General features: G+C 45.3%; 3 protein-coding genes across 6 annotated transcripts; all 3 read right to left on the bottom strand.

Annotated features, from left to right (window-relative positions):
* Positions 1 to 1661: 1661 nt before the first annotated feature.
* Positions 1662 to 34940, bottom strand: OC90 (otoconin 90). 2 transcript variants are annotated; one of them, XM_053395296.1, is made up of 19 exons: positions 34761 to 34940; positions 33307 to 33374; positions 30511 to 30576; positions 26036 to 26095; positions 24107 to 24281; positions 22639 to 22751; positions 18807 to 18935; positions 17646 to 17687; positions 17436 to 17492; positions 13877 to 13927; positions 13689 to 13739; positions 13170 to 13220; positions 11536 to 11586; positions 11270 to 11314; positions 10365 to 10484; positions 8266 to 8358; positions 6487 to 6661; positions 5584 to 5690; positions 1662 to 2369 (listed from the first exon to the last, which is right to left on the bottom strand). In XM_053395296.1, exons 2-19 carry the CDS (start codon positions 33353 to 33355, stop codon positions 2050 to 2052), a joined length of 1755 nt encoding a protein of 584 aa, XP_053251271.1. In that variant the 5' UTR covers positions 33356 to 33374; positions 34761 to 34940; the 3' UTR covers positions 1662 to 2049. The 2 variants fall into 2 exon arrangements, with proteins under 2 accessions (XP_053251271.1, XP_053251272.1); XM_053395297.1 differs by lacking the exon at positions 34761 to 34940 and adding an exon at positions 34591 to 34741.
* A 6991-nt stretch (positions 34941 to 41931) lies between these two features.
* Positions 41932 to 82241, bottom strand: HHLA1 (HERV-H LTR-associating 1). Its single transcript, XM_053395288.1, has 18 exons — positions 81911 to 82241; positions 76270 to 76377; positions 75037 to 75087; positions 70630 to 70710; positions 69923 to 70006; positions 68816 to 68899; positions 68298 to 68381; positions 65700 to 65756; positions 65001 to 65087; positions 64254 to 64346; positions 63198 to 63449; positions 60398 to 60637; positions 58475 to 58552; positions 57020 to 57091; positions 55421 to 55495; positions 45406 to 45556; positions 44828 to 44910; positions 41932 to 41990 (listed from the first exon to the last, which is right to left on the bottom strand). The coding sequence occupies exons 2-18, from the start codon at positions 76343 to 76345 to the stop codon at positions 41947 to 41949; spliced, it is 1692 nt and encodes a 563-aa protein (XP_053251263.1). The 5' UTR covers positions 76346 to 76377; positions 81911 to 82241; the 3' UTR covers positions 41932 to 41946.
* Positions 82242 to 96355: 14114 nt separating this feature from the next.
* Positions 96356 to 248594, bottom strand: KCNQ3 (potassium voltage-gated channel subfamily Q member 3). 3 transcript variants are annotated; one of them, XM_053395276.1, is made up of 16 exons: positions 247538 to 248594; positions 122281 to 122371; positions 120027 to 120153; positions 118838 to 119010; positions 117457 to 117609; positions 116032 to 116142; positions 114995 to 115090; positions 113580 to 113674; positions 112882 to 112905; positions 110474 to 110530; positions 102901 to 103088; positions 101289 to 101391; positions 100587 to 100718; positions 99822 to 99920; positions 98859 to 98943; positions 96356 to 97916 (listed from the first exon to the last, which is right to left on the bottom strand). In XM_053395276.1, the coding sequence occupies exons 1-16, from the start codon at positions 247912 to 247914 to the stop codon at positions 97200 to 97202; spliced, it is 2628 nt and encodes an 875-aa protein (XP_053251251.1). In that variant the 5' UTR covers positions 247915 to 248594; the 3' UTR covers positions 96356 to 97199. The 3 variants fall into 3 exon arrangements, with proteins under 3 accessions (XP_053251251.1, XP_053251253.1, XP_053251254.1); XM_053395278.1 differs by lacking the exon at positions 110474 to 110530 and having other exon boundaries at positions 247538 to 248592; XM_053395279.1 differs by lacking the exons at positions 110474 to 110530; positions 112882 to 112905 and having other exon boundaries at positions 247538 to 248593.
* Positions 248595 to 255195: the final 6601 nt, after the last annotated feature.

The following is a 255195-nucleotide window of genomic DNA, read 5'->3' as shown; positions in this document are numbered from 1 at the left end:
TTCTTTTTCTAGCTTCCTAACTCTCTGGAGGAAAACACTGCTAAACCTAAAAAATGCAGATTCACACGCTTCAGATTTGCAAATTGTCCAGAGTGAAACTATGGCTAGTTTATTCCTGTCACCGCTCATGTTTCCCTGACTTTTACCTAATGAAAAGCTTTTGTGAAATGTAGAACACACTTTCTGTAATCTATATTTAAGCAAATAAAGGGAAAAGTGAAAATAAGCCACATTGTTTGCACTTGCCTTCCTGAAATTACATGCTATATTATGGTTGCCTTAGGCTTTTAATGGCCTCGTGATGTGCTGAGCCAAGGATGGAGAAATCTCTGGTCTGTGGGCCAAATTTGGCCTGCCAGTCTGTTTTAATGAAACTGCACCCTTTGCCCCACACCCAGTCATAAGTGACTATTTTGGATTATTTTACAGGGTTTTTCCTCATTAAAAATAATAACAGGACTCCCACTTGTCTTTCTCATGATTAAAATAACTTCCCTTCCAAATTTAATATTTGCCTCGGGGAGGAAAAATTACAGGTAACCATATCTGTAGGCTTTCGCTGAGGGCAAAGAGGTTAGGGAGGGAGATGATGGGCATGGGGTCCTGGTTTAAACTGCTTTCCCCTTCACAACTGTTTATAATGTGTTAAAATCCACAGGAAATCCAGAGAACATAACTACATATCTTCGGCACTGTATACGATGTACCTTGATGCAGGATATCATTTTGGTTTCCTATCTCATCAGAAGTAAATATCATTGAATTCAGTGAGGCTTACTCCCAAGTAATTGGGATTAATCTTCTTTGTCTTGTGAATTTTAAATATCAAAGAAATGCATGACCCATTATTTTTATCTCATGGGCAGAAGTGATCTCTCCTGTGGGTTTTATCTAGGCTCCTCTGCTAAAGTCGCAGCCTTTTTGTCAAAGTCAAAAGAACCATCTGGATTTGACTGCCCAATTTTGGCCACTCTATATTTGAATTTTAAAACTAAAATTAAATTTAAAATCCCAGTTCTCCTTCCCCCCCATCCCACTCCAGTTTTCTTGATTTTTAACTAAACTATCCTTTCTTGGTGCCTGAGTGAGATTAAACAAGATAGAATGACAACTTTATACTGAAAGATGAAATCAAAATAGTGAGTTATGTCAAATGAACTGTGTGGTTTGGGAGCTGCACGGTCAGGGGGAAAACAATGCTGTCCAGGGTTGTAAAGACTGCAGAGAGAATAATTGGGTGCACTCTTCCCAACTTGGATCAAATCTATGCTTCCAGGTGTCATAAGAAAGCTGCAGAGATAGTGCAGGATAGTACGCACCCCGGAAATGATCTCTTTCAGCTTCTGCCTTCTGGAAGAAGGTACTAGGTTATAAAGACGAGGACTAGCCGCCTGAGAAACAGTTTCTATCCAGATGCGATTTTGGTTTTAAACATAGTGTAAGGTAGTCTCTGTGGGAGTATATTGTATTTAATTATGGGGTATCAGAATTTTTAGGGGGTTAACCAGGATGGGATAGCAGGCTTGTGGGTTTTTGAATGTCTGATGTAGATTTTTTTCAATTTCATTGTTCTGTATGTTTCAGTGTTCGGTATCGTAACATTGTTTACCTGAGAGTAAGCCCCACTGAAACCAATGGGACTTACTTCTGAATATACATGGTTAGATTTTCAGCCATAGCTGGCCACTTTATTAAATTTGTCTTTAAGGTGTCACAAGCTTTTTGGGGGGGTCATCGTTGCTGCAAAAGACTATCAGGGCTACCCCTCTAAAAATTCTTTAGCTTTGAAAGGGATCATGCAGGGAAGGTTACTAATTTGTAAATATAGTGTGACTCAGCAGCATAGATTATGACAAAATGATGACAACAAACAATACAATGGAGCCATAGCAAACAGCAGGAGGGATAGCAATGTATCCGGCAGGAGCCGAGCAGCAGAGGAACGAAACCAGCTCGCTTTAATGTCACATAAAGAGCAGAACAGACAGTACTAATTTCATACATTCCCTACTCCTGATAGCTTCCTAACTGGTGCAAGAGAAACGCCAGTTATCTTCTTTGCAGCCGTACAGCTCTGGAGATTCCCCGGGCCAGGCGTGCTGACCTCTTCCCTCTTCCCAAAAGGCTCTTCACGGGATCGGTCTCCTCACTGCTCCTCTCTTCCTCACTGGAAGCCCTGGAGCTGATCCCAGCGCCGCTCAGGGGTCTTTCATGCCCTCCCCTGCGGCAGAACAATTTAACCTCCGGCTCCGGACAGGCTTGTCTGTTTGGAGACCCCATGCTTTCGTTGAAAGAGGCGGCCGCCATACACTCAGCCGCCGCCTTATCGCAGGAACACTGAAGCTTTTCGCACATCGTCCATCCGATACCTGAGAAAAAGATGGTTCGTGTTAGTTTGTCAAAATCGGACTAGATAACAATCAGGGCCAGTCCTACCATGAGGCAAAGTGAGGCAGCTGCCTCAAATGAATCGGGAGGCAGCAGAGGCAGCTCCTCTGGCTCTCTCTTTTGAGCCCCCCATCCTAGCTTTCTTGTTATAATAATAATAAAAATACATTTTATTTATACCCTGCCCCCTCCCCGGCTCAGGGTGGCTAACACCAATAAAATCACAGTAAAAACATAATGGGGGGGGGGGGGAATCAATTTAAAACACAGGTTAAAATGCAATTTAAAATGCAGCCTCATTTTAAAAGTAGCCCATAGATTAAAACCATAAGGATGAGGGAAACATAAGGGTCAGACCCAGTCCAAACCAAAGGCCAGGCGGAACAGCTCTGTCTTGCAGGACCTGTGGAAAGATGTCAAGTCCCGCAGGGCCCTAGTCTCTTGTGACAGAGCGTTCCACCAAGTTGGGGCCAGTACTGAAAAGGCCCTGGCCCTAGTTGAGACCAATCTTGCGACGTGGGACCTCCAAAATGTTGTCATTTGTGTACCTTAAGGTCCTCCGTGGGGTGTACCAGGAGAGGCGGTCCTTTTGTTGACATGCCTCTACCCTTACTAGCCTGTCCTGGGCCTGCAGGTCAGCTGAAGGGGGTTTTCCCCTTCCCACCAGCAATGGTTGTACATTGTGTGGGAAATTGTGGGGGTTTCAAAGCAGTCACCCCCCCTCAACTGTGGAATTCCCTTTCCCTGGAGGAATGAATGGCTGCATCCATAACAGGCTCCTGTTGCCTAGTCACAATGACTCTGTTTACCCTGGTTTGTGGTGAATTGGCAAAAGCCAAACTCTAGATCAGAGCTTTACGAACTAGGAAAACCGAATTACTGTGTCTCAGAATGATGAATGTCTAAAAAGTGTGTCACCAGTAGTGGGGGTTTTTGTTTTCAGGGTGTACGCAGTACCAGCAAATTTTATAAAAAATAAAATTAAAAAGTGGCATTTACTGTAATAACTTCATGGTGAGTTCTAGAACATATTTTTCAGGGGAGTGCTGCTTGTCAAAAAGTTTGGAGAGCTCTGCTCTAGATCAAACAATGTTACATTGAAAATGCGGTATTGCTACGTTGATTTTATGCCATTTTATTTGCTCATTCATTTATGCCAATTTAAGTGGTTGTACTGACTGCATTAGAGGACGCGGGTGGCGCTGTGGATTAAACCACAGAGCCTAGGACTTGCCGATCAGAAGGTCGGCGGTTCAAATCCCCGCAACGGGGTGAGCTCGCGTTGCTCAGCCCCAGCTCCTGCCCACCTAGCAGTTCGAAAGCATGTCAAAGTGCAAGTAGATAAATAGGTACCACTCCAGCGGGAAGGTAAATGGCATTTCCGTGCGCTGCTCTGGTTCACCAGAAGTGGCTTAGTCATGCTGGCCACATGACCCAGAAGCTGTACCCCGGCTCCCTCGGCCAATAAAGTGAAATGAGCGCCGCAACCCCAGAGTCAGTTATGACTGGACCTAATGGTCAGGGGTCCCTTTAACTTTACCTTTACTGACTGCATTAGAAACCTCTTTTGTTGCAAAAAAAAAAAAAGTATATAAATGTTGGAAATACATCTTTTTCCCCCCTTTGGCTAGATGTGTGATGGGGAATATGCAAGCCTCCAGATGTTGTTGGACTGTAATTCACATCACCCCTGACCATTGGTCATGTTATTTGGGACTGATGGGAGCTGGAGTGCCCATAACCTTTGGAGTTCGACCTTGTTGCTGTTAAGAGGACAGAACTATATGTACAAGATAGTATGCCCTGGATCGCAGGAAGAGCTTCTCTCATCACTGGCACTGAAACAACATTCAGCTAGGCTGGCTGAGTTTGGTACATGGAGCAGGGACAATTTTGTCCTCTGCCTCGGGCAGCTAAATGTCATGAGCCAGTTCTGACACTAAAATTAGGATTGCTTGAAGACTTCTGAAAGATCTGGCTGGGTTTCCCCAGCCACTCTGGGCAGCTCCCAACAGAATATTAAAAATGCAACAAAACATCAAACATTAAAAACTCCCCTAAACAGGGTTGCCTTCAGATATCTTCTAAAAGTCAGATAGTTGTTTATTTCCTTGACATCTGATGGGAGGGCGTTCCACAGGGTGGGCGCCACTACCGAGAAGGCCCTCTGCCTGGTTCCCTGTAACCTCACTTCTCATAGTGAGGGAACTGCCAGAAGGCCCTCGGAGCTGGACCTCAGTGTCCAGGCTGAATGATGGGGGTGGAGACACTCCTTCAGGTATACTGGGCCAAGGCTGTTTAGGACTTTAAAGGTCAGCACCAACACTTTTAATTGTGCTTGGAAACATTGGGAGCCAATGTAGGTCTTTTCAGTGTTATATGGTCTCGGCAGTCACTCCCAGTCACTAGTCTAGCTGCCACATTCTGGATTAATTGCAGTTTCCAGGTCACCTTCAAAGGTAGCCCTACGGAGAGGGCATTGCAGTAGTTCAAGCGGGAGATAACTAGAGCTTGCACCACTCTGGCGAGACAGTCTGCGGGCAGGTAGAAACTCTGGCCCTATGCAGATGATGTTCCCATTTGAGCATTCTTACACATAGTGGGAAGGGACGTGGGTGAAGCTGTGGGTTAAACCACAGAGCCTAGGACTTGCTAATCAGAAGGTCGGCAGTTCAAATCCCCGCAATGGGGTGAGCTTCCGTTGCTTGGTCCCAGCTCCTGCCCACCTAGCAGTTTGAAAGCACGTCAAAGTGCAAGTAGATAAATAGGTACCACTCCTGCGGGAAGGTAAATGGCATTTCCGTGCGCTGCTCTGGTTCGCCAGAAGCGGCTTAGTCATGCTGGCTACATGACCCAGAAGCTGTATGCCAGCACCCTCGGACAGTAAATCGAGATGAGCGCTGCAACCCCAGAGTCAGCCACAACTGGACCTATTGGTCAGGGGTCCCTTTATCTTTACCTTACACATAGTGGGTAAAAAACACTATCATAAGAAGATAAGAATAGCCAGTGGCACATCTGGTCCAGCATTCTGTTCTCACAAGTGGCCAACCAAACAGCCATGGGAAGCCTGTAAACAGGACCTGAACACAACATCACTCTTTCCTTCTGAGTTCTCCAGCAACTGGTACTGATGTTTATGTTGCCTTTTATTGTAACAGGGAAGAAGGGAGTCATCTTTCATCCCAAACTTACACTTTGGCGTGCGATCAAAGCACACAACCTCAGACCGCGAATTTCTTTCTGGACGGCATCCAAGTTTCTTGACTTGCTCCAGGCAGCAGTGATGAGAGAAGCAGCACCTGTAGTTACGCAAAAAGCGCCAAAGTGTTAAGTCTTCTGCAAAACTGCATTCTTTGTATTGCTTTGAATGTCTGGATCCCATAAAAATTTGTCAGTGTTTTTCTAGATCACTTTTGTCAAATGCCTTGGAATTATCCAAACACTGCTTGTTGGTCATGACAAGGCATGCTTGTGGAACCATCAGAAACAGAAACAGCGGTTTATTACTCAAAGCACTACATTTCCCAGCACCCTTAACAAACTATAATTCCCAGGATTCTTTCTCCAAAGTTGTGTGCTTTGAATGTTTGAGACTCTGGACTCAGCTATACAGCTGCAAATATAATGTTTTAAGTGTGTTTTAAGTGCATTATACAAATGCAACACTAGATAGCGAGGATGCGCTTATGGCAAATTCAATATATTTTAAAAACTTTTTTTAAAGCATTTTCACAGCGTCTTTTAAATATCTGTCTAGATTCCACTTCTGTCTTTCTGAAATTCTTTCCATTTACTGCATTTCATTGGATTTCATTGATTTTACCAATGACCAGTGCATTTGGTGGGAGTTTTTTAAAAAAAATATGAACTGTCTGAACAAATATCTTGAAAAGTGCCAATACAAAATGGCTGCCATGGGTTGACTATATATTTTTATTATGTTGCAAGCCATCCTAGGCAACTTTTGGGGCACAAATGGTGAGATACCCATTTTTTAACATTAAATGTATTTTACTGCAGAAATATGTGCTGGTGCTGCTGGGGTTATGGTTTGCTTGCTGTTATTTTGTGTCAAAAGTGTTTGCCAGGAGCAACCTGTCCAGTTCATCCATTGGGTGGCCTCTTCCTTCCTGCCCACAGTAACATCCGTATAACTCAAAGTCCTCCGGGCATCGGTCGGTTAAGCAATACAGCATCTCCCCCAACTGTGGGAGCACTCGCTTGACTCTTCCGTTGTCTCTCAGTTGCAGGAACGTAAACCGGTCACAAACTATAGAAAGAAGTAGAAATCCGAGTCATATAATTTGATTCTATCTTTGGACACCTTCTTGTTGTTGTGGTCCTCCCTAGCATTCTTTATGCCAGGGTAGGCAGAAAATAGGTTGGGATCTCCTTGTGATTTGTAGGAAACTGACCCCGTATGACAAAATGACAAGCCTAGCAAAGCAATGACAAACCTAGACAGCATCTTAAAAAGCAGAGACATCACCTTGCCAACAAAGGCCCATATAGTTAAAGCTATGGTTTTCCCAACACTGATGTATGGAAGTGAGAGCTGGACCATCAAGAAGGCTGATCGCCGAAGAATGGATGCTTTTGAATTATGGTGCTGGAGGAGACTCTTGAGAGTCCCATGGACTGCAAGAAAATCCAACCTCTCCATTCTGAAGGAAATCAGCCCTGAGTGCTCACTAGAAGGACAGATTGTGAAGCTGAGGCTCCAATTCTTTGGCCACCTCGTAAGAAGAGAAGACTCCCTGGAAAAGACCCTGATGTTGGGGAAGATGGAGGGCACAAGGAGAACGGGACGACAGAGGACGAGATGGTTGGACAGTGTTCTCGAAGCTACCAACATGAGTCTGGCCAAACTGCAGGAGGCAGTGGAAGACAGGAGTGCCTGGCGTGCTCTGGTCCATGGGGTCACGAAGAGTTGGACACAACTAAACAACTAAACAACAACAACCGCCTATCAGGTTTTGGGGAATTGGCTTCCTCCCCCTGTGGCAATAGATAAGAAAATCAAACAAAGGAATGTCTTACCGGTTGGAAACTTTAATAATCACAGCGAGAGAACAAAGAACAGATCTCCTAGAAATGGCGGTGCTCCCAATTAAGGATCACACTCCCTTCCATCCCTGTTAATCTACGTCACTACTACATCTTGTAATCTGAGTTTGTAACTTTCTGTTCTGAGACTTTCTGAGTTCTTCTCGACTTTGGAGAGATCGGAGGAATGCTGTCCAGAGATTGTGAATCTGTTAACCCTCTCTCTCCCAGTGTTTCTTCTCCTAGGCTGTTCCCCATCCAGTATTTCCCAGCTTCTGCCTTCTGAACTATGTCCCTCTGCAAACCACTGTTCCAAATCTATACTGTCCTCCTGCTCCTGGGAAGAGTCAGGATCCGGATCAGGAGTAGGGGGAGGTTCCCACCATTCCTTCTCAGTCCAGCCCTCCTCAGCACGGTCCCTGACCCCCCCCCAACTGTCTGACCATAGAATCATAGAACTGTAGAATTGGAAGGGACCACGAGGGTCATCTAGTCCAACCCCCTGCAATGCAGGATTTTTTTGCCCCACATGGGGCTCAAACCCATGATCCGGAGATTAGGACTCCCATGCTCTACTGGTTGAGCTATGTTGCAGCTTCATAACTTCAACAACTAAAAAGATTCCCACCCCTCCCCACCTGCTTTAAATTAGGATCCTGAAAAGGGATGTTAGGAGGAAAACCAGGAGTGGATTTCTAGTGCAAAAGGATTTGTGAGGTCAGTTCTGATACTAGTTGCAAATTCCTGAGCTGAGCAGACACACCCTGATCTTTAATTTTTAGTGGGTGGGTGAGATCCAGTGAAGGAGCAAGATCATCCCCTTCTCACCTTCTCCAAAGGTTTCATCAGGATCTGGTGTCTCTTCTGGAGATGTTGTAGAAAAAGCTCTACCTTCTTCTTCAGCTATCTTGAAATGATTCCCTGTAGATCAGATAAAATGAGGTTTTTTGTTTCATTTTTAGGACCACAAGCTTTAAATAAACCTAACTGGTTTAAAAAAACCCCCGACAAAATGACACAAAGAATCTCCAGGCACTCTTAAAACGAACAACTTATTGTGATATAAACTTGCATGGGTTAGATGTCCATCAAATCAATTGCATCAAGTGGTCAGTTAAAATGGTAAGGATAGATAAATGATAGAGATAGATGATAGATAGATGATAGATAGATAGATGACAGATGATAGATAGATAGATAGATAGATAGATAGATAGATAGATAGATGATAGATGATAGATAGATAGATAGATGATAGATTAGATAGATAGATATAGATGATAGATAGATAGATGATAGATAGATAGATAGATAGATAGATAGATAGATAGATAGATGATAGATAGATATAGATAGATGATAGATAGATAGATAGATAGATAGATAGATAGATGATAGATAGATAGATAGATAGATAGATGATAGATAGATAGATGATAGATAGATAGATAGATAGATAGATAGATAGATAGATAGATAGATGATATAGATAGATAGGTAGGTAGGTAGGTAGGTAGGTAGGTAGATAGATAGATGATAGATGATAGATAGATAGATAGAAGATGATGATAGATAGATAGATAGATGATAGATGATAGATAGATAGATAGATAGATAGATAGATAGATATAGATAGATGATAGATGATAGATGATAGATAGATGATAGATATACACCCTGAGTATTGTTGGGAGAGGCAGTTCAAAATGAGACCCACTGCCGGATTTACATATAAGCTAAACAAGCTATAGCTTAGGGCCCCACTCTCTTGGGCCCCCCCAAAAAAATTAAAGGAGAAAAAACCTGGATGTACCTTTCCAAAATATAAGATAAAAAAACAAATAAAATAAAACCTACATACAGCAACAGTGTTTTGTGTTGTGTAGGCGCCTAGGATGTAAGTAATGGGCCCTGCCTGCTAGCCTGCTCCCTAAAATATCACTGGTTTGCTATTATTATTTTATGTTATAGCAAGTTTCTAGAGACTAGATTACAAGTCTTTGTAAACTGTGTTTCTAAATGAACTTTTGTTATTGCCAAATGCCAATGTGTTTGCATTAGTAAGTTTGTTGTGAATAAAAAATCAATTTAAGTTGTGGTGTCGAAGGCCTAGGTGTAGCCATCGCCTGCGCCTTCAATTTTTGGGTATTCCATTAAAGGAATCCGGCAGTCGTGTATTCTGTCCGATGCCTGCTTGGCGGGAGGCCATGGCACGACCCTCGGTGACATCAGGGGAGAGCTTATAGTTGGATTAGCATCAACAGGCTCCACCTACTGGTGAATAACCCCCCTTTGTTTTTTAGACTCACCCCTCTCCGAGTGGGTGGAGTCAGCTGATGTAATCCAATGCCTAAGCCAATACCTTTTCACTTGCTGTAATCAATAAGGTTGTGGCCTTTTCTTGCCCATTAACCTTATATCACATATCCTTGTCTTTCATTCCACTGCGCGGGGTTCAGGTCCTCGAACCACAAAGGACAGCTGGACATATAAAGGGCCCCATTATCTTCAGTAGCTTAGGGTACTAAATCTGACCCTGATGAGACCAGACAGTCAAGCCCTACCAGAGAAGACCAGCATTGCACAATCGGGAACAAGAATGATGCACTCCCTACTAGAGACCGTTGGTGATGAATTGGCATAGCAAATAGTATAAATAATCACCTAAACAGAAACAATCACATGTCTATGGACCTCTACAGACACTTTACATTTCCCCTCCATCAGATGGATACCTGAGTCTCAAGACTCAGTGATTCAGTTGCAAATAAAATGTTTTAAGTGTGTTGTAAAGTGCAATGTTACAAATGTGACACTAGATGGAGAAAGTGAGCTATGGCAAATTCAATGTATTTTTCAAAATGCGTTTTTTGAAAAAGCATTTTCACAGCGTTTTTTTATATGTATGTAGATTCCACCTTACTTACCATTATCTGTTGATCTCCCAAGAGCATCAGAAGTTGAAACCGACTCAGGCTCTGTTGAGCTAATAATAGCAGGTGGAGCAGCACTGGTTTCTTCTGTGTTGAAGGCTTTCACTGACAGCCCTGAAAGCACACTCATGATTAAATCACTCACCTACTAAACAATAAATTTGATTTATGTCATTGGTCCTTATTGGCATAGGTTTAAACCATGGGTAGGCAAACTAAGGCCCAGGGGCCGGATCCAGCCCAATCGCCTTCTCAATCCGGCCCACAGACGGTCTGGGAATCAGCGTGTTTTTACATGAGTAGAATGTGTCCTTTTATTTAAAATGCATCTCTGGATTATTTGTGGGGCCTGCCTGGTGTTTTTACATGAGTAGAATGTGTCATTTTATTTAAAATGCACCTCTGGGTTATTTGTGGGGCATAGGAATTTGTTCATTTCCCCCCAAAAAATATAGTCCGGCCCCCCCACAAGGTCTGAGGGACAGTGGACCGGCCCCCTGCTGAAAAAGTTTGCTGACTCCTGGTTTAAACAGTAAAACCATACAAAGTTAGCCAAATACATTAATAATCCAAACACATATAATATATAAAAAAACTAGGAAGCCACCATTGAGTAAACTTTAGATTTAGCTTTGAAAATCTTGGCTAAATTCCCACGAAACAATCTTGGTCATTCCATGGGTGGGGAGGCACCACTAAAAAGTCCCTGGCCTGAAAAATGGCAGGGTGTAGAGGCCTCTTTCCTGGTTTAGTTAAGATATTGAAGACAGGGGCGCCTCTTGACCCCTGTGTAGTGTTTTTCCCCTGTCCTCTTGATCCATCTTGTCAACATCTGGAATAAGGAAAGAAGAAGGTTCCCGATCTCATGGGATATAAACCACAGGGTGACGCTGACTTACCTCTTGGCATTGAGTTTCCAAAAGGTCCAGCAAGGCCTTCCTGCGCTTTAGTCATGAATAAAGCAGAAAGTATATGTTAGCAAACCAGACAATGCATTGTACTCTTTGCACTGTATTTGTTGAGGTTTCCCTATCCCAGCTCCCCACCCTAAAGCAAAGGCCAAGAAGAATGAGGACTGATTAAAAGGTTTAAACTTTTTGCACTGAACGCCAGTGATTTTTATGAGGGCATTTTCAGCAGAGTGCAAGGACTGGAAACCACATACCTCCATCTCTGAGGGTTTCAAGGCCTCCACCGCTCTCCGTGTCTGGATTAACTGTTTTGAAAGAAAAACATCCAGGGCAGAAATGATGCTTTGGTCAGAAAAGCCTTTCATTCTCCTGTCCATATAAATTCAAGCAAATAACTACTGTACTTACAAAATATTCACTACAAAGAGGTTTGTCCTCTTTCCTTTATCCTGTATCTGGCCTCCTTATTTACTTCTTATAAACTGTTTCCTTTATGAATAATTATTAAGATTTTTTCTAATTATAACTTAAATATCCACAAGGATAAAGGAAGTCTTTTATTTGGTTGTTTGTATTGTTGTATGATAAGTTCACAAGTTTAATGTGTATTGGTGGGGGAGGTTGTGTTACATTGTAAATAAAATTCCAATAAAAAATTAAAATTAAAATGCAAAGAGGATTTGTGTGGTAAGTCCCCTAACTGCTGAAGGAAATTTCAGAGTGGGCCTTAGTGTGTCATTGACTGCTATCATGGACCCAAGTATTTGATGGAGCATTCACTGTGTCATGGACTTTGGTCTACCATGGTCTATCAAGAACCTCTATCGTTGACTTATTCTCATCAGCCCTACCACTTCTCCTCAGACCTACCACTTTTCCGCTCTCCACATATGACCCATGAGTTACAAATATAGGGAGATGTTGTTAGATTAAGGTTGCATGGTTGTTCCTTGGTTACTTTTCTTCTGATAAATGGGAGACGCGGGTGGCGCTGTGGTCTAAACCACAGAGCCTAGGGCTTGCTGATCAGAAGGTTGGCGGTTCGAATCCCCGCAACGGGGTGAGCTCCCGTTGCTTGGTCTCTGCTCCTGCCAACCTAGCACATTGAAAGCACGTCAAAGTGCAAGTAGATAAATAGGTACCGTTCTGGCGGGAAGGTAAACGGCATTTCCGTGTGCTGCTTTGGTTCGCCAGAAGCAGCTTAGTCATGCTGGCCACATGAACTGGAAGCTGTCTGCAGACAAACGCCGGCTTCCTTGGCCAGTAAAGCGAGATGTCATCCGCGACTGGACTTAACGGTCAGGGGTCCCTTTACCCTTCCCTATATGATAGACTTTGCAAAACATTTAGCAGCATCAATGTGGTGTAATGCAGAAGTAGAAAACTTGTGGCCCTCCAAATGTTGCTAGACCACAACTACGAAGATCCCTGACATGCTGACTGGGGCTGATGGGAGTTGGAGTCCCAGCAACATGTGGTGGTCTACTGGTTACCCCATCCCTGATGTTAGTGATTCAAGCAGGCGTAGCCAACATGGTGCCTTCCTAATGTTGCTGGAATACAACTCCATCATGTCCAGCTATTGATTATGATGGATGAACTGATGGGACATCACATTGGCTACCCCTGGATCAGAGTGTTGGACTGGGCTTGAAGAGACCTAAGTTCAAATCCATCACTCAGCCATATGGCATTCACTGGGTAAATTTAACAAACTGGAATTTCTGGAAGAAGAAGAAGAAGAAGAAGAAGAAGAAGAAGAAGAAGAAGATGAAGAAGAAGATTATGAATCAGTGATGACTTTGTTTATGTGCTGTGCTGTCAGAAGAGGCTGGGGATGAAGAGTGAGAAAACAGTGATGTTAACCTGTGAGATGTACAGTACTTACCACCTTCTTCTGGGTTTCTCAGCAAGAGGCCACTGGACTCAGGAGAAATGTCTGTCAAAGGAAAAACAAGAAAGCTCAACATTCTTTAGTTTATTCAGACCATTATAAATCAAAGATTTGGCAACTTCTATGGTGTATCTCTGGCTGAGCTGATTAAGGAGTCTATATGGTGAAGTCAGAGATCCACTGGATCCTAACCTGCTCACCCTAGAAGATCTTGCTTGTTGGGTTTGTTCCCAAAGTTAGTTATATCATAGAATCGTAGAGTTGGGATACAAAGGACCATCTATGGCAGATGGCCACCCAACCTCTGCTTAAAAAATTCAAATGAATGGGATTGAAACATATTAGTTTTAATGATCAATTGATTTTATCTTTGTTTTTATGATGATGACTTTAAGCATATTTGATTTAACTGTCTTATGGATTTGGCCATGTTTTATCTGTAAGTTCATCTGTATACCGCAGTTTATAAGTTTTCTAAACAAGTCTTCTAAAAGCCCTCAAGCCATCACACACCTCCTTCTCTGTGGGCTTTGAGGCCTCCATCACTCGTCACATCTGAAGCAACTGTTTAAAAGAAAATAAACCAGCATGGGAGCAATGCTTTGGTCAGGAAAATCAAGCATGCTTTGGAAAAGCAACAGAAGAAATTAATCATATCAAGGAGACAAACAATAACATCATGCCTGCGAATAACGACTTACGGTCTGCTCCAGAACTCAGTACAACCATCCCATCTGTGGTCTGTGGGATAACTGAAAGATACACAATATTGATATATGCCTATGAGAGTCTGCAAGCTTCATCACCACATCCCATAATCAGAGTAACATCTGCTGTGCTAGATTTTGTTTTCTGTCTGTGCAGAGGACAGTAAGGAGAAGAGACAGATCTTCTGCAAGAGGGGATAAACCACATATAGCCATATCTGAAAAACTAGGCTCAAATCCTCTCCCAAGGTAAGTCATGATATAATAAGATTCGGGGGGGGGGTGTCTTGTGAGCCATTCAGTTGAACCCCTGTTATATACTGAGTTGAATAGGATCCAAAAGGCAACAGTCTGATTGGTCCTAGAACAATAGGATTCAGAATGCAGCAGTCTGATTGGTCCTAGAACAATAGGGTCCAGAATGCAGTAGTCTGATTGGTCCTAGAACAATAGGGTCCAGAATGCAGCAGTCTGATTGGTCCACAGAAGCCACCCAATCCAGCTCCAGGTGGAAGTTAACCCACAACCTGATTGGCCTACAGGTGAATCCTGGAATTAGCCAATGACGTGGGGCCCATTGTGTAAATAATGTATATAAAGCAGACACTCTGGGGAAACTTCAATTCCTCCTCACCACTATGAGCTGAATAAAGAGCATGAAATCCACTTTCGACTCTGAGTATATTTCAACCCCCTTCAAGATACAGGACATCCAGAGATCTAAAGCATCAGATGGCTGCACAACCCCTGCTTGAAGACCTCCATCAAATATCAGCCCACCCAACACACTATCTAGTTCCATTGTCAATCTGCCCTTAGTATTAATAATAATATTAGTATTTATATCCCGTCATCTGGCTGGGTTCCCCCAGCCCCTGATGTCAAGACGTTTCTGCTAATGTTCAGCAGCAATTTACCCTCTTGTAACTTAATCCCATTTGATCCGTTCCTGCTCTCTGGGGCAGCAGAGAATATGCCTTTGTTGTCTTCTACCTGGCAGATCTTCAGGTATTTGAAAAGTTCTATTATGCCCCCTACGCCTTGCTCATCTTTTCTACAGGAAAAATAGACCTATTTCCTCGAAGCTTTGCTCAACAGGACTTGTTGAACACCCCACTGGCTATTGTTATTGCCATCTTGTGATCCGGTTCCAGTTTGTCTCGGCAGTTTCCCCGAAGAGGCTAACCTGAGCAGCAAAGGCTGGTCATTTAGAACAGATGAAGCACTATGCGGAATTGGCGGAATTGACACACAAACTATGCGATAAGGGCAACTGTGGCTTTAAAGAATTGGAACCTTACACAAGGTACTTAAAGAAACAACAAAATGAATTGGACTCCTTGGCAGGTTTTGAGTAAACATACACAAACTTTTTATTGGTAATATATAGATATTATCCTGAGGCTCCAAGACTTTGGCCACCTCATGAGAAGAGAAGACTCCCTGGAAAAGACCCTGATGTTGGGAAAGACTGAGGGCAGAAGGAGAAGGGGGCGACAGAGGATGAGATGGTTGGGCAGTGTTCTCGAAGCTACCAACATGAGTTTGACCAAACTGCGAGAGGCAGTGGAAGACAGGAGTGCCTGGCGTGCTCTGGTCCATGGGGTTACAAAGAGTCGGACACAACTAAACAACTAAACAACAACAACATAGATATTATCTATCTATAAATTAAGGATCTTTACAGTTTTATAATATGCAGAGAATAACATGTGCTGAAAAACCAGAGAGAGGAGCTGAGGGAAGTCTGGGAGGGGGGTGGGAGGGTGGGTTTTTCTTTTGGGGGTAGGGGGGAGGGAAAAATGGGGGGGGTGAGGATGATGTATTTTTGATAAGTTGTTATGTTGAAATTCCTAATAAAAAATATTTTTTAAAAAAGAACAGATGAAGTACTGCCCCATAGACCTCTGCTGGCCCTTAGTTGGCCCCCACCTGCCTGCCTTCTTACTTATAAACAGTTCAAGGGTTGGCTTGGCTTCCTTCCCGCTAGACTTCTCTCTCGTAGGACTCAGCAAGGAGGAGGATGGAGACAATCAGGGCCAGATTTAGGTTTAATGGGGCCCTAAGCTACTGAAGGTAATGGGGCCCTTTATATGTCCAGTTGTTCTTTGTCAACAACAAATTGTCGCTGTTTTTTTGTATTGTATATTTGCTAAATGGCATGGGTAGGCTGTTCGAAAGCACTTCAAAGTGCAAGGAGATAAATAGGTACCGCTCCGGTGGGAAGGTAAACGGCGTTTCCGTGCGCTGCTCTGGTTCGCCAGAAGCGGCTTAGTCATGCTAGCTGCATGACCCAGAAGCTGTACGCCGGCTCCCTCGGCCAATAAAGCGAGATAAGTGCCACAACCCCAGAGATCAGGGGTCCTTTTACCTTTACCTTAGGCATACTAAAGCCCGCGGATGGTCCAGGAAGCAGCGTGTTTTTACATGAGTAGAATGTGTCCTTTTATTTAAAATGCATCTCTGGGTTATTTGTGGGGCATAGGAATTCGTTCATTTTTTTTCTCTCTTCAAAATATAGTCCGGCCCCCCACAAGGTCTGAGGGACAGTGGACTGGCCCCCCCTCTGCAAAAGTTTGCTGACCCCTGCTATATGGTAACTTATGGACTTATTTGAATCTAAAGCCATTTGCGCATAATTGTTGAACTGAAATACAATTAAGAAGTATATTACAGTGGTACCTCGGGTTACAGACGCTTCAGGTTACAGATGCTTCAGGTTACAGACTCCGCTAACCCAGAAATATTACCTTGGGATAAGAACTTTGCTTCAGGATGAGAACAGAAATCGTGGCATGGCAGGAGGCCCCATTAGCTAAAGTGGTACCTCAGGTTAAGAACAGTTTCAGATTAAGAATGGACCTCCAGAACGAATTAAGTTCTTAACCCGTGGTACCACTGTAATAGTGAAGTACAATTAAGAAGTATATTAACAGTGAAATAATTATTAAGCTCTAACTTAAAATGCTTTTTAATTTATAACAAACTTAATAATGCAAACACATTGGCATTTGGCAATAACAGAAGTTACTTTAGAAATGCAATTTACAAAACACTGTTGTTGTATGTAGGTTTTATTTTATTTGTTTTTTATCTTATATTTTGGAAATGTACATCCAGGTGTTTTTTTTCCCCCTTTACATTTTTTGGGGGCCTCCAAAAGCATGGGGCCCTAAGCTATAGCTTGTTTAGCTTGTACGTAAATCCAGCACTGGACTGGAGACAATAGAGTGCATTGGCTCTGCCTGCCATTGGCTATAGCTCCACCTACTGTTGGTCCTCCTTGCCTTCCACCCTACCAATCCCAATGGTCATCACTGTACCTGAGCAAAGAGAAGAGGCATGTAGCCTAGCAGAATGGGAAGATATTATGTGTGGATCAATGTCAACCACTAGCATTTTATGCTGCATTCATACTCTTCTGTGGGAGCAGGAGAAATTAGTCAAAATATGTCAGACTCACAAAAAACCCTTTTGCAAAATTTACCGTACCTTGGTGCAAAGGTTCAGTTTTGATCCCAGCTGAACTAAACAAGAACACTGGCAAACCTACCTTCTGCAACAGATGTATCTGTCAGCTGAGTATCTTCAGCCCTCTGGTTCTGAAACTCTATGGAAAGAAAGAAAAATAGCTTCTTACTGGAAGGGATGGACATATTTGCATAGTCTCCATCTGGGCCTATTCATTCTGTTACCTGTCATTTGTAGACTCCTGCCCCACTTTGGGCTCTGGGAGAAACAGTGTAGGATACACATAGCATACCTGCAGCATGAAGCGTCGTCTGACTTCTCTCGCTGACTGTTTCTGTAAAGAAGAGGGAGCAGGTGTTCCATGATTCATTTTTGTAAAAAATAGAAATAACAAAATGTCCAGGCATATGAAAAATGGACAGTGCGCATGCTAAAGAGGAAAGGAGGGATGAAAAGGAAGGGGTGAGCAGCTCTTCTCAATGCATGAAGTACGTACAGAAATGTGTTCTGCTTTTTAAACTTGATTGACAATCCAGTCCAGAGCCCCACATATATCCTGACACACTTACAAAGCACACATGCTAGAGATGGAGTTTGCTGTTCTGCATCTATTTGTCTTTTGATTGTATTATCGTAGCTCAAACCCAGTCTGTTGCAGTTTGCATTTCATTGAACTTATAGGAGCTCTGCCCAATTTGGTGGCTTGCAGAAACAACTTTATTGCTTTCTATCCTCGTGTTGGGACGCAGGTGGCACGGTGGGTTAAGCCACAGAGCCTAGGACTTGCCGATCAGAAGGTCGGCAGTTCGAATCCCTGCAACAGGGTGAGCTCCTGTTGCTCGGCCCCTGTTCCTGCCAACCTAGCAGTTCGAAAGCACGTCAAAGTGCAAGTAGATAAATAGGTACCGCTCCAGCGGAAAGGTAAACGGTGTTTCCGTGTGCTGCTCTGGTTCTCCAGAAGCGGCTTAGTCATGCTGGCCACATGACCCAGAAGCTGTGCGCCGGTTCCCTCGGCCAAGAAAACGAGATGAGCGCTGCAACCCCAGAGTCGGCCACAACTGGACCTAATGGTCAGGGGTCCTTTTACCTTTATCCTCCTGACAGTATTGCAAGCATTCATCGGTGTTGTGGAGAGTAACACAGAAGATTGGGCATGAGAGGCAAACCGGTCTTCTTTGGCATGCTTGTCCATCTCTAGCAAGATCTTCTCACTGAGGAACCTTTGATAAGCCTAATTCCCTGGAAAGCAGGCTTAAAACCATTGGCTTGTACTTTTCACTCACTGAGACCCAGACCCAGACACACAAAAAATTCGCTGACGTGTGACATAATAGCCAGTAGCAACAAATTAAGTTTGCAAGAATACAGTTCATTAAAATTCAAATCAGGGAACAGGGACGTCTACAGACTGCCGAGGAAACAAGATCTCAGAGTTTCTCTTTTATATTCTCACCTGTAACCAGAGAGGGACAGAGTGAAACATCCATGCTGTTCAAGGAAGAGTTAATGTGGGAATGCAGAAAGCATTCAATAGCTGCCCTGTCACAGTTGCAGAGAAGGCGTTCACAGGCATCGTCAGACTCTGGAGACGAAAGAAAACCGAAATTGAGGGGGGGTTGGAGAGATCAACATACAAAGTACTATTGAGGTATCTGTTTCCACAATCTTCCTTCTCTCTATAAGGTTTTGACCTGGAGAAGTGCATTTCGTTTTGTAGCTGAGAGTGTATATTGTGCCTCCCACACTATTCAACCAGCATGGAACTAGTTCAAGACTGAGAACAGTTCACAGAGAGAGATGGTTCTAATACACTGGAAAACTCATGCTGATATGAAATTCTCTTCTTTCCATTTACTGATTTGGACCGGATTCCCTTCAGGATACATGCAAAAATCAGCTGCACCTCTGAAAATAATATAATCTGCCAGTAGATGAAACCAAAATGCCACATGGAAATGGAATAAGCAATATTTTAAAAGAAGAAGAAGAAGAATGTGGATCTAAACTAAAACATGTAGTATAGTGAAAACTCCAATAGGAATACACAACCATTCACATAAAACCACAGGGATTGATGTGATCACATAGGAAGGGCATGCAAAAAGATTACAGACGAGTTCTCACAAATGAGGTCACATGCTGAAAGCTCACAAGGACGGGGGGGGGGAGTGTTTCACCCAAATCCCCCAATGTTGTGCAATTTGATCACAGCAGCCTACCACATTCAGTGCATGTTAGAAGGGAGCCTCCATGAACATGATGCAAAGCGTAGGACTCTTCTATGCATAAGAGAATGACGGGCCAATGATTGTGTGGAGGAGACCTAAGTACACCCTTTTGCAAATTAATTGAAACAAAGCATGTTTTCTTTTTTTTCCCCTTTTCTTTTTAATAATTTTTTATTGAGATTTTACAAAACAAAGAATTCATCATTTCAAAATGTATCCTTTCCATCCATAAAATTCACAAGAAAAACAAATACAACAGAAAAACAAAGTTGTATAGCAAAAAAAAAAAAGAGAAGAAAAAAGAAAAATAGAGAAAAAACCCTTATTCTTAAAATTATGAAATTCCATACCCCTCTGTCTTGACCTCCTCACATCCCCCTTTTTTGTGTTCCTCTTTACTCTAATCCAATTCAGCAAATTCATATCCTTATTTAGCCCTACTTAATTTTACATTCTTCTAATTTATTATGTCCCGATTTTCCATTTATTTTAGTCCATATCTCATCTTATATACTATGACATAATAATGTTCTGTTCATAACCCCTTATCCTTTTTAACATTCTTCTTTTAATTTACCTTTAACCAAGTCACACAAACCCTGTCACCTTCACTTCCCACAACATATTAACACTCCAAGATTTTACAATATTTCTGTAAATAGTCCTTAAACTTTTTCCAATCCTGTTCAATCAAATCTTCTCCCTGATCACGGATTCTGCCAGTCATTTCAGCCATCTCCATGTAGTCGATCACTTGCGTCTGCCATTCCTCCACGGTGGGTAAATCTTGTGTCTTCCAATACTTGGCAAGAAGTATTCTTGCTGCTGTTGTTGCATACATAAAAAATGTTCTCTCTTTCTTTGGCACCCATTGGCCAACTATGCCCAAAGGAAGGCCTCTGGTTTCTTAGGAAAGGTACTTTTAAATACCTTCTTGAGTTCATTATATATCATTTCCCAGTAAGCCTTAGAAACAAAGCATGTTTTCTATGCCACATTGATCAGTCTGTAAAGCACCCACAAAAGAAGATGTTTTAGGGATGCTTCAGTTGTTATGGTGTCGGAAGCCTGCAGCCAATAGAAGGAATGATGCGCTCGCCACAATATATTGAGGTTCCATGAAAGAGAGTTATTCCAGAGCTGGAAAGGAGATATCCTGACAGTACTGGGATATTGCAGCAGGACCTAGCCCCCTGTCACACATCGAAAGTGGTGGAGAAATTCATGACAGAGCAGCAAATGCAGGTACTTGATTGGCCAGGGAATTCCCTGGACGTAAATCCCATTGAGAATTTGTGGGCTATATGCAAAAGTCGCCTCCGTGCCAGCTGTTACGATCATCCTACTCACGTGTAGGACCCTGGCAGAGACACATGCCTGACTGGCATGTTCTCTCTCTCCTGGTCCGTCGTTTGGGAGCTTCAAAAGCTTTCTCCAGCCCAAACATCACAGCGACTGATACCAAGAAGCATCGGCACACTTATGATCCTGCAGAGTATTTGCAGTTTGCATAACAGAACTCAGTAGCACAGCATTTTGGCTAATCTACTTTATTTACATATAACACACTCGGAGCATTCTGACTCTGCTCCTTCCTCTTTCTCATCAGACAGCAAAGAGAGAAAGAAAGAAAGGGCAATAGTCCTACATTCCAGAACACAGTAGTACAAAACATCCTGTCTCCGTCACTTCCCACTCTGTGGAAGGAATGAAAACATACACCGCCATGTGATAGACAACAATCTCATGACTGCAAACACGGGGCAGGAATCCTGCAAATCCCTCATGTGTGCTTTTAACATGGAGCCGGTGCCGGTGGGGATGGGACACGTGAACCAATAGGAAGGAACCAAGAACAGAACCGCAATGAGACGAGATTAGGATGTTCAGAAACTTCTGCAGAATAAATTGCCAGAGGCATTGTGCTTCTGAATATCAGCTGCGGTGAAATCACAAGTGGGGAGAGCACTTCTCTTGTCCTGCTTACAGGAAAATGGTTGGCCACGGTGAGAACTGGATGCTGAACCAGATGGGCCTTTGGCTCTTATCAGATTCTGAACTAGTCACCTGCCAGGTATTTTTACTAATTCAAAAGTGGACCATCCGTTTCCCCCTACGTTCAAAGTGGCAAGTCCATACAGCAAGCTTTAAAATAGAATAAAATACTCTAAAAAAACCAGTATAAAACGTGATGGATGTAGAGAGAATAAACCTGCAACTTACACACATTTAACTTGTGCGCATTTAGCTTTATGCATGTGGCTATAGTAAAAGTTATGGTTTTCCCAGCAGTGATGTATGGAAGTGAGAGCTGGACCATAAAGAAGGCTGATCGCTGAAGAATTGATGCTTTTGAATGATGGTGCTGGAGGAGACTCTTGAGAGTCCCATGGACTGCAAGAATATCAAACTTATCCATTCTTAAGGAAATCAGCCCTGAGTGCTCACTGGAAGGACAGATCCTGAAGCTGAGGCTCCAATACTTTGGCCACCTCATGAGAAGAGAAGGCTCCCTGGAAAAGACCCTGATGTTGGGAAAGATTGAGGGCACAAGGAGAAGGGGACGACAGAGGACGAGATGGTTGGACAGTGTTCTCGAAGCTACCAGCATGAGTTTGACCAAACTGCGGGAGGCAGTGGAAGACAGGAGTGCCTGGCGTGCTCTGGTCCATGGGGTCACGAAGAGTCGGACACAACTAAACGACTAAACAACAACAACAACAAATGTGGCTAATAATAATTAGAAATAATATTTCAGGACAAATACTTTGGCAATCTCACTCACCATTGAGCAGTGGGTTTGGACTAGATGTGATTTTGGCTTTAGGCGCAATCCCCAAAAGGTAGCCACTGCGTAAGTTGCAGGATTACTGTAATGCTGAAAAGTTCTTAGAAGTTGCCCGCCACTGTTCATAACATCTAGCCCACCAGACAAAATACAAGCCAGAATAGGTGTGTCTTAGAGGCCTATTCATCTGAAGGCAAAGGAACCTTGGGAGAGGAGTGGGAACCGGTACGAAGCATTCATAGAATTTATTACAAAGCCCTCAATCTTACCGCAGGTGATGTTTTTGGTGAGGCAGCTGACATCCATCGAAATCTTTGCAGGGTCCCACACACATTCTTCTTCTGTTGCTTCTTCGTAACACTTGCGATGCTCAAAACAGCAGCTTGTTTGGCATGCAGGTGTTGGTGGTGTAACAATCAAATAATTAATATAAGGCTATTCAGAATGTGATTCTTGGCTTAGCCACTTAATCTGTTTAGTTTGCATTTTAATACCTAATTTTCACTTCCCGAAAAAAGACGTGAACTGTAACACTTCAGCATTCACACTTATCTGAATTCCGTGGTGCGACTCTCTAGTCACCCCTCCCCCCAAAAGTGCACTAAAACGCTAATTTTATTTATTTATTTTGAACATTCTTATTACATTCATGTCCCACCTTTCCTCAAACGATCTCAAGGTGGCACGTACGGTTCTCCTCTCCCCCATTTTGTCCTAATAAAACAACCCTGTGAGGTAGGCCAGCCAAAGGTACTGTGACTAGCCCAAGGTAACTCAGTGAGTTTCATGGGTGGATGGGAATTTGAACCTTGGTCTTGAGGGACCTAGTCCTACCAGGTGCCCAATCCACTTCATGGACTGCTAGGGTAAAGTGTGCCTATAGATCTATAGTCCAGAAAGCATTTTAGCCCAAATTCTTGTTAGGATTTTTATCTATCCGAGCTGCTCCAGCGAGTAGTACTATGATTGTATACCTCATGTGAGTGTCTGAGAGAGCGTGAGAAAGGAGGTCTGTATTATCTCTTCCTTCTGAGTACTGTTGGAAGTTTAGTTTCACTTTTGTGTGTGTACCGGTGTTCAGAGAGCACAGACGTACTGATGGAGTCTCTGTATATAGACTGTAAATAAAGTAGTTCAGAACTACGATTGAGTCTTTCTTCTGCTATGATATGACAGAAGTCTGGCATGGTCTTTTTAGGAGAGATGGGTCACCTATCACCGGTCTCTCCGGAATGAAGGAGATTTATAGCCAGAGAGGACCACCAGAGAGACGCTCCGAAGACTTGGGAAGTTGGCAGCCTTCCTGGGTGTTTTTCCAACAATTTGGACTACTGTTGGATTTAAGCCTTTGGGCCAAAGGTTATCCACCCTAGATTTAAGGTGACATGTGAACCAGGTTATAATGCATGGCAGCCTCTTGTTTTTACAGTCCCAGGCAATGAACAAAGTCAGAATTAATGTGTTCCTACTAGACAGTCTTCCTCAAGAGGTGGTGGACTCTCATTCCTTGGAGGTTTTTAAGCAGAGGTTGGGTGGCCATCTCTAAAGGATGCTTTAGCTGAGATTCCTGCATTGCAGGGGGTTGGACTAGATGACCCTCGGGGTCCCTTCCAACTCTATTATTCTTTGACTCCGTAGTCTTACAGGCCATGTTACAGCAAGCAACCAGACATGGACAGGCGTCCCTCATAAAACCTCTGCAAAATGGGAATGTCATCACGAATATTCCAGACTCACCCATCAAACTCATCTGCGGGGAGACCCTCCATTTCGAATCGGCAGGTGCAGCCGTAGTCTTCGAAATCTCTTGGGCAAATGCCGGTCACACACCTCATTTTGCTCACAAAGTTGAGCAGCGCAGGGAAGCTGGTAAAGATGGACTGGAGCCAGGTGAACTGAGAACCCAAACAGTCTGCAGGGACAACCATAATGTGAATTCAGAGTCTGAAGGTTGTTTGCAGTGAGTCAACCGGCTCATCTCATAAATTGTTATTTTGGAGGTTTTCCAGAGAATGCTCAGAAACACACACACACACACACCTCAAGGAGACCAGCCCTTTGGAGAAAGGGTCGTAGCTCAGTGGTAGAGCATCTGCTGGGAGACAGCCCTGCCTGAAACCTTGGAGAACTACCACCAATTGATGTAGACAGCACAAACCAGTGGTCCGATTCTGTATAATCCTATGTTCTCTTGATCCCCATGCCAGTTCCCCAAGTGAAGTAAAAGTAGGGAGAGAGATGTGAGAGGTCTTGCATACCCCAGTCTTATGGCCTGCATAAAGATAAAGGGACCCCTGACCATTAGGTCCAGTCGCGAACGACTCTGGGGTTGCGGCGCTCATCTTGCTTTATTGGCCGAGGGAGCCGGCGTACAGCTTCTGGGTCATGTGGCCAGCATGACTAAGCCGCTTCTGGCGAACCAGAGCAGCGCACGGAACTGCCATTTACCTTCCCGCCGGAGCAGTACCTATTTATCTACTTGCACTTTGGTGTGCTTTCAAACTGCTAGGTTGGCAGGAGCAGGGACTGAGCAATGGGAGCTCACCCTGTCGCGGGGATTCGAACCACCGACCTTCGGATCGGCAAGCCCTAGGCTCTGTGGTTTAACCCACAGTGCCACCCACGTCCCCTTATGGCCTGCATAGTCCCAAGCATATTGAGGGGCACATTTCCTGCTGGGATGCATGGGGGGGGTTGCAGTTTCCCAGTGCCTCCTAACTGAGTAACTTCAAACATGCTGATTCGGTGAATTGGACAGGGAGGCAGAGGAAACTCTAAATCCCATGCCTCCCAACAGAAAATGATACTCCTCAACCCTAATGATCAGACCTATACAGACTCATTTATTCCCAGCAGGTCCTCTCCAGCATGAATTCTCTCCAAGTTTGTTTGGGAAAGTGGGAGACTGGCAAATGAGTGGCATTGCTTCAGTAGCCAAAGCTCTATCACCCATACAGAAGAGGGAGATACCAGCATGCTTGGGGAGAAGTAGGGGAAAAAAACCTTTAGAAAAACCTCTTAAGGGTGAGGAATAAAAACAGCCCAATGAGGATGGAAAGGGGTCAGTGGGCATGGAATGCTGACTGTTGTGTGGCCAAGTAGGAAGTAATAATAATAATAATTTATTATTTTTACCCCGCCCATCTGGCTGAGTTTCCCCAGCCACTCTGGGAGGCTCCCAATCAAGTGTTAAAAACAATACAGCATTAAATACTAAAAACTTCACTAAACAGGGCTGCCTTCAGATGTCTTTTAAAGATAAGATAGCTGTTTATTTCCTTCACATCTGATGGGGGGGGCATTCCACAGGGCGGGCGCCACTACCGAGAAGGCCCTCTGTCTGGTTTTCTGTAATCTCACTTCTCACAATGAGGGAACCGCCAGAAGGCCCTCGGCGCTGGATCTCAGTGTCTAGGCTGAACGATGGGGGTGGCGATGCTCCTTCAGGTATACAGGACCAAGGGGAATGGAAGACTGGAATTCAGCAGTTCTCTTCCTGATACACAGCACCATGTTTTTGTTCTGGATTATGCACATAGGCACATTCAGATATGTCCACAATTCAAAGTCATGCACACAAACAAACGTGCAGATATTTAAGTGTCAGGAAGTGTTCTCCCTTTAAAACGAGCCTGATTTTTGTAAAAAAGAACGATATTCACTTACCAAAGAACAACGCAACACCTTCCACATTTGCAAAGACCCCGTTGAAGAATGTAATGTTATCTGAATGTAAATAGTTTTAAAATGTTAAAGGTTATACATGCCCACCTCTCATCTATTTCATTTCATCTACAAACTAAATTGTAGGATAATCACACAAAAATGAACCGTTTTCCAACATTCCGTACCACTCTCCCAGTATTCTGTCACACTTTAGAGTGACCAAGAAACCCAACCCAAGGCAGCGAGGCTGTACAGTTTGAAACTGGTTTGACTCTTAATGGATTGGGACCGCCACAGGAAGGAAATTCTGAAAATCTTTATTATGACAAAACCAGCTAACATCTGATGGACTTCTGGGAAACCTCTGCCACCCAACCCCTGCTCAGGCTATGAATATTGTTCTTTATTCCTCACTACAGGTAATATTCTCATCTGTAGTGTGGATATGCAACACGGCTGCAGCTCCAGTCGATGGGTTTAACAGCAACCATTTGGGAATGATACATTTTTGCAGCTGATCTGAAAAGCATCAGAGCCCATAGAATTGTTCATTGGAGCCACCTAGCTGATCTAGAATCAATTGGCACAGGCAGAAGAATCACAACATATGTCTTTTTCTAGACCGTCCACTACGTCAGTGTGGGGATCTCATGTTTAATTACTCTTGTCATGAAACATAAGCTCCCTGCATGCAGAAACCAAGAGTGACAGGGAGAAGGCTACCCTGGATAACATAGGCATGTGATGCCCTCCACTGCAATATGAAACAGTGCACTTCAGCAAGAGCTAAGTCTGCATAAAATAGTAAAGGTAAAGGACCCCTGACAGTTACCGTATTTTTCGCACCATAGGACGCACTTTTTCCCTCCTAAAAAGCAAGGGAAAATGTGTGTGCGTCCTATGGAGCGAATGCAGGCTTTCGCTGAAGCGCTGCATTAATCCCGAAGCTTGGGGCGTGCGGAGCTCAGCGCGCCCCCAGCTTCTGGGTGCCGGCAAGGTCTCCGCTAGCCGTCTAGACCTTGCCGGCACCCAGAAGCTTGGGGCGTGCTGAGCTCCGCAGCCCCAAGCTTCGGGATTAGCGTTCCGCTAGCCGTATCTAGGCTGCGGATAGCAGCCTGCTTCCCGGAGCGTCGGGCGCCCTGAAAGCAGAGCGCCCGGCGCATCGGGAACACATCCGCAGCCCAGGCAACCCTGCGGGAGGTCCCGCAGGGATGTCTAGGCTGCGGATAGCAGCCTGCTTCCCGGAGCGTCGGGCGCCCTGAAAGCAGAGCGCCCGGCGCATCGGGAACACATCCGCAGCCCAGGCAACCCTGCGGGAGGTCCCGCAGGGATGTCTAGGCTGCGGATAGCAGCCTGCTTCCCGGAGCGTCGGGCGCCCTGAAAGCAGAGCGCCCGGCGCTTCGGGAACACATCCGCAGCCTAGGCAACCCTGCGGGAGGTCCCGCAGGGATGTCTAGGCTGCGGATAGCAGCCTGCTTCCCGGAGCGTCGGGCGCCCTGAAAGCAGAGCGCCCGGCGCTTCGGGAACACATCCGCAGCCCAGGCAACCCTGCGGGAGGTCCCGCAGGGATGTCTAGGCTGCGGATAGCAGCCTGCTTCCCGGAGCGTCGGGCGCCCTGAAAGCAGAGCGCCCGGCGCTTCGGGAACACATCCGCAGCCTAGGCAACCCTGCGGGAGGTCCCGCAGGGATGTCTAGGCTGCGGATAGCAGCCTGCTTCCCGGAGCGTCGGGCGCCCTGAAAGCAGAGCGCCCGGCGCTTCGGGAACACATCCGCAGCCTAGGCAACCCTGCGGGAGGTCCCGCAGGGATGTCTAGGCTGCGGATAGCAGCCTGCTTCCCGGAGCGTCGGACGCCCTGAAAGCAGAGCGCCCGGCGCTTCGGGAACGCATCCGCAGCCTAGGCAACCCTGCGGGAGGTCCCGCAGGGATGTCTAGGCTGCGGATAGCAGCCTGCTTCCCGGAGCGTCGGACGCCCTGAAAGCAGAGCGCCCGGCGCTTCGGGAACACATCCGCAGCCTAGGCAACCCTGCGGGAGATCCCGCAGGGATGTCTAGGCTGCGGATAGCAGCCTGCTTCCCGGAGCGTCGGGTGCCCTGAAAGCAGAGCGCCCGGCGCTTCGGGAACACATCCGCAGCCTAGGCAACCCTGCGGGAGATCCCGCAGGGATGTCTAGGCTGCGGATAGCAGCCTGCCGCCCGGCGCGAGGGGCGCCCTGAAGCAGAGCGCCCCTCGCACCAGGCAGAGATCCGCAGGGTGGGGAGCCCTGCAGGAGTTCCCCGCAAGGCTCCCCAAGCTGCGGATAGCAGCCTGCCGCCCGGCGGGCGGGGCGCCCTGAAGCAGAGCGCCCCTCGCGCCGGCCAGACATCCGCAGCGTGGGGAGCCCTGCAGGAGTTCCCCGCAAGGCTCCCCAAGCTGCGGATAGCAGCCTGCCGCCCGGCGGGCGGGGCGCCCTGAAGCAGAGCGCCCCTCGCGCCGGGCAGACATCCGCAGCGTGGGGAGCCCTGCAGGAGTTCCCCGCAAGGGTCCCCAAGCTGCGGATAGCAGCCTGCCGCCCGGCGGGCGGGGCGCCCTGAATCAGAGCGCCCCTCGCGCCGGGCAGACATCCGCAGCGTGGGGAGCCCTGCAGGAGTTCCCCGCAAGGCTCCCCAAGCTGCGGATAGCAGCCTGCCGCCCGGCGGGCGGGGCGCCCTGAAGCAGAGCGCCCCGCGCGCCAGGCAGACATCAGCCAGCCCCACAAGCTCGGGGGACAGCAGGGAGGCGCAGCGCCACTATCCCGCTGTTCCTCGACCTGGTTCGGTTTCCCTGACCTGCTTTTGGGGGGGAAATAAAGGGAAATTTTTTTTCCTTTATTTCCCCCCAAAAAAACTAGGTGCGCCCTATGGTCCGGTGCGTCCAATCGTGCGAAAAATACGGTAAGTCCAGTCGCAGACGACTCTGGGGTTGCAGCGCTCATCTCACTTTACTGGCCGAGGGAGCTGATGTTTGTCCACAGACAGTTTTTCCGGGTCATGTGGCCAGCATGACTAAGCTGCTTCTGGCAAAACCAGAGCAGTGCACGGGAACACCGTTTACCTTCCCACCGGAGTGGTACCTATTTATCTACTTGCACTTTGACGTGCTTTTGAACTGCTAGGTTGGCAGGAGCAGAGACCGAGCAATGGGAGCTCACCCCGTCATGGGGATTTGAACCACCAACCTTCCGATCCCAAGCCTCAGTGGTTTACACCACAGCGCCACCGGCATAGGTTCCACTAAATCCCCATCCCTTGGAAACTGCTGAAGGCAATTCTCACTGGGACAAACTGGTTGTCTGAATCCATTCTTAAACTTCACCTCTTGTAAGCAAACAATTCAGCCCTTTTAGGTAAGGGGCAATAGTTTAGCGACAGTGCATACTTTGCATGCAGATGGTCCAAGAAGTTCAGTCTTATGCCTGCGTTATCCCTAGTCCCATATCTCCGGTATCTCCAGTTAAGAAGATCCCAGAGGGCAACAGAGCTGGAAACACAGCTGGCCCATGGCCCATGCCACTCAGGGGGCAGAAATGCAAGAGGCAGCACTCGACCCGCCTGACCCTTTGTGTCCATCACTGAGAGGCAGGCGTTCCAGCATGCAACATTGCCGCTCATCTTCCCTGCCCCTGGAGGAGAAGCCAAGCAAGCAGCAACACTTTGAGGAGCTCTCTGGCTCCTTTAAGTTCAGCAAGAGCTAGGGAACAGCAGGAGCAGAAGATGTGGAGCACAGCAGTACAGTAAAGTACAGTAAAGGTAAAGGGACCCCTGACCATTAGGTCCAGTCGTGACCGACTCTGGGGTTGCGGCGCTCATCTCGCTTTATTGGCTGAGGCAGCCGGCGCACAGCTTCCGGGTCATGTGGCCAGCATGACTAAGCCACTTCTGGCGAATCAGAGCAGCACATGGAAACGCCGTTTACCTTCCCACTGGAGCAGTACCTATCTATCTACTTGCACTCTGACGTGCTTTCAAACTGCTAGGTTGGCAGGAGCAGGGACCGAGCAACGGGAGCTTTCCCCATCACGGGGATTCGAACCGCTGACCTACTGATCGGTAAGCCCTAGGCTCTGTGGTTTAACCCACAGCGCCACCCGCCGTGGGGTAGGAGGTGCCATTTTCCATTTTGCCCCAGATGGCGAAATGGGCTGGGCTGCCTTTGGTTGGGAGAAACCCCTGCCTGCAGTGGAACTTGGTCCATTAAGAGAAAATGGGGCACTGCCCCAGCAACCTCAGTCAGGCCTCACCTGGTCCATGCCTACCTGCCTTCTTGCACACAGCCTGTCATTGATGCCACTTGCTGCTGGTCTCCCTGGCATCTGCCCTACCCATTGGACACCAGCCATCACAGCCTGCCTGAGACGTGGAGGAGCTATGGCCAGTGTAGGCAGCAAGATGTTATCTGCAACACCCCATATTCAGAGGTTCTGTTGCTGCTAGACAGATACAGAACAAGAGCTTCTTACTTAGATCTCTTTCTGCTGCGTGTGGAAGATCCATTGGAATTGCTGGTGTCTCTGATCCTTGACTTCCTGTCTCACCAGTGCCGTTCAGAAGGATCACAAATTAAAACAGAAAGATTAATCAATAGAGTGCTTGAAGCCAATTTTCGTTGATTCATTTGTTGGTCTCCAATGGAATATCCAAAGCGCATCTCTTACTTGCTCTCCTCTCCTCTATATCTCTTGGCTGACTTCATGCATTTACCTTTGCTGTTTATATATTAAAGATTCACCAAAATGAAATTCAAGATGAACTTAAAATGTGTAAGTGTGTTGTGTACCCAGGACCAGGTTGCATATGAAGATCTGAAGGCATATGTATCCGACAGATAATAATAACCCCAGCCATCTGTTGTGGAGACTTCAAAGTCGGTTCTTTCTGAAATCGGTGGGAATTATCTGCACATCAGCGACACTAAGATCAAATTTCCAGGTTCAATTTTCGCCTTACTCCAACCAGCTTCACTGAAATGGGGGGGCGGGGGATAAGTCTGTAAAACATCACCTTACCCAGGAATTTGGATGGGTGTGAGAAAGTACAGGTAGGAAGGATCTTCTCAGAGGAAGAATTATTTATAACGTAATCAACATTTACAAAAATATTTGATTCACTTTAATTTCATAGAATCATAGAATCATAGAATCATAGAGTTGGAAGAGACCACAAGGGCCATCGAGTCCAACCCCCTGCCAAGCAGGAAACACCATCAGAGCACTCCTGACATATGGTTGTCAAGCCTCTGCTTAAAGACCTCCAAAGAAGGAGACTCCACCACACTCCTTGGCAGCAAATTCCACTGTCAAACAGCTCTTACTGTCAGGAAGTTCTTCCTAATGTTTAGGTGGAATCTTCTTTCTTGTAGTTTGGATCCATTGCTCCATGTCCGCTTCTCTGGAGCAGCAGAAAACAACCTTTCTCCCTCCTCTAGGTGACATCCTTTTATATATTTGAACATGGCTATCATATCACCCCTTAACCTCCTCTTCTCCAGGCTAAACATGCCCAGCTCCCTTAGCCGTTCCTCATAAGGCATCGTTTCCAGGCCTTTGACCATTTTGGTTGCCCTCCTCTGGACACGTTCCAGTTTGTCAGTGTCCTTCTTGAACCATGGTGCCCAGAACTGGACACAGTACTCCAGGTGAGGTCTGACCAGAGCAGAATACAGTGGCACTATTACTTCCCTTGATCTAGATTCTATACTCCTATTTAAGGGGAGGGAACTACACTTGTGTTTTTTGTAGGATTTTAGTACATTTTGTGTAGACTTTTAACTTGGTTTAGCAGCTCCATACAGCTGTGAGAAATTTCCCATTCACTGTAATGGTGGGACGCTCTCTGAAGTGAACCCTCCACTGAAGTGAATAGAGACTTCTTCTCTTACACAACTTCTGTATAGCATAAAATACACAGGCCATTGGAATACGTAGGGCTATTTCCAAAAGTTAGAAGGAACTGATACATCTCTCAGCAGCCAATGCATTGATCTGGTAATTAAAAAATAAAATCTAATTATGTTTAATACACAATTATTTTGTTTTACTGTTTGGCTGACAGCTTGATCTTTGTGTTCTACTCAGATAGAGGTGGGTTTTACAGAATTCATCTAGGCCTACTTATGGATAAGTCTGTAGAGGATTTCAACCTTGTCATGTGTTTATCGCCTGTTGGCATCCACCTGTCTCAAGAGACAATGGAGTGAGCCTCCAGGGGTAATAATAATAATAATAATAATAATAATAATAATAATAATAATAATAATAAATTTATTATTTGTACCCTGCCCATCTGGCTGGGTATCCCCAGCCACTCTGAGTGGCTTCCAACAAAGATTAAAAATACATTAGAATGTCACGCATTAAAAACTTCCCCGAACAGGGCTGCCTTCAGATGTCTTCTAAATGTTAGGTAGTTGTTCTTCTCTTTGACATCTGAAGGGAGGGCGTTCCACAGGGCAGGCACCACTACTGAGAAGGTCCTCTGCCTGGTTCCCTATAGCTTCACTGGTTCCACAGTGAGGGAACCACCAGAAGGCCCTCGGCGCTGGACCTCAGTGACCAGGCAGAATGATGGGGGTGGAGACGCTCCTTCAGGTTTACTGGGCCGAGGCCGTTTAGGGCTTTAAAGGTCAGGGGTGAAGTCTAACAGCTGTGTTAGCAGTACTGAAGTGACTTCCCTGGGATGCAAGCCTGGGCAGTGTGCATGGAGGTCGTGGGCTACCCAAAAGACAAAACCCTCCTCTCGACCTCATTGATGTGGTCCAAAGGAAAGCAGAACAAGATGTTTGGCACCAGCTGGGCTGCAGGAGTTGCAGGAAGGTGACGTACAAGGCACCATCCAACCGTCTCAGGGACTCCACCCCAGATTTGTGTAAGGTTTCCTCCTTAGCCCTTTCTTCTCCCAGAGATGTCCCACAAGTTAGTGGAGATTTAGGATCAGAGTTGTATGTACCTATATGTGTTTTATCATCATCATCATCATCATCATCATCAGTTCTTACTATAGAGCAGCCTTCCCTAACCTTGAGTCCCCAGATGTTGTAATGGTATTCCGAATGTTCCAGCTCCCATAATCCCCATTAAACATGGCCAATGTCCATGGATAAAGGAATGTGCAACCTGACCAAATCTGTGGATACAAGGCTGGGAAGTTCTGCTGTAAGAGCCTATAGGGTAAACAGTTCTCGAGACATGCTTGACGCAAAACGTCCATACAAAATGATGAATAGAGCTTGAGAAACAGGAACATTATTTTCCACTTACCACCACTATGCAATACCATCAACATATTCACCAGGAGAATAACCATCATTGTTTTTCAGGAATCTTGCCTGGTGAATTAAGTAAAATGTTAGACCGGGTGTGCGTATTTCCTTTGAAGGTAATACTATATAGCTGCCCCATTGAAAAGCCATCAGATTATTTATGTCTCCTCAGTTCATTCCACTATTCAACGACAAAAGAGAATATTAGTCCCTGAAAGTGTTTCCAGCATAGGAGCCTAAGAACTGGCAACGGTGATGCAACAGTCAGCTTGTCTGTGGAAATAATTGCTCACACAAGGAGAGAATAAAAGCACTCAGAGCTTTTCTGTTCATGAAAAGGGGGGGGGGGAGACTATAAAGATTTTTTTTAAAAAAAAAAAATCAAATAGTGTGGAAAAAGACAGGGGCAGAATTTCAAATTTCAGCAGACCTCTTGAGATCAACAAATCTCTTACCTACAATTGCTACTTCAAGAACCTCCAAGGTAGGGTTGCTATAGACGGAATACAGCAGTAGGAAGCAATGTCCAGGAAAATCCGGACATAAGGCAACCCATTTCGGAAGACTTTCCTAAAAGAAATACTTAGCTCAAAAGCCCAACAACTTTGTCAGAAAGGATTTTTACTTTCTCAAATATGGCAACCCTACTCCAAGGACCCGTCTGATTGAAAAAACCCAAAACAGTTTTGTGACTACATCAACCACTTTCTTCCACATCAATCCTCGCTTGGATCCCTGACCCTCCTTCTGAGTTTTCATCACACATAGGATCATGCTGCACACATGATTAGAATCTAAATCACACCTTCTGCCTCGAAGGTAAAGTGCAATGCAAATCAGGGATGGAGGAGAAATTCGATTCAGGTCGCATTGAAAGGCAAACCAACCTAACTGGTACCTTACAAATTAATACACGAACTGAAATACAACCATCCCTTTGAAATTCTCACTTCTCCAAATGCAGTTCTCCAGCCAAATAAATGCAAAAGCAGTACATATACATATATAGTGAAAATACCATGCCAAATGCATGATATGTAAGGAAAATTGCCTTACAAAAATGTGCAAATTAGGAGAGTTTTGTACTAAAAATGCTGGTGATTTCCATGAAGACTTTTCAATAATAATAATAATAATAATAATAATAATAATAATAATAATAATAATTGCAAAGTGAAATGTGGAGAACTAGCAACTGGAAAAATGAGAAACTGAAATCGACAGATCTGACCATCACTAAAGTGCAATCCTGCACATAATTCTTTGGAATAAGTTATCTCACTGGGTTCAACTGGACTAATTCAAGTCCACATGCTGAGGACGGCTGCCTTGTCCCCTTACGGCCACTGGAGTTTCCATCCTTCCAAGTCAACTGCTTTAAGATCAGGGTGCCAGTTCAGATCCGCTCATCATCGCATAAGATCCCCTTCCAGCCAAAAGCGCACGACTTACCTTGAGGGATATTGCTCTAAAGGAGATAGGAAGGAGGAAATGGCCTTTAAAGAAGGTTAGGGCTTAGTGATTTATACTTGCTTGGCTATCCCCCCTCACCCATGTGACCACTTTCTTCGTCAACCCCACTTTAAGCTTTCTCAATCGGCCCTTTCATGAGGTTTGTGCAGGTCACAATGCTCGCCGCAGCGAGGTTTAACATTATAGATCATTTATATACCTGGGGCTATATTAAATAGGCCTTCTCTCCAGGGGACTGCGAGTTGCCGGAATAATACAGGCCCTGTTGTAATTAAACAACAATTGCCCCTCTGTTATCCCTCTCCTGCCAAGTCACGTGACGGTGGCGGTAAGAACTTAATAAGAGACAATGTTCCATGTTGAGAGACAGGTGAAAATCTAGACTGATTTGGAGCCCCTGGTTTCTCCAAGTGTTGAAAAGGACAGAAAGTGTTGGGAAAAAACAACATTAAAGGGTCTTTAGGGTGTGTGGCTCAGAGGCAGACAGATGATAGATAGATAGATGATAGATACCTGTAGATAGATAGATGATAGATTAGATAGATGATCGATAAGATGATAGATAGATAGATAGATAGATAGATATAGATATAGATAGATATAGATAGATTAGATAGATGATCGATAAGATGATAGATAGATAGATAGATGATAGATAGATAGATGATAGATAGATGATAGATAGATGATAGATAGATATAGATAGATAATAGATAGATTAGATGATAGATAGATAGATAGATAGATAGATAGATGATAGATGAGAGAGAGAGAGAGAGACATACACACGTATGAAAAAATTGCCCCACTTTTTTTACAACAGGAAATCAAAGTGGATTGCAGGTTTTTTTAAAAGAAAAAATGAATGATAATCAAAAGAGCATAAACGGAATGCTACAGAGAAAAGTCAAAAAGCTTTCTTGAAGAGCCAGGTCTTCGTCAAATGCCAGGAGGCAAGGGAAGGTGGTGGGGAGAGCAGGCGAAAGTGTGCCAAAGAGCCACAACCAAAAAGGCCCAGCAATTCATCTCCACCGACCCGCAACACACCTCCTTTTTAAAAACTCATCTTTCCAACAACGGCAGAGAGCACAGAGCTTCTGGGGTGCTGCAGCAGGTGCCACAACTATGAAGTCCAAGGGAAGGCAAGAGGGGTTGGAGGCAGATTTTTGTGTCACACAGGGCGCCACTTAAATTTGATACGCCACTGTTCGCCACTGTTTCCACTCCCATTCCACCCCTGCGCTGTGAGATTCACTGTACCAGCAAAAGAGAGACCTTGGTTGGAAGCCTCTTGTTGGAGGACGTCCTAGGCATCGCTAGTTATGCAGAGCAGGGTCCTTTTGGTTGTGGCACCAAAACTGTGGAGCTCCCTCTCCTGGGAGGCTCAGTTTGCTGCTTTCCTGTTGTGCTTCTGCCATTTAAATAATAATAATAATAATTTATTATTTATACCCCGCACATCTGGCTGGGTTTCCCCAGCCACTCTAGGCAGCTTCCAACAGAACACTAAAATACAATAACCTATTAAACATTAAAAGTTTCCCTAAACAGGATGTCTTCTAAACATCTGGTAGTTGTTTTTCTCTTTGACATCTGGTGGGAGGGCGATCCACAGGGTGGGTGCCACTACCGAGAAGGCCCTCTGCCCGGTTCCCTGTAACTTGGCTTCTTGCAGCGAGGGAACCACCAGAAGGCCCTCAGAGCTGGACCTCAGTGTCTGGGTAGAACGATGTGGGTGGAGACGCTCCTTCAGGTATACTGGACCGAGGCCGTTTAGGGCTTTAAAGGTCAGCACAAACACTTTGAATTGTGCTCGGAAACGTACTGGGAGCCAGTGTAGGTCTTTCAAGACCGGTGTTATGTGGTCTCGGTGGCTGCTCCCAGTCACCAGTCTAGCTGCCGCATTCTGGATTAGTTGTAGTTTCCAGGTCACCTTCAAAGGTAGCCCCACATAGAGCGCATTGCAGTAGTCCAAGCGAGAGATAACTAGAGCATGCACCACTCTGGCGAGACAGTCCGCGGGCAGATAGTCTCAGCCTGCGTACCAGATGGAGCTGGTAAACAGCTGCCCTGGACACAGAATTGACCTGCGCATTTGGCTATAGCACAGGAGGGGGACCAGAAACCCTGCACATGTTTGCTGAACGACAAGTTCCATCACCTCTGAGCATTGGCCACGCTGCTTGGGACTGATGAGAGTTGGAGGCCAGCATCATTGGGAAAGCCACATGTTCCCTGAACCTGGTGATGCTATTTCACCAGGACTGGCATATTGTTGTTTGCTAACTTAAATCTTACTCTCCTGCTCATAGATCGCTTTTTAAACTGCTTTGAATTCTTTTGCTCCAGTCACCTTTGTGACTAATGCATCCCATCTCTTGCTATGTGTTCCTGAGACATTATTCTTCATTGTATCTGATTGTGGGTTGTTGTTTTTTAAATTAACTGTTATTAGCTACTTTGTGCATCCTCAGAATGGAAAAGCGGGATATGCATTTTAAATAAACAGGCAGAAATATTCAAGGAGCACTTGGAGCTCCTGGGCGGGAAGATATAATTGCACAGGAGCAGGGGGAAATAATGTTCAATTGATCTCCTTAGCAGGGGAATCTAGACTCTCTCACAACATTCTGCGAAGGCAAGCTGGAAGCTGAACAGATAGGTCCTATACACATCATACGTTTGAAGGACTTCTAAATCAGTAATCAGAAATCAAGAAGACCAAGACTTCAATAAGGGATGGGGAAAATTTATAATTTATGGGATTGGAATAACACTATGGACATAATGGAGATACAAAAGTTTGGATAAATATAAAAGATGCAGAAGGAAAGGATTAAGGAAAGGCCTAGGTCCAGTATACCTGAAGGAGCGTCTCCACCCCCATCATTCTGCCTGGACACCGAGGTTCAGCGCCGAGGGCCTTCTGGCAGTTCCCTCACTGTGAGGTTAAAGGGAATCAGGCAGAGGGCCTTCTCGGTAGTGGCACCCGCCCTGTGGAACGCCCTCCCACCAGATGTCAAAGAGAACAACAACTACCAGACTTTTAGAAGACATCTGAAGGCAGCCCTGTTTAGGGAAGCTTTTAATGTTTAATAGACTATTGTATTTTAATATTCTGTTGGAAGCCGCCCAGAGTGGCTGGGGAAACCCAGCCAGATGGGCGAGGTATAAATAAATTATTATTATTATTATTATTATTATTATTATTATTATTATTATTATACAACAATAAGACCCATAAAAGGGAGGAGGGAAGTCCAAGGGATTCTTTGGAATCTTGATTTTATATATTATGTTACTATGTGAATGTTAATATTAATTTGGAAAATTAAATAAATAAGTTTATTTTTAAAAAATAAAGTATATTTAAGTCACACGGCTTCCCCCAAAGAACCTTGGGAGCTGTAGTTCATCCCCTCATGAAGCTACAATTTTTAGCACCCATGACAAACTACCATTCCCAGCATTCTTCGGGGAAAGCTGTGGGCTTTTGAAGTACTTTAAAAGTTTGGTGTGGATGTGCTGTTTATCTCCCTATGCAAGAACACCAGCGTGCTACAGTGATTAGAGGGCTTGCCTGGGGCTGGGTAGGTAAAGGTAAAGGGACCCCTGACCATTAGGTCCAGTCGTGACCGACTCTGGGGTTGCGGCACTCATCTCGCTTTATTGGCTGAGGGAGCTGGCGTACAGCTTCCGGCTCATGTCGCCAGCATGACTAAGCCGCTTCTGGCGAACCAGAGTAGCGCACGGAAATGCCGTTTACCTTCCCGCTGGAGTGGTACCTATTCATCTACTTGCACTTTGACATGCTTTCAAACTGCTAGGTTGGCAGGAGCAGGGACCGAGCAACGGGAGCTCACCCCATTGCGGGGATTCGAACCGCCAACCTTCTGATCGGCAAGTCCTGGGCTCTGTGGTTTAACACACAGCGCCACCCGCATCCCTGGGGCTGGGTAGACCAGGGTTCAAATTGCTACTCCACCATAGCACCTTTCATGTGTGATTCGCACGTAGAAGGCATATCTGGGGGCACACTTCTGGCCCCACCCCTGTATTAGGCACATTCCCTGCCATTGCTCTAAGGTAATGTGGCCAAGCAGTCTAAGGCACTGGATTTAGGCTCCAGTCTCTCCAGAGTCATGGGTTTGAATCCAATGGGATATGATGGGATATCAACTCCGCTCACAGATAACAACAACAACCAGGAGAAAAAAACACATAACATCTTACAAGGACAGGAAGAAACACCACAGACAGAATAATTGCCACACCCAGGAAGAACAAGGATATCGTTTGAGTGCCTCACTTGTAACTTTATAAATCATTCAATGTGTCAACACAAATAAAAGTTATTAATACTGCAGTTGTTGTATAAGTGATTATTATTATGACCGGAATGTAATGGAAATCAATAAGATTTTGGAACGCAGAAATTAAGCAAATAATCAATTCATTCAATCTAGCATGCAGAGGGGGGCACTTTATCTAAATTATATAATTGGGTATTTGAACGATTCGTATTAATGATTGTATTATAAATTGGTATTGTTGTAATGAGGCTATTATTGGACTGTAATTGAAAACTAATAAAAATCATTATTAAAAAAGAAAAGAAAAAAAGAATCTCACCGCTGCCAAGTGTCCTTTTGGCTCAGCCAGTAGAGCATGAGACTTTTAATTTTAGGGTCATCGGTTCATGCCCCACATTGGGCAAAAGGGGCTGGACTAAATGATCCCCTTCCAACTCTATGATCTATGATGTAGACCATCCTTGAAAACCTGTGACCCTCTTCTTGTTCCGGACTGCAACTCCCACCATCCCTGACCACCAGTCATTCTGGCTGGGTCTGATGTAAATTATAGTCCCAAACTTCTTGAGATCATTATGTTGAGGAAAGCTGCTCCAGACATCTACATGTTAACATGGTTGACTGCAAGTACATCGGACAAGGTTAGTGCACTTTTCTCATCTTGAGGGCCACATTTCCTTCTGGGCAATCTTCCAGGAGCCAGTGGTGGGCGGAGCCAGAGGCAAGAGTCGGTGGAGCAACAAATGCAAATGTCACCTTTGCACAATAGGCGTGTTTCTGCACACAAACACATACATATTCACCTCTCTGTTCTCTGTCTGGGCAAGCAAGCAGTGTTTCCGAGGACACATTCCTGCCAGGCAAAAACACTCGGGGAGTGGTAGCAGCTGCTTCTGCATGGCCTTTCCGACTTTGCAGATGGCCACACTAACACATAGATATCTGGAGGCAGGGCCAAAAGTGTGGCGCCACATGGGATGCCTCCCCCCATCAGAATTTAGACTTCTCAGAATGTTGCAATGCAGTGTGCAAGTACAGTGGTACCTCGGGTTACATACGCTTCAGGTTACAGACTCCGCTAACCCAGAAATGGTACCTCAGGTTAAGAACTTTGCTTCAGGATGAGAACAGAAGTCGTGGTCCGGCGGTGGAGTGGCAGCAAGAGGCCTCATTGGCTAAAGTGGTACCTCAGGTTAAGAATAGTTTCAAGTTAAGAATGGACCTCCAGAATGAATTAAGTTCTTAACCCGTGGTACCACTGTATGTATATATATCAGGGGAGGAAGTCAGCATTAAAATGCACAGATCCACAAAAACAGCATGCAAAGGTGGGACTCGTGACGTAGCAGAAAATTGCTTGCAAAAATGTGTGTTTTAGTTCCTCTTAGGATGAAGGAGCTGGGGGTGAAATGAGAGGTCACAACAGCCCTGAAACCATCAGATTCTTCTCCTGCTGTTAGCTCTCCTGCACCTGTCTGAGATGGCCATGGGGAAAGTCTGCTCAGGTGGCCGGCCTCCTTTTTCCTATGCAGCAGCTCATGAAGTGATGCTCTAGGAATGAGCTCAACAGCTTGGGTCCTTTGGGTACATGGGTGGGCAATGCATTTCAAGCACGACATAAACTTGCTTAGGAAACAGGTTTCCAACCAAGCTGATATCTCGCCCAGTATTAAATGAGAAGCCACCGATCTCCCCGCCCCCAATCCTATGCTCTGTGGCCTGTGAAGATCTACACTACTTTCTCCATTGTGGAGTTGGCACAGAGCCTTAACTCCGGCCCCTCGCTCAAAACAGTTGGGCCTGCTTGTCTAGCACCACCTAAAGGTACAGCGGTGTGTCTGCTAATGCCATACTTAGGATGTAGAAGGTCAAGCCTATCCATTCTTAAGGAAATCAGCCCTGAGTGCTCACTGGAAGGACAGATCCTGAAGCTGAGGCTCCAAGACTTTGGCCACCTCATGAGAAGAGAAGACTCCCTGGAAAAGACCCTGATGTTGGGAAAGATGGAGGGCACAAGGAGAAGGGGACGACAGAGGACGAGATGGTTGGACAGTGTTCTCGAAGCTACGAACATGAGTTTGACCAAACTGCGGGAGGCAGTGGAAGACAGGAGTGCCTGGCACGCTCTGGTCCAGGGGGTCACGAACAGTCAGATGCGACTAAACGACTAAACAACAACAAGAAGAAGTTTTATCTGCAATTGCCCATTCACACCACAAGTCACATTTAAATCTCACAGTCCCAGGGAGGGTCATAACTCAGTGGCAGAGCATGGAATGGTTCCAGATTCAATCACTAGTATCTCCAGGCAGGTCTTAGGAAATCTCCTGTCTGAAACCCTTGAGAGCTCGCTGGACCAATGGTCTACTCATTGTTAAAGCAGGTTCTTTGTATACTGCACATGATATGAAACAGCAATAGGTTTCATATCAATTCAGTTAAATATATGCCATTTCATAATAAAAAAAGTTCTCCAAGATTTTATCACAATCTAATTCTTGAACATATTTTTATTCAGAGCTGGTTTACCACAGTTAACAACCCTCAACATGCACCTGCAACAATACTAATGATTACACTTTATGAAGTACAATGTTCAAAAAAAAAATCATTTAAGTTTAGTTTCATGCTTGAGTTCCACCTCCTATTATTACAGTTCATTTAATCAGTGCTTGGAATGGAAAATATTCTAACCTACTACAGGGGAAAACTCATTCTCCTCCCTTCTTCTTCTTCTTCTTCTTCTTCTTCTTCTTCTTCTTCTTCTTCATCTTCATAACCAGCAGTGATTTCTTGCCCTGGATAATGGGATGAAGTCTAAGTGTTTGTGTGAGTCTTCTTCTCTTCGGGCTTTAAATAGCTCTGCAAATGCTTGCAAGGCATTTTTGCTTTAAAGCTGAAAAAGGAAAAGGGGAAAGAGGAAACTCTTAACAATCTTAGAATCATAGAAATGTAGAGTTGGAAGGAACCCAAAGGTTCATCTGATCCAGCCCCCTGGGATGCTGTAATCACAGCTGAAGAACCCCTGACAGTTGGTGATCCAACCTCTGCTTAAAAACCTCCAAGGAAGAAGACTCCATCACCTGTTGTGGGAGTCTGTTCCACAGTTGAACAGCTCCTACTGTTAGAAAGTGTGGGGTGTGAAACACAAGAGCAGTCAAGTACAACGTTCCTAGAGTGAACATGTTTACACATGGGGAGGAATGTTTGTCCAGCCAGCAGGTAAACTTCCTGTTTCCTTCTGGGCTGGGACAGACTTCCTCTGCATGTGACTAGAGGTGGGTGTGGCCTCACCTGTGCAGGTAACAAATGCATAGGACTGGGCACCATCTCTCTCTCTATGACTACTTTCATCGAAGAAGCAACATCTGCTTAGCCAAAGATGCTCTCTTGGCCTCCAGCCAAGAGAGGACAAAGGGACTGTCTCCTTATGAGATAGTTTCTAGGTGTATGTAACTTTTCTAAGCTAAGTCTGCCTTCTGGGATCCGATTGTGAACAGAATGTGAGTAAACTCTTTTTATACTTTTATAGAAGACTGTGTTGTGCCTTATTTTTTATGAGGGAATAAGGGGGAAATACCAGAACAGTTATTAGAGAGGCTTTAGCGAGCCTGAGCAAACGCATCCACTGTGAGTTTAAAAAGGGGAATGTTACTCTGCTAATTTGTGAACTTGTTAACACAAGTTGGAAAGGCCATAATCAAACAATATATCCCCTCCTGCATCCCTGAACATTCCCATAGAAAGTTCTTCCTAATGTTTAGTTGGAATCTCCTTTCTTGAAACTTGAATCCATTGGTTTGAGTCCTACGCTCTGGAGCGGCAGAAAGCCAGCTTGCTGCATCTTCCATGTGACGGCCCTTCAGATAATGGAAGATCGCTCTCATATCACCTCACAGTCTTCTTTTGTTTGCATATATGTAATATATAGCAATGGTTCACACTCCCAAAATTGTGGCTTCGATGGCACCCTTAAAAAAAAGCCTCTGCTTCCACCCACTACCCTCCTTTGGTTCTACCTCCTGAGTGCCTTGAGCATGTGCAAAGTGCAATATTCCGTATGGCAGGTATCTACCACACATAAGCAATCACTTAGGAAGGTGAGGAGCTAAATGAGCTTGTCTGTGCTTCCTCTTTGTGCGCCACCCATGCTCCCCTCCTTCCTTCCATCCTTCCACCCAGAGGTTAGGGACAGCAAGCTGGGCTGGAGGAAGAGAAGCTTGGGAACCGAAAGATGGGGAAGGCCATAGCTCTATGATATAGCATCTGCCTTGCAGGCAGAATGCCCCAGGTTCAGTTCCCAGCATCCCCAGGAAGGTCTGCAAGAAAGCCCTCCATGAAACCCTGAAGAACCTCAAACAGTATACAATGCTGAGCTAGATGGTCTGACTCAGTGCAAGGCTGCTTCGTATGTCCCTGTGAGCAATAGTCCCCCGCTTCAAGGATGGAGTGATGGACTGTCAAGGCTGCAGATAAAGTTACCTGGGTAAAGTCAGCTGGGAGCAAGCCACTCTGAAAACATTCTGTGCAAAAGCACAAAGTATTGTATTGTTGTCATCCATTTCTGAATAGCCTTTCCAACCAGTCTCAAGGCTATTTACGAGCATACCATAACAACAATTAAAAGCAATTTTAAAACAATACCCCAAAAGGAGCAGATACAGGTTTTTTAAACAATACAAAATGAATGCTTAATGAAGTGGCTGGGGAAACCCAGCCAGATGGGCAAGGTATAAATAATAAAATTATTATTATTATTATTATTACTGCACCAAGATGGAAAAACCTGTCAAAAAAAAATGACTTCAGTAGTTTCCAGAAAGTACAGGTAGTGAACACCTGTATGATCTCAACAGAGACGCTGTTCCATAAAACAGGCCAAGTCGAAGTGAAAGTCCTGTTTTGAGTTGCTGTGGAGCAGGCTTCTGATGTTTTAGGGACTTCAAGAAGTGAAGTATAAACCCTACTGGGTCTATATTGATTTCTTAAGTAACCTGGTGCTGTAAAGGGCCTTGTATGTTAATATCAGAACACTGAACTTGACCCGGTAGAAGGTTGGCAGCCAGTGTAGCTCCCACAGACAAGGTGTTATTTGCTGGTGGTAGTTGGTGGCACAGGTAGGCTAGCCAGCATGTTCTACACTAGCTGCAGTCTCTGGACCAACTTCAAGGGTAGCCTCACCTAGTGCCCATTGCAGTAATCCAGGCATGAGGTTACCAGTGCATGGACAGCTGTGATCAAGCTATCCTCTCCTGTAATCACAGAAGGGTAGTGGGAAAGGAGATAGATTTTGTCTTAGGGAAAGGGAGGCAAGCCTAGGCAATTCAAGTTTATGGTGCCTGCAAGCTCTCCTGCAATCTTGTGAAAAAGGAGGAAATCTGGGTTCCGTTTGCAGCTGGGAAAAGAGCTGAACACCAGGTCTACTTGTTTGTTGAAAACTAATGTCTGCTGCCTAGTCCAAGGTCTACCCATGGCTACTAGCCGGTAGACCCATTAGGATGGACCTGGATTAAGTTCCTCTCACTGATGTCCCACTGAAGGTCATTGTGGAACAACTAGTCATGGCTAACCATATCCTATTGATTAAGTCTTAATATTAATGCAATTAATTTAGTCTTAATATTTTCCATTTCAAGGCCACATCCCCAAAATCCTTCGAGCCAGCTCAAAATTTGTCCCATTAAATTTGAGAAAGAAAAGATTATGAAACACCATTGAGGAACATCTACTTACTCCTTGAATGGGCAGCCCTCTTGACTTTTTCACAGATGTATGTTGCATTTTTCAAGAACCAGGAATAGTTTTCAATACAGTACCTAAAAAATTTAACCAGAATCACAAGATCAATACAATATTGATTAGAATAAGATCTGATCATCTAGTCATTTCACAATCACACAGAACCACCATACAAACTCATGGCAGGGTCATAAGAACAAAGGCAGCAGCAAGTACAACATTGGAGATGGACTCCATGACTTATCAGTCATAAAATGTGAGTTTGGTATTTCCAGTCAGTGAGTGGCAAGACATGAATCTTGGGGCAATCCAGTACCAGGAAAAACCTGGACTGTATCATCTTTTATAGCTAACCTTGGCTATGGGACAATACAGCCCAAGCTTAGAGCTCTTGAGGAAGGGGTCAGAGGGACCTCTATATCCAACAGAATCCAGCATTCTGTGTGTTGAAAACTCTTTGCTATAATTGTATAGGTCTGAACTTCCTCCTGCAAACTCAATGTTCTCAATTATCCTTCCCTGTCCCCCATATTTAGGTTAAAAACCAAGGTGAGACCGGTTCTACCTTTTACCTCATAGCTTCATCTCTTGAGTAGCTTCTGTCCCTTGCACAGAGGCACTGCTGGAAAAATTTGCACAGCTCCATCACACAAGGGTTTATCTTCTGAGCTGTGATGTATGGTGTAGTCATGGAGGTGCCTTTCTTCATTGCCCGCGGACATCCTACAAGGGAGAAGATAATCTCCAAGTAGACCTTGACAGTAGCTCCATATGTTTGGCACGTCAGAGGCACAGGAATAAGACACTCGCTAAAGTCCAGCCAAAAGGATCAAGGAGCTGGAGTAATTCTCTACAGTGGGAAAGTTGCAATGTTTGGGGCTTTTTAGGTTAGAAAAAAAGATAAGTAAGACTGTGGGGCATGAGAAAGGTGTATAAAATTAGGAAAGGTTTGGAGAAACTGGATCAGGAGAGTTTCCCTCCCGCTCCCACCCTGTGAGAACCTGGGATCATCCAATGAAGCCAATAGGTGGGACAACTCTTCACACAGCTCATAGTGGAAATTTGCTCCCACTTGAGGTGATGATGGTCACCAACTTGGAGGGCTTCCCACAAGGATTAGGCAAATGCATGCAGGAGAAGACTATCAGTGGCTACCAGCTCTGATGGCTATCTGCAGCCTCCACTGTCAGAGATGGTATGATTCTGAATACCAATAAACCTAGGGAGAGAGCTATTGCACTCATGTCTGCTTTCTGTAGGGATCTGGTAAGCCACAGTGGGGACAGAATGTTGAACTAGGAGTAGAGTCATCAACAAAGCTCTTTTGGCCCTCCAATGGTTTTCTTTGCTCCCGCCACCTATGTTTAAAAAAGCGGGGTGTGTGTGGAGGAGGCCAGGTGCAGAGCCAAGTGTAGCATGGCTTCAGTGGTCAGCCTCTTCTCATCCTCCTGCCACTCAACATCCTGGCAGTGGTGAGGTCAGAGGATTCTGATGAAAATGGAAAAGGAAGCCAGAATTGCTGAAGTTCGTACATTCATCTGAGATTTAGAACAGAAATCAGCCAAGCATTATCAATACAGTGGAACCTTGGTTTTTGAACATAATCCATTCCGGAAGACCATTCGACTTCTGGAACGTTCAAAAACCAAGGATCAATGGGTGGTTGGCAAAATCCATTGAAAAATTGGAAAAACATGCAGCGGAAGCAGTTCAACTTCCAAGGCGCATTCAAAAACAGAAGCAATTACTTCCGGGTTTTTGGTGTTCGGGGTCCAAATAGTTTGTCAACGGAGACGTTCGAGAACCGAGGTTCCACTGTATTCATTCACAACGTTATTGCTGTTTTTAAGCCTACAGATGAAACTTAATTATATTTTTAAACAGTGTTTTGACATTTCCTTTACATTGAAACGTGTGAAAGCTACGCAACTTACATTAAATAATGGAATATGAGACAAATGGCATAGTATTTTGCAGAAACCAAACTGCAGTGAAATGGAAACAGTGCTGACTGTGTTGAATACAAGTGGAACAGAAATCGCTGCGTTTTTGCATTTCTAGCTGATGCTGCCTGTTTATCTCAGTCCAAAGGGGATCACTTACCAATGGTTCATGATTTTCAGGGGGCACAAGCAAGTCCTGCTAACCCAATGCAGAAAAATAGCCGTGCTTAATATACTTGTATTTGTCAAAAGCCTGGTGCAGCCAATCCTATAGGGATGCTTGTGGTTATTGGAGCTGCCTTGGCCAGACATTTGAAATCAAGGCTCAGCTGTACATCATTTTTGCAAGCTCTCTTAGCCGTAATCTCTTTGGACAAGGTAATTGAATCTCTCCCCACCCACCCAATGCCTTACATTCCTTATGGCTTTGGTTGTGTTACACGATAGGAGAGGTTATGGAGGTTACCCTTAGAGTAATGAAGCTCTGTTGACATACACCTGAGTTGTCGGAGCCCATCGCGAATTTAATAAAAAGTGGCATTCGTTGATGGCAGAGAAATAAAGCTGCTGTCGTCTTCAAAGAGACAGGCACAAAACTACCTTAAGAGCTGGGTGAGCTAGCGAGCAAAATGGAATCCCATCTTTTTTAAGTCACCCTGGCCTCTAACCCACTCATTTTCCTGCCCAGAGTTACCCCTACCAGCCCCAAACTCAGCCCAAAAGTAGAGCGTGTGGTCTTGCAGCGGTCATTATCTCGTTTCCAAACTTACCTCCCAGGTTTGTCGCAAAGATCTAATGAGAGACAGGGTGAACTGAGCTTCTTGGAGCAGAAATGGAATGGTGGGTGGTGGAATGGCGATCCAAAAGGCTAGATAACCCAGTAGCAGAGATTAGTGCTGCTGCCTTGACCCCGAGACTGAGGGGGCCCAAGGCCATGTGACGTCAGCACAGCAGGCAGCCATGCCAGGAACCATGCCTTCAGAACCGTTTGTCCAATTTTATGGAACTCCCTTCCATCATCATCATCATCATCATTTTATTTGTATGTCACCTTTCCATAGTTAAAACAATGCTCAAGGCGGCTTACAACATGACAAGATTTACATAATTACCAACATAACAAAAGTCATAAACAATAAATAAAGGTAAAGGTAAAGGGACCCCTGACCATTAGGTCCAGTCGTGGCCGACTCTGGGGTTGTGGCGCTCATCTCGCTTTATTGGCCGAGGGAGCCGGCATACAGCTTCCGGGTCATGTGGCCAGCATGACTAAGCCACTTCTGGAGAACCAGAGCAGCGCACGGAAACACCATTTACCTTCCTGCTGGAGTGGAATCTATTTATCTACTTGCACTTTGACGTGCTTTTGAACTGCTAGGTGGGCAGGAGCAGGGACCGAGCAACAGGAGCTCACCCCATCGCGGGGATTCGAACCGCCAACCTTCTGATCAGCAAGCCCTAGGCTCTGTGGTTTAACCCACAGTGCCACCCACGTCCAATAAATAAAAATAAATAAAACACATCAAAAGGTACACAACCAAATGGAAAACAATTTCCACATAAAACGTAAAAACTAAAACTAAAAATACAACATCAATATCAATAACAATTTAAAATGACATAGATAAAAAATAAAAACAATATTAAAGAAGCCCTCTCTGTCGAGCAGCAGCAGCAGTCCTTTATGGAGCCTGTCAGGCCCTGCCCCAAGCCCAGTGGAGAGAGGTGGGGCAGGGTCCTTCAGGCTCCCAGCAAGCAGTCATTCCAGCTGAGGATAGACAGACCCCATCCCTGTTGAACTTCTGGCACCTACTGAAGACTGTTTGTTCCAGCAGGCGTTTTAATTGAAGTCCGGTTTTATAGTTGGGACTGTTTATTTGGGGGTTTTTTTTACCTCTTCTTTGCAATTTCTTATACACTGTTTAGAGACGATCATAGCTAAAGCCAGATAAAGGTAAAGGTACCCCTGCCCGTACGGGCCAGTCTTGACAGACTCTGGGGTTGTGCGCCCATCTCACTTAAGAGGCCAGGGGCCAGCGCTGTCTGGAGACACTTCCGGGTCATGTGGCCAGCGTGACAAGCTGCATCTGGCGAGCCAGCGCAGCACACGGAAACGCCGTTTACCTTCCCGCCAGTAAGCGGTCCCTATTTATCTACTTGCACCCGGGGGTGCTTTTGAACTGCTAGGTTGGCAGGCGCTGGGACCGAGCAACGGGAGCGCACCCCGCCGCGGGGATTCGAACCGCCGACCTTTCGATCGGCAAGTCCTAGGCACTGAGGCTTTTACCCACAGCGCCACCCGCATCCCTAAAGCCAGATATAAACGGCTTAAATAAATAAAACAATCAAGAGCAACGTACATGAACAGTTCTATTGACAGTTTCTTGGGCTGATTTGCCCATAACTTGCAAACTGCCTTGGGTCCATCTTGGCAATTGGGTGGCACTTCATGGGCAAGTGACAGAATTCAGAATATAACACATTTATTCATTTTATTACATATATATCCCACTTCCCATCCACCATGGAGCCCAAGCAGCATACATGTGGTTCCCAGGTGGTCTGCTACCTGGGCACTGACCAGACCGAGATCTTCAGCAAACAGGTGGTCCATTGTGTCTTCAAACTGTACCTTGGGACCCTAGAGGTGATTCTCTATAGTCCCAGTCTCTATCCACATAGGACAAAAATGGCTGGTTCAATTTTATTATAATATGAATGAATCAAAGGAATATGATGGATGCAATCTCATTATCTCCTTCTGTAAAATTATTCCTTTGGGATGATGGCTTGGGAGGTGAGGCTTTATTCAGTCTTGATCAGTGATCTGAAGCCCAGAGAGCCTTTTCATTTTCATTTATTTACTCAAGAGTGTTAGCTTTCTTTAAAAACTTTAGAAGCATCTCCATTGGCAAAGGGAGGAGACTTGTAGCTTCATCACATGGCAGGTACCAACTCTGTCCCACTATCTCATTATGTCCCTGTAGAGAAACCAGAGATAACGGATCATTTTTCAGGAGGGGGGGGCATTTTAAGGTGAAGAGGATGTTCTTCAAAGCTGAGAATGTTCACATACACATTTACCTTCTTCCAGGGACAACAGCCTCATTCTTCTCAGAAGTATCCGCCCCTCGTCACCTGCCTGAAAGAAACAGTTGTGTTCCAGTGAACAAAATATATGCTTTACGTGGACGAAAGCCAAAAGGAGCAAGGGAAAAGTGGAGAAGACAATGGATTACCTTGCTATCATTTCCAGACATGAAGGAGAAAGTCTTTTCAATCCATGCTTTTGTTTCCCAGAAGACTTAAGACTGACGTTCTGCTTAGAATAGAAGTTGCAAAGATGGCATGTTGACAGCCTGCAAAGGTAACTCACTCTGGATTCCTGTTATGCCATTGTTTGCTCGCGGTGGTATGTATTTTTGCGTTTCTATATTGTAAACCACCCTGCGACCCTTGGATGAAGGACAGTATAGAAATACAGCCGTACCTCAAGTTACATTAAAGGTAAAGGTACCCCTGCCCATACGGGCCAGTCTTGCCAGACTCTAGGGTTGTGTGCCCATCTCACTCTATAGGCCGGGGGCCAGCGCTGTCCGAAGACACTTCCGGGTCACGTGGCCAGCGTGACAAAGCTGCGTCTGGCGAGCCAGCGCAGCACACGGAAACGCCGTTTACCTTCCCGCCAGTAAGCGGTCCCTATTTATCTACTTGCACCCGGGGGTGCTTTCGAACTGCTAGGTTGGCAGGCGCTGGGACCGAGCAGCGGGAGCGCACCCCGCCGCGGGGATTCGAACCACCGACCTTTCGATCGGCAAGCCCTAGGTGCTGAGGCTTTTACCCACAGCACCACCCGCGTCCCCAAGTTACATTACCTTTAGGTAAAGTAATTTTGAGTGGCGAACGCGGCAAACCAGGTTTTGCTTCGCGCATGCACAGAAGCGCTCTATCACGCCGTGCGCATGCACAGAAGTGGTCCTCTGGATACGGACTTTTCAGGGTAAGTACGGACCCCCGGAATTAATTGAGTTTGTATCCGGAGGGTCCACCATATAATATAGAAGGACAGTATAGTAAATCAAATTTACATGTTCCTGTCAGTAGTCATTTTGCTTTGGGCAGCCTGTGGTGGGCTGCTTTTGCTGTCCTCATTTCAAAATGATAAGGAGTGGCTCCACATCAGCAAGTGTGCCACGAGGCATAAAAAGCAGCTTTATACCAGGGTAGGGACCATGCTTCAGTCCAAGTACCACCTTCCTTTGTGGAGAACCTTCCAGAAACCACACACCTTTGGTGGGCAGGCCCAAAGGCAAAAGTGTGTGGAGCAATGGATGCCACTCTTACTTTTATTCAATGGGCATAAAAGTAAGAGTGCCAGGCAAAAGTACTTGCAGTTGGACACAGAACAAGGCAAATGTACTTGAGTTGGGCACAGAACAAAGCCAGCAAAAGGTGTGCCCTGAGGAGAATTTTTTAGAGGCCCAGAGGTCTACAACTGGCCCACCCTCACACACCTTCCAACTGCCACGAAAATACTGGGATCATCACAAAAACCCTTATGCTGTCATGGCTTTCCACCTTTCCACACAGAGTCCTGAATGCCCCAGGATCCTTCCCTTCTGTACAGCATTTCAGTGTTTTACTAGAAGGCTAGATCTGTGTGTCAGAAGGACACACATTTCTCCCTTCCCGCCGCTCACTCAATATGGCGCCACTTCTTGTTCTTGTGAAAACAAGATCTGGGGCACACGAACACACCTAAGAAAGTTGGTCACTGTTTTCCTCAGTTGGTCAGTTTCCCATAAAGAAAGTGGTGTGTACAGGAGCAAAGGGGCAGGACTTGTCCATGAGGCTGGTGCCATGGCTCCAAGGGGAAGAGCAGCCATTGCAGTCGCTTGGCTCTGGCTTGTTTCGTTCGGCTGCTGGGTCTGCGTTTCTGCCGCAGCCTCTGAGGAAGAGGTGTGCAGGGGGACAGCAACACTGAAGTTGAATGTGTCTCTATTTTCATCTGAGGAATGTTGGAGGTCATGCCCTTGCTTTATACCAAGGGAAAGAAAGCACAGCTCCATCCTTCTAGCCCAGTATTTTGTTCTCTGACTGATCATGACTCAGGGGTAGCCAAGATGACTGCAATTCCCATCATACCTGACCATTGGCCATGCTGGCTGGGCCTGACAGGAGTTGGAGTCCACCAATATCCAGAGGGCACCAAAATTGGCTACCCCTGCTCCAGGGTATCAAACAGGAAGGTGTTTGCCCAGTCCTGCTCCATGGAGGTCCTTATGAATGGAGATGCCTGGGATTGAACCTGGAACCTTCTACATGCCAAGCATGCACCCTGCCACCAAGATACAATTTGATGAAGTGACCTGTACCTTTGGTGTTGTTGGTGTTTTTTTTTTACCAGCCATCTATTCAGCTGAAAAGCAGACTGCAGAGAAACATGAGAGAAGCGAACCTGGCGGTACGCTTGAGCCATTTGCCCCTTCTTCTTTCGGCTCATGTCCCCAAATCCCCGCAGTCCAAGACAGAAGTCCCATGCCACATTTTAACTACCCACGGGCTCAGTACTCAAATAATAATGTAATTGCATTTCCAACATTCGATTATCCTTTAAAAATATATATATGCAGGCACAACCAAGCCAAATCCAGCATTCTGAAGAACCACATATTCCAGTGGGAAGTTTAATACACATGCTTCCTTTCTCCCCATTCAACTCCATGAGGTTGCCGTTGCAATCCTATACACAACCTTACTGGCACTTAGAGGGGCTTCCACACAGCAGTTTATTGTGGATGCGATGCTAGTCGATCCTACAGATATTTTTTTGTGCAGCATCCAGAAGATGTTGTCCTCACCAAAAATGGTGCCCCACACAATTGCCTTATTTAATCTGGGTTTACTGTTTCCACAGCATGCAACTCACAGAGGAGGTACCCCAGTCTTCATTCACTGATATAGGTGTCAACAGCCTACGAACCACCCTGAAGGACTCTGCTGAGCTATTGCTCAAGGACAGATTAAGACTAAGAATTTTAAATGATGTTGATGATGGTGATGATGATCGGGCCCATTTGAGTGGACATTTTAAGATTGCTCTGTTAATAAAGGTAAAGGGACCCCTGGCCATTAGGTCCAGTCGTGACCGGCTCTGGGGTTGCGGCGCTCATCTCGCTTTACTGGCCGAGGGAGCTGGCATACAGCTTCCGGGTCATGTGGCCAGTATGACTAAGCCGCTTCTGGCGACCCAGAGCAGCGTACGGAAACACTGTTTACCTTCCCACCAGAGCGGTACCCATTTATCTACTTGCACTTTGGTGTGCTTTCGAGCTGCTAGGTTGGCAGGAGCAGGGACAGAGCAATGGGAGCTCACCCCATCGTGGGGATTCGAACCGCTGACCTTCTGATCGGCAAGTCTTAGCAATTTCAGTTGGGTAGCCTCTACATGGGATACATCAGCCTCGCCGCTTGAATTTCTGCTTGCTCTGCAGGCATTAATGTCAAAGGAGGGTGCCCAGGGTGGAGGATGTGTGTAGAGACAGCTCTTCAGAGACAGATCAAGTTAAAGTTCACTCAATTGCTTGAAACAGAATCTCCCTCCTGAAGGATTTGCGCTTGTGCACAACACTGCATCCCATTGTGACGAAAAGATGGCCCAGAGGGAAGATGCAGCCAAAGGAGACACCTCTGGGATACCTTCTCCGGGGAATGTGAGCTTCAGAGTTCAGCTGATGCAAGAATGCAGCTGGAGAAGCTCATCTCCTTTTTCAAGCAAGGGAACACAGCCCATGGATTTAATTGAGGCAAGAATCTCCAGATGCTTTGGCCTATCAGCTTCCCCTGTCTTTCCTGGACAGATCTTGCTGGATACAGAACAATCTTGCCGCCAGCCACTACACATGATGGTGGTGGGTGGTGGCAGAGGCAAAAGGGGGTGGGAAAAATGTAAATTTTACCTGTGTGCAGTGGGCTAGTTTCTCTGCACCCCCACCTTTGCCTTCCAACCATGCAAGCAATCACCAGCAAGGTGTGCGCACAGTTGCCATATGTCCTGGAATTCCTGGGCATGTCCTCCTTTGGGAGTCCTACATGCCCATCCGGGGGGGAATTTTACATCTCAAAGCAAATCTCCAGGATTTTGGGTTATTTTTTGTGCACAGGCAGCTCTGGGTCTGGCTATTTTTAAAAAATTATTATTTATACCCCGCCCATCTGGCTGGGCTTCCCCAGCCACTCTGGGCAGCCTCCAACAAAATATTAAAATACAGTAATACATCAAGCATTAAAAGCTCCCCTAAACAGGGCTGCCTTCAGATGTCTTCTAAAAGTCTGGTAGTTGTTGTTCTCTTTGACATCTGGTGGGAGGGCGTTCAACAGGGTGGGTGCCACTACAGAGAAGGCCCTCTGCCTGGTTCCCTATAACTTGGCTTCTTGCAGTGAGGGAACAGCCAGAAGGCCCTCGGCGCTGGACCTCAGTGTTTGGGTAGAACAATGGGGGTGAAGACGCTCCTTCAGATATACTGGACCGACTGGCTATCATGTGATTGCCCCCAAAAAAGCTCAACAACATTTTGTGTCCAGATTATTACCTCTTGAAATATGGCAACCCTAAGTGTGTGACCTGCAGAGAGTGCCAGGGGCCAGGCAGAGGGACCCGGAGAGCCGTATTCAGCTCCAGGCCAGAGATTCCCCACCCCACCCCTGCCCTGCACATTCATCCTTAATCCACACAGAGAGCCTTAGTGCTGCTAATGGGCTGTATGGAAGATGCCCACACAAGTATAGCTTGTCTGCCACAGGCTCTGTACAGGGGTACATGAATGCATGCATGCCAGGGATGCAGCCAAAATGCCCTCTGGTGCCCCCCTCCAAAACTGGTGAGTTTTGGGGTCCTTATTTTGAAGCTTGCAAGCTGAATGAATAGCATTATTATTATTATTATTATTATTATTATTATTATTATTATTATTATTATAGACCCTCTCACCTCTCATCCACCTAGAGATTCAAGCTCTCTCCCTGCCACCTGGAATGGGGGCAGGCAAACCAGGAGATTTCATTTCAGCCCTGGAACTCTGGCATCCCTATTACATATTGCATTTTAAGATGAAGTAGTAGGATGACGTTAAACATGCTTTTAACCTCCTCCTCTCAACCCCTAAAAGCTCAGCTTATGAAGCAAAACTTTGAGGTGATATTTTTTGCAGTTAAAGGACAGTTCCTGGACCCCAAATTGGCCCCAACCCCATTTCCCTGTCAAATCCATGGCAGATAGAAAGTCTTGAGCAATGATGCTTTGGTTTTCCTTCTGCAGCTGAAGAACCCTGAAACAAGCCAACTTTTTTCCAGCCTGAGGCAAATTCACTGGCACAGATGGATTAGCTGCAGGATGAGACGCTTAGTGCATTTGTAAAATTCCCAAACACGGATGAATATGGGGCATTTGCAAAGTTGGATATCTTTGAAGTTGGGATAATATGTGTAGGATCTACAGTAAAGAAAGCTATGGGAACTCATTATAAAGAAAGAAAAAGATTCGCACGCATGGCAGTAAACAAACTTAGCCTGGTAGCAGTTAGCCATATATGAATCTCTCAGGTCTACGTTTTATAGCAAATTAGCACAAGACATAGGTACTTACTGGAGGGCACCTTTAGTAAAATGGCAGGCCTCTGTTGTGGCGTAGATGCTGCAGGAAGAGGCATGTTTTCTGCCACTGAAATCAGGAACAGAACATAAAAGATCAGCTGGGCTGCAAGATATAGGTCATAATATAATGTTTGAAGACTGGGAAAGATTGTGGAAAACTGATTTAAAATTTACAGATTGTGGCACCCACCCTGTAGAACATCCTCCCATCAGATGTCAAGGATATAAACAACTACAGTGGTACCTCGGGTTAAGTATTTAATTCGTTCCAGAGGTCTGTTCTTAACCTGAAACTGTTCTTAACCTGAAGAACCACTTTAGCTAATGGGGCCTCCTGCTGCTGCCGCACCGCCGGAGCATGATTTATGTTCTCATCCTCAAGCAAAGTTCTTAACCCGAGGTACTATTTCTGGGTTAGTGGAGTCTGTAACCTGAAGCGTCTTTAACCCGAGGTACCACTGTACAAATAATCTGCCCTGTCTGAGAGGTGCCTGTGCATCCTCATGGGACTGGTCTTTTCTGTGACCTGATCCTGCAGAATGCAGATAACCACTCACTCAACCATGGGTAGGGGAGATTGTGTGGATCTTTGCAGAACGTGCTGAACCATGTGTCACTTTTCCAGGCAACCAGCACCTTCTGCAAAGACTCGTGGGCCCAGCCAGAGTCTTCAGGTACAGCCTCTGGGCGCCTTGGAACTTGTTGAAGGAATTTGATTCCCCGTGGAGTTGCATGTGCATTTCTAAGAACCAGGAAACGAAAGTGGACAAAGGCAATTAGAAGTGTATTGTTGTTGAGCAAGAATCATCCCTGCATCCCAGGGATGGATGGACCTGTCTGTTTCATCTGGTCCTGGAGGAAGAACTGTGAGAGGAGAGACTTCATCAGGCAAGGCTTCCTTCCACCTGCCTTGCTCCACCCTCCAGTCTCTGCTTCTCAATTTGTATTGTATTATTTTATGTACTGTGGCTTGCCGTTGTTTTATTGATTATAGTGTAGAAATTGTAACTGTTGAGTGGATTTCTGTTTAAGTTTTATATGTTGATATTATTTAATACTATTCTATTGATTGTTGAATTTTACTTTTTTGATGTAGGTTGCCTATTTTAAAGTTTTATTATCACATTTTTGTATTGCATTAGATTGTTATAAGATGATGTAATACAATATGTGTATATGGAGTATCTAATTGAAAAACTAAAAAATATTATTTGGAGGGGGGAGATTGTTATAAGATGTACACTTTGCTTCTTCAGCTTGTAAACCGCCTTGAGTATTGTAAGATAGAAAGACGGTATACAAATTTTAAAAAATGATGATGATCTCAGTTTTCCTCCAATCTTAAATTCTATTTTCCACATTTGAATTGTTTAAAACAATAAATAAATTTTAAATTCCTAACTATTCTACTGAGAATTTGTCCCAAGAAATACGTTTTTTTGTATGCATTTTGGACTAATATACGTATTTTTGCAACCATTTCCACTAATATATGCAGAAAGGCTGGAGCCTGGGCATGGCTTCCATCATCAAGAAATTCGCTATATACACCAAAGTGTTGTGGGTTCCTTGCACTGCAAAATAAGCTCACTAGTCTGCATTGGGCGAGGCGCTTTGGTCCGTTTCAAAGAAGCAGGTCGCGTCCAGAACGTAAGGGCTTCAGCTGAAAAAGCAAAAGCAGAAACAAGTATGCTCTTAATTACAGTGGCAAGAAGGAGTACTGTGATGGCCGGGGATTCAGACTCAGAGGCTGAACCTGAGGAATCCCAGCCTGCACAGGTGTCCCCGCCTCCAAAACCAGCTGAGCCGGGGCTGGGGCTGTGCTGAATCCTCAGGCGCAGGCACCAGCTGAGTCTGCTCTGGCTCCAGAGGTGATGGAGGACCCATTGCCTGCAGGTGTTCCACTCTCAGCCCCGTCAGGGGAAGCTGAGGTTGCCTCTGGGTCCGGTAGCCCTCCAGCCTCTCCTGAGCTGCAGAGGCTCAGGGCAGAGAGGCGGAGGGAACTAAGTTCCCACAGGAGGAGTCCTCGAGAGTCACCTGTGGACGGGGGGCCGCCCTATGCCTCGGGGCAGATAAAAGCCAGTCAGCCCCAGTCCCAGGTTGCGGGAGCAACATTGTTGCTAGCCTGTTCCTGCTTGCACCTTTGCCAGAGTTTCTGACCCCACCTGACTCCCTGCCCTGGAGCCAGCTACAGCTTTGATGGGCAGCCTCCGTACCGCACAATCAAGCTTGGACTGGACTCGGACCTCGCCTCTCAGTTAGCCCCCGGGACCAGCACAAGTACTCTTGTAGCGCCAAGGATTTCACAGCAGTTACATTACAGCAGTTCCTCAAACAAGTTAGGAGAGGTGCAGAAGATTCTCCCATGAATCCAAAGGGTGTGCAAATTGTTTTTTTAGCTCCACACAGGCTAACCCCATTCCCTGATGATGAACGTAGTGAAACATATCAGCATCTTGGTGCAGATTTCTCCATTGTTTATATGTAATTTCCCCTAAAATACACATTTTTGCAAAACTATTTCCCCATACGTAATGCATTCATGCATTTTCATTTCACTAATATATTTATGTGTACTGTATTTATTTTACCCTAGTATTTCTGTGGACATTGCTTGGCCACAGAACTGCACTGGAAATAGAATAGAAGAGAATGAGGTGTGTTTCAGTTTGCATACTTCTTTCAGCAAGTGTAAATTCAGTGAGTTCAGCTTTAAATGCAAACTGAATTAATTTCCCCGCGTTCCTTGGTACTCGTGCTGAGATATCACAGGACTTCATCCATCACAGGCATCCCCAAACTCAGCCCTCCAGATATTTTGAGACTACAATTCTCATCATCCCTGACCACTGGTCCTGTTAGCTAGGGATGATGGGAGTTGTAGTCCCAAAACATCTGGAGGGCTGAGTTTGGGGGTGCCTGAGCCATCAGAAAAACCAGGCTCTGTTAATCCTTAAAATGACACACAAGACAAACTTTGAGAGTAACCCATGCAGGATCTTTCCAGTAGATTATTCGGACATTTTCATAGACAATCTCTACTCACAGGGAGGAGGACGGGTCTTCAACGCATCCTGCACTTGCTCTATGGAAGGAGAAGCCAGCGGTAAAGGAATTCCTGTTGCTGAAAGGGTTGAATGTTAAAATTAGTTGCCTCTGACCTGAACTGAATTCAAACATTGCATGGTTTATATCTATGAGAGATAAACATGGACTAAATCTGATGTGGGGTTCTTAAACTGGAGCATCTTCGTAAATTTTCAGATCTGCTTAAAAAGAGAGAACCGATCTCAATTCTTAGGAAGTTTACTGTGTACATACATTTTCTTAAGTACTGGAAACTTTGCTTTAAAAATAATAATCACCATCATCAGATCATTTGGCTGAAATGGCATTTCCTCCCACCTTTTGTTTAGATTGGGATAGTCAATGTGGTACCCTCCATATAACATTATTGGATTGCATCTCACATCTTCCCTGACTGTTGCTTATGCCAGTGGGGTCTTATGGGAGTAACATTTAGAAGGCAATACATTGACTGGTCCTATTTTAGATTATGTTGGGGGGGTTGGTGGGGAAGGACCCCAAAATAATATCAAGATAACGACCATGCTTTAAAACAAAGTCATAAAGGTTCCCAAACTGTTAGATTTTAATCTCGTACAAATAGAGATTCAAACTGCATGGACACCCAGGAATAAAAGGGTGCAGTCTTGTGTACAAGGTACAAGAATCCTTCTACAAACTGAATATTTTTCCCCCTGAGGATCTACACTGAATTTATACCCACAGAGCTTCCCGATTCATACACAATAACCCATTTAGCCATGCATGCATATCACATGATTGCAGATGACCCACCAATTAATGGGTGAATTAACTACAACAAAATGTTTTGCACCTGAGGCAACATGGAGGTTGCATCCGTGAAGCTAGACTCATCCTGCCACTTTCATAGACATGACTCATTGCTTCCTGCTGCTATCAACAAATGATTGACATGAAGGTTGGTGGTTCAAGCACACCCAAGGAGGATTCCTGCATTGCCGGGGGTTGGACTAGATGACCCTCAGGGTCCCTTCCAACCCTACAATTCTATGATTCTAAGCAGTATCATATAACACCACCAGCTGAGTCCCTGTTGAACTGGGATGGTGAACATATGCTGGCATATCTCTGGCTGAGCCAAGGATGAGGGAGTTAAGCTGGCACAGCCCAGCTGTTTCGGGAAACTCCCAAGTTCAGCCAGAGATCTGCTGGATCCTAACCTGCTCATCCTGGTGGATCTGGCTATAGGATTCCTCCCAAAGTGTTTCTAAAGCTAAGTACAGTACCCTGTATACAGGCACGTCCAACAGGTAGATAGTGATCTACTGGTAGATCACTGGACGTCTGTGGAAGATCACTGGTTGATCATTGGCTCACCTCAAAGAAGCTCAACAACTTTGACCTGAAGCCCTAAAAACGGGGCTTTCCCTCTGAAATATACTCAGAGTCAAGAGTGGATTTCATGCTCTTTATTCAGCTCAAAGTGATGAGGAGGAATGGAAGTTCCCCCAGAATGTCTGCTTTATATACATTATTTACACCATGGGCCCCACGTGATTGGCTAATTCCGAGATTCACCTGTAGGCCAATCAGGTTGCGGATTCACTTCCACCTGGAGCCGGATTGGGTGACTCCTCTGGACCAATCAGACCGCTACATTCTGAATTCTATTGTTCTACGGCCAATCAGACTGCTGCATTTTGGATCCTATTCAACTCAGTACATAACACCCTCCTTAAAAAAAAGCTCTACAACTTTGACCTGAACCCCACAAAAGGGGGTAGATCACTGCCAGTTTTTAACTCTGCGAGTAGATCGCAGTCTCTTGGGAGTTGGCCACCCCTGCTGTATACAAAGCAGTTTGCTTATATTCACAGTGGGCATCTATCATCCCTCTGCTTCCCACACTCTGAACGCTCACTTGGCACTGGCTGCGTCCCAGGCAGAATGCTATAGCTCAACGGAGGCAAGGAAGAAGCCATCGCAGTAGGCGAGACTGCCCATTCTTTGGCAGCATCCGTCTGCAGCCATGAGGACTCTTGGAAAGACGAAGCCTCAGCACCTTTCAAGCCAGGAGTCTGTTGCCACATGGTGAACGGTGGCGAGGATGCCCCATCTCCTTTTGCAGCAATGGTCCATGGTTGCGCAGGCATCTCTGGAGCTGAAAAATTAAGACGCATAACAGACAGGGTTGCCATAACTTGAAGGGCAAAAAAGAGGGCAGCCCGAGCCGCTGCCAGCCCAAGCTGGGGAAAGAGGCATGCGGGGCTGCCATCACACTCATGCACCTTTTGCGTGGACAGGCGGAGTCTCCCAAAACTCTAGGTGGCCCCTGTGTGGAATAACGACTCAAGACAATGTGCTATGGGATTAAAATTGGCCACAACTTTATTATGTTTCAGATGTGGTTAGACCTTGGCTCAGGCATTGGGCGTTTATCCTTCCCAGTCCCCCGCTGGGGATCTGGAGAACATCAGGGTTATCCAGAGTGTGTGTGGGGATGGGCTGGCTCTGGAGAACATATCTTCAAGGAGAGAGAGCCCCCCGCCCTGTTACGCCGCAGTCGCAGGGGAGAGCAATGACAACCTCTCGTCGTACGGCCAAAGCCTCCCCTCAAAACAACCCCTTTAACAGGGAACCCTGGTATCGCTGCTGCAAAGAGAATGGGGGCTTGAGTCACTGCTACACACCCACCCCAATTTAGGGAAGATAGACTAAAGGATTCCGCCCAAGGCCTGATACCGTGAAAGTTGTGACGTTTTGCTACGGGAAAGGCAAATCTTCCAATGCAGGAGAATTCCTTTCCGGCCCTTCAACAGTGACCCTGACGTAGCAGCGCCCACGTACCTGAGGAGAAAAGGTTAACCTGCAAAAGAAGTCTTAACTGAGGCTGGGTAGGGCGGGAGAAGCTCTGGAGCCAACTGACGATTCCCAGGTAAGATCCTCCCCCTATTGTGTGGGCAGGGTGGTCCCTCCCCCTACCTGGCCTGATCACCTTGGCAACGCCTCCCCAGGCGGGATTGGGCAACTGGCTGAGATAGGCGGAGACCTCCAGGTATCCCACATGGGGGGAGGCAAAGCCAAGCCTGTGCTAATGGTGCCGCATAGGGTCCAGGGGGCTGCGTGCAACCACGCAAAGGGTGCCCCCCATTTAATGTGGGGAGCGGTCATTTTCATGGCTCAGGCTGGCAGCAGCCATGGCACGAAGAGCAGCCCAAGGCACTGCCAGTCCAAGAGGAGGCAAGACCCCAGCTCCTATCTGATCTTCACTGCAACGGCCTCGCTCTGCTGTCCACTTCTGCTTCTGGGTCACAGCACCCTCCTGAGCCTGTGTGTGCCCCCAAACCCCTACCCCCAAATTTATACAAAAAACCCCAGGCAATTCCTTTAAAATTTAAAAATCTACCCGGATGGGCATGTTGGCACCCAAAAAGAGGACATGTCCGGGTTTTCCCGGACGTATGGCAACCCTAATAACAGATCCTGAGGGCTCACTGAAAAGCCTGTCCAAGAGGCCTGTGGACAAACCTTGGTCTTTTCATTGCTTATGGTGGAAAGGCAAGGGCAACAATCCTGTGCACAGTTATTTGGGAATACAGTCATACCTTGGGTTACAGATGCTTTGGGTTGTGCGTTTTCAGGTTGCGCACCATGCCGAACCTTCTGCGTTTCAGCGCTTGAACATGCGCAGAAGCACCAAATTGCAACCCACGCGTGTGCAGACATGGCGCTGTGGGTTGCGAACATGCCTCCCGCACAGATCACGTTCACAACCTGAGCGTCCACTGTTTATCCTATTCCCATGAGCCAGGAGTGTGAACTGCCCAAGCCCTGAAAAATGGACATTCCATGGGAGAGGCGAGGGATTGAGCAAGCAAGGGGTACTTACTCTGAATCTTAACTCTGTTCAGCTCAGTCACATGAACTGGCAACCTGGTGGGACTTATGGTGGAACTCAAATGCTATTTTAAAGGCTTGTTTTCCTATTTCCAGTGCAAGTAGATAAATAGGTACCGCTCCACCGGGAAGGTAAACGGCATTTCTGTGTGCTGCTCTGGTTTTGCCAGAGGCTTAGTCATGCTGGCCACATGACCTGGAAAAACTGTCTGTGGACAAACGCCGACTCCCTTGGCCAGTAAAGCAAGATGTGCGCCACAACTTCAGAGTCGTCTGCAACTGGACTTAACTGGCAGGGGTCCGTTACCTTTACTTTTATCTTTACCTTTCCTCTGCCAGGCTTAGCTTGACTCAGTTGGCAGCAGCCCCACTGCTGAATGTAGTTTGAATCTGGCATGTATTACACCCACTTAATTTAAATTACCCTAGCTTTCCATACTTTATGGAATGGGGGGGAAAAGATTTAAAAACGGATTGTGTAGAATGAGGGAAGGACACTCTGAAAGGATATGGTAGTCTCCTTTTCTTAGCTATTGGTCTTTGATATGAAGATGGATTTGCTGTATATGTTCATGCTTAATGCAGTTTTAGGTGTTTCCGTTGCAACTGCCGATATTCAAGGCGTTTTTTATGTTATCTGTGCAGAGTATGATTGTTTGAAATGAAACAGAGCAGGTTTTAAAAGCGTTCCCAAGGAAAGCAATAAAATCTATTAAAATAAATGTGACACAGAGAAAGCGGTTGTCTGAGTGACAGATTGCAGTTGCCTGCTTTATGCTCACACTCCATCCAGATATGGACTGTTCTGAATCCTCAGAACTCACTGAGGGTTGCTGGAGCTTCTGATGGACTGCCATAGCTTCCCAGAGGAGTTGGAGGAGACCCTGTTGAAGCTGTTGTAGTTGATGAAACCTCATACGCTCTTGAAACCTCAGTCTGCAGCCATAAGGGAACCTCTGAGGATGATGCTTCGAAGCCTGTTGGACTAACACTCTTTTGTATCGTGGAATCCTGCGTAAAAGGCATCTCTTTTCCTTTCCAGTCGCCAGTCTGTGACCACCTAGGTATCTTTGTAGCTGAAATATGTTTAGGAAATATGAAGATAAAGTATAGATTAGATATAGATATGTAATATGTTTGCAGATTTATAAACTGCTTCACTGCCCAAAATTACCAAACTGGCATACAGCAATAAAAAATGAGTTTGAATACAAAAAAACAACCCCAAAAGTTATGAAAAACAATAAAACCACTTCTACGGTTGTACAAATAGTATTGCAAAAAATGACTGGATCACACTTTTGGCAAGGTCTTCTGAAGGAAAAGGTCTTCAGTAACCAGCTAAATGTCAAGTCCCATCTCATTTCAGCTGGCAATTGATTCCAGAGGGCTGGAGCTGCAACTCTAAAAACCCAGTTTTGCGGTACAAATTAAGTGCACCTCTGGGACATATGGTACCGTCAGTGGTGCCCCATCTTAGGATAAATATATATGTGCTTAAATATATTTCAATCACATACATGCATAAACACACCACTGTCTCCACCAGTACACACACTGATTTTGTGCTTCCAATACTACTTGGCTAAAAGCCATCACAGTCAGATACAGTCATGGCTTCCCCCAAAGTAGCCTGGGAACTGTGATACAGAAAACAGAGAATGCAACATTTTTAGGAATGGTGAAGATCAGGGAGAGAGCACCTTCCTTTCCCCATCAAAATGATATCATTGGCGGTACAATAAGGTAAGTGAAGGCATGTTGTGCTTTTGAAAGCATTAAGAACATCTAAAAGCAACCATGTCCATTGAAAGACAAAGGATTAGTCAGGCAGATAAACAAAAGATTGCCTTTTCAAACACAGAGGGATACTTGCGCACTTTTAAATGTCCATGTGTCTTTTGCAGCATCACCTAAGACCTTGTCATCATCTTCCCATAAAGGAACCAGGCCAGGGAGAATCAAATCTAAACCTTTGAGGGAGGGAGAGAAAAAGAAAGGAAAGCTATTGCAGCAAAGAAAATGCAATGGCCATCACCACCAAACATTGGAAAACACCACCACAGGAAACAGGCAATAACTGATTGAGAAGAACCTCATCACTCATCCGCCTGCCCATGGTCATGCTGAACAGGAACCAATAAAAGAGGCAGTATCTGCAACTCAGAATCTTATGATGAACACTGCAGATGAACATTCACAAATAGCTGGAATGGGGATTCCCCCCCCCCAGCTTGAGGGCCACACTCACTTGCAGGCAACCTTCGAAGGGCCACATGCAATGCAGGGAGGTTGAACTTGATGATGTGTGGTTCCTTCCAAGTCTACAATTTCTTTGATTATTGACCTCTGGACCTGAGGTTCCCTGCTCATACTGAATGGGATTTGCATGGGAATAAATGTTAAAGGAGGAACTGGGCCCTGGGAAAGGACATTGGTGGATAGGAATGAGCTACATTAAGTACCACCATTTTGCTTGTGTGCCCAGCTGACAAGTGCCTCAGCAGCACTAAAGGGTATTAGGATAGAAGCAAGCTTAGCTTCCTGGCCATTTCACGCAACTCAAACACGCTTCTTGTTCATTAACAGCTCGGCCTCCCCCCGTGTTACATTCAAGATACACTTACCCAGAAGGTCTGACACATTTCCTGAAAAAGTGTAATTAATAAACGGTGACTTTTCAATGGCTTCCCACAAATCGGACAGGTTTCTTCCTGTTGGGAAAACATGGATTCAGGATGCTTCAATAAAACTGGATGTGACAAGAGGCGAGAGAATGACCTGGGATAGCAGTAAGCAAGCAGGCTAGTGCTTGTCCCAGAATCATGGGAAGGGCTGTAGCTCAGTGGAAGAGCATTTGAGTAACATGCTCAAGGTCCAAGTGTTGGCTAGTGGAAGGCATGGAGGCCAACAGTAGGTGGCACTAGAGCCCATAACTGGCACAGCCAACTAAATTCTAGATTCGTCTCCATTGTCCTTCCTGTTGAGTTCGTCAAATGCAAAACAAGGACCATGAAGGTAGATGTTTTCAGTTAGTGCCACACCCTGGACAGGTACCTTCAGCCAGCATGAGGTTGGGGAGGCAGTGCCCCATTCAACCTTAAGGATTGGCCTCCATCACTACAACCCTTCCTCTTGGCATGTTAGGTTAGCTTGGGCAGAGATTTAGCCCTGAAACACCCCCATCCAAAGCAATGAAGCTCTGAACACCCCCGGCTGAAGTGGTCCAGTCCAAGGTGGGCTTTTGTGCACAGGATTCTTCCAAATACAGAGTTCAGATTTCTAAGCAACATATTTGGGGAAGAGAAGAGCGATTACACGGTTACCTGTGCGGCCTGACATGACACAAATATAGATGCAGTCCGTGTCATTTCCTTGGCTCACTGAAAGACAGATGCTGCCTTAATTAAAACCCATTGAAGAGGAACAACAACAAAAAAATCAGTTTTCCCATTCACATCACAAAGTCTGCGACAGAAATATCCAAAAATTATCCCGAAAGTTGTGGTGCCAATTTCTTTCAAGTTGGAATTTCAAGGGGTAACAGCAGGGAACAATGCCCTCCTTATAATTTCCTCACTGGACCTTTATTGTAGCATGCATTAAACACACACAGACACACACACACACAGCATCCAAGCCAATCGAGCCTAAATCTGATTCCCTCCTGAATTTGTGTAGTGGATAAGGGAGCAATCCTATAGAAAGATCCACCAGGAGGAGCAGGATGGGATCCAGCAGATCCTTGGCTGAAACAGGGGGATCTCAGCTCAGCCAGGCTATGCCAGCTTAACTCCCTACATAGCTCAGTTGGTAGAGCACGAGTCTCCTAATCTCAGGGTCGTGGGTTCCAGCTCCACATTGTAAGGGGTTAGACTAGATGACCCTCGTAGTCCCTTCCAAATCTACATTTCTATGACCCTCAGCTGAATTGGGATCCAGCTGACTGAGCCAAGCACTGTGGGTCTTTCTCTCTCCCCCCCCCCCATTGCATTTTATTTATTTGTTAACATTCTTACATTCTTATATTACATCGGTAAACATTGCCATATTACATTACAGGGTTCATTATAGTATACTTTCTAACATGTATACCAAGATTATATACAAATTTTATATACCAAGAAAGAAAGAAAAGGGAAGAGAAAAAAAAATTCAAGGACATAATTTTCCCCCCAAAGTCATATGCATGCAAACACATTGGACTTCCTGTCTATCCCGTTGTATATTCCTTTTTTTACAAATGAATGTACTCTTGTTATTGTATATTTCTTTACATTTTATCTAATACATTCCTATATCAATATGTGCTCTTAGTCTTATTTCTCAACTCAGTCTCTCTCCAACATCAATCAAATGCTAGCATAGATAACGAACCTTTACTGTATTTAGCACTGTGGATCTTAAGTCCTGAAAAGGGGTGCTCCCGATGCATGGCAGGGGCAGCAGTGGTGTAGCGTGGGTTGCCGATTCCCAGGGCATGGCAAGTATTGTGCCCAGTAAGGCAAGTTTTGCACCTCCTAACCTGCACCTCCATGCATCACCAATGCTGCTGCCAGACAGGGCTGTGGAGCATCAGCAGGACGTGCGTGCATGGCTCCTCGGGCTGGGGCACTGGTACGAGTCTTGCCATCTGCCCGCCTCCCCCACCAGTGGGAGATGCTGCATAGCTGAGGATGGCAAGGCCCCATCCTCTCCCAGCTCCTGCTCAAAGTGCTGCTCAGGTTATGGTTACCAGACGTCCCCATTTCCTGGGGACAGCCCCCAGATTTACAAATCTGTCCCCGGACAAAATCCATCCCCGGAACGTCCCTGGATTTCATTTAATATCCCCGGATTTATATTTTAAGTGCTCTAGATTTATTAGTAGGGAATGAAAGTTGTGTGATTGGTTCAACAGCACAAGACACATCATATGGGGACTTCTGGTGAGGCAAAATGGCGGGCGCCACGGCAGCAAGCAGCTCCTGAAGCCAGCCGGAGCCAACTGCGCTACCAGGGTAGCTCTGGGCTGCTGAGACTGCTGCTGCCACCGCCACTGCCAAATGGGAACCGGGTACACCTGGCGCATCAACTGGGGGACCCACTGACCCCTCCCACAACCCAAATTGAGCCGGGAGCGAGAGCACTGGCCACTTGGCTGACGGCCCAGTGGCACTCCAGGGCCAGGAAAACCCCAGAGCCAATGCAGGGAGAAGGAGGAGAGGAAGAGGATGAGGAGAAGGAGAAGAGAGAGAGAGAAAGAGGAAGGAGAAAAAAGAGGGGAGCCCCGACCTTGTCATGCTGCAGCCACCGCTGAGGAGGAGAGGTAGGAGGGCAAGGACACGTGGCCGAGCCCAGGCCCGATCCGAGCCTACTACATGGTGGCTAGCGCTCCAAGAGAGCAGGCTGGGGCCCAGAGGAAGGCCGCACAACAGAGGAGACCACAGAATTATTAATTTTTTAAATATATTTTTAAAAATATCTTTTATTCTCTCTTTTCAAAAAAAAAAGTGTCCCCGGATTCTTTGAAAAAAATCTGGTGACCTTAGTTCAGGTGAGGTGGGTGAGTGTAGTGGAGAGCCCCTCTGGTCAGGATGGCAGATGGGGTCCATAGCCCAGCACCCACATTCCCTGTACCCGTCCTTCGATTGTCAAGCTTAATGGACTTGGCATCAAATTTGGATTTGGATTTGATATCTCGCTTTATCACTACCCGAAGGAGTCTCAAAGCGGCTAACATTCTCCTTTCCCTTCCTCCCCCACAACAAACACTCTGTGAGGTGAGTGAGGCTGATAGACTTCAGAGAAGTGTGACTAGCCCAAGGTCACCCAGCAGCTGCATGTGGAGGAGTAGAGACGCGAACCCGGTTCACCAGATTACGAGACTACTGCTCTTAACCACTACACCACACTGGCACACAGTTGCCAGCAATGACTCTTACCTGACACAATAGAGGTAGACTTGAAAATTTCTTTAAGGGAATCGGTGGAGTTGCCAACAATATCAACTAGCAAAGCGGTAAAATCTGGAGAGAGAAAACCCAGCCAAATAAATAAAGCATTTTTCTAGTCCAGGAGCTTCCCCAAATCCATCTCTTTACCACCAAAAATGGAGTGATGGAACAGGAAGAGCCAAACTACACATTTCGACAGGGATGGTGGAATCTGTGGTCCACCTGTTGGACTACAAATCCCATCATGCCCGAGAACTGGCCACCCTGGTTTACAATAATCTGTAGGGCTGCCATGTTCTTCATCCCTGGTTTACAATCATCACATCCCCCACCCGAAATAGTGTGTTTAAATTGCCCGTTTTTATTCTTAAGTATTGGCACCCAGGTCCTGTGCAACAGCATATTGCTTACACGCGAGTAAAGACTGACATATTGGGTGTATCCCTCAGATACTTTGGCAATGTCCCCCTGGTGGCAATAGCAAATATCTTTCATGCACCACTCACCTGTTAAGTCATTTGTCCTGTTGTTCAAGCAATAGCAGTACCTCATGGGGAATTTGGTGGGGTCAATATTCTTCAGGTTGGATACTGTGAAGAAAGGAGGGGGATAAAACAACAAGACATACACTGCAGAGGCATTTAAGACATGGGCAATGTTCAGGAGATGATTTGTTAAATCAGGTAATTTATGTTAGGATTTTTATCCATCCGTGCTGCTCCAGCAGTAGCACTATGTTTTGTGTATATCATGTGAGTGTCTGAGAGAGCGTGAGACAGGAAGTCTCAGTGCTGTTGGAGTATTGTTGGAAGTTAGTTTCACTTCTGTACTGATGCCGAAAGAGCACAGACATGCTGATGGATTCTCTGTACAGTGGTACCTCGGGTTAAGTACTTAATTCGTTCTGGAGGTCTGTTCTTAACCTGAAGCACCACTTTAGCCAATGGGGCCTCCTACTGCTGCCACGCCGCTGCATGATTTCTGTTCTCATCCTGAAGCAAAGTTCTTAACCTGAAGCACTATTTCTGGGTTAGCGGAGTCTGTAACCTGAAGCGTATGTAACCTGAGGTACCACTGTATATAGACTGTAAAATAAAGTAGTTTAGAGCTACTAATTGACTCCTTCTTCTGCTATGATATGCCAGAAGACGAGTGTGCTCCTCTCAGGAGTGAGGGGTCGCTTATTACTGGTCTCTCTGAACTGAGGGAGATTTGCAGTCAGGGAGGACCACGGAGAGACGCCCTGAAGACTTGGGAAGTTGGCGGCCTTCCCGGGCATGTTTCCAACAATTTATTGGACCAGTTGCTGTGTCTCAACCTCACCTACTTCGCAGGGTTATTGTGAGGATAAAGGGGTGAACCATGGTCACTACCTGTGAGCTCCTTGGAGGAGGAAGTGGTAGATAAATTCTATAAATATTTATTTAATGGCTTATGTTTTGTTTGTTTCTGAATTAAGAACTTTCATCCTCCTTTATTGGAAAATCTCATCAAAGAAAGCAGAAAAAGCATGGCCTAATTGTCATTGACAAACCACAACTTTTAAAAACCCATTCAGAAATATTTATTAGATTTATAACCCACCCTTCCTCCCTGAAGGAAAATTAGCTTACTGTTGTAGACGACTATGGAAACCTTATGGAAGGCATACGAGCTGTAAGATGTGATGCTCAGCAATGAGAAGAACTTTTTGCTGCCTGTGGAGATATAGACAAAACTTCCCCATCAGTTACATACACATGCAAATGAATGTTCGGGAAAGGGCCCAAGCTCACAGATAGAGCATTTGCTTTCCCCCTGCCCCTAACATCACATACCTCCTGTCTCCATTCTCCAATGGGCATGCATTGAATGTAGTTAATCAAGGAAGTCAGCCTACACTCGAGTAGGACCCTGGCAGAGACACATGCCCAACTGGCATGTTCTCTCCCTCCTGGTCAATTGTTCGGGAGCTTCAAAAGCTTTCTTCTACCCGAACATCACAGCGACCGATGCCAACCGACACCGGCACACTTAGAGATCTGTAGAGTTTGCACATCATGCATAACAGACCTCAGCAACTCAGCATTTTGGCTAATCTACTTTATTTACATATAAACACACACGGAGCACTGCAACATGGCTCCCTCTATCTCTAGCATCAGACAGCAAAGAGAAAAAACAAAGGACAATAGTCCCACTTCACGGAACACAGTAACACAAACATCCTGTTTCCGTCACTTCCCACTCTGTGGAGTCAAAACATATACCGTCATGTGAAAGACAACAATCCCATGACTGCAATCATGGAGCAGGAATTCTAAGGGGAAGGAACAGATACCTTTGAGAGCTGTGTTTAGCATCCCATTTACCAATTCAGTCAGGTTAATCGCTGCCAGATCAACCGATTTAGCAGGCAACTCTGGAAAATAAGAAACCATTTCTTATTAGCACCAACATTCCATGTTGCAATTATGCCCAAACCAAACACTTCAAAGTGCAAAGTTCAGCAACAGTTTTGCACTTGTGATTGCATATGCAACGGCTATAATGAGGTCACATAACCCATGCCACATCCAAGACAGTTATGCGCAATATGGTTGGTACACTGCCTGCACTACTTCTCTGGGTTTCACCTCACTAGACTTCTTCCTCTTTGCAAAATTGACAGAGATGCTCTGTGAGAATCAGTAACACCTGAAAGGTTCTCTGGTTTTGTCTCAGTTTGGAAGCAGGCAATGGCACACAGAAAACTACGATCAGGTAAACAACCAAGGAACAAGTTCATATGGCTGTTTTCCGCATAAAGTGACTTCTGGTCAGTCAACTTCATGCATGTTGAAAAATTCCATTCCACCTTTAGTTACAGACATGGAACTGTTGCGTGTCACGTGTCTGTTTACATTCCAGCACAGCTTGCTGGGAACTTCCGTTGTGTGTGTAGCTTTTGCTTTTCTCTGTCTCTCTGAGAAGACAAAGAGAGAGAGCCAGTGTGGTGTAGTGGTTAAGAGCGGTAGTCACATAATCTGGGGAACCGGGTTCGCGTCTCCGCTCCTCCACATGCAGCTGCTGGGTGACCTTGGGCCAGTCACACTTCTTTGAAGTCTCTCAGCCCCACTTACCTCACAGAGTGTTTGTTGTGGGGGAGGAAGGGAAAGGAGATTGTTAGCTGCTTTGAGACTCCTGAAGGGGAGTGAAAGGCGGGATATCAAATCCAAACTCTTCTTCTTTCTTTGTCCTGATTTATGATTAATAAATCCGTAGTTGTAGTATGCTTCCACAAGCCTCATGCCTATTCTGTGTGCGCAGTTCACTCTGCTGACATAGTGTGCCCTGGTTTTGAAGCCTGGGTCTCTGATTTACATCAGAGCAAAGGCCAATGGGTCTTCGCAGCAGCATGGCTGGAATGAAACAACCCAGCTGGGGCTAGCCAGCTGGCCTTGTGACCCCCTGCATGCCGACATCCTGCTGTTCTTACATTACTGGAAAGCTTTGAGGCTGTAAGTTCTGAAGTGCTCTGGTTTGGTTGAGGAACTGCATTGTGAAATTTGGATATCTGTGAATTGTGAAGGCTAGCTGTGTACAGTGGTAGCTTGGTTCTCGAATGGCTTAGTTGTCAAACAAATCGGCTCCTGAATGCCAAAAACCCGGAATTAAGTGTTCCGGTTTTTGAACACTTTTCAGAAGCCAAACATCCAACGCAGCTTCCACTTGAGTGCCGGAAGCTCCTGCAGCCAATCGGAAGCTGCACCTTGGTTTTCGAACAGTTTCGGGAGTCAAACGGTCTTCTGGAACGGATTAAGTTCGAGAACCAAGGTACCACTGTATTGGTTTGTGTATTGGTTCGAGAAGTGCAAATCAGGTGGGTTTCATATGTTGGTTCAAATTGGGTAGACAATGATGATATGAAGAAGGTGTTTTAGAGACCCCTAGTGGTTAGCGCCTGTTGTCTGTGTCCATGGAGTTTTCTTGGCAGGGATACTGGAGTGGCTTGACGGTACCTGCTCCAGGTGGATCACGTTTGGTCAAAACTCTCCACTATGACCTGTCTATCTTGGGTGGCCCTGCACGGCATAGCTCATAGCTTCTCTGAGTTATTCAAGGCCCTTCGCCATGGCAAGGCAGTATCTTAAAAAGCAGAGACATCACCTTGCCAACAAAGGTCCGTATAGTTAAAGCTATGGTTTTCCCTGTAGTGATGTATGGAAGTGAGAGCTGGACCATAAAGAAGGCTGATCGCCGAAGAACTGATGCTTTTGCTGTTGTTTTTTAAAAGATATTTATTGAAATTTTCCACTTTAATACATTAAAAAAATCAAAAAAGAAAAACAAAAAAGTTTAAAAACACATAGAGTTCACAATCCTTATTTTTCTATAACATATTTCCCTGACTTCCCCACACCTCCCCTTCTTATATTCCAATTCAAATTGTTTGTTCAGCAAGTTCTTATCCCTAATTTTTTACCTTTTTCTATTTAGTTCATTTTAAAAAAGCCAATTTTACCTTATAAACATCAATATTTATACATCAGTACTCATTCTTAAAACCTTTTTCTAAAGTCGACCCAAATTCCCTTCCACGACTTCCCCAATCTTCATAAAAATAACAAAACAGAATAAAAACAAAAACAGATTATAATTATGCACCCTTTGGATTCCCAAACTCCACCCCCCCCCTTTCCCGGTTTCAATCCCCAACAAATGTCCATCAGTGTTAATCTACTATCAGCCTGGAGATCTCATGTCCGAGGCTCTTAATTCTCTCTCAATTCCTCTCTGCCGGTTTTTTTGATGGTCCTTAATATTAAACACCAGATCTCGGAGAAGCTCTAGCCCAATGGGATCCATGTTTCTTCCAGCCAGACCTCCATACTTAAAAGTGGAGCCCGAATCTTGTTTCTGACTCCTTTCAAGTCCAAATGTCCCCAAAGCTCCAACTTCCACCTTAATCAGATTTGTAATCCTTGGATCTTCAGATCTCCACATAAGGAGATCTCTCCATTCTTCAATCTCCAATTTAAACCAGATTTTCAACATCAAGTTCTTATTTTCCATTGTAGCCATCATGTCAGGCCTCTGGCTCTCCTTTGTCATCTGCAGCATTACAGCTCCTCCTTCCTTTTCCTCAGGAACAACATATATCTCTTTCTCCACACTCTCAAAGCTCTCAAGTTTCTCTTCTTGTCCAGCTGCATGGACTTCCTGAGTCAAGTCCTTATCAAATTCAATGAGTTTATTTACTGTTAAATCCAGAGTTGCAACATTTGTAGCCAAAACATCAATTTGGCCTTGTAACTTTCCCAAGAGAGCAAAAACTCTGTCCAATTTAGCTTGTATTTTCCCTCCTTCAGCCATTCTTGTAATGTCCCAAAAACCCCTCTAGAGGGATTTTGGTTACTTAATATTCCTTCCAGTTCAAATCCAAAAGTCAAGTTAGTTTGTATCAGTTCTTCCTTGTTTTCAACAAATTATAACCAAATTGTAACAAATATAACCAGCAGAGACAACAGAAACAAAGCTCTCTTTTTCGGTCTTGACAGCTAATTTGACAGCTGTCAAACTCTTCAATACCTCTTCAACAGGCTCTCTCGCAGATCACTCCCGGGTCCGGGGGGGTGGCACTCCAGCTCCCAAAATTAGCTCTTATCCTCCAGTAAGATTTCTTATACTGCCAAATCGTGAAATTAATGTCTTTTACCCAATAAAAAAGAAAAGATTCTCTCGACCTTAGTTAGCAGGTCCTTGCTTTAGATTATTTACAAGACGGGGAGACGGACTTCCTGTTTGCGCCTTCCCCGATCGTACCTAATTCAAAAAATTTTTTTCTTTGCAAATCCAATTTCCGTACTACTCACGGGTTGTTGGTTTAAAGTCCAATTACTCACAAGAAGAAGTCAGCGCTCTCCGGCCATGGCAATGCGGCTTCACTCCGCAGGAGAAGCAGTCGACTCTCAGCACCGCGCCGCTCACCCCGTCCCCCGTTCTGAAGCCTTTAAAAAGGCTCCTTCACAGGTCGGGGGGCGCAAATGCTGCCCGCCGAGTCACCAGGTTCACAGGCTTCACCGCCTGTGATTTTTAAGGGTCCCCGCGTCGCCGCAGCGGGAAGACCCAAATCCTGCGGAGCCAATTCCCTCCGAAGCTCGGAGGGAATCCGCCATTCGCCGATGGCGCTAACCCAGAAGTTCCGAAGAACTGATGCTTTTGAATTATGGTGCTGGACTGCAAGAAAATCAAACCTATCCATTCTTAAGGAAATCAGCCCTGAGTGCTCACTGGAAGGACAGATCCTGAAGCTGAGGCTCCAATACTTTGGCCACCTCATGAGAAGAGAAGACTCCCTGGAAAAGACCCTGATGTTAGGAAAGATGGAGGGCACAAGGAGAAGGGGACGACAGAGGACGAGATGGTTGGACAGTGTTCTCAAAGCTACCAACATGAGTTTGACCAAACTGCAGGAGGCCATGGAAGACAGGAATGCCTGGCGTGCTCTGGTCCATGGGGTCACGAAGAGTCGGACACGACTAAACAACAACAGTGCTTAGCACAATCACACCATTTGTCTCAGGAAAAATGTTGTATTAGCCAGCCCCTTTTTGGTGAGTAGGGTGCAAGGGGTGAAATATCAATTTATTCATTTGAAACACTCATCCGTCACCCTTCCTGCAGTTCTGATTTTGGCTAGTGTGCAAGACTATATATCAACACACTCCCTTATTTATAACCCTTGAGTTTCCACAGAAAGACTTACCTGCAGTTGCCAGCACTGCCACTTTCTTGCTTTCTCCTTTCACGCTTTCAGCTGCAAAAGATATTTAAGAGGCTTCTATGCTTCATGCCACAAGCTATCAAAACAAAACTTACTTGAAGCGTGCCTTGCTTGAAAATGATGAAAGGCTTCTTGGAGATCTTCTGCATCAGTAATGGTGGGATATAGGGAATGGAAAAGCTTTGAATTGGAAACCTTTCAGGTGCCCTTGATGAATTGGGATCTGATTCAGAAAGTCTGGTTTATATTTAGTAAATGGAACTTTTTTTAAAAAAAAAAAGCACAGCAGATGCTTTTCATTCAACGTACAAACAACTTCAATAATTTTTCAGGTAGCCAAAGGCAGTTAAACTGAAAAATCAGGGTTGCTTCACCCTGGCAGTGGAATCTTGCACATAACTATTCAGAAGAAAATCCCCTTACTCCCAGGTAAGTGTACACAGGTTTGCAGCCTGAATGGCAGATTTGAGTTCCAGCTTCTCATTTCATAAATTGGTTTGACTCTGAAAGTCTGCAAGCTAATATGAAATGGGTATTTTTTTTAAAATAGTATTTATTGAAGTTTTAAGGTTACAAAAAGAAAATAGAAGATAGAAGAAACACCAAATTAAACAAAAGCAAAACAACACATCACAATAGAAAAAAACAGAAAAATGGAAACAATTAAGGAAAAAACAAACAAATCGAACCTTTCCATAACTTGTCTTTCATTTGCTTGTTTCCCTGACCTCCTCACACCTCCCTTTTTTGTATTCTAAGTCAATTATCCATTTCAGCAAATCCTTTCCCTCTCTTCAAATTTTTATCCTGAAAATTTATCTTAATATTAATATAAGTTTGCTTTCCCTCCTTTCACCAAATAACAGTCTTGAAATGGGTATTTTGTTACCTGCTAAAAGCCTGCTCCTTTGCGGATAGCAAGACCCAGAGGTGGTCCGAGATGTTTTGCAGCACAAAACAGAGCCCCTTCCCTAACTATACTGGTCCGGCGGTTGAATCTTACTTCAACCCTGATGGTAGGATAGGGTCTCCTTCACCGATAGTTTACGAGATAGCTAGATTACAAGATAGCAGGCAGCTTGTGGGTCACACAAACCACAGGCATTTCGTTGCTGCTTCCAACCTCCCAACATGTGTGCCCAAGGCACCTGCCTCCTTCTGCCTAATGGCAGAGCCGGCCCTGCAAAGATTTGCCTATGCACATATGTTACTTACCCAAGCTGGAGGCAAACAGGAGGCAAAGGAACCCGAGGGATACATTAACAGCACCATGCAGAGGGAACCATGACATTTTGGAATCTGACTTCCAGTTATGTAAATTGCCTGGAGTGTGAGAAAAGAGAGAGATGGGGGACTCGGTACCTCTAGTGGAAAGGTAAGTTAGTCTACTTGGTTGTCATTGGTTGTTATTGTCGTCGTCATCATCATCATCATCATCATCATCATCATTATTATTATTATTATTATTATTGGATTATTATTTTTTAAGTCACAAGTATAAACTTCAAACAAAATCAAAGGTTATAATGCCCTGCCCTGCCTCTCTCCACCTGGCCTGAGGTGGGGCCTCGAGGGCTCCAGAAAGGACTGCTGCTGCTGTTGCTGCTGCCGCTGGGCAGAGATGGCTCCTTTTTTAAATTGTTTTTATTTTTTACCTATGTCATTTTAAATTGTTATTGATATTAATGTTGTATTTTTCAGTTTTAGATTTTATGATTTATGTGGAAATTGCTATCCATTTGGTTTGTGCATTTTGATGTGCTTTATTTATTGTTTATGACTTTTGTTATGTTGGGAATTATGGAAATCTTGACATGTTGTAAGCCGCCTTGGGCATTGTTTTAACTATGGAAAGGCGGCATACCAACAAAATGATGATGATGATGATGATGATGATGATGATGAACTTTCCTCATTGCTAGAATGCCATAAAATGATTAATGCATTAATTATACTTTGCTGCCATGTTGGCTCATTAAATATTTCCCATTGGTATCTAACCGTCACATTGGCTGATTAAATATTTTCAGTTCATATCATAATGATGATGATGATGATGATGATGATGATGATAATAATAATAATAATAATAATAATAATAATAATAATAATAATAATTTATTTAAACCCCACTCTTCCCGGCCAGAGCCGGGCTCAGGGCAGCTAACACCAGTAAAATTACAGTAAAGACATAATGGGGGGCAATTTAAAATGCAGGTTAAAATGCAATTTAAAATGCAGCCTCATTTTAAAAGTAGCCCATAGATCAAAACCATAAGGGAAGGGAAAACATAAGGGTCAGACTGAGTCCAAACCAAAGGCCAGGCGGAACAGCTCTGTATTGCAGGCCCTGCGGAAAGATGTCAAGTCCCGCAGGGCCCTAGTCTCTTCTGACAGAGCGTTCCACCAAGTCGGGGCCAGTACTGTAAAGGCCCTGGCCCCAGTTGATACCCATCTAACCACCTTGTGACTTGGGACTCCAAAATGTTGTCATTTGTGGGCCTTAAGGTCCTCCGTGGGGCATACCAGGAGAAGCGGTCCCGCGGCAAGGACCCCGTAAGGAGCCTTGCTGCGGCATTCTGCACCCGCTGGAGTTTCTGGGTCAGCTTCAAGGGCAGCTCCGTGTAGAGCGAGTTACAATAATCAAGCCTGGAGGTGACCATCGCATGGATCACTGTGGCCAGATCAGGGCGAGAAAGTTAAGGGACCAACTGATGTCATTAAAATTGTGCCAAAGGTATCTTTTTTTGGAAATGCCTTTTCGAGGGGGCGTGAAGCAAGAGCCCCCAGCCCAGCCCAGTGTTCATCTCCCGACATCAGAGGAAACAATGTTCTTGGAGAGGAACAATAGGCTCCTGCCCCGGGCACCGTGAACTCCCACAATGCTGCTGGCCCACATTTCATATGGTAAATTAGAAGTTCTCTTCATGAAGGCTCCCCACCCCCACCCCCCGCTAAACTAAAAAGCCACGCCCAATGGCTAAGCTGCTCTTGACTTTTCCAGGAGGCCAAAGTGGTGTCAGAAGATCGCATGGCTGGGCCAAATTAGAAACCCCGCATTGGGATGGCTTTGTGTCACAGCTGCAAAATAGCCTCCCTGTTTGGGTGGACAATTACCCGAGCCTCTGCATTATTGCAACATTTTGGAATGGACGAAGGATAAAAGGAAGACAAATGCCTTTGATGTCTATTAATATTGCACGGAAGAATGAACCGGTCTGTCAGCCGTCCGGCCGTCATTACCAGTTTGGTTCAACACATGGTCACGGATAAAAGGAAACATTTCTCATATGTCCAAGCAATTTCCCAACCAGGATTCAAGAGTTCTGATTGTACATTCAGACTGGTGAGGAGCAGTACTGAGCAACACAGAAAGAAAAGAGAAAGGAGCTCTTTGAATATATTAAGATTATTCAAATGGAGTTTGTGGGTGATTGTATTCCGTGACAACATACCCGTTCCCGTGAAATTCGTTACTGCTTCTCAAGTTATTCCCAGGTGCTCCATCAGCCCTTATTTACCAGGGACAATTCCCAGTTTCATTGTCACAATTTTTTGCTTTGGGGGCATGCCTTTTGAATGTTTTGTTGGTGTGTGAATTGTCTTTTCTCTAGGACCTCCTGCCCCACCCAAGACCCCTAGAGCAGGAGTGGGCAGAAGGGAAAGATTTGCAGTAGATTGGCAAGGATGGCTGAAAACTCGCCCCCCACTCTAGTACAGAAATCATGGGGGATAATTAAGAATGGACTATTGTGTAGAATGGACGCGGGTGGCGCTGTGGGTTAAACCACAGAGCCTAGGACTTGCCGATCAGAAGGTCGGCGGTTCCAATCCCCACGACATTGTGAGCTCCCATTGCTCAGTCCCTGCTCCTGCCAACCTAGCAGTTCGAAAGCACGTCAAAGTGCAAGTTGATAAATAGGTACCGCTCCAGCGGGAAGGTAAATGGCGTTTCCGTGCGCTGCTCTGGTTCGCCAGAAGCGGTTTAGTCATGTTGGCCACATGACCCAGAAGCTGTATGCCTGCTCCCTCGGCCAATAAAGCGAGATGAGCACCGCAACCCCAGAGTCGGTCACGACTGAACCTAATGGTGGGGGGGTCCCTTTACCTTTACCTATTGTGTAGAAGGGCTGCGAGCTCATCCCAGTAATAATAATAATAATAATAATAATAATAATAATAATAATAATTTATTATTTATACCTCACCCATCTGGCTGGGTTTCCCCAGACTCTGCGCGGCTTCCAACTGAATATTAAAAACAATACAGCATCAGACATTAAAAACTTCCCTAAACAGGGCCGCCTTCAGTTGTCTTTTAAAAGTAAAATGGTTGTTTATTGCCTTGACATCTGCTGGGAGGGCATTCCACAGGGCAGGTGCCACTACCGAAAAAGCCCTCTACCTGGTTCCCTGTAACTTCACTTCTTGCAGCGAGGGAACCGCCAGAAGGCCCTTGGCGCTGGACCTCAGTGTCTGGGCAGAACGATGGAGGTGGAGACGCTCCTTCAGGTATACAGGACCGAGGCTGTTTAGAGCTTTAAAGGTCAGCACCAACACTTTGAATTGTGCTTGGAAATGTACTGGGAGCCAATGAAGATATTTCAGGACCAGTGTTTTGTGGTCTCAGTGGCCACTCCCAGTCACCAGTCTAGCTGCCACATCCTGGATTAATTGCAGTTTCTGAGTCACTTTCAAAGGTAGCCCCACATAGAGTGCATTGCAGTAGTCCAAGTAGGAGATAACTAGAGCATGCATCACTCTGGTGAGACAGTCTGTGTGCAGGTAGGGTCTCGGCCTGCATACCAGGTGGAGCTGATAAAAGGCTGCCCTGGACACAGAATTAACCTGCACCTCCATGGACAGCTGTGAGTCCAAAATGATTCCCAAGGTGCACATCTGGTCCTTCAGGGGCACAGTTTCCCCATTCAGGAACAGGGAGTCCTCCACACCAGCCCGTTTCCTGTCCCCCCAAGAACAGTACTTCTGTCTTGTCAGGATTCAACCTCAATCCGTTAGCTGCCACCCATCCTCCAACCGCCTCCAGACACTCACACAGGATCTTCACCGCCTCAAAACAAATTCTTCTGCTTGGTAGCTTTGCAAAGCCTGGATAGCCCATTTGCTTAGAGCATGGTGCTGATAAGGCCAAGGTTACAGGTTCGATCCCTACATGCGACAGTTACATATTCCTGCATTGCAGGGGGTTGGGCTAGATGATCGTTGGGGTCCCACTGTAATGAATGGAAATGTCTACGGCAGAGCTTTCCAAACTGTGTGTCGCGACACATTAGTGTGTCAGCTGCAGTGTGTAGGTTTGTTGTGCAAACGCTCCCTGCGCTGCTCCCGGGGCTGGAAAAGGGGTTAGTTTAACCCCCAGTTTGCTAATAAAACTGAAGGACTGCTTCGCGAAATGATGCATGTCTAAAAAGCGTGTCACCAACATGAACAGTTTGGAAAGCTCTGGACTAAGGTCTACTCTGTTTTCAGTAACACTGGATAAAACCCATTTTTGTTATTTATTAGAAAACATTTTGAATTCATTATTATTATTATTCTACATACATAGAAGTCCCAGTGATCTCCCATCCAGATTAAAGACTGCTTTTGTCCCTGCCTAACCCTACTGAAGATATTTTCATTCTGGCCAGCTGTTTGCACAATAGGGCAAGCTATTTTTAGATGTACTTTTACCGATACGATTTGCTGATCAATTGTTGCTGTTACGACTTTGCAGTTCAACTGAAAGCGGCCTTTTGTATACCGTAATTATCCATCTATTAATTTTTAGTCGTCCTGAGCTCCAGATCGCAGGAGGGGCAGGATGCAAGACTCTCTAACAAGCAAGCGAATAAATACATAAACCAACTCAGCAACATTTGGCAAAATACAATCCCTTGCATTTTGAAACTGTTCAGTAAGCTCATCACTAATATTTTAAAACCTTTTCTGTAGCAGTTTTTACTGCTGAGCATCTAAGGAGAGACACTGTTAATGATGACTTTTGACGTCCAGCCCCACACCAACAATTTCATTCAGCTTTAAAAAATCGATACCAGATAACATACAAATAGAACATTCAAAGAGTTTTCCATTTTGTTTTGCTAATATGTGTAGCATTTCTATGACACGCTATTATTTTGACGCCAAGCCTGAACTCAACAAAACATTTATTTTCTAAGATATTTAAGGTTCATGATGGGGACTGGGCCATTAGCTTCAGCAGGAAAAAGATAGCTTCGTTCCAAATATATCAATTTATAACCTGTTTGATCATCCATAGTCAGACCATTTAATCAGGATTAAGTGCCTTTTCATTGCTCCGACCCGAGTTAACAAAAACACTAGCCACGGTTCACGTGCACCATTTAGCACGACAAGTAACTTATAATGTTCTCCTTTTTGTGTGTTGCCAGTAATGTCAAATCAGGTATCAGGTGTTCCCCCTGCTTTTATCAGTAGCAATATGCAAGGAATTACTGCAAATGCAAAGAACACAGAGAGATCTCTTGTTTTGCGACTCTTCCTGTTTCAGCTCATTTCCAAGCGGCAAAAGGCCTCTGTCTCAGATCTGAAGCTAACTTCAAATATTGATATATATACTGCAAATTAGAAATACTGCAAGTTAGAAAAGAAATTATTTTCTTGATCGCTAATCCCATACTTAAAGCTAGCTTGTTACATTTATCATTCTGTCTGGTCCATTATTAGAGGAGGGTTTTGTGTTGTTGTTGTTTTAAAGCTTTTCAAAAAGGGCTATATTTATGTTGAAACTATCCAGGGTCTCTCTCTCTCTCTCTCTCTCTCTCTCTCTCTCTCTCTCACCATATCTATGTATCTTTTAGTTTCAACTCACCTGGGTTCTGTGGATGGTGTTGATAAAGCCCTTGCAATAGTACTCAGCCAAAAGGTTATCTCACTCCTTTTGATGAAAGGTGACTAGGCTGCGAATGGACAGGCTCGATAACCTTGTTTTTAAAAGATAAGCCGGTGGAAAAAGAGAAATGTCAGTCTCCATGGGATGGAGGAAGTGAAAGGCAAGCAAAAAGTGCTTGTGGCACGAACTGGAGTGAATCCCTTAGTGGGATGACATAGCAAGGTGCGATGTGAAGCTACTTTTGGCAGTAATTACTTTCCCTGAAAAGCAGAATTGAGAGGATTGTTTCTCCAACATTTAAAGAGACAGGCCCTCTTAGTGTCATAAAGGAACATCCCTTCTGGAACAAAGAGAGGTTGACTTCAGAAAATGGCTCTCTCTGTGCTAGTGCTTTGCATTAGTTCTGAATCCTGACAATACAGAAGTACTGTTTCGGGGGGACAGGGGGCTGGCAGGTGTGGAGGACTCCCTGGTCCTGAATGGGGTAACTGTGCCCCTGAAGGACCAGGTGCACAGCCTGGGGGTCATTTTGGACTCGCAGCTGTCCATGGTGGCACAGGTCAATTCTGTGTCCAGGGCAGCTGTCTACCAGCTCCATCTGGTACGCAGGCTGAGACCCTACCTGCCCACAGACTGTCTCATCAGAGTGGTGCATGCTCTGCTTATCTCCCTCTTGGACTACTGCAACGTGGGGTTACCTTTGAAGGTAACCTGGAAACTACAACTAATCTAGAACACAGCAGCTAGACTGGTGACTGGGAGTGGCTGCCGAGACCACATAACACCGGTCCTGAAAGACCTACATTGGCTCCCAGTACATTTTCGAGCACAATTCAAAGTGTTGGTGCTGACCTTTAAAGCCCTAAATGGCCTTGGCTCAGTATACCTGAAGGAGCGTCTCCACCCCCATCACTCAGCCTGGACACTGAGGTTCAGCTCCGAAGGCCTTCTAGCAGTTCCCTCTCTGAGAGAAGTGAGGTTACAGGGAACCAGGCAGAGGGCCTTTTCAGTAGTGGCGCCCACCCTGGAGAACGCCCTCCCATCCAATGTCAAGGAAATAAACAACTATCTGATTTTTAGAAGACATCCGAAGGCTACCATGTTTAGGGAAGTTTTTAATGTTTGATGTTTTATGGTGTTTTTACTATTCTGTTGGGTGCCGCCCCGAGTGGCTAGGGAAACCCAGCCAGATGGGCAGGGTATGTAATAAATTATTATTATTATTATTATTATTATTATTATTATTATTATTATATCCATCATATACTACCACGTGTGTAATCAGGAGGGGAATTTGACTCAGTTAAGTGGGTATGGGTATTGGCAGACCTGCCTCATTTACAGCTTCTGAAACATTGCACCAATTGCACCAATTGAATCGCAGATGCAGAGAATTGCTGACTTGGAAGGGACCACGGCGGTCATCTAGCCCAACCCCCTGGAATGCAGGGATCTTTTTGCCCACATGCCTCTCTGTATGTTATTGTTGTTAATTACATTTATATATAGTGGTACCTCTGGATGCTACTTCCTGAGTAGAATGTAAGACACGACTGCACGTCTGCGCATGCGCGAGTCGCGTTTTGCCACTTCTGTGCATGCGTATGACGTCATTTTGAGTGTCTGCGCATGCACGAGCAGTGAAACCCAGAAATAATGCGCTCCGTTACTCCCGGGTCGCCACAGAGTGTAACTTGAAAACGCTCAACCTGAAGCACATTTAACCCGACGTATGACTGTACTACCTTTATCTTCCAAGGATCTCAAAGTGGTGTTCCTGGTTCTCCTCCTCCCCATTTAATCCTCCCCACAACCCTGTGAGGTAGGGCTAGGCTAAGAGATGGTGACTGCTCACCTAGTGAGCTTCATGGCTGAGCGGGGATTTGAACCCTGGTCTCCCAGATCCTAGCCCAACACTCAAACCATTATGCTACACTGTCTCTTTTAACTGTCAGATGACACATGATAGGGGAGATCTGCCTGCAGTGAGCTGATCCCAGGAAGACAGATGTTTTTAATGGTGGGTTCACCATTATCTTATGCAAACAGAGGACTATTTTGGGTCTGATGGATATTCGGCTGCACAGGCTTGAATCCAGCCAGTTATGTGCTTAATTCTGCCCAATGTGAAGGGCTTGGTTTTACCAGATCTGAAAATCCGTCAGACTGTTAGAATTCCTGCTCCATGATTGCAGTCATGGGATTGTTGTCTATCACATGGCGGTATATGTTTCGACTCCACAGAGTGGGAAGTGGCGTGGACAGGATGTTTGTGTTACTGTGTTCCATGAAGTGGGACTATTGTCCTACGTTCTTTTTCTCTTTGCTGTGTGATGCTAGAGAGAGAGGGAGCCATCTTGCAGTGCTCCGTGTGTGTTTATTTACATATAAGTAGATCAGCCAAAATGCTGAGTTGCTGAGGTCTGTTACGCTTGATGCGCAAACTCTGCAGATCCCCAAGTGTGCCGGTGTCGGTTGGCATCGGTTGCTGTGATGTTTGGGCTGAAGAAAGCTTTTGAAGCTCCAAAACGATTGACCAGGAGGGAGAGAACATGCCAGTCAGGCATGTGTCTCTACCAGGGTCCTACTCATGTGTAGGCCGAGCTCCTGACACAGACGTGAAGTCCATTTCTGCTGCTTATCTCTTTGGGTTCAGTCCTGGTCTCAGTCACACAGTACCTTCAGATGTTACTGGGTGTCAACTCCCATCAGATTCACCCAGCATGGTCAAAGGTCAGGGATTATGGGAGTTGTAGTCCAACAAAATCTGGAGGGCATCACATTGACTGCCTCAGTTCTAGACTGTAGGTTCAATGGAGGTACTGGAAGAAATTAATTCCTCAGATTTCTGCTTCCTCCCCTGCTGGAGGTTTTGTTGCCATTGACTGCTGCTTGATATTTCATCAATCATGCTGGAATGAAAGGGCCTGGGAGAATGATCTATCACAAGACTCTCTAACTGAGAGATAAAGGTGTTCCCTGGGCCACCATCCAAACCGTTTGATGTTTGGATGCGGAGATAATTTGACTTTCAGCAGGACATACATCACACGGCCATTTCATCTGGGGGCAGTGCAATTTCAGATGTGCCTCCCTGGAAGGCGATGCTCAGCTAAATCACTCTATTGTTCTGCTCCGACCAGCATACAAAAAGCTTTATTTGGGGCAATAATACATTTTCTGTGAAAGCACAGCTCAGATGAATTATGCAAGGAACTTTCTCAGGGCTATAGTTTAACTTCCCAGCAGGAATCTTTTGACCAATTGCTAAGGAAAGAAGCGAAAAAAGAAGCCGTAGAGCCTCCATCTGTAGGGGCAGTAAAACCCTTGTGGACAAACAACAGAAAAATGTTATCTGCATCATGCCCTACTTAGGAGCTTCAGAGAGTTATGTGTCTGCTGCAGACAAACTGTAGGTCTTATCTAGCAAGGCAATTGTTATATTATCAAATTGTGTGTGTGTGTGTGTGTGTGTGTGTGTGTGATGCTACATTCCCTGAAAAATTCACAGTAGTGAATGCAGGCATTTGGAGAAGGGAGGAGTACAGTGGTACCTCTGGATGTGAACGGGACCCATTCCGGAGCCCCATTTGCATCCTGAAGCGAACATAACACGCGACTGCACATCTACGTGTGCACAGGTCGTGTATCGCCGCTTCTGCGCATGCGCGTGATGTCATTTTGAGCGTCTGCGCATGTGCAAACGGCAGAACCCGGAAGTAACGCGCTCCGTTACTTCCGGGTTGCCACAGAGCAACCTGAAAATATTCATTCCGCAGCTACTTCAACCCAAGGTATGACTGTAATCCTCTGTCTTCAGCTACAAAATTCAAGGAGACCGCCATTGCAGAAATTAGGCTTGATAAAAGCTAAACCCTCTTTGCCCCTAAGCTTAATAAGGAGGAAGGTGGTTGTGCATCGGAGGGAGGGAGGGACTGTTTGTGTGTGTATATAAAACACACACAGAGAGAGAGAGACAGAGAGAGAGAATGAGTATACAGCACAGTGGTACCTCAGACGCTTCAGGTTACAGACTCCGCTAACCCAGAAATAGTACCTTGGGTTAAGAACTTTGCTTCAGGATGAGAACAGATACCACGCGGTAGCAGCAGGAGGCCCCATTAGCTAAAGTGGTGCTTCAGGTTAAGAACAGTTTCAGGTTAAGAACAGACCTCCAGAATGAATTAAGTTCTTAACCAGAGGTACCACTGTACCAGATGCTTCACCTCACTTGGTCTGCTCACCAACCCCCCTACCATTCTGTCTTCCACATTAACCCCTTTAAGTTCCCTTTCCAGCTCCTTGCATGTACTAAGCTCACATTTCTTAGAACCATAGAATTGTAGAGTTGAAAGGTACTCTGTAAGTCATCTAGTTCACCTCCCTGAAATGCAGGAATCTCAACTAAAGTATTCATGCATCCAACCTCTGCCTCAAAACTTCCAATGAAGGAAATTCCACCACTTCCCGAGGAAGACCGTTCCATCGCCGAACAGCTCTTACCATCGGAAAGTTGCCATCCCGCCGAGTGAGGGATAGCTCATTCGGTACAGCACGAGACTCTTAATCTCAGGGTTGTGGGTTTGAACCCACGTTGGGCAAAAGAATTCCTGCATTGCAGGGGGTTGGTCTGGATAACCTTTGGGTCCCTTCCAACTCTGCAGCTCTATGATGCCTCTACAGTGGCTTATTGGTGAATGGGGGGCATTGCTGGTCTCCTCGCACCCTCGTTCCTAGATCTTCACTCACCACTCCTTCCTTGTTGGGGTGGATATTGTGTGGTTCGCCTTGGGTGCCGAAATGTCTTGAGCCATCCCTTCAAGCACTTAAAGAAATCTATTTCCAGGCTTTGCATGTTCTCTCAAATACAGTGGTACCTCAGGTTACAGACACTTCAGGTTACAGGCTCCGCTAACCCAGAAATAGTACCTCGGGTTGAGAACTGTGCTTCAGGATGAGAACAGAAATTGTGCAGCGGCAGCAGTGGGAGGCCCCATTAGCTAAAGAGGTACCTCAGGTTAAGAACAGTTTCAGGTTAAGAACGGACCTCCAGAACGAATTTAGTTCTTAACCAAAGGTACCACTGTACTTAGAAAACTTTTCAAGGCTTTTGGAAGATGCAAATGCGACACTGTAAATGGCCTCGTTCATTTTCTGACGAAGGCAGCTAACTCCTCTCTAGTCAGAACGCATTTTGAAATGAATTCTTTGCACACGACCGGTAATTGAAATTCCTATTCATTTATTAATAAGTGGTGCAGGTTGTATATTTTCTTTTTAAAGACAGAACATAAATTTAAAAAAAACAGGTAAGAAGTATTATTTGCATAATATATATATATTTATATATATATATATATATATATGTATATATAACACATTGAAATCAACATATTAAAGTTGTTCAAATGTTGGACAGTGCTGGAATATAAATTACACATAACTGTTTAAAAATTACATTAAATGATATTAGAAAGAGCTCTGAAGGCCACTTGTATAAAAGTTGTGTTTCCCTTGTCAGCCCGGATCTGAAGAGCATCTGTTGTAGCGTGGAGAAATTATTTGAATGAGCAAGGCACAATTACAAGTTAGAAGAACAAAAGGCTCTAAGCTAGAAAACAAAACGCGATTGATCATATAACTGGGCGGCACGTTGGTGCAAGGGGGAGGTGGGTTTACAAAGTGCTTTTTTTAAAAAAGAAAGGCTCTAACAGTACATTTAAAGCATCATCATACCACTTTAAACTATCACGACAACCCCTGGGAACAATAGTTTGTTAGGGGTGCTGAGAGATGTTAGGAGACTCCCTGTTCCCTTCAGAGAGCTACAGCTCACAGAGTTCCCTGGCCAGAGGGATTGATTGTTCAGCCACTCTGGGAATTGTCACTCTTTGCAAACTCTCAAGATCCCTTGGAGTGGTACAATAGTGCTTCAAATGCATAGTTCAGAGGTGGCCGGAGCCTCGTTTGGAGTACCCAATCAGCAATTCATTTTTCACAGGCAATTGTATTTTGAATCAAGCAATGTCTGAAGGGGCAGCAAATATTGGTTCTAGTCCTATCACAAGCTGGTGCTGTGGCTTATCTCCATGGCAGTCTAGATAGAAGCAAAGCCTTCTTTGACACATACATGCACATCACCAATGTACAGTCGTACCTTGGTTTTCAAACAGAATGCGTTCCGGAAGTCCGTTCAGCTTCCAAAATGTTCGGGAACCAAGCCGCGGCTTCCGATTGGTGGCAGGAGCATCCAGCAGCCAATTGGAAGCTGTGGAAGTCGTGCCGGATGTTCAGCTTCTGAGGCAAAGTTTGCAAACCAGAACACCTACCGTATTTTTTGCTCTATAAGACACACTTTTTCCCTCCTAAAAAGTAAGGGGAAATGTGTGTGCATCTTATGGAGCAAATGCAGGCTGCGCAGCTATCCCAGAAGCCAGAACAGCAAGAGGGAGAGCTGCGCAGCAATCCCTCTTGCAGTTCTGGCTTCAGGGATAGCCGCACAAAGCCTCTTCAACAACATTTGATTCAGATTTTTTTTTCTTGTTTTCCTCCTCTAAAAACTTGGTGCGTCTTATGGTCGGGTGCGTCTTATACAGCGAAAAATGCAGTACTTCCAGGTTTGCTGTGTTTGGGTTCCAAGTTGTTCGTGAACTAAGCTGTTCGAAAACCAAGGTACGACTGTATATGTCAACGCATTTTGATTGTAAACTTTGCTTATTAAGAGGAGGGCTGTCCTTCTTTAGTTCTATATTTATATTTACGGTACAGCTGGAGAGACTAGTTAACACCCCCAATTTGGCAACCTGATCTGCCCCCCGCCCCCTATCCTGCAAGAAGGTTTTATTTTTATTTTTGGCTCCCCAACATCTCATTGATTTTGACAACAGCAGCAGGGGAAAGGAGATAAAAACAGCCCAGACTTAGTGCTGAGATGGGCACCTTGATGGGCATACAAAATGGCCTCTCCCCAGTCATCAGAATGATCATTCGGCAAGAGGGGGCAATGATATGCCACTCCTTAGCTGATCTCTGCAGATCTAAGAGATGCTTCTTCCATCAATGGCCTGCAGGAGAAGGTTGAATGCAGCCCTTGTAGCCAAAAGAGTTAGCCACCCTCGCTGTACAATGCCTACTGGCTTTGTGTGTTTTATCAATATAATAATTGCAGCAGCAGCATCAAGAAGTGCCCTGTGACAGAGTCCTTTGCCTGTCTATGGAGAGAAAGAACCTGGAGTGCTCAGAGATGGAGAGTTCTTGGATAAAACTTCCAGACCACCAGTTGTCTATCCCTAGACCAGCCTTCCCAAACATAATACCCATCAGATGGCATGCACTCCAGCTCCCATCATCCTCAGCCAACTTCGTGAAGAACACTGCCTTGGACAGTAACCTTACAATGCAATCCTAATCTGGCCAGGATGAGACAGACAGGTGTCACTAGCAGGTTAGTGGGCAGAGACCTCAAATATGTTTAGAGAATTCTGCAGGCATAAATCCAAAGGCCAACGGTGTTTCGGCCAGCAGTACATAGGACCTTCTGGGACAGATGTGGCCTTGGATCTACTGGATCCCGCTCAAAAAAGCCCTGAGAACTTCAAGCCCAATTAGCCACCAGCTGGTGCGGGTCATTTTCTCCCATTGTTTTCAATGGGGAGGGGAGATTTAAAATAAAACGATAACAAGAGTTGCTGAGGCTGAAAGAAACACATTACCCAACACCACAAGTTTCTGCCTTCAGCAGAAAAAGCTGGAGGATTTCATTAGAGGCAGGTCCCAATGAGTTTGATGTACTCTACAGCCCTACCTGCAAGAATGTGGAGTTTATAATGTAGCATTTGCTTAGGAGCCCAGCCGAATCCTAAGCATGTTGACTCAGAAGTAAGCCCTGTCAAATTTGGTGATAATGACTCCCATCCCTTAGAAGTGAGCATGGGCCAGATCCAGGGAGGTGTGTCCCACTTTGCCCATCAAGATGAAGCAGGAAGTGATGCCTTGCAACTGCCTCACAGCTCCTGCCACGGCTGCCATACCTGTTGCTTCCATTCTGCCACCTCAGCTACTGGCAAAGAAGCAGTGCTGGAATCAGCACAAATTTCAGGTGAGATCCCACCCGACTTGGATGAGATCTCACTGAAATCGCTTGAGATCTTGCACAATCTCATGTAATTCAGGACATTGTTTCAGCCGATAGCAGAGCTGTTTATCTGCCAGTGGCCTCAGTCTGCCTAATGGCATAACCGGCACTGGCTAGATCGCCATCCTATGGGTAACTTGGACCTGCTACACAAATGGTCCTGCCATAACACACATTTTAAAAAGCTCCGTTGAGATCAGTACTAGAGACTTCCCTGAATTTTACCTAAATAAGAACTAAGAGGCTAACTTTGCAGGGGTGCTGGGGTCAGGTAAACAAACTAGAGAATGTTGGAACAATTTTGCCGCATTGCCTTTAAAATTTGCCCAGTCCAAATCTGTAGCTCTAACGATGAACACACAAACAAACAAATTATAAAATACAATGGACGAAACCTAGACTAAGCTTTGAAATCAATGGGATAAGTCTGTGGAAGAATGGAAGCCCTTTTTGGACTACTTAAGGAAATATTGCACTATGATGAACTCGTGAGCAGGATTTGAATTATGGGCAACAGAAGGAATTAAAGAATACAATATTGATGTTATGGTATAGGAGAAAGAAAGTAGGGGGTGGGGTAAAAAACACCATGGAAAATGGGGTACGAAGTCAAAAGAAGATAAATCTATTATGTATTGAAGTATATATGTAAAATTTTTGAAAACAATAAAATTTATTATTAAAAAACGTTTAGGAATGTAAGAAAACATCAATATTTGTTTGACTCATGTCTGTCAACTACAGCAATGTTTTCATTCCACTGCAGTTCAACCTCTGGTGTTATTCATCTTACTGAATGTAATTGTCCACTGTGATGGAGGTTCACATAATTACATAATTAAATCCACACCATTCATTTTGATGCAAAGAACATAAAAAACCGTAAGTTGAGCCTTCTGGAGCGGGCCAATGTCCTATCTAGTCCAGCAATCTGTTCTCTCAGTTGCCAACTGAGTGGAGCATGAGTGGAATAATGTGTCCAGTTCTGGGTGCCACAATTTTAAGGATATTGACAAGCTGGAACGTGTGCAGAGGAGGACAACCAAGATGATCAAGGGTCTGGAAGCCAAGCCTGATGAGGAACGGTTGAAGGAGCTGGGTATGTTCACCCTGGAAAAGAGGACACTGAGAGGAGATACGTCAGCCATCTTCAAATATCTCAAGGGCCGTCACGTGGAAGATGGAGCAAGCTTGTTTTCTCCCGCTCTGGAGGGAAGGACTCAAACCAATGGCTTCGAGTTGCAAGAAAGGAGATTCTGACTAAACATTGGGAAGAAGTTTCTGACAGTAAGAGCTGTTTGACAGTGGAACAGTCTCCCTTGGAGGTTGTGGACTCTCCTTTCGTGGAGGTTTTTAAGCAGAGGTTGGATGGACATCTGTCCAGGATGCTTTAACTGAGATTCCTGCATTGCATAGAGTTGGACTAAAGGACCCTTGAGGTTCTTTCCAACTCTACAATTCTTTGAGTTAATGCTGCTCTTGCAGATACACCTGGTTTCCAAAGTGGCAGTGCTATTTAGCTGATGTGCCACCATTTTTTTTATTAAAAAAAAATCTCATTTTTTTGTTTTCTTTTTTTTTTACCCTGATCACACTTGTTCAGTTGCTGAATCCCTTGAGCTATTTTCTCAGCCAGTCACCTGAAGCAATTCAAAGCAGCTTCTTAGCAGCAGCAGCCTAACAATGAAAAACCTGCTCTCAGTCGACCCGCTAAAAACAATTTGCTCCGTTGTTGATTTTTTTAAGTCACCACGGACAGAAAACAGATTGAATCAGCCACAACTCCTGGATGAAAACAGGATAATAATCTTGCTAAACTTAGTGGGATATGTAAGGAAAATATTACTGCAACCACAACAAGGACGACCATGGATAGAATCAGCCTTTCTGCCAACCTGCAAGGGATGTAATGTACTTCTGATAAAGTTTTTCTTTTTTGCATTCTCTCCCACATGGTCTCAGTGCTGCTTGCAAGGTTAATCTAAGGCCATGTAGAGATGCCATATTTTTCACCCACAATAAAGTGATCGGATGAGAATTGGCACATAGCGACAGACTAGGGCTGCCATGGCTTTGCCCCCACCTCCCAAATAGCTCAACAACTTTTGCATCTGGATTTTCACTTTTTGAAATATGGCAACCCACAACGGACACCCTGTTTTGAAACCCTGCTAGGTGCATTAATAAGAAACACTTGTCAGATTTGGACGGCACATTTTCTTCACCATGGGCTGCGCCAGCCCCTGTTCCACATGATCTATCGTTAATTGCTTTACACTCTTCGGAAATTCAACTACAGGCTCTTTTGTAGTGTGAGAGATGTCATGTGCTCCCCCCCCCAAAAAAAAGAGAGATCTGGCATGCTAAGCTTCTCTATGGCCAAGATGGGACAAAGAAATGCCCTATTAAAACCCACCATGGGTAAAAGGAATTCAGGTAACTGAAAGGAAATGGATGACATTTCTAAGCACGATCATTTAAAATGACGGTTTCCCATGGGACCATAAATTCAGCAAACACACCACTTCCACCTTCGCATCACTTGTGAAAGACAGCACCAGTATATAGAATCGGCCAAGTCCGAGTTGTTGTCATGATGGTAATGGTAGCATATTGCCAACCTTAATTTCCAGAAATCCTGACATGATCAATCCTCACCAAATGGTATCAGCATTCCCCCCCCCTTGCAATTATTATGGTCCATGGGAGAAGATTTCCAATGAGCACTGGTGGAAAAGGCATCACATTCACGAATGGTTCACCTGCCGTGAGTCCTGCAAAAGAGGTTGCCTGCCGACAGTGATGCTCAGGTGACCTCATGATCTAGGCTTGCTTCAGATTTTTACAGCATGGACGATGACATCGTCAGAGGAGCTGGCATGGGCCTGCCATATTCCTGCATGGCAGGGGTTTGAACTATATGGTCCACAGGGTCCCTTCCAACTCTACAATTCTACAATTCTATGGTTCTATGTCCTTGACCCATTTACAGAAATAAGGGATGGACCACAGCTCAGTGGCAGAGCACATGTTCTTCCTGCAGAGGTTGAAAATCCTGGCCATTTCCAGTTAAAGGAGTTAGGTAGCAGGAGAGATCCTGGAGAGAAGCTGCCGGTCAGAGTTGTCAGTACTGAGTTAGATAGCCCTAGTAATAAGGAAGCATTCTATGTTCCTAAAGGTGTTCCGTGTAAAGGTCTGTTATGTAGAATGACTTGATTCACATGACTTATCCCCTTAAAAAGTGTGGGGAGGGAGTGCATACAGCCACAACGCGCATGGGGTTCTGCAAAAAAAGAGATACTCTGCATGTTACATGATGTATGCAGTGCAAGAGCATCTGCCCTCATCACACCAAATGTATTGCCTCACCAGTCCATCAGGCGTCTGAAGCGAGCCTTACTCTTCTGCAAGACGGTAAATGAGTACCGTTCTCTTCCTACCAATGGTCCTGCGAATGTGCCCCATAACATACACAGGTAGTAAAAGGGGGGAAATATATCAATGAACTTTCCACTGATTTCAACTTGTTTGGCAGATATGGACAAACTGAGCCCCACGTAGTCCTCTGCGGCGAGGTATAATTAGCCCCATTTTACAGATGGGGAAACAGAAGCATGAGGGAACCAGGTCATTCATTGATGCACAGGGGCCTACCAAAAGAGTAAAAAAAGGGGGGGCCTCGATATACCAAGCTGGCTATTTTACGGGTGATGTGAAATTTCAGTGCCACTGAAACAGAGTGCCAATTTTTTTGCTGATCTCTGCTGGATTAGGATACATCCTTTGCTGTGTGCCGGGTTTTGTATTATTAGGAGGAGCAGAAAAGTATGAGTAGCTCGACTTCAGTTTGTCAAGGGTATCAAGCCGTGTCTCACTGGAGTTATCTCTCCTAACGATTGGTAATAGATTCTTCGGTCTTCCAAAATATTGTACTGTACTCCTTTTGCACAATATATGCTTGCCCAGGACACTGATCATAAATGATGGAGATTCTGGATGCATTAACATCACATTCAAACCAATGGAACGTAAGATCACTCTTATGTGCTCCAATACCATAGAGCTCAGTGGGATTCAGAGCTGGCCTGCACTCCATGGAGGAATATCTGGCTGCTGTATTGTGGTTTTCCCTACAAGGAGTGTGAAGGGGAGAAGCATAACTCTGAAACACAGAACATGCTTCTCAGGGCATGTCCATGGGGTGTCCGTCCTAGTGGTGTAGACTCACATTTCCCTTTGGTATGTGACCTGTTCCCTACAGAGCCAGTACTGGCATAAATGCAGCAAACATGTCTGCTACCATAAAGTAATGAAATGTGACGGGGCTGCATTTACATGACACTTTATCTCATTTTCACGTTTGCCTAACTGTTTGTTTCTGCATGATAGGCATCTCCCTGTTTTCACACGTTTAAGGCATGCCCGACTGCGCATATATGCGTCACCACAAACCCAGAAGTGGCACAAAAAGGAGCAAAAACAACCCTCAAAGAACATCCAGCAATCCTACGAGCCTTTGCAAGTGCAATTCCATGGCTATAGCCTTTGGAGAGCATACCCTCCAAGATTTCTCCAATGAAAATAGGGACGTCCCATTCCCTAATTTATACCCTACGCATCTTACTGGGTTGCCCCAGCCACTCTGGGCAGCTTCCAACATATATAGGTAAAAGGTAAAGGGGCCCCTGACCATTAGGTCCAGTCGTGGATGACTCTGGGGTTGCGGCGCTCATCTCGCTTTATTGGCCAAGGGAGCCGGCGTACAGCTTCCGGGTCATGTGGCATGACTAAGCTGCTTCTGGCGAACCAGAGCAGCTCACGGAAACACCGTTTACCTTCCCGCTGGAGTGGTACCTATTTATCTACTTGCACTTTGACGTGCTTTCAAACTGCTAGGTGGGCAGGAGCTGGGACTGAGCAACAGGAGCTCACCCCGTTGCGGGGATTCGAACCGCCGACCTTTTGATCAGCAAGTCCTAGGCTCTGTGGTTTAACCCACAGCGCCACCCGTGTCCTCCAACATATATAAAAATATAATGAAACATTGAACATCTTTTTAAAAGCCTTCCCTACACAGGGCTGCCTTCAGATGTCTCGGAGGTTGGCTAACTCCATACCCTCCAACATTTCTCCAATGAAAATAGGGACGTACTACGAAAAAGTGGGACATTCAGGGATCACATCAGAAACCGGGATAGCTTCTCTAGATTAGGGACATCCTTGGAAAATAGGGAGGGTTTGGGAGAGTTGGGAGTTTGAGCAAGGATGTTTGGAGGGAGTGATTGTGGTGCTTGCAGGCTTTTTCAATGGTTTCCCAAACATGTGGGATTTCACTCAGAACGTAAAAGGAGAGTTGCCTGTATACTTGAGCTTTCACACAGTGCAAAAGCCACCTCTGAAACTGTAGTGGAACATAATGGGATTGTAGTGAAGCATAGCACAATTTAGCACTCATTTCCATATTATATACTACCTGGGAGCAAATAATATGGAAATGAGCATTAACCTTGCACTATAATTTCGTAATAGTTCCAGAAGTAGTTTTCACATTGTATGAAAGCTCAAATACAATGCAGAGCTTAACAGTTAGGGAAAAGTTCTGAAAATGGAATAAAGTAATTTATATGTGACAACGGCAGCCAGAATGTTATATGCACAAAAATGGAAAGAAGAGGCATTTCCAACGAAGGAGGAATGGCTTTAAAAAGTAATGGACTATATGAGGTAACGGCAAAGCTGACAACAATATTAAGAGATCAAAATGATGGATTTTTTTAAATAGGAGAATGGAGGTCTTTGGGGGATCATTTGGAAAAAACAATACTGCAAATGAAATCGCAGGCAGGATTTGAGATTGGAGCAGCGGAATAAAAATGATGAAGTAATTGTATTAGAGGGATTTCTGTAGTAGATAAGGGTTTGATAGATAATGCAGGGGAGAAAAGGTTTGGATAAATACATTTTGGAGGTGTGGGTGAGAAGTCCATACATGAACAATGTCCATATTTAATTTGAAGTCAATTTGCAGAAAAATTTGGAAATTTAATTAAAATATATATTAATTTTTAAAAAAGAAAATGGAATAAAGTGCCACGTGAATGCAGCCTTGGTCACCTAAAAATCCTGTTTAAATTAATGGAATTTAAGGAGTCAGAAACCCACCAAGTTTAGTGAGATGGATGCTCTCAAGGTGATAGGAAGGCTGCCACAACCCAGAGTGCTAGGGCACATGTAATTCTCATTGAAAAGTATGCCTACACTCTATGATTTCATATATATATAAATAAAAATAAAACTTCTATTACCAGAAGGGGCATGAAGAATGTTCAGTTATCAAAAGGGGCAGTAAGAGCTGTTCCACAGCAAAATGGACTCCTTCAGAAGTTGCTAGGATCTCCTTCATTTGAGGTTTTTAAGCAAAGGTTGGGTAAACATCCGTCAGGTATTCTTTAGCTCTGATTCCTATTTTGGACAGGTTTGGACTAAAATACCCTCAGGGTTCCTTTTTGAAAAAGGGATATAGCAAAGGAAATTTGGATGAACAGAATGAATTGCAGTGATGCCGGCAAACTGGAAAACCGACGTACAGAAAGACAGGATGGGAGGGTGGAATATTCCACAGACATACACACATATATATATATTGAAAAGGGCATTGCTCTGTAACCTAGTGTTTGGTTTTGCTCTGCTTACACAAATGTAGCATGTGCCACTGTTAGGATATCTTTTTGTGCCCAGAGTTGACCCGGCCCTCGGTATACCGAAGAACATCCATTTTTGCTATGGGTTGTTTTTGTTTTTTTGTTATTTAAAATCACAGAAGAAATTATCTGTACCATTTATAGTGTAAAGTCATGCACAACCATTGCTCAAAACTAAACCGCTTAGTTTTGGCAGCATGAAGAAAACCGCATTAAGCCGACCGTATGAAATGGTGCAGGATGACTACCACTAATACCAGCATGCATTGCAGCCATTGGTGAAATTTGTGTGTGTGTGTGTGTGTGTGTTGGTTTATGAGCTAGGAAGCTTTGGGTGTGTATAGTGAGATATACAAAGTTTATGTTTACATTATGAGAAGAAGCCAGCCAGTGACTCCAACCCCACCCCCAACCCACCCCCACTGGATAATTTTTAAACTGGCTTGCTCGGAGTCCATACTGAATCAGAGAAGCCCTCCCCTGTCGAAGAAAGAGGCATGGAACCACTTGGGGTAAAAGGGTCAGTATCCGTGTCCGTTTCGCCCTCGGCCAAGTAGCGCTTCTCCTTCATCCAGCTTGAGCCCCCGTTCGACCCGAAAAGGAAGTCATCCTTGTCTTGGGAGATGCTGAACCCGCTTGGCGATCGTTCAAGTTCCTCGTGGTTGACAGAGAGGAGGGATAAGGGAGTGTCGCTGTCTCTCGTCAGGCTATGTTTCTGCCTGGAAGAGATTCTGTCTGAGTGGGGGCTCTGGAGGTCTCCTGGTGGGGAACGGTAGGAAACGTGGGGGTCAATGAAGGTGAGTATAGGCAAAACTGTCGGCCTTTCAGCGTACGAAGTTGAGAACGGCATAGCCTGCCACCTACCGGAGTTCTGACCGCCCAACGGCAACGAGAGCGGGCCGACGTCGCAGCCCTGCGTCGAGAAGCCAAAAGGGGGGACTTTGTTCACCGGTACATGGTGGAAACTCGGAGGCATTTCATGAATAGAAGGCTCAGAATATTTGTAAATGATGGACTTCAGTTCAGAATATCTGTTATCCTCTGCTGGGGACACAGTTTCTTTTGAAGGGCACACTTGGACTTGGAGATGCTCCATATGCTGCATGTGCATATCGACCAAAAATTCCAATTTCTTCCCCATGTCATGGACCTGAAAGAGAAGAGCCCATCAGACTGGAGGACAAAGAACAATTGGCAGTCCAATCGTATGCAGAAGGGAACCATTGTTCTTTCTAGCTGATCATGGTCCCCACCAAGGACAGTGGGCAAGGAAACCTGTGACCCTCCAGATTTTGTTGGAACTCCAGTTCCCATCAGCCTCAGTCAGCATGGCCAACAGTCAGGGATGATGGGAGTTGTAGCCCAGCAACTTCTAGACCAGGGGTGGGGAACCACTGGCCCCCCAGATCTTGTTCAACTACAACTCCCATCAGTGCCAGCAAGCATGGCCAATGACCAGGGATGATAGGAGTTGTAATTCAGCTCCCCACACTTGATCTACAGGGCCAGACTAGCCACAGTCTACACTGACTTGAAGCCACTCTCTATGGTTTTAAACAGGATGATTTCACAGAATCAGCTAAAACATGTGCTCCACCGCAGAAGATAAGCCCTTTCCCCCAGAGTTTTCATGTTAGGCTGTGATGGAGGGAGGAGCTTTCACTTATAGTTTCTACATCTTCTCTTGGAGCAAGTTTGTACCAAGAGCTTGTGTACATGCCCCCCTAACAATAGCTCTCTTTAGCCATTTGGAATCTGTGAGCATGTTCAGTCAGGAGGGTGGTATTTCATGTATGGCAGAGGGAAGCCATTTTTGCTTTCAAGTGCTGGACCAACAGTGCATCTGGAAAGCAGCGCATCACTGAGGCCAGATGCAAACGCAACACGAACTTCAAGGAAGTATGGAGTCTCCACCTAAGCCTTTCCACATCTTCTGCAGCCAACTGTAGCAAAAAAGATGGTCACCAGCACAAAATAGATATACAAAATCTCATCATTATAAGCATGTTATACATATATATCGCTATAGGCATGCTATATGTTATAAGTGGGTGTTATAGGGAAAACTTGGGAAGAGCTGAGAATTCCTTACCTGTCTTTCAACTCTGACAAATTTGCCCATCATACTTTGGTCTTCAGGATCTACTGTCGATGCTTTGGCTACATACGGATCATTCCTAAAAGCAAAGAAGGCTCTAGTTTAGGCAAAACCTTTGCTGTTGTTTTCACTCATATTTCCACTTCTTCTGGGCCCAAGGAATTAAGTGCCTCCCACACTAGCTCACCAGTCTTATGTGGCATGGTGGAAGGCCATTGGATGAAGGAGAAGTGGCCTCCTCCAGGCCAGGGGACTGGCCCTTTAAGCACCTGCAATTCTCCAACAAAGGAGGCGGAACATAGGAGAGATGGACTGGAGTCAAAAGGCTCCAAGACCCCATCAGAGCATGCTGCTCAGCAGGAGCTGTCCGTTGTGCTATGACAACTGATCTGCTTGACAGTGCATTCTATAGGTGCTTCCTTGGCCCCAGAGCAAGAACAGCACAGAAACCTGAATGAGTTGCATGTGGTTTTTGACTGAGCGGTGCTGAGGCTGCTGAGATGTTGCGCGATTAATGCTTACCATGTCCTCCTTTGAAGAAGCACAGAATGGCCAACTCAATGATTCCCAAATTGTGTGGCAGGAGGCACCATGATAGAATTATGAAGGTGCTACAAAATGTTATATAATGAAGTGCTCCTGTGAACCAAAAGGCCTATCCACAAATGAGGCTGATCGATGCACCTCTGTATGACTTACTGCTGTAGCTTTGCCTGCCCCCTTTCAATCAGCCTCTGTTAATAGTTCGTAAGTCTGTTGTGTCTTTCTAAGTATGTGCAAACATTCTTTGGTTTGGCTCAGAAACAGTCAGGTTTTGCAAGGGTTCACTTAAGTGTTTTGGTGGTTGGTTGCAGTTTTTGTAAAATCTACAGCAGGGATGGATGGACAACACTGGCTCTCTAGGTGTTGTTGGACAGTTGTCTATTCTCAACAAGCTGTGCACAAGAGGAATTTCACCTTGGAGACTGCTGCGAAGGGTAAGGGAAGGCGCCTCCTTTCTGGGATTTCTTATGCTTGGGAGTGGACGGAGGTCCAGGTGCAAAAATCATATCTATTCTGAAAGAAGACAGTAAGAGGACATAATGAAACGGGTGTGAGTCATTCGTTGTTGGCCCACGGCCCCAGTTACATTCTAGAATCAAAAGGTGTGCTATAAATCTTCCAAATACATCAATAGCTTTAGCTCCCATTTGGTTATGGGTTTTTTTTGAGGGGGTGTGTGGCAATCACACAGGGCCCCCAGACGCTTAACGGTCTATTAATCCTTGTGCCACCACTGTGCTCGCTTTTCCCGCTGCCACCAACCAGTTACTCTCTGGTAAAACACTGAGTCCAGACAGTTGTTAAAAGTGAACAAAAAAACCAAAAGTTTATTTTACAGACATTAACAAGCTTATTGTTTCTCCGATAATATTCCTGTCAATATCTTAACTTTAGTTTCTTTACTGCATGGTGACATGATGTATGTGGGAATTTATGTGCATATACCTCTGCCGTCCTCCCTTACCAGACAGAGGACGGGTGAGTTGAAGCACCTTCCAAAATGTGGGCAGGGTTTTCTGTACAAAGTGGTAACTTCTGAATATCTCCTACAGCCGTCACTGGTGCATGGGTTGGCAACCCCAAAGAGTCTTCTAATCCATACTGTGAAATTCTGGGCCAGTCCTTGCCAGCTGAACATCTTTACACCTTTAGCACACTGCTGGCAGCAGAGCCACTTACCTCGCTTGAAGGTATTTGATCCTGGTAAGCATGTCAAGGTGTCCTGCTGAATATTGCTCTATCACATCCTTTACATCATAAGGCCTCAAGGTCTCCTTGAATCGCTTCTTATAGAGGCGGAACTGTAGTATTCTGGTAGAAGGAGAGAATGTTTATCGCTGGGGTTTCCCTTGGCTAGTTCCCGCCATTCTCATAGAGGAAGGGATTGCATATGTATCTGTGTTTAAATATCAGCCTTGCTTATTAGACTGCTGCGCTAACCATAGTTCAGCCTTTGCCACGCTGGCTCACCTCCAGCGCCCATCAGCCCCACTCAATGTGACCAATTGGCATACATAGCAGGAGGTATAGCCAATAACATCTGCTCTAACTAGCTAACGGGCTGCTCTAGGTAGCTACAATTGGAAATAAAACTGTCAATATCATAATGCCGTTATTAAAAAATAGTGTCATTACTCTAAACAAAAAACTAAGGTGAAGCAGCACTTCCCAAAACAACTTGCAAACCGAAACACAGCCACTCATTGAGATTTGCACTTCTCTGAATTTTGCAATGCATTTCCCCAGCTCTAAATGCATCTTGAGACTCGGAAAACGAGAAAAACCAAGTTTTCCCCTGGTTGCAGTCATCACAAAGGTCGGGTTTACAGGGGCCAATATTTTAAACTGAGGCAAAAAGAGGACAACAAGCACAGACTTTACCTGACAGCTCGGATGACCACTTTCAGCGTGGGGATCATGTCTTCAATGAGGAGTTCATTGCTGTACCCTCTGTCTTCTGCCAGAGGATCCCCAGTTCCAGCATCTAAAAGGTGAGTGAAGAATCCACATGAAGGAAGGGCAGATGCAGAAGAGTTCAGAGCAAAGTGGAGCTGCTCCTACAGTACCAGCTAAATTCTCGTATTATTGGGTTGTATCCATTGAAAATGTCCCAGTAGCACAAGACTTCTGCACGCACAATGGAAAATTCCATTATTCTCTCCTCATGCGCCCCCCTCCAAAAAAATATTCTCCGGAGGACTGGTGGAACCCCCAGACCAGACCGGATCTGGGGTGCCCACAGGAGGAGAGGAAGATGATATTACTTTGTACAAGTGGAAGTCTTTGCCCAAACCCATAGTTACCACCCATCAAAACCATGGCTCCCAAATGTTATCCAGGCCAATGTAGAAGTCAGAAACTAGTTCTCTTGAATTTAACAGTTCATCATGCATTCTTCTTTAGTTAAAACAAAACAAAACAAAACCCTACTCTTTTGACACTTGTTAATTAGCTGTGTTGCCTGAATAAAACCATGCTTAAAGTATTAGTCCCAATTAAGTTGTTGCTGTTGTTGTTGTTGTTGTTGTTGTTGTTGTTGTTGTTGTTTATTGGATTTATATTCCGCCCTGTACCCGGGGGGCTCAGGGCAGTTCACATAATAAAATCAAGATATAAAACCACAAAATACCTAATGAAAATAAAAACAACAACCTGATAGCCCCGAGGACACAACCTAATGTGTGGCTGAGCAGGATTTCTGACACACATTAACATTCTTCATATTACCTGGCAGTATTTACATGACTTAACCTGGGAGCAAAAGAAAACACCTCAAGGGCCAAACCATATGTGTACCAAATTCACAAGGTAGAATTGATGTTGGCCACTACTACTCCAAAATACAGGGGGGCGGGTTGACCTGAATGTGCACATTACTTCTCATTTCTTTTTCTCTGTCTTCAGGGCAAATATTGAACAGTGTTGTGTACGCCTTTCCTGACACCCTTGAAAATGTGTGTGTGAATTGATCTATGGATTCCCTGAAAAATGTGAAAGTTCATAAATGAACACAACACCTTTTACTGCAATGTCTTAAGAGTCAAGCAAGGTACTGTTTTGTGAGGTGTGTTTTCTCATAGTTCACCCCCCCCCCTTTAAAAGGGTTGTGTGGGTCGAACTAGTTTTTAAAACCTGAAATGCAGAATCACGTCCCGAATGTGTGCACCAAATTTCATTCCAAGATCTAAATATTCAGCAAAGTGATAATAAGCAAACAAACAGGGCTTGTGATCAAACTTTGTTCAGACAATAAGAAGTAAGAGTTTGCTGTTTTGAAAATGTCCTCCTAATTGAAAATTCAGAAGGGAGAGAGAGAGAGAGAGAGAGAGAGAGAGAGAGAGAGAGACTCAACCGAAAATTCAGAGCTTTGTCAGATTATACATTTATGCAACATTCAATGTCAACTCCAGCCAAAGGGACTCAGAAAATGGAGAGAGTGATCGGTGAAATAGCCCAGGAAAATTAAAAACAGAAATCAATGTGAACCTTTTACCTTCGGAACTTTGCCAGAATGCATAAGCTTTCATTCGGAATGCAGTGCGAAAACGCTCCCTATTATTCAAGGCAACAGTCTTAGGTTCTTTAGAAGGACTTTCTTCAATTGCATCTACATTCAGAGGGGTAAATAGCTTTCCTTTAGTATTGGTACCACGAACCCGATCCAAGAGACCCAGCTTTTGGCTAAAAAAAATAAGGAAAAGGGATCATTTTCCCCCTCACTCTCACACAGACCTGCATTTCAAGGTGCTCCTCATGCATTACATCCCAAGCAAACATATGCATGAAGGATACTATTAAGGACCACATGGCAGCTGACTGTATAAACCCACAAATCAATGTTTTCATAGGTCTTCAAATAAAATGCCATCAATGGACCACCCAACATCACACTCACCCTACTGAAGAATTAATCACACATATTTATTGGCTGAACTTGCACCACTAGTATTTTCTTTGAACGAATGAATATGGTGTGTTTCAGCCAGGATTCCTGCAAACAATGATACCCGATTTGCTAAGCAATCCCACTAGGTTACCCCACCAGGGTTAAATGAATCCACCGGTTGGAAGTTTTGATCTGCCATACATAATGTGATTCCAGTCCACCAACATTAACAAATTCAGTCACTCAGCACCCCCGTGTGACACTGGGAAGGCACTTCTGAAGAATGCTGCGGGAAGGACAAAATTCCAGTTTGTCAATCAAAATGCATGAGCAGTGGGGATGCTGTTGAATGGTGAGCCAACTGTAAATTGCAGTGGAATGTGTAACTTCTGGACAAAGCAGCAATTGTTCTCAAAACTCGGGGATTCTGGGATGGAACTGAAAACTGCATGAGCTGAAGCTGACTTAGCTGACTAGTCCAAAAGTCTGGGAGCCTCATTTGGATGCAGAAGAGAGGGAAGAGGGGTGTTTTTCTTTGATGGGTTGGCAGCTTGAAGCTTCTGGGTTGACTAGGAGGCCTGGTATAAATACTAGGAGCCTGGCCAATAGAGGAGAATATTCTGTCCATTCTGGAAGGTACTTGAGACATCCCCAGTAATGGACAACATAGGCTGGAAAATGGCCGTCTCAGTTGTAGACAGGGCCAGCCCTGCCGTTAGGCCAAGTGAGGAGACAGCCTGAGATCGCAGGTGTTGTGAAGCAGCAGTAGCCCTTGGCTGTGTCTCCTAAGCCCCATTCCCCTCTGTGGGAGAACAGAATTGTGTCCTACAAGCAGCGGCGGAGGAAGCCGCTCGGGTGCCTAGGGCAGCATGCCCAGGAATAGGGTGAGCTGGCTATAGGGGCGAGGGTGGGGTAAGCCGCCCATAGGGGTGGGCCACACTGCGGGACCTCCAGAGTCTGCCTGCCTCCTCCCACTCAGCTGGGGGTGGCAGTGGGTGGACCTTTTGGGCAGCACAGAACCTGCGTGTGCCTGAGCCACCGCGTCTCTTCCAGGCCCTGTGGTGAGTGCCACCCGGCATTTTGTCACCCCCTCAGTAGTGACAACCGGGGTGGCCTGCACCCATCGCACCCCCTTCCTCTGCCCCTGCCTACAAGGCCCCCTAAACTGGCCTGCTGCCTCTGTAGATGACATTGCTCTATCACCAGTATTCAATGAAGCAGGTCACACCTACATTTAAAGCATTCCTTTGTCACTTTGTCATGGCTTCCCCCAAATGATCTTGGAAACTGTAGCTTACCCCTCAATGAAGCTGCAATTCCCAGCACCTTTAGCAGGCTAGTTCCCAAGGTTGTTTGGGGTGAAGCATGACTAAGGGGTCTATCACTGCCTCAGGTGCATGGCAAGAATTTGACCCCAGTCCAGTCATTTTGGGGCAGCAAAAGGTCTTGGGCTGGTCCTGGGCCTAGATTTGTATATGTGGTTGGATCCGGGGGGCTTCAATAAGTCCAAATGTGCCGTATTAGGTCTCTGCACACATGCAGCCAATGCTTCCAGTGTGTGTCATTCTCCACAATTGTTTGCAGTGGGGTGTGTTGCAAATTTGTACGGAACATTTGAGTGGCCTAAGTGACATTTCCAGACGGTACTTGCCTTTCCCACATGCCCACTGCAAGGCCTGGTAATAATCTGCATGGGATTCTAGAAGGCAACTTGGGAGGTCTACTGAAATTGGTTCAGTGGGATGGTTCAGCTTCAGCAGACCCTGTGGTTCCACCATAAACACACAAGCTATGATTCAGAGCATTCATCCTGTTTTAGGCTCATACAACCACTGTACTGGATCTGGCATTGTTAATTGGGACGTCAAGACAATAGTTTTGACTCTTGAGGATTATGTGATCCTCTCTCATGATCCCTGTGCAAATGGATGCTGTACATGGAGTCCTGCAGCATGGAGAATTCCAAACCGGACTCTAATTCCACCAAGTTTTTCTGCAAACAAGGTTTTTACAACTGGGCAAATGTGTGATGACACTGGAGTCAATCATGGGTCTTAGACATGTTCAAGGCAACTCAGTTTACCGCGGACCAGGTAGTAATTGGAAAAAAGGAATATGTGCAACAGTCTGCCCCCAAAAGGTAGAAAACATAATGCATGAACAAAATATGGTTTTGAACAATATGGTTGTGCCATCATGTCAGAAAGCCAATAGAAGAAAATCAGCAATATATGAATGGTGCAGAGCAAATGCAGAGAAGAGACATCGATTCACACAACTCCATTCAAATAAACAGTGTGGATGTGCCAGTTCTGAGGTGTTTCAGTCCTAGATGCCCCAGATCCTAAATAGACAGATAATCAATTGTAGGCACGCATTAAGCATGGTCTGCATTAACAATTTCAGATATTTCAATAATAATGACAACAATACTTAGCAATGACATTGCATTTGGAATATCCCCAGTGCTGGCACCAGGCTATTTTGTGGCCCAGGCAAAGCTATTTTGCATCCTAGGTAAGGTTAAATACTTGCACCTACCCCCAATATATATATATATATATATATATATATATATATATATATATATATGCTAAATTCAATGTTCAAAAACAGATGTCTTGTGGAAATGGTAAAATTCTTCAAAATATAAAATAAAAGTAAAATATTTTCAGGAATGTATATTTTTAAAAATAAACTGTATAAAATTGTGCTCCTCAAAGGTCAGGACTGCACCCCTCTGAGGTCTGTGCCCTAGACGGCTGCCTAGTTGCCATCAAAACCCAACCCACAGGTCATTTCCAGTAAACTGTAGAGCAATACTGTAAAATGGCACAATATCATTATCCCTAATAATGCTAGCATTACCCCTTGAGAGCAGAGGCTAAGGTGAGAGAAGTGGGTTCACCAGTTAGTGTGCACAAAAATGATGCAGGGCAGGGGACAGTTAAATGAAGAGCACAGTGTCACCAGGCCATGGGCGTGTTTTGCCACACAATACTAAAGATGAGCTCAATTTTTTAGCATTGACTGTGCTCACCACAATGTCTGTACGGCTCTTAGCCATTATATGAGATCAGGAGTAGCCATCATGGTGCCCTGCAGAGGTTGTTGGACTCCAACTCCCATCAGCCCTAGCCAACATGGCCGACGGTCAGGGATGATGGGAGCTGTAGGCCCGTGGCATCGAGAGGGCAACACATTGACTACCCCTCCACTAGATCATCTCTTGTACAGCAGCCAGAATCAGACATAATGGCAAACACTCATTTGTGATGACATGAATGACCATGCCATGTAACACCCTTGTCCTTAGTGCACAGGAGGGAACTGGGTTTCCACTTTCATTTTTGAACTTACTACGGTTCCCTGTTACACATGTACACATGGAACTGTGGTTTGTTTTAACTGTGGTTACTTAACTATGTTCTGACCTCAACCCACATTGGGCTGGGTGTTCCTCCAGCCAGATAAGCTTATATCCATGCCACACTTTCGTGTAAACCACCCTTGAACTTGAACACAGCTTGAACAGCAAATGTAAATTCAGGTGATAAAAATACTTAGCTGTAGAAGTATTGATGGATGGTTAAATCTGAAGGAGATAGAGACTCTATGGATAAGATGAAAAGACAATGCTAGACTAGGACCTCCAGGTCAACTCAAAGAGGAAGAGAATAGAGCCGGAGTCGAGGGAGTCTTATTCTGAGAAGAACTGGCCTAAACAGAATTAGTTATCTTATGTAGGAACAACCAGTCAACGCATGCTAATAGATATTCAGGCTTGTTAAATTGTGAACAGATTAACCCAGAGAAAATTAAAACAGTTGTAAATACAGGGACCAGGGGGAAATAGAACAAACAGCACAATGTCCAAATGGGGCAGGACAAGTTATCAAACTGTATAGTTTTATATCCTCATTTGATTAAACTAATCACAATTAAAACATACCACAGTTTCCCGAGTTTGGACATAACAAGGAACTGTGGCAGATTCAAAGTGAAAGCAGAATTTCATGTGCACAAAGGAGGGTGTGCAAGTTAGCTGAAGGGTTCTGCAGACTTCCTCTCATAATGACAAGCCATGATCCAGCCTTTACTTAAGTTCTTTAGAATAAACATTGCAAGGTCTTCAACGGAAGCTTCTCCACAAAGCATTTGAATATTATTGAATATCTGAAAGTTAATGGGAAGGATAGCGGAGGTCAAACTTTTGCCTCCAATGTGTAAGCAGAACGGAACTTGAATAAGCCTTTGGAACCACTCATGCAACAGCTGAATGCAATTCCTTTTCAGCATGCAAACCAGACACTCCCCTGTTCATTGTCTGATTCTGCAGTTCATAACCAAATAATTAAATAACAAATGGCAGAGCAAAGCATGCCTCTTCCTCCATATATCAGCCTTTTTTTTTTTTTTGCAGGAGGAGGGGTAAAAGACCAATAAAAACTGAACAAAAATATAGCAGTTATATTCTTAGATTTTGCAGCCTTAACACTGTAAACACAAGACAACCATGCTTGCTCTGATTTTTACTACATTAGAAAGATGTATGTATCAACATGGCTGAACACAGCTCCACCAAGTTGCATATTGTTTGCTAGTGATATCAAAAACACGTAAGACGGACTTACACAATGCTCTGGAAGCCCAGGAGAACCTCTAAGGCAAGTGTGGGGAACTTGTGGCCCCCTGATGCTTTCTAACCCCAGCTCCCACCAACCTTAGATGGCGTGGCCAATGGTGAAGCATGATGGGAGTTGTCGTCCAACAACGTCTGCATCCCTGACTCCAAAGAAACCATGCCTCAAAGTAACACAACTCAACATCTGAAGGTCTGTTTGCCTGCTCTTTCTGAACTGCTTTGCTGGAAAGGGTGGAAAGAGGTGACAATGGCAGAAGACAATGGATTGAATTTGGCAGAATTGTAACACTACCCAGGAAAGAAATCAAGGAGAAGCCCATTCCACTTAGAATTTGCAAATTGGGATTTGCACCCACAAGGCTTTCTCATGGTGTGGAATGAAATGCCTATGTTACATCAGCTTCTGGTGGACTCCAAAAATTACCTCCAGTGTATTAAGACTTGTATCTAAAGGGTGAAAAGGGAATCCGAGGCTATGAAAGGGAAAACCAACTAGAGGCTAAGAAAAGAAATGGAGGCAGCAGAGGGAACTAAGGAAAAGATAAATAAAGGAACCTAGGAAGCTGAGGTGGACCATTGGTTCCTCTAGCTCAGTATTATCTGCATCAAGGATGGAGAACCTATGGCCTTCACAATGCTGTGGGAAGACAATTCTCATCACTCAAGACCATTAGGCCATTCTGGCTGGGCTGATGTGCATTGAAGTCCTAGTAACGTAACCTAAGGTTTAGTAGTGTTTGGCATGTGCGTTGAAGTCCAGCAACATCTGAAGGGCTGCAGGTTCCCATCCCTGTTCTATGACAACCAGCAGCAGCTGGTGCAGAATTTCAGACACTGGCTGCTCTCAGCCCTGCCTAAGGATGTCAGGGACAGAACCTGGGGCTTCTGCATGCAAGGCAAGTGCTCTATCATTGAGCCACAGCCCTTTCTACTAAGGTGGGTCAGGAGACAGGGGAAAGAGGACACATCGGCCCTTGTACATTTCAGTATCTGCTAAACTAGACTCTAATCTTCCTCAAGTGAATAAGATGAAGGATAATGAATAAATAATATATCCTATCCTTCCTTCCAAACCCCTCCCATCAAAATTTCCCAATTCCTCAATGGCAGTTGATGTTACCCTGTTCTACAACAGAATCCAGTTTTCTTCCAGGTATGCTCAACCTCAAGTCCCACCGTTATTCTGAAAGGGAGCATTGGTTCTGCAGTTCATAATGCAATCTGGGTTGGACGGGAGAGAGAGATGAAACCGGCCAGTTCATCACCTCCTTCTCGGCGCTAGAAGTTGCAGGCTGGAGAAGAAGGAGACTCAGGGGACTCCTTCACTCCCAGAGAATCCTGTGCCTTCACGTGCAACACAGCAAGGGAAATCTTTTACTTGTGAGCTGCCCTAGCAATAGGGAGTGAGGCCAGATTGCCTGTGTGTGTTGTGCTACACCTTGCTTCCCCTGTGGGTGCAATAATCTGGGGGGTGGGAGCACGTTCTGGGCTTCACATCACCCCTCCCCATTTAATGAATGAATCAATTGATATCCCACCTTTCTTGCAAGGAGCTCAAGGTGGTATAGATAGTTCTCCTTTTCCCCATTTAGCCTCACAACAACCCTGTAAGGCAGGTTAGCCTAAGTGTGAGTGACTGGCTTCATGGATGAGTGGGGATTTGAACCCTGGTCTCCCATGACTCATAGCTACCAGGAGCTGTGTGTCCGGTATTGTTGGCCCAATTTTATGGAACTCCCTTCCACCTGAAATGGAACAGGTCCCCTCCCTGTTGAACTTCTGGCATCTACTGAATTTATTATTATTATTATTCCAGCAAACACTTTTAATTGAAGTCTGGTTTTTCAGTTCTAACTTTTCCTCTTCTGTATTGCATTTCTTGCAAGCTGGTTAGAGACGGCTGTAGTTCAGCGGTGTGCACAAATTGTTGTTTTTTTTTAAAGAAGCAAAGAAAGATACAGTGGTACCTCAGGTTAAGTACTTAATTCGTTCTGGAGGTCCATACTTAACCTGAAACTGTTCTTAACCTGAAGCACCACTTTAGCTAATGGGGCCTCCTGCCGCTGCTGCGCCGGCGGAGCACGATTTCTGTTCTCATCCTGAAGCAAAGTTCTTAACCTGAAGCACTATTTCTGGGTTAGCGGAGTCTGTAACCTGAAGCGTATGTAACCTGAGGTACCACTGTACTGTGACAAAGGTAACACTCCATTGCTCCGCCCACTTTCTACCCATGGCTCCGCCCACCACAGCCTCAGGCAGTTGTCCAAAATGAAATGTGGCCCCCAAGCTGTAAAAAAAAGCTTCCTCATCCCTACTTTATAATATATATTAGACATTAATGCTGAAAATTGAATTTGCATGTTCTGTGCTAGACAACGCCCTCCCACTTCCATCCCTTCTCCACTTTTGGGTTTGATAAACTACTGTAGTAAAAATGGCTATTCAAAAATTAAAATAAAGGAGGAGATAGATATCGCAGGCAAGAACGGCATGCAGTATATAAAAAAGATTTGGTTGTTACTCAGATGCATGTACCTAAGTTTTCTGGTGACGCTTGATCCAAAGAAAGCCTCCCTACTAAACATGACATTACTGCAAAGTGAAAAAGATGTCATTGTGAGTGATTAATGTTCACTTATGAGAATCTACGTGGAGTTAATTAAATGAGTCTGGAAACAGGATTACTGGAGCGTCTGGTCCTTCAGCCCTGACCCAGTTTCTCTTCTCAGGAAGGAAGGCTAAAAATAATCACATTTTTACACTTACACCGTTGCTTGCTATATTGCTATCCTCCTTTCGCAACCCACACCTCATTGAACAAAGGAACACAGATTACATACACAAAATATTGGGAAGAGATGTAACGTTAAGAATAACAGGCGTTGTGACATTGGGTTGTGTTCAGCAGAGGCTTCCCATTACCTCAAAGACTTCTGTTTGTATGAGGAACCTCCCCTACTTCTCCTTTCCCCATGTGCCCCAGCTCTGTCCTGGGAGTCAACACAACCCTCTGGAGCAGATTTTGGGGGGCAAGGGGATAGCAGACTGAAGGGAGGGTTCACTGCCCCAGCAGAAGAGGTTTTGTCATGGTGTGCTTTTGGAGCAACTAGCTACCTCCTGAGATATTTGAAATAACAAGCCATAGCAATGGTTCCGAACCATAATCTCTCTCTTTCATCATCAGCACGGAAACATCATAACAGAGCACAGAAAGACAGGGTGAGCCTGCCCAATAGCCCTGAGCTGGATCATACGATCCTTCTGGAATATGATCTCATAGAATCATAGAATTGTAGAATTGGAAAAGACCATGAAATTCATTCAGTCCAATGCAGGAATATGCAACTGTCCCATATAGCGATGATTACTCACATGTGGACAGCTCCGTTGGTTAGAGCATGGTGCTGATATCACCAAGGTTGCAGGATCGATCCCCATACTGACTCCCTTCAAACTCTACAATTCTATGATTTGAGATACCTTCCCAGCTGAGAACTGGCTATGTGACTGCGCCAAGATGTATCCCCATCACAGATCATCATGTTCTCATTCAAAACACTTTCTCATGCCATGGCATAGCTGGTTGCTGCTTGGAGACTTGGGTTGGACCCAAAGAATTTCTTGCTCCTGTGGAATGAATCTTTCTACAACAGATGGACTCTTTCTGTTGCTGCAAGGACACCTTTGGACCTAACCACATGCTGTTGATGCAATAAATGGCTTGTTCGGCTTGTTTTCTAAGCATAATAATCTATTATTTAACATTCTGTCAATACATCTTACACGAACTAAAGCAGATCATTGCAAATTGTCTCAGGTCCCATTTGAAAACAGGTTCATGTCAGACACCAAAAAATGAATGAAAAACAGCACACTAGGGGCTGGTTTTTGTACCCAATGTGGGAATGGATGGATATGCAGTCATGGTGCCATAGCATTTAGGGCTGCTTACCACATAGGTCACCCTCACCTTGACCAGAAATGTGCACAGATGACATGAAAATTCCACATCTCATTTGGTAAGCACTCTCATGCATTACAGCTGCTATGCTGTATCATGATCTAAGAATCAGTCCTTGATGCTGCTTATGAAAGTGGCCATAAAGTTAAATATATCTGGAAAGAAATTCAGCAGGTCTAGAACTGAGGTGCTAGTTTGCTATGTCTGGGGAGAATTTAAATGAGCGATTCCACCTAGAATCTGAAATGGTATTTTGCCCAGGAAGGTTGGAAGACAAATGTGGTACTATTGATACAAAGAAGTGGGAGCTGTAACAGAATATTGCAGTATGGAGTGCTTCTGTTCAGGGTTCTCCATTCTGTCCCCTGTGATGTGGTTTCCTATTACTCCACCCCAACAATATCACCTGGCCACTGAGCTTGCTCCATCCTGACTGGGCAGCTTTTCGGAGGGTCCTCACCTCACTATCCTGCTGAGGCTTCTCACACACACCCCTCAATATTCACATTTACTCAAGGTTCCTCTAAGCCTTCATTCTCATGCATGAATGGTGCAGTTTTGCCAGCACTCGGAGAACTGAGATTGCAATTGGCGGCTTTGATTTGTTCTCATTTGCTTATTAATTTTTCCCACTATGAACATGACAAACAATGATAAATCAATTACGCTGTTGTAATTTTTGAGAATTACTAGTATGCGCCTATTCATTAAAGCCAGCGCATGTAGCAAATTAAGACCATTCTGCTATCAGATCAAAGGTACTGGTGTCCCTTTTGCTTAAAATATTTACTGCAGCAACAGGTCAAATGCTAATCCGCGATTATGCTACCCAGACAAACAAACAGACTTAGACTACTCAAAACTACTTAGCCCATTACAAACCAGTTATGTCACAATAGCGGGGCTGGATTTGCGTTCCTCCATTTGAACATACAACAAATGAATGCACGACCATAGGAAACTGAAGATATTGATTACATACCTGGTCCCATCCACTGGCTCTTTCCTTTTGGAGAATTGAAAGCAATGGGAGAAAAGCAAGGAAAAAGGAGGTAGCTGTTAAATTTAGCAGGAAATGCCAAGCATTAGCTTCAAGCCATGCAAAGGCATTTCTAAGTGCTTTTGGTCCTGCCACCTGACCCATAAGAAGCCTACATGTGCTTCTCTGGGGACATATTGGTAAGCGATAACATTTCTTTATCATGGGGATGTGGAACCTCGTTCCTCTCCAGGTGATGTTGGACTCCAACTCCCGTCAGCCCACGCCAACATGGCCAATGACCAGGGATTATGGGAGTTGTACTTCAACCAAAGTCAGAGGCTTCCTCACACATGCTCACACACCACATATTTCTCCACCCTCCTTCCTGGCGAACACAGTCACTTCCAGTCATGATGGCAGATCACAGTTCAAGGAGCCATTGCAGTCAGGCAAAAGCAGTCTGCAAGGGTGTGGCCTGGGGAAGGGGCATGGCCTGGGAAGATTCCCAAGGGCCAGATAGGCCTGGAAGGGCCAGGAAGTTCCCCGCCCCCGGTATGCATACATTACAGGGTACACAATCTTCTCTGCCTGCTCTCAACAAAGCTGCCCCTTTCGTAACGCTCTGGTCTCCTGTTCCATAGCCACGAAACAGGCCGTGCTGATTGATCTGGGAGGATGTCTCAAAGCAGAAGACTTACCTGAAATACGGGAATGACACAATTGATTCATAAAACCTCCAAGTGGCAACGAGGTCCAGCCTATTGGGATTAGTAGCATAGTACCTCCAGGCAGCCTAAAGGGACACAAGAGGAGCAACATGGTTAGGAGAAGAAGGGGAACAACCGGAGGTGCATGTTGTGCCTCCGAGCAAATGCAACGGGTGAACGAATGCTTTTGCACCCAGGAGCTGGACGATGAGACAAGATGTAAGAGGTGATTTGGGTGCAGGAAATGGGTAGGGAAGGAAGATGCAAACGGTTCCTTTCCCTGCCTCCTAAGGCTTGTCAGAATGGCCCCGACCCCGACCCAGTCCAGCAGTCCAAGGTTTTTGGCATGTTTGGGGTCACTAATAATAATAATAATAATAATAATACATTTTATTTATACCCCACCCTCCCCAGCCAGAGCCAGGCTCAGGGCGGCTAACACCAGTAAAAACGTAATGGGGGGGAGGGGAAACCAATTTAAAATACAGGTCAAAATGCAATTTAAAATGCAGCCTCATTTTAAAAGTAGCCACTAAATCGAGACCATAAGGGGAGGGAAACATAAGGGTCAGACTGAATCCAAACCAAAGGCCAGACGGAACAGCTCTGTCTTGCAGGCCCTGCGGAAAGATGTCAAGTCCCGCAGGCCTATAGTCTCTAGTGACAGAGCGTTCCACCAAGTCGGGGCCAGTGCTGAAAAGGCCCTGGCCCTAGTTGAGACCAATCTAACCACCATGCGACCTGGGACCTCCAAAATGTTGTCATTTCTGGACCTTAAGGTCCTCCGTGGGGCATACCAGGAGAGGCAGTCCCGTAGGTACATGGGTCCTAGGCCGCACGTAGGACAGAGGCACAGAGATCTGTCCAGCTCTGTAGATCACAATGTATTATCATTCCATGACATTCTGGTAAGGACATAGGGATATAGGGATCTCTCCCTTGACCCTTTTAGCTTACCCTGGTTGGCAGAGGCTCTCTAGGGTTTCAGACAGGCCTTATGCCACTGAACCTGAGAACTTGTGCATGCTAAGAAGATGCTCTACCACTGCATCCTGCCCTTTCCACACAAAAACCCAACCCATGACCACTAGGTTCCAAGAGGGGCACTGGTGAGCTTTGTCCCTGCCCCCTCCACCCCAAAAAATGCAAAGGAAGGAAGGCAACTCCTACCCCGCTTTTGCCCTCCAAATACCCCCTTCCCCAAATTTCCCCAAAAGTTCTCATTGGAGAACTTTCAGTCCAGACAGTGATCTTTTCTTCTCGTTAAAGCTGGAAGGGTTTCATAAAGAAATATGTGAAAGGCCAACCCCTCCTCTGTGGCTTCTCTGCCACGAGACCTGGAAGAGGGCAGCTTTCAAAGAGCTGCGAACTGTGTGTGTTTCAAAGAGGGCACGATGAATCCCAACCTGTATGAGTTCCGCTGCAGGCTTTCTTCTTTTCTCAAAATGTTTCTGGCGGTGTTGCTCCTGCACTTTCAGAGCGAGTCCTGAACCCAAAATGCCCTGAAAGCAAAGTTGGGCAAATCATCATCATCGTCATCATCATCCTGTTGAAAATGGAAATGTCAGACCGAGGGCAAAACGGGAGACAGCTTCTCCCTGGGGTTCGAAAATGGTGGGGAAGTTGGAACCAAGATTGTCCTGGGCAGTGAGAGGTGATGGAGTTAAGGGCAGTGTCTCAAAGCTTAAGCCTTTGTAACAACAACAACAACAACAACAACAACAACAACAACAACAACAACAACTTTTTATTTATACCCCACCCTCTCCAGCCAAGGCCGGGCTCAGGGTGGCTAACAAGCAATAATAAAAATAAGTTGAATGAATACAACTTAAAAACAAAATTAAAATACAACATTAAAATATTGAAACATTAAAATATTAAAATGTAGCCTCATCGCAGGAGGAGAAAGGAAAAGAAAAAAGAAAGAGGGGGAGGGAATCAAATTGATTCCAAGCCAAAGGCCAGGCGGAACAACTCTGTCTTACAGGCCCTCCGGAAAGAAATCAGATCCTGCAGGGCCCTGGTCTCATGAGGCAGAGCGTTCCACCAGGCCGGAGCCAGAGTTGAAAAGGCCCTGGCTCTGGTTGAGGCTAATCTGACTTCCTTAGGGCCCATGACCTCTAGGGTGTTGCTATTTATGGATCTGCCCCCTCCACCCCAAAAAATGCAAAAGACCTGTTGAGGTGCTCCTCCCTAGTGGTGGCTGGTGTGTGGGGCAGAAGGCAGAGGAGCCCCTATTGGTGGAACTAGAGCCTCTTCTGAGGAAGGGAGAGGATGCAGTGGATATCTGCATTGGGTGGGGTTTTTTGTGGGATGGGGCTTTGATTGGAACACTTGAAATAGCTATCCCCCTCTAAGGGTCACCAGGAGTGACGTCACCCGCCCCATTGCCAACCTGTTCCCCCACGCCTTCTCTCACGAGGCCACTGGCAGGACTTACAGCTGGAAGAGCGAAGAAGGAAACGCCAACAAGAGAGAATGTTGCTGCTATGAGGCGTCCCTCCCATGTTTTGGGCGTCTTGTCGCCATAGCCGATGGTTGCTAGCGTAATCTGTGGGGAGAAGGTTTGGGACAGTCTGTAAGAAAGACAAATGGGCAAGGACAATGATTTCTTGAACTTTCCAACTCCATAATGCCACTCCTCAGTCCCGTACACACCCTGTGTTTAAGACAGTATTACTTAAACAGGCATGGCTCTTTCTCCCCGCCCGCTTAGCAAAGAATCCTGGGAAATGTAGTTTGTTAAGGTGCCAAGAGTTGTTCCGAGACCCCTGTTTCCCCCCAGAGAGCTACAGTTCTCATAGTTCCCTGTGATGAAAGATTGAATGTTAAACCACTCTAGGAACTGTGACTCTGGAAGGGGTCTGCTAACAAACCTCAGAACCCTTTGTGAGGAGCTCGTCCTGCACTCGAGTAGGACCCTGGCAGAGACACATGCCCAACTGGCATGTTCTCTCCCTCCTGGTCGATCGTTCAGGAACTTCAAAAGCTTTCTTCAGCCCAAACATCACAGTGACTGATGCCAACAGACATCGGCACACTCGGCAGATTCTTCGCAGCTTGCGTAACAGACCTCAGCAACTCAGCATTTTGGCTAATCTACTTTATTTGCATATAAACACACTGTGCACTGCAGCATGGCTCCCTCTCTCTCTAGCATCAGACAGCAAAGAGAAAAAGCAAAGGATAATAGTCCCACTTCACGGAACACAGTAGCATAAACATCCTGTCTCCGTCACTTCCCACTCTGTGGAGTTAAAACATACACCGTCATGTGAAATACAACAATCCCATGACTGCAATCACAGAGCAGGAATTCTAACACCCTTAACTACAGTTCCCAGAATCTTTTGGGAGAATCTGCAACTATTTAAAGTGGTATGATGCTGCTTTAAATGTTGTGAGGATGGGGCCTCCATGGCTGCATCTTTTCAAGTTGGACTTCGCTTTACTTGACGGCCTCCACCATTTCCCCCATGCATGTGCAATAACATTTTCAATTAACTCAGAAGGTGTTGCAGGAAACACTTTTTGGTTCTTTTAAGGTACAGGTGGGCAACCTGTGGCTAGCCCCCAACCTCATTTTATGTATCTCCCCATCTCTGGTTTTCATTCCACCCAATGCCAGCGTGTGGCCCCTGACAGGTTACTCCAAGGGGATCTGGCCCTCAGCAAGTTAGAGGTTTCCCAGCCCTGTTTGAAGAGGCTGGAATTGGATGCTGCAAGCTTCCATCATCCTCCCTTCCTTTTCACAATGCAACCCAAGCTGAATAACAGCTAGCATTAAAATGCTAAAGGACCCCAGAACATTCAGACGAACCACCCCAAAGCAACCTCAGCCAGCATAACCCCTGTGGATACTGACCAGTCCCCACCAAAGGGCATCGGCATAGGTTTCAAACTCCCTTTTTTCCTTCCCTTCCTCGTTTTTTTCAGGCACATCTTTCTCCACCAGGTAAACCAGGAATGAGGAGAGGATAAGGGTCAGGAACCCGATGTACCAGGCAGTGATGAGTTCCTAAGAGGGAAATGCACTGCTGTAAGACAGAAAGCAAAGTTCCTGACTGGGCCAGGTCTTGGCCTCAGACCATGATGTTCCTAATTCAGGAGACCCAATAGCTATTGCTCACCAGGGCAAGATGGTTTGAGCATATAATAGGGTTGCCGTATGTCTGGAATTTCCCAGACATATCCGGAATACTGCAGCCACAAGCAGTTTCTGGGCAGAAATCGGCAAAATGTCAGGGAAAATCTGGACGTATGGCAGCCCAAGTAGGCAGTGTCGTTTTTGCCGATTTCCCTCAGAAATAGCTCCAAAAAATGTCAAATTTTTGTCCAGATTCTTTCTGTCCAGATTTTCACTTTTTGAAATATGGCAGCCCTAGCATATAACACCAATTATGGCCTGTGTTAGGGTGATATGTGGGTGTTTGCCGAGATAACAGCCTGGGATTCCAGCGTGTCTTTACAAGATTTATTAAATCCAAAACTATGTACAGTACGGAGCTCTTGAAAGCATGTCTGCCTCAGTCGCTATCAGTTGCCGGAAGTGGCTCACGCCTGTTCCCCCTCCAGCAGAGAAACTTCCTGAGACCCCCCCCCCTTTTCCTCCTCTCCTTACATGAAAACCTAAGCACCAGAGACTGCTCCTTTCTCTCTACTATAGCAGCCTTTGGATCTCCCTCCCTCTCATTTTCCGTGTTTCCTGACAGTCCTTCCTCCTCTCCCTCTGACGAAGTGCAGCTGCTCATCAAAGGAGGCGGCTCTCCGTACATTCCGGTCTCTCCCCCCTTCTCTGCCAACTGATCCCTGACAGCCTGGCTGCCAATTAGTTTCTGGGCCCAACTCAAAGTGCTGGTTTTGACCCAAACAGCCTTCAATGCCTCAGGACCGCAATACTTCAAAGAAGAAGAAGAAGAAGAGTTTGGATTTGATATCCCGCCTTTCACTCCCCTTCAGGAGTCTCAAAGCGGCTAACAATCTCCTTTCCCTTCCTCCCCCACAACAAACACTCTGTGAGGTGAGTGGGGCTGAGAGACTTCAAAGAAGTGTGACTGGCCCAAGGTCACCCAGCAGCTGCATGTGGAGGAGCGGAGACGCGAACCCGGTTCCCCAGATTACGTAACTACCGCTCTTAACCACTACACCACACTGGCTCAAAGACCACCTCTCCCCGTATAAACTGACCCAGACCCTGCCTTCATAGTCTGAGGCCCTTCTTGTTCCAGCCCCACAGTCCTCCTTACTTTGCTGTGTGCACAAATGGCGGAGCCCAGGAGCTTCCAGGTTCCTCCTCTCCTGTCCATCCGCAACATTCGCAGGATCTGAAGGAAACGGAGGCTTCTCAGCGACGTGGCCAGGACGTTGCCCTGGTTGCCAACAGCCACTACCGGCACAGAGGCGATCAGTACAAAGATATCTGTGGAGCAAAAAATTAAAGTAAGTTCTTTCTCAGATAAGGAAGAAAACCTGTCTTGTCTCCTTAAAAAACAGAGATGGGAAGGTTTGAGCACTTTACAAGAACCTCAAGAACGAAGTAGATACAGGTACAAGAATTGGTAGATATTGAAAGCCTTGGGAGTGAGGAATTGCCTTTCATGGTTTGTTTGACCCAGTCCCCAACCCTGCTGGACCCTTCAAAGCAATAGGGAACCACAAAGGAAAAGGAACCTGCAATGGAAAGGCTTGTGGTTAAAAAAAAGAAAAGGTAAAGGACCCCTGGATGGTTTGTTGTTGTTTAGTCATTTAGTCGTGTCCGACTCTTTGTGACTCCATGGACCAGAGCACGCCAGGGACTCCTGTCTTCCACCACCTCCCCCAGTTTGGTCAAACTCATGTTGGTAGCTTCAAGAACACTGTCAAACCATCTCATTCTCTGTCGTCCCCTTCTCCTTGTGCCCTCCATCTTTCCCAACATCAGGGTCTTTTCCAGGGAGTCTTCTCTTCTCATGTGGTGGCCCAAGTATTGGAGCTTCAACTTGAGGATCTGTCCTTCCAGTGAGCACTCAGGGCTGATTTCCTTAACAATGGATAGGTTTGATCTTCTTGCAGTCCATGGATGGTTAAGTCCAATCAAAGGCGACTGGGGTTGTGGCTCTCATCTCACTTTGAGGCCGAGGGAGCCGACGTTTGTCCATAGACAGCTTTCCAGGTCATGTAACCTAAACCGCTAAACTACTTCTGGTGCAATGGGACACCGTGATGGAAACCAGAGCACACAGAAATGCCATTTACCATCCCACCGCAGCAATACCTATTTATCTACTTGCACTGGAGTGCTTTCGAACTGCTAGGTTGGCAGGAGCTTGGACAGAGCAATGGGAGCTCATACCATCACTGGGATTCGAACCGCTGACCTTCTGATCAGCAGGCCCAAGAGGCTCAGTGGTTTAGATCACACCGCCACCCGCATCCCCTGGAAAGGATTGTACTTACCCAACATACACAAAGGTTTCCGGGCAAACTTTAACCTCCCTCGCCATCCTTTGTACCGACAGCAGCAGCCGGCAGCCCAGATCCTTAAGGCAAACTCTGCTCCAAAGATGAAAATGGCAAAGGTTTCCTATGCAGAATGGGAAACAAGTAACAAAAAAAACATATATTACCAAATGCACACATCGCAGGGGAGCAAAAAGTCATAGCTTCTGAAAGAAATAATTGGAAGGAGAAATTTGCTGAGAGCAAGTAAGGTCAGGTAGGGATGGGAAAACCTTGGGCTGGGGGGGGGGGAAGGTGCCCCCCTATCTGGCCCGTAGGACTTTCTCCAGGCCATACAACATCCCAAGTCACAACACTCATGACCCCTGCTTTGCATCCTCTAGAACAGCCTTTCTCATCCTGTGGGTCCCCAGATGTTGTTGAACTACAACTCCCATCACTGCTAGCTAGCAAGGCCAGAGCTCAGGGATGATGGGAGTTGAAGTCCAACAACATCTGGGGACCCACAGGTTGAGAACTGCTGCTCTAGAATGATGGTTCTCAAACTTTTATTCTCTGGGCCACACTTTCAGAATAAAAATTTGTTCACGGCACACTGAATTTTTTTATTGGAAAACAAAAAGTAACTCCTAGCAGTGCTTGATTTATAACATGGAACACGGCTACTTTATAATATGGTTGTGGGACATCCAGCGAGTATAAAATAATGCAGCTACATAAGAACATTAATCATTCCCAAAATATAATTATAAATGAGCCTCTTATATGTGTACCTTAAGTATGCATACAGACTCCATGAGAGGTGTGAGTTTACTTTTGCCATGCAATCTCATTTATATTAGGTCCATTTTGGGAGAAACTCCCATCTCCTCATCAGCACAAAGAAACCTTTCTCTTTTCTGATCTTTCATGATTGTCGGAGTTGAAAATCCCTGTTCCAAACAATATGCTGTGGAGAACTGTAGAGGAATGGCCAATGCTCTTGAAGAGAGGTGTGAACACTGCTTTTGATTGGTTGATCGATCAATCAATAGATGAGAGATAGAGAGATGATGATGATAGATAGATATAGATAGATGATAGATAGATAGATAGATAGATAGATAGATAGATAGAGAGAGAGATGATTGATAGATACTGTAGATAGATGATAGATTAGATAGATAGATAGATAGATAGATAGATAGATAGATAGATAGACAGGCAGATGGTAGATAGATAGATGATAGATAGATGATATAGATAGATAGATGATAGATATAGAGATAGATGATTGATATAGAGATAGATAGATAGATGATAGATAGATAGATGATGATGATAGATAGATAGATAGATAGATGATAGATAGATAGATAGATGATAGATAGATAGATAGATAGATAGATAGATAGATAGATAGATAGTAGATAGATAGATAGATAGATAGATAGATAGATGATAGATAGATAGATGATAGATGATAGATGATAGATGATAGATCATAGATGATAGATAGATAGATAGATAGATAGATAGATAGATAGATAGATAGATAGATAGATGATAGATAGATAGATGATAGATAGATAGATAGATAGATAGATAGATAGATGATAGATGATAGATAGATAGATATACATAGATACTACACTTCACTGAAATGATTAAATGTTTCTATTATTGCCCTTGAATCTTCCTTGGAGGTCTTTCAGCAGAGGTTAGTTGGCCATCTGTCATGGAAGCTTTAGCTGAGTTTCCTGCATTGCAGGGGCTTGGACTCAATGACCCTTGAGGTCCCTTCCACCTTTACAATCCTATGATTTTCCTGCCTCACCTGTGTGGTGTGCCACACCTTTGAGAACCCATGAAACCTATGTCATTTTATTCATTCATTCAGACCCCACCTATTTCGCTGATGGGACTCAAGGCGGCTGACTTGTTAACCTATAAGGTGCCACCCAGGAGAGGCTTGCAGAGCTGGGAGACATTGTCCACTCGGCTTCCCAACAGGGATGTTGCTGCCTGTAACTGAGAGGAGGAAAGGCAAGGCAGAAGAAAGGTTGGCATGATGTTGGAACCATCAGGTTGGCTTCAATGCTGGAACAACACTGCCTTGCCCCTCCTGTTCTATCTCTCTGTTCCTGACAGCAATGCCCACATTGGGAAGCCAGGTGAGCTCCAGTGGCTGCTGGCACCATCTGCACACCGATAGTAGAATAAGTCAGTATCCTCTTCCTTTCCACCATCCCAAGAAAGCACCTGAACTTACCAACAGCAGAAGCCAGTTTCCTGAAACAGTTTCGTATTCCTTGAATGTTGTCAGAACAGCTAAAATCAAGCAACCCAGAACTATCAGAAACCTAGAGCGAGAGATAGATAAAAAAAGGAAAACAGAATGTTAGGAGATGTCCGTTCAGTGTGTTGTCCTCTAGAAGACTCTTGTACCAAGAATGTAGGGTGCCTTTGATTTGGGATGCGGAGGCAATTAAAGGGATTGGCCTGCCTGCAAAACAAGTGGGCATTCACTGCCCAAGAGATTCTCACAAGCCAGGCACTCAATTCTTTCTCCAAGGAAATGGGTCACTTCACAGAGGGCAGTAGCCCTGGGAACAGACTTCCCTGTTGATCTTAACACCCAGGCAGGTCAGTGTGAGAGTTCGCACATGAAGATGATGTACAGATGGTACACGACACCATCCCAGTTAGGGAAAATGTACAAAACTAGTTCAAATATATGTTGGAAGTGTAAGGAAAAGGAGGGGACATTTTATCACATGTGGTGGGATTGTAAGGTAATTTTAAAAAATTGGGAAATGATATACAACGAATTGAAGAAAATGTTCCATTTAACATTTGTTAAAAAAACCTGAAGCATTTTTGTTAGGGATGGTAGGGAAAGATCTGCCAAAAAAAGCTGAAAAACATCTTCATGTATGTGACAACGGCCACGAGAGTTTTAATAGCAAAAGGATGGAAGACTGAAGAAACCCCAACTAAAGAATCATGGCAAGAAAAATTGATGGACTATGCAGAACTGGCAAAACTGACATACAAGCTACGGGACAAGGATAACTGTGACTTTAAAGATGAATGGGAACCATTTACAAAGTATTTGAAGACGCAACAAAGCGAACTGGACTCCTTGGCTGGCTTTGAATAAACATTCACAAACTTTTTATTGATAATAATCAGCTAAATAGTTTGAGGATCTATACAACTGTATAACATGCAGAAAACAGCATTTTTAGAGAAATCAAAGACTAGAACTGAGGGAAGTTGGGGGTGGGGGTGGGTGGGTTCTGTGGGGGGAGGGAGGGGGAGGGAGGAAAAATGAGGGAAAATAAGGAAAATATGTCTCTGGATAATATGTTTTGTTTTAATTTTGAATTTAAAAAGTTTTTTAAAAAACAACAATGTGAGAGTTCGCATTCCTTCGGCTATAGATCTGAAATTTTGATCTAGCACTATAGAATTGTGCCAGTATAGAACACCAATGTCATTTCAAAACATCCCTCATTATGCCATACTTTCTTCATGCATGGGCTCTAGTGGTCAGTAATAGCCGTTTGAGTGTTCACCCATCGGTTTGTATATCTATGGAAAAAGAGAGTGATGCTTGTAGGAAAAAGGGGGGGGCAAGAGAGAGAGATTTGTGAATCTTTAGACATCCTCCTTCTCCAGTCCACACAAGGAAAAGAGGAAGTGCTGTGCTTTGTCCACAAGGAGGCAGCAAATATCTATGCACTTAAGGAACAAAGTGATTTTCCAGCTCCATCTGCCTTAGCCAAGAAAAGAAATATAAGATGGGGGGGGGGAGTATCAAATCCAAAGAATTACAAAGAATGTTTTTTAAAAAGTAACTTTCAGCTAAACCTGATGATCTCCCATTTTTGCTGGTCAACATTTTAAATTGAGAACCATAATTGTTTTAAATCCAATTAATAAAGGTATTAAAAATATATTTCTTCTGCCACTTGCTTAGCCAATCCACCACAGAGCTTTCCCAACTAAATAAAAGCAAGAGTAACGAAATTGCAAAACATAAAAAAGGGAAAAAATAGAAGAGGGAAGGAAATATTGCAAGAAAGACTATAAGGAGAATTATTAGTTAATGATAATTAAGAGTAGTAGAGTAATTAAGAAATGCAGAATAAGTGATAAAGATAAAAAAATCATCAGAGGTGTTGACGGAAGTCTAAAACATTGTATAAGATAAGAAGTTATGTTATATGACTGTTGGAAATGATATGTTAAAAAAACCAATGAAAATGCATATACATATAAAAGAGAACCATAATTGTTTTGACCTCCTTATGATCTATCTACATGTTATGACTGTTTGTTGTGGAGCCACGATCACCCCACCTTAATGTGGCTGATGCATGGGCTTTTGGGGGGAAATTTAGGGGGCAACACACAAGCACATTGCCCACTCTGAAGCTCCTTGTGGTTGCTGTTGGATGAGCACATTTTTTCCATCAGCAACTACTTCCAAAATGACATTACATCATCATTGCTCCTGAGGGCTGTTGTTGTTGTTCATATGCCACCCTTCTTTTTCAGCAGAGGGAGTTCTGACCTCAAGAAGGAACTTCAGAGGCAGTTAATCTCCCCCCCCAAAAAAATCCCCGAATTTTGCTGGGAGTATTGGCCCTCCCATCAAAAATTCAAGCCAAAATCTTTTGGCTCAGGATGAAAGAACCTCTGTACATCAGTCGTAACATATATAGCTGGCCATTATATGGATTGCCACTATTGCTTGGTGACTTTCCAAAAGTGCTGCTAACTGATCAGGCAAAATGCAGCAATCCAACTCTGGCCCTGTAGTTATCTGTGGGCTAATTTCCCAATTTTTCTGTCTGGGTAAAACCCAGGAATTTGACCATGTGGGCAGACTTTGAGGATGCAAAAAGTCAGTAGCATCATATTGCACTCTATGGGTATCATGGCGCCAACTGCCAGCAGCTCAGACAAAGAGTGGGGGATTAGTGGAGCAGAGTGTGAAGACAAGCCCTGAGTCTGCAATAACCCATGACTGCAGTCCTCATCCTTAGTCACACTGGAGGAATGTCATTTTCACTCAACAGACCCACGCCTCACAGATCCTGTTTGCTGAACCAGGAAAATATGGTGGGTGAGAAAATATGAAGAGGCCACAGAGTGCTGGGCTGCCCCTTTAAGGTTTTGGAGCCCTCAACAAGTGGGTGGAGCTAGAGTCAGGTCCAGAAAGTATGAAAGGGCTCAGTTGGGACTGAGCTTTCATTGGAACAACGTCTTTACTTGCTGAGCCCTGTCCATGGTTCTGAAAAGCCTGCCTCAAGCTGCTTTTCTTTAATAATAATAATAATAATAATAATAATAATAATAATAATAATAATAATAAATTTATTTATATCCCGCCCTCCCCGGCCAAAGCTGCCCTCAGAGTGGCTACCATCATACAAGTAAGACAATACATAAAAGCAAGCGATTAATAAATTAAGATACATCCCACAATTAATTCAAACAAATTAAAATTAAAACTGGACAAGTGGCAATCTTCATGTTAAAATTGAAGGCGGTTACCAACTGTTTCCACTGATATTATAAGCGCCTGTGAGCAGGCTGGGAACCTCCTTCATGCTTGTTCTTATACAAGGAGAAAATGAGTCAGACTGAACCCTGACCAAAGGCCTGGCAGAACTAATGGGAGGTAAGGTCTGAAACTCAAACACCACCTGTTGGTTTCCTGCTCATCTTTCTCTCCATCCCTAACTGCTTGCTGGACCCACATCATCTCAACCTGTCTACAGGCTCCACCTTGTGAGAACCAAGCAATGAGCACACTTAGATTACGTACCTGTTATGTACTGAGTTGAATAGGATCCAAATTGCAGCAGTCTGATTGGTCCTAGAACAATAGGATTCAGAATGCAGCAGTCTGATTGGTCCTAGAACAATAGGATTCAGAATGCAGCAGTCTGATTGGTCCTAGAACAATAGGATCCAGAATGCAGCAGTCCGATTGGTCCGCAGGAGCCACCCAATCCCACTGCAAGTGGAAGTGAATCCGCAACCTGATTGGCCTACAGGAGAATCCCGGAATTAGCCAATGACGTGGGGCCCATTGTGTAAATAATGTATATAAAGCAGACAGTTCGGGGAAACTTCCATTCCTCACTACAATGAGCTGAATAAAGAGCATGAAATCCACACTCAACTCCGAATATTTTTCAGTACCCATCACATGCAAGCTAGAGCGCCAAATTGTTGAGCCAAGTGGCAGCATGTCATTTCCAGCTTGCTCCCTAGAATCACAAGAACTCTAGATTTGGAAGTGCCTTAAAGGCCCTATGCTCTGCAATGCAGGCGAGACTGTCAGACTGGTTCCTTCACAGATGATCTCCACAAGTTCTGTTGATCTGGAGGAAGGCTGTGTGGGTCACACAACAGCACTGGTGAGGTGGCTGGTGCGGCCATGTGGAGACTGCCCTCCCACCCACTTCCTTCCCATAGCCTTGCCTCCTTCTCACTGCCACAAGCTCTTCTCACTGACCACACCCAACTACGAGAACTTTAGGAGTCAGTGATGGTATTTCTATACCATGATCGAGAGCAAAGAAACTTCTCATACAATAACAACGATCACCAAGATTTTTTGCACATTGTAGCTTCTCTCCATTTTACCATCAGGTGGGAGCGCTATGCTTTGCAGTAGTCTCTTCCCATCCTCATGTCATTTTTAATTTGTACACCACCTTTCTGTGTTAAACTGCGCTCAGGGCAGTTTACAACCCATTGGAATGACAAGATGCAGGGGAAAAAAGCCACACAGCCATCTGTCCTGCTCTGGTCCTGCATAGAAGTCTGGGGAGCAAGGAAGGCTGGTTATATCAGTACCATGGACAGCTCTTAGTGAACAACCAGTCATATAGCCAATGGCGATTACACTGTCAACCACAAAACAGCAACAGAAGAACACAACCCAAGAGAAAACTAAAACATACCAACTTTCAGAACTGCAAATTATCAAATACTAAAATGATGTAGTTACCACAAATCACTTAAAAAACAAAAACCCTTGTCAGTTGACACTATTAAGTCAAAAAAGTAGTCTGTAACATTCTATTTGCTAGAGCATAAAAAACTACCCAATAGATAACAAACCTCTCTCCATCAGATAATTTTGAAATCATCCTAATTACCTTCTTAAAAAGAAAAAAGAAACTCTGTAAAGTATATAGGACTATATCCCAAGGGAAATGAATAGTGATAAAGAGAACATTACACTGCACAATGTCTTCAAACTGGTCTGATTCACAAAAGACAAGAAAGTGGTCATTAGTTGGCCTGTTAAATAATTTACTGGTCAGATATGGGATAGTTTGAAACGTGAGCTGAGTAAAAGAAAGAAATATAGTAGATGATAGATAGATATAGATATAGATGATAGATAGATAGATGATAGATAGATGATAGATAGATAGATGATAGATAGATGATAGATAGATAGATAGATAGATAGATAGATAGATAGATAGATAGACAGACAGACAGATAGATAGACAGATAGATATAGATATTGATGTTAGGATATTTCCGTTCCACCTTAAAAGGGAGCAGGATGTTTGTATAACAGCCTGCGTAAGTTCCTGTCTCACAGGAACTTATGTTGTAAGTTCGTTTCGTTTTTGGCTGTCTTGCCTGAGCAGTCGGAGCAGACGGTCATGCTTTTCTTTGTTCTGACCAATGCCTAATAAACTGTAAATATGCATGTTCTGCTCTCTGCTTGTGCAACTTCCTGCTGTGTGAATTCTGCTGATATAGTGTGCACTAAGCCTGAGGCTTAGTGTCGCTGAATTGCTGATATTGCCTGACTACGGGAGGTCGATGGATCGTCCGGCACCGAGCTTGGGGGCATCAGATGGACTTTATCTCCCTGGCAGTATCCCAACAACAGGTTTCGGGCCCAGATTCACGGCACTTGCAGGAGTAAGACAGCGACAGACTGCTGAAAGGTATGTGCTGGAAAAGTGAAAGTAGAGGCTATTCTGGATGCCGCGGAAAGGCCTTTGATGTCCGGCAAAGCCTAATTGGCCTGGGAGCCGAGCCAGAGGCATCGTGATTTATGGGCTGCCGAGATAAGAAGTCTTAGAAGGCAATAAAGGCTCACGGCTAAAGCAAAAAGCTGGAATGGAGATTTTCCAAGCTTCTGAGGCCTCTGAGTGCCCTAAGTTAAATCGGCACAATTATCAGACCTGGGCTAAATGGTGTGAGAGTTTGCTGCGTCAGTTTGGAGTCTGGCATACTGTATTTGAACCCACTCCAGTTCCTCGGACAGAGAAATGGCAGGCCCAGGATTCGAGGGCCGTGGATGTTATAGTCTTATCCGTCTCTCTGGAGGAAATAAAGACGCTTGCTGGAAATCTCACGGCACGTGACATGTGGGATGCTTTGAAAAAGGCCCACCAGCCAATAATCCCAGCCCAGTGTTTGAATGCATCGGAGGTCCTGGCTGTTTCCCAGAATGCGAGTGAATGCACGGATGCCGAGGGCACCGGTTGCAAGCTGCAGGGGGAGAAGACTGTGATGTCATCCCAGGCAGCATTCCAGCCTCCAGAGGGAGCCAAGGGGTCGGCTGCTGAGAGCTCTGTTTCTCGTGAGAACCAAGGTCAGAGCCTTTGCAGAGGCCGGAAGACCAGATGTAAACAGAGCAAGATGCTTGCAGGTGGCCAGGAGCGGGGGGGCAAGTTGCAACAGCCCACGCCAGTGGAAAACAAGGCTATGTTTGCTGGCACAGCTCCACCAAAGGCTAAAGGCACGTCTGATGGCCAGGAGCAGGGGAGCAAGTTGCAAAAGCCCACGTCAGTGGAAAACAAGGCTATGTTTGCTGGCACAGCTCCACCAAAGGCTAAAGGCAAGCTGCAAAAGCCCACGCTGGTGGAAAACAAGGTTTTGTTTGCCAGCAAATCTGCTTCGAAGGGGAAGGCCAGGTTTATTGTTGACTCTGCGGCCACGCGCCATCTCACCAAAGACCGCCATCTGTTCATCTCCTTCACACCTCAAGATGGAGAGGTCCAGCTGGCTGATGGAAGGACTTTGCAAGCTACAGGAGTTGGGACTGTGAAACTTGAAAGTCTGCATACTACGATTAGTAATGTTCTTTTTGTTCCAGGAGCTGTGGACAATTTGATAAGTGTACCACAGCTGACTAGGCGTGGTTTTGAGGTATCCTTCAAGAAGACTATCTGTGTCATCAGAAAAGGCAAAGAGGACATGTGGCATGCAAAGTTGATGGATGGTTTGTTCTGTCTAACTTATGATGACAATGGTGTTGCTATGTCTAAAGCTGATACTTGTTGTGTTGCACAAACTAACAAGGTTCTTCATGCAGGTTGCATTCATGATGCACATCGAAGGTTTTGTCACCTCTCTTGGCAAACGCTAGCCAAGATGCCTGGGTTGGTTGAAGGTTTGGACATCAAACCTTGCAAATTTCACATGAAATGTGTATCTTGTGCAGAGAACAAGGTGAAGGTTGCTCCAAAAGGCAAGGAGTCTAGCAGGCAGGCTTCCAAACCCTACCAGCTAGTTCACGCAGACCTGGTAGGCCCTCTAGCGCCCTCTTTGGGAGGAGCAAGGTACTTCATGGTTCTAATTGATTCTTTTTCCAGGTACATTCATGTGTTTATGCTCGAGCAGAAATCGCAAGCATTTCCTAAGTTCAAGGCATTCTGTGCTTGGTTGGAGAATGCTCATGGTAAACGTATTGGCTGTCTGTTTACTGATCGGGGCGGGGAGTTCACTTCTCAGCAGTTTGAAGCTTTCCTGACTGAGAAGGGAATCCAGCATGACTTGTCAACGCCTAGATCGCCATGGATGAATGGGCTTGCGGAGAGAGCAAATCAAACGTTGCTGCAAGGAATAAAAACCTTGTTGCATGATGCCAACCTCCCTGAGAAGTTTTGGGGGGAAGCTCTCTCGAATTTTGTTTACAGTTTTAATCGCAGACTGTCATCACCTATTGGCTGCACTCCCTATGAGAAAATGTTTGGTAAGAAACCTAACACCAAGCACTTGAGAATCTTTGGTTCTGACATGTGGGTACACACCCCACAAAGCAACAAGCTTGGGAAGCGTGGGGCACATGGTTTGTTCATGGGGTACGAAAAAGGTGCATACAGGGTATGGATGACTAACTCTAAATCCATAAAGTTCACAAGGAGTGTTGAGTACAATCCTAAGTGGGGGGAAAATGTGGGAATTTTCCAGAGTTACCCAGAGGAGGATGAAGGTGATGTGAAGAAAGCAGATCATGCTGAGAAAGCTGAGGAAACTGATGATGATGATGATGATGATGATGATCAGAGTTCGGATTCCAGTTCAGTGGGCGGCGCTGCTGCTGCTGTCAGTGACAGTGATGACACAGCAGACTACAAGAGCGCAAAGGCCTCAGTCAGACCATCTGATGAGTCTGACAATGAACTGGAAGAACCACTGTTCACCATTGGTCACTATTCTCCTAAGAAGGAGGAGATGAGTCCAGAAGACTTGCGTCTGGTTCGCAGGTCTGAAAGGGCGACCAAAGGCAAACCTCCTAAGAGATTTGCTGATGAGTTTGCTAAGATGGCAACTGCTGTTCTTAGTAGCTCAGAGAAGGTGTGGGAACCTTCAAGCTTCAAAGAGGTCCAGGAGTTAACCTCTAAAGATGCTGAGCCTTGGCTTAATGCCATGAAGGCTGAAGTTGATTCCTTAAACAGGAACCAGACTTGGGAACTGGTACCGGTAGTCCCAGGGATGAGACTGGTTGGCAGCAAATGGGTCTTCAAGGCCAAGACAGACCAGAATGGCAAGGTTGTCAGACACAAAGCCAGATTGGTTGCCAGAGGTTTTTCACAGGTACCAGGGCAGGATTACCACGAGACCTACTCACCCACGGTCAAATATGAGAGCATTCGGCTGATGCTCAAGATCGCTGCGGAGGAGAAACTGCATGTTTCCCATCATGACATAAATACAGCTTTTTTGTACGGAATTTTGAACGAGCAGCTGTACATGCTTCCACCTGATGGAATGCAGATACAGAAGGGAATGGTCTGTAAACTGCGGAAATCCTTATATGGTCTCAAGCAGAGTGCCAGGTGTTGGAACACAAAACTCACTGAAACGTTGCTTTCTCTAGGTTTTCACCAGGGCAAAGCTGATCCGTGTGTGTTTGTCAAGGAGGAGGGGCAAAACAAACTGTATTGTTTATGTTTTGTTGATGATCTTCTGATGTTTTGGAAGAATCAGGCTTTTTACCAAAGCACCCTAGCTCAGCTGAAGGAGCACTTTGACATGAAGGATCTTGGTGAGGTATCCAACTATCTTTCTCTGCAGGTGGAGAGAGACCAAGCAGGTAATTTTCTGGTACACCAAACACAGAAAATTGCTGATGTATTAACCAGGTTGAATTTGGTTGATGCAAACCCAGCAGACACACCGATGGTGACAGGTTACCAGGTAGACAGTACTGCTGAAGCGTTTTCTGACACAACGCTGTACAGATGCATTCTAGGCAAGTTGAATTTCATTGCTAGATGTTCGAGACCTGACATTGCTGTAAGCACTAACCTGCTTAGCAGACATGCTAACAATCCTACTGTTCAGGATTGGAAAGCTCTGAAGCGCATAGCCCGCTATTTGAAAGGGACTATGCACTACAGACTGAGGTTCACCAGTCAGAAGACTGGAGGTCTTGAAATCTTTGCAGATGCAAGTTTTGGAAGTGACACCACGGATGGTACAAGCACTTCTGGAGTATGCTACATGTACAACCACTGCCTGTTTGACTGGTTGTGCAAAAAGCAGACGACAGTTAGCCTAAGTTCCTGTGAAGCAGAACTCAATGCTCTGTCATTTTCACTCATGGATTGTGAATGGTTGATGCAACTGTTTAAGGACATTGGGGTTTCTGTGAAATGTCCTATACATGTGTATCAAGACAATAGATCTTGTTTGGCTTTGCTGAACTCGGAGAGTTGCAAGCAAAGGACCAAGCACTTGCAGATTAAGCTACATCGTGCAAGAGAGTGTATTCAGAAAGGACTCATTCAGGTGTCCTACATGCCAGGAAATGAAATTCCTGCTGATCTGTTGTCTAAGGTTGTTAACAGAGAACAACTGAAGGTTTACGCACAAAGGTTGCAATTGGGTTGAACCACAGGTACTACAGGTTACACGGAAAGGGGGAGGATGTTAGGATATTTCCGTTCCACCTTAAAAGGGAGCAGGATGTTTGTATAACAGCCTGCGTAAGTTCCTGTCTCACAGGAACTTATGTTGTAAGTTCGTTTCGTTTTTGGCTGTCTTGCCTGAGCAGTCGGAGCAGACGGTCATGCTTTTCTTTGTTCTGACCAATGCCTAATAAACTGTAAATATGCATGTTCTGCTCTCTGCTTGTGCAACTTCCTGCTGTGTGAATTCTGCTGATATAGTGTGCACTAAGCCTGAGGCTTAGTGTCGCTGAATTGCTGATATTGCCTGACTACGGGAGGTCGATGGATCGTCCGGCACCGAGCTTGGGGGCATCAGATGGACTTTATCTCCCTGGCAGTATCCCAACAATTCCCACAGATTAAAAAGTTGGATTTAATTTGTATCTACCAAACTGGACCTCTTCATATATTCAAAGTTCATTTTGGCATCTTCAGTAAAAATTACATTGCAGATCTTACACTAAAAAATATGATGAGATAACATTTGAGCAAATTGCCCTGATGAGAGATGGAGATTGTTAAATCTCCTAGAAAAGGAGGGCTTTAACTGGGGTGACTTAGTAAAAATGCCCTGCACGTGAGTGGGAACCATCAGCTTTCCTGGGTAAACAGAGGCTGTATGGCCATCTGTTAGGGATCCTTTAGCTGTGATTCCTGCACAGCAGGGGGTTGGACTAGGTGACCCTTGGGTGCCTTCCAACCCTACAATTCTGTGTGTCAAAGACAGCAGCTGCATTCGGGTTGTGATCTCCCTCCTGCAATCTCAACACGGGGAACCCAATCACCATTTCTCATCCGGCTTCCATCTGCTGACTTCCAACATCCTTGTCTCTATTTGCTAAACTCTTCAAATGAGCCCAGGCACACTGTTTCAGATTTCACAGCAAGATTACAAGCTCCATTTGTCTGATATCGTCAATATTAAATGGCAAAAAAGGTGGCACAAATGCATTTTTCATGGTCCTTTTCTTCTTCTTTTTATCCATGCCTGGCAAATATGATAGCAATGCAATCAACACAGGCAATTGCACACAAACAAATCCCCCCCTCTCTCTCTCTCTCTCTCTCTCTCTCTCTCTCTCTCTCTCTCTCTCTTAAAAAAGCAACAGGATTTGGGCATTTGGCATGCACACCTAGACCCATTTGATTGATTGTGACAATGTCACTCGGGCTGCAAAACCAGTTAGTCAGACGGAGATATAGGAGCTCCCAGGGAGTAAGCTCATGTGGTCTAAAATATGGAGGGAGCTATCCCTCTTTCCCACCACCTTCTGGGTAATGTTGGACTCCGAATCGCTTCAGCGCCTGCCAGCATAAGTTTTCTATACCCTCTGTGTAAGTTCTGGACCCACCAGTCCTCTTCAAGCATCCATAAAGGAACAAAGACTGTCAGTGCCCATTCTCCACACTTAGGATTCCCAGCAACCATCATTCTGAAGTTTACTGCCTCCAATGTAGGAGATAGCACTGAAAGAGTTTCACTTCGTTCATCTTGTTGTAAGAATTCTAAGGTCTCAAATATGAATTAAATGTCCGTAAATGTACAAGGCAAACACATACATAAGTACATAAACCATGTGTCTGAAATAGTACAGGAGAGCAATCCTGATGTCATTTTGACTCTCCCAATGACCTCAGATATTCCTGTTTTTTTTCTTAAGGCCACATTTGTGTGTGAATGGGGAGAGCCTGTGACCTGGATTCAAGTTAACCATCAGACTGCCCAGGTAATGCAATCAGTGACCATTACCAGGTATCCTGTAGACCGCCTCCTTCTGTGATGTATGTATGATGTTTCAGGGGGGTGGTCTTGGGTTATAGGGTGGGCAATTTCAAAAGTCTATATAAGGGCTTGCACACCATGGTTCTGAGTTCGTCCTCCCTCCTGCATGTGGTGAGTGAGGACCCTGTTGCAACAGTTTAATAAAGATCAGGCTTACTAACTGCTTTCTTCTCAATATACTCTGGTTGGCCTCTGTTATCTTCTCCTACTGATAGGGGACCCACTTAAGGACTCTATACGGGCTTTTGGATACCCCATAAGGGAAAAGGAGCAGTTTCTTTTTTCTTATAACAGTCTTTCCAGCAGCCTTACAAGGTGGATCAGTTCTATGCTCCCTCTGCTGCCATTGTGGGGATGAGCAGAGCTTGCAGAAGGCCAACTGGGGAATTCATGAGGGAGGTGAGATTTGCACCAAGGACTTGCATCTGATTTGTAGCTCTGTGCCACACATTCGGCAATTATTCATTTTTCTGAATGTGAATTGCGAGCGATGGATGTGCAGCTGATGATTCATGCCCCTCCTGAAGGTGAACTTTGGATTAGCCACGCGCCGCTTTTCACGTCACCGGGACTCTGATTTACAATTCAGCAACATAAACCCGTGTATTGTACCTGTGTAAAAACGTCTCCCATCCTATATTTCCGTAAGTAATTAATCAGCATCAGAGAAGCTGGAACAAGCATCTGTAAACAAGCGATATTTCAGAAGACGTCTGAAGTTGAAATCTTCGGAGGGGACTATCAGCTTCCTCCAGAGCCGCTTTGATTATATTCCTGAAACATTTCGCTGGGGTGGGCGACAATGATTTCCAACAGAATATACAACACTTCTATTCACTCTGCTGACATGTTAATATTTCAAAGGGCATTCTTCCTCTTTAACGTGACATTTGCAAATGCGGACAGTTTTATCAAACTTCCAACAGAGAGTATTATTGCTAGGCTGCTTTATTAATTTTGTAGTCTAAATTCCCACTAAATCTTGTCTGTCGCCCTCAACGGGGGACATGGGATTTGGAACATTAAAAGCTAAGGCAAAGAATGAATGCAGATGACCACTTACCAGGTGGTTAACTTACTGTAGGGCGGATGTAATCACTTGGTAAGTGAATCATCCTCTACATCCAGCCTTGAATGAAATGAGGTTTTCTCTAAGGACAGGAAAAAGAACCTCTTTTTTTCACTACAGAAAGTTTGCACAGACTGAGTCCATTCCTCTCCAGCCAAACTCTTCTGGGTTCCACAATCAGTTCCAAGCATGCACAGAGAGGAGCAGCGTGACTCTTCTACAAACCTTTTAATTTTCAATAAAGCAAGAAAGCGCAACAAGATAATTAAGTGTATGGTGGGGGGAGGAGAAATTTGATTCAGTTTGCATTTACAGGTGAGCCTTCCTAATTTACACTTTCCTAAGCAATGCTGGACCATAAAGAAGGCTGATTGCCGAAGAATTGATGCTTTTGAATTATGGTGCTGGAGGAGACTCTTGAGAATCCCATGGACTGCAAGAAGATCAAACCTATCTATTCTTAAGGAAATCAGCCCTGAGTACTGACTGGAAGGGCAGATCGTGAAGTTGAGGCTCCAATGCTTTGGCCACCTCATGAGAAGAGAAGTCTCCCTGGAAAAGACCCTGATGTTGGGAAAGATGGAGGGCACAAGGAGAAGGGGACGACAGAGGACGAGATGGTTGAATGGTGTTCTCAAAGCTACCAGCATGAGTTTGACTGAACTGCGGGAGGCAGTGGAAGACAGGAGTGCCTGGCGTGCTCTGGTCCATGGGGTCACGAAGAGTCGGACATGACTAAACGACTAAACAACAGCAAGCAATGTGTGAACTAGAACACAGGCAGCTTTCGAATTTCACACTTCCCTGAATTTTGCTCTGCAGTTTTCCAACCAAGATATTGTGAATACTATGGCCCCTGAGGTTTGGACTTTACTGGGGACTGAACCTTTAGCATGGCAGGCCCTGCCCTGTGGAACTCCCTGCCAGTAGAGGTTTGGCAGGAATAATTCCTCCCGTCTTTTAGCTTTCTCTGAAAATTGGTGTTCTTCAAGCAGTGTAGACTTTTAACAGACCAGTATTTATTGATTCTTTTCTGGATGTTTTTGTTGGTGTTTTTATCCCTCTTATTGTAAGATATTGCTTGTTTTTCTTCATAGCTCCTAGAGAAGGAGGATTGTCACCGAAACCAAGCAAATTAAACACTTTATTACAAGAAGCATCAGAGGTTGTCTCTTTTCTGGTATAGATATTAGGCTTGCACCAACTCAGACTATGAACCCATCTGGCCCACCCTCACAACTCTGGCAGGTAGCAGTTCTTCAGGGTGCAAAAATACCAGCCTTTTGCCTAGGAGCCTTTTAACTGTCAGGGATTCTTTGATGACCATTCCAATTCTACAATTCTGTGATTCTATTATTCCAACCTGCAACATCAAGGATCGAATTTGGGTACGTATGCATGCAAAGTGTGCAATCTGCCACTGAGCTATAGAGATCACAAGTGATTAAGTGATGCCATACACCAGAGCATGAGTTATCACTGCAGCTAGGGAATAAATATTAAGACTCTTCCCCCCCCCCCCCCGCTGCCATGTTCTCTGCCCTTGGTTTGTAAAAAATCCTGTCGGAGGACTACCAAAGCACACAGACAGTCATGCTATGCATTCTGAATCACTGCATCAGAAGGTACAGTGGTACCTCAGGCTACAGACACTTCAGGTTACATACGCTTCAGGTTACAGACTCCGCTAACCCAGAAATAGTACCTCAGGTTAAGAACTTTGCTTCAGGATGAGAACAGAAATCGTGCTCCAGCGGTGTGGCGGTAGCTGAAGGTCCCATTAGCTAAAGTGGTGCTTCAGGTTAAGAACAGTTTCAGGTTAAGAATGGACCTCTGGAACGAATTAAGTACTTAACCCAAGGTACCACTGTAATGGCTTCTACTCTGCCTACCTGTCGTTGTGTGTACAGAAGTGAGAGGGGCTCTGTTTTATCCAGATCGCAATGGCTTTCCCCACCTGCCTTGCCCCATCCTCCAGCCCTAGGAACCTTCAGAAGGGAGCTGTTTCCAGAGAAAGAACTGTGAGGAGGGAGAGACCCTCACCATTCCTGACCATTGGCCTTCCTAAATGAGGTGGATTGCCACTGGAAACCAACATCCGTTCCCCTGGTTTAAGGCCAAAGCTCCCTCAGCTCCCCAAATATCTGCATTCATAGGGGATATTTGGCCCAGCCAGTGTGTCTTGTGTCCTTCTGTGGTGTGCTGCGTCTCCTTGGCAGGCGAATTTGCATGCATAGGATTCCCTGGAGGCAAAAAAAGTCTGAAAACTGGATGTGATACAAAAACAGGGGCTTGATTTATAGCGTGTGAAAACCAGCTGTTAAGTAAAATATAAACCTGTGGTTTTTTTGAACACTTTGGATGTATTTTCCTAGCTCGAAATAAACACCGCCTTGGGAAAATCATGAGGTGTGAAGTAGCCCTTAAGTGCATCCCAAGAATTCCAGCTCCGACACCCGGGAGAAGTTGATGGGTTGGTAGCTTCTGCCCTGTGAATATCAGCTAGAGGCGAGCTGTTTGGAAGAAGCTGACAGCAGATCTTAAAGGAGTACAGAGTGTGCTGAATCAGAGACACGACAGTGGGTGTTTTTCTGCTGCTCAGTTTAGCCCAATCTGTCAGGATTTCCCCCCCCCCTTTCCCTTTTCAAGTGGGGTATGTCACACATTCCACAAAGCACTCTCGCCTCTAAAGGAGGGAAGACAAAGTTCTCCTTTTTTAAGTCACTCACCCAGAAGAATATTGGAATACACACACGAGCACGCACACAGAGGGAGAGAGCTGGAAGGTACATGCAAATGTGGAGAAAAGGGAATGGGCAGTGTCAGGATGAGACCCCTGATAATTTGTCCCCCAACCTCCTCACAGATCCTTCCAACACTTGTCTGGTCCCACACTTGTGGATATTCACTACCCTGAGGTTCCAGAGAATGTATACAGTATCAGCCCTTCAGGCCAGCAAAAATGCATTTATTTACTTTATTTAAATTATGTCTATATTGCTTTATGGGGACACAGGTGGCGCTGTGGGTTAAACCACAGAGCCTAGGACTTGCCGATCAGAAGGTCGCGGTTCGAATCCCCACGATGGGATGAACTCCCATTGCTCAGTCCCTGCTCCTGCCAACCTAGCAGTTTGAAAGTACGTCAAAGTGCAAGTAGATAAATAGGTACCGCTCTAGTGGGAAGGTAAACTGCATTTCCGTGTGCTGATCTGGTTCTCCAGAAGCAGCTTAGTCATGCTAGCCACATGACCCGGAAGCTGTACGCCAGCTCCCTCGGCCAATAAAGTGAGATGAGTGCCACAACCCCAGAGTCGGTCACAACTGGACCTAATGGTCAGGGGTCCCTTTACCTTATATTGCTTTATATTTTCCTAATAATAATAATAGTCTTAAACCACCAAATGGAACATTCCAAAAGGAGGTCAAGTATACACATTGCCTGCTCCTCTCTAGATTTGTAAGAACATTTCGATTACCGGGGGAATGCTACTCGTAGCACTGCACCCTGCAGAATATTGTAGGGCAGCGACTCAAAAATTGGGCATTTCCCATGATTGCCACTCTACTATGGAATGCCCTTTCCCCCTCATACGTTAAAGCAGGTACATCCATTGCTCCACCCACTTTCACCTTTCATCTCCTGCTGGTATGCAGCCCCCAGAAGGCTGTTCATGTGGCCCTTAGATTAAAAAAAAGGCTGCCTACCCTTGCCTGAAAGTTATTCTCCACTTGTGCTAGAAAAAGGAGCTCCTGCGCATGAGCACAGCATATTTCTAAAGGGAAATCTATTCCACGTCCAAGCCCATGTGCAACCAGTCTGCCCTCGCCAGCCCTCAACAGCCTGCCTCCACATTTACACCCAAGTCCAGAGGGTGTACCTGGCCATCAGGTTCCCCCTCCTCAGTGAGGACTGAGAACTCCGCAGGGAGGAGAATGAAGGAAAAGCTAGAATGAGTTGGCTTGATTTATAATGAATTGAAAAAAATGTTGAAATATACATTTATTAAGAAACCAGAGGCCTTTCTTCTTGGAATAATAGGTTTAGAATTGCCAAAAAAAAGATGTTAGATTGTTTTTGTATGCAACAACTGCAGCTAGAATTTTGTTAGCTAAGTATTGGAAATCACAAGAAGTCCCGACAGTGGAGGAATGGCAGATGAAGATGATGAACTTGTTGGAGCGAGCCGACCTGACTGGAAGAGTCCGCGACCAGAAGGAGGAGGACTACCAGGAGGAATGGATGAAATTCAAATACTATTTAATTAAATATGCTAAGATAGCTTAAATGGAAAAAACTTGCAAATCTCAGATAGGCTTAGGATTTAATTATGTATTTTTTTTAATGATATTTATTCAGAGTTTCAAGAATACAGAAAAGAGAAGAAAAAAACAATAAAAAAGAAGAAAAAATACATAAAAGCCAATACAACAACACCACACAAAAAAAATACAAATCCCATATTACATCTTTCATTTGCTTATTTCCTTGACCTCCTCACACCTCCCTTTTTGTATTCTAGCTTAATTAGTTATTTCAGCAAATTCTTTCCATCTTTCTCAATTTTTATTTGAATAATTTATCTTGACAGTCTAGCCTATTAATTAACTCAGCAAATCCTTTCCATCTTTCACCATATTCTGTTATTCAATTTGCCTTAATTTGTTTAACCTTATCTTACCATAAAATACCTTAAAGCTTCAAACTTAATACTTATTTATACATAACTCCTTATATCATTTCTACTAAAGCCAGATAGTTTCATTCCAACATTTTCCCTAATATTCATTAATTTTACACTAATTCCCAAAATAAAAAATTTTCTTTATAGACTTTCTTCTAAGTTTCATCCAACGTCCCTTCTTCCTGGTCTTGGGTTATGTCAGTCCTTACTGTCCATTCCATCCAGTCCATCAACCTGGTGATCTTATGTCCGAGGCCCTTAAGTCTCTTCCATGCCCCTTCTGCAGATTTTCTTCTTGTTGTTTATACTTGCACTTTTCCTTGTCTTTTGTTGGTCTCTTTCTTAATTTCTTTCCTTTCTCCTTGAGGAGTAGATCTCTGGGGGATTCCAGCCGATAGTTATTTCCATCTCCCCTCATCAGACCAGCCCATTCCCCACAGTCCCACTCCCCGCAATCATCCATGTGATCCAAAAAGTAGTTAACAGCATAATTCAGAGACCCTCCAAAGTTAAGAGCCTCCTCAGCTCCAGGCTCCCCCTGGCCCACTCCAGATTCAATCTTCAAAGACAGCAGCTTATGCTCCTGCAGGGCCTCGGATCTCTCCATTTGCATTACTTGGGGTGAATCCGCCACCTCCTCCATTATCATCTGCCCTTGCACTTGCCCAGTCGAACCAGTTTCCTGAGTTGGTCCCTGTATGATTTCTGTGTCAGTATTCCCTGTTTGTCCACATTTACTGACTACAACAGTTATCAAGTCCGAGTGCCTTCTGGCGGTTCCCTCACTGCGAGAAGCTAAGCTACAGGGAACTAGGCAGAGGGCCTTCTTGCTAGTGGCGCCCACCCTGTGGAACGCCCTCCCACCAGATGTCAAAGAGAACAACAACTACCAGACTTTTAGAAGACATCTGAAGGCAGCCCTTTTTAGGGGAGCTTTTAATGTTAGATGGATTACTGTATTTTAATATTTTGTTGGAAGCTGCTCAGAGTGGCTGGGGAAGTCCAGCCAGATTTGCAGGGTATACATAAATAATTGTTGTTGTTGTTGTTGTTGTTGTTGTTGTTGTTGTTGTATCTCCCATGGGGCACTAAAAGGCAGGGGGTGGCAAGGGGCACTGGAGGTGCAAATGACTATCAGACTTTGAGAAACTGGTATCACGGCATCAAAATCATCAGTTATGTTGAATTAATCAAACTAAACAGTTCTATTAGGATTTTTGCATAATTAATTGTTATTATTCTGAATTTTATTGTGTTACTACTCATTTAATGTTTGGTTTTTATTATGCTTTTATATTCGTTGGAGCAACCCAGTCAGATGGGTGGAGTACAAATAATAAAATTGTTGCTGTTGTTATCTTTCTTAGTGGATTCATGCAAACCACTATTCTGAATAATGCTTTTTATAAGGCAGGGTAGGCAGCACTGGGGGTGACTTTATGGAACCAAAGGGGGTGGGGTGACGTGGAAAAAATTGAGAACACAAATGAAGAGCTTTCCTGGTAAATCACAAGGGGCCAGCCCTCTAAAAGCATCACGTTAAGCACATCCAGAATTGTTCGCAGGACAAATAAACAACGCCATCCATCTCTTCGGCGACGGCTTCAGCCATCATTCCTAAAACAGCTACACTTTCTTTTCCCAGAGGCCCGACAAGAAACGAAATCCAAGCCTGTGATTCATGCCAATTACTCATCCAGGTTTCTCTAGGCGGTGGGCCATGTTGTGATGTCGCCCCTTGGAGGGCAGGCAAATGAAATCGGCTTTCTCTTTGGGCTGGCATGACGTGATGGATGGTAATCTTGTAAGCAGCCACCGAGACGCGACAATCTGATTTGCACTCCATGGGCTCCTGCCCAGTTTGCAGAGTGATGGTTCTGCGCAAATTAGGTCCGCTAAGCAAGTTAGCAAGCTATAACGCTTCTCCAGCTCTTTTCCTGCAGTTCAACCGCTTGAGAAAAGAGGTATTGTCAGGCTAAGAAAGGGATGCTGATACCGTTTAACTTAATCATTGCAGCAATGTGTATTTTGTTTGTTTGTTTTAAATGCATTTCCTAAAGGAGGAGGGGGAAATAAGAGTATGTGCCTCTCTGTCTAAAATCTCCCCTCCGGTCTAAACATCATTATGAGATTCCCTGTTTGAGCACTCAGTGAACATCTTGCCTCTATCAGCAAACAGAGCAACTAGAGATTATCAAGCCCTGTGAACACATTACTCTCAGCCCAGCACAGAAGACGTGACTCTGCAAACACAGATATTTTAGACTCATATCCCATACAACCCCTGTTTTAAACAGTTGTGCTGGTTGCCAGTTCATTTCTGGGTCCAGTTCATGGTGCTCATATTAGTATTTCAAGCTTTAATGACTCAGGCCCCCAAAACCTTCAAGACTTCTTCCTACAGATCTTTTTAGGTGCTTAAGATCAGCAGAGGGGGCATTCCTGGTTGTTCCACCATCCTCAGAAGCTTGGGGGGCGGTGACAGCCTCTATTGCAGATATTAACATTTTGAAGCAACTGGATGCATGAAAACTGACTCCTTTTCGGAAATAAAAACATTGTCAAGGCCCATAAGTTGAAATAAAACTTTACTTGCAGAACTTTCTTCAAAACAAAACCCAAACGTCAAAGATACATCCAGATAGTTCCACAAGACACATGCAAGTCTAAGGCATAGGTTCAGCATCTTACAAAATAAGATATAATTCCAACAGACCTAGAAGCAGAGGTCTGTCTCCCCCTACAGCCTACATTCCTGCCTGACCTGGAGAGCTTCATTTACATCCTTACCCTCACAGAGTCTGGGAACAAAGAACTGCAGCCACTACCCTTCCAAGATGGCAGATTTCAATTCAATACCTTAATTGCCTGATCTAAGGTTAAACACTCACTTCAGAGACAACAGAAAACAACAGTAGTTAATTATCAGCTAAAGCTGAGAGAGCCCTTTTTGCTCTTAAGTTATCTTCAAGGGAATTGTCCAGTTAAACTCTTCCACCAATACACATTGCAATTCCCATTTCAGTGCTAATTAAAAAATTATACTTAACAGCCCCAACTGTAGCTCAGCTGAAGATACACTGGCATAACTTGCTGATCCTGGCTCAGCTGGCTAAGCCAAGGCTGGTGTTATATCCCCAAAGGGGTGTGTTCCAGGGGTGTAGTGCAAGTGTGACTGAGCGGGGATCCTGTGTTCAACTCAGACATGTGATCCGGCAACCCGGCAAAGAAGAAGAGTGTGAGTCAAACTCTAAAGTCTTCTTTTCCTTCTGACAGGTTTGGGCCAGCTCAGCCCACAGCAGCCTTGCTCCTGAAGAGGGTTTAGATCGGGCATAACTTTATGCCTGCTTAATTTAACGTAGTATAAATTACACTGGCCTCCCATAAGCTTAGACTGCTTCCCCAAAACATGATTGTTGTTGTTGTTTAGTCATTTAGTCGTGTCCGACTCTTCGTGACCCCATGGACCAGAGCACGCCAGGCACTCCTGTCTTCCACTGCCTCCCGCAGTTTGGTCAAACTCATGCTGGTAGCTTTGAGAACACTGTCCAACCATCTCATCCTCTGTCGTCCCCTTCTCCTTTTCCAGGGTCTTTTCCAGGGAGTCTTCTCTTCTCATGAGGTGGCCAAAGTATTGGAGCCTCAGCTTCGGGATCTGTCCTTCCAGTGAGCACTCAGGGCTGATTTCCTTCAGAATGGATAGGTTTGATCTTCTTGCCGTCCATGGGACTCTCAAGAGTCTCCTCCAGCACCTTAATTCAAAACATGATAAACAGTGGTAAAAGGTTGCATTTGGCCTCTTGACTCAAATTTTACAAATGCTTATGTGCCTCAGTTCCTTGGAGCAAGGCCTGCGTTGGACTGTCTTTTGCCATTTCCATCTTCCGCCAGGCCTCCAGCCACCATTTATGGGCCAGTCTTTTCAGATTTGTAGCTGCGGGGAAGCTACCAGGAAATGAACATGCAGAAAACAGGAGGCGTATTCATTGCACTCACAACTTATCTGACAGTTCCAAATGCCACCCGCTGCAATAAACATGCAACTGGTGCCCGGGATTCATTCTGTGTTTTCTTTTAAGAAATAGGTCCAGCAAGGAAAGTTCCCGATTCGCAAAAGGGCACTCATCCGGCGTCTCTCCTGAGGAAGGATCTCCAAATTCACCATCAGCATTTGGCTATGGGAGAAATGTTCTCCCTCTCCTGGTCCTTTGGTAGCAATTCTTTTCCCTCTGCAAATCAATCCTACTCAAGTCATCTCAGCCAATCTGGATGATAGATGATATTGTATCAAAACACTATACAGAAAATCAAATTTAGCTACGCATTGCTGTTACCGAGGGTAACTGAAACCCACTAGAATGAGAGGAAATTTAATTATTTAACGGAATTTGCAAATCACTTGATTGCAAAAAAAACCCCACCCACCTCTAAGCTGTTTGCAACATAGACAAAACATTAAAATTATTGATAAAAACAGTTAAGAACAGGTCTTAGAAATTATGTTTGCTCAAGGACTCACATGGGAAATCCTAGACAATCCAGTGTAGCTACGCGCCAAAGTCACCAAGGACAGCTCAGTCAGTAGAGCATGAGGCTCTTAATCTCAGGGTTGTGGATTCAAGCTCCACTCTGGGCAAAATAATTCTGCATTGCAGAGGGTTGGACTAGATGACCTTTGGGTCCCTTCCAACTCTACAATCCTATGATTCTAAAATGAAGCCTATTTGAACGAAGGTTATTGTTTCCTAATGTGGGCAATCTAGTGAATCAAGGATCCTTCTAATAGTTTCTTGGAACATTTGAAATGTTCCATACCAGGGGGTTTCTCCCAAATGGGATAGTGTTCACCTTTCAGTTCTTGTGAATTGAAACTGCCCTTCCTTCCTCTAGTTTGGGCTCAGCACCAATATCATGTGATCCACTGCCAGAAAGAAAGAAAACATTGTGTTGTGAAGCAATATGAAACATCTATCTGACCTTTCATGGCTTTTATATATCACTTGCAAGTCTGTTTGAAATTAAATTGCTTTCTTCCACAAGCAGACTGAATGCTAAACAGCTTCCCAAGCACACAAAAAGTGTGTGTATGTGTGTGCGCATGCACACACACACACTATTTTAAATCTGCACCTATACAAAGTAAAACCAAGAACATGTAGGGCAAAGTTCTTGCTCACTAAAAGTTTCCAAGTGGGTCAGTTTCATTTTGATCCCCACTGAGTGATGCATATTTCAGAACGTCGGACAAGATTGTGAAATTGAAGCCATGAAAACTGCTGTAACTTCTTCTTTTTCTGATCCATCCTGGACATTTTTTTTTAAATGTCTGAATATTCAATTTCCAGTTAAAGCCAGCAGTATAGAATTAATCAAGACCCAATGCATGAATTAATAATTGCTATGCACTGCAATACAGGAATCGTGATCTTTTCTGCAAGTGCTTTCTAAGTTACCACTCTCCCTGTCCGAAGGTTCATCTTACATTATTCACTTCTTCTCAGAAAGAGAATTGCAGCCAGAGAGAGTGTAAAACAATTTCCAGTGTTAAAAAATAAAACTTGTTTCCTCGGAAACTAAAGCAAGGAATATCTTAAGCAAGGGAGGGGTGTGTGTTGTGGAACCACCTTGAAACCATGAAAATAACCTCACTAGAAGTGATTTATATGAGGGCTAGGCAAAAATGCCTCCCTCTTTTCACAGACTGTGAAATAAAGGAGGGCGGTCTTGTCTCCTTTGGGAGTGGGAAGATCTGGTGAAGGGCAAAAATTTAGCAGAGCTCCCTCACACTTCTGATTGGCTGGTAAGCTCAATTGCCTCTGATAACGCCAAGGCTGCGGGTTCAATCCCAATATGGGGCAGCTGCACTTTCCTGCATTGCAGAGAGTTTGGACTAGATCAGGCTTCCTCAACCTCGGCCCTCCAGATGTTTTGAGAGTACAATTCCCATCATTCCTGACCACTGGTCCTGCTAGCTAGGGATCATTGGGAGTTGTAGGCCAAAAACATCTGGAGGGCCGAGGTTGAGGAAGCCTGGGCTAGATGATCCTCAGGTTCCCTTCCAACTCTATGATTTTATTTATCATTAAATAATTCATTCAAATAATTTATTATTATTTAAATTTTATTTTTCCATATATTTCTATACAGTTTAAGAACAGCTCTGTTTATGAACTATTCGGTTTACGAACTCCGCAAAACCAGAAGTAGCGTCCCGGTTTGCGAACTTTACCTCGGTCTAAGAACGGAAAAAAGCAGAGACATCACCTTGCCAACAAAGGTCTGTATAGTTAAAGCTATGGTTTTCCCAGTAGTGATGTATGGAAGTGAGAGCTGGACCATAAAGAAGGCTGATCGCCGAAGAATTGATGCTTTTCAATTATTCTGCTGGAGGAGACTCTTGAGAGTCCCATGGACTGCAAGAAAATCAAACCTCTCCATTCTGAAGGAAATCAGCCCTGAGTGCTCACTGGAAGGACAGATCGTGAAGCTGAGGCTCCAATACTTTGGCCACCTCATGAGAAGAGAAGACTCCCTGGAAAAGACCCTGATGTTGGGAAAGATGGAGGGCACAAGGAGAAGGGGACAGCAGAGGATGAGATGGTTGGACAGTGTTCTTGAAGCTACCAGCATGAGTTTGACCAAACTGTGGGAGGCAGTGGAAGACAGGAGTGCCTGGCGTGCTCTGGTCCAGGGGGTCATGAAGAGTCGGACATGACTAAACGACTAAACAAGAACAAGAAGAAGAACAGCCGCCGAACAGTGGAAGGGCACCGGCGGCAAGAGGTCTCATTAGGGAAAGCGCGTCTCGGTTTAAGAACGGTTTCGGTTTAAGAACGGACTTCCGGAATGGATTAAGTTTGTAAACCGAGGTACCACTGTACTGTTGAATACTTAAAAGATGGTCTTGTAAGCAGTTTACAAAATAACAAATACTACAGAGGCAGATAGATTTATACATTATCGATGAAACAGATGAACAGTATAATGCGGTGCAATGGAATATTGAGCAAAACTACAACAAAAGCAATAAAATCCCCCAAAACAAGCAATAGTTTCAGCATCTTTGGTGCCAAGGCTTCCCTCCCTCTTATACCCTCTTCTTGCCAAGGCATGCATTGACTCATAAAAAACAATACTCATCCCACGAGCACATACGCATCATGCCCAAATCTGTCTTAGATCTACACGATTCATTCAGTACCTACTCCTCATTCAGTATCATTCATCCCATTCAGCCCTCACATCCAACACACATCAGACAAACACACCATCCACCGAATCAGTCCAATATCGCCCACTCAACCACTCCTTCCGCTCTGTAAAAAAATAGGTACCGCAAAAGCACCAAGGAGACAATGACACTATCCACTGATAGTAAAGGTAAAGGTAAAGGGACCCCTGACCATTAGGTCCAGTCACGGACAACTCTGGGGTTGTGGCGCTCATCTCACTTTACTAGCTGAGGGAGCTGGCGTACAGTCATGTGGCCAGCATGACTAAGCCGCTTCTGGCGAACCAGAGCAGCACACGGAAACGCCGTTTACCTTCCCGCTGGAGTGGTACCTATTTATCTACTTGCACTTCATGCTTCCGAACTGCTAGGTTGGCAGGAGCAGGGACTGAGCAACGGGAGCTCACCCCGTCGTGGGGATTAGAACCCCTGACCTTCTGATCGGCAAGCCCAAAAGGCTCAGTGGTTTAACCCACAGCACCACCTGCGTCCCATCCATCCACTGATAGTACAACAGTACAAATTGCCACCTATCCATCACAGACATGGACTGTTCCCCATAGCGATCTGGCCTCTCAGCCAGGTTGCTGCCTCCCACCCAAGATTCTCACCCGAGGATGGGAAGAACTGAACCCTCCATCCTGGTACAGTGGTACCTCGGGTTACATATGCTTCAGGTTACATACGCTTCAGGTTACAGACTCCGCCAACCCAGAAATAGTTAAGAACTTTGCTTCAGGATAAGTACAGAAATCAGGGTCCGGCAGCACGGCGGCAGCAGGAGGCCCCATTAGCTAAAGTGGTGCTTCAGGTTAAGAACAGTTTCAGATTAGGAACAGACCTCCGGAACGAATTAAGTACTTAACCCGAGGTACCACTGTACTTCTTCCTCTCACCAAGGAATGTCCTCAGACCATTCAACCCACACAAGAAACACCCCCCAACAAATGGAGGAGGGCACCCCCCTAATAATCCTAGAATCCTAGAGTTGGAAGGGAACCCAAGGGTCATCTAGTCCAACCCCCTGTGATGCAGGAATGTTTTGCCCAACATGGGGCTTAAACCCACAACCATGAGATTAGAAATCACATGCTTTACTGGAGCTGTGCGGTGTGATGTTACACATTTTGGTTCATTTTTATATTAACTGCCCTGGCATCCTTGGATCAAGGGCAGTAGAGAAATTTAATTGATTGATTAATAGTGATACTGAGCAAGATGGACCAATGTTCTGAGCCCCTTTTGCTTCAGTTGTGCTGGTTTTGTAGTTCCCTGGATAACTTTCTCTGTAGTTTTGGCAGTGCTATCAGTGAGCAAGGGGATCAGGTGTCCTTATCTCTCTCCTCCATCCTTTAATGCACGAATAATGCATCAGTTTTAAAACCCCAGGCTTCTAGTCCATATGATTGTGAGACTATGTAGAACTACTGCCAGTCAAGAGTACTTCCAGAGTAGGGAACCAGTTGCCCTCCAGATTTTGCTGGACTACAAAAACTATGATCTATAAAGGTTGGCCATGTTGGCTGGGGCTGATGGGAGTTGGAGTCCACCAACATCAGTAGGACCACAGGATCTCGCCCCTAGGATAGACAAAACTGGGCTTGACCTGAGCTGACCCAGCAGTATCAGTCTGCTCCTGCTCCAGACATTTTGATTTGCCTCTCCTAATTGCTTCCAATTTGGCGTTTCACTGCCAACTGGCTTATTAGTTCCCAACTAACACTTGATAAAGCACTCATGAGATGCTTCTCCAAAATAGGGGGCCATGACATCTGGCTTACATTTCCTGCGTGGTGCTCTACGTGCTTTGGGGTCCCAGGTTGCATCTAAGCCTCGCTCTTTCCTGCCCCCCTGCTAAAGATGAAACATTTAGCGAGCTCGCCTGGGTGCCTAGAGGCTTTCTTAATTAACGGGTGGCAATTGCTCAGAGAGACCTAAGCCAAGAGGTGCTGTTAGTGAATCATTACTATGCAAGATAAAGGCCTCAGACATATCCCATGTGGCACACACACACAGCCACATGCCTGAGTTAATTGCCTCCGTTAATTACAGGCAGAGTGTTTATGATGACGCTCGTTCATTCTTCTTTTTAGGAAGCCTCCTTGTTGCCAAATGGTCCCACCTCACGGCGCCAATCACCTCACAGACATTGGGCCTTGTCAAGAATCTTCCCCTCAGCGCTCATCAATTCGCGACCGCTGGATCCTTCAGAGGTACCACAAATCATCCCGTTAACTCAAACCCAGCCATATAAACAATCCCTGGCAGTCAGTCACTGTAGCAGATATTAATTTTGCTCAGTTTGGAGCAACTGGAAGCATAGGAACTGACTCCTTTTGGAAATAAAGCATTGGCCAAGCTCCTAGGAAGATTATTCAGACTTTTACTGGCAATATGCTTCAAAAAAAGAATTAAAACATCAAATGGACCCATATTAATACCCATACAATGTCTGGTGCTGTCCAGCACAGGTTCTGAATCTTAGAAAATATGAAATACTCCAAACAGACCTATAAGCAAAGGTCTCTCTCTCTCTTCACAGCCTTCATTGCCCTTAGGCTGTTTACTTTCCCTTCATTTCACATCCTCATTCCACTGAGTTTGGGAGACAAAGACTCAAAGGCAACTCCCTTCAAAATGGAGATTTTGCAACCCAATACCTTCATCGCATGATCTAAGGTTACAACAAGTTAGAGCTCTAACTGAGTACAGTAGGCTACATTGCAGCTGCAGGAAAAAAACCGCTGCACATCTGTCTCCATCCTCCATCCAAGCAGATAGCTACTGTCAGCTGTGTTCCATTGCTGACAGAGGGGGAGAGTGTGGAGAGAGGGAGAGAGTGTGGAGAGAGTTTGGGTGGAGGGAATTAGGCAGGAATGCAGAAGGGGGGAGGACCAGCCAATTTGCAGTAGAAGCCTGAGTGCCGAGAACAAGGAGAAGGGAGGGGGGGAGCTCAAGGAAAAAGATGCAGACTGACAGCTGTAGCTCAGACTCAGAGGGAGAGTTACCGGGAATTGCCCATCCCCAGGTGCGCAGGCTCGCAAAGATTAATGAAAGGCGTTAACAGGAAAGGAAGAGTAAATGGGGCTTTAAAAGTGGGAGGAGGAAGGCATGTACTTCAGACTCGGCAACAGCAAACTTGGAAGCCGATGCTGAGTGACTGAGCTCCAGAGTGATTTGAGCAATAAAACCTGAGTTAATTGCTGCCAGCGTTGTCTTGCTTCTGTGGGAGAGACCCAACCATAACAGCTACATACGCACCCCAGAATGAAGAATGACACTTGAAAGGAGAATGGAGAATAGGCATCAGTGCAGGAATATGGCTATAGAACTTCCAAAGTCCATTACATTATTATTTATTCTGCCCAATCTCTGTGGAGCAAAGCCTGTGTTGAGCACAGGGCGCCATTTTGTTTTACAGTGAAGAAGGTCTGAATCAGATTCCAAACCACCAAATGTTCGTCAGTGAAACCAGATGACCAATGAGCTGACTATGGCTGCAAGCTGTGGCAAGGGGGAAGGAGATGTCAGCAGCAAGAAGGTTTGTGTAGTGGTTAAGAGCGGTAGTCTCATAATCTGGGAAACCGGGTTCGATTCCCCGCTCCTCCACATGCAGCTGCTGGGTGACCTTGGGCCAGTCACACTTCTCTGAAGTCTCTCAGCCCCACTCACCTCACAGAGTGTTTGTTGTGGGGGAGGAAGGGAAAGGAGAATGTTAGCCGCTTTGAGACTCCTTAAAGGGAGTGAAAGGCGGGATATCAAATCCAAACTATTATTATTATTATTATTATTATTATTATTATTATTATTATTATTTAAAAATTGGGATATTTTAGATCTAGAAGGTCATGATACCCGTTTTGGGTGGCATGGCTATCTTAATTATGGGAAAATAAAGGTGCATAGGAGTTTTTCAAATCATATAATAAGAAATGCTATATATAAGTTATGGGAAAAATACAAAAGATATTTGGAACATAAAATCCCAAGATGGAACTCTCCACTAAAAGCAATCACTGTTAAAACAACAACAACATCAAAGAGAACTGGATAACGTATAACACAATATTAAGGGAGGAGGAGGGTCAACTAATATTGATAAGCTATGAGAAAATAAAAGATCACTTTTCTAGTTGGCTAGATTACTTCTGGGTGAATGAAGTGTTCAGACAGGATAAGCAGATAAGATTTGAAAGAGAACTACTGAATAGTAAAACCAAAATCATCGCAAAAATGTATAGACTTCTTTTAGACTACGAAGTAATGGATGAGGAGGTTAAGGCTTCAGTGATAAAGTGGGCCCAAGATGTGGGCCATCCAATTATGCTAAATGAGAGGTTTCCCTTTTTTCTAAGGAGGCTGGAAGAAAAACCCACCTGAATGCATCTGAACATAACACATTGTAACGTTAGAACTCTTCTGAGTTCTAACCTGAGGCCGCTGCTGCCAAGTCTTTGTCCCACTTTTCATTTCAAAGCCACTTCTTTGTACCAGAAATCTGTGCTATTTATCTTCACGCTCTTTCCCCCCACCCCTTATCTAGGCAGCCATCCTTTAATAACAAGGGGCGGCAAATAATGAGAGAGGGTGGAGTGTCTAATGGACTGCAGGGGTCTAATGGACTGCAGGAAGGAGGATAAACAACTTTGCAGATGACACATGACTCCCATTAGAATTTGGACAGCCTAATCACATTTACTAATTGCCCTATTGGACTGCATGTAATTCGCTAGGTAAGAAAGGAGGGATTCATAAAAAAATACACTTTTTTAAAAAAAGCTCCCACAAACCACTACTGTAATGAATGTTGGATACATCATGTTATGTTAGGTCTGTTCCCCCAAATTGCATGCTTTCCCAAAAGGATGAACACATGAAAACAAATAATGGATTCAAGAAGTATCAATGGATAACAAATTCAGTTCTCGCTCTGTAGGAAAGGATGATGGTGTCGAATCCACTTTGGCATTGTCCAGGAAAATCTATGAAATGGCAATCAATAGTGCTCGCCTATAAAAAATTCAAAATTGAAACAGATGGTGCTAAATCTGAATAACAAAGCTGCAGAGCAGAACTGCTGGAAAATGGGCTTCTTGTTGCTTTGAGCTATGTAGTTTCTCTTTTTAATCTTTGTATACCAGATTACTTCGGGAAACCCACAACCAGGGCACAAGAGGGACAGGCCAGTCCTGTGCATGCTTTCCTTCAAAGTAAGACCCTCTGAAGTTCAACAGAACTGCAGCCACGAAAGCAACTATACTTTGACCTAGGGACATGGGTGGCGCTGTGGTCTAAACCACTGAGCCTCTTGGGCTTGCCGATCAGAAAGTTGGCAGTTCGAATCCCTACAACAGGGTGAGCTCCTGTTGCTCTGTCCCAGCTCCTGCCAACCTAGCAGTTTGAAAGCACACCAGTGCAAGTAGATAAATAGGTACCACTGCGGCGGGAAGGTAAACGGCATTTCCGTGCGCTCTGGTTTCTGTCACGGTGTTCCATTGCGCCAGAAGTGGTTTAGTCATTCTGGCCACATGACCCAGAAAGAAGTCTGGGGACAAACGCCAGCTCCCTCGGCCTGAAAGCAAGATGACTGGACTTAACCATCCAGGGGTCCTTTACCTTTACCTTTTTATACCTTGACCTAAACAACAACAACAACAACCTCACAATTGCTTACACAACAGTCCAAAGGCTGTTATCTACTGATTTTCACTTGATCCACTGTTAAATCACTCCTGGAGGATGAAGTCAGATAACGCTACATGGGGAGTGTAAGACGTAAAAACTGGGGCAAGAGGAATAGGTTAGGATGTGCTAAGTGATATCTGAATGAGGTGGGGAATGTTTTAGATAAGAACATGAGAAGAACCCTGTTGGATCCAGCCAAAGGCTCATCTAGTTCTAGCTTTCTGTTCTCCCCTTGGAATAGATCACTTTAACTTTGATTATTTACTCTTCTGTAATAATTCTCTGATTCTGAACTTTCTTGGTCTCTCACCTAGCTACTAAATCTCCCTGGTACAACTTTATATCTCACCCCATCATATGCCATGATAACTCTGAGTTATAAAGCCCCGACATATATTCTGTTTATATGTGTGCATTTGCTCGGTATGTATGGACAAGGACACACACTAAAAGTGCACCAGTGTGGGAGAAAAAATGTATTAGCGCAATTATTATTGTGTGGGCGTTAAAACAATTGAGGGGACGGCGGCTATGAAGTGCTTGCAACAAACAAGATAAAATGCAAAATAATAAAGGAGAATAATAAAACCAGAGACAAATGGTGAGATAAAACAACAGCACAAAGCATGAAAACAGTCGGTTGTAGTAAAAGTGGTCATAAAAAAAATTCCTTAGGAAGAAATGGCACTATTCCAAAGCTAGTGAGAGGGCATTTCAGCCCCCTAGGGCACTCAGTAAATGACCTCAGAGTGGCCTTTCTGGAGCTGAGGAACCTCAAAGAGAGTCTGTGAATGTGAGACAACCTACATGTTGCTATACAGCAGGGGATCCAATGTACTAATTGTGGGCTGGACTGAGGCAAAGGGTTTTTATCACTTTACATATGTCAATCAGTTTACCCCTGACAGGGCATCAATGTTACCATCAGCTGTTTTATTATCATTCATCATTTTCATCATTTTTAATTTGTAGACCGCCTTTCTATCTTACAATACTCAAGGCGGTTTACAAGCTGAAGAAACAAAAATTGTACATCTTACAACAATCTAATGCAATACAAAAATGTGATAATAAAACATAACTTTAAAATAGGCAACCTCCATCAAAAAAGGAACATTCAACAACCATTAGAATAGTGTAAAATAATAATATCAACATATAAAAGTTAAACAGAAATCCACTCAACAGTTACAATAATATCTAAACTATAATCAATAAAACACGGCAAGCCACAGTACATAAAACAATACAATACACATTGAGAAGCAGAGTGTTAAGTTGTGGGTGAACATATCAGATGACACAGCAATTCTTCAAACAGCTCTTGTTTATTCACAGGCCAGAACAGAACTGAACTGAAGGGTTCAGCCAGCCTGCTTATATAGAGCTCAGTTACAACGCAACAGTAACCATTTTCTGTAACTATCCAATCACTGAACGTCACTTTCAATCCCTTATTTGCATATGTGGACCTGAACTATATACAGTATCCCCCTGCTGGCCCAGGGTGAGAACTTCAGTACATAACACAGAGGGTGGGGCAAGGCAGGTGGAAGGAGGCCTTGCCTGATGGAGTCTCTCCCCTCACAGTCAACTGTTAATTATGTACCGTATTTTCCCATGCATAAGACGCCCCCATGTATAAGACGACCCCTATTTTTTTTAAACCCAAAATTAAGAAATTAAGTTGTTTAGCTCTGGGGTGGGGGTGAGGTCACTTCCACCAATTGCTCACCTGCCTGCCCACCAATGCCAATCGCTTGCCGCAGCCACTGCCGATCGCACACCCTGCCACAGTTCCCAATTGTCTGCCTGCTCGCAGCCACCAACAGACGACCCGCCCACTTGTTGCAGCCGCCAATCGCCTGCCTGCCTTGCCACAGCCACCAATCACCCGCCCAATCGCCGCTGCCAATCTCCTGCTTGCTGCTGCCATTAATCGCACCTCCCCCCCTGCAGTCACTAGCCGTGTATAAGACGACACCCCATTTTTGCCTTCAGAAAAGCAAAAAAGCATCGTCTTATACACGGAAAAATAGGGTAATTATCTTTGCCTGCATTTCTCTGCATTCCATTTCCCTCTGACCTTGCAGTTTACAACCCCCCTTCTCCCGCCACCAACCCCCCCCAAAAAAACATGCACACCTGTAACTCAGCATAACACCAATGCTGATAAATCGAACTGCCAAAAGCTTACGGCACAATAAATTTGCTCGTCTTTAAAATGCCACAAGGTTCTGCTGTTGTTGCTCTTTGCTGCAAAAGGCTAACAGAGCTACCCATCAAGAAATTTCTTTAAAAGGGAGGTTCTGATCAGCCTCCCAAATACCTGGAAGTAAATCCTTTCAAACTCAATAGGACTTCATTCAGAGTAGACATGCATGTCCAGAATGTTGCCCTAAAGACTAGCTTTGCAGCTGAACTATACCGAATTCAGTGGCACCTGTCTCCTTTCCTGCAATGCTTGGCACACCAGGAAGATGTTTTGTAATGTATCAGGTCCAAGCTAGCTCTGACATTTGTACGAGAATTTGGCTAAGTAATAGCAAGGCTGTATATATAAACTGCCTTTTCATCCTGGGGGCCTTGGAGACCCAGTGTTTTCGGCAGATATGATTGGATCAGCTGTAGCTTTCTGAACAACTTAAGGGAGATTTGTACTGTCGAGTCCCAGAGAAACCATTATTTTATCATTTTGTCAAAGAACATCTGCTTTTCCTCGCGCAAAAAAATCCCCACGTGAGATTAAAGGCTGGCGTTCCACCAGCTCAACTCGTGCCACCAATTTGGCTGTTAGTGTACTTACTCTAGAGAAGCCTTATATTCTCCAGTGGAATTGTAGAAAGGCATCCCGAGAATAACTTACCCTGTAGTAAGCCTGCTTAGTGTGGCTGCCTTATTTTAATTTCTGCTTCATGAACCACAGTACAATTTTATGCACGCCTACTCAGAAATTAGACCCACTGCCATCAATGGGAGTTACTAATGTACAGGACATGTATTTGGGTCATATGTGTGCAATTTAATGGAGAAATATACTGGAGAAAGCACCTGATCCCAAAGGAAAGGGCAGTAATGTGCAAAAGAGAAAAGCATTCTGAACGTCTCCAGCCAAGAACAATATGTGAGAAAGGAATTTTCCTCGGGAAAAAATGAAACCCTATGACATGTTAATTGCTACTTTGACTGCCTTCCAACTTGGAAAGCCGCCTCAAGAACAATCCAATGGTGGAAGGAGATGAGAGAAACAATGGACAAATACAGGACAGTCGGGATGCATCTTCATAAAAGTCAAGTTCACTTAGTTGCTAAATTGACTTTGTGGAAACTCAATTTTAATTTATTTATTTATTTAAAAAAGATGGTACTATGGAAAAACTGGATGGAAGCAGGTATACTGACTTTGAACCAACTTGTCAGGGAACTGCCATCGGAACTAGAGGAGGAGGTGAGGCTCCACAGCAATGCTGGAGAGGGGCCAAGCAGGGAGAGAGGCAGGTCTCCGGTTGGGGAAGAAAATCAGCGCAACACCAGGGATAGAGGGGGGCCAATGGGGGAAGCAGAGAGCAGGCTCCGGGACTCTTCACTGGACACCAGCGGGGAGAGCACAGGTCCTCCGCTACCCACGCCCACCCTGCGCAGAAGACTTCCACGCAGGGAGAGTAGGAGGAGACTGGGCGTCAAACAACTTTTATGTTGGAAAAGGTTTAAGAAACGCCCACTGACGGATTCTGCCAGCGACTGAACAGCCACGGAATGAATGGCTGTCCAGAGAGAAACGGTTTAACCAGGCAACCTAACCCAGAGCAGCGGTAACTTACGCACAAGCAACCCCCATACGCATTACACAACTGATAGATGAGGCAGATGAATTTTACATGTACAGTCATACCTTTGATCCGAAACGCCTTGTGTTTTGGCTCCCGAACGCTGCAAACCCAGAAGTGAGTGTTCCGGTTTGCGAACGTTCTTTGGAACCCAAACGTTTGTCGCAGCTTCTGCAGCTTCCGATTGGCTGCAGGAGCTTCATGCAGCCAATCCGAAGCCGTGCCTTGGTTTCTGAATGTTTTGGAAGTAGAATGGACTTCCGGAACGGATTCTGTTCAACTTCCGAGGTATGACTGTAGACTGCCTTAAGAGATAAATATCATCTATCGAATGCAGCCCAATTTGCAGTTGCAACATTTACTTTGCTCGGACTGGCAGCTTTTACAGCTTCTGAGATATCAGAGATATTGGAACAATTGGTCAAATCTTTTGAAACTAAAAAGCCTATGATTGCTTGTTATAGATATCTGGTATCAACGAATCAATTCAATTTGCAGATTTTAAGAAATGAGTGGAACAAAGAATTGGAGGTTCCTTTGTCAACTAGACAGTGGAAAAGTGTTTTAGCTTCTGTAACAAAGGCATCTATGGATCTTAAACTATGACCTCTACAACAGAAAATAATATTTCGAATTTTCGAATTTACTGGATTCCATTATGTTTATATAGAAAAGGACTGTCTAAGATAGCATATGGTTGGAGATATAATGAGGATAATGCTTCTTTGAAAGTTCTTTGAAATACATGTTTTTACAATGTCCTTCGCTTAATAATTTTTGGGAGAAAGTATTGGATTCTGTTAACACGACTGTGCAGAAAGAGTTAAACATTTCAGAGGAAAATATTCTTTAGAATTACATACATACAATATGGAATCTGACAAATGGATAACATAAATGGATCCTTCATGCCTTTACTATGGTCAAAAGACTGATATTGATGCACTAGAAAGATAAATCTGTGGTCCTCTTCAATCAATGGATTGAGGTTATGACAACAATTGAAGCTTATGAACGGATTGCTTATGGATGTAGACTTTGTACAGACAAGTTAAGCGATACTTGGAATGCATTCATAAAAAATATAGCAGGTTATAAATAATCATATATGTATTTCGATAATAATAACGTTTTATATACAGTGGTACCTCTGGTTGCGAACGGGATCCGTTCCGGAGGCCCATTCACAACATGAAAAGAGCGCAACCCACAGCGGTGCGTCTGAGCATGTGCAGGTTGTGATTCGCCACTTCTAGGCATGCGTTTTGACGTCATTTTGAGCTTCTGCGCATGCGCGAGCGGCGAAACCCAGAAGTAACCCTTTCCGGTACTTCCGGGTCGCCGCAGGACGTAACCCGAAATAACGTAACATGAAGCAAACGTAACATGAGATATGACTGTACTAGACAAGCACATATGGAATTTTGCATATATAGTGATATAATATACTTTTTTACTTCATTATATTTTATTGGTTATTCACTTTTTATTTCCATTTTATTTTGTTCAATTGAAATATTGTCTCTCTCTCTATATATATATACATTTTATATACCTATATACAGTGGTTCCTCTGGTTACGAACTTAATTCGTTCTGGAGGTCTGTTCTTAACCTGAAACCGTTCTTAACCTGAGGTACCACTTTAGCTAATGGGGCCTCCCGCTGCCACCACACGATTTCTGTTCTCATTCTGAGGTAAAGTTCTTAACCTGAGGTACTATTTCTGGGTTAGCGGAGTCTGGAACCCAAAGTGTTTGTAACCCGAGGTGTTTGTAACCCGAGGCACCACTGTACATAATTCACTTAGATATTGAGGACTGAGGGACCAACTTCCCTAGACCAGGGCTGGGAAATCTGTGGTCACCTTTGGCCATGTTGTCTGCAACATGGCATTTAGCAGGAGTGCCATCTTGGCCCCACGACCGTGAGTGCCCAAGGCCGTGGGTGCCATGCAGCATGCATGGCCCTGGCATCAAAATTTGTGGGTGCCCAGCCCCTTCCTGGGGAATTTTGTGGGTGCTCAGGCACCCAGGGCCCCAGGTTGGCACCTATGGCATCTAGCCACAATGACGTTCTTCTACCCATGCTGTTCTCAGGCAATGTGCGTGTCCGAATGCCAGTTGCTGGAAATCATGTGGATCTAAGCAGTGTCAGAACCTGCATTCGACCGAGCGACTCCTCCGGTCGAGCCTTCCTTCTCTCCTCTGATGATAATTAACGACCTGAGCCTCTGATAAGACTCCAATCACATTCCCATTCAGCAGAGTTTCAAAGCAGCAGAAGTGATGAGATTTATGAGCTACATCGCTAAGAGTTTTATTTCTAGCTACGTAGACAGAATAGAAACATCCTCTCTCTGTGAAAGCAGAGAGCAACTGAACAACAAAGGAACAGGAAACCAGTAACGTCACATCCGTCTTCCATGAGACTTCCAACAGTCTGGAATGTCTCTGGAATGCAAAAAAGAGTCTTGTGACTCCAAGGGCACTGCACAGTGGCAAACAGAAACTAACAATCAGGACTAGGACTGAACAGCACCCAATTATTATCCCCCTCCCCAATGCATTGTGGGTGGGCAAGGAGGCACAATTTCACCTTCCTTGCATGCGCTAAAACTCCAACCAAACGCTAAATGAGCAAAAAGAACCGTGATGTTGCAGCGCTCGAGATGCAAGTATGAATCAGCCTAGAGAGCCTCCCCTCCCCTCATTCTGACAAAAGAAAAACAGTCTCCCTAAAGTATTGTCCGGATGCAAATACAGCATCAGATCATCTTCTTGGATCTGATTGCTGGAGATAACAGCAGGAGCTAGAAAATAATAAGTACAGTCACACAAGCAAGGCAAAGACAACCAGTTCATCTTTGGGGCTGTTGTTGTTGTTTTAATTAAGGAAGCCCAACTCTGTAGAAGAATCACATTAACCCCCTGCTGATATCCTCAGAAGAGATGGAAGACAAATGAAAATTCAGAACATAAGAAATGAAAGTCGGAAGATGCAACAGAGGCGAGACAATAGGCTTTTATGGGCTTGGAGCGTGCAGTATCTGTATGGAATATCATGGAGCTCATTCGTCCACTGAAGACTTCTGCCAGACTCAAAACTTGTGCATGCAGCAAAAGATTCAACTATGGAACTCGCTTCTGCAGGAGGCCACCAACTTGGAAGGCTTAAAAAGAGGACTGGAAAAATTTGTGTAAGATAAAGATAACAATGGCTACTAGTCAGGATGGCTCTGCAAAGTTGGAGACAGCAATGCTGGAAACCGCAGAAGGGGAGAGTGATTCTGTGTTCGAGTCCTGCTTGTGTTTTCCCATAGGCATCTGGTTAGCCACTGTGAGGAAAGGAGGCTGAAGTAGATGGGCCATGGGTCTGATCCTGCAGGCTCCCTATATGTCTTTGCACATGCCCTGTAAGAGATGCCCTATTACTAACTTTGTATTTTAAGTGAGTTTTTTCCCCTGATACTATGGTTAATGGGACACGGGTGCCGCTGTGGGTTAAACCACAGAGCCTGGGACTTGCCGATCAGAAGGTCGGCGGTTCGAATCCCTACGATGGGGTGAGCTCCCGTTGCTCTGTCCCAGCTCCTGCCAACCTAGCAGTTCGAAAGCACATCAAAGTGCAAGTAGATAAATAGGTACCACTCTGGCAGGAAGGTAAATGACATTTCCGTGTACTGCTCTGGTTTGCCAGAAGCAGCTTAGTCAAGCTGGCCACATGACCCAGAAAAACTGTCTGCGGACAAACGCCGGCTCCCAATGGTCAGGGGTCCCTTTACCTTTTTACTATGGTTAATCTTAACTGATTTCACAATGCATGCTGTATCCCTATTGTACGCAGCTTAGAAACTACAGCATTAAGCAATAAATAAATTCAAAAAAATGAATACACTCCCAATCAGGTTGAGATGAGAAAGTGGATTGCTCCACTTCTGATACAGGTGACAGAATACCATTTTTGAATTCTCCCTGGGTTGTTGTTTCTTAAAATACCCCCCCCCCCAACTCCCTACAGGCATAAAGGTAGCACATCAGTGGGGAAAACAGAGCTGAACTTGCTCCCTCCTCTTCTACTTGCCAGGAGCTACTGTTCATCTGTTTTTGGGATTGTTTTTTCAAATCAGAGGAGCGTTCAAAAACACAATTCCCCTACCTGCAGTCTGAAGTGGAACTGTCCATCCTACTGTTTGTTTATTTACCATCATTTTCAGCCTAATTTAGAGGGGAAATTGGGGAAAGGAGTGAATAGTTTCATGTTGGCAAATGCCGTAGGCTACTAAGTCTCCAGCACTGAAGTTGGTTGAATAATATTTGTTAGATTTGGAAGGGCTAACAAAGGGCAGTTCAGGGATCTCTGGGGAGACTGATATGAGCCCTGGGCAATATTACTCGACAGCTCTGGCTTATAACTTTCCCTTGTGAAAGCAGCCCATGAAATTGAAGTGCTCACTGCACTGGAAAACCTCTTATTGCTTTTTTCCACCTGTGTGAAGGTCCCTAATTGAAGGCCCGCTTTGCCAGGCCAATGCCCGGAAATAGAATCTATTTTCAATGCTAGATGCAGCATTCCATAGAACAAGGCTTCTGACAATGGCGGGATACTGGAGTGCGAAAAGGCTGCGCCTCTTATAACAATAGGGATGCGGGTGGCGCTGTGGGTTAAACCACAGAGCCTAGGACTTGCCGATCAGAAGAAGAAGAGAAGAAGAGTTTGGATTTGATATCCTGCCTTTCACTCCCTTTAAGGAGTCTCAAAGCGGCTAACATTCTCCTTTCCCTTCCTCCCCCACAACAAACACTCTGTGAGGTGAGTGGGGCTGAGAGACTTCAAAGAAGTGTGACTGGCCCAAGGTCACCCAGCAGCTGCATGTGGAGGAGCGGAGACACGAACCCGGTTCCCCAGATTACGAGACTCCCACTCTTAACCACTACACCACACTGGCTCAGTGGTTCAAATCCCCGCGACGTGGTGAGCTCCCGTTGCTCGGTCCCTGCTCCTGCCAACCTAGCAGTTCAAAAGCACGTTAAATTGCAAGTAGATAAATAGGTACCGCTCCAGCGGAAAGGTAAACGGCATTTCCGTGCGCTGCTCTGGTTTGCCAGAAGTGGCTTAGTCATGCTGGCCACATGACCCGGAAGCTGTACGCCGGCTCCCTCGATCAATAAAGCGAGATAAGCACCGCAACCCCAGAGTCGGCCACGACTGGACCTAATAGTCAGGGGTCCAAGATGAGCGCTGCAACCCCAGAGTCGGCCACGACTGGACCTAATGGTCAGGGGTCCCTTTACCTTTACCTTATAACAAAGCAAGATGGCTGCTGATCTGTTGTAACTCAGAACTGCTTTTGAAATTTGTGATGCAATAATAAGACAAAGGACCCCTGGACGGTTAAGTCCAGTCAGAGGCGAATATGTGGTTGCGGTGCTCACCTCACTTTTCAGGCCGAGGGAGCCGGTGTTCATCCACAGACAGCTTTCTGGGTCATGTGGCCAGCAGGACTAAACTACTTCTGGTGCAACAGGACTCCGTGACGAGTGCCAGAGTGCACAGAAACGCCATTTACCTTCCCATCACAGGGATATCTATTTATCTACTTGCATAACAGGAGCTTACTCTATCGTGTATCAATAATTAATAATTAATATATATATATATATATATATATATATATATATATATATATATATATATTGAGAAACGCCCAACAACATTTCAAAACTCTTGCTGTAGCATGGAAAAGTTTTGGGGGGAAAGATACAAAAAATAATCCAGAGGTCTAAGCAAGTGGGAAATTATTTGACTGGCTGCAGCACTGGAGCAGAGGCTTGCTGAGTCCTTGACTGAAAGATCAATAAGTCCAAGCCAGCTCAGCTCTGATGGCAGTAATGCTCCTGCGACAAATCAGGCATATCAGGGAATCTCTCCAACAACGTAACTTGCCACAAAGGGCTGCCTCAAACCAACAGTAGCAGAGAGACTGGGAAAGCCAGCTGATTGGCCAGCAGCCAGCCAGCAGGAGCTCAACTGATATGTCAATGCCAATAATAATTTGGCTTTCAAGATACTTTGATGCTCTTAGATTACAGCCAATGTATCATTTCTAAGAACATAAGATGAGAAGAGCTTGGCCAGGCCACCCCCAAAGGTCCTCCTGGTATATACTGTTTCCAAGAGTGGTCTGAAGCTCAACATCAAAAAAACTAAGATCATGGCCACTGGTCCCATCACCTCCTGGCAAATAGAAGGGGAAGAAATGGAGGCAGTGAGAGATTTTACTTTCTTGGGCTCTGTGATCACTTCAGATGGTGACAGCAGTCACAAAATTAAAAGACACCTGCCTCTTGGGAGAAAAGCAATGACAAATCTAGACAACATCTTAAAAAACAGAGACATCACCTTGCTGACAAAGGTCCATGTAGTTAGAGCTATGGTTTTCCCAGTAGTGATGTATGGATTTGAGAGCTGGACCATAAAGAAGGCTGATCGCCGAAGAATTGATGCTTTTGAATTATGGTGCTGGAGGAGACTCTTGAGAGTCCCATGGACTGCAAGAAGATCAAAGCTATCCATTCTGAAAGAAATCAGCCCTGAGTGTTCACTGGAAGGATCCTGAAGCTGAGGCTCCAGTACATGGGCCACCTCATGAGAAGAGAAGACTCCCTGGAAAAGACCCTGATGTTGGGAAAGATGGAGGGCACAAGGAGAAGGGGATGACAGAGGACGACAGTTGGACAGTGTTCTTGAAGCTACCAGCATGAGTTTAACCAAACTGCGGGAGGCTGTGGAAGACAGGAGTGCCTGGCGTGCTCTGGTTCATGTATTGGAGTCTCAGCTTCAGGATCTGTCCTTCCAGTGAGCACTCAGGGCTGATCATGGATCACTGCCTTGCCGTGGTGAAGGGGCTTGAATAACTCAAAGAAGCTATGAACTATGCTGAACAGGGCACCCAAGATGGACAGGTCATAGTGGAGAGTTTTGACCAAACATGATCCACCTGGAGCAGGAACTGGCAAGCCACTCCAGTATCCCTGCCAAGAAAACTACATGGACAAAGACTTCACCAGCATACTGGAGTCTAACTTTCACACAACAATGGCACACGGTCCTGGAAAGATGGTTGAAGGTGAAGGGGTGGCAGGTTGCAAAGAATGTGTTTGCTGGTCAAGAAGGAGAGGGGGAGAACCAGTTAAATATAACTGTACCACTGGTTATAGCAACTGGCCTCCGCAGAAACAAAGAGAAGAAAATTAAAACCAGGAAATTGCAGGCTGCGCATCATGAACTAGATAGGTCATGGATGGTCTCTATCATTAGAAAGTTTTTTAAAAAGAAAAATAAGTTAGACTAAGACTTTTCAGAGGGAAGAACAGGAAGGAACCATCAAGCCTAGATGACAAGATGTAATTAAGAGCGCATTGCTGTCTTTCTCCCCAGTTCCTGCGGTGATGTCATCCCTCTCCTTGAATCACTCTTCTCCAAACTGGTGCCCTCAAGATGATTTGAACCACAACTCCCATTACCGCTAGCCGGCAGAGCTGTGCAGCCACCAGAACATCTGGAAGCATCAGGTTGGGGAATCTCCTACATAAGCTCATGCAATAGTTGGTTCCTGTATTGCCTGCACATTATGGATGCTGCTGATAATTGGCTCTGTGTCGCTCTAGTAATGTTCACAACAGGAAACATGGACAGGCCTGCAACTGAGAAGGGTCCAATATGCAGACAGGGACACAGGCATGCACAGAGTGCTCCCCCACCTGTGTGGGAATCCTGGACAATCCTGACTGGCAGAGCAGTGGTTTCTCCTCAATGCTGAACATGCACATTGTGAGCACATCTTGAGAGTATAAGAAGATCAGGCCAGTGGCCCATCTAGTCCAGCACCTTGTTCTCGCAGTGGTCAACCAGATGGGAAGCCTGAAAGCACAAGGGCACTATCCTCTCCTGTGGCTTCTAGCAGCTGGTCTTCAGAAGCATTAGTGTATCCCTCTGTGCAGGCAGCCCTCATGGGTAGTAGTCATTGGGAGCCTTGTCCTCCACTGGTTTCATCATCTTCCAAAGCAGGCATGTCCAACAAGTTGGTTGTGATCTACTAGTCAATTGTGGGGTGTCCCTGGTCGATCTTGGTTGATCGTGTGATCCTGGTTGATACCCCTCCAAAAAAGCTCAACAACTTTGTTTTTAATGTTTATTGGAAATTTTATTTACAACATTACATAAACCCCCCACCAATCCCCAAAACAGAAATACAATAAGCATAACATACAACAATACAAACAACCAAATCAAAGACTTCCTTTATCTGGCCTCCTTATTTACTTCTTATTAGCTGTTTCCTTTATGAATAATTATTAAGATTTTTCTAATTATAACTTAAATATCCCAAAAGTCTCCTGCAGACATTAATCGAAACAAGGCCAGGTGTGTATTTTAGGGCACTGTTTTGTGAAGTATTCTCTGCATTTCCCCCGTGCTTTTTGAAACTCTTGTCTAGTGTGATCTCTAATTGCCTCTGTTAATCTACCCAGTTCAATATACTCTTTGTATATTGAAAGATTCAATATACAAACACAGTTTGTCTTGCCATTCCTTTTCTGTTGGCACAATTTCTTTTTTCCAGTTTTTAGCAGTTAAGCTCAACAACTTTGGTCAATCCAATGGGTAGATCACGGGCAGTTTTTTCATAGTGGGAGTAGATCGCAGTCTCTTGGGAGTTGGACATCCCTATTCTAAAGCCATCTAAGTTGTTGACCACCGCTGTCTCCTCTGAGAGTGAGTTCCATAGTTTAAGTACGAAATGATTAAAGAAGAACATTCCTTCATCTGTCCTGAATCTTCATCCCACAAATGTTCGAAGCAGGGTGGGGAGGTTGTCTGGCCGTCTTGCCAAAGGCAACGTGGTTCTTTTAAATGAGATTCAGAAGCAATACAAAATACACAAATGGGTGAGAAGATTAAAGGTTTTGTTCCCAAACAGCAGGCAATACGTACATACCAAGCAAGCACTTCAATCTGCCACTTGGAAGCCCTCAAGGAGCAGCAAAGCGACTCCCCCAGGTAGCCTCAGTTTGCACAGCCCTGCGGCCAATCAGTCCATGCATGAGCTTCAAAGAAACTGTGCCCAAACCGTCTGATTTTACAGGTAGCCTGTAGACTGGCTACGTGCAGATCCTCCATTAGCCACCCCCTCCTAATGCCTCACTTTCTCAAAACAATGTCCAACATCAAAGAAGGTAGCCAACATTATCCTCCACAGCTGATTAAGGCAGCTTGTGGGGGTCTTCACCTCCTCCCAGCGTTCTCAGGACATTGAAGGCTGTTCTCACACCATCCAAAAACTTAAGAAGAGAGAGGGAGGGGAAAGGAACAGAGGCAGGAAGGGTAACCATGTCAGATCATTAACTCCCCGATACAGCTTTCTGTCTTTCGGCTGCATTTCCCATACACCAGATGACAATAATCCTATACACCAGATGACAATAATCGGGGCTTTTTTTTTAGCCAGAACTCACCGGAACTCAGTACCAGCACCTGTCAGGTGGGCACCATTGCCATTATAAGAGTTCATGGTGAGTTCCGACATCTCTTTTTCTCGAAAAATCACTGGCAATAATACAACAGCACTGGGAAGCATCACGGAATGACTAATGAAGCAGAATGATCCAGTATAAACCCACCACTTAAGCACTATTATTGCATCAATTCATAGAATCATAGAACTCTAGAGTTGGAAGGGACCACGAGGGTCATCTAGTCCAACCCCTTGAATGTTTGATGTTTTATTGTGTTTTTATATCAGCCAGAAGCCTCCCAGAGTGGCTGGGGAAACCCAGACAGATGGGCGGGCTATAAATAATAAAATTATTATTGTTATTAATGCATGAATCTTTTGCCCTATGTGGGGTTCGAACCCATGGCAAGGAGATTAAGAGTCTTGTGCTCTACCAAGCTGAGCTATTACAATATTCAGTTGTTGCAGAACACACACACACACACACACACACACACACACACGAAGTGTCTGGTGGGGCCCTAAAAGTTGCCAGGGTTCACAGATTGCTGACTGCTGTGACGGAAACATAAAACTGGGGAGGCGGGATGGAGCAAGTTTTTATACCCCGAAAAACTCCAGTGACAGCACAGCACTCAGCTATCATGGGCCTGACTGCCAAGTCCCCAGGAGCAGATTAGGTAATCGCCCTCCTCAATATTTCATTAGCTGTAAATTTCTACTATTCCCTCTTGGTGTATTGAAATGTGCTGGGAATTGCAGTTTCAATATTATACCAGGGAAGAAAAAAAAGGTTGACCCGTTAAGTAAGCCATTTAGAGTATTTTATTACAAATCCCATAAAATGGGCTGGCAGAGGGGGGAGAGAGAGAGAGAGAGAGAAATGTCCGCCCAGAAAAGACTCTCAGAGACTTTAAATCTCCGACATGGAACCATCTTTGAAATGCGCCCCTTTAAGAGACAAAGAGATAAAACAAGAGTTATAATCAGATGCTGATATGTATCTGCAGGTTCAAAATGTAGCAATGTAACGGCCACAAGGAATCATTGGAGAACTGGGTAACCCTCTAACACCACAGTAGAGAGATGCACCCTCAGTTGCCCCCAGCATTCTGTGAAGCCCAAAGGCCAACAGGCATGGTAAGCCTCGTTCTGTCGCATATCTTCCCTTTTTTAACATGCATGTTCTTGGTCTTGTCCCTTCAATCCGCTGGAGCCTGTCTTGCATTCAGGGGAAGAGTCCCTAACTCACCGAGGGTTTGAGACCCATCGGCTACCCTCACCTGGTGTCAGGCTTCGGGGAATGGGATCCCTCCCTTGGTGGCAGTATATAAGCAGATCAAAAGAAAGGAGCGTTCTTACCAGTTAAAGGTAAAGGTACCCCTGACCGTTAGGTCCACTCGTGGACAACTCTGGGGTTGCGCTGCTCATCTCACTCTATAGGCCGAGGGAGCCGGCGTTTGTCCACAGACAGCTTCCGGGTCATGTGGCCAGCATGACTAAGCCACTTCTGGCGAACCAGAGCAGTACACAGAAACAGCGTTTACCTTCCCGCCGGAGTGGTACCTATTTATCTACTTGCACTTTGACGTGCTTTCGAACTGCTAGGTTGGCAGGAGCTGGGACCAAGCAACGGGAGCTCACCCTGTCGCGGGGATTTGAACTGCCAACCTTCTGATCAGCAAGCCCTAGGCTCTGTGGTTTAGACCACAGCGCCACCCGCGTCCCTTACCAGTTAGTTTCTTTAATAATCACAGCCACAGATAAAGGAATGCATATCTCTCTAGAAATGGCATTGCTCCCAGTACATGTTCACCCCCCTGCATCCCCAATTAATCTATGTCGCTCCTACGTTGGATAATCTGAGCTTGTTGCCACAGCACTTTCTGTTCTATCACTCTCAAATTCCGTCTAGTCCAGGGACGTCCAACTCTCAAGAGGCTGCGATCTACTCACAGTGTAAAAAAAACTAGCAGTGATCTACCCATTGTCAGATGGATCAAAGTTGTTGGACTTTTTCTGGGAAGTCAAAGTTGTTCAGTGTTGTTTTTTTAGGAAGCAAATGAATGAAGGAAATGGAATATATGAATGAATGAAACTGAATGAGCATCGTGATTTATACAGAACATAATCAAAAGTCGATTATATAAAACACAGTTTAGGGTCCTGAATCTGCAGTCAAATAGTGGACCTTAATCTGATGGTCAACTTTTTGGCTAGGAACCAAAAGTTGCTGAGCTTATTTGGGAAAGGCAAAGTTGTTCAGCTTTTCTTAGGAAGCCAGAGTGGTTGAACTTTTTTTTACGAAACCATAGTTGTTGAGCTTTTTTTTGCTTTTATTATTTTTTTGGGGGAGAGATCCCTGAGAGACCAGAGATCTACCAGGAACACTCTGAGATATACCAGTAGATTGTGATCTACCTGTTGGATGTGCCTGATCTAGTCTTGGGTGAAGGGGGGTCAGGAATGCTGTCCAAGGACACTGAATCTGCCAGCTGTCCCTCTTCTGGTATTCCCTCTTCTAGCTGTTCTCACCCAGTATTTCCCAGCTTTTGCCCTCTAGACTATGCCCCTCTGCAAACCACTGTTCTAAATCAATACTGTCCTCCTGCCCTTGGGAAGGTTCAGGAAAACGAGGGGTGGCTCCCACCATTCCTCCTCAGTCCAGCCCCTGACACCTGGTTTAGCCAGCCAGTCAGAGCTGTTTCCTGGGTGTAGCCACTGCCACATGCTGACAGCATCTAGGAACCACAGGTGAGAGCCGAGTGCAGGGTGGGGACCAAAGGTTGCAATTAAGATGGTCAAGTACGTGGAGTTGGCAATGCTGACGGGGAAGATCCGGAATCGGTGTGATGAACTGTTTCAAAAGGACTGGAGCAAAGGTTTATTCTATTTGAAAGAAAATTGTAAACAGTTAAAAACGTTTGTAGGTTTGAGTTGAAATGTTTGGTTGAAAATAAGGAGCTGATTTACAGATAAGAAGGTGAATGCTAAAAGATAGATATAAGGTTAAAAAAGTGGTAATAGAAATGTGAAGAAATTGGTAAAGTTGTGTAGAAGCCAGTTAGAGGGAGGGAAGGAGGTCGATGCTTTATGTAAGCAATGTCTTAAGTTTTGGATTTATGATATGAAAATGTAATGAAATATGGAAAACCTAATAAAAATCATTTTTTTAAAAACAACAACATAAGAACATAAGAAGAACCATTTGATTCAACACCCTGTTGTTGCTGCGGCCAACCAGACACCCATGGGAAGCCTATAGGCAAGACCTGAGAGCAACGAGACTCTCATCTCCTGGGATTCCTAACAACCAGTAATTTGGAAACATAATGCCTCAAAGAGTGGCAGCAGAACATTTTGTGGTGGTCGTACGGAACCCCCGGTCGTCTCACGGACTATTGACCCGTCCACCACTAATCCACTGCCACCAACCAGATCCTCCCCGGTAAATCATTTAGTCTCAGTCAGGTTCTCAAGTTAACAAAGACGAGTGTAGTTTATTGCAGACACAAACAAACTTTAACTGCATTCCAAACCATAGCTGTCAACTTTTCCCTTTTCTTGCGAGGAATCCTATTCGGAATAAGGGAATTTCGCTTTTAAAAAAAGGGAAACGTAGACAGCTATGTTCCAAACATTGTTAGTCTTTACCTTCTTAGTCTTATTTTATCCTGTCTCTGTCTCTTCTACCTCCCCTCACACTCGAACCCACTGCACCAACTGTCTATTTCCAACTGCCTGCCAACTGCTTTTCCAACTGCCTTTTCGCAACCAACCAACCAACTACCCACAACCCAAACCTCGAGCTAAGCCCTTTTATAAACAGGTAGGCTCCGCCTCCCGCTTTCCTATTGGTCTACATTTTAACCCTTTCTCTCTCCCCTGTACAGACATTTTCAAACGAACGGGCAAACGCCACAATAGCCATCATGGCAAGTAGGCACTGGTCGCCTTATCTTCCACAAATGTATCTAATCCCCTTTCAAAGCCATTGAAGTTGGTAGCCATCATCATTATTCTTGCATTGCAGGGGTTGGACTAGATGACCCACGGGGTCCCTTCCAACTCTATGATTCTGTGATCTTTCGTGGGAAAGGATTGCACCACTTTAAAACGCTGTGTGAAAAAGCACTTTCTTTTCTCTGCCCTCAATCTTCCAGCATTCAGCTCTGCTGGGTGCTCCAAAGTTTTAGTGTTGTGTGAGAGAGAGAAAAGCAAAAATTGTATACACTTCTGCTGCCTCTTGCTCAGATTCCAAACATACTTACTAAAAAGCAGCCTCCATGCAATTTGCTTCTGAGTAAAATATGCTCAGGATTGCATCCCTTTTTTAAAAAAAAATCTTTATTTACACATTAAAAATTGCACATAATAAAACACATTGTTCTGTTATGAAAGAAAAAAATTACACAAAAAGAAAATAGAAAAGAAGAAAAGGAAAAGTAGAAAAGATGAGAAAAATGGGAAAAATAGAAAGTTAAAAGAAAAATCTTATAAAATACAGTTTTTTAAGAAATATGAACCATCATTATAAACATATATTTCCAGTAAGAAGTCCTTTTATCTTCACCTAATCGATTTCTGCTCACTACTCTTACTTGCTTATCTATGCCTAATCTCTGGTTTTACTCCCTGACTTATTTAATGACTTCCTTCTACCTCTATGTGGTTCCTAATTTCTCATATCTTAAAATTTCGGCATCCAGAATGCAGAAATTTGGATTGCATTCCAAGTTACCAGCACGCGTGCAGAACTGAAACTCACTCTTCAAAGTTCAGCCGTCACGGCAAGGCTGAGTGTGCCTGTCCTTATCTGGAGTTGCCAGCTGGCAACTAGGACTAGGACTGGATCCAGGCCATCATTTTTCCTGTACAACCCAAGTGCTTGACATTGTGCCAAGTGTCTGATATCCAAAGGTCAGCAAGAAGCATCTGTTCCTACAGAGCCACCAATCTCTTCTTCGCCCCCCAAAAGTGTAAGTTGCAGAAACCGCTAGAAATCTCTTCCCCAGACAGGAACATTCCTCCTCCTTCTCTTCTTCTTCTTCTTTGCTTGTTCCTGAGCCAAGACATTCTGCCTGTGTGACGTCGTGTCTAGCACCTGGGACAGCCAGGGAGCGCTTGCCTGTGTTGCTGAATTCATTTGCCACCTGAACGGCAAAGTACCCTTGCGAGCACAAAGGAAGCTTGCCAAAAACCTCCCATCTGTCAGGGCACCGGTTAGAAATAAAATGTTCTGCTTGTTCCAGCTTCACCTGCACCAGTAGGATTGTGTTGGCATCACTTATACATCTTTGGATTTTCCCCAGGGCAGTTTATATCTCATGAGGCTTTGGGGATCACATTGTGTAAGTATGATGGAGAATATCAGCTTTAATTGAGAGCAAAAACAAAACCCAGACAACAAGGGTGGAATCTAACCAAGGCAAGGGGTTGCCATATTTCAAAAAGTGAAAATCCGGACACAAAAGTTGCTGGGCTTTTTGTGTGTGCAAAATCTCAAAGAAAATATTAGTTTTTGAGCTATTTTTAATGAAATTCATCAAAATCTACATTGTCCCGGACATTCCAGCAATTTCCCCCTGGGAAATTCCCCTATTTGGCTTAAGAGGGCCAAATACTGGCTATGTCCAGGAAGTTCGGGACGTATAGCAACCCTAATTAAGTCTCTTCTTCCATCACTGAAAGTATTTCCCCTTCTGCAATGAAACATTCTCCCATTCTCGTCTCCTGTATGCAGATCCTTGCTCTTATGGGGCATGGTAGTTGAATACCACCTTCAGCTTTCAAACTCTTATCGGAAGTGCTTTTTTTTCCTAGAAAAATAGGGGCTGATACTCACCATGAAGTTGTTACAGTAAGTGTCACACTTTTTAACAACAACAAAAAGAGGTGCCAGTACTGCGTACCCTTGAGTAAAAGGTAAAGGGACCCCTGACAAAATTAAGTCCAGTCGTAAATGACTCTGGGGTTGCGGCGCGCATCTCGCTTTACAGGCTGAGGGAGCTGGCGTTTGTCCGCTTCTGCAGACAGTTTTTCCAGGTCATGTGGCCAGCATGACTAAGCCACTTCTGGTGAAACCAGAGCAACGCATGGAAACGCCGTTTACCTTCCCGCCGGAGCAGTGCCTATTTATCTACTTGCACTGTGTGCTTTCGAACTGCTAGGTTGGCAGGAGCAGGGACCAAACAATGGGAGCTCACCCTGTCGAAGGAATTCGAACTGCCGACCTTTCGATCAGCAAGTTCAAGCGGCACAGTGGTTTAACCCACAGCGCCACCCATGTAAAAAAAAAAGCACTGCTTGTTGGGCAATGCCTAGTTAAACAGTAATGCAGAAATGAAGGTTACAGCAACAGGACTCTTTCATTTCTCTGTGCAACATCTTACACCTAGACCAAAGGAGGAACAAAGCTGTATTGCTATGGGCACTTACTCGGAAGTAAACAAAATTGAACACTGTTGGGTAGATTATGAATTAACACAGTTCGGATTGTGCTGCAGATTGTGCAAAACAAGCAAACTAGCATAAACTTGCTTGCTTTGCATGACCTGGGCTGAGTCCACTTGCCAGTTCCTGGCTCAAATGTGTTGTTTCAAAACCGGGTTTTTGGCTATGTGCTCTTTGCAGTATATGCTACAATGAGTTATGCAGCTGCTTGTTTAACAAACAAGAGTTTCCTATAAACCACACCATGTCCTTCTGTACCCACAGAGCATGGGGGTCAGTCCTTACTGAGATTTGGGGAAGGGTCTTCTCCTTAGGAGTTTTCTTCCTCTTTTTTTAAAAAAAAAATACTCCTGCAAAACCTGAGTTACCTGCACATATGAATGGTGCTCTTTTGACCACATGAAGATCCATGACGCAATTCATGGACGCAATTCAATGCACAAGAAGTTGGTATAAAGCATGCCTCTGTAAATTAAGCTGGCATAAAGCTACACCAGATCCAAACCCATTCAGTAGTGGGGTGGCTGCTCTGCCTAAGCCCACGGCTGGATTGTTTAGCCAGCTGAGCCCCAGCTGTACAAATTACCCTGGCATATATTCGACTAAGCCAGGGTTGGAGAGCCAACAGCATCCTAAACTGCCAACAACTGTTGCCATAGGATTGCCCATTTAGGCAGCTGTTCGCACGTATGATAAATATGGCTAGTTCCTTTTACTGTTTGCCTCCAAAACGATGCACTGGGCTTCTACAGACGAGTTTGTTTGCCCAGATCAAACTTGCAGATCAAGAAGAACAGAAACTGGGCTTCTGATTGTACATTTGCACACATATACCTTTGCTGATCCTTCAAAAAAAAAGAGTTTCCTTTCGAGCCAGCCAAAGCTTCATAATGCTCCATCAGGTCACTGTGTGAGCCAGACTGGGCAGAAGCCTCCAAGAACATCTGCTCCCCAAGAGAGAGAGATGATTCACTGCTCTATAATGACTTGGCGTTTTATGCCTCTCAGATTTATGTGGTCAATAGATCTAAAAAGTGTTAGCCATGTTCCCATAAAATCCTTGACTTATTTCTTACAAGGCTCCCTGCCGCCACCCCAGCGCCGTTCTGCAGGTCAGCATATTGCTTTGATGCCCTGGTTTTGGCAACCCAGGAAAGACGAGCCCTAAAAACTGATTTGCAGGTGGCAAACTGGGGGCCTCTCTCTTTTACAGAATGGGTGGGTGTTTCTCAAATTTAGACAAAGGCAGGCAATTATCAGTTGGCAAACACAACTTTTTAAGTTGAAAAATGAATCTTCTCCCCTCTCATTTTTTGTGCCCACCGTGGCTGTACGAGAGCACAGAATATGGGACATTGTGCTCAACTTTGCTTCCTCCCTGACAAGCTAAGCCTTCTTTTTTTAAAAGGAGAGAGAGCAGGTTTCTAGTCCTTATGGATACAAAGCTAGGATTAAAGTTTCCAAAGTAAGAATCAGTAGAGCTCAGTCTGCAAAATTCAGAATTCGTTTGTTCTTGGCAGAGAATTTCAATTTTGAGAGGAGGGTGAGATACATACAGTACCATATTTTTAGTTTAGTTTAGCACTCCGTACTGCATGAAATCTAGAACATGCTGTTCAATTACACTCTCCACTAAAATAAAGATGGATTCAGTCAGAAGGTATTAGGAAGGTATAGGCCGGTAAAGAAACTAAAGTTAAGATACTGACAGGAATATTATCTAACAAACCATAAACTTGTTAATGGTTATAAAATAAACTTGTTTATTTGGTTCACTTTTAACAACTGTCTGGACTCAGTGTTTTACCCAAGAGTAACGGGTTGGTGTGGGACGCGGGTGGCGCTGTGGGTAAAAGCCTCAGCACCTAGGGCTTGCCGATCGAAAAGTTGGCGGTTCGAATCCCCGCGGCGGGGTGCACTCCTGTTGTTCGGTCCCAGCGCCTGCCAACCTAGCAGTTCGAAAGCACCCCCGGGTGCAAGCAGATAAATAGGGACCGCTTACTAGCGGGAAGGTAAACAGTGTTTCCGTGTGCGCCACATGCAGCTTGTCACGCTAGCCACGTGACCCAGAAGTGTCTCCGGACAGCGCTGGCCCCCGGCCTCTTGAGTGAGATGGGCGCACAACCCTAGAGTCTGTCAAGACTGGCCCGTACGGGCAGGGGTACCTTTACCTTTACCTTTAACGGGTTGGTGGCAGCGGGGAAGCGAGCACAGTGGTGGTACAGGGATCAATAGACTGTTAAACGTCCGGGGACCCTGTGTAATCGCCACAAAGGCTTTCATAACTCCCTCTCAGTTTCTTCTCTTCCAGGCTAAACATACTCAGCTCCCTCAATCGTTCCTCGTACGGCTTGGTTTCCAGACCCTTGATCACCTTGGTCCTGAATCATTAATGGGAAGACATGTACACACCCCTCAAGCAAATCAGGATGAATGCTCATTGTCATATATAACAAATCAGAATAGATGCTTAGTAAAGACCAGACCTCTGTGTGAGCAAGCAAATCAGGACAAATGCTCAAGAAAAGGTCATCTGGAGGGAGCAATGTCGAAAGGAAGCGATTTCCATTCCGACCTCCATTAATCACAACCTGCATTGATTCTTGGTTTCCACCTTATACTAAGCCCACTAATTAAAATAAGTTACATAATTTACATAACTTGCGTTCATTTCAATGTAAAACAAATGTCAAAACAGGGCAAAACAGCCTGTCATTAATTACATATCGTTTGCAGAACAGCAATGAAGCAAATGAATACTCATCGTGTTGATTTGACCAATTTCCATTTCTGACCACACAAACTGCAGCAATTTCTGGAAATGTTTATAGTGGCCTTAGGCAAATCACTAATCTCTTGTCCTCGGATTTCCATCGCATACCCTTCTGAAATATGGGCATAATAAATACCAGCATACCTTTCAGGGCTGGTGTGCATGTGAATGTGTTTTAACCTTTGAAGTCCTATTAATGTTTGTTATTATTACAGGGAGGAGAGTTTTCCTGGATTACATCCATTAGCTTCTGATGGGGTACCCTAGATGCTAAAAATTGGATTAAAACTGATTCTTTGTGAATTTACACACAAGTAAACATGTATTGGCTCACACCTTTGCTGTGCAATTTACTGGAACCAAAGAAATGCAAAAGGTAGGTCATAAACAATAAACTGAAAAAAGGATCTCCACACATCCTATTAACACATCCTTGTAATAATCAACTTTGCCTGATAAAAATCTGTGAGGAAAGATTTTCAGCCTATGCTGGACAGAAATTGACTTTGAATGCCTTTCGGAAAAATCGTTTACCAGGTTAGTATGTAGGTTAACAGTCACACGAGAGGTTCCGTTTTCACAAGCGCAGCAAAAAGCATAATTACGGACAGATCTGACCTATTTCAGTCAATAATCCATTAATGTACAAGCGAAACCACAATGAATGTATGGCTCCTTATCAGATTTTGTGTTCCCCCCTCTCCCCGTTCAGTGCTATGGGATTATTAAATTTCCTGAGAAGTCAAACAAAACCCGCTGAAGAAAGTAGTTACCACCAGCCAGGACATCTGAAAGGTCATGAGCTTCTCAGCGAAATAGCAACTTAGGTGCCAGGAAAGAACTTGGTTAAGATCCACAGGGGGAAGAAAACAAGGCCAGCTGCTCTGGTGATGGCTTGGAAGCCAGGCCATTTCCCAGCAAAACATTTCACTCCCTTCTGCAATGGCTGAACTCAGAGATAGGCTACATTCAAGCCATGTAAGGCCTTGAGGTCCAAGGGCCTGAGAGAGATGCCTAAAGGACTGCACTCAGCTCCTGGACTTTTGATGTTCCTCACCTCTGGTTTAACACTTAACACCAGGACTTTTTTCCAGGGGTCACTCACAGGTGGGTTCCGGCATCTCTCGGGTGGGTACCACTGCCATTCTAAGAGAAAGATGGAGGTGTTCATGGTGAGTTCCAGAACCTCTTTTTCTAGAAAAAATAGCACTGATTAACACCTAGTCCTTTCCTGGCTCTTCCTGGCCTTCTGGCCGTTCCCTCACTGCAAGAAGTGAAGCTACAGGGAACTGGGAACCAGGCAGAGGGCCTTCTCGGTAGTGGCACCTGCCCTGTGAAACACCCTCCCATCAGATGTCAAGGAAATAAACAACTATCTGACTTTCAGAAGACATCTGAAGGCAGCCCTGATTAGGGAAGTTTTTAATGTTTGATGTTTTAGTGTGTTTTTAATATTCTGTTGGGAGCTGCCCAGTGGCTGGGGAAACCCAGCCAAATGGACGGGGTATAAATAAATTATTATTATTATTATTATTATTATTATTATTATTATTATTATCATCCTCTGGCCTTCCTGTAAAGACTAGAAGCTTTCACTCCCCTTTTTCAATTAACCATGGTTTGTCATGCTTTAAAAATCCATCAAACTGTGGTTAGCTTTAACTATGATTTATGAAACAAACCATAGTCAAGACTACCAGAGTTTAAGGGATAGACGCAATGCTAAACTGAAATTAGAAGCGAAGCTTTCAAACTCTGCACAACCACACTGAAGGCAGGGAAGGGAGGAGGAAGCTTATGAGTCTGGGTAGAGGTTAGGTTCATCTCCTTATAATAAACCAAAGCTTATCATGGCACCCAAATGCAACCCGTAACGTGATCTGAAAAAGCCAACATTTCCCACTCGTTTCTTTGTCCCTCTCCCCTTTCCAATCAAAAGGTTCTCATGCGTTTCTGAAGATCCATGGGGAGAAAACTCAACAAATGTTGTCAGCAGAAATGATGGTGAGATAAGCATTCACAACACACCGTGTGCCAGCAATGCTTTTTTTCCACACTGCCTTCAATTTTGAGAAAATACACAGCCCATTGTCCACCTCCAGGCTTTGAATCTCAGCCAAGCACAGCAAAGGTCCTTTCCAATATAAGTTTGAAATGCAAGCCTACCTCTGGTATTTTGCAGCAAAGAGACAGAACACTTTAGAGTGGAAGGATGCATTTTGCAAAAGTGAAGGGCAACGCTTACCATCAAACAATGCTTAATTTATTGCATGGATCTATCTTGCATTATAAGTACGCAGGTGGCACTGTGGGTTAAACCACAGAGCCTAGGACTTGCCGATCAGAAGGTCGGCTGTTCAAATCCCCGCGACGGGGTGAGCTCCCATTGCTCAGTCCCAGCTCCTGCCAACCTAGCAGTTCGAAAGCACATCAAAGTGCAAGTAGATAAATAGGTACCACTCCGGCGGGAAGGTAAACAGCATTTCTGTGCGCTGCTCTGGTTCGCCAGAAGCAGCTTAGTCATGCTGGCCACATGACCTGGAAGCTGTACACCGGCTCCCTCGGCCAGTAGAGTGAGATGAGCGCCGCAACCCCAGAGTCGTCCACAACTGGACCTAATTGTCAGGGGTCCCTTTACCTTTATCTTGCATTATAATGTAGCGGGGGCAGGGGGTTGGAAAAAAGAAATGCCTGAAGTTTCACCATTTATCTCTCATTCTTTAAATGTCGACTATTAACTTGGCAAAGGACACATCCTCTTTTTAAAAATGAGAATCGTCATAGCGATCCTAGTTAAAAGTATGACGGAAAATGTGTCCTCCTTTTTGCTCTTCGAAATATGGCAGCCCTACCCGTACCTTGTTACTGCAGGCTGAATAAATCCTCTCTTTTCCCACCCTGGTGTGATTATTGACTTGTCATTCCAGCATTGGACTTTTGCCCTCTCTGTGTGGCAGTGCCTGCCTTTTGGACCTTCCTTCCATTATATATCAGACAAGCACATATTTTAAAGACCTTCCTTTTCCAGCAAGGCTTTTAAGTGGAGACATTTGTCTCAGTCAGCAATAGTCCCCGTATTGGATTTGAACAGAATTGTGGTGTTGGGTTTTTGTTGTTGTTGAATCGCTTCAGGATGTTTCGTGGAAAGCGATTCATAAAAGAAATGAAATGTGTAGAATCATTTGCTTGGGTTTGCAAAACTTGGATTGATTAATAAAAAATAATAACAATAGTTATAATAATAGTAATAACAGGAATCAAATAACGAGACTTCATTCAATAAAGACACAGCGCATGATCATCCAATCGCAGAGCAAACCGCAGTGTTGAAATCTTCAGATAATTACTTTAAAGCGTTAGTCTAATCTGCTTAATAGAGACTTGTCAAATAACTACTCTCCAGGCATGCAGATGACAAGGGAGAGAAAGCAGGCAAGGCTATCTTTCTTGTGCTGCTATTTCTACCGTTGCACAGACTGGCATTACAAGAATAGGAGAATTTGCCTGAAAAAGCAGATATGTAGGGTTTTTTGCCAAAGACAGCCGGACCAAAGTGGTGAATGCATGCATGTTTATCTGCAATCACATATCATGAGTCCTCATCCAGAAGCAGTATAGCTATGGATCCCTGCTAAGATAAGACCACTGGTAACAGTTGGCCCTTGAGAATATTGTTGTCGTTTAGTCATGTCCAACTCTTCGTGACCCCATGGGCCAGAGCACTCTCAATTTCACCCGTGGACTGCCATCTGTCCATATTTTAATTTGCTCTGAACTAATTTTCAGAGTTGTATTTTAATTAATTGATTGCCTGTTTTTGTGTTCTTTGTATACAGTGGTACCTCGGGTTAAGAACTTAATTCATTCTGGAGGTCCGTTCTTAACCTGAAACTGTTCTTAACCTGAGGTACCACTTTAGCTAATGGGGCCTCCCGCTGCCGCCGCTGTGCGATTTCTGTTCTCATCCTGAAGAAAAGTTCTTAACCCGAGGTACTATTTCTGGGTTAACGGAGTCTGTAACCTGAAGCATATGTAACCCGAGGTACCACTGTACTGTGTTAGTTTTATGATGTTAGCCGCCCTAAGCCGGGCTCCGTCTGGGGAGGGCAGGGTACAAATAAAATTTTATTTATTTATTTATTTATTCACTCATGTATTTATTTATTCATTTCAAGAGACGAATTTCCCCAGCCATACCTGGAGATGCCAGGAATTGAACTTCATGTTCTGTACCACAAAGCAACTGCCCTTCCCCAGAAATGCCATCAGGGGTATTTTCCTTCTCCCTGATGGGGCTCGAAACCCCACTGGAAGAAGATTTTGGATTTGATATCCCGCTTTATCACTACCCGAAGGAGTCTCAAAGCGGCTAACATTCTCCTTTCCCTTCCTCCCTCACAACAAACACTCTGTGAGGTGAGTGGGGCTGAGAGACTTCAAAGAAGCGTGACTGGCCCAAGGTCACCCAGCAGCTGCATGTGGAGGAGCAGGGAATCGAACCCGGTTCCCCAGATTACGAGACTACTGCTCTTAACCACTACACCACTCTGGCTCTCCACTGGAGGCTGCAGCAATAGCAGAGATGGAACAGAATTCAAAACAGGTCTTATTAATAGAGATGTTGCTCATGGGATTGGCTCAACATCTACGCAGATTCATTTCCTCGATGCTTTTCAGAGGCAGAACCCCCAAACACAGGAGACTTCATTTGCATGATGCGAAACCCTGTGTGTGTGTGTCTGTGTGTCTGTATATTCACAACCGAGCCGCGTGGCGTGTCTTCGCACTGAATAGTTCTCACATTTCTAATCAAAATATGCAAATGCTTCTGACGAAGCAGACTGTGGCTTATAAATCTGTTAGTCCCAAAGGTGCAATGGGACACTTCACACATTTGCTGTTTCTTATTTAGCAGATTAGCAACAGAGAAACATCACGCTGAAGGTATCTCATGTATTGCGTGCAGATAGGCTGGCACTGATAGTCATTTCCGGTGGGGAGGGCCTCTGGGAGACATTGCATGTCACTTCCCTCCTTCTTGCTGTTGCAGGAAAGGGAGGGAATGGAGAAATGCCGAACACATGTCTGTCTCATGTTCGAGCGACAAAATGCAAGTTTGACACACAGGATCTGACTCAGAAGGTTGGCAAGTCCCACGCATAAGTACTTCCTTGCTGGTTTAGATCCAAGGCTCATCTAGTTCCCCAATCTGGGAGCTGCCTCATATCGAGTTCAACAATATGGAGTAGTCTAGTTATCTCCCGCTTGGACTACTGGAATGCGCTCTATGTGGGGCTACCTTTGAAGGTGACTCGGAAACTGCAATTAATCCAGAATGCGGCAGCTAGACTGGTGACTGGGAGTGGCCACTGAGACCATATAACACCGGTCCTGAAAGATCTTCATTGGCTCCCAGTACGTTTCCGAGCACAATTCAAAGTGTTGGCGCTGACCTTTAAAGCCCTAAACAGCCTCAGTCATGTATACCTGAAGGAGCGTCTCCACCCCCATCATCTTTAAAGGGGGGCACATGTTTAAAGTTGTTAGGTAAAGGTAAAGGGACCCCTGACCATTAGGTCCAGTTGCAGACGACTCTGGGGTTGCTGCACTCATCTTGCTTTACTGATCGAGGGAGCTGGCGTTTGTCCGCAGACAGTTTTTCCAGGTGATATGGCCAGCATGACTAAGCCGCTTCTGGGAAAACCAGAGCAGTGCATGGAAATGCCATTTACCTTCCCGCCAGAGTGGTACCTATTTATCTACTTGCACTTTGACGTGCTTTTGAACTTCTAGGTTGGCAGGAGCTGGGACCGAGCAACGGGAGCTCACCCCGTCACGGGATTCAAACCGATGACCTTCCAATCGGCAAGCCCAAGAGGCTCTGTGGTTTAGACCACAGCACCACCTACTCATTGCCATATAACCTTTCTACAAACAAATGATCTATTGAGCCACTGTCTAACCTCCGTGTAAGCAAATGAAGATGGATACGCGATAAACAGGTCATCTAGAGGAGCCCTCAAATACCTAACAACTCAAACCTGGCACTTTCTCCTTTCTGTATGATAACCACTAAATTAGTGGGGGGTTTTAAGCAACTGAGGAGCCTCCACAGTTTCAGGCTTGCTGAGGCAATGAAGCATTTTAGCGCTGATGTCAAAGTATGAGTAAGCCTATGCTCTCCAATGGGTGGGTGCAAAGAATACATTATTTAAAGCACTTTGTGCCATCCAGAGCTTTCAGGATGAACAAGGGGGGCAGGAATGAATGCAAATGAAAGGCAGTGATTTATCACCATTGTCCAGAAGCTACATAAAAATAGGAGTCTTGTTCCACCATATGTTACAAATGGCTACTAAAAGGACAAGTTTCTCTGCATTTGCTGTTGAACAAGGAAAGTTAGAAAGATCACGCTTTCTGTCTCATTCGCTAGGCTACTTTCCCCCTCAATCTAGTAAGAATAATGCCTGAAATTAATGTAGGGAGGGTAGAATGAGAAAAGCAAATCTACATTTATCCAGCCACATTAACCCTATAAATTTTATCACATAAAGGCACATTATACTAGATTAGAGGTTTCAGCTGCTCTTTGTTTGCTCTGACAAGAAGGTTCCCCGAAGGAATGGGAGAATCTCTCAATTTTGGTTTCTCATTTTTCCTACTCTTCAATTCAGATCTCCAGTTTTCCACATCAGTCTGCAAATTCCATTTTTCTTCTAAAAGGCCCCATGGAAGTTCATTCACACTTTACCTAGCATATGCATTCTGAACGTATTACTTGTCTGGAGAACTACTTTGCAAAATTCAGAGAAGTGCAAATTTAGGAGGGTGGCTGCATTTTTGTCTGTGCATTGCAGTGGTGGGGAACTTGCAGGTTATGAGGCTGTTTTGAGGAAACACACCCTACACCTGAAGTCATACAAATATGGGCTTCCTAGTAAGAGAGTTTGGATTTGATATCCCGCCTTTCACTCCCTTTAAGGAGTCTCAAAGCGGCTAACATTCTCCTTTCCCTTCCTCCCCCACAACAAACACTCTGTGAGGTGAGTGGGGCTGAGAGACTTCAGAGAAGTGTGACTGGCCCAAGGTCACCCAGCAGCTGCATGTGGAAGAGCGGAGACGCGAACCCGGTTCCCCAGACTACGAGACTACCTCTCTTAACCACTACACCACACTGGCTCTCTTCTGGTGGAGCAAGACGTTCTCCCAAAAGCAGATCAGCTGATGGCCTGCAGGAATGTGCCTTGGTCAAAGAGGGGAAAGCAGTTTTCATTCAGTTGAAACGACTTCTCACTCCCAGCACTGCTCTGTGAAGCAGCCCCAACGCAAACTGCTTTTTGCTGCTCCCTGTAACCTCCAGAACAGAAAGTTGAAGGGAGAAGCCCAGGGTGGCTTGCAAAGGGCTTTGTGCTGTTTCTTTGAAACTGGAGGTTCAAGGGAGCAGCATGAACCAGCTTGCAAAGAATAGGCCTGGCACTGCCCCTTGCACTGTGTTTCCCAATTTCCAGAACACCACGAAAAAGGATTTTGACACGTGGGTGGGATACGCCACCTGTCAATCATGTGATGCCATAATGACATCATGAGGGCAACAGGTGGGTTGCCCCACCTAACTATCAGAGTTGGCCTGTGGAGTGGGACAGATAAAGATCTGGGCGAAAAAGGTTCCTTGTCCTTGCTGTATTGTTTCAGGAAGTGCAAATTAGGTAATTTGCCTTACAATGCAAACGGAATCGGATTTCTCCCCCATCTCGAGTTCCCTGCAGACAAAGGCAAATGAATACAGGTGACAATGGGATGAGAGCCTTCAGCTGCATGCACATCAGATGTTTAAAGAACATTTAAAACACACACACCAAGAATCTAAGTAGCAGCAATTTCTTAATTGGAAATTACAGCTCTGTGATAGGTATACTACAGTTCACAGGATTCTTCCAGGGTGTGTACTTTGTGTATTGTTATTTTTTGATATTTTTCGTGTTGTTGTGCGGTAATTACTAATAAAATTTATAATAAAAATATTTCATAGAGTTGAAAGGGACCCTGAGGATCATCTAGTCCAACCCAGCAGCAGAGCATATGCCCACGCTGTCCAGGGTGGGCACGCTCCCGAGGGAGGCATGGTGCGGAGGGTTCCCTCCCAGGTGTGGGATAGCCGCTCAGGTACCTGGAGTGGCATGCGGGCCCTGCAGCTGCCCATGGGGGCAAAGCAAGCCGCCCATGGTGGACATTCAGCACGCCACCTGCCCGTGACTCCCAAGCCTCCCCCAAGCTGTCAAAACAAAGGGGGAAGGAGGGAATGCTGCCAGCAAAGTGGTGCAGCTCCCCCCTTACCCCAACAGCTCGGGGTGGGCTTGGGAGTCACTGGCAGGCAGTGCACCGAATGTCACACCCCTCAGTGAAGGTACCCGGGGCAGTCCGCCCCACTGCCCCCTTTCCTACACCCCTGGTCCAATTCCCTGCAATGCAGGAGTATGCAGCTGTCCTGTATGGGGATTGTGTGGGATGTGAAACACAAGAGCAGTCAAGTACAACATTTGTAGAGTGAACACATGGGGAGGAATGTTTGTCCAGCCAGCAGATAAACTTCCTGTTTCCTTCTGGGCTGGGACAGACTTCCTTTGCATGTGACTAGAGGTGGGTGTGGCCTCACCTGTGCAGGTAATGACAAAAGCACAGGGCAGGGCCGCCATCTCTCTCTCTTTGACTACATGCATTGAAGAAGCAACATCTGCTTAGCCAAAGATGCCCTCTTGGCTTCCAGCCAAGAGAGGACAAAGGGACTGTCTTCTTATGAGATAGTTTCCAGGTATATGTTACTTTTCTAAGCTAAGTCTGCCTTCTGGGATCCTATTGTGAACAGAATGATGTGTGAGTAAACCTTTTTATACTTTTATAGAAGACTGTATCGTCTCTTATCTTTTATGAGGGAATAAAGGGAAAATACCAGAACAGTTATTATAGAGGCTTTAGCGAGCTTGAGCAAACGCATCCGCTGAAAGTTTAAAAGGGGAATGTCACTTTGGTAAATTGTGAACTTGTTAACACAAGTTGGAAAGGGCATTATCAGACAATATATCCTCTCCTGCATTCCTGAACATTCCCACAGATTGAACCTGCAACCTTGATGTTATCAGCACAGCAGTCTAACCAACTGAGTTATCCAGTGGTAACTAAGCTCCCCTTCTGCAGTGCCCTCCACATTCAGGCTGGGATAAGCAATCGAAGGCTAAATCCTAAGCACACTTGGGAGTTGTTGTTGTTTATTCGTTTAGTCGTGTCCGACTCTTCCTGACCCCATCGACCAGAGTACGCCAGGCACTCCTGTCTTCCACTGCCTCCCACAGTTTGGTCAAACTCATGCTGGTAGCTTCGAGAACACTGTCCAACCATCTCGTCCTCTGTCATCCCCTTCTCCTTGTGCCCTCCATCTTTCCCAACATCAGGGTCTTTCCCAGGGAGTCTTCTCTTCTCATGAGGTGGCCAAAGTATTGGAGCCTCAACTTCACGATCTGTCCTTCCATTGAGCACTCAGGGCTGATTTCCTTAAGAATGGATCGGTTTGATCTTCTTACTGTCCATGGGACTCTCAAGAGTCTCTTCCAGCACCATAATTCAAAAGCATCAATTCTTCGTTGATCAGCCTTCTTTATGGTCCAGCTCTCACATCCCACTTGGGAGTACGCTGAACCACGTTAGCCTGACTTCCAAGCAAAATCCCCTCTCTCACTGCAAGTAGACATGGCTCATGCAGATGCGTAAGTGGCTGTTCACAAAGAGTAAGTAGTCCAATAACCCACTTGGGTCCATTGTCCTTCATCAAGGACCAAGCCATGCCAAACTTGGGACAACTGCATCTTTCCCCTTTGTCCAATGCAACGGCATGGCCCCCAATGACATAAAGCAGAGTTTACGTCAAGGTGAAATATTGTACTTGTGTGCACAGTACATTAAAGGCAATTTGCCCCTTCATCCATGGACTACAACTTGGAGAGAAAATCTGTCACTCCATGATGCATGGGCTTGAACATCTCTCAATCCATCTCCCCAAGATGCTTATTCAATAGCTACACAGCTGGAATTCATCTTGTCAGACTTAATGACGAAAAATTGAATTAAAAACATTTTGCAACAGAACTTGGATATGGATTCTCCTGTGTTTCCTCAAACCTAATCACGTCCTGTTACAGTGGCAAGGCTGAGTGTGTGTGTGTGCAGTTGCAATCAAAATTATTCAACCCCCATTGCAAACCATAATGAAGGAAATTTCTTAAGGAAATCAGCCCTGAGTGCTCACTAGAAGGACAGATCGTGAAGCTGAGGCTCCAATACTTTGGCCACCTCATGAGAAGAGAAGACTCCCTCGGAAAGACCCTGATGTTGGGAAAGATGGAGGGCACAAGGAGAAGGGGACGACAGAGGACGAGATGGTTGGATAGTGTTCTCAAAGCTACAAACATGAGTCTGACCAAACTGCGGGAGGCAGTGGAAGACAGGAGTGCCTGGCGTGCTCTGGTCCATGGGGTCACGAAGAGTCGGACACGACTAAACGACTAAACAACAACAAATTGCAAACCAGGTTTATTATTATCAAAAATTACAGACCTTCGGCTCTTTGGAATGAGCAAATCAAACAAAAGCAATTGAAATACCTCAACACAAGGAATGCTTCAGGTGATTTCCCCAAAATTCAGCTGGAAGAGCAGCCTTTTGCCCATTGCTCAGGAACGCTGCCGGAAGCAGCTGCCTGGCTATGCATCTCATTTGCAGCAGGTCATAGCAGCAGAAGGCTGCTCTACTAAGTACAAAAGATGCTTGTCATAAGGGGTTGAATACTAGTGAGACTGGAGAAGCCAGTGTACGTTGCATTTCCAGCTGAATTGGTGAGAACCCCTTGAAGCATCTGTTGTGTTGAGCTACTTCAATTGCTGAATGATTTCGAATGCAACAGTATACTCTTCTGATTTCTCATCAAAGTAGGTCTATGCCAGAAGTGGGGAGAAAGAAAAGCTTGGGGTGGAATCTTGGGAAAGAATGCTCCTCCCATTTTCCCAGTTCTGCTGTTTCCCCGGGTATAGGTGACATATCACATTCTTATTCAGTAGGGTGTTTGGCTGGTTATGGAATGCAGAGATTGCTATAGCCATTTCCTTCAGTAATGGTTTGTCTCTCCTCTTCATCCTGTTCCTTAATCCTTGGATTCTAGATCCAGGTAGGTAGCCGTGTTGGTCTGACGCGGTCGAAATAAAAATGAAAAAAATAAAAAATTGTCCAGTAGCACCTTATAGACCAACTAAGTTTGTTCTGGTATAAGCTTTTTGTATCTGAAGAAGTGTGCATGCACACGAAAGCTTATACCAGAACAAACTTAGTTGGACTATAAGGTGCTACTGGACATTTTTTATTTTTTTTTAATCCTTGGAGTATGACCACATGGCTCTGGTTGGGGGGTAATCTCAGGATTTTAGTGAAAAAACAAAGAGCATTCCCACTTCTAGTCCAGAGGAAAACTCTATTCTCCAGGCAGTGATTCAAGAACTCTATAAACAGTGGTACCTCAGGTTACATACACTTCAGGTTACAGACTCCGCTAACCCAGAAATAGTACCTCGGGTTAAGAACTTTGCTTCAGGATGAGAACAGAAATCGTGCTCCAGCGGTGCGGCGGCAGTGGGAGGCCCCATTAGCTAAAGTGGTGCTTCAGGTTAAGAACAGTTTCAGGTTAAGAACGGACCTCCGGAATGAATTAAGTACTTAACCCGAGGTACCACTGTATGTATGTATGTGTATATATATATGGACCACACAACCCCCCGCATTGGAAATCAACTTCTTTGATACAATTGACATAATTTGGTGCCAATTAACCCTTGTTAACTATGAAAAACCTTTAATAAAAACTGAAAAATTATGAGCATGTGTGTATTGTTCAGGAGAAAGTTACCCTAGAACTTGGTGGGGAAATCTGTACTCATATTCAATGTGAACATAATACAACCGTCATCTCATTTCCAGCTATGTCCCGCTAACTCAGCAATTACAGGATTTTTTCCCCTTTAAACTCTGAATACATTCACTCACAGCCGAGAAACAGAGTCTGACATTCTGTTAGATCAAAGCTAATGTTCTGCTGCAGAACAGCATCCAGGCTTCCAGGATCTGGTCCTTGCTTTTTCAGGCTTCACGATTAGAGCCACGTGATGTTTGTTGACACAACCTAATATTGACTTTGATGTTAATCATAATTTAAAAAGCTGAACGATCTCGCTGAGCTTTCTTGGGAGAGAGTAGAAATGACATAATTTGTGTGGACACTGCAAAGCATTAAACGGCGTAAGAATATCACCCATGGAGAGTCACATTTGTATGTGATAGCCATGACAATATTTCTAAATCTATTGCTTCAGATCAGAGGTTTACAAACTTTCTACTGTCAAGGAAGCTTTTCTACAATGATTCCACGGCAGTAGAACTTCTCTGTGTTGCAGGCAATTCTGGAGAGTGCATTCAGATGAACAATGACAAATTGTCCAGGACTCTTGGGTCACACCAGCACATACCACAAGAGCTGAGAGCCACTAGAGGTGATGAAGGCTGTCCTGTATAGTGGTTATAGTACCCAACCAGGACCAGGGAGGTCCAGGTTCAAATCCCCACTCAGCTATGGAACCAGAGTTCCCTGTGAAGAGGTTATTAAACCATTCTGAGCATTGTAGCTCTATGAGGGCTCTTAAGACGTACCCTCAAAGTGTCCCAATTTTCCCTGGACGGACTTGGAATTACAGAAGTCATCCCAGCTTCTTTGATTTGATCCAGGAATATCCTGATTTCCCCTGCTAGCAGCGCCAGTGCCAAGCTCTGGGAGGAGGATGAGCGGGTGTTTGTCCTGAGTAACAACAATGAAGGCGGTTGTGACTGCAAGGGAGCTTCTTGTTGCCTCTCCATGGCCACTGCCACTCTCTTCGGCAGCTGCTGGAGACCAGGCCCTTCCTCTCCCTCTCTCTCTTCTTGTACATGATCTCTTCCCTTATACATTTTTCCTTTACAACAATCCTGCGAGGTAGGTTGAGAGGTTGTAATTGGCTCAAGGTGACAGATCAGAAATTGAAATTGAAATTGAAATACCGTATTTTTCGCTCCATAAGACACGCTGTTCCCCTCCTAAAACGTAAGGGGAAATGTCTGTGCGTCTTATGGAGCAAATGTGTGGTCCCTGGAGTCGAATTGCCCAGGGGCAAAAGGCAAATTGTGGAGGGGGGAGGTAAAGACAGCGAACTTGCAAGGAGAGGAGACTGGAAGATTAAAGCAATGAGGAAAGAAATTAGAAGAAAAGGAGGAGCAAAATACTGCTCCAGCTAAGGAAATGACACTAAGGCAAACAAGGGGGTATTGAAACAAAGCTGCTGAGCAGCTGATCAGCAAGGGATCGGGAGGGAGATAAGGGACTCTAGAGATAAAGGAGGCTGCCTGGGAGGGAGGTGATAAAAGCACATGGATCCTCAGGATTTTTGCATTGGGTCACCCCAAATTCTCCATCAGATCACATAGCATGTCCATGGTGTGAATCATCCCTGAGAATTTTCCTCACTCTCCTGAGGCAACGTTCTCCCGCTATTTCATCCAGCGGATTCACGGGACAGCCCATAATATCTTGTGCTGTATTCACCACCCTCTGTAGGCACTTACTATCAGTTGATGTCAAACCAGCGTACCACACCGTGATGCACTATGAAAGGACACTTTCTATTGTTGACCGGTAGAAGGAGATCATTAAATGTTCCTGAAGCTTCCTGGTGTAGAATAGAATGTCCCTATTTTCATCTGTGAAATGTTGGCAGGTGTGTTAACAACTCTGACAACTCTAAACAAACTACAGCTCCCACAATTTGGTGGTGGGGTTCGGGAAATTCACCATGAACACTTATTCTCTTATAATGGCAATGGTATCCACCTAAGACATGCCAGAACTGTGTTCTGGTGAGCTCAGAAAAAGCCCTGGAAGCTTCCAACGTATATAAAAACATAATTAAAAATTAAGTATTAAACAACTTCCTGATACAGGGCTGCCTTCAGAAGTCTTCTAAAGGATGTATCTTATCTCCTTGGCTCAGAGGTCACATAACTCCAGACCCTCCAACATTTCTCCAGTGAAAATAGGTATGTCCTAAGGAAAAGTGGGACATTCTGGGATCAAATTATATTTATTGTATAATAATAATAATTTATTATTTATACCCCACCCATCTGGCTGGGCTTCCCCAGCCACTCTGGGTGGCTTGCAACAAAATATTAAAATACCGTAATGCATCAAACATTAAAAGCTTCCCTAAGCAGGGCTGACTTCAGATGTCTTCTAAAAGTCTGGTAGTTGTTGTTCTCTTTGACATCTGATGGGAGGGAGTTCCACAGGGTGAGTGCCACCACCGAGAAGGCCCTCTGCCCGGCTCCCTGTAGCTTGACTTCTCACAGTGAGGGAACTGCCAGAAGGTCCTCAGCGCTGGACCTCAGTGTCTGGGTAGAACGATGGGAGTGGAGACACTCCTTCAGATTTACAGGACCGAGGCCATTTAGGGCTTTAAAGGTCAGCACCAACACTTTGAATTGTGCTCCGAAACGTACTGGGAGCCAATGTAGGTCTTTCAAGACCGGTGTTATGTGGTCTCAGCAGCCGCTCCAAGTCACCAGTCTAGCTGCCGCATTCTGGATTAGTTGTAGTTTCCAGGTCACCTTCAAAGGTAGCCCCACGTAGAGCGCATTGCAGTAGTCCAAGTAGGAGATAACCAGAGCATGCACCACTCTGGCGAGGCAGTCTGTGGGCAGATAGGGTCTCAGCCTGCGTACCAGGTGGAGCTGGTAAACAGTTGCCCTGGACACAGAATTGACCTGCGCCTCCACGGAGGCAAAACCCAAGGCGGCTTCTGTAAATCTGGGACTGTCCCTGGAAAATAGGGACACTTGGGAGGGTCTGGGCATTTGTCTTCTGCACAGCTGGGCTCTAGCTGGTACATCTCAGAGTTATAGTAAAATGCAAATTAGATCCCGCAAGCTTGAAGCCTTCCCTCTCCTGCTTTCACACTATGAAAATGGAGGTATGATCAGCAGCGATACCTGTCATTTGCTCTAAGCCATTTGTGAAATGTTCCGCTTACATATTAGACTCCCTGAAGGTAAAAATGGCTCCTTGTGAAACACACCCATGATAATAGCATCATGGGGTGTTTTGATTTTTACAGATCAAGGGGGGAAAGTATTGCAATCTAGCATACTCTGGCCAACAGAAACACAAGGGAATCTGTTGAGTTTCACCGCTCAGCACTGCTGCAATGAGGCCACATGCCCCAGAGGCCTGGCTGAGTATTTCACTCAGGTACGAAAATTCCCCCTACCAAATCGTCAGCTCCATTTATGCGCAGAGCCAGGTGGGAATGATCCCTGCGGGCTTCTGTACCAAAAACTGCCTGGGCCTAGCCCCAGAGAGATGTGATGATGTTACAGCAAGAAACGAATACCTCTTGGTTCTGCATGCCCTAATTAGCAGTTCCAAGTTAGACATAAGCAGCAGTAATTTACTTAGCTGACTCGGTAACTTTGGGCTGAAGCATGCCTGACAGGAAAGCTGTAGGCAAATTACTATTACAGTGGTACCTCAGGTTAAGAACTTAATTCGTTCCAGAGGTCCGTTCTTAACCTGAAACTGTTCTTAACCTGAGGTACCACTTTAGCTAATGAGGCCTCCCGCTGCCACTGCACCGCCGCCACACGATTTCTGTTCTCGTCCTGAAGCAAGCCATTCAGGTACAGTGGCACCTCGGGTTACATACGCTTCAGGTTACATACGCTTCAGGTTACAGACTCCGCTAACCCAGAAATAGTGCTTCAGGTTAAGAACTTTGCTTCAGGGTAAGAACAGAAATCATGCTCCGGCGGCGTGGCAGCAGCAGGAGGCCCCATTAGCTAAAGTGGTGCTTCAGGTTAAGAACAGTTTCAGGTTAAGAACGGACCTCCGGAACAAATTAAGTACTTAACCTGAGGTACCACTGTATTCATGTCCCAGATCAGCGGCAGACCTGGAGGTCTCAAATTTCAGCAACACCAAAATTCTGCAACCTCTGACTTTTGCCTTCTGTTCTATATCATAGTTGCTCCATGCCCAAACTGGCCACACTCCCCTAAATCTGGTCAGAAATTGGTCACACTCCCCTATATCTGCCTCTGCCCAGATCCATGCCCCTGCTAGTTGCTGGAAGGAGCACCTAGAATGATACAATGGCATTCAACTAAGTTTTACTCAGAGTAGACTCACTGAACTGAAAGGACCTAACTTGGGGCTCACTCACACTTATATTTTGCCCTGCTTTTTCCAGGCACAGTCCACACTTCTGTGTCCGAACGACCTTTTTTTTTTTAGCTCTGAATCTTCCCCCACGAAAACTCACTCTTCCACGCTGAATCGGGGCAAACGGTCATTCCCCTTTCCCTTTGTGTTTACAAGCAAATAGGCTCTGTTGGACTTTAGTAATAGGCTAGACGTTATCTCAGCTACGTGCAGTCAGCTGGCTAGCAACTTGTCAGATAAGATGCCTTACACAAGCAGCCAATAAGAAAATGAAATAGCAGGGGACGGGACTTTTTCAAGGGAACTCTAGCCAAGTGCGAAAATTCATTTTCAAAGAAGGACAGGCTTGCAAGAATCTGAAATACTGTGCAGGTGGCGGGGGGAGCAGCGAAGCGAGAGCGGAATAACATTGCTAGGAATGGAGGAGAACACAAGGACATAGGAAGGTGTCTTTTACTGAGTCAGACCCATGTATCCATTTAGGTCTGTACTCTCTACACCATGGGTCGGCAAACTAAGGCCCGGGGGCCGGATCAGGCCCAATTTCCTTCTGGATCCAGCCCACGGAGTCGCCGCATGGATTGCCAGCACGTCCGTTCTTTCCCTCTCCCTCACAAGGCGGTGGCGCCTCCTCCCTCCTCCTGGCGGGTGCAGAATGCTGCAGCGAGGCTCCTCACGGGGTCCCTGCCATGGGAGCATATTCACTCAGTGCTTTACCAGTTGCACTGGCTCCCGGAGGAGTATAGGGTCAGGTTCAAGGTTCTGGTCTTGACCTTTAAAGCCCTTTGTGGCTTAGGGCCCTTGTATCTACGGGACTGCCTCTCCTGGCATGCCCCGCAGAGGACCTTAAGATCCATGAATAACCATAGTTTAGAGGTCCCGGGCCCTAAGGAAGTCAGACTATCCTCCACCAGGGCCAGGGCCTTTTCAGTGATGGCTCCGACCTGGTGGGATGCTCTGTCCCATGAGACTAGGGCCCTTCAGGATTTAACCTCCTTCCGTCGGGCCTGTAAGACAGAGCTATTCCGCCTGGTCTTTAATTTGAATTCAGCCTGATCTTTTATTTCCCTTCTCTTCCCTCCCCCTCCCCTTTTATGAAGATCACCCGCTCTGAGACCCCACAGCTAATTCCCCCTTGGCCTCCTCGCTGGCCCAAGTAGGACCAATTCAGCCAGCTAGCCCTGGGGATTATCTAATGCTTATTTCCCCTAAATTGATTTCTGAATTTTGAATTTTATTGTTATTCATGTTTTTATACTGTATTTTATGCTGCTTTTACAATTAAGTGTTTTAAATTTGTTGTTAGCCACCCTGAGTCCTTTTTGAACTGGGAATAAATAAATAAATATTATATTAATATTATTATTAATATAAATATTATTATTATTATTATTATATTAATAATAATATTTATTTATACCCTACCATTCCCAGTTCAAAAAGGACTCAGGGTGGCTAACAACAAATTATTATTATTATTATTATTATTATTATTATTATTATTATTAAGGGACGCGGGTGGCGCTGTGGGTTAAAGCCTCAGCGCCTAGGACTTGCCGATCGAAAGGTCGGCGGTTCGAATCCCCGCGGCGGGGTGCGCTCCCATCGCTCGGTCCCAGCGCCTGCCAACCTAGCAGTTTGAAAACACCTCCGGGTGCAAGTAGATAAATAGGGACCGCTTACCAGCGGGAAGGTAAACGGCGTTCCGTGTGCTGCTCTGGCTCGCCAGATGCAGCTTGTCACGCTGGCCACGTGACCCGGAAGTGTCTGTGACCCGGAAGCACTGGCTCCCGGCCTCTAGAGTGAGATGAGCGCACAACCCTAGAGTCTGTCAAGACTGGCCTGCACGGGCAGGGGTACCTTTACCTTTACCTATTATTATTATTATTATTATTATTATTATTATTATTATTATCCTCACCCTGCCTAGAGGAGGAAGGGGGATGGGCTTTGTTGGTGCCAGCAGCAGCAGCGCTCAAGCGGCCACCATTTTAAGCAGCCGCTCTCAAGAGCCCTTTCGAGTGCCACTCACCATATCACCACTGCCGCCACCGCCAGTCCCTGCCGCTCTCAAGACACAGGTAAGCAGCCACTGCGGTTCGTGATGCTCTTGCTCATTGCCCCCCCCAAAAAAATATAGTCCAGCCCCCCACAAGGTCTGAGGGACAGTGGACTGGCCCCTTGCTGGAAAAGTTTGCTGACCCCTGCTCTGCACTGACTGGCAGGAGATCTCCAGGGTTTTGAAAGGGAGTCTCTCCCGGCCCCACCTAGAGATGCTGGGGTTGGAACCTGTGACCTTCTGCATCCAAGATAGACACTCTAACCAGTGAGCTATGACCCTTCCCTGTTCTTTTTGCCTGTGCATTTTGCATTTCAGCATGAACCCACCTAATTCGCACTTCCTGAAGGAATACACAACCCGAAATGCAGCTATCCTTTGAAATTCGTGCTTCGCTCCAACAACAAACAGAAAAGTGTCCAGAAAATACTCACAGCAGTCCAAAAATTGCATATGTTAGTGAAATGCCGCATATTAGTGAAAAAAGCAATATAGGAAAATGCATTTTTTGAGGGGGGGGGAATTGCTTCCAAAAGTGTGTGTGTCAGCCACAAATATGTGTTGCGTTAGGAGAAATGCGTGCTAAAATGCTGGTGAATTGTCATGAGGAATATTGCAATGTTGCATGGAATTGGATGGAAGAGTGTCTTTAAGCGTTTTAACTGCTTTTAATGGTAATTGGTTTTTAGAACATTTCAATCTGTTTTAGAAGGTTTTTGCTTTGGTCTTAAATCATGGGTAGGCAACTTAAGGCCCATGGGCCAGATCCGGCCCAATTGCCTTCTCAATCCGGCCCATGGACGGTCTGGGAATCAGTGTGTTTTTACATGAGTAGAATGTGTCCTTTTATTTAAAATGCATCTCTGGGTTATTTGTGAGACACAGGAATTTGTTCATTTCCCCCCAAAAAATATAGTCTGGCTGACCACATGATCTGAGGGATGGTGGACTGGCCCATGGCTGAAAAAGGTTGCTGACCCCGTCTTAAATTGTCTCTCTCTTTGCTACCCTGGGATCCTTGGGAGAAAGGGTCGAGATATAAATCCAAAAATCGATAGTAGGAATAGTTCAAGGACAAACAGATATCTGTCCCTTTGCATAACGAAACGCAATGGGGTGAGAGTGTTTTGGGGTGGGAACACAAGCCCAGAGGGGTTAAAATCCTGCTGCTTCTTCACTCAAATGACTGCGCACACCATTAGCACAGCTAGAGTATGGTACACACAGTATCATCAGAGGGTAGAGAACTGTGCAGAGCACAAATGAGTGGAGGAATAAATGCCAAGAATGTGTAATTTCTGCAAAATTAACTCATTGCATTCAAGCGGCAGACGGAAAGACAGAAAAATAATACCTTTCGTAGAAAATGGCAACCTTTCAGAAACTATTGGGAAAGGCGGCATCTGTCGTTTAGAAACAAGCTTCGTGCTTGACCTACTGCCACTCCAATTCTTCTCACTTGTTTTCCTCCTTTTCTGCATCTACTTTTGCAACTGAAAAATAATAATTAACTGGGGTATTTATAAGATCTGCAGCCGGTACACATCACCTTAAAGGGCACCTCCCCCCCCCCCTTTAACTCTCACACAGGAATGTGAATTTTCTCAAATGCTTCCTGCTAGGACACATGTGTGTGTGGGAGGGGTTGTTTTCCATTTGGTTTGCAACTTTGCGGAAATTTATTCAATTAATGACTCAGTTCATTGACTAACACCCAGGTGATCCGCTGACACTGAACGGCGCACTCCTATACGGTGATACTCCAAAGCAAATCCTGCTGAACTCAATGGGGCTTACTTCTGAGTAGACATGTACAGGACAAGCGAATTGCAACCGGGTGGTTGCCTTATGAGTGAAACTGTAGACAACCTTGTTCCCACGCTGTGATTAAAATTTGGCAGAGCTACTGAGAAAGCAGGTAAAATGATTCCGTGAATACAGCCAGTCATCCCCAGATTAAGGCATAAGGGGATGGAGACAGAGGCAGTTGTTAATGTCTTTATAGTTTTTCCTCGGCCACACAGTAACTTCTGGAAGGCCAGGGCTTGGTCTGCGGGTGTTCAGTCGCCGCTTTCTTGCTATATTTTCTACCTCCTTGAAAACCACCTAGAGAAGAGGATCTGTTCTGCAAGTCAGCAGTTACTCACCCGAGCCTTAATTGAGTTTCCCCGCCTTTCTCGCTGCACTAAATATAGCCTTATTTACAGCCAGATGTCAAAGATTAATTGCATTTGCAGGATAGCAGGGAACCTGCAAACAACTTCAAAGGCCAGATGGAAGGAAAGGAACTTCAGAGTTTCCCTCCTGTACATGTCATCGCTCAAGACAGTCATTTGCAATTCCCCAGAGCGGCACCAATTACAGGGAGATTTTTTTTAAAAAAGAAAGAAAGAAAAAGAAAACAAAGCGTGATAGGTTCAGCAGCATAGCTGAAGGAAATTCTCCCTCCGTGAGCTGGAACAAAGATGACGTAAGAGACTGCGACTGGAACTCCCCAGTATTATTAGTACTCTTCACTTAAGCAGAGCTGAGAAAAGCAAGGGCCACATTCCCTGCTAGGCATTCTCATGGAGGCTGCAGGCCAGCAGTGAACTTAGCCAGAAGCAAAAAGTGAGTGCAACAATTGATGCACATATTAGCTTTGTACAGCAAGCTAGTTTCTCCACCTTATCCAGGCAAGCAAGAGTCGTTGTCAGAGTCCAAGGACATATTTATTGAAATACTTTATTGTCACTTGTACAACTTGTATACAGTGAGATTACACAAGCACCCCCCACTCAGCTCTCTTAGTCTTAATTCCCCTCATTTACTGACACACACACACACACCAAACCCAAAAGTCAGTTGCCCTGTTGTTATCTTTTCATTCAGCAGCCTAACAGCCCACGGATAGAAGCTGTTCTTTACCCTGTTGGTGCGACTAATCATGCTTCTATATCTTCTGCCCGAGGGCAGGAGATCAAGAAAGTGCCAGCCAGGGTGTGAATCATCCCTGAGAATTTTCCTCACTCTCCTGAGGCAACGTTCTTCCTCTATTTCATCCAGTGGATTCAAGGGACAGCCCATAATATCTTGTGCTGTGTTCACCACCCTCTGTAGGCACTTCCTATCAGATGATGTCAAACCAGCGTACCACACTGTGATGCAGTATGAAAGGACACTTTCTGTTGTTGACCAGTAGAAGGAGATCATCAAACGTTGATTGACATCATTCTTCCGCAATAATCTGAGGAGATGGAGTCTCTGCTGGGCTTTCTTAACCACCTGGGTTGTATTTATTTTCCAAGTAAGGTCTTCACTAAGATACACTCCTAGGAATTTAAAGGAAAAGGCTCTCTCCACACAGCCCTCCCCAATGTACAGCGGGGCTAGTTCTCCCCTCTGAAAGTCCAACACCATCTCCTTTGTCTTGCTGATATTAAGGTGCAAGTTGTTCCCTAGGCACCATGTAGATTTTTTTTTTTTGTATATTATTTCATACAGGCAAAAACACACCAAGAGGATGCAAAGGAGATCCGGTGATTGGGGATGGTCTGGGGAGAGGGGGGTGGCTGGGGACAGTCCCAAGGGCCAGATAGAGAGGCCTTAAGGGCCACATTCAGCTCCCAGACCTGAGGTTCCCCACGCCTGATTTAAAGCATAGGAACATCATTTGAAGCATCAGAAGCCGCCTTCTGCTGAGTAAGATCCCTAGTCCATCTCGCTCAGCATTTCCAACCCTGACCGGCAACGGTTCTCATGGGTTTCATACAATGGCCTCTTCCGGCCCTACTGTCATGGACTGGTTGGATGCAGAGGAACAGTGGGATGAACCATCTGGGGAACCAACAAGGGAAGAAGGCTCAGAGCAGGCTCCTAGAGCCCTCATGCCTCCTTCACAAAGGTGGACAAGTGCTAACTGGACTCCAGGAAGGGGGATGGAGGACTCTAGGACCCTGTCAGAGCCTTCATGCCTCCTTCCCAAAGGCCAGCACTTACTAGACTTTGGGAAGGAGGTAGAAAAGGTGCCCACCTTGGCCCTTGAGCCCTGTGCAGGTGAACCAGCCATGGTGCTCTAAATCTGCCTCTAAAGTACATTTATATTCCACCAAGGATCTTTATTATTTATCATCATCACATTCTGTAGACCACTCAGAGACTGGAGCAAGCCGAAATTGATCATGATATTTTTTGGGGGGAAGGATATTTCTGTAGGCTTTGGATAATTGTTTGATTTAGAGTCAGGATAAGGAGCTCGTGTCCCTCCTGATGTTGTGGGACTACAACTCCCATCTTCCCTGACCATTGGCCATGCCGGCTGCAACTGATGGGAGCTGGAGTTCTCAAAAACATCTGGACACCTCTATTCCTGTTCCTGATTTAAAGAACAGCAGCCGAGGTGGAGAAATATTACAATACATTGCAATTTGGCTTCCCTTATTTTGTGCTTTGGTTGTTGATTACAGTCACACTGGAGAGCCAGTGTGGTGTCGTGGTTAAGAGCAGCTGACTCATAATCTGGTGAACCAGGTTCGATTCCCCGCTCCTCCACATGCAGCTGCTGGGTGACCTTGGGCTAGTCACACTTCTCTGAAGTCTCTCAGCCCCACTCACCTCACAGAGTGTTTGTTGTGGGGGAGGAAGGGAAAGGAGAATGTTAGCCGCTTTGAGACTCCTTAGGGTAGTGATAAAGCGGGATATCAAATCCAAACTCTTCATACCTCATGTTACGTCTGCTTCATGTTACGTTCTTTCAGGTTACGTCCCACAGTGACCCGGAAGTACTGCAAAGGGTTACTTCCAGGTTTCGCTGCTCGCGCATGTGCAGAAGCACAAAATGATGTCACACGCATGCACAGAAGTGCGCATCACAACCCGCGCGTGCGCAAATGTGCCACTGCGGGTTGCGTTCTTTTCATGTTGTGAACCGGCTTCCGGAACGGATCCCATTCGCAACCAGAGGTACCACTGTATTTCATTTTAAAAAACAACCAAACCCAGGCTAAAGATGTGAGAACGTGCACTTCCTTAATTGGGATTTTTGCTCCAGCAGTGACGTCAGAATGACAATTGAATTAAGAGCAGGGCTGGTTTGGATGAAACATTGAATGGCTGTGATGCAAAATCTGCCCCTGCAGTAATGTAAGAACGGCGAAGGTGGGTTGCCTGTTTCTGAGGCTGATTTATATCCTTGCCAGACATTTCCCTCCCCCCCCCCCCAAGTTTCCTCCATTCTGAGGTTTTCTTCTGTTTACTCTTTGCACGTTACTGCAGGCATGAGCTATATATAGCTCCGTACGGCGGGGATACCCTCGCCATTACTCCCGGATTTATGATCAGCCATGAAAAGTTAATTCATCTCCAACTCTGCTTATGGAGCTGGAAAGGCAACCTCTGAATAATTCATCTTTATACACTCCTCTGAGCCTTTCTGGAGGCTGAGCAGGCCGGGAACAACATCATGCCATTAGCAGCAGGAGGTCCTGCTCAATACTAAGGCCACTTCAAGGTTACGCGACGCATATGCTTCACGATGCCTTCCAGGGTTGCCAACCTGGCAGACTTTCATAATCGAAAGAAAAAGGAAGGCGGCTCTCGGAATGAATAGGAAAGATGATTGTTATTATTTATTAAACTTATACGGTGCACTTCATCCAAGGATCACAGGGTGGTTCATGGTATAGGAACACAAAACTACATAACACAGAAACACATGGAACAATAATGTCCACCAACACAGTTTAAAAGGCCATAAAGGTAAAGGTAAAGGGACCCCTGACCATTAGGTCCAGTCGTGACCGACTCTGGGGTTGCAGTGCTCATCTCAATTTATTGGCCAAGGGAGCCAGCGTACAGCTTCTGGGTCATGTGGCCAGCATGACTAAGCCGCTTCTGGCAAACCAGAGCAGCACACGGAAACGCCGTTTACCTTCCCGCCGGAGTGGTACCTATTTATCTACTTGCACTTTGATGTGCTTTCAAACTGCTAGGTTGGCAGGAGCAGGGACCGAGCAACGGGAGCTCAGCCCGTTGCGGGGATTCTAACAGCCGACTTTCTGATTGGCAAATCCTAGGCTCTGTGGTTTAACCCACAGCGCCACCCGTGTCCCATTAAAAGGCCATAGATTAATTAGCCAAAGGCCTGGGAGAAGAGGAACGTTTTCTCCTGGTGCCTAAAAATGTGTAATGAAGGCGCCAAGTGAGTCTCCCTGGAGAGAGGATTTTCACAAATGGGGAGCCACTACAGAAAAGGCTTGCTCTCCTGTTGCCATCCTCTGGACCTCTTGGGGAAGGGACACACAAAGGAGGACCTCAGATGATGATTGCAAGGACCAGGTTGTTTCAAATGGGGAAAGGAAGTGATTGAGGTATTGCAGTCCTGTGGCATTTAAGGGCCCAGAAACTAAATGAAAGCCATTGAAAAACGGCCTCGGTCTAGTATACTTGAAGGAGCGTTACCACCTCCATCGTTCTGCCCGGACACTGACATCCAGCGCCGAGGACCTTCTGGCGGTTCCCTCACTGCGAGAAGCCAAGTTACAGGGAACCAGGCAGAGGGCCTTCTCAGTACTGGCACCCACCCTGTGGAACGCCCTCCCACCAGATGTCAAAGAGAAAAATAACTACCAAACTTTTAGAAGACATCTGAAGGCAGCCCTGTTTAGGGAAGCTTTTAATGTTTAATAGGTTATTGTATTTTAGTGTTTTGTTGGAAGCCGCCCAGAGTGGCTGGGGAAACCCAGCCGGATGGGCAGGGTATAAATAATAAATTATTATTATTATTATTATTATTATTATTATTATTATTATTATTATTATTGAAGTTATTGGCTTTCATGAAATGGGGAACACCTGACTTATCTGCACATGTGAAAGACTACTGTACATGTGAAAACGTTCTAGGGGTCTTAGTGGATCACAAACTTAACACGAGTCAACTGTGTGATGCAGCAGCAAAGAAAAAAGCTGATGCTATTCTAGACTGCATCAATGGAAGTATAGTGTCCGATTCAAGGGAAGTAATAGTATCACTCTATTCTGCCTTGATCAGACCACACCTGAAGTATTGTGTCCAATTCTGGGCACCACAATTTAAGAAGCAGATTGACAAGCTGGAACGTGTGCTGAGGTGGGTGACCAAGATGATCAAGGGTGTGGAAACCAAGACGTATGAGGAAAGGTTGAAGGAGCTGGTTGTGTTTAGCCTGGAAAAGAGGAGTCTGAGAAGAGATATGATAGCCATCTTCAAATATCTCAAGGGCTGTCACGTGGAACAAGGAACAAGCTTGTTTTCTCCTGCTCTGGAGGGTAGGACTCAAACCAATGGCTTCAAGTTACAAAAAAGAGATTCTGACAAAACATCAGGAATAACTTTCTGACAGTATGAGCTGTTTGCCAGTGGAGCCGGCTCCTGCGGTTTTTTAAAAAACAAACCTCCTGAACTTGTGCGTTGCCAAGGAAAAAATGCACGGCATAGAAATGATCAGTCCCTTCCTTTATTTACTATGAATTTTTAAATGTTTCTGCACGTGCGATTAATGATTTTAATGAACTGGGCTGCTGTTCTTAGCATTAACTCTATTCTGCCTTCCTTGGCACGGACAGCCACCCTCAAACAAGGCAAATTTGCCAAACTGCACTGGGTACTTGTCACCTATAAAAATTCACTATCTATCTGGTGCCAGCTTTGAGGCTTGCCTCATGAAAACCCACTATGTCGCAAAGACGCCGTTAGAATTTGATAACCTTTTGTCAGATTATCTCGCGCGTTTCCACGCCTCCAGCGTCTCGGCCCCCTCCCATCCCTTACCGTTTCGAAAACGCCTTGTTATTTGCTCGGAGGGAAAGGGAGTAAGAGCAGCCGAGAGGGAGAAGGGAATCCCAACTCGTTCGATACATTGGAATCGATATTCTGCTTGGCAGGCTGCTGTGCGGGGGTGGAACCCGAGCCAAAATCAAAGGGCAGGCGAGACAGCGCGAGACCGCATGCTTGTTAGCAGGCATCTGGGCTGACACACAGCAAGCGCAGAGATAAGCAGGGAGGGAGCAGAAGCAACGATCACCATCCAGAGAAACTGGGGCACTTTTTTCCCAAGCCTCAATCTGCTGAAGAAGCTAAAACGAGAGCTTAAAATGGCCAAATATGTATCCAGTGCTGTCTATTTATAAATGCATACTGGTGTTTATTATTTATTCATTTAGTGTACATTTATATCTCCCCTTTCTCCAAGGAGCACAAAGTGGTTCAAGTGGTTCTCTTCCTCCACCTTTTAACAACAACCCTGTGAGGTAGGTTAGGCCAAGAGGCAGCGAGCGGCCCAAGCAGTGGCTGAGCAGGGATTCGAACCCTCATCTCCCAGCCCATAGCTTTAACCTCTACACTACACTGGGGTTTATTTGTTTACTGGAGCCCACCCTTTTCTGCAAGCAGCTCAAGGTGGCATACATGGTTTTCACCCCACCTCACCCCACAACGACCCCGCAAGGTAGGTTTGACTGAGAGGCAGTGATGATAATAATAATAATTTATTACTTATACCCCACCCATCTGGCTGGGCTTCCCCAGCCACTCTGGGTGGTTTCCAACAGAATATTAAAATACAATAGTCTATTAAACATTAAAAGCTTCCCTAAACAGGGCTGCCTTCAGATGTCTTCTAAAAGTCTGGTAGTTGTTTTTCTCTTTGACATCTGGTGGGAGGGCGTTCCACAGGGCGAGTGCCACCACCGAGAAGGCCCTCTGCCTGGTTCCCTGTAGCTTCACATCTCACAGTGAGGGAACCGCCAGAAGGCCCTTGGAGCTGGACCTCAGTGTCCAGGTAGAACGATGGGGGTGGAGACGCTCCTTCAGGTATACTGGGCCGAGGCCATTTAGGGCTTTAAAGGCCAGCACCAACACTGTGAATTGTGCTCAGAAATGTACTGGGAGCCAATGTAGGTCTTTCAGGACCAGTGTTATGAGGTCTCGGTTTGACTGAGAGGCAGTGACTGGGCCCAAGATCACCCAGCGAGTTTCATGGCTGAGTGGGGATTCGAACACCAGCCTCCCAGGTCCTCGTCCATCACTCTAAGCACCACACCACACTGAGGTTTCTCTCCTTCCCTCACAAGGCTAGAAACATAATTTTCCACATAGGAAACCCATTGTCTACTCTGTGTGGTAGCAGGATTTCCAGCAGGGCTGTTAATACCAGAGTGGTTTCACAGCCAAGCTCTGTGAGGGGAATGGGGTTCTCCTAACAGCTCTCAGTACCCATAACAAATGACAGTCCCCAGAATTCTTTGTGGGGAGACATGACAGTTACTTTGTCGCCATAGGGTTTTAACAGCAGGGTATGGGTGTTGTTCGCCTTGGCCAGGGGATTCCAGGCCATGCTCTGAAGAGGATTCCAACAGTGGGAGCATGACAACTCTCAGACAATATAATATCAGTGGTTGCTTGTGCAATATGTTGCACAAGTGCAAGGTACCGATTGGATTTGGCTACTGCACAGCACTAAGAACCATGGTTCCACTAGCAGGATGGCTATTTCACAACCAGGCAGCCCACAACTGGATATCAGCCCTAAATGGCTTTAGACAGCGGTACCTCGGGTTACATACGCTTCAGGTTACATACACTTCAGGTTACAGACTCCGCTAACCCAGAAATAGTACCTCGGGTTAAGAACTTTGCTTCAGGATGAGAACAGAAATTGTAGTCTACAGCTATACTACCCTGAACACGACCGATCTCGTCTGATCTCGGAAGCTAAGCAGGGTCAGGCCTGGTTAGTACTTGGATGGGAGAACAGAAATCGTGCTCCGGTGGTGCAGCGGCAGCAGGAGGCCCCATTAGCTAAAGTGGTGCTTCAGGTTAAGAACAGTTTCAGGTTAAGAACAGACCTCCAGAACGAATTAAGTTCTTAACCCGAGGTACCACTGTACTTGACTTTGTTGTTCATTTTACTGTATTATAAGGTTTACACTTGCTGACAGTGTTTTACTCAGATATTTAAATATATATTAGGTACACCACACTGTGAACCTGCTTTAGAAGGCAATTGGATAAATACTGTAAATATGCCTCACGGGGCGAGGATTAAAATACGGTCTGTTAGTAACTAGAACCTTAATCAAGCCAAGGAGGAGGAGGAGGAGGAGGAGGAGGAGGAACCTACAGTTTGACAACAGGAAAAACAAAATATAGGCAGCACACAGCAGCTTGGAATTGGTGTGTATTGTTCCATTACAGACAATGAGAAATCAAATGGAAGGAAATAATGCAGGCAGTCAAAAATAACCCACCAGATTACTGGGAAAGAACAACAAGCTGGTATTCCGAAGCATTACAACTGTGGAGGCAGAGCAGAACCGTTGTGGCTAGTAGCCATTAATAACCCTCTGGTTGCCCTCCAAAACATCTGGGAGGCACCTGGCTGGAGAAGGCTGCCTTCGAGCATCTTAGCTCCCTTCTCAGCCAGCTGCATTTTGCTCCAGCAAAGGCTGTTGTAACAGGAACCTCTCCTTTGCCCCGCGGCTCAGAATGTTGCCAGCTAAGCAGCTTACATAATTGTACTAGAAGACTGTGGACTTCATTTGGCCCAGCCAGAACCTAACAGCCTCTTGTTGTTCTGAACTTTGCAGAGCCTGGTCGATAGATGGAACACCGGCAAGTCACACACACACACACCCCTCTCTAGTGCTGGAAAAGGTTCGAAAGGGGAGACAAAGAAAGTTCTCACAGTTCAGCAAGCTCAGCAACAAAGTACTTTCTAGGCCAAATCGTTTCCTTTCTTCTCTTTAGGCAGTTTGTGATGTTGGGGCAGAATGTGAACACTTTCCCAAAGTTTTCGGAGTTTTTATTCCTGATATAGTAACACCCACACACCCGTGGATTATGGCAGAAGCAGGTGGGTCAGTGGAGGAGCCTATGGGGAGCCGAACAAATACCGTATTTTTCGCTCTATAAGACGCACCAGACCACAAGACGCACCTAGTTTTTGGAGGAGGAAAACAAGAAAAAAAATATTCTGAATCTCAGAAGCCGGAACAGCAAGAGGGATCGCTGCACAGTGAAAGCAGCAATCCCTCTTGCTGTTCTGGCTTCTGTGATAGCTGCGCAGCCTGCATTCGCTCCATAAGATGCACACACATTTCCCTTTACTTTTTAGGAGGGGAAAAGTGAGTCTTATAGAGCAAAAAATAAATGAAAACAGCTTTGTTGCACCAACTCTTACATTTACTTTACTGAAGACGATCATGAACTCAAGTACAGCCAGATGAATCACTCCCCAAACTCTTGTAGACAATTAATAGCAGCCACACAGTGAGCTGTCCATGGTGCTGACCACCTGCGATTTAGCCTGACTTCTTCCTTCGTATACAGCAGCGGGTCCCAAATTTTCTTCCCCAATGACCCCTACCCTATAAAAAGCACTATTCAGAATAGCGGTTTGCACAGCCCACTACGGAAGATAACAACACAACACAACTCAAAACAGTAGCAATTAATTGCACATTTGTTCAGAATCCAATGAAAACTCTTTGGTTTAATTAATTCAACGAAACAGATGAACTTGATCCAGTCAGACCACATTTTCAGAGCCTGGTAGCCACCTACACAGGCCCTGCCTCCCCCTTGCCTCTTAGCGCACCCCCCCCCCCCAGTAATCACCCAGGGGTCAGTACTACCCACTTTGGAACCACTGACACACAGCTATTGCGTTGTATGGAATTTTCACCAGTAGCTCAATGGGGCAGAGCCATCCTCCCAGCCCCAGTGTTTCTGCATCTTACCAGGAAGGCAGTGGCAAGGTTGGGGCTGCCCTGGTGCCATGGCAAGCATTCCTGATGGTTATCCTTGTGGAGACCTTCATACTCAGACAGGCCTTTGGAAACTGAGGCGCAGATAATACTGATCACCGGACCGCTGTCAGGGCAGACTGGGTTTTATTTGCTGGCTCTCAATGTGTTCTGATGTGTTTTCGTTATTGCTTTTAGCTATATCCTTTTGTATCTTATAATGATTTTAAATCTCATGCTGTTTTCAAATATTGTAAGCTGCCTTGAAGGTAAAGGGACCCCTGACCATTAGGTCCAGTCGTTACCAACTCTGGGGTTGCGGCGCTCATTATTGGCCGAGGGAGTCGGCATACAGCTTCCAGGTCATGTGGCCAGCATGACTAAGCCGCTTCTGGCCAACCAGAGCAGCGCACAGAAATGCCGTTTACCTTCCCGCCGGAGCGGTACCTATTTATCTACTTGCACTTTGACGTGCTTTTGAACTGCTAGGTTGGCAGGAGCAGGGACCGAGCAACGGGAGCTCACCCCGTCGCAGGGAATCAAACCACCGACCTTCTGATCAGCAAGTCCTAGGCTCTGTGGTTTAACCCACAGCACCACCCGTGCCCCAAGTTCATGGGTACTGCCATTCAAATGGGGTGTGTGTGCCGTGTCATGTGATTGATTATGTGGGGCAGGACTTACCTGGCCCCCGCCCCCCAATATTTTATTCAAGTTGGCCCCCCTGCTTCCTGCAGTTGCACTGGCCAGTGGGGAAAGGACATGTGTCTGCTCTTTCTTCTGTTCCCAGGCAGATTAGTGTGTCAGGGCAGTGTTTTGCATGCTACCTGCTATTCTTCTTACCTGACTGCCAAGACAATCACACTTGGGGACAGGATCTCTGAACTCCAGGCTAGAGGTACACAGGCCTCTCATCAAGTACAATTGTCAGCAGACAGTGCTCTGTGCACACCTGTATTGGCTGTGCTGAGAGACACCAAGACCAGGGCCATAGCTCAGTGGTGGACCACATGTTGTTGACGGTCCCAGGATCAGTCCCCTGAACTCTCCAGGTAGTGCTGGGAGTGTTCTCTGTCTGAAACCCTGAGGAGCTACTTTCAGTCAATGCAGACAAATGCTGAGCGAGTTCAAGCAAAGGTCTGAGTCAGCGTAAGGCAGGTTCATAGGAGTCCTGCACAGGCGCTTCTCAGTGGAGTATGTGTGCAAATGTTCCCAGATGTCAGGGGCAGGTGTCAGGTCAGCAATAAATCACGCAGTCCCACTGAAGTTAACTTTTTGTTCAAGGAAACTAGGTCGGCTCAGGAAGCGAGGCCTAGTGAGCACAGCAACTCATCCCAGTAGATCTGGCCCCTATGAGGCAGACTTGGGGACTGAAGGTCCCCGCCTTCTCACAGTTCCCTAAGTCTCCTCCTCCCCTAGGTCCTTCCCAATGAATTTGAGACTATGTCACTGAAATATACTCGGAGTTGAGAGTGGATTTCATGCTCTTTATTCAGCTCATAGTAGTGAGGAGGAATGGAAGTTCCCCCAGAATGTCTGCTTTATATACATTATTTACACAATGGGCCCCACGTGATTGGTTAATCCCAGGATTCACCTGTAGGCCAATCGGGTTGTGGATTCACTTCCAGCTGGAGCTGGATTGGGTTGCTCCTGTGGACCAATCAGACTGCTGCATTCTGGACCCTATTGTTCTAGGACCAATCAGACTACTCCATTCTGAATCCTATTGTTCTAGGACCAATCAGACTGCTGCATTCTGAATCCTATTGTTCTAGGACCAATCAGTCTGCTGTCTTTTGGATCCTGTTCAACTCAGTACATAACAGTCACCATGCCTGTCTCTGCTCCTCTCTCTTCAAACCTCTTCTGGTTCTGGGAGACCAGGAGCGAGGAATGCTTGTCCCAGCAGGAGAGGTAAACACCCTGGCTTCTTCACCAGCCTGCCTCATCTGTGTCTTCTGGCCTCCTTCCTCCCCTGCTTCAGCTTCTGCCTCTGATTCTGGACTGCTCTCTGACCCAGCCTCTTCCTGCTCACTAAACTCTGTTGCCCTTTCAGCTTCCATCATCCCCCCCTCCATCTGCTCCTTCTTCTCCCTCTGACCACACATTGTCTTCCCACCACCAATTCCCAGCTTCTGAGCCTTCTTCCCTTCGGGGTTCCCCAGCTGCTGCCTCCCACCATTCCTCTGCATCCAGCCAGTCCCTGACACCAGAGGTGGGTGACTGAATCGTGCCCCTATATTGTACTGTACTCAAAGGAGTAGCCCACAAAGAAAACAGCATGCCCATGGACTGTGTTTTGTTGTCAGCTCACATCTGATCTTGAAGGACAGGCCTTTGGTTAGGCTGAAACAGAGAGAAAAGTATGTTGGCTAGAGTGATTATTGTTGTTAATGGGAAACTAAGGAAGCCACATCATTTACTCTCCTGGGTGTTATGTAAATAGTTATCTCACAATCCGCTAAATACAGGATGCAATCAAGAATATTTATAAGCACATGATCTCCTCAGCTGAATACAGATCTAGGCATGGCTGCTATTTACCAAAGGCGGAGGCAATTCCGTGCAGCCAGTATGTTCTTCGGAGCTGCAGGTCTAATTAATCGCAAGGCGAAATTAAGAAGTTGCGTTCACATTCCGCATACACAAATCCTCCAGCATCTGTTGTGCCAGTCTCTTCCAAACACTTGTCATGCCCTTGGCAGATGCAAATTCTTTCAGCCAAAGTTGAGAGATGGCTGGATGAGAGATGGTGAGGCGATGGGGTGTCAGAAGATGGTTGGGCAGAGGATAAAATAGCCAAGTTGAGGTGTTGTTCCTAAATAGTCTGTTCTATAGGAGAGCCAGTGTGGTGCAGTTGTTAAGAGCGGTAGTCTCGTAATCTGGTGAACCGGATTCCCTTCCCCGCTCCTCCACATGCAGCTGCTGGGTGACCTTGGACTGGTCACACTTCTCTGAAGTCTCTCAGCCCCACTCACCTCACAGAGTGTTTGTTGTGGGGGAGGAAGGGAAAGGAGAATGTTAGCCGCTTTGAGATTCCTTCAGGTAGTGATAAAGCGGGATATCAAATCCAAACTCCTCCTCCTCCTCCTCCTCCTCCTCCTCTTCTTCTAATGGACATGCTTTCACAGGCTTTCTGGACTGAATAAAGTCTGAGCCTCAACATTGAACCCCCAAAGGGAATACACACAGAGAGACACACACATACACGCCTACACACACACTTTCTCCTTCTGAAATCTTTTGGGTGTCCCAGTCAACCTCCTCTTGCAAGACTTCCAAGCTCAGCACTTTGGCTTGGTGTCTGCCATTGATTCCCCACCGCAGCCTTGATGGGCCACACACCACACACAGAAAGGTGTCAGCTGACAAATCATTCTCTAAATCAATGTTTACCTGGGCTGTTGTTAATCATGCACGGTGTAATTGACTCTCCCCAAGCATCCAGCAGGAACTGTCCCTGTTCTCCTTCTCAAGTACCTGCAGGTGGCTGCAATTTAGTGCTGTGTTTGCACTTGAGTGGGGGAGAAAGGGAGGGGAGAAAACAAAGCACCCCCAACACCGAAACCTATAATGAACTGCTCAGGTAATTGGAAGAGAAGTCCTGGGAGGCAGGAAATGCCACTGTAGGCAGGCTGGGAGCTCAGGGAGGGCGGCGATGCGATGCCAGCTGCTGTGAAAAATTGCCTCAAATCCTTAGCACGAGCCACGCAGGGCCTGATTTTGGTGAGTGGCAGAACCGACAGCTAAATTAAGACCCTGCAGCTAGACGAGATGGATGGTGTCCTTTGCGCAAGGGATGGAGCGAAGGGCAGCAGTGATTCTCCTCCTGCAGAGTGGAATAAGGGAGTCGCTGTGCTTCCTTCCAGTTCAGCAAGTCAATCATGAGAGTATTAAGGCAGTAGGAGCAACTACGCTAAGAGTGAGGGATGGATAAAAGTTGTGGCTGAGTGCCAAAGCTCGGTCACACTGCACGAGCTGTCCCACATTATAAGAAGAGACTAAGAGGTCGCTGGATCAGGCCAGGGGCCCATCTAGTCCATCAGCCCATGCACACAGCAGCCACCCGGATGCCTGCTGGAAACCTTCCGAAATGGGATACTATCAAAAAAAGAAAAGAAAATTGGCCACACTCACTGTTACACTTCAGTTGTACCCACTTAGACATCCCATCCTGGTATTCTGTAGCATCCTTTACTCTCTCCACCCCTGAAAATCAGCTAACTTCTTACTGGTTTTGGAAATGGAGAGAGGCTCAGATTGTGCCATGACTCTAACCGACTAAAAGATGTTCTCCGAAAATGAAGTTTAATGGAAGCATCTGAGAAAGTGAGTAGCCCGAGGGTCCACTTCTACAGAGATGTGAGTCAGGCAGGCGCACTAGAAGAGCCGAGCTCCTCATAAGCTTTTGTAGCTGTTTGTATGCATATAGCCCTACAGAGGATATTGGATGGCCTCATTCTAATTGCCCATCTACCTTTTGGCCAGCTTTGTATATGCCAGCCGTCCAACTGCCACATCAGAGAACTGTGCAATCGCTCAACATGTGTTCCTGTGCCTATTTGGCAAGACAGCCCGAGACGCGATTCATGCTCTAGCCAGCTCGCTCGCTCGCTTGCACATCGTGTCACAAAAGTCCCACAGACTGCAGTGGTGATGATTCAACAGAACTCAAGGCGTCCAAGAAGGCTTGATGATGCCTGAACGGCGACGGGGAGCTGGGAGCAGGAGAAGAGCAACAGCCCAAGAAAAGAGTGGGTGGTGCATGAGGTCATAGCTCAGGGTGCTAATACCCTGTCACCTGTCATGCCCTCTCCCCATCACCCACACGCAAATGTGGAGAAGGCACGGGGAAATAAATGCTCTTGAACTCCAGACTTCAATGAGGACTTAACAGATTTCATCCTCCCTCCTCACGATATTCTGGGAACAGAGAGTGTGAGAAAGAAGGAGGTTGGTGAATCAATTTGACACTCAGAAACTGTCCATCTTGCAGGTCTTAAGAGAGTTTTGGATTGTGTCCTAGTTAAGGAGCCAGGAACCTTTTTCAGCTCGAAGTCTGCCCCATTCCCTTCTGGGCAACACTTTGAGGGTCATAGAGTCATAGAACTATAGAGTTGGAAGGGACCAAGAGGGTCATCTAGTCCAGTGTTTCCCAACCTTGGGTCTCCAGCTGTTTTTGGACTACAACTCCCATCATCCTTAGCTAGCAAGACCAGTGTTCAGGGATGATGGGAATTGTAGTCTGGAAAAAAACAGCTGGAGACCCAAGGTTGGGAAACACTGACCTAGTCCAACCCCCTGCAGTATGCCAAGGGTGGGCAGTGTTGGCATGCAACCAAGGAAATGGGGGCAATTGGCAGGCCCCCAGCTGGCTCCAGCCCACTGGCTGGTGTGCTGGGCGATCTCCAGTCCTTGGCATGAATCTGCGACCCGAGCTTCAGAAGCTAGGACACGCTACTCATCAGAGTAAACACTACGCAACAGAAGGAAACATGTCTGATCTCCTTTGTGCCCAAAACAAGACAGCCTAAGCAACAGCTATACACAAACGGAAGTTCCCAGCAGGCTGTGCTGGAGTGTACACAGACATGTGACATGCAACAATTCCACACGTCTGTTCTTAAGGTGGAACGGAATATCCCAACAGGCAGAACCTGAGACAAAAGTGGGTGAAGCAACAAATGTCAACTGCATCATTGAGCAGTAGGCCAGTATCATTCTACAGAGCCTTCTCTCTATTCTCCTTCCAGACAAACAAGAGGCAGGACCAGAGTTTAAGGACACAGCCAGCCAAAAACACTTGGGATACAAAGCAAGGAGAAGTGAGGGGTTTAGGTCAGTCAGAGAGGTTTAGAGAAAGCATTTAGCTCTTGAGTCTGATGTTCCCCACACCTGGCCAAATTAGTATTACTGTATTAATAATATTGATTAAATTTGTATACAACCTTCATCCGAAGATCACAGGACAGTTCACAACATAAAAATACAAAACGAGAACACAAAAGACATAATAAAGCATAAACAGAAACCAATAACACCCCACTCACAAACACATTTAAAAGGCCATGGAAAGTTAATCCAACCATGAAAGCAGAGCACAGCTGACAGGACTAGAAGCGATTCATAAATTTATCTTCTATGATTTGTCTAAACCTCTATGAATTTGTCTAATCTGCTTGTGGGAGTGAGTTTCATAGAACAATGATAGGTTAATGAGAAAGCACTTGTCCTTGCAGAAGCCAGGCTGGCTTTGCTTCAGCAGGGCTTGTTCTATATGTGTGGTTGTTTTACCCAGCTTTCCCAGCATGGATTTTACACTCACTGTAATTTCCAGCATCTCCCCTGGATCGCCTCTTGAAAACTGGCATTACAACGGCTACTTTCCGGTCCTCAGGTACGGAGGCTGATCTGAGAGGCAAGTTACATGTTTTTGTTAGAAGATAAGCATTTTCACATGTGAGTTATTTGAGAACTCTCAGGTGGAGGCCATTAGGACCTGGCAATTTCTCCATTTTTCTTTTATCTATTAGGCCTAGAACAGGCATAGGTAAACTCGGCCCTCCAGATGTTTTGGGACTACAACTCCCATCATCCCTAGTTAACATGACTAGGGGTCAGGGATGATGGGAGTTGTAGTCCCAAAACATCTGGAGGGCCTAGTTTGCTGATGCCTGGCCTAGAACTTCATTTTTTGTCACTACTATCTGCCTCAGTTCCTGATGATGCCCTTTAGAAAATGGGATGCCCAGAACGGCAAATATTCACATTTCCAAAAGTGGCTCTCCCAGGGATTTGTACAGAAAGCCTTGCAAAAACAGCCTGTCTTATTTTCAATCAAGGTTAAGGGGAGGGGCTCCAGTCCCCTGTAGCACTTTGTTCCTCAGCCACGACCAACAAAGTAATCCTATTCACACTTACTGTCAGCATGGGCCATTGCACTTAATGAGAAATGGCTCAAAGTAAACATGCATAGGGTTGGCCGGCATATTATGCCAAATAAGCACGCCTCTGCTGATTGGATTAATTTGCAGCAAATACAATTAGCTGCATCGTTTATACAGATTACATAAATCAGCTGCCCTTGGAACAGAAACTGGGTTTTCCTTTTGCTGGGTTTGAATTTCTCTCTCTCTCTCTTTAAATGTGAGGTATATATGGTTGTGGTGCTGGAGGAGACTCTTGAGAGTCCCATGGACTGCAAGAAGATCAAACCTCTCCATTCTGAAGGAAATCAGCCCTGAGTGCTCACTGGAAGGACAGATTGTGAAGCTGAGGCTCCAATACTTTGGCCAACTCATGAGAAGAGAAGACTCCCTGGAAAAGACCCTGATGTTGGGAAAGATGGAGGGCACAAGGAGAAGGGGACGACAGAGGACGAGATGGTTGGACAGTATTCTTGAAGCTACCAGCATGAGTTTGACCAAACTGAGGGAGGCAGTGGAAGACAGGAGTGCCTGGCGTGCTCTGGTCCATGGGGTCACGAAGAGTCGGACACGACTAAATGACTAAACAACAACCAAAATATATGGTTCTAACAGAAACAGGACCAGCCCTGCCATTAGGCGGAATGAGACAACTGCCTCAGGTAGCAAATACCGATGAGCAGGAACGGCAGCCTCCAGCTGCTCCTGCTGAGCTCCCCAAAGCCATCCTCCTCTGTTGCCAACACTGCCTTTTCTGAGGCCCAGTAAACTGGGGTTGAAGGAAGATTAAACTGCCAGTCCAGACGGCTTCCATTTGTGAATGGCAGAGGCCTCTTGTCCTTCATTTCAGGTAGGAAATTGTCTTGGGCTGGCCCCGAGCAGCCATATTGTAAGACTCCCTGAAGAGGGCGCGAGAAAAAAGTTACCAGTGAGTGGCAAGGTGAGATACGCACACACACACACACAAACCCTGCAAAGATGCACTTCAGAAGCAATGGGATGTTCGTAAAAGCGTCGCAGGAGATCTTGCCATGATTGGATTAGTGAGGCATGCTGGTGGTGAGGAAATAACAGGGTGAGAGAATAGGATGCTGTCTGTTGAAGTGTTTTGCGCTTGGAAAAGCGCTACCGACTTGAACAACAGCATTGCAGCCCCAGCTAAGGGCAACGCTTAGCAGCTCCCTGTCAGTACCTTGAAAAAGCTGTAGGAGGAAACGCACACCACCGCACCATAAGGAGCTTAAATAAAACAACACCAAAGACTGGGGATGTGATAAAAAAAATTACAAATTGGGGAAATATACACAAGGAACTGAAAAAAAAAATGTTTAAAACAGCAATTGGTAAGAGCTTTGTAACAATTGGTAAGAGCCAGAAACATTCCTTTTAGGAATTATAACAAATGACATCCCCATTTCACAAAGAGAATCTTTTTATATGCGACAGCCGCCGCAAGGTTATTGATTGCAAAAAATTGGAAATCAGAAAAAGTACCAACATTGAAAAATGGGCAACATAATTTTTTTGAAATGATTGAATTAGCAAAAAATGACGGCAACAATTAGAATGCAATCTAATCAAAATCTCAAAGAGGAATGGAAATGTGTAGAAGAATACATGACCGAAAGATGTTCCAACAAGAATTTATTGATATGTATAGACGGATTTCACAAAGCTAAGCTAAGCTAAGCAGATATATAAGATTGAATGTTTAATTATTAAGATACAGAATTACAATCTCAATAATAAAGTTACAAAATGATAACAAGGAAGTCACGCACGGGTGGAGGGAAGACACAGGGCCAGAAATAAGAAATGGATAAATGTTGGTACATAATGAAATGTGAAAATGTGAATTTACGAATATCATGTATATGTATCATTATGTAAAGATTGCATATATGTATTGCAACATTAACAGTAAGTAAGTAAGTAAATAAATAAATGGGGGGGGGGGACATCACCAAAGACTCACAACGTAGCAGCTTGGGTAGAGGGGTGCTGAAATGGCAAACAGCATCACCAGATAGATGGAATGACTGAGCAGTCACAAGCCCCACTGAATATTCAGTTGGGTTGATCTGTGCTTTGAGAGGGTAAGAAAATGAAAACTTCCCCACATTTCCCCAAGCTTCCCTGTCTTCTCTGCTCTCACTCTTTTCCAGAGATATCCTTTTCAGGGAGAAAGGTTTGCCAGGTATTGGAGAGTCTGTAAAGGCTTTAGGAACTCCCTTTAGCAGGCAATGATCCGCAGCACACATTATTTCCTGTAGAGCAGGAGGGGAAAACCCTTTTCAACCTGAGAGCCACATTTCCCTTCTGGGAAACCTTAGAAAGTTTGCATGCTCTCATAATAGGAGAAACCTCATCAGTACTGGCACTCTGCCAGCTCTTGAAAATACACCTGTCTAGCCAAACGTTCGGCTGAAGTGGTGACTGGGAGCGGCTGCCGGGACCACATAACACTGGTCTTGAAAGATCTACATTGGCTCCCAGTACGTTTCCGAGCACAATTCAAAGTGTTGGTGCTGACCTTTAAAGCCCTAAATGGCCTCGGTCCTGTATACCTGAAGGAGCGTCTCCACCCCCATCGTTCAGCCCAGACACTGAGATCCAGCGCCGAAGGCCTTCTGGCGGTTCCCTCACTGTGAGAAGCCAAGTTACAGGGAACCAGGCAGAGGGCCTTCTCGGTAGTGGCGCCCGCCCTGTGGAACACCCTCCCACCAGATGTCAAAGAGAAAAACAACTACCAGACTTTTAGAAGACATGTGAAGGCAGCCCTGTTTAGTGAAGCTTTTAATGTTTAATAGGTTATTGTACAGTGGTACCTCGGGTTACATATGCTTCAGGTTACAGATTCCGCTAACCCAGAAATAGTACCTCGGGTTAAGAACTTTGCTTCAGGATGATAACACAAATCGTGCTCCAGCGGCGCGGCAGCAGCAGGAGGCCCCATTAGCTAAAGTGGTGCTTCAGGTTAAGAACAGTTTCAGGCTAAGAATGGACCTCCAGAATGAATTAAGTACTTAACCCGAGGTACCACTGTATTTTAATATTCTGTTGGAAGCCGCCCAGAGTGGCTGGGGAAACCCAGATGGGCGGGGTATAAATAAATTATTATTATTATTATTATTATTATTATTATTATTATTATTATTATTATTTACTACTACTACTACTACTTGTGGTTTTATTGTGTCAACTGTTTCTTAAACATTTTAACCATTATGTATTTGAACTGTTTGCTTCATTATATCTTTTAATTGGGGGTATTTTAATGTCACTGCGTATTTTAATTGAGAACCGACTTCTGAGCTGTAAACCTGCGCAGGGCCACAGGCAAAAGTGAATGGAACGATTAATATAACTTTTGAATTTCTTTGAAAATCAGGCTAGTCTCTACAGTCTCTCACACACCAATACCTCTACCCCCCTTCCAGGTAAGCAAGAGGCAATGTCACAGTTCAAGCCATGCCATCAATGGGGATGCAATTCAGGGGGGGTGGGGGAGCAGCTGGGGAGGATCCCAAGGGCCAGATAGGGAGAATCAGAGGGCCGCATTTGGACTCTGGGTCCAAGGTTTCCCCCTCCTTCTTTGAAAGATTATTTGCTGGGAAAATACGTGTCTACCTAACAACTATCCCTGCATGCTCATTTCTGTACTCCCGGCTGTCTTAAAACTGTTGAAATAATCTCTGTCTTGGTTTTAAAGGGGATGGGGAGATGAGGAGGAGCAGGAAAGCTGTGTCGCTATCGAGCCAAATTGCCATTTATGTAACTGGATGTGCTCTGGAAATTTTAGGGGCATTTTCACACGCGATGCTTAAATTGCCTCCGAGCCTCTCTGGTGCAATCCATGCAAATGCGAGACCGCTGTGAAAGCAAAACAGGAAGCGCAAGAGAGGCATTTGCAATCCAAATAGATCTATAGGTCTTACAATCATATTACGAGCCAATTTGAAAGAGAGTGCGCTTAAAGCCCCATGTGTGAAGAGGGCTTCGGGGAATATCAACTCTGCGGAGTTAAACTGGCTTAAGAATAATTGCTTCTCTTCAGGGAACCCTGAGAGTTGTAGTTTTTGGAGCGGGGAGGACACAAAAGTGACTTTGGCAAAGAGTTATCACTTCCTTCAAAGAACTACAATTCCCAGGAGTCTTTGTGGGGAAACCATGCTAGTTCTGTCATGGAATTGTAGATTTGGAAGGGACTCTGAGGATCATAGAGATCAACCCCCTGTGATGCAGGAATATGTGGCTGTCCCATACGGGAATCGAACCTGCAACCTTGGCATTATCCCAGCTGAGCTATCCAGGCTGTAGGGATCACAATCAGATTATGCTTGTGAAACCCTTTGAGCCCTTAAAAGCGCTGTGCAAACATAGCAGACTATGAAGGACCTATGAAAGTCCGCATACTTAAAGCTATGGTTTTCCGAGTAGTGATGTATGGAAGTGAGAGCTGGACCACAAAGAAGGCTGATCACCAAAGAATTGATGCTTTTGAATTATGGTGCTGGAGGAGACTCTTGAGAGTCCCATGGACTGCAAGAAGATCAAACCGATCCATTCTTAAGGAAATCAGCTCTGAGTGCTCACTGGAAGGACAGATCCTGAAGCTGAGACTCCAATACTTTGGCCACCTCATGAGAAGAGAAGACTCCCTGGAAAAGACCCTGATGTTGGGACAGATGGAGGGCACAAGGAGAAGGGGACAAGAGAGGACAAGATGGTTGGATAGTTTTCTCAAAGCTACCAGCATGAGTTTGACCAAACTGCAGGAGGCAATGGAAGACAGGAGTGCCTGGCGTGCTCTGGTCCATGGGGTCATGAAGAGTCGGACACAACTAAACGACTAAACAACAACAGGTTCAGCTTCCTTGAAGGAAGGAAGATGGCTTGGCACTTGGGGCGCCTCCTATGCCAGTGGGCCTCCACAGTGTCATTTACCATTTTGATTTACCCACAATGCCCCTGAGGTACCATCACTCCAACACACCACAAGAAATTAAGATGGCCGCCAACAGTGGGAGATGCCCATTCAGTACCCCACAATTCCCTGGAGTGCCATTTTGATTTACCCACAATGCCCCTGAGGTAGCATCACTCCAACACAGCACAAGAAATTAAGAGGGCCGCCAACGGTGGGAGATGCCCATTCAGTACCCCACAATTCCCTGGAGTGCCATTTTGATTTACCCACAATGCCACTGAGGTAGCATCACTCCAACACACCACAAGAAATTAAGATGGCCGCCAACAGTGGGAGATGTCCATTCAGTACCCCACAATTCCCTGAAGTGCCATTTTATTTACCCACAATGCCCCTGCATCACTCCAACACACCACAAGAAATTAAGATGGCCGCCAATGGTGGGAGATGCCCATTCAGTACCCCACAATTCCCTGGAGTGGCCCTACCATCAGAGGCAGGATGGGAAAGTAAAAATGGCAGCTACTTGGCCACATAGCACTGAGTACCTCAAAAATAATATTAATAAAGGGTGCACCAGCAAGCAATGGTGGTAGGCCTTGCCCAAGTTGCTGGGCCCAAGGGTACCATGTGAGGAGGCAAGGCATAACAGTGCTGAAACTGATTATAAGCATTTTTGGAAAAAAAAATTTCATTTATATCCCACATTTTCTCCAAGGAGCTCCATCTCCTCATTTTAATCCCTACAGCAATCCCCCTCCTTGTGAGGTAGGTCAGGCTGAGACCTGCCCAAGGTTACCCAGTGAGGCCGAGTGGGGGCTTGAACCCTGATCTCTCAGGTCTTAGACCAACACTCTAACCATTGTGCCACACTGGCTCTCTAAGAACATGGGAAATATTGGATCCCAATACACGGAGCCACACACAAGCACATGCTTACTGCACAAATACACACTGATTTCTCCTGTCTGGGGAACTCCAGAAATTCCATGGAGCTAGTGGGAGGGTTTTTTAAAAAGTTTTTATTAAAGATTTTCTTGCGTAACATACAAATGAACAGGGGTTGATGGGAGTTGTAGTCCAAAGCACCTGGAGGGGACCATATTGAGAAGGTCAACATAAATGGTCTTTGTACATTGCAGTGAGTATCAAGGCTCTTTCGTGAGGGGCAACACAAGTCCGTCTGTACAAAAGTACTGATAAACGTTTCCAGGCTCAATTGAAATTTAATTTATTTTGACCTAGTGCCAAAAAATTAAAAACAAAGTTGCATCTGAAAATGAACGGACCAATAGAAGCACCATCTGTTGTCCAATTCAGTGGTTAACAAAGGGCCTGCCTCTCTGTTTCAGCAAGCCAAAAGCCAAATCCATATTTACCGTTTAAAAACAACAGCGAAGGGAGAAAAACAGTTAATAAACTCCGTCTTGCTTTTTTAAAAAGAAAGAAAAATGCCTAAATCTGTTCTCAGTTAAGAGCTCTTTAATTGCTGCAAACATTCCCTTGAAAATCCCCCACAGGCCAGTTCTGACCAGCTCTTTCCCAGGGCTGCCCAACTACGAATCACTTGGTTTCAGCGAGGAAAATATTTTTTCTTCGGACACAATGGCCCTGAAATTGAGACTCGTGAGAACTCCATGAACATGCTGGGGAGGTTGGGGGAAGAACTGCAGCCGTGGATTTCAAACTGCTTTCCAAGGAATTCTTACCAGGCAATATTGGAGAGACGGATAATAGGGAGGGAGTTTCTGTAAAAGAGAGCTTGGTCTTCCAACATTCCCTGCTCTCGGGATGTAGATAATGAGGACAGTCCCCTTTCATGGAGGATAAGAGCACGAGTGGCTTCTAGCCAAGATGGCTAAGCTGTATCTCCACTGTTGGAGGGAGTATGCTGGGGAATCACAAGTGAGGAGCAGGTTGCTGTGCTCAGTTTTTGCTTAAGAGCATGGATAGGCAAACTAAGGCCTGGGGGCCGGATCCAGCCCAATCGCCTTCTAAATCCGGCTCGCGGACGGTCCGGGAATCAGCGTGTTTTTACATGAGTAGAAAGGGACGCGGGTGGCGTCCCTAGGGCTTGCCAATCCTAGGGTTTGCCAATCAGAAGGTTGGCGGTTCGAATCCCCGCGACATTGTTCGGTCCCTGCTCCTGCCAACCTAGCAGTTCAAAAGCACGTCAAAGTGCAATTAGATAAATAGGTACCGCTCCAGGGGGAAGGTAAACAACGTTTCCTTGCACTGCTCTGGTTCGCCAGAAGTGGCTTGGTTATGCTGGCCACAAGACCCGGAAGCTGTCTGCGGACAAACACCAGCCCCCTCGGCATATAGAGTGAGATGAGCACCGCAACCCCAGTCGTCCGTGACTGGACCTAATGGTCAGGGGTACCTTTACCTTTACATGAGTAGAATGGGTCCTTTTATTTAAAATGCATCTCTGAGTTATTTGTGGAGCATAGGAATTCGTTCATTTTCCCCCGCAAAAAATAGTCCGGCCCCCGATAAGGTCTGAGGGACAGTAGACCGGCCCCATGCTGAAAAAGTTTGCTGACCCCTTCCTAAGATTTTCCCAAAGGCATCTGGTTGGCCACAGTGAGAAGAGAATTCTGGACTTGATGGGTCTTTGGCCTGATCCAGCAAAGCTCTTTTTATGTGACATTTTGCGAGTGGTCCTGCCATGCATCCATGTTTGTACGGCATAATGGCGAAGCCCAGTAGCTTGCTACAGGCAACTCCTCACTTCTGCAGGGTTTATGTTCCACACACACCCCGTGCACATAAGTGAAATCATGTAAAGTGGGAAGGACGCTCTAAACACCCTTTCAAAGCCCTCTCTTCTGCTCCCTCTTCAATCCATACCCAAAATACTGTATCTAAAAATATCCACAACTAGAATGGAAGCTCTGGGGCTGGAGGCTTTGAGGGAGAGCGGCTGCCACCGCTGCGCTACCTCGCACGCCAGCTGTTAGGCAGGGAGGCTGAGCAGCCTAAACAAAGCCTCGCTGTGCCTCCAGTGCCTCTGATGTCTTATTGGGGCTCCGAGAAGGGCCTTTCCACGAGCCACAAGGACTCTCCAGCTCTCTCCCGCCATTTATAGGTTTAATATCAAGTATTTACCATAATTATTTCCTGGCGCCGTGTGTATGCACGGTCGTGCAAGAGAGAGTTGAGAATTTGTCTGGACCCTGGGTGAGAACCCAGAGGCTGAGAGAGAAGGTGTGTCAGAAGGAAAATGAACTATTAATGAATTACGTATATATTTGTCATGTTGTATTAACACATTTATATGTAACTGTGTGTTTTTGTGATACTTTTGTTTAAGATGTCTGTTGTTGCTTCAGTTTTCTGTACACCACTTTAGAGATATTTTTAATCAGCAGGACAGAAATTAAATAGTCGTCATCATCAATCGTCACTCACATTGCCAACTTCCCCAGCAGCTCACCCTTTTCCCCCGTAGGGGAAATACAGATTGCTCGAGGAAAAAAGAAAGAGCTGAAGATCAAAAGAAAGAAGTCAGGACAGAGATGGCTGCAGCGGATCCAGACTCCAGGGGGAATAGAAGCTGAGCTGAAATGGCTGAAAGTTCCACTGCCAACAGAACAGAATGAGTTGAAACTGCTTTATTGATACGTAACGGTTAAGTAGCGAAACTAGCTCCTTGCAACTTCCCATAACTAGCACAAGCTGAATAAATTATGTAAAGTATGCGATAATGTGAGCATTTAGTTCCATTCAATAATTTAAAATAAGATGAGGATTCCATCTTTTCTTGGCAGAGAATTTAAAATGTCTGGATGCAGGAGCATAGATTCTCTCTCTCTCCACCCCACCACAAGTTGTGAGAAGAAGGTGCTCTCATTCAGGCAGGCTTCTGACGCTCTTTGATGCCTTTAGAAGTTAGACACCAATCAATTTGATGGCCAGAGCAGAAAATCCAAATGGCAGCTCCTCCAGGGGTGGGGAACATAAAACCGTAATAAAATAAATAACTGACAATTTGCTGCCTTTTAATTCTGTTCTGAAATCCGCTGCCTAAGAATTCACCTCTGCCTAAAAGTAGGGCAAGTCCAGGGTTTCACTCAAACAGCTTGATGCCAGAATTCAGTTCCTGTGGGTTCCAGCTGAAAAAAATCCCTGGTCTCAATTCAGAAGTTTCAAGCTATATATATATATATACACACACACATATATATACAGTCGTACCTTAGAAGCCAAATGGAATCCGTTCCAGAAGTCGTTCGACTTCCAAAATGTTTGGACACCAAGGTGCGGCTTCTGATTGGCTGCAGGAAGATCCTTGAAAAGACCCTGATGTTGGGAAAGATGGAGGGCACAAGGAGAAGGGGACGACAGAGGACGAGGTGGTTGGACAGTGTTCTCGAAGCCACCAGCATGAGTTTGACCAAGCTGCGGGAGGCAGTGGAAGATAGGAGTGCCTGGTGTGCTCTGGTCCATCGGGTCACGAAGAGTCGGACACGACTAAATGACTAAACAACAACAAAAACTCTGCATTTCCTTAGAGCAGGGATGGGGAAAACGCTTGCCTGGGACCCTAGAGAGTCAACACCAGCCAAATTAGGCAATACTGAGCTATGTCCCCGGCAGTGGAGTGCCTTCACTAGAAAAAAGAGGGGCTCCCCTTTATTGCAAGCCCACCCCACATGGGCTAGACCTGCTCATCGCCATCTCATGGTTAATGGAATCTTGGCCTTCTTTTCCCTGCTCTTGTTTTAGGTAGTCAGCTAGTTGCTTTCTGGGAGAGCCAGAGACCAGGAGAGCCAAAAAGGACTTGTGGGAAAATGCCAAGCATATCAATTATTTGGGGAGGGTGGGTGGGAATCATCTCCCTAGACAGAGCTGACAGCTTTTACGCCGGCAACTACACTGTAATCACTTTTTAAGTAACCCAGAATTATAGGTTAGATGCTGGCAGAGGGAAGCGGATAGAATCTTAGCCAGGGAGTCTGCAAGAATCTCAAAGCCAGGAGTGAGAAAGGCTCTTCACCTCTAACTCAGAAACTTTTCCAGGCCAAGGGCCACATTTCCTTCTAAGCAGTCTTCCCAGGGCCACATGCAAGTGGTGGGTGGGGACAGAGGCAAAAGTGGGCGGGGCAATGGATGCAAATTTTTAGCAAGGTGGACAACAGTGCGTCTGTATGTTTGTGGCTGAAGATGGGAGACGGCACGTCCACTGCACTGAACGTCCATGTTGATTTCTAATTGTATTTTTATGGCTCCTTCCATTTCTTTCGTTGCAGTTCACTACATTGTGTGGAGGTAACGCTCCGCTTTGCAAAGGCAAACCTTGCACCAGACATGCAACACTATGTCAAGGAGCATTACGTTTGCTTTCCCTGACCTTTTGCTTTCTCGGCTAGAAGACAGGGTTTTCCCCTGTTTGTCCTCTCACAGATTTGTTTACTAGACATAATGCTTGGCTGGAGCATGACCAAGGAGGCAGATGAAATCAAGTATCGAGGGAACATCTGAGGGGAAACACCTGCTGACACGTGTATTTGCTCATGCTGGAAATGTGCTTATATGGAAGTAAGAGCTGAACAGTAAGAGCTGTTCGACAGTGAAGTAGTCTCCCTTGGAGATTGTGGACTCTACTCCTCGTACCTACGGGGCTGCCTCTCCCGGTATGTCCCACGGAAGATCTTAAGGTCCATAAATAGCAACACCCAAGAGGTCCTGGGCCCTAAGGAAGTTAGATTAGCATAAACCAGAGCCAGGGCCTTCTCAACACTGGCTCCGGCCTGGTGGAACACTCTGCCTCATGAGACCAGGGCCCTGCAGGATCTGATTTCTTTCCGCAGGGCCTGTAAGACAGAGTTGTTCCACCTGGCCTTTGGCTTGGAGTCAATTTGATTCCCTCCCCCTCTTTCTTTTTTCTTTTTCTTTTCTCCTCCTGTGATGAGGCTGCATTTTAATATTTTAATGTTTCAATGAGCCAGTGTGGTGTAGTGGTTAAGAGCAGTAGTCTCGTAATCTAGGGAACCGGGTTCGAGTCTCCGCTCCTTCACATGCAGCTGCTGGGTGACCTTGGGCTAGTCACGCTTCTTTGAAGTCTCTCAGCCCCACTCACCTCACAGAGTGTTTGTTGTGGGGGAGGAAGGGAAAGGAGAATGTTAGCCGCTTTGAGACTCCTGAAGGGGAGTGAAAGGCGGGATATCAAATCCAAACTCTTCTTCTTCTTCTTCTTCAATATTTTAATGTTGTATTTTAATCTTGTTTTTGTATTCATTCAACTTGTTTTTATTATTGCTTGTTAGCCGCCCTGAGCCCGGCCTTGGCTGGGGAGGGCGGGGTATAAATAAACATTATTATTATTTTTATTATTATTATTTCCCTGCAGGTTTTTAAGCATAGGCTGGATGGCCATCTGTCATGGATGCCTCAGTTGAGATTCCTGCATTGCCGGGGGGTTGGGCTAGAGGACTCTTGCGATCCTTTTCAGCTCTACAATTCTATGATTCTATGAATAAAATTCAGTCAATCAGAAATAAAAGAAGCCATAAAATACAATTAGCAAGCATGCAGCATATTGAATGGTGCGTTGCAATGGATACAACATGCAGGAAAAATCATCCAGTGGTTTGACAAGACCCTCCATTACAGTGGTACCTCGGGTTACATACGCTTCAGGTTACAGACGCTTCAGGTTACAGACTCCGCTAACTCAGAAATATTACCTCGGGTTAAGAACTTTGCTTCAGGATGAGAACAGAAATCATGCTCTGGTGGTGCAGCAGCAGCAGCAGCAGGAGGCCCCATTAGCTAAAGTGGTGCTTCAGGTTAAGAACAGTTTCAGGTTAAGAATGGACCTCCAGAACGAATTAAGTTCTTAACCCGAGGTACCACTGTAATTTGTAAGTGGTCCATGGGGTTCGGGGTGGAATTTGGGAACCAGTGAGCTATTCTTTCTACTCATAAGCCTCTCGGTCCTTCATCCAGGTGAGCAATTGGCCTCATCAGAGTCCAAGGCCACTTTCCAGCCAAACACTCAAAGAGGGCGTGAAATGAGGCCGGTGGCAGATCTGGCCTGAGGAGAGTCCCATGGGCCAAACAGAGATGCTTGAAAATATGTACTTGATCTTTGTAGGGAAAGATCCGCCAAAAAAGTTGAAAAACATCTTCATGTATGCGACAACGGCCGCGAGAGTTTTAATAGCACAAGGATGGAAGACTGAAGAAACCCCAACCAAAGAATCATGGCAAGAAAAATTGATGGACTATGCAGAACTGGCAAAACTGACATACAAGCTATGGGACAAGGATAACTGTGAGTTTAAAGATGAATGGGAACCCTTTACAAAGTATTTGAAGACGCAACAAAGCGAACTGGACTCCTTGGCAGGTTTTGAATAAACATTCAAAAACATTTTATTGATAATAATCAGCTAAATAGTTTGAGGATCTATACAACTGTGTAACATGCAGAAAACAGCATTTTTAGAGAAATCAAAGACTGGAACTGAGGGAAGTTGGGGGGTGGGTTCTGTGGGGGGAGAGGGGGGGAGTAAAAATGGGGGGGATAAGGATGATATGTTTCTGGATAATATGTTTTGTTTAATTTTGAATAAAAAGTTATTAAATGAAAATATGTACTTGATCTTCAGGCCTGAGGTTGTCCACTCTTGCCCCCTGCTCTACCCTTGTGCCATCGCTATCCCAATAGGGGAAAGAGCATGGCCCCACACACTGGCCCCACCCCTTCGGTCATGTCCCCATCACCTGCCCTTGTCAGGAGTGATAAGCCAGCGCTTCGGTTCATGAACTGGACCAGTGGCTCACAAGGGGGTCGTTACTCCCTCCCCTCCGCAGCTCACGGAGAATTCAGGCCGTCTTGCCGACAGATGCAAAGAGGTAGCAATTGATCAAAACCATTCTGCGTGCAATAGATAGCCATTGAACGAAAGGTCCTCCTTATCTCTGAAGGAATAGTTGCTCCTGCCAAACGCAGATACCACTGAGGTGGAAATTAAGCTTGGAATCTCAAGCAGAAGGACAAAAAAAATGCTTTCCTCGTGTTTTAAGCAAACTGGAACCGCTCCAAAAGTGCCTGTCTGTAAAGAGTTTGGATTTGATATCCCGCTTTATCACTACCTGAAGGAGTCTCAAAGCGGCTAACAATCTCCTTTCCCTTCCTCCCCCACAACAAACACTCTGTGAGGTGAGTGGGGCTGAGAGACTTCAGAGAAGTGTGACTGGCCCAAGGTCACCCAGCAGCTGCATGTGGAGGAGCGGGGAAGCGAACCCGGTTCACCAGATTACGAGTCTATCGCTCTTAACTACTACACCACACTGGCTCTCAATAATAAATTGTTATTATTATTCATAGAATCGTAGAGATGGGAGGGACCCTTTAGGATCATTTACTCCAGCCCCCTAAAACGAGGGAATATGCAGCTATCCCACAGGGGAATCGAACCTGCGACGTTCGTGTTATCAGCACCATGTTCTAACCAGCTGAGCTATCCTTTAACTTTAAACAGGGTAGCATCTCAGGTGCCCGTCTTGCGAAGGAATTTGAACTTTCCCCAAGGTGACGGGAGATCTTCCTACCCTTGCTCATTTGTCCTCACAACAGCATATCTGCCCCCCCTTTTTAAATACATACACGCCTATGAGAATCAAAAGCAGACTTAAAGCGTAGCTTTCAACCTTGCTTTGCGCTTCAGACGTCATCTCATTTTCACACCCACTCATGCAGCATCTTTTGGCGAGGAACATCACAGCACAATGTGTCAGAGCGAGAGGCCTGATGTAAAAATAAGAGTTCTTCTGCCTAGTTTCCTTGGTTGAGAGTCTAAACTCAAAGCAACCGCGCTGGGCAGAGCTTGTGACTCCCAAGAGGAGTCTTGGCCTGCAAATCTTACCCAAACCTCTGGTATTGATCTCAACACTGGCGTGCTCAGAGAAGATCACTGCAGTTGCTGGACAACTCAGTCCTGAGCCACGATAGCTAAACTCTGCATTTTCCCCCTCTATTTTCTCTACTTCGTATCAAACTGCTATGCTTTCTTTAGAGTCTAGGTGCTCTTATTTCTTTAGATTAGGTGTATTAACATGTTATTATGTTAGCAGCGAGAAGATCAAGGAGTGAACCAGGAAAGAGAAAGATAATCTGTGCAGACAAGTTCAACATCACAATTTTTAGAAGAAAAATGCATCTCTATCCTTTGGGCTACAGTTTCAGCACTAAAAGGATCAAGAGGACTAGGGGAGTTTTGCTCGAAGACATCTATCTGCATTCTGACATTGCTTCACAAGCACAGGAGCCACTCCCAAAGAGTTTCGAACCACACAAGGCAAATTGCTTAGCATCTTCTCCTATCCCATATGAACCAATCCAGACCCTGAAATCATCATAGACTGGAAGTGTCCACCGAGACCACATACAGTAACACTGGTCCTGAAAGACCTACATTGGCATTTCCGAGCACAATTCAAAGTGCTGGTGCTGACCTTTAAAGCCCTAAATCATGGGTTGGCAACCTAAGGCCCGTGGGCCAGATGTGGCCCAATTGTCTTCTCAATCCGGTCCACAGACAGTCCGGGAATCAGTGTGTTTCTAAATGAGTAGAATGTGTCCTTTTATTTAAAATGCATCTCTGGGTTATTTGTAGGGCGTAGGAATTCATTCATTTATTTTTTTCAAAATATAGTCCAGCCCACCACATGGTCTGAGGGACGGTGGACCGGCCCACGGCTGAAAGAAGTTGCTGACCCCTGCCCAAAATGGCCTCGACCCAGTATACCTGAAGGAGTATCTCCACACCCATCGTTCAGCCCGGACACTGAGGTCCAGCTCCAAGGACCCCCTGGAAGACGATGCTGTCATTGGGCAGTGTGGCATCAGTGGCCTCACAATGCTGGAGGTTGCTGCACGCATTCTGGGTGGTAAAGTCCATGGCTTCCTGGCTCGTGCTGGCAAAGTGAGAGGCCAGACCCCAAAGGTTGCTAAGCAAGAGAAGAAGAAGAAAAAGAAGACTGGCCATGCCAAGAGGCGCATGAAATACAAACGCCACTTTGTCAACATTGTGCCTGGCTTTGGCAAGAAGGGCCTCAATGCCAACTCCTAAGCAGCACCCAGTTACCTAATAAATCTGATCTTGGCTGGGGGGGGATCTATGGACTTTTAAATGTGTTTTTGGAGGGGGGTTTCTGGGTGGGTTTTGTTGTTGTTATGCTGTTATTTTGTCTTTCATTTTGTATTTTTATGCTGTAAATTGCCCTGTGAGTGTCACAGGAAGGGCAGTATATAAATCTAATAATGAATAATGAATAGGCATTGCCTAATGAGGAAAAAAATGAAAAGTTAATGGGATGGTCAAACACAATTGGCTTCCTTCCTCTTTGCCTCTGAAAGGATTCTGAGGGGAAGTGGGGACCAAACTCAGAGATCACACTTCATCAAAGTCCAATTCTCCCTCCCTCTGCAAATTTTCAGCCCCATTGAAGCTGTGGTCCTTTTTCAGCTGGGCAATGACCGGATGAGAGCGACCCAAATGAGGAGTCTGCGAGCAAGGACTGCTAGATTTTGGGTTCATGTTTACTAGCTCTGCTTCAGAGAAAGTGGTGATGTAACAACCAATATCTGTTTCCATGGGAATTGGGAATAAAGCCCAAAGTTGATACTGATCAAGTTTAGCAGTGCTTAATTCCACAAGTCTAATGTCTCTGAGAGATGATGGTGCAATCCCTAACCTATTGCCAGTGCTCAAGATCTACCTCTTATTTTGTTTTGATGGTAAAAATAGCAACTTTTAATGGCGTGTTGATTCATATGCAAGCTCCATCAGCAATGTGCATGTGTGCATTGGAACACACTTGAAGGCTCTGAGTGGATCAGAGTGATCAATCAAAAGATCGCCAATCCCCTGTCACACTCATTGCAACACAGAGCCTGAAAATCAGGAGGTTTTGGAGTGTCGACCTTAAGCCAGCACTGGTTGCTAGATCTAGCCGCTCACAGAGTTTCCACTGGGGGGTGCAAAATGTCCCCACGCTGTACCGTTTGAGAAAGGATAACCTTGAAAACAGCAGCACTAAGCAGGGGGAGACAGCACCACAAAAAAAAAAGCAAATATCATTATTCAGCAAAAACTGCAGCAGTTCATAATGCAATATGACAGCGAAAGAGGGAACTGGGGATTTAATAAGCAAAGGTGTTCTATTACATCCCGGAGTTCTGGAAGAATGCAGCGCTGCATTTATTCCGGATGCCTCTATCAGAAGATTGCTTGAAGGAATGGCTCAAACGTTACAGATTTGCCCATGTGCTATGGGGAAAGGGCCTCCTAGTGGTGGTGCAATGAACTGCAGGGGGAGCCTTCTTGGTGGTGGCTCCCCGCCTATGGAACTCCCTCCCCTCTGAGCAAAATCTGACTTTGACAAGCTTTCAGCACCACTTGAAAAAAAACACTCATTCTGTTGTGAGTTCCTGCTTTACTGGTTAAGAAGTGTGGGGAAAGCATGCTTGCGATCTGATTTAGGGGTTGTTTTAAAATTGCCATGTATCCCACTAGGTGAAAGAGTGGGTAGCAAAATAAATAAATAAATTTTTATTATTATTATTATTTTGGGAGAAAAGCAATGACAAACCTAGACAGCATCTTAAAAAGCAGAGACATCACCTTGCCAACAAAGGTCTGTATAGTTAAAGCTATGGTTTTCCCAGTAGTGATGTATGGAAGTGAGAACTGGACCATAAAGAAGGCTGATTGCTGAAGAATTGATGCTTTTGAATTCTGGTGCTGGAGGAGGCTCTTGAGAGTCCCATGGACTGCAAGAAGATCAAACCTCTCCATTCTGAAGGAAATCAGCCCTGAGTGCTCACTGGAAGGACAGATCGTGAAGCTGAGGCTCCAATACTTTGGCCAACTCATGAGAAGAGAAGACTCCCTGGAAAAGACCCTGATGTTGGGAAAGATGGAGGGCACAAGGAGAAGGGGACGACAGAGGACGAGATGGTTGGACAGTGTTCTCAAAGCTACCAGCATGAGTTTGACCAAACTGCGGGAGGCATTGGAAGACAGAAGTGCCTGGCGTGCTCTGGTCCATGGGGTCACGAAGAGTCGGACACGACTAAACGACTAAACAATAACAACTATTATTATTATTATTATTATTATTATTATTATTATTAAAGAGTCTCATGCTCTACTGACTGAGATATTGTCCTAGGTTTTATTAAGGCGACTCCTTGCCGATGTCATACATCTGTGTCCCTATGGGGAGGGGACAAAGACAGGGTTGCCAACTCCTACCCCAATAGTAAAGAATAAGTCAAAAGGGGAAGGGGAGGAGAGAGATTTAAAACACGCCAGCCCAATCAGTCTGACTTCCAGACCAAGCAGTCAGTCTGCAAACATATTGATAGCAAAACTGTGATAAAGTAGAAGTCAGCACAGATTTGGCAAGAATAAATCCTGCCAGACTAGTCTTATCTCTTTCTTTGATCAGGTTACTCACTTTGTGGATTGTAAGAATGCTGCGGGTGGAATTTATTTTGATTTCAGCAAAGCTTTTAACAAAATCCCCTGTGATATTTCAGCGAAGTGGCTAAAGGCAGGCTAGGTGATAAAACTGCAAGGTGGATAGCAGCTAGGGGAAAGGGCTGTAGGTTCAAGAGAGCACCTGCTCTGCATGCAAAAAAAGTCCCCAAATTTAGCCCTCAGCATCGCCTGGTAGGGCCGGGAATGATGCTTCTCGTCAGTGCAGACAAAAATGGACTGAAGTTACACAGCAGATTCCTATATTACTAATTCACAGCTGTTTGGAGCCACACTCAAAGAGTGCCATTCCCTTTGTAATGTAAGGGTTAACGGTTTTAAAGTCTAGCCAAGGGGTGTGTGTGGAAATGTTGCTTAGCAACCAGGCAGAGCAGCATGAGCTCCACTGAGGTAGCACATCTCTGATTGGCTGTTCAGTTCTGAGGGAGTTTTCTTCTGTATATTTGGTTGAATGTCTCTGTGTGATGTACAAGGCCCACAAAGAAAAGACCAAATCTCCCTGCTTATTTCTCTTCAAAGTATACACTGCTTGGTTCAGTCTCCTCAGTTAAGTGTTATCAAGATTTTTCTCTCTGGGCTCCAGCTGCATTAGTTAAGTGACTTTGCTAATGCTTCTGAACTGAAGAGGATCATAATATAAGGATTGCAGCCTTACATGGGAGTAAGTCATTGGGGCAAAATAGAGCTTACTTTTGAGCATGCATGCACAGGAGTCTAACTGTGCAATCTTATAATATTCATTAACACTCAAAAGTTAAGTCCCGCTGACTTAAATGAAGCTTAGCCCCAGGTATAAGTAGGAATAGGATTGTAGCCATTAATGGTTTGGGGAGCAGAAGAGGCTGAATTAAATTTAATATGTTGCTTTATAGGCAAAACTCTTCTTCTTCTTCTTCTTCTTCTTTTAAGCTCAGCTGATCCCTGAAGTCAGTGCTTTACAGTCTTATTCCAAAGTTCTTGGGCGTCTTATCTTTTTCCCAGGCACGAGCCGATCAGTCTCGCACAGATAGCTCCAAAATGAAATTGGAGGTGACACATATTTAATGGTTCTTCGCCCATTTTCTTTTCAAAGTTATTAATAGTTGAGGTTCTCCCTTTTAATTTTCTTCCACGCCAGAAGCAATTTTGAGGCAAGCTATGCCCGTGGCTTTGTTAAAAATGTGCAGTATCAAAGTACAATGGCAATAATAATAAAAATGTACGAATTGCCTTTCTGGGGTCATATCTAAAGGTCCCCATAAACCCAGCCCTCTGTTCCAAAGGGGGTGAAGTCAGATGCCTGTAAGAAAGGAATCACAGTGGTGGAAAAAGACCTTCCTTTTACTCAGCACTGAATACTTCATTTCATCAATATCAGAGCAACGCCACAATGAGAGACTTATTGCCTGTGAATTTTCCTAATCCAACTTTCTCTAACAATGTCATCAGGAGTTGCTAGGCCATAATTTGACGCCCTATCGCCACATTTCTAGTTATTAATTTATCAATTTAAAATATTTATAGCCCAGCTTTTCCATTTAAAAAAAGGGGGGGTCAGGGCAGCTTACAAAAAATAAATAAATCACACAGTCCCACCCTTAGAATGTCCCTTTTGGGGGACTTACACCAGCCTCAGCTCAAACAATTGTACCCTGGCTGAGAAAGGATAGGCAAGTATGGCGATCACACAGGGTCCTCGGACGTTTAACAGTGTATTGATCCCTGTGCCACCACTGTGCTCGCTTAACGACAGGCTGTTTTGCACTGTTTTGACATTTGTTTTACATTGAAATGAACGCAAGTTATGTAAATTACGTAACTTATTTTAATTAGTGGACTTAGTATAAGGTGGAAACCAAGAAACAATGCAGGTTGTGATTAATGGAGGTCAGAATGGAAATCGCTTCCTTTCAACATTGCTCCCTCCAGATGACCTTTTGTTGAGCATTTGTCCTGATTTGCTTTCTCACACAGAGGTCTGGTTTTTACTAAGCATCTATTCTGATTTGTTATATATGACAATCAGCATTCATCCTGATTTGTGTGATGGGTGTGTACATGTCTTCCCATCAATGATTCAGGACCAAGGTGATCAAGGGTCTGGAAACCAAGCCTTACGAGGAACAATTGAGGGAGCTGAGTATGTTCAGCCTGGAAGAGAAGAAACGGAGAGGGAGCTATGAAAGCCTCTGTGGCGCTCACTCGGGGTCCCCGGACGTTTAACAGTCTATTGATCCCTGTGCCACCACTGCGCTCACTTCCCCGCTGCCACCAACCCGTTACTCTCAGGTAAAACACTGAGTCCAGACAATTGTTAAAAGTGAACCAAATAAACAAGTTTATTTTATAAGCATTAACAAGTTTATGGTTTCTCAGATAATATTCCTGTCAGTTTCTTAACTTTAGTTTCTTTACCGGCCTATACCTTCCTAATACCTTCTGACTGATTATATCAACTGTTTGACTGACCCTCTGAACAGATTCTCTTGCTCTCTCACATCAGACTAGCCCAACTCACAGACTTATCCTCTCTGTCTCTTCTAACTCCAGACTGTCTTCTCAACCACCCTAACTCTAACTCCTCCCCTTGGGTTCCTAGATAGATAGATAGATAGATAGATAGATAGATAGATAGATAGATAATACTTTATTCGGCTATAAGCCCACAAGGTAAAACCAATCAATAAATAAAATAGCATTTTACATTCTAAAATATCAACTAAAATATTTCAACGCATAATCTCCTTCACGTTACATACAATCTCTAGATGTACCATATTGTGGCCTTGAATATAAAGATGGTGGATAGAGTTTACTAGATTTTTAATAGTCATGCAGCATTCCATGAAGTCTTTTATATGAAAGAACTGAATTCAGGAATCTGGCAACCTGTAATGTTCTATAAGAGTCAATGTCCTGGAGAAGATAGGCTAGATGTAATTCAGGTGGTTTAGCAACAGTTTCCAAAATGATTGAACTCAGAATCCTTGATCGGGGAACAATATATAAAGGACAATTAAACAAGATATGATAAAGGGATTCTATTGATTTGTTGTCACATGCGCATAAAACAGAGGTTTTACCGTTAGAAAATCTATTGCTCAACACATTTGAGGGGAACACATTAAATCTGGCTCTAACAAAAGCGAATCTATGCGACGCAACCGATAAGGTAGACAGATATCGAGGTATCTGGGACATAAATGTAATGCCCTGATTTATTGGGGAACATGTACCTCCACCTGTAGTAAGATTTTGTTGCAAATCAACCTCCTCCAATCTTTGTTTGATGACCTTTTTTGCTGTAATTAGATCTAAATTTAGTATATTGGAAGGCGAGATTCCATAAGACAACAGTTTGGAATGGATTTTTGTTGCCCATGGGCTGGTAAATTCATCTCTCCAAAGGCACTGAATAAGATGGTAATTGGGCAATTTATGCCAAAGGGACAGCCAGTAATTAAAGGCATGTCTCCACATCAGGATCTCTAAGGAGGGGGTCTTAAGTTCTAAGCGAATAGCCGAGTTGCTTACACAGGAGTGTAGTTTCAAAAGGCGTCTGAAAAAAAGATTTTGCAATGTCACCAGAGGCATGAGGTTTACAAAAGCGCCCCATAAAGGGACCGCATAGGCCATAGTTGCAACCACTTTTGCACTATAAACTTTTAAGGCAGATGGAACATGCATAGCCCCCTCTGTAAAGAAAAAGCGTAATAGAGCGTAGATAAGGGCTTTGCCCTTATTTTGTAAGTATGTGATATGCGCTTTCCATCCCATATTATGCTGGAAGTAAATTCCTAGATATTGAAATTTGTAGACTTGTTCAATTGGCTTCCCCTCGAGTTCCCACCTATACAATTTATGACTCCTGGAAAAAATTAGGACTTTAGATTTGGAATGGTTAATAGTAAGTAAATTTGTTTGGCAATATAACGCGAAGATCTTAAAGGCCCTCCTCAAACCGATTCTTGAATATGAGAGGATCACCGCATCGTCAGCGTACAATAGTAAGGGGCAGCGATAGTCTGCAAGCCTGGGTGCGTGAATGGTGGTTTGGGCCTCAACTAGGGGAGTTCTCATGTCACTAATATAGAGGTTAAAGAGATAGGGGGCAAGGATGCACCCTTGTCGTACCCCCTTATTTATTGGTACAGAGTTTGTGAGATCACCCTCAGGTGTTAACCTCACCCTAGCGGCCATCCCTTCATGTAATTTGATCATAAGCCACAACAGCCTTTTATCTATGCCCCACTTTGCCAATTTTTCCCATAGCAGCTCTCTAGAGATACTGTCAAAAGCCGCCTTCAGGTCTATAAAAGCGGCACATAGAAGACCATGAGTGGGGGAAGAATACTTCCGCGTCTTGGGTTCCCATTGGTTAGTCATTTTACAATTAGTTAACCCTTTCCTTATGAACCCAGTATGATGTCACACACCTAGGAGGGCAAACGCCACAGCAAGTTCTGCCGGCTTATTTTCAACTGAGCCAGGGTTGGAGAGTTAACCCTGGCTGAGTCATTCTTCAGGGAGCAGATCCTTCCCCAGGGTCCGGAAGGTCAGACTCCAAGGAAGGGAATATATACTAATAAATCTGTATTCGATGGATGAAAATATGATGTTTGACATGATTGAGACTCCTGGACTCGGGGACAGAGAATTATAAAGCGTCAAAATCGAGATGTGGAAAATACGGAAACAAGAAGAAGCGGCAGAACTGAGATGGGCAGATATGCTTCAGAGATCCAGACTGTGGGGAGCTCCCAAAAATTAATAATTATAATTTGGTCTTTTTATTTTAATTGGAGTATTATGATTGGATATATTAATTGGATTTTTTATTGGAAAATCAAAAAAAATGATTTTTTTAAAAAGACTCCAAGGAAGATATGGGCATGTGCATTTTAAGTTAAAATTAAGGCGATGTGCAGTGCGCAGCTTGACATGCTGCACACTGCAGATGCCGAAGGTCACGCCAAGCTGCAATAAAGGTAAAGGGACCCCTGACCATTAAGTCCAGTCGTGGACAGCTCTGGGGTTGCGGCACTCATCTTGCTTTATTCGCCGAAGGAGCCGGCATACAGCTTCCAGGTCATGTGGCCAGCATGACTAAGCCGCTTCTGGCGAACCAGACCAGCGCACGGAAACACCGTTTACCTTCCCGCCGGAGCAGTACCTATTTATCTACTTGCACTTTGACGTGCTTTCGAACTGCTAGGTTGGCAGGAGCAGGGACCGAACAATGGAAGCTCACCCCGTTGCGGGGATTCGAACTGCCGACCTTCTGATTGGCAAGTCCTAGGCTCTGTGGTTTAACCCACAGCACCACCCGCGTCCCTCCAAACTGCAATAGTACACTAGTAAACACTTTATAGTGCACTAGTAAACACTTTATTTTTTCCAAGTGTATTTTTAAGCAAGAGGAAACAATCCCTCCTGGCTTTTAAATCAACCAGAAGACAGGCAGTTGCAAGGTAAATTAATGTGGCATACAACAGACACGGTAGCAGGAAAACAAAAAACCTGCCATGCACTCTGGACTTAGCCACCACTCCATTTACCCTGCTGATTTCCCCAGGAAAACGCATGGTTTGGCACTGAATCGGGACAAACAGCAATTGACTTTTCCACGGATCACTGTTTGTTCCGATGGAGTGCTAAAGAGGGGGCTTTCCAGTGGCAAATGGCAGGACAAAGGCAGACCTGCTCAGACCTACGCCTAGAAACATGGGACAAGCAGAAAATCTCTTGGATCCAGGCATTCCAGGCCCAGGAGAAGCAGAAATGTGGATGAGCCCAGAGTCAGGCCATGGACCCATTTAGCTTCATATTGTCTACACAGACAGGCAGCAGCTCTCTAAAATTTCACACAGCAGACATTCCCAGTCCTTCTTGAAGATACCAAGTATTGAACCTGGGATTTTCTGCCTCCAAAGCTCCAGCACTGACCTACAACCCTCGCCCAAATTACTCGAAGATAATAAGGTAGGGCAGCCTTTGATATGAGAACAGGAGTTTTGCAAGGTTTCCCCCTGGGACCCACGTACCTACGGGACCGCCTCTCCTGGTATGCCTCGCGGAGGACCTTAAGGTCCACAAATGACAACATTTTCAAGGTCCCAGGTCACAAGGTGGTTAGATTGGTCTCAACTAGGGCCAGGGCCTTTGCAGTACTGGCCCTGACTTGGTGGAACGCTCCATCACAAGAGACTAGGGCCCTGCAGGACTTGACATCTTTCCGCAGGGCCTGCAGGACAGAGCTGTTCCACCTGGCCTTTGGTTTGGACTCAGTCTGACCCTTATGTTTCCCTCCCCTTATGGTTTTGATCTATGGGCTACTTTTAAAATGAGGCTGCATTTTAAATTGCATTTTAACCTGTATTTTAAATTGGGTGTTTTTTTCCTATTATGATTTTACTGTAATTTTACTGTTGTTAGCCGCCCTGAGCCCGGCTCTGGCCAGGGAGGGCAGGGTATAAATAAATTTTATTATTATTATTATTATTATTTGCAAAATGTTGGCCATCAGGTAAATATTTTTCCTGCAGAAAACAGCAAGGCCTCAGGAACCCACACGGTTTACACACAAGCACACACTGGGGTCCTAGATTGTGTTATCCTTGCAGATAATGCATGATTTCTCTCTCACACATAAACAACCACACAGAGAGAGAAGGGGGATACTCTGGCTATTGCTCCAACTTGCAGCAAAGATTTAATAGCAGAAAGTTTGTGGTTGAGATCCCAAATTGCTGAGGCTTCATTACTCTTACACAGCACACTGCCGAATATTTATTAGCGCAACATGAAGTATTAGCATCAATAATTAAAACCAAACTAAATAAACCAAGCAGAAAGGGCCTTTGCTAATGCAGCAACAATGCGCAAGGCAAAGCGACGACCAGGCTGGAAGCATGGGCAGAGTTCCACCAGGGCTGCAGCAAGGCACATCTTCAACCCAGGTTAGCACAGAAGCCCACAGGGAACCGACCTCAGCAGGATCTCTCAGATTTCACTAGGCAGTTTCCGTATGCTTTCAAACTCATCTTCAGAGACTTTGACGGCTAGGAACTTGCCATTTTCAAAACAACAACAACAACCTGGAAACAGTTACAGATAGGTAGCCGTGTTGGTCTGCCATAGTCAAAACAAAAAAATTTTTTCCTTCCAGTAGCACCTTAAAGACCAACTAAGTTAGTTCTTGGTATGAGCTTTCGTGTGCATGCACGAAATATCTGAAGAAGTATCTGAAGTATCTGAAGTATCTGAAGAAGTGTGCATGCACACGAAAGCTCATACCAAGAACTAACTTAGTTGGTCTTTAAGGTGGAAGGAAAAAAATTTTTTGTTTTAACCTGGAAACAGATTTTTTTCGGGGCGGCAAATCTCGTGTCACGTTCTGCACTTGTGCAACGGGACTGCAGAAAAGATAGAGATACATTTGCCTTTTCCAAAGGCGTCAGGGCTGGCTGGGAAGACGAGAAATGGAGAAACAACCACGTCTCTTAATTGTCTGTTGCATGGATGAGTCACCTTTGCCGTTCAAAACCGGCTCTTATTTTTATTCATTCCGCTTTGGCTTCTACAGGCCGGTTCCTTTTCCTTCTCCCATCCGAGTGCCTGATCCTTTCGACCTCAAGCAGCAGAGATCCCGCTTTCCTCCTTTTTGAGGCCAGATCAAGCGAAACAGCCAGTTGCAACACACCCCTGGTTAACCCACCGCTGGCTTGTTATGACAAGATGCCAAAGTGATGTGTTATCTCCGAGTGTAAAACAGAAGAGCGAAAAGGAGCCATGCCTCCAAAAGCACCGTGGAATATGAACATCATTTCAGATGGGGAGAGCAGGAAGCTGCCAATAACCCTGTACCAATAACTATCGCACCCACCTGTGCACAGGAATGGCTTGTGGGCAGAGACATCCCTGCTCAGGACCAGTGTTAGAAATTAGCCAGGAGTCAGGCGCAATTTGCGTCTGACTTGGGTCCATTTGCAACCACCTGGAGATCTCTGGATGCCAGGTTGCCGACTGGGGAAAGCAAAATGTCGCTTAGAAATATTTCCCTTGGTGTTTGGATTTGTTTTATACTGGATTCTTATACAGTGGTACCTCGGGTTACATACGCTTCAGGTTACATGCCCTTCAGGTTACAGACTCCGCTAACCCAGAAATAGTGCTTCAGGTTAAGAACTTTGCTTCAGGATGAGAACAGAAATCGGGCTCCGGCGGCACGACAGCAGCGGGAGGCCCCATTAGCTAAAGTGGTGCTTCAGGTTAAGAACAGTTTCAGCTTAAGAACGGACCTCCAGAACGAATTAAGTTCTTAACCCGAGGTACCACTGTACTCAGTTATTGTCTGGTTGCATACAGGCCATTTGAAATCTCCAACCATTGTGGAAATGGAAGCAAAAAGTTCCCACCAAAGAAGAACAGATAAATAAGGTAATGGACTATGCGAAACTGTCAAAAATTAACAGCAAAATTAAGCGAATCTAACAATGAGTGTTTTGTAGAAGAATGGATACCCTTTTCGGACTATTTAAAGGAATATTACAGTATGATGAACTTGGGAGCAGAATCTGAGCTATGAACAAAAGAAGCAATTGGATTATAATATTGTGGTTGTGATTTGATAGATAGGCTGTGGCAGAAGGGGAAGAAACAACAATTCCATGAGAAAGAGGGTGAGAAGTCTACAAAAATAAGAGGCAGAGGGTGAAAATGTGTTTTGACTGTACATATTTGAAATGTTGAAACTTAATAAAATATAATTGGGCAAAAAATTTGAAATCTCTTACTGTTTTGAGCAAGATGCTTTTTATGTTTCCCCGCCACCTTCCATAGCCTAAACTGTATAAAGCAGAAGAAAAAATTGCAGGAGAGCAACATCAGAACCCTTATTTCTACAGAGCTGCTACCATTAATAATACATTGACCCCGGCATGTCATTAAAAGGTTTTCAGAGCAAGTCGTAGTATCTCAGCAGAATGGAAAGGGCTCAGTCACATGCTTGGGGCACAGCAAAAGCTCCTTTGCGGAGACCACTGGAGTTGCATATACGCTGCTCTGAGGTTTCCAGGAAAGTAAGGGATATTAAGGTGATGAAGAGCAGGTCCCAAATCTGCTGGCTTTCCTAGAAACTTAGGAAGCTGCCTTATAGCAAGTCAGATCCACTAGTCCAACTAGCTTGCCAGGGTTTCAGATAAGGGATGTTCCCAGCCCTACTTGAGCCCGAAACCTTCTGCGTGCAGATCAGATGCTCATCTGCTGAGCTATCGCTCTTCCACATCTGTCTCTCTCCCTCCCCACCTTTTTTGGAGTGCAAGACAGAAAAGTCTTCCTGCATGCACCGCAATGTTTGGGATTCATGGTCGCAAGATTTGGCGATAGGCACCCAGGGGCCAACCTGCTGATGGCAATTAATAATCTGCAATGTTTGCACAGTGCTTTTAAGCGTTCAAAGAGTTTCACATGATCCCTACAGCCTGGATAGCTCAGTTGGTTAGAGCGTGGTACTGATAATGCCAAGGTTGCAGGTTCAATCCCCATATGGGACAGCCGTATATTCCTGCATTGCAGGGGGTGGACTAGATGATACTAAGGGGTCCCTTCAAACTCAATGAATCGATGATATCAGAACAAGCCTATAAGGCAAGTCAGTCTTACTGCTCCTTCACATAGTGCAGATGGAGAGACTGGGACAGAAGGCGAGAACCTTGCCTAAAGCTACATAGTGAGTTTGTGGCAGGGGCAGGATTCGAACTGGGAGCTCCCTGACTCACAGCTCAGTCTCTTAGCCAACAAGCCACACAGACAAAGATACTTTACTTAGTGAAGTTCTGTCTGACTCCTTCCCTTCCCCAGGGCTACAACTGTTTTGCACAAGGATACAGCAACTCGGGCTTTCAGAGGATCTCCTGGGCGCTGTGGCTTTCCCAGTCGTCAAGATCACGTTAAAAACTAGGCTGTGGGACATAGATCGCCAGGAACTAATCTCAGCTGTGGAAAAAACATGTTCCCCTCTTTATTTTCGACTCTCTTGGGCACAGGAATTTAATCTTAATTATTTACCATTTTTGTTTAACCCGCAAGAAAGAAGGGCATTTTTTGCTGGCTAGGTTCAATTCTAATCCTTCTAACCTCCTTTGAGGTAGGTTTGCGAGTTTGGCAGAAGGAGATAGGATCTGCCCATGCGATGCCCACCTGGTGGAAACTCTAGCTCACATGGCCCTTAAATGTAAAATGTATGATGATCTCTGCCAAAAATTTCTAGACCATTTATGTATTCCAACATGGAGACCAGAGACAGAGGTTATGCACTTCTTATTACAGGGGAGAGACCAGGAGCTCACCAAGACAGTAGCTAAGTTCCTCAATTTGATTTGTTGTCGCCGAAGTATGCTACAGGATCCTGCCCTTGCTGGAAACCCACAGAGATGAGGCAGATTACTCACCTCTTTTGCCCTTTGGCGGGTGACTGTACCATTGGGGTGGCGACGAGATCGCACTGGCCTATCTATTCTGAATGTATTCTGAATGTTCTTATGGGATGCCAATAAAGGTTACTTGACTTGAACAAACCACACCAGCTCTCCATTGAGAGCTGCTAGTTAAGAAGGACAACCCATGTTCAGAGGCAAGGTAACTCTGAATAGGAGGAAGCTGCTTTATCCAGAGTCAGATCATTGGACCATTTAGTGCAGTACTGTTTCCACAGACTAGCACCAGCTCTCTGGGATTTCAGGCATGGGTCTCTCGCATCGTCTGAGGTCTAACGGGGAGGGCTGTGGATTTCATGCCCTGCTTTGTAGGCATTGGGCTCTTAGAAACACCAAGGCTCTGTTGCTCCAAAGGGTAAGGCTAGAGAAGCAATGGATGGAAACTGCAAGTAATGAGGTCTTGGCTAAACATTAGCCAAACCCTCCGAAGAACGGTTGGACAGAGGCACAGAAACAGCCTCAGAAAGTGGCAGGGCTCTGCTGCTGGAGGTATTTAGGGCTCTGCTGCTGGAGATATTTAAGCAGAGCAACTTGCATTGTGGATCCTGCATTAAGCATGGGGTTGGTCTAGGGACACAGGTGGTGCTTTGGGTTAAACCACAGAGCCTTGGACTTGCCGATCAGAAGGTCGGCGGTTCGAATCCCCGTGACGGGGTGAGCTCCCATTGCTTGGTCCCTCCTCCTGCCAACCTAGCAGTTCGAAAGCACGTCAAAGTGCAAGTAGATAAATAAGAACTGCTCCAGTGGAAAGGTAAATGGCGTTTCCGTGCACTGCTCTGGTTCGCCAGAAGCGGCTTTGTCATGCTGGCCACATGACCCGGAAGCTGTACGCTGGCTCCCTTGGCCAATAAAGCAAGATGAGTGCCGCAACCCCAGAGTCAGCCACGACTGGACTTAATGGTCACGGGTCCTTTTACCTTTACCTGGTCTAGATGACTTATTGGGGTCTCTTAGAACTCCATACATTATACAGTCCTGTGGCTAGATGGACTGATCCAGCAATGCAGTTCTTAACATTTTCTTCTACTTTTTTTTAATATTTCAAATTATTCTTTTCCACTATCTGGCACTACTGTCCACAAGTGTGCAATATAAAACATAAAAGGAATACTATCTATCTATCATCTATCTATCTATCATCTATCTATCTATCTATCTATCTATCTATCTATCTATCTATCTATCTATATCTATCATCTATCATCTATCATCTATGTAAAACTAAGTCCTACTGAGAGCAGACCCGCTAAAATCAACAGAAGTAACTCATGCCCATTAATTCCAGTGGGTTTACTCTGAGATACAGCTCACAGAACATGTTAAAGATTAAAAAGCATTTACGTAAAATGGGTTTTAAAAGATTCCATTAAACATAAAACTTGCGTATCCCCAGCCACGAAGTGTTGCCAAAATAAGGAAGTGCATCATTGCCTCCAGTAATAAATATTCAAGCTGAGACATAGACAAATGGCAAGAGAATTTTAGCCGTGGTGAGTATGAAGTAAGTATTAGCAAAATATAACACACTAAGTATTCCTGGGGAAAAGGGATAGCATAGTGGGTCCTACATGCAAGACAGAACTGCAAGCGGTTTCTTTATTCCAAGGCTACACATCGGTTGCATGAATCTATTTTTAAAAACTTTTCATCGACTAACTAAAGACGCTGATTAATCAGGCAGCCGAACTTTCTGTAGACTGTAAGCACTCAAAAACTGCAGATGCGAAGCACCACCCTATTAGTTTTTATAACTTTTTTATCCCAAATGAATGGTGGCAAAGAACAAAACTACTGCAAAACACACACACACACACACACACAAGAACATTTAACAATAGTCACATATCCTCATGGCTAATAATTTCAAGATTACCCGGAACAGCCCCTTTCAGCCACCAAACGCCTAGGGAAAAGAGAAATGGGGGGGTTTTTTAGATCCCTTCCAAATGTTAATAATGAGGGAGGCTGACACACCTCAACAGGGAGGGCATTTCACAAACAGGTAGACACCACTGAGGAGGCCCTGCTTTGGATCAATGAGGGGAGAGACTCCATCCGGCAAGGCCTCCTTCCACCTGCCTTGCTCCACCCTCTAGTCTCTGGTCTTCCTTGGGGGGTCAGTTTTATACAGTCTCTGTCACAAGAGCTTAGAGCAGAATCACAGAATTGTAGAGTTGGAAGAGACCATGAAGATCATGGTCCAGGCTTTCCCAAACTTGGGTCTCCAGTTGTTTTTGCACTACAATTCCCATTATCCCTGACACTGGTCCTGCTAGCTAGGGATGATGGGAGCTGTAGTCCAAAAACAGCTGGAGACCTAAGTTTGGGAAAGTCCTCCCCCTGAAGTGCAGGAATCTTTAGCCCAAGGTGGAGCTCAAACCCACAGCGCTGAGATTAAGTCTCATTCTCTACCGACCAAGCTGCCCCTCAAGAGTACTGTATGCACGATCCCCAGGCAATCTCACATCACTTCACAACCAGAGACATAGGAAGGTCAGGTGGTACCTGGTGAGGAAAATTTCTGGTCAAACCACCCCCCCGCCGCCCCCACACACATTGATTTTTTTAAATTCATTTTTTTGCCTGCAAAAATGGTTTTACGTTATTTCATTTTTTTCTCACAAAGGAATGTGGATTCTGGGCCTCTGATAACAAGTAGGCAACTATGGACAGATCCTTAAATCTACAGGGTAGGTGGTGTTTTGGCTCGTGTTATTTTATTTATATTTATTGCTTATTTATTTAATAAATTTTATTTTTTAAAAAACCTGCAAAGTGGTTTACCAAAACACAAAAAAACACCACAGCAGTAAAATAAAAAAAATTAACAATCCTACATACAAAAGCTAAAATATTAAGATTAAAATTACTTCAACTTCCTAAGCATCTAGGTATGCTTGCCTAAAGAAGAATGCTTTTAGCTGGTGCCCAAAAAGAGTCTAGCAAAGGCACATGCTTTGTTGCAATAGGCGGGGAGTTCCAAAGTGCAGGTGCTGTCACAGGAAACAATGCAGTGCAGATATTATGTGGAACCTGTAGTATCTGAAGATTCAGGCATATGAGTTAATATCTTGACCCTGCTCCACTGAATTGAAATTTCAGCCTTCATGACATAGGAAAACGGCCAAGTAAACAGCTATTTTCATGGAGGAGGGTCAAGTTATTAAGTGATATGCATGAAATTTCTTATATAGCTATATAATCCCTAGTGTGGTAAGATAAGACCTTTGGAGCAGGCATTTTTTTAAAAAAAAAAATATTATGAATCGCCCTAGTAGGGCAGTCGCCTGCAGTTCGAAAGCACCTCCGGGTGCAAGTAGATAAATAGGGACTGCTTACTAGCGGGAAGGTAAACGGCGTTTCTGTGTGCGGCTCTGGCTCGCCAGAGCAGCGATGTCACGCTGGCCACGTGACCCGGAAGTGTCTCCGGACAGCGCTGGCCCCCGGCCTCTTGAGTGAGATGGGCGCACAACCCTAGAGTCTGTCAAGACTGGCCCGTACGGGCAGGGGTACCTTTACCTTTAGTAGGGCAGTAATTGTTCCTTGATAATTTGTCAACCCCCCTCCATGATGGCACCTGGAGCGACCCACCCACCCACCCCCTTTCCTACACCCCTGCTCACAACCCCTGAAGCCCTCTTAAGTTTCATTCATGGGACTGTTATATGCCCCTCTGCAACATTTTCTAGGTTGGGTAAGAGAACCTGCAGCCCTTCAGGTGCTGGTGGAGACCCATCAGCTCCAACCTTCACAGTCAACAGTCAGGAATGATGGGAGTAGCATCTGCAGGGCCACACATTCCCCACCACTGCTCTAGACCAATTGGAACGCCCACACTACAAACAGTGCTATGTATTTCTTGTTGTTGTCGGTCTTAAGATACAACGGAGTGCACCTCTGGGGGGTGAAGCCAAAAGCTGGAGAATCGCAGCACCTGCTGTGGCTGCTGAGACCTTGTAACTCTTGCCTCCCGCATTGTTTTTGCTGCGCTAGCAGCACGGAAGTGACCACTCTGGGGCACAAGCCTGGGCAGGGTATATGGAGGTCCTGGTGTGCCCAGAGGGCAAGACCACCCCTCCCTCGCCCTTGCTGAGGGGGTCCAAAGGAAAGCAGACCAAGACATTCAGCACCAGCTTGGCTGCAGGAGTTGCCGGAAGGAAGTACAGTGGTACCTCGGGTTACATATGCTTCAGGTTACAGACTCCGCTAACCCAGAAATAGTACCTTGGGTTAAGAACTTTGCTTCAGGGTGAGAACAGCAGGAGACCCCATTAGCTAAAGTGGTGCTTCAGGTTAAGAACAGTTTCAGGTTAAGAACGGACCTCCAGAACGAACTAAGTTCTTAACCCGAGGTACCACTGTATGTATACAAGGCGCCATCCAATTGTCTTAAGGACTTCACTTCGGATTTGTGTAGGGTTTTACTTCTTAGCCGTTTCTTCTCCCAGGGATGTCCCACATGACAGCTATAAACCGCTTTTATGGTGTGGCTGTTAATATCATCATCATCATCATCTTCATCACCATCTCACCATGCCTCCAAGGACCTAAGAGTGAGTCTCCTTCCCTTTGTATCCTCACAACACCCCTGTGAGGCAGACTTGACTGTGAGATACCAACTGGTCTAAGATCGACAAGGGTTCTTGGTTACCCACCCAGGATTCGAACCCACACCTTCTCAGCTTTAAGTCCAACACTGCAACCACTGCACTGGCCTGACATCTGTAAAAATACGTGTGGTTTCTCTGCACAGGCCCTGCACTGTTCCATAGCCATTGTTGTTGCTCAGTCATTTAGTCGTGTCCGACTCTTCGTGACTATTCATTGTACTGGTTTTACGCAGGAAAGCCATACTAAATGTACCCATACTGTTATGTACTGAGTTGAATAGGATCCAAAAGGCAGCAGTCTGATTGGTCCTAGAACAATAGGATCCAAAAGGCAGCAGTCTGATTGGTCCTAGAACAATAGGATTCAGAATGCAGCAGTCTGATTGGTCCTAGAACAATGCAGCAGTATGATTGGTTGGCAGGAACTACCCAATCATGCTCCAGATAGAAGTGAATCCACAAGCTGATTGGCTTACAGTAGAATTCCGGAATTAGCCAATCATGTGCAGCCCATTGTGTAAATAATGTATATAAAGCAGATACTTTGAGGGGACATTCATTCATTCCTCCTCACCACTATGAGCTGAATAAAGAGCATGAAATCACTTTGCGACTCTGAGTATATTTCACATCCTAAAAGTGAGATATAGTCGTCATCTTTCCATTTGCCCTTTTCGCATTTTTGGTTTATTTATTTCACAAAAGCCCACAGCACGATAAGCCATGCCATACATTCAAAGAACATCCTTCCCCAAGAATCCTGGGAGCTGTAGTTCGCCTCCTCCCAGAGCTATGATTTCCAGCACCCATAACAAACTACAGTTCCCAGAGTTCTTTGGGAAATCCATGGTGTGGGTGTGGCCCCAGTCACTAAAGATGCCATTCGGCTGCTAGGGGATATTCCAGCTTTTATATTGTGGAATACAGTTGGTGTGTGACCCTTCCATTTCACCCATGCCCTTGGTATAAGTCTGTTTCTTGCAAAGTTCTCCACACTGCAAAACGTTCGAGTTGTTAGTAATGCACAGAAACCTTCTTGATCACTGTCAATGAATTCGATATTTAAATAAAAGTATGGTGGGTTATCAGTTTGCCACGATTCATAATAGAGAACCTCCATGCCCAAGGGAAGTATACCTGCAAACAGCAGGTGCAGACAGTAACCACCTTCACACCCAGTTTGTGGATGTGGTGCAGCTGACCAGCGCTGAAAAGAAAATCCAGTATTAAGTGGAGTCTTGGTCCGATCCGCTAAAGCAGTGTTGTGTCCTTGTTGTTTTAATTTCTCGCTGATCTTGCTTTTCCTTAAAAACAGAAAAAAGCTTATTCATCTCCATATTTAATTGCAGAGGTGCGTTTCAGGGGCATCTCATTTTTAAAAAAACGAATAAGCCTTTTCACAACTCATCTAGAGAAGCGTCTTTGCAGCAGCGTTTTCAATCTACGTGCCTTTTTACAAACTCCCCAGAGAACATCATATCGCCCCCCCCCAAAAAAAGAGCACAAGTGTTGCTCCCGGAGAAACACACACAGGGACCCAAACAACCGCCTGCAATTCTTTTTGTTGACAACAAGTTTCCATGAGGCTGTTGCCTAGACTAGAATGATAAAGCACCACAGCCAGATCATCAAACATTCCTGTTTCTATGGCAAATTCCCCACAACACCTTGAGCGCTTTCGACTTTCAGGAAAACATGTTCTCTTCCATGTGACCAAGATAACATTACGTTATCACAGCCCTCACATCTTCAGGCGTTGCATCTCTCGAGGGCTCAGAGTCCCCCCCCCCTTTTTTTTTTTTTACAGGAAGAAAATAAAGCCATGCTTTCTATCTTTGCAACGAGCTTCCATCATCCAACATCGTGGAAGGTTTTATCTTGCAGGAAAAGAACCCAGCCGATCACCTAGTGCCACAATTTAACTCCGTTATCGAAACGCACCCTAGCTGTTGATAGCGATCAGTCCACCTCAGAAAGCAAATTCTTATCACGCGTTTTCCCCAACAACCCAGAATTCATATGCTTTTTTTCCTATGCCGATAACCCACAACCCGCCATCACCAATCCAGATTTATTTACCAGGGTGTTTTTCTGCCCTTACAAACCACCACGGTTTCTTGCAAAGAGTCCTTTTGGGTAAAAGAGGCACGTGAATGAGAAGCATCTCTGAGCGTTACATGCGTGCCACGAGCCTTCCCAAAGGCTGATTCACACATTACATTCAGCACAAAACGCAAAACACCACCGAGGTGGATTTGCAGACACGTGCATCTTACTGGGAGCCCGGGATCAAGTGCAACTCCCGGCTGGGTTGTCTGCACACCCCTTTGCTGCAGCAAACCCGCGTGTGCTGCCACATAACGTGGGAAACGGCCCTAAAGCTACGCTCTCCGTTCCAGGATCTGGGTCTGCAGCTTGCTAGAACCCAACCAGAAACATGTTGTTGTTGGCATCGTGGCATCGGTCACCAAATGACACCCGCCCTCCTAATATCCATCCCACTGAGGAATGCCAACCCATATGGACATGATTCCTCACCCCTGGTCCCATCCAACCCACCCACCCCCCGAACATTTTATCCTGGCCCATCGCGCAAGCAATCCATCAACCGCGCGCCCAGGTGTCATGGGGTGCCAGCAGCGACTCACACGAAGGCGTGATAGAGCAGCGCCCAGCCCCTCGGCCTCTCCAGGGCGTCGTAGATCAAAGTTTGCATCCGCCTGTATTTCACGTTGTTCCTCTTGACGGGTCGGCTGAGCGGCGTCTTGGCCAGCAGCCCAATCCCTTGCGCGGACCTCTTGCCACCGTCTTCCTTGCCCGCCCCTTCCAGCAGGAGGGTCCCATCTTTGTCTGCCCCGGTGCCCAGAGCCAGAGCGCCCTGCTCCAGGTCCCCAGCGGCCAGCCCCACTTTCTTCTCGTCCCCGACGTGGCCGCCGCTGCCACCACCATCAGCCCCTGGAGGTGGTAGCGGCGGCGATGCTCCTGCTGCTGCCGCCGCCGCCGCCTTCCTGGATTTTAGTCCCATCTTCCTCTCCTCCTCCTCCTTCTTCTGCCCTGGTCCTCAGAGGTGAGCAAGGGGTGCGCAGGAACAGCAGCCGCGGGGAGCCAAAGGCCATGGTCTGCGCCCACCCTCCGATTTTCTGGGGGGGGAGGGAGAGGGGAGGGCTCCCCCCTCCCCAGCAGGGCAGGGCAAGGGAGGAGAGAGGGGGGGAGAGCTGGAGAAGGAAGGAAAGGCAGGGCGAGGGAATCACATCCTCCGTCAGGTCATCGCCTCCCCAGGGGAGATGGGCATCAGCTCCGCGGGCACCGAGGAGGCATCAGCGGCGAGGATGCTCCGGAGGAATGGGAGGAGGAGGAGAAGGAGGAAGAGAGAGGAAGCTGGCAGCGGCAACAACACCTGGTCCAGCCGGGCAGGGGCGAGCAGCTCATCGCAGGGTTTATTTCCCAGCCCGACGCATGAGAGCCCCGGCGCAGCCCCCAGACCCTCCTCGCGCGCTCCAGCCTCCGATGCCAGCCAGGGAGCGAGTTTTCTCTCTCCTCTCTCTCTCACTCTCCGCCCAGCCCTGCCCAACCTCACCGTAGGGCGTGGTCCATTGTAGAGATGGGAAGCCAGCAAATCGCAGCAGCGCCTCAACCGGCTCCTCCTTCTCTTCTTTCTCCTCCTCCTCCTCCTCTTCCTCCTGCCCAGTTTGGCGAGCGCCCGGCGCGTAATTGCGCACAGAGCGGCGGCGAGAAAGGAGGCTGGCGCGCGCTCTCCACCCGCCACCTTTTATGATCGTGATTGCCGATGGGTGCAAAAATATAAAATAAAGGGAGAGGTGGGTGGGTGTGAATCCCCCAGAACCAGGCGCGAGGGATTGCCCCTCTCTCCGGTAGAGGCAGTAGCGGCGATCGCGCTGCCAAGCTGGTTGTTTTCGCGGCGCTCTCTTTCCGTTCCAGGCTTGGCTCTGGTAAGAGACGGGAGGAGGAGGAGGCCAGGCTAGGGGGTTGCCGGGACTCCCCGCGGCTTTCGGGCTGGGAGGAGGTGCGGGGAGGCTGCGAGAGGGAGGGGTGCTGGCGTCACACACAGACACACACCTGCACGATCACCTTCTTCCCCTGCCTCGTTCCCAACGCTCCCAAAAAGCCCACAGCTGCAGCTTCTGGATCCCGAAAGGAGCCGCGTTCATCGGTACGATTTTCAGAACGGTCTGTGATGACGCCTGTTTTCCCAGGGCTCGGTCATAGGAGGAGGATTTGCGAGAAAGTGTCCCTAAAACACACGTAGGGGTCCTCTTCTGAATTTGCAAAGAGTGCCCCAAAGCACATGCAGAGTGCCCTCTTTTGAATTTGCAAAGGGACATGCAGAGTGCCCTCCCCTCATTTTTGTGAGGTGCCAGGATGTGAACCTGTTATGATAGAACTGTGAAGTTGGAAGGGACTCTGAGGATCATCTAGTCCAACCCCTCAATGCAGGGATGTGCAGCTGTCCATAGGAGAATCGAACCTGTGACCATGGCGTTACCAGCACCATGCTCTAACTAACCAATTGAGCTAGAATGTAATCATACACAAAAAACCAAAAACATGTTCTTAGACTGAGGTGTATAATCCACCAACTGCCCTTTGTGGTCTATTCACAGCATGATGCAACCCTGTGCACATTTACTTGGGGGAAATTCCAGCTGAGCCCACTGAAAGAAAAAACCTGATTCAGACTAATGGCCCATCTGGGCCAGCAATATTATTATTTTCCTGGGGTAGCCAATGTGTCCTGCAGATGTTGCTGAACATCCCACAAGCCCTGGCCAGCATGCCCAATGGTCGGGGATAATGGACATTGTAATCCAGACACATCTAGTGGGTACCACATTGGCTACCTCTGTGCTTTATATGGACTGGCAGTGCTCTGACCCTTCTACTTGAAGTCCTTCAGTTGACTGGATAGCTCAGTTGGTTAGAGTGCGGTGCAGATGATACCAAGGTTGCAGGTTCGATCCAGGTATGGGGCAATTGCATATTCCTTCATTGCAGAGGGTTGGACTAGAAACTAGATGATCATTGGAGTCTCATCCAACTCTGCCATTCTGAGGAGCTGGGGTTTGGCCACAGAATCTTTTCCATGCAAGCGAAGCCTATTCTCTGCTAGTAGGCTTAGGGCTTCTTCCTTGAGTTCTTGCTTCTGAGTAAACATGCATGGGAGCAAATCAGGCAGTCGGGTAATAAACCATAATTCCTGGGACTCTCCTATTGCACTCATGTATATAACCAATATCAGTGTCAAATAAATGTATGTTATGGCCCAAAGGATGGATTGGAAATGGGAAAAGAAAGCTATCAAGAACCGTGGCTCCCAAACTAGATGGATGGCCCATACATTGCCAGCAACATCTCATGGCTGCCAGATGGCGGGTAGTGCATCAGAGCAGAACGTAGGCTTTTCTGCATGTAGCCAGCCAATTATTAATTTTTCCTTATCTCCCCCCCCCCCCGCCGTATCCAAATAACAAATGGCAGCATCGATGCCAAAACGATGATCTTATTATCAGTTTTGGTGATAAAAGAACACAAGGTAACATTTCTTCAGCAAGATGCAAACGTAATCCCGGCTGACTAATGCTCCACCAACCACACGCGCCTCAGCCTTTCCTAATATTGAATCAGAAGCAGTTTGGGAAGGTTTGAAAGGGCTGTCGCACCCAAGCGCTGACCACAGAACAGGGCATCTCAGCAACCAGTTGTAGACTGCAGACTGATAAATCTACACACATCCTTGTGGTTGTTCCCAAATTACTTTTACTGAAGAAAAATGCTAGTCTACAGCAGACTGCAAAGATATTTTTTCACTATGCATAAAGAAACAAATTCTCAAAGCTATTCTGAAAATTATAGCCACTCTGGTTGTGCGCTATTTTTAGTTAGCAATTGTATTTATTTTATTATTTCTATCTACACACACCTAGATAGCAGCGTAGAACAAGCAGATAGCAGAGGTGCTGCCTTTGGGGAAACCCAGCCAGATAGGTGGGGTATAAATATATTATTATTATTATTATTATTATTATTATTATTATTATTATTATTATTATTATTACCCACCTATATCAATGCCTGTGATCTTAATTCCTCGAGTTCAGCCACCTTCCACTGTCCAAACCTATCCTTCCTTTCTCCCTTGCTGCCTCATATGCTTGGAACTGCATCCCAGGACACTGGTCTTAACATAATTCAGATCCCTCCTCAATTCCACCTTTTCCATGACGTCTTCCATGACCATTGTGTGCTACCCCAGACTCTGAGTGCTTGGAGACTCCAGGGGTACCTGCACTTAACCCAGGTTTTGGCTTCCTTGGAATGAAGCTTAGCAGAGACTGTGGTGTCTTTCAGATATATGGTTTCATTTATACATATGTATGCACAAGGGACGCGGGTACGCTGTGGGTTAAACCACTGAGCCTAGGGCTTGCCGATCAGAAGGTCAGCGGTTCGAATCCCCACGATGGGGTGAGCTCCCATTGCTCGGTCCCTGCTCCTGCCAACCTAGCAGTTCGAAAGCACATCAAAGTGCAAGTAGATAAATAGGTACCTCTCCGGCGGGAAGGTAAACGGCGTTTCCATGCGCTGCTCTGGTTCACCAGAAGCGGTGTACTCATGCTGGCCACATGACCCGGAAGCTGTACGCCGGCTCCCTCGGCCAATAAAGCAAGATGAGCGCCGCAACCCCAGAGTTGTCCGTGACTGGTCCTAACAGTCAGGGGTCTCTTTACCTTTACGCACAACATGAGCATAGGATGGAGGGGCTCACAGCATTAACACCCCAACAAATCTTGCTTCTCCATTGGGTTTACAGAGAAGCCCCCAAGCCACAGCTTGGGATCCATCACAGAGCTGACATGACTCTTCCAGCATCATCCCAGCTCACACCCCCAACTCTCTCCTTTAGCCTATTGCTCTTTATCCAGGAAGAACCCCCCATTTTCCAGAGAGCACCATCACTTATTGTTGGCATCCATCTGTCTCGAGAGACAATGGAGTGTGTCTCCAGGGGTGAAGTCAAACTGCTGCATTAGCAGCAGCAAAGTGACCTCTCTGGGGCGCAGTGTGCATGGAGTCCTGGGCTGCCCAGATGACAAGACTCTCCCTTGGCCTCACTGATGTGGTCCAAAGGAAAGCAGAGCAAATATGTTTGGCACCAGCTCAGCTGCAGGAGTTGCCGGAAGGAGGTGTACAAGGCACCATCTTAGGAACTCCACTTCAGATTGGTGTAGGGCAGGGGTCAGCAAACTTTTTCAGCAGGGGGCTGGTCCACTGTCCCTCAGACCTTGTGGGGGGCTGGACTGTATTTTGAAAAAGAAAAAAAAATGAACGAATTCCTATGCCCCATAAATAACCCAGAGATGAATTTTAAACAAAAGGACACATTCTACTCATGTGAAAACACACTGATTCTCGGACTGTCTGCCGGCCAGATTTAGAAGGGATTGGGCCAAATCCGGACCCAGGGCCTTAGTTTGCCTACCCATGGCGTAGGGTTTTACTCTTTAGACATTTCTACTAAAGATGTCCTGCAATGCAGCTATACACTGCTTTTATGGTGTGGACATGAATATCATCATCATCCCACCAAGGATAAAGAGAAACACAGGACTGGAAGGGACCCAATGATATTATCCAGGCTGGCTCTCCCAAGTTCGTAACGATACGGTCATTTTCATGCCCTACCTCAGACTCTTAACTAAACCTAAGTATGTGCGACTGACCCATCACTTCTCTGTTTACGCCATCCTTCCCTTTCTTGCTTCCCGTGTCAAATACAGTGGTACCTTGGGTTACAGACGCTTCAGATTACAGATGCTTCAGGTTACAGACTCTGCTAACCCAGAAATAGTACCTCGGGTTAAGAACTTTGCTTCAGGATGAGAACAGAAATTGTGCTCCGGCGGTGCGGCGGCAGCGGGAGGCCCCATTAGCTAAAGTGGTGCTTCAGGTTAAGAACAGTTTCAGGTTAAGAACGGACCTCCGGAACGAATTAAGTTCTTAACCCGAGGTACCACTGTATTAGATGGTAAACTACTCAAGGGCAGGGACCTGGCCCCTTGTACTCAGATGGCACTATATAAATTATAATTAACTAGAGATACATCAAATTCTTAAATTAGGGGGACATTTCCATATCCACCCCACTCCCTGTTTCTATTTTGGATGAGCCCCAAGCCATCTGGGAGCTCATGTTCCCTGGAGTCCTTCGCTTGTGACTCACGCATCAATTTTGTCCAGCTTTGCAGAGGGAAAGAGGATGTCACACAGCACAGATTTCTGCCCTGGAATTTGCTCCAGCAAGATGTTGCGATGCCCACCCAATTGGGTGGCTTTAAAGGGGGATTAGACAAGCTATTGAAAGACGTGGCTATCGACTGCTACTCTCCATGATGGCTCTGGCCTACCTCCCAAACCAGAGGTGATATGCCTAGGAATGCCAGTGGCCAGGAAGCAGGAGGAGGGAGAGTGTGTTGCTCTCAGGTTCTGCTCCTTCTGGGCTTCTGGTTTGCCACTTTAGGAATAGGATACTGGACTAAATGGGTCTTTAATCCAACAGGGCTCTTACTATTCTCCTAAGGTGAAGGTGGGAGGTGGCAAGGAGGACTATACCAGTGCTGCAACTGAGTCCCTCTGATTCCGACACATGTCAAATCTTTAGGCACCAGTCAAAAGCATCCCTCTTCTCCCAGGCCTCTGACTAATTAAACAATCTCTAGGATTCTCTGAGGAAATATTATAGTCAAATGAAACCGCAGGCAGGGCTGGAAATATAAGCAAAGGAATCTAATGTAGGACATATGTTCTAGAAATAAGTACAGTGGTACCTTGGGACGCGGGTGGCGCTGTGGGTTAAACCATAGAGCCTAGGACTTGCCGATGGGGTGAGCTCCCGTTGCTCGGTCCCTGCTCCTGCCCACCTAACAGTTTGAAAGCACATCAAAGTGCAAGTAGATAAATAGGTACCGCTCTGGTGGGAAGGTAAACGGCGTTTCCGTGCGCTGCTCTGGTTCGCCAGAAGTGGCTTAGTCATGCTGGCCACATGACCCGGAAGCTGTACGCCAGCTCCCTCGGCCAATAAAGCGAGATGAGCGTCACAACCCCAGAGTGGGGCACGGCTGGACCTAATGATCAGGGGTCCCTTTACCTTTACCTTGGGTTAAGAACTTAATTCGTCCTGGAGGTCCATTTTTAACCTGAAACTGTTCTTAACCTGAGGTACCACTTTAGCTAATGGGGCCTCCTGCTGTTGCCGTGTGATTTCTGTTCTCATCCTGAAGCAAAGTTTTTAACCCGAGGTACTATTTCTGGGTTAGTGGAGTCTGTATCCTGAAGTGTCTGTAACCTGAAGCGTCTGTAACCCGAGGTACCACTGTATTACATTTAAGGCAGCAGATAAAATGATTTGAACAGAAGCCTCCTGGAAGTAAGGATGAGGATGCCAAGGGAATATTGCATGGAAACTGAGTTGAATTTGTTAAATTGTATGAAAATCAATAAAAAAATTGTGACCAAAAAACCCCCAGTCTCCGGCCTTTTAAACTGTATGTGTGGGAGGGAGTTTGTTATGTATTTTTGCATTTTAATATTGTAAACCGCCCTGTCATCCACAGATGAAGAGTGGTATAGAAATTTAATTAACAACAATAACAACAGGCCTCCGTCTGTTTCATGCCCAGTTCAGAGGCTGGATCACTGGATTAATACTTGAGTAGATCTGAGTGGGTCTGGCTATCACTATTTCAAAGAACCCTTGTACTTCTGTGGTCTAGCACTGACGTTGTTTGGGCTGTGTTTCCATCATCTTCAGTTGTGTGGTATAGGATTTAACTTCTGCACATTCTCGCCAGCTTTTGTATGTAACACGATGATTTCATTGGACGATAATCTCACGAAGGCAACCGACATCCATGGAGGCTCTGCACAGAAGATCTGATGAATGTGTGGCGCTCAGGGATGAGGTCAGCCAGCGCAAGTCCCGCCTCCCTTCATGTATTGATTGTGCCTGGATGTTGGTCATCGGGAGGTACCAATGGGAAGGGATGTAGTTCAATGGTAGGACATCTGCTTTGCATGCACAAGTTCAGTCCCACAGCACCTCCAGGTAGGACTGGGAAAGGACTCTGTCTGAAACCCTGGAGATCTGCTACCAGTCAGTGTGGACTATTTTGAGCTAGGTGGATCAGCGGTCTGACTCAATACAAACCAGCTTCCTATAGATCAGAGCACACTGTGATAGCTTGTTCAGAGCACACTTCTTGCTTTCCGTGTTTCACCAAGGTCTTTCTTA

Source organism: Podarcis raffonei, chromosome 7 (assembly GCF_027172205.1).
Source record: "Podarcis raffonei isolate rPodRaf1 chromosome 7, rPodRaf1.pri, whole genome shotgun sequence".
Taxonomy (NCBI): Eukaryota; Metazoa; Chordata; class Lepidosauria; order Squamata; family Lacertidae; genus Podarcis; species Podarcis raffonei.
Note: the sequence above shows the minus strand (reverse complement) of the source record. Positions and strands in the feature narration are given on the sequence as shown.

Bases quoted from the DNA above. Each gene is read 5' to 3' on its own strand.
- OC90 (XM_053395296.1), bottom strand. From the start codon at position 33,355: ATGATGGTTATTCTCCTGGTGAATATGTTGATGGTATTGCATAGTGGT. The intron at 17,688-18,806 runs GTGAGAATATAA...TCTTCTTTACAG, and splicing joins CTGTCCCTCTCTGGTTACAG to AAACAGTCAGCGAGAGAAGT. The intron at 10,485-11,269 runs GTAAGTCAGCGT...GTGTGCTTTCAG, and splicing joins TGGAAACTCAATGCCAAGAG to GGCTGTCAGTGAAAGCCTTC.
- HHLA1 (XM_053395288.1), bottom strand. From the start codon at position 76,345: ATGTCATGGTTCCCTCTGCATGGTGCTGTTAATGTATCCCTCGGGTTC. The intron at 68,900-69,922 runs GTAAGCTAATTT...CTTTCTTCACAG, and splicing joins TTCCATAGTCGTCTACAACA to TATCCAACCTGAAGAATATT. The intron at 65,757-68,297 runs GTAAGAGTCATT...TCTGTCTTTCAG, and splicing joins GTCTACCTCTATTGTGTCAG to TGAGCCAAGGAAATGACACG.
- KCNQ3 (XM_053395276.1), bottom strand. From the start codon at position 247,914: ATGGGACTAAAATCCAGGAAGGCGGCGGCGGCGGCAGCAGCAGGAGCA. The intron at 122,372-247,537 runs GTGAGTCGCTGC...CTCTCGCTCTAG, and splicing joins CTGCTCTATCACGCCTTCGT to GTTTCTGATAGTTCTGGGTT. The intron at 100,719-101,288 runs GTAAAGTCTGTG...TCCTTCTACCAG, and splicing joins GTGGTCATCCGAGCTGTCAG to AATACTACAGTTCCGCCTCT.